General features: G+C 46.2%; 32 protein-coding genes, 5 long non-coding RNA genes and 1 pseudogene across 67 annotated transcripts in view; 23 read left to right on the top strand and 15 right to left on the bottom strand.

The window, feature by feature from the left end:
- Positions 1-3,819: 3,819 nt before the first annotated feature.
- LOC114845491 (stonustoxin subunit beta-like) lies at positions 3,820-8,107 on the top strand. Its single transcript, XM_029133570.3, has 5 exons — positions 3,820-4,030; positions 6,493-6,522; positions 6,605-6,667; positions 6,755-6,897; positions 7,238-8,107. The coding sequence occupies exons 1-5, from the start codon at positions 3,982-3,984 to the stop codon at positions 7,655-7,657; spliced, it is 705 nt and encodes a 234-aa protein (XP_028989403.1). The 5' UTR covers positions 3,820-3,981; the 3' UTR covers positions 7,658-8,107.
- Positions 8,108-8,244: 137 nt separating this feature from the next.
- Positions 8,245-10,507, top strand: LOC114846270 (tripartite motif-containing protein 16-like). Of its 2 annotated transcripts, none has more exons than XM_041068490.2 (5): positions 8,245-9,141; positions 9,470-9,511; positions 9,593-9,649; positions 9,741-9,880; positions 9,965-10,507. In XM_041068490.2, the coding sequence occupies exons 1-5, from the start codon at positions 9,093-9,095 to the stop codon at positions 10,373-10,375; spliced, it is 699 nt and encodes a 232-aa protein (XP_040924424.1). In that variant the 5' UTR covers positions 8,245-9,092; the 3' UTR covers positions 10,376-10,507. The 2 variants fall into 2 exon arrangements, with proteins under 2 accessions (XP_040924424.1, XP_040924425.1); XM_041068491.2 differs by having other exon boundaries at positions 9,762-9,880.
- A 5,848-nt stretch (positions 10,508-16,355) lies between these two features.
- Positions 16,356-25,589, top strand: si:ch211-234p6.5 (pleckstrin homology domain-containing family A member 4). Of its 8 annotated transcripts, none has more exons than XM_055504450.1 (25): positions 16,660-18,166; positions 18,379-18,437; positions 18,524-18,590; positions 18,709-18,807; positions 18,892-18,964; positions 19,057-19,157; positions 19,232-19,350; positions 19,445-19,654; positions 19,740-20,034; positions 20,110-20,169; positions 20,303-20,452; positions 20,556-20,615; positions 20,732-20,812; positions 20,941-21,093; positions 21,178-21,276; positions 21,429-21,537; positions 21,729-21,793; positions 22,231-22,335; positions 22,418-22,508; positions 22,654-22,706; positions 23,042-23,182; positions 23,278-23,628; positions 23,748-23,869; positions 23,957-24,066; positions 24,145-25,589. In XM_055504450.1, exons 3-25 carry the CDS (start codon positions 18,525-18,527, stop codon positions 25,194-25,196), a joined length of 3,765 nt encoding a protein of 1,254 aa, XP_055360425.1. In that variant the 5' UTR covers positions 16,660-18,166; positions 18,379-18,437; position 18,524; the 3' UTR covers positions 25,197-25,589. The 8 variants fall into 8 exon arrangements, with proteins under 8 accessions (XP_028989377.1, XP_028989372.1, XP_028989373.1 ...); XM_055504451.1 differs by having other exon boundaries at positions 18,379-18,412; XM_029133544.3 differs by lacking the exons at positions 16,660-18,166; positions 18,379-18,437 and adding an exon at positions 16,356-16,627 and having other exon boundaries at positions 23,962-24,066; positions 24,145-24,313.
- A 433-nt stretch (positions 25,590-26,022) lies between these two features.
- LOC114845483 (liprin-alpha-3-like) lies at positions 26,023-40,871 on the top strand. Of its 4 annotated transcripts, none has more exons than XM_029133546.3 (32): positions 26,023-26,041; positions 29,613-30,351; positions 31,299-31,400; positions 31,610-31,774; positions 31,941-32,015; positions 32,120-32,179; positions 32,369-32,497; positions 33,015-33,107; positions 33,346-33,398; positions 33,536-33,629; positions 33,746-33,880; positions 33,977-34,060; positions 34,158-34,289; positions 34,365-34,427; positions 34,686-34,765; positions 35,030-35,216; positions 35,298-35,488; positions 35,562-35,802; positions 35,897-36,036; positions 36,128-36,276; positions 36,370-36,466; positions 36,687-36,768; positions 36,850-37,050; positions 37,139-37,201; positions 37,584-37,610; positions 38,444-38,619; positions 38,702-38,799; positions 38,877-39,052; positions 39,144-39,212; positions 39,611-39,773; positions 39,875-39,943; positions 40,020-40,871. In XM_029133546.3, the coding sequence occupies exons 2-31, from the start codon at positions 30,016-30,018 to the stop codon at positions 39,925-39,927; spliced, it is 3,714 nt and encodes a 1,237-aa protein (XP_028989379.1). In that variant the 5' UTR covers positions 26,023-26,041; positions 29,613-30,015; the 3' UTR covers positions 39,928-39,943; positions 40,020-40,871. The 4 variants fall into 4 exon arrangements, with proteins under 4 accessions (XP_028989379.1, XP_040924249.1, XP_028989378.1 ...); XM_029133545.3 differs by lacking the exon at positions 26,023-26,041 and adding an exon at positions 26,386-26,723; XM_029133547.2 differs by lacking the exon at positions 26,023-26,041 and adding an exon at positions 27,855-27,874.
- A 127-nt stretch (positions 40,872-40,998) lies between these two features.
- On the top strand, positions 40,999-44,101 carry fgf21 (fibroblast growth factor 21). The gene is made up of 4 exons (XM_041068316.2): positions 40,999-42,642; positions 42,717-42,794; positions 42,895-42,998; positions 43,083-44,101. Exons 1-4 carry the CDS (start codon positions 42,501-42,503, stop codon positions 43,371-43,373), a joined length of 615 nt encoding a protein of 204 aa, XP_040924250.1. The 5' UTR covers positions 40,999-42,500; the 3' UTR covers positions 43,374-44,101.
- Positions 44,102-45,016: 915 nt separating this feature from the next.
- On the bottom strand, positions 45,017-48,386 carry LOC114845487 (potassium voltage-gated channel subfamily A member 7-like). Its single transcript, XM_029133566.3, has 3 exons — positions 48,153-48,386; positions 47,195-47,945; positions 45,017-46,022 (listed from the first exon to the last, which is right to left on the bottom strand). Exons 2-3 carry the CDS (start codon positions 47,873-47,875, stop codon positions 45,120-45,122), a joined length of 1,584 nt encoding a protein of 527 aa, XP_028989399.1. The 5' UTR covers positions 47,876-47,945; positions 48,153-48,386; the 3' UTR covers positions 45,017-45,119.
- A 1,243-nt stretch (positions 48,387-49,629) lies between these two features.
- Positions 49,630-85,719, bottom strand: LOC114845557 (potassium voltage-gated channel subfamily C member 1-like; annotated as a pseudogene).
- On the top strand, positions 79,751-83,506 carry LOC129603404 (uncharacterized). Its single transcript, XR_008693224.1, has 2 exons — positions 79,751-80,467; positions 83,351-83,506. It is a non-coding gene; the product is annotated as an uncharacterized LOC129603404 (long non-coding RNA).
- A 2,764-nt stretch (positions 85,720-88,483) lies between the features above and the next one.
- rexo4 (REX4 homolog, 3'-5' exonuclease) lies at positions 88,484-91,630 on the bottom strand. The gene is made up of 8 exons (XM_029133709.3): positions 91,172-91,630; positions 90,756-91,081; positions 90,387-90,533; positions 89,651-89,844; positions 89,453-89,541; positions 89,299-89,373; positions 89,135-89,209; positions 88,484-88,983 (listed from the first exon to the last, which is right to left on the bottom strand). Exons 1-8 carry the CDS (start codon positions 91,376-91,378, stop codon positions 88,825-88,827), a joined length of 1,272 nt encoding a protein of 423 aa, XP_028989542.1. The 5' UTR covers positions 91,379-91,630; the 3' UTR covers positions 88,484-88,824.
- A 251-nt stretch (positions 91,631-91,881) lies between these two features.
- Positions 91,882-93,277, top strand: pigp (phosphatidylinositol glycan anchor biosynthesis, class P). The gene is made up of 5 exons (XM_029133715.3): positions 91,882-92,033; positions 92,171-92,255; positions 92,404-92,476; positions 92,584-92,702; positions 92,872-93,277. The coding sequence occupies exons 2-5, from the start codon at positions 92,174-92,176 to the stop codon at positions 92,985-92,987; spliced, it is 390 nt and encodes a 129-aa protein (XP_028989548.1). The 5' UTR covers positions 91,882-92,033; positions 92,171-92,173; the 3' UTR covers positions 92,988-93,277.
- A 148-nt stretch (positions 93,278-93,425) lies between these two features.
- si:dkey-197c15.6 (putative nuclease HARBI1) lies at positions 93,426-95,135 on the top strand. The gene is made up of 2 exons (XM_029133710.3): positions 93,426-94,161; positions 94,302-95,135. Exons 1-2 carry the CDS (start codon positions 93,477-93,479, stop codon positions 94,730-94,732), a joined length of 1,116 nt encoding a protein of 371 aa, XP_028989543.1. The 5' UTR covers positions 93,426-93,476; the 3' UTR covers positions 94,733-95,135.
- On the bottom strand, positions 95,099-103,309 carry LOC114846271 (receptor-type tyrosine-protein phosphatase H-like). Of its 2 annotated transcripts, none has more exons than XM_055504452.1 (21): positions 102,725-103,309; positions 101,957-102,053; positions 101,175-101,432; positions 100,744-100,998; positions 100,380-100,634; positions 99,864-100,118; positions 99,504-99,758; positions 99,170-99,421; positions 98,775-99,035; positions 98,469-98,687; positions 98,091-98,345; positions 97,886-97,979; positions 97,746-97,793; positions 97,476-97,557; positions 97,289-97,379; positions 97,136-97,212; positions 96,914-97,048; positions 96,508-96,630; positions 96,185-96,345; positions 95,749-95,884; positions 95,099-95,475 (listed from the first exon to the last, which is right to left on the bottom strand). In XM_055504452.1, exons 1-21 carry the CDS (start codon positions 102,791-102,793, stop codon positions 95,332-95,334), a joined length of 3,522 nt encoding a protein of 1,173 aa, XP_055360427.1. In that variant the 5' UTR covers positions 102,794-103,309; the 3' UTR covers positions 95,099-95,331. The 2 variants fall into 2 exon arrangements, with proteins under 2 accessions (XP_055360427.1, XP_040924251.1); XM_041068317.2 differs by having other exon boundaries at positions 101,954-102,053.
- A 1,068-nt stretch (positions 103,310-104,377) lies between these two features.
- zgc:56095 (Ferritin, lower subunit-like) lies at positions 104,378-105,769 on the top strand. The gene is made up of 5 exons (XM_029133714.3): positions 104,378-104,536; positions 104,693-104,813; positions 104,900-105,046; positions 105,122-105,247; positions 105,341-105,769. Exons 2-5 carry the CDS (start codon positions 104,712-104,714, stop codon positions 105,488-105,490), a joined length of 525 nt encoding a protein of 174 aa, XP_028989547.1. The 5' UTR covers positions 104,378-104,536; positions 104,693-104,711; the 3' UTR covers positions 105,491-105,769.
- Positions 105,770-105,908: 139 nt separating this feature from the next.
- syt5b (synaptotagmin Vb) lies at positions 105,909-111,098 on the top strand. 2 transcript variants are annotated; one of them, XM_029133707.3, is made up of 9 exons: positions 105,909-106,927; positions 107,941-108,198; positions 108,968-109,143; positions 109,228-109,326; positions 109,439-109,606; positions 109,759-109,926; positions 110,007-110,124; positions 110,225-110,358; positions 110,439-111,098. In XM_029133707.3, exons 2-9 carry the CDS (start codon positions 107,946-107,948, stop codon positions 110,646-110,648), a joined length of 1,326 nt encoding a protein of 441 aa, XP_028989540.1. In that variant the 5' UTR covers positions 105,909-106,927; positions 107,941-107,945; the 3' UTR covers positions 110,649-111,098. The 2 variants fall into 2 exon arrangements, with proteins under 2 accessions (XP_028989540.1, XP_028989541.1); XM_029133708.3 differs by having other exon boundaries at positions 110,010-110,124.
- On the bottom strand, positions 108,205-111,758 carry LOC114845565 (uncharacterized). Its single transcript, XR_003783911.3, has 6 exons — positions 111,629-111,758; positions 109,997-110,627; positions 109,745-109,902; positions 109,417-109,515; positions 109,183-109,333; positions 108,205-109,031 (listed from the first exon to the last, which is right to left on the bottom strand). It is a non-coding gene; the product is annotated as an uncharacterized LOC114845565 (long non-coding RNA).
- On the top strand, positions 111,230-114,755 carry LOC114845558 (dynein axonemal assembly factor 3-like). 3 transcript variants are annotated; one of them, XM_029133703.3, is made up of 12 exons: positions 111,230-111,374; positions 111,680-111,762; positions 111,943-112,049; positions 112,125-112,218; positions 112,312-112,466; positions 112,622-112,819; positions 112,921-113,043; positions 113,136-113,258; positions 113,362-113,500; positions 113,650-113,764; positions 113,999-114,073; positions 114,297-114,755. In XM_029133703.3, exons 2-12 carry the CDS (start codon positions 111,681-111,683, stop codon positions 114,436-114,438), a joined length of 1,353 nt encoding a protein of 450 aa, XP_028989536.1. In that variant the 5' UTR covers positions 111,230-111,374; position 111,680; the 3' UTR covers positions 114,439-114,755. The 3 variants fall into 3 exon arrangements, with proteins under 3 accessions (XP_028989536.1, XP_028989539.1, XP_028989537.1); XM_029133706.3 differs by lacking the exon at positions 113,999-114,073; XM_029133704.2 differs by lacking the exon at positions 111,230-111,374 and having other exon boundaries at positions 111,630-111,762.
- LOC114845562 (troponin T, slow skeletal muscle-like) lies at positions 114,638-117,942 on the bottom strand. Of its 2 annotated transcripts, none has more exons than XM_029133712.3 (13): positions 117,873-117,942; positions 116,889-116,918; positions 116,784-116,797; positions 116,665-116,691; positions 116,350-116,365; positions 116,186-116,246; positions 115,976-116,092; positions 115,809-115,886; positions 115,614-115,727; positions 115,382-115,491; positions 115,218-115,308; positions 115,088-115,128; positions 114,638-114,818 (listed from the first exon to the last, which is right to left on the bottom strand). In XM_029133712.3, the coding sequence occupies exons 2-13, from the start codon at positions 116,909-116,911 to the stop codon at positions 114,773-114,775; spliced, it is 738 nt and encodes a 245-aa protein (XP_028989545.1). In that variant the 5' UTR covers positions 116,912-116,918; positions 117,873-117,942; the 3' UTR covers positions 114,638-114,772. The 2 variants fall into 2 exon arrangements, with proteins under 2 accessions (XP_028989545.1, XP_028989544.1); XM_029133711.2 differs by having other exon boundaries at positions 116,350-116,368; positions 117,873-117,941.
- A 541-nt stretch (positions 117,943-118,483) lies between these two features.
- LOC114845556 (carnitine O-palmitoyltransferase 1, liver isoform-like) lies at positions 118,484-127,515 on the bottom strand. Of its 2 annotated transcripts, none has more exons than XM_029133702.3 (19): positions 127,356-127,515; positions 126,030-126,175; positions 125,630-125,769; positions 125,142-125,313; positions 124,767-124,868; positions 124,453-124,590; positions 124,183-124,260; positions 123,991-124,098; positions 122,885-122,969; positions 121,928-122,123; positions 121,649-121,837; positions 121,432-121,537; positions 121,244-121,360; positions 120,920-121,084; positions 120,629-120,757; positions 120,376-120,531; positions 120,164-120,277; positions 119,970-120,062; positions 118,484-119,732 (listed from the first exon to the last, which is right to left on the bottom strand). In XM_029133702.3, exons 2-19 carry the CDS (start codon positions 126,168-126,170, stop codon positions 119,607-119,609), a joined length of 2,355 nt encoding a protein of 784 aa, XP_028989535.1. In that variant the 5' UTR covers positions 126,171-126,175; positions 127,356-127,515; the 3' UTR covers positions 118,484-119,606. The 2 variants fall into 2 exon arrangements, with proteins under 2 accessions (XP_028989535.1, XP_028989534.1); XM_029133701.3 differs by lacking the exon at positions 122,885-122,969 and adding an exon at positions 123,502-123,589.
- A 5,554-nt stretch (positions 127,516-133,069) lies between these two features.
- brsk1a (BR serine/threonine kinase 1a) lies at positions 133,070-141,701 on the bottom strand. Of its 7 annotated transcripts, none has more exons than XM_029133136.3 (19): positions 140,331-141,697; positions 140,147-140,241; positions 139,895-139,980; positions 139,563-139,703; positions 139,286-139,402; positions 139,122-139,155; positions 138,610-138,678; positions 138,366-138,512; positions 138,070-138,101; positions 137,781-137,945; positions 137,313-137,410; positions 136,654-136,807; positions 136,513-136,573; positions 135,234-135,864; positions 135,034-135,082; positions 134,691-134,814; positions 134,146-134,356; positions 133,804-133,893; positions 133,070-133,554 (listed from the first exon to the last, which is right to left on the bottom strand). In XM_029133136.3, exons 1-19 carry the CDS (start codon positions 140,413-140,415, stop codon positions 133,355-133,357), a joined length of 2,589 nt encoding a protein of 862 aa, XP_028988969.1. In that variant the 5' UTR covers positions 140,416-141,697; the 3' UTR covers positions 133,070-133,354. The 7 variants fall into 7 exon arrangements, with proteins under 7 accessions (XP_028988969.1, XP_028988968.1, XP_028988975.1 ...); XM_029133135.3 differs by having other exon boundaries at positions 133,070-133,566; XM_029133142.3 differs by having other exon boundaries at positions 135,234-135,510; positions 136,654-136,804; positions 140,331-141,693.
- Positions 141,702-143,111: 1,410 nt separating this feature from the next.
- On the bottom strand, positions 143,112-144,687 carry LOC114845287 (uncharacterized). The gene is made up of 3 exons (XR_003783845.3): positions 144,058-144,687; positions 143,455-143,562; positions 143,112-143,305 (listed from the first exon to the last, which is right to left on the bottom strand). It is a non-coding gene; the product is annotated as an uncharacterized LOC114845287 (long non-coding RNA).
- An 809-nt stretch (positions 144,688-145,496) lies between these two features.
- Positions 145,497-159,598, top strand: prr12a (proline rich 12a). The gene is made up of 15 exons (XM_029133134.3): positions 145,497-146,668; positions 148,427-148,584; positions 148,889-149,050; positions 149,302-154,025; positions 154,141-154,368; positions 154,507-155,191; positions 155,312-155,787; positions 155,942-156,058; positions 156,265-156,398; positions 156,523-156,977; positions 157,084-157,203; positions 157,674-157,771; positions 158,242-158,373; positions 158,649-158,744; positions 158,917-159,598. Exons 1-15 carry the CDS (start codon positions 146,586-146,588, stop codon positions 159,049-159,051), a joined length of 7,803 nt encoding a protein of 2,600 aa, XP_028988967.1. The 5' UTR covers positions 145,497-146,585; the 3' UTR covers positions 159,052-159,598.
- Positions 159,599-160,507: 909 nt separating this feature from the next.
- irf3 (interferon regulatory factor 3) lies at positions 160,508-163,979 on the top strand. Its single transcript, XM_029133145.3, has 11 exons — positions 160,508-160,648; positions 161,231-161,397; positions 161,535-161,700; positions 161,775-161,845; positions 162,013-162,073; positions 162,145-162,225; positions 162,361-162,606; positions 162,715-162,805; positions 162,889-163,172; positions 163,265-163,383; positions 163,465-163,979. The coding sequence occupies exons 2-11, from the start codon at positions 161,233-161,235 to the stop codon at positions 163,573-163,575; spliced, it is 1,395 nt and encodes a 464-aa protein (XP_028988978.1). The 5' UTR covers positions 160,508-160,648; positions 161,231-161,232; the 3' UTR covers positions 163,576-163,979.
- LOC114845288 (uncharacterized) lies at positions 160,788-161,658 on the bottom strand. Its single transcript, XR_003783846.3, has 2 exons — positions 161,519-161,658; positions 160,788-161,369 (listed from the first exon to the last, which is right to left on the bottom strand). It is a non-coding gene; the product is annotated as an uncharacterized LOC114845288 (long non-coding RNA).
- A 63-nt stretch (positions 163,980-164,042) lies between the features above and the next one.
- si:dkey-94f20.4 (synembryn-A) lies at positions 164,043-168,028 on the bottom strand. Its single transcript, XM_029133144.3, is given in 15 exon segments — positions 164,043-164,181; positions 164,251-164,530; positions 164,615-164,759; positions 164,837-164,932; positions 165,018-165,168; positions 165,246-165,340; positions 165,427-165,615; positions 165,699-165,834; positions 165,912-166,004; positions 166,006-166,454; positions 166,533-166,622; positions 166,692-166,709; positions 167,172-167,219; positions 167,290-167,380; positions 167,710-168,028. Coding segments are annotated over 14 exon segments (2,019 nt in total). The 5' UTR covers position 167,380; positions 167,710-168,028.
- Positions 168,029-170,776: 2,748 nt separating this feature from the next.
- On the top strand, positions 170,777-177,878 carry LOC114846319 (transient receptor potential cation channel subfamily M member 4-like). The gene is made up of 28 exons (XM_029135205.3): positions 170,777-170,979; positions 171,700-171,758; positions 171,835-172,012; positions 172,090-172,270; positions 172,390-172,550; positions 172,634-172,808; positions 172,908-172,972; positions 173,058-173,294; positions 173,374-173,476; positions 173,562-173,683; positions 173,818-174,099; positions 174,178-174,279; positions 174,348-174,470; positions 174,554-174,683; positions 174,760-174,905; positions 174,996-175,108; positions 175,195-175,317; positions 175,429-175,472; positions 175,552-175,784; positions 175,873-175,988; positions 176,119-176,251; positions 176,333-176,507; positions 176,588-176,753; positions 176,826-177,007; positions 177,099-177,231; positions 177,309-177,381; positions 177,448-177,541; positions 177,616-177,878. Exons 1-28 carry the CDS (start codon positions 170,917-170,919, stop codon positions 177,645-177,647), a joined length of 3,744 nt encoding a protein of 1,247 aa, XP_028991038.1. The 5' UTR covers positions 170,777-170,916; the 3' UTR covers positions 177,648-177,878.
- A 677-nt stretch (positions 177,879-178,555) lies between these two features.
- On the top strand, positions 178,556-180,655 carry LOC114846515 (sarcoplasmic reticulum histidine-rich calcium-binding protein). Its single transcript, XM_029135549.3, has 6 exons — positions 178,556-179,508; positions 179,792-179,853; positions 179,925-179,996; positions 180,099-180,153; positions 180,231-180,267; positions 180,339-180,655. The coding sequence occupies exons 1-6, from the start codon at positions 178,851-178,853 to the stop codon at positions 180,358-180,360; spliced, it is 906 nt and encodes a 301-aa protein (XP_028991382.1). The 5' UTR covers positions 178,556-178,850; the 3' UTR covers positions 180,361-180,655.
- Positions 180,656-180,906: 251 nt separating this feature from the next.
- Positions 180,907-186,308, top strand: LOC114846345 (carbonic anhydrase 4-like). 2 transcript variants are annotated; one of them, XM_029135243.3, is made up of 17 exons: positions 180,907-181,019; positions 181,678-181,714; positions 181,804-181,858; positions 182,020-182,052; positions 182,142-182,315; positions 182,391-182,542; positions 182,633-182,722; positions 182,810-182,876; positions 183,316-183,479; positions 184,087-184,195; positions 184,278-184,304; positions 184,376-184,552; positions 184,623-184,771; positions 184,847-184,936; positions 185,026-185,107; positions 185,183-185,346; positions 185,627-186,308. In XM_029135243.3, exons 3-17 carry the CDS (start codon positions 181,804-181,806, stop codon positions 185,780-185,782), a joined length of 1,689 nt encoding a protein of 562 aa, XP_028991076.1. In that variant the 5' UTR covers positions 180,907-181,019; positions 181,678-181,714; the 3' UTR covers positions 185,783-186,308. The 2 variants fall into 2 exon arrangements, with proteins under 2 accessions (XP_028991076.1, XP_028991077.1); XM_029135244.3 differs by lacking the exon at positions 181,678-181,714 and having other exon boundaries at positions 180,916-181,019.
- Positions 186,309-187,672: 1,364 nt separating this feature from the next.
- On the top strand, positions 187,673-190,368 carry LOC114846346 (carbonic anhydrase 4-like). Of its 2 annotated transcripts, none has more exons than XM_029135246.3 (9): positions 187,673-187,892; positions 188,251-188,335; positions 188,425-188,455; positions 188,540-188,710; positions 188,793-188,941; positions 189,023-189,118; positions 189,204-189,282; positions 189,367-189,530; positions 189,644-190,368. In XM_029135246.3, exons 2-9 carry the CDS (start codon positions 188,306-188,308, stop codon positions 189,824-189,826), a joined length of 903 nt encoding a protein of 300 aa, XP_028991079.1. In that variant the 5' UTR covers positions 187,673-187,892; positions 188,251-188,305; the 3' UTR covers positions 189,827-190,368. The 2 variants fall into 2 exon arrangements, with proteins under 2 accessions (XP_028991079.1, XP_028991078.1); XM_029135245.3 differs by having other exon boundaries at positions 187,688-187,892; positions 188,425-188,451.
- A 370-nt stretch (positions 190,369-190,738) lies between these two features.
- Positions 190,739-193,595, top strand: LOC114845936 (carbonic anhydrase 4-like). The gene is made up of 9 exons (XM_029134539.2): positions 190,739-190,876; positions 191,138-191,213; positions 191,319-191,345; positions 191,445-191,612; positions 192,515-192,663; positions 192,738-192,833; positions 192,920-192,998; positions 193,071-193,234; positions 193,315-193,595. Exons 2-9 carry the CDS (start codon positions 191,138-191,140, stop codon positions 193,504-193,506), a joined length of 951 nt encoding a protein of 316 aa, XP_028990372.1. The 5' UTR covers positions 190,739-190,876; the 3' UTR covers positions 193,507-193,595.
- A 994-nt stretch (positions 193,596-194,589) lies between these two features.
- ca15b (carbonic anhydrase XVb) lies at positions 194,590-196,478 on the top strand. The gene is made up of 8 exons (XM_055504596.1): positions 194,590-194,653; positions 194,752-194,778; positions 194,868-195,038; positions 195,114-195,262; positions 195,337-195,432; positions 195,507-195,579; positions 195,652-195,815; positions 195,895-196,478. Exons 1-8 carry the CDS (start codon positions 194,590-194,592, stop codon positions 196,084-196,086), a joined length of 936 nt encoding a protein of 311 aa, XP_055360571.1. The 3' UTR covers positions 196,087-196,478.
- Positions 196,479-196,575: 97 nt separating this feature from the next.
- On the bottom strand, positions 196,576-200,788 carry mmp25b (matrix metallopeptidase 25b). 2 transcript variants are annotated; one of them, XM_029135297.3, is made up of 11 exons: positions 200,641-200,788; positions 200,442-200,533; positions 199,644-199,776; positions 199,277-199,424; positions 198,851-199,143; positions 198,586-198,765; positions 198,217-198,301; positions 198,006-198,088; positions 197,780-197,932; positions 197,371-197,664; positions 196,576-197,134 (listed from the first exon to the last, which is right to left on the bottom strand). In XM_029135297.3, coding segments are annotated over exons 1-11 (1,707 nt in total). In that variant the 5' UTR covers positions 200,642-200,788; the 3' UTR covers positions 196,576-196,889. The 2 variants fall into 2 exon arrangements, with proteins under 2 accessions (XP_028991130.1, XP_028991129.1); XM_029135296.3 differs by lacking the exon at positions 200,641-200,788 and having other exon boundaries at positions 200,442-200,596.
- A 1,026-nt stretch (positions 200,789-201,814) lies between these two features.
- pax10 (paired box 10) lies at positions 201,815-208,185 on the bottom strand. The gene is made up of 8 exons (XM_029135589.3): positions 208,005-208,185; positions 207,114-207,338; positions 206,793-206,984; positions 205,149-205,231; positions 204,915-205,071; positions 204,632-204,705; positions 203,735-203,867; positions 201,815-203,658 (listed from the first exon to the last, which is right to left on the bottom strand). Exons 2-8 carry the CDS (start codon positions 207,217-207,219, stop codon positions 203,558-203,560), a joined length of 846 nt encoding a protein of 281 aa, XP_028991422.1. The 5' UTR covers positions 207,220-207,338; positions 208,005-208,185; the 3' UTR covers positions 201,815-203,557.
- Positions 208,186-212,005: 3,820 nt separating this feature from the next.
- zgc:92313 (uncharacterized protein LOC436869 homolog) lies at positions 212,006-214,235 on the top strand. The gene is made up of 6 exons (XM_029133633.3): positions 212,006-212,305; positions 212,496-212,608; positions 212,726-212,802; positions 213,057-213,328; positions 213,473-213,633; positions 213,795-214,235. Exons 1-6 carry the CDS (start codon positions 212,260-212,262, stop codon positions 214,047-214,049), a joined length of 924 nt encoding a protein of 307 aa, XP_028989466.1. The 5' UTR covers positions 212,006-212,259; the 3' UTR covers positions 214,050-214,235.
- A 294-nt stretch (positions 214,236-214,529) lies between these two features.
- mapk7 (mitogen-activated protein kinase 7) lies at positions 214,530-219,580 on the bottom strand. 2 transcript variants are annotated; one of them, XM_029133610.2, is made up of 7 exons: positions 219,494-219,580; positions 218,644-218,924; positions 218,374-218,539; positions 216,700-218,240; positions 215,532-216,619; positions 215,256-215,386; positions 214,530-214,813 (listed from the first exon to the last, which is right to left on the bottom strand). In XM_029133610.2, exons 2-7 carry the CDS (start codon positions 218,918-218,920, stop codon positions 214,666-214,668), a joined length of 3,351 nt encoding a protein of 1,116 aa, XP_028989443.1. In that variant the 5' UTR covers positions 218,921-218,924; positions 219,494-219,580; the 3' UTR covers positions 214,530-214,665. The 2 variants fall into 2 exon arrangements, with proteins under 2 accessions (XP_028989443.1, XP_028989444.1); XM_029133611.1 differs by having other exon boundaries at positions 219,433-219,542.
- Positions 219,581-220,069: 489 nt separating this feature from the next.
- On the top strand, positions 220,070-222,043 carry vkorc1 (vitamin K epoxide reductase complex, subunit 1). The gene is made up of 3 exons (XM_029133634.3): positions 220,070-220,326; positions 220,624-220,733; positions 220,918-222,043. The coding sequence occupies exons 1-3, from the start codon at positions 220,139-220,141 to the stop codon at positions 221,127-221,129; spliced, it is 510 nt and encodes a 169-aa protein (XP_028989467.1). The 5' UTR covers positions 220,070-220,138; the 3' UTR covers positions 221,130-222,043.
- A 131-nt stretch (positions 222,044-222,174) lies between these two features.
- LOC114845516 (transmembrane protease serine 9-like) lies at positions 222,175-226,499 on the top strand. 3 transcript variants are annotated; one of them, XM_029133615.2, is made up of 13 exons: positions 222,175-222,613; positions 222,914-222,934; positions 223,014-223,176; positions 223,335-223,603; positions 223,690-223,832; positions 223,926-224,235; positions 224,325-224,487; positions 224,558-224,826; positions 224,913-225,055; positions 225,140-225,621; positions 225,695-225,948; positions 226,049-226,161; positions 226,239-226,499. In XM_029133615.2, the coding sequence occupies exons 1-13, from the start codon at positions 222,559-222,561 to the stop codon at positions 226,488-226,490; spliced, it is 2,637 nt and encodes an 878-aa protein (XP_028989448.1). In that variant the 5' UTR covers positions 222,175-222,558; the 3' UTR covers positions 226,491-226,499. The 3 variants fall into 3 exon arrangements, with proteins under 3 accessions (XP_028989448.1, XP_028989445.1, XP_028989446.1); XM_029133612.2 differs by having other exon boundaries at positions 223,690-224,235; XM_029133613.2 differs by having other exon boundaries at positions 223,690-224,235; positions 225,698-225,948.
- Positions 226,500-226,555: 56 nt separating this feature from the next.
- The window catches only part of LOC114845513 (integrin alpha-M-like), an 11,006-nt gene continuing 1,808 nt past the window's right edge, over positions 226,556-235,753 (bottom strand). For both annotated transcript variants that reach the window (XM_041068464.2, XM_029133608.3), the window contains exons 2-30: positions 234,590-234,692; positions 234,410-234,513; positions 234,258-234,328; positions 234,054-234,168; positions 233,813-233,940; positions 233,573-233,715; positions 233,173-233,323; positions 231,890-232,040; positions 231,698-231,771; positions 231,422-231,536; positions 231,003-231,142; positions 230,782-230,928; positions 230,489-230,701; positions 230,276-230,409; positions 230,029-230,168; positions 229,783-229,934; positions 229,575-229,700; positions 229,404-229,477; positions 229,165-229,306; positions 228,992-229,090; positions 228,842-228,921; positions 228,675-228,761; positions 228,494-228,563; positions 228,310-228,408; positions 228,118-228,198; positions 227,654-227,764; positions 227,457-227,570; positions 227,255-227,365; positions 226,556-227,129 (exon numbers count right to left, since the gene is read on the bottom strand). In XM_041068464.2, coding sequence (XP_040924398.1) covers positions 227,040-227,129; positions 227,255-227,365; positions 227,457-227,570; positions 227,654-227,764; positions 228,118-228,198; positions 228,310-228,408; positions 228,494-228,563; positions 228,675-228,761; positions 228,842-228,921; positions 228,992-229,090; positions 229,165-229,306; positions 229,404-229,477; positions 229,575-229,700; positions 229,783-229,934; positions 230,029-230,168; positions 230,276-230,409; positions 230,489-230,701; positions 230,782-230,928; positions 231,003-231,142; positions 231,422-231,536; positions 231,698-231,771; positions 231,890-232,040; positions 233,173-233,323; positions 233,573-233,715; positions 233,813-233,940; positions 234,054-234,168; positions 234,258-234,308 — 3,138 coding nt within the window. In that variant the 5' untranslated portion in view covers positions 234,309-234,328; positions 234,410-234,513; positions 234,590-234,692 and the 3' untranslated portion in view covers positions 226,556-227,039. The remainder of the gene's footprint in view (positions 227,130-227,254; positions 227,366-227,456; positions 227,571-227,653; positions 227,765-228,117; positions 228,199-228,309; positions 228,409-228,493; positions 228,564-228,674; positions 228,762-228,841; positions 228,922-228,991; positions 229,091-229,164; positions 229,307-229,403; positions 229,478-229,574; positions 229,701-229,782; positions 229,935-230,028; positions 230,169-230,275; positions 230,410-230,488; positions 230,702-230,781; positions 230,929-231,002; positions 231,143-231,421; positions 231,537-231,697; positions 231,772-231,889; positions 232,041-233,172; positions 233,324-233,572; positions 233,716-233,812; positions 233,941-234,053; positions 234,169-234,257; positions 234,329-234,409; positions 234,514-234,589; positions 234,693-235,753) is intronic.
- On the top strand, positions 227,472-230,679 carry LOC114845532 (uncharacterized). Its single transcript, XR_003783906.3, has 3 exons — positions 227,472-227,610; positions 228,187-228,279; positions 230,541-230,679. It is a non-coding gene; the product is annotated as an uncharacterized LOC114845532 (long non-coding RNA).

Consider the following 235,753-nt stretch of genomic DNA (forward strand, 5'->3'; position numbering starts at 1 on the left):
AAACCCAACTATGAACATCCAGGTGTCCAGTCATTAGGCTGATGACCAACATCTAGCTTTAACTCATCCATCTAACATCTTAGTAAATCCTTACTACTTGCAATACAGTGGGCTGTGTTATCTTTGCCTGCCATAAAATCACAAACCACATTTATCAGTTTCACCACAACCAGGGGATCCGCGTGTGACAGGCACGTTTTTGACAGAGATACAGATAAAGTCTAAGGTTCCTCAGATAACACAGCAAAATTATTGCTAAATCAATGAACATAGCTAATTTCTGGTGTATCTAATGTGATTAGGCTGTGATTAGTCCAGAATGTGGGAAGATATTAATTTATGCTGCATTTAACTTCAAACTTGTTTTGCATGTAAGTGATTCAAGCTGACAGCTTTTCCAAAAATAAATGATGAAACATCTGTGTCAGATGTGCAGCTAAAGCACATGTACAGTTCATATACTACAGTACATCAGACCCAGGGCACTCTTATACAGCATCATGGTTCACTTCAGTCTACACATCACAAAAGGTCTAGTTCTTCCAGCAGAAAATTAAGTATTCTGTGAGAGTGATGTGCTGAAAGACTAATATGTCCTGGGCTTACACAGGAACTGAGTGATTCTCTGGCTGCTCTTTCACTGAGTAAACGTGAGAGCTTATTTACTCCCTCTGTAATTAGATTGCCTAATTTAAACATGGGATTTAGCAGCAAGACTGCAACAGCTTGGCCATTTATACTAAAGACTGACTGCTGGGCCATATACAGTATGCAGTCAGGTCGATTGTAGTGCTCTCAAATCAAGCTGCTTTTTTATTGGTTCTATTTGTTCCGTTTGTGGTTTCACCTTTAACCACATCCCTCGCATTCACCGTCTTGCTTTAACATTTAGCTGTATCAGCTGAGTGATGATGGTGTTACTGTATGTGAATTAATCAACACCCTGCCATGACAGAGGAAGGATTTCATCAAATCTGCATGGAATACATGCTTCATCAGAATCTCTCTGAAATGTTTTTAGAATTTATATCCGTGTCTGTATAAAAAGAAAACCATTTAGTGATTTTTTTTTTAGTGTTCTATTTAGTGAATGTTTTGTTACATTTGCTTCTTTGTCGTATCTTATATCTTGCGGGAATTATCAATTTACAAATGTACAAACAGTACAGAAGATAAAAAGCATAAGGCACATACATCTTAGTCACAGTAATGTTTTTAAAACATTGATCCATCTTTGACACCATGGCTCCATCTTGTGGACCTTTAAAGAAGATGCAGACATTACATTTGGTGAGCTAATTTTGTTAACTAAATATGATTCAGTGTTATTTCATTTTCTTTTCTTTTACAACTGGATTTTCAGCTTTTCCACTGTTATAGCAAATAGAGGCGCAGATATTTTAGAACTGGTGCTGGTCTATCTTTGACCACAGAGACTGACCGATAGCCATCGCCATTTACCTGCAACAATGAAATACAACTTATGTGTCTGCCCTGGTACTATTACTATTAGATAACCTAAAACAACAGTGGATTTAATAAAAGCATTGCTATTCAGCTAAAACACCTGCTGGGGGCGACAAAGACAAGGTTTCCTTACCTGCAGGATAAGATGAGGCACGAAGATGAGTGTCTTTTTCAAACTGTTTGACGATTGTCATCTAACCTGTAAACATACAGTTAACAGTGGAGAGAAGATACTGTAAGTATTTAACTATATCCTTTGACTGTAGAATTACTTTGTTTAGTACAATAAAATCAGTCTTTCGTTCTCATGGCTAATCTTACTGAGTTTAGTCCACATCCTCCTTTATAGTTCAAGTCTGTTCTTATATTGCTTCATCTTGTTTATTAGCCTACATGATCTGCTTTCATGTCACCAGTCCAATCCTCCAGGTCTTCTCAGCATGTGTTAACAGTGAAGTATGAAAGATCCAGAGCAGCTGAAGATATGATCACTTTTGAAAGCTTCACATGACATTGAGTAATGCCCCTGTGCTGTTAGCTTGTATTTATAAATCCTGACTAAGTACCCGAGGATCGCACAAAGCAATGCAGCCCTGCAAAATACATCTTGTTTGTCCTTTTTAATATCTATATATTTAGCCAATGTCAATGAGGCTTGATGTATTTGTTTGGCTGTAGTGTTTGGATGCTGCAAGTGAAGTAGCCTGCTCGGTCTGCACTGAGGCTTTCAGTGCGTTTGTCTGTCATATATTTGTTTGTATATATGCTAAGTTAATGTGTATTAGGTTGTGTGTATTTTTGATTTCTTCAAACTCTAGACCTATATTTCATTAAATATTCTTTATTAACTATACTACTAATATGTAGTCTATCCCACCCAAGTATAAGTAAGCTCAAAAACTGAGGATACCTTCTCTACAAAGGACCAAAGGAATAAGAAAAAAAATATTGAATTTAAGGTATGAACAACTATGATGATGACCGAAAAACAAAAAGAAATCAAACTGTTTACCAATGAAAGTATTCAAAAAAAATCAATGCAACGATCTACCAGTGAAGACAAACTAAACTTGGCTAAACATCACTTAGTTCTTTCCTGGCACAAGTGCAGCATCATGTTGTCCACACCTGTCTTCTATTGGAAGCGCCGTTTAGCATCTTCATGTCACCCAGTTGAGAAATCAGCTACTATGATGTGACCCACTGTTTATATACCTTCTGGAAAATTGGTTTTAAAGATTTAGGAGCAGGGGCTGGTGTTCTCCAGAAATCCCAATGAGCTATTTAGAGATGACTGATGGTAATGCCACAAAGCCTGCCAAGCCAGTTAATGCCCATCAGTGCAAACTGATGGCCCACTGACCCATATTTACAGTGTAACTTTGAATTGGTCATATGGCCATTTCTGCACAACCAAATACAGAGCTGCATAAGAATGAAAGAACATAACCCAGAGGTAATTTACTAATATAAAAGATAAGTTTGTGTTGTTTTCCATAATAAATACAAGAATAATGTGACAGAAAGATTAAAAAGGGGACTAATGATTGTGATCCACCCGAGTGTCTGTGACTGTTTGGTCAGCTACACTCGTTGAACCGTCTGGGGCAACTCTGCACCGTTTAGTGTCTCGTTTGCACAGAGGCAGTCATCTGCTGGGGCAGGCAGGAACTCAAGAAGGACGGGGACAGCCTTGGCTACACATTTGGCAGGATGCCGAGGACCGTAAACACCTCACATACACAGCCTGCAGTGCAAAGCACATCACAGGAAAGGATTTAGGATCAGTGACAGGCTTTTTCTTTAACCTAGACCTGCACATTAACACAGCATTTAGTTGTGTGTAAAAAGTTCTGTACCATTGTATAGACAGACAATTGACTAAATTCTTAACCAAGACGTGTATGGGAGAAATACTGTACCACAATCACAGTTTGACGTTGTTTATAATATATTATTTCCAGAAACTTTCAATAAAAAATAATGTATTAAACATTTGGTAAATCACTTCAATGCATGAGGGAACATGAATAATGTGAATTTGATGTTGCAATTGCACAGTCACATTAGTCATACATTTGCACCTGTTGGACCTCACGCTGCTTGGTGCCTAACATCACCCTCTAACACGCAGATACAATCATCCCAAGCACCATCAATACATCAGTGCTGTCACTGTGCAATGTGAAGTGATGCAGAGCGAGTGGGCGGGGTCTGTGTGGAAGCGGGGAACGTCCTACAGACATCTGAGCACCCAGCTATCCTTTTTAAGGAAAAATATACATACACTGCTCGGGTTTCACACTTCTTGCACCGCCCTTTCGTATTGGCAAGTTTTATCTCACGCTCATGACCACCCCACTAGCTAATTCCTTCACCTGTCCCGCATTAAAAAGGTATATAAGAGTGGTATTAAGCTATCACAGCGGAGCCAATCCACACTCATCATACTACAGAAGCCAGTGACAGTAGACTGAGGCTGCCCCTGAGTCGGTCGCTCAAGCTGGTATCAAGATGCCTGCAACAACCAGAATCATTTCTGACACTCGGAAGTCAGATAAAGGTGAACTTTGTTGATTCTATTTAATGTAAAATGTAGAAATAATGTTATGTAATGTTATTTCATTTTAATACTACGCATAGCTGCTTTAAAGATAGTCAGCATTTAACAAACCTGACTTCATTTTGTCAATTTAAATAATATTGTAGCTTCTAAAGCTTTATATTCTAATTGTTTGTACTAATGTAATGCACTATTAACTATTCTAGTGTGTTTTAAAAACTGAAGCTTTATTGTCTGTCATGTTTATTATTATAGATGCTACATACATTTTAAAATATGCTGTAGTGTGTGGTTTTAACACATTTAAGAATTGTGCAATATTATGCCAAACCTGAAAACAGGATTTGAAGAGTCACTCTTACTTCATCTGCTGTTTTATTGTATCAGGACGGTGAGAGGAAAACTTGCATCATAAGAAATTTCTAGTACTCGTTATAAAATTTGTTCATTGTTCAAGTTCATTGGTGTTATTTTCTATAGTACAGCTACATAAAACTCATTTAAATGAAAATGTACTGTCTCACACTTCATTAAAACATGTGCTAACATTTTATACAATGATACATAATTGAAGAATTCACGATAGACAGTTTGAGACCAGCCTTAAAATTTAGAGTAACATTTTAACATCAGTATTAACGTAGTGGGTGCTTTCGTGCAAGTAGACTCCAAGCTTAACTGCTATTTTGGTTCATGTACTTGATGTGTAGCTGGCTGGAGTGAAATATAAATCGAAGGGCGCAGTGATTAATGAATTCCACAGAATACTCTGTCTCAAAGCAGCTCTGTGTGAGTAGTTTTACACGGAGTCGCAACCTGTTGTGATTTGCACGTGACTAAAGGTAAACTGAGAGGTCGGCCGTATGTAGTGGCACTGCACTCTGACGCAGTACTTCTCAGATCAAGGGCTGCAAACGTGTCAGCATGAGTGTTGCGCTTAAGTACATTCACGGAGTCAATGAATTGAAAGAACTTGCCACAGTCTACTGTATAAGGCAGCAGCTGTACATGACTCAAAGTTAAAGAAGAGTTTCATGCTTTAAACGCAATGTGTTCAAATGTTCCCCTACACAGTGTACAGTAGTTTGTATTGTCTTATTGATAAAAGGCTTTGACACATCTGAGTGTCTAAGCATGTCTTTCCCCACATTACCAACAGCTCTTCATTGGAATCAACCAAGTGCCTGTTCACGCCTTTCTTCCAACATGCACACTGGGCCTGGCACAGACCGAGCTATGTTCAAAGTCAAATGTGCTTGTGCACCACAAAAATGTGACCTGAATGTTTGGCGCTTTATGGCACCAAATCTCAACCAAGTACATGTTGATCTCCCCATGGTGAAACTGGGGCAAACGAAGCGTAGATTTTTCATCACCTTGTGTTACATCCGGACAGGTGGCTTAACATTCTCACTTGGGCTCTTTCAGCATCCAGTTAAAGTTATAAATATGAGCTAATTTAGATGCAACATCCATCGTGCATGGCGTAAAAATAACCGTTAACTTTTAAAAATGTGGATGAGGATGACAGGTGGATTTACATGTGGCGGGAGACAACAATCCTGCTTGTAACAGCATGTAAAGCACCACAGCCTACAAAGCCTCCATTACAACAGTTGTTTGTCTTAAAACTCATCCAATATGCTCTTTCTGTTTGCCAAAAAAATTTCAACGTGTGAATGTAACCGATAGTTTACTTTAGAGGTGACATTGCTTGTTGATATAAATAAAGCACATCACTTATGTTAGTCCATGTTGACATCCTGATGCCTTGGGGATTAAGTGTCTCCTCTTCTTGAGCTCTGTCCTTAAACGAAACCTGGAGACGGCATGCTTATACATGATACTCAAGTATTAGTTACAAAATGAGCGCTGGGGCTAAGCCAGTTATGTAATTACAAATTTGTCAATTACTGCTTGAAGGAAAGTTGACACAATGCTGCCTCTAATCACACTTAATGTGATTGCTGACAGACTTTCTCTCCAGGGACATTTTATTATAAAATCGCATGTTATTGATTTTTAGGCATGAACAACACATTGTATGTTGAAACTCATAATCTTCCCAAACTCACAGCAACAGAGCCGCAATAAGAAGCCGGCGTAAACAACTCCGGGCTCCAGACCTATACGATGTGTATGAGCACATCGTGTTCCTCTTCACATCTGACAAAGTGCTCTGAGCGTCATGCTGCGACTGAAGCCAACACTGTAGCATGCGAGGTGTCTCGGTAATTCCAACTGCCTGGCATGAATCAAACACTGGCTCCAAAAAGCATGCGGTTGCTGATGTGATGATCTGACAGAGGCAGATGGTTTTCTAAGTATACACCATTTTGCAGGGGCTCACTTCATCACCTGCTGAGACACACCTGACACCTATAGCCAATAGGTTTTATACCAGCCAGCTATGTTGATGCCAATGTGAGTTGCTACAGTACAAGATTTTTTCTTTCTTGCAGGAAAAAAAGTTGAAGGTGGAAAAGCATCAGGTGAGATGACAAGGTGGTTGAACATATTTGATTGTCTTCTGTGTGTTACTAATCACCCTCCTGACTTGATATGACTTCTTAGAAAAGATTCCAGCCTATGACCCAGATATTGCTGAACCTAAATGCAGAGCTGATCTCATCAAACGTAAGAATGGCAACACTTTTTTCCCCCTCTTCAGTTCTGATTAACCCTCCAAAACCTCCAAGCCTAATCTTGTTTTGCTTTGTAAAGACTGGATCAACCTTTCCTTGGACGACAAGACAGCCAACAAGGCGTTGTGGATTACAGAGGGCGGTACTAAGGTGGCCCGCAAGACTGATGATCTCACTTGTCCCGTCTTGGATAGACCAGAAAGATACGAGTATGCTCCACAGGTAAATTAAGATTTGATTAAGTTATTTTTGTTTGAAAATGCGGTCTTTAAACTGTATATACTTATGATGTACCATGTCTAAGATAGATAACGTAAAACGATACGGGCAGGCCATGAACGTGTCAGCACCACGCTGCTGGTGTTTGATGTGATTGTAAAACACACACAAACAGTATTTTGGACTAGAGGTCTGTTCCCGTGTTTATTTAAACGTTGAGCCAACAGACTTGGCATTGCAAACTGGGAAAAGCGAGACTGCTCTAAATTCTCCTGCATGGCAGCTACAATAAATCTTGGGTTATGTTATGTTATGAATGACATTCTAATCCACGTTCCACAAGGTTCTTTGCAAAGAAGGCATCCTGGGCTTCCGAGGCTACTGGGAGGTGGAGTTTTCAGGATGGGTCGTGGTTGGGGTTGCGTACGAGCGAGCCGCGAGGAGGAACATCGATGGACCCTGCGGCCTGGGGGAAAACGAGGAGTCATGGGGAATCGGCTGGAGCGGCTCCAGCTACAATGCCTGGCATAACGGCCAGAATACAGAGATAGTGGGCATTCCTAAATGCTCTACAATGGGTGTGTACCTTGATCAGCCTGCTGGAATCCTTAATTTCTACGCTGTAGAGGAGGTGGAAGAGGGCGAGGAGGGTAAGGAGGTTAAACCTTTGCAGCAGCTTCGGAGCTCTTTTAATGGCAAAGTGATGCCAGGTTTCTGGGTGGGGACACAGTCTCACTGTCTAATCATACAGAAAGAGGAATAAAGAAAAAAAAATGATTGTAAATCAACTCTAAAAGTTGGTGATCAGAAGCCAATATCAAAAACTAAACTATTTTCATCATGTGTAACAAAGGCCTTGGGTACTGAAGTTACAGCTTCAAGACACGATCATGATAGCGTTTGTTTTCCATTTTACTACAATATTATTACTAACACCATCTAAACATTAGCTATACTTTATTCACTACATAGTGTCTCTGAGGTAGATAGAAGATAAATGAGGTGGTTTGTTTCAGAAAGGGAACACATTGCAGAATTCTGGACTTTCCTAAAACTACAGGACCACACAAGGATTATACTAATTTACAGAATTTATATATATTTGTATTCCTCCATTATTATTGTTTGCTAAAGAATTTATAAGGTTTCCTGGTTTAGTATTAATGTATATGGAATGTTAAATATGCAAAAGTTTAAATAAATAATAAATTAAGTCGGTGTCCTGTTTTTATTAACTACAGTATTAACTGTACAGTAGGTTGAGGAGGCACTGGAACAAATACATACAGTAGCATTAGAACTATATATTTCAATTCTAGAAACAACTGAAATAACAATACAGAGTCTTACTCACTTCTTTAGCAGACATTTAGTGCAGCTGTCTGTTTCATGGTCTTTCTAGCTTGTCGTTTACTGGGCTGAGATCAAACTTATTAACTGACTGACTTCTTGATTTCTTAGCCTTTAAAAGTCTTAGGTAGTTTTACAGAATGGTTTTAGTAATTACCCAACCGAAATGTGGATGCGTGGCTCAGAACAACATTCAGATAAAGATCTGCTTGATTAATGATGGAGCAATAAGCAAAAACTGCTGTTCATGAGCCACCCATATTATGGATGTGCAGGAAAATGGATGTGATTTCTGGATGGATAAGTGTGTGTCTCTTGAATAAAATATGCTTTTGTTAATGGTAAATTAAATATGTAAGACAGCACTGCATAATGTAAAATCAAAATCAACACAAGTTACTTACACATGCAAGTCATAGTGTTATAGGATAAATGAACAGTTTAACATCTTTGTTGAATTTGTCTAATAATTTGTAATGATAATTTGTCTGAATTATCTTGGTTATGATACCATGTGTTTGTATGTCTCTCTGGGAGCATCAGTTTTCAAATTCTACTTTCAGCTATGTTTGCAATAATCCGCTTGCGCTTTTGACAGACTGCTAAAGTTTCATGGGTTAGTCTTACCCAAATCCATATGTCAAAGTCAAGTATATACACCCCTATAACCCCTGCTGGGAACCCATTCCTCTGACCGAGACACCTCCTTCAGACACTCTAAAAGCCCCCCTACTCATCTTTACAGGGACTATAAAAGTCAAAGGAAGACGAAGTCTTAGCACTTTTAGTTTGGTTGAATAACAGTTTTTCAAGTGCTTGGTCAAGGATTAACTGCTCAAAACCTTAAAATGCCGGCGGGATCTAATTCTACAATAATCTCTGTGACCAGCAAATCAGGTACAGTATGGGCATCATCTACTGTCGAGACAGTTGCATTAATGTCTGCTGGGAAATGCAATGACAACATTATGGATGAGCCTGACGTATTTACTTTTTGGCATAATGTTTTAATAATAATAATAATAATAATAAATAATGTTAAGTCAATAGTATAAATAATATACAGGTACTGAAATGTGTATTTTGAATCCATAACATTTCAGTGCAGCAGTCATGTGATGACTGAGTATTAAGCCATATCAATGTCATAACCCTCATAGCATAATATTTTAGGTTTTATTTTTTTATTACATATTATAAATCATATGGGAATTTTCATTTCTAGGAAACAAAGTCAAACCCAAAGAAAACAAGAAGGCACTTTCAGGTAGTGTACTCTGACATGTGCACATGCGTTGCTCCTTCTTTGTCACACATTTGTCTTTAAAGCAATTTTCTATCTTTACAGAAAACACTTATTTGCCAGATATCCCAGAACCAACACAGAGGACTGAGCTCATGAACTGTTTGTATAGATAGTTGCTTTTTATACTTACAGTAGTTTTCTAAAGTTACAGTATGCAAACATATTATGAACAACTGATTTTTCCCTATAGACTGGATGAATTTGTCTTTAGATGATAAGACGGCCAATAAGATGTTGTGGATTTCCGACAGTGGCTGCAAGGTGTCTCGCAGAACTGAGGAGGTTTGTCCAGTCCTAGACAGACCAGAAAGATACGAGTACTCTCCACAGGTGAGTGAAAATGTAATGTACCCTGTATACTGTGTACAGGCGACCTGAAAAGACAGCAAATAAATGTACACTCTTTTGCTTAAGGTGGTATGCCAAGACAAGATTTGGAACATGCGGGCTTACTGGGAGGTGGAGTTCTCCGGTTGGGTGGTGATAGGAGTCACCTATGAAGGAGCTGGAAGGAGAGCAAACTCTGGCCCGAGTGGGCTCGGAGAAAATGAGGAATCCTGGGGTCTTTGCTGGTCAGGTTCTGGTTATCAATTCTGGTTCAATGGTGTAAACAAGGATATAAATGATGTCCCATATTGTTCCACAATTGGAGTGTATGTTGATCAGCCAGCGGGGATCATTGGTTTTTATGCTATTAGTGGGGAGGGGGCAGGGAGGGAGGTGAGACTGTTACATAAAGTGAGGACAACTATCACTAAGAAGGTCCTTCCAGGTTTCTGGATTGGAGTTCAGTCCTCATGCACAATCCTCAGAAAATCTGAATGAAAAGCATTATTGTTCATTATTGTTTGTGTTTATTTGAGAAATATTTTTCTATTTTTGAGTACCACTTTTTACAGTTTACTGCTGTTTAGATTTGTCCTCGTTAGATTGATTAAAGAACTGAAATCCATTGCATTTCACACAAAAACCATGTTAATAGGCTTTAACATTTTTTGCCGTTGCACATTTCTGGGATAACTATTTAATAACTGAGAGCCTTTGTGTGTTGCTAGGATAAGGTTGCATTCAGTGTTAAGCCTTCACAGCATCGATAGTCTCTGCATTTAGCTGTGTTAAGGAGGAGGATTGAGGATCTCTCCCCTCTGGGTTAAACAGGGTTCTTTGATATGCGAGAGGTTCCAGTGTGAAGATCGCTATCCTACTTTGACAGGTGGGCCTCAACTCCTGCTGCCTTCACACCTAAAGCACAAGCTTTAGAAGAACTAAAAGTGGTGCAAACCAACAAACACAAAAGCATTCACACTTCTGGAAGCACGGTGAATCATGCAGCCTTGTACCATAAGGCGACGAGGTGACTGAGCGCACACACGTGCCAAGGGAGCATTTCGTTCACTAACCTGCTGTTATTTTAACTACATACTAAACATTGTTCATCGTGCCCGACTACTGGGAATTGAACTGACAGGGGTACAATATATAACGCTAATCTATGACCATGGTTTTACTAAAAGCTAGTGATATTTAATTGTACATTAATAAGTCAAAAATTAAACTAAAAAATCAAGTGATGTGTCAAATTATATTAAAAATCTTTCCAGATTAAAAAAAAAAACAACTTATAATAAGGCTTAAATGTTACATACATACCGTATAATACAGATATATTATTTTTTAATGACATGGCACTAATGTTTAATTTAATTTTACGGTCTATCATTTTATTTAAAGCTGAATCATAATCACATTTTATTGCAAATTCCTAGTGTGGCAGTTCATGAATAACAGCAGAGGTTTCCCCACTTAATAAACACTTACAAAAGCCTCTACACCTCATAAATTTGAAACTAGTATACTGTATGAAGCAACTAGTATTTGTTTCACTAACAGCACAAACATACATAGTTATGCAAGTGTGTGTTCATAATACATGCACACACTGAGAACAGACAGACTCTTGCTGTGGGGCCTGTGATGAGTTTGACGATTTTCTAAGATTTACAGTAAAGACAATTAAACGTGACAAATTCAACATTGAGCAAAGTGAATAAAGAGAGACCCATTTCCCAGAATAATGGAAGCCAGAGCACCAGCACCCTAAATATTTGTATCTGGATGTGTGAGCTTATGCTTGGCATGCGAGTGAGCGGTAACTCTAAGCTTGTGTCATTAGCAAAGAGGCACAAGCTATACAAGTGACAGATATAGCATGACAGAGGGCAGAGACCTTCCTCTTCTGCTGTGTACACTGCTTTAAAACAATACAAACTGGAAGCAAGTCAACTCAAAACGTTCAAATTTTTGATTTACGACTAAAATAAGCTACAGGTTCTTAGTAAAATTCAGAAGATATGCATGTATAAATTGCTCAATGTTTAAATATAAATGTATATGCTTGTATGTTGTATTTGGTATCAGATTCTACATTACCACTACCCAGTGTGTTCCTCCATCTGGCCCAGCGCCAACAGTTTAATGTTGCTGCGCTCATTTATCGTGACACTATTTGTCCCAGCTGATTTACTGTCGTGTGGCCACTGGCCCACAGTCAAACTGTCTTATGTTTAACACTGTCTGGTGAGAGCGTCTGCAACAGGTTGCTCTCACAAATCACCCACACTCTAATTGTGTAAAAGTGTAAAAAGTGCAAGACAAAAATAGCTTTATTTTACAATTTTGATGAATACTACACCTGTACCACATTTTAGCAGGTTTTAGTCATGCAACAGGTTGCAATGTTTTTTGTACAGTACGTAGTATATTTCAACATCATAAATATCTTCGTCTGAACTGCAACTTGCGGGTTGTTCCCATCAAAAACAGCTATATATGTGAACAGTTCTACTGTGAGACAACAGCACCATCTTCTGTGGAAATAAGTAATTTTCCGTAATAAATAATGATCCAACCTTTACAACTAAAGTATAAGTTAGTAGCAAGTGGGTTGGACAGGTAACTTTGTTTTACAATAAACTGATTTTTCATAACACAAGTTGGCAAAGCACCAAACAAAATTAAATAAATAATACCGATCATAATAATACCACCTATCTACACCAGAAAAACTGACCGAAATAAACATAGCATAAACGTTTTTTAAAGAGTTTGGATAATATAAAATCTTTACATTGAGTAATGGTAAAAAGAAATATAGACGTTCCTATTTTTTTTTTAAACTCTTCTCTAGTATACTGATCCACCACTTAGGCTTTCATAGTTGTGCTCATCATAACTACAATAAAAAGAATCTACTTAAAATGGATACACAAGAGCATCTGTGCTTCTGCAGTCTTTGCCTGTTTTCGCCCCGCAAAAGGTCGATTATCTAAAGAATACAGTTAAATAAAGGATGCAGCAATTGTCTAAAAAAACCAGTTGAAAAAAATAATGCAGCAATTGCCTCTGCAATAACAATGCAGAAATGGGTTACGTTTCCCTGCTAGGAGGCCTCCCACTTTCAAGTCTAAGCGTTTGTCATATGTACTGTACAAGTTCCCCTGTACAATTAAAATCTTACATTGCTTGTCCACAATGAATGCCAGAACACATTACAATAATAAAAATACAGTCACTGTGTACACTGTGTTTTTAATACTACAGGTATTAGGTAGTACAAAATCTGATGACCCCCCCCCTGCTTGAAGTCAAGGTTTCTAGAGTTTTGCAAAGGACTGCAAACTGTGTGGCAAGCCTGCATTTATCCTGAAATCTTTAAGGTTATCCCCATTAAACCTTGAAAAACTAAAAAGGTATATAATACTGTGGGTGATGACTATAGCACAAGTATACTTCCCAATAATGTAAACTAAGTTAAAACATTTAACTTAAATAGAAGTCAAATGCAGTATTTAATTTGACATATTTTCTAAAGTATACAACTAAAACGGCTGAATTCAATTAACAAAAGAATTTTGTTTTTCCCTTTGGCCTTTGTAATTTGAAGATAATGTTTCAGACACAGTAAAGTGCCATAACATTTTCACCTCTCTGGTTATTTTATTTCATTATTTAAATTGTCTCTCAAAAGAAGCACCAAATGCCTACTACACCAGAGGCGCAATGTCAGTCTAAAGGTTATGCATGCCGTGTACTAGCTTCTCTGGGAGACACCTTTAAGGCCAATGGAAGAGAAAAACATTAACTGTAGAATACTACAGTTAATGCTCTAAAACATTGTACTCACTTTAAAGTCTTTAAAGTGTTAAAGACTTCCTGGCACTGGCGTCAGCATCTCTCATCACCTGGCTGGAACACCCATCAGTCATTCTTGCATCCACTTCATTGGTCCCATCCAGGGACCAGGACTAGCCCAGTCCTGCCTGGTCTATATTCCTCTGCCTCGACCCTCTGATGTCCATTATGGGCCTCTAAAACAATGCAAGTTTTCCTGTTAAAACAAAGTCAAGTACTTGAGCTCAAACATAATTTAATTCACTTGGTACACTTAACACAAATAGACACTTAATAACTGCAGTTCTACCTGACAAATGTGTTTCAGTACCATGGCTAACAATCATTTTGTTACAGCAGCCAAGAGCGAATGTCATGTTTTTACCTGTTTTTATCTTTTTGTTATCATCCGTAACGTCCGTTTCTGTTCAGCCCAAGCTAAGCGCTAACTTTACCGGTCTCAATTACATCAGCTGTTGATAATCTGTAATCACGTTAGGTATTTAACATCCAGTACTCACCACCGACTTTAGCCACATTGTTGTAGATTGTCGACTAGCCCTTTTGTGCTGTTTGCCTGCCCCTCTTACGGAGGAATTGTACGTGTCTGTCCTGTACCTTCATTGGAGCACTGTGAACATTAAAGCCCCTTTAATAAACCTGCTGGGTCCGCTTTGTCAAACCACCCGCCAATCTTGACACCGGACAGCAGTAGATTATAATTAAGACATTATTATTACAAATTATGTAAACACGTCTGGTCACAATAGCCCAAACAAACAACAATTAGCGTTTTCACCTGAATTTGTTCGTTTCCACCGGAAATTGGGCCCGAAACGCTCAGCACACATCACGTTAGCATGCTAGCTGCTTAGCTGCACCAATTTACAAACCGTCACTCACGTATTAGGCCCTGCAGACAGGCTAACTGATGAGCTACACACATTTAAAAACAGTCACTCACCTTTTAGAGGCTGTTTCCACCAAGTCCGAACCAGTTCAACACAGTATCTTGAGTCTTTGTCTTACTTTTATTGGTTTCTGTCGAGTTTCAGACTATGCCGCTATTCCCGCCACAGACGTTCAACACGAACGTCTGACGTATTAGGCGTTTTATTGAGTCAGTGTTGCGTTTAGGGAACGAAGACAGTCGTAAAATGCATAACTAAGGAAGAGGTAGGCGGTTCTGCAGACAAGTTGAGTGTCCACAACGGATTGATGGATCTGTGTCAGGACACTTCCTGGATGATATATTCAATGACTATGTTCATCATCCGATCTGACCAAAATAATATTTTTTTTAATATTATGAAAATATTCGGAGAATAATGTGAAAATTCTACTTTTATTACAAGACAGAACTACACCACTGTCTCTTTTTTGATGTGATGTTCAAACTAAATAAACAGCTCCACCTGCTGGATGACGTTTGTCTGTACAGCCCGACGGTAAAGTCTCGAGAAATCTCGAGAAAAAAGGAAACAATTATGAATCACATTATTTTCATGTCTTATATTTTATATGAATTTCTGAAAACATTTTAATAATTATAAATAAAACATCCTGTGCTATTAAGTTGTAATTTACAGACATATACACAATGAGGAAAAAGCATACAGTATACACACTGGTAAATCTAATGACATAGTTGATGGGCATTTGTAAGTGAAGTGAATCTTCTTTATTCTTAATCAGCATCACCAAGCCTACATGTCTCGAAATGCTGAAACAGACTTCTTTCCTCTTGATATTACCCGTGCTGCATTAAATACATTTTCCATGAGGTTTTGAAAGCTTCTCTCCAGCATCCTGTCGGAGCGGCCCCCTTAGGCTGCACAGCTGAGCAGCTGTCAGTCAGCAGGGCTGTTTGTGTAGTATTGCTAAAATGGGAGGAGTCGTAACGATCCGGACGAAGACAGATTTGTCCCCTGTGAGAACTGAACATCCCGAGCATGTGAGGTCGCGGCCTTCCTGGGTAAAACCAAATGCCCCGAGCATGACAGACACTAATTATAAGATTCCAGTAATATTAGTTAAGTGATGAGCAGTGGCTTGGGGGGTGCGGACAGTCCAGTGGACTTGAGGACTTTAAGAATGAAGGGTTTTGATCGACCTTGCAAACCCGTAACATACTGTACCTCATATATTTTTATTATTGACATCAGCTAACCCAGACTGTACACTGCAGTCCTGTGAGAATAATCTTACACTTGACTTTTCTCCTATCTCCTGTTTCCTATTGTCGCACTTAAAATGCCTTTCATATCATCCTCTTGTACAGAAGTAATGGCAGCCCTCCGTGGCCCGTTGCTGGGTCTCAGGTTGCCTTCAAATGCTTTTCTTCCTGTCTTTCTTTCAAATTATTCGTGACTAGGAACACTTTTGCGTCCCTCACCTTAAAGCACTGTGCTCCTGTTTCTGCTAAACTGGCTCAGAAAATGACGTCTTGTGTATAAAATTAAAGTCACAACTGACATCCATATAGTTATTTTCTATTGAGTTAAAAATTCATTTCAAATTATGCAACGGGCTCAACAGTCTCATGAGGCACAGCTGCTTTTTGTAAATTCTTGTGGCCCAAACCCACATGGATGAGTGAGAGGGAGGGGCACTGTAGAAGAAAGAAGGGGCTCACAGAGACAGCACTGTTGCAGGACAGAGGGTCAGACTGACTGTTAAGAGCCGGCGTAGGTGGATCGGCGGACCGACTCCGCCGCCGCGAGCCGGGACGGAGCGACGGAGCGAGCGGCGAGGCTCTCAGGTACGAGCGGAAGAGTCCTGGGACTATTGGGGCGACGGGAGCTCGCGGTGGCCAAGAGGAGGGCAGCCAAGCCTGGGAGGATGCTGTGAGGACGCGTGCCAAGTGATGGAGGCTGCAGCCACCAGCAGGCGAGCACAATTAGTCAGGTACAGCAATATGGCATCTTTATCAGTGTTTGTCTTATTATGTCTTATGGAAATACATATAGAAACACAATTATAGCAATTAACTTAACTAGAGTTTTATTTTCATTTGCTGGACAAAGTTAAATAATTATTCTTGTGCAAACAAAGACTGATTTTTTTCTCAGCTTTGCCAGGCTGTCTTCCTTCCCCCACCAACTTTTAACCTCTCGAAGCTCAGTGTCATCGTGTTGCTATGTGGTGCATCCCTGCTCCTTCGGGTTCACCTCTCGGTGGCACAGGTCAGACGCTCGGTGATGATTAGGAGGCGCACGGACGCCGCAGACGTGCAAATGTTTTCGTTGACGGAGAGACGGGACATTTTCCATCGCGGCGCATTCAACGTGCTCGGTGGCCAACTTCACATGATGCGCCGCCATCCACAAAGCGCACTCTGTGTGGGGCACAGACCCACCGTTTGTCCTCCCCCCCATCCCTCTTTAGCATTTTAAGCCTTCTCCTCCCCGAGCGGGTGACCCCCACCGACCGAGAAGGAGATTTTCTAAATATTTCACAACTCCCACGGAACCCCAGTGGCTATGAGGTTGTTGGTCCCCGCTCTCATCTCTCACAAAGACCGGCTTGTCTCCACTCATTGGCTGCGTATCGCTGGTAGAAGGCTGTGGTCGATGTCGACAGAGATTGCGGATACCGAACCAACCGGGTCACCCACGAGTGCTGATGGGGGCTCAGCGTGAGCTCGTTCTCATGAATCCTTATCATCAAGTTCATCTGTGTTAATAATAACTGTTTCAGAATCAACTGATATTATTATTAGATTTATTTTCTTATAAATATAGAGAGAGTGTAAACACAACTCATGCTATATAAAAAATCTACTTCATAATATATTAATAGATAGATTGATAAAAGACTACATGGAAATATACAATTATCAAGAAAAGAGTGACAGACTCTATATATATAAGAGCAACAGGGGTTTTAAAGCAGGTGCCAGTGCAGGAAACATGCTACAGTTTGACCCAAGGTGCCAAACATGCAGATGAACCCTGAAGCGACAGCTTGAGTCAACGCAGAACGCACACCTCCCAGGAAGGGAGCTCCACCCCAGCTACGTATTCGTCTAGTCAACATACCACTTTATTTAGGTTTTTCCGTCCCGCAGCCGTCCAGGCTGCAGTTCTGGAGTTCGGGACGCATTCCAAGTCCCGCTTCCCATAGCGGCCCCGGCCCCTGCTGCCAGATTGGTTTTCACACAGTCCCGGGCCCCTCCCAGCCACCACGGCGATGCAGCTGTCACCTGTCACTTTCATGGCGGGGATGCGCTTCGGGCCCTGTTGCGGCTCAGAATAGAATTGTGGGAGAGCTTTGCTGGAGGTGGGTGAGCACAACCCTACGAGAGTCTATGAGAGAATGAGCAGTTGACCGGGGAAAACATCTCAACTATATGGGAATGTGGAATATGTGTGTTTGGAGGTCACGGGGTGTTGTTCAGGGGAGTGACTGCCTGCTTCTACAGGGACAGTGCTTCACGATTGTTTGGTAAGGCCTGCGTCTCCACCGCGCCAGCGTTTTGTGTAGGCTTCAAATAATGACTTATTGTTCAGTCTTGTCATTTACTTAATTGGTATATTACTTACAAATACTTCCTTGTAATAGGATGTTGAGTAATGCCTGTCGTTCTTGCTGTTCTTTTGCTGCTTGTCCTTATTTTCTTTTCTCACCATCCTCCCACCTCCATCCGGTCGAGGCAGATGGCCGTCCACCCTGAGCCTTGATCTGCCCGAGGTTTCTTCCCCTCCACCGTTGCCTAGTGACCTTCCTCTGAAGTTGAATTTTTCTCCTCTCATGTTGTTTATTTTCTGCTATATGGATTACCGTGTCTCTCTTCCCTTGCAGAATGGACGACCAGGACCGAGTAAGCCAAGCGTCCAGCGTAGCTACTATCTCCTACTTCCCAGTCAAGGTTTGTTGGCATTTTAAGGAGTTACACTTTAACCATGCGAATATCCTAAAATGACACTATAATCACATTTAAAAAATTACAGCGTGTACAGATGTTTTATTCCCTGTGACACCAACAGGAAAGTGATGGCAAGGTGCAAACATTTGGTAAAAGATGCCAGGCTGCCAGGAGAGACCCCAACTGCCCTGTGGTCATTAGAGGATGGCTGAACAAAAAGGTCCTGCTTCACACATCACTCATGCATCTGACCACATTTAGAAAAGATCAGGCATAACTAATAATAACCCGTTTCCTTCTGCAGGACAGCTCTGGCTTGAAACTGTGGAAAAGAAGATGGTTTGTCCTCTCCAACTACTGTCTATTTTACTATAAAGGTAACGCAGAATGGTGCAGAAGGTTCAGCCCAACACTTCCATGCTATGAATGCAATATAAAACAATGCGTCTTCGCTTGCGTCCTCCACCAGACAGTCGAGAGGAGTCCGTGCTGGGCAGCATCCCTCTGCCCAGCTACAAGATCCTGTTCTGCACCCCGCGAGAATGCAAGAACAGAAAGTTCACCTTCAAGGTATCTGGTTCCACATGTTTGGTTATATGTTATAATGTGAAAGATGCATTCAGTGATAATATCTGTAAATCCAGGTGGTGCACCAGGGGATGCGCTCCTATTTCTTCAGCGCTGATACTCAGGAAGACATGTTAGGGTGGGTTCGAGCCCTCACTCAGTCTGCAGCGATGGAGGCAGACAGCTCAATGACCAGGTACTGTATGTACAGGTACCTCCCCCTTCACAGTGCACACCAGCGGTTATACACTGTGTCACCATTATATACCATCTGCCTCTGACCCCTTCAGGCGCTGCTCCAGCTATCAGGATTTCACACAGATCGGTGGCAGCAGTGAATCAGTGGATTCCCCCAGATCCCCCTCTGATGGAGAGGGTCCGACCCCAAAGCACAGGCACGTCAGCAGGACTCTGAGCGAACCCAGCCAGCTCGCCGGCAGGAGGCCGGGCGCGCACTCGGAGCAAAGGGGCCGACAGGCTGCGCGCCACCGAAACAGCAGGTCGTCAAGTCGTCTGCGTGCGAATGACACGTATTTGAGCCTCCCGGTGGTTTCGTTCAATTTATTTTCTCGCCCGCGTCCACAGCCCTTCAAACAGGACACCCAGCCCTCGGGAGCTCAGCAGAAGAAGAGCTGGTGGTTCGATCCAAGAGGGGGATTCACCACCCGCACACGCGGATATGATGGGAACAGGTTCTTTGACCTCCAGAGGTCAGCTGGGGTCACGGCCTCATACCCCAGTGGGAAGGGTTGACATTCGACCCCACGACGACCCGCTCATGATTCCACAGACACTGTATTATGCACCTGCCTCACCTAAGCTTGAGTTCAAATCTACTCCTAATACTCCAGTGACAGAAAGGTGGCAAAATCTGAGCAAGGTCAGGACATTAAGACCTGTACATACTCTATGCGTCACCTTTTACTGCTGACCTAATGCTTTGGTTTCTTTACAGCCTACGCCTACATATGGGTCAGTCCACCACCTCCCAGGTGGAAGAAAACCTTTAGGAAAGGTGATCTGAACAATAGCAAAGTGAAAACGCTGAGAAGCCGAATCAGGCGTTTGGCTTTGATTGGAGTACAGTGATTCTGATGCTGCTGTGCTTTGTCTTGCTCAGTGTTATCTACGTGCTTCTGTCCCTTCAGAGTTACACCACAGGGGCACATGCAGACTTACTGCCCCCTTTACCCCCCTCATCGAGAGCCGCACACGCTCCTCACCACCCACACCACCACCATCACCACCATCACCACCACCCCAGCCATTTATCAGTTTGTGTGCTCCCGCCAGCTATGGTACAGCTCGCTTTAATGCGTTCTTATGTCTTGCGTGTCTGAGGTGTTCAGATGCTGGGTATTTGTGTTACTGTAACTAATTGAGGACTCTTACACGTCTCAGGCCCCAAAGTCTGACCCGAGGGAAGCGCCAGCAATCAGACCCCTCGAAAGCGATGCAGATGTAAGTATTCACAGCACATACTTGCAGGTCCTAACACTCACCAGAGGCCAGGACCTGAATGCATCATCGTTTTAGATGGATCTTAGATAGAGTAAACTTTGAATTTGCGCCTTCAGGCTGTGTTGACCAGGTTATGTGGTTGTGCCAAGCTGCTACAGTCTCTGTCTGTGGAACTGGACCAGCTGCAAATGGATAAGGTCTGTAATTACCTCAGAACAAAACAAATTGGAGCCTATCAGCTTATAATAGGTGTTATTAGCATTACACAGAGATAAATGTTTGCTTCACCAGCCACATTAGACTTCAAACCTTTTCTCTTATGCAGGACGGGGTCCACTGTGCGTTAGAAGTGTCCAGACTGCAGCTGGAGGAGTGGCAGGGCCACGGGTCCCGAGCCCAGGAGGAAGCTCTGACCCAGAAGGCTTTGCTTCAAGAAGAGCTGGTCACCATCCGGGCCAGAATGTGTGACGTGTCGGTGGTGTGTGAAGCACAAATAAGAAATGGGGCATCTTTTTGGTTTTGCGTGCTTGATGGAATATTCGTTGGGGTTTCTTTCTTCCAGGAGATGGAGAGGGTGTGGAGTCAGTATGAGAGGATGGAGAGTGAACTGTCTGTGATCCGCTCACACCTCCAGCACATCTGTAACTTTGGAATGCCACAGGTACTCAAACAAACAAAAGTGTGTTGTGAGTCGTTAATATTTTCATTTTATGGTTGTTCTGCTTGTGTTTGTGTTCATACTGTGATATGTGGCCACTCGCCCACCGATGAGTCAGCCTGATGCCTATAGGTGCTTTATGTGTAATTCTTCAGGAGCAGTCTCAGGCTCAGAGAGAGTTGTGGATGATGGAGGACATCCTAGCGGGGCTGAAGCTCAACAGGGACCACTTCTGTTTTCTGCTGGGGCTGGAGAGGCACCACAGTGAGCATCAGCCACTCCTACTGCTCTCTGCAGCCGGTGGATTCACAGATGAGCTGTGGACCCAGAACAATTACATGCTTATACAGCCTCTTTATCAAAAATTAAAAAAATTAAGTTGCTTCCAATCAGAAAAGTTGATTAGAAATAGCTGAACAGTGTCAACACCAGAACCTTTTCTGTCTCACCCTCAGTGTTCCAGCCACATCCTGGGTCCCCCGGCTCGCCCACAGAGAGGCTGCTGAACGAACTGCCAATGGTACGACTCCTGTTCAGTTGTTCTCAAACAAACATGGAATTGTTCTCCTCTAACGCCAAAGGTTAAGTCTATCCGCTCATGAGCTCTTTGATTCCTCATGAGCTCTTTGATTCCTACAAATGTACTCTTCCAGTCTTCTCTAAAGCCTTTCATCTTCAATATTTATATTTACACACACACACACTCACTCAGTTGGGGTGCCCTAACAACTTGAACTTGAACTAATAATAATAATAATAATGACAGATGACAAGATGACACTTCAATATTTATATTTACACACACACACACTCACTCAGTTGGGGTGCCCTAACAACTTGAACTTGAACTAATAATAATAATAATAATAATAATAATAATAATAATAATAATAATAATAATAATAATAATAATAATAATAATAATAATAATAATAATAATAATAATAATAATTGCAGGACATGGAGCTAGAGCCACCAGCCCGCCCACCACTACCTCAGGAGCTACAGGAAGGCCTTCAGAGCGGGGATCAGGGTTACGGATACACAGAACTGCTGTCTGAGGTCTGCAATATTTAATATTAATGACACATTTCCCACATATATTGTTTCCTTGTTCATTTTTGTATCTATGCTTATGCCCCAGGGACCATATGGACACATCGTTGGTCCTGCACACACAAGAGGGAGCAGCCAGCCTAACCTCCTGAATGTAAAAGCGCAGAAAGAATTATCTGGTTTGTACAGATACAGATGCAAAGATCAAAAAGGAGGTTTTTTACACATCCCCAGTGGCTTTGTTTTATTAATTTTGTCTTTTTTCCTTCCTCACTTCCATCCCTTTTCCTCCTCCTGTTTTCAATATTCCCATCTCATTTTTAGACCCTCAGCCTGGTTCAAAGTGGATCCCACTAGAAACAACCAACCAAACCAAGGTTTGACTCTGCGTGATTCCCAGTTGGCCACAGTGGTTAAGTAAAGCTGAACTTGTGCAAAGAGATCCTAAATGCTCTAAATATAGAAGCAGTCAAAGCTGTTTTTTCCTCATTGCAATCACAGCCAAATTCCAATACTTTGATTCTCTCATCTCCCTTGCAATTAGGGCAGGTTGCAGTGCCTGTTCAAGGCGAGAGGGGGGAGCAGAGGCTCAGCCTCAGTCTGCTACCCAACCCCCTATTGTCATGCTTCCACATACACTATGAATACATGAACATATTGCAGACGTGCGGCCGTGCACTGACTCATTTTAACCAGCATCCATCTTTCCTAGAAGATTAAAATGAGTGGGGAAGAGCAGATTGAGAGGATGAAGAAGAATCAGGAGAGGCTGATTAACAAGAAGAAACCTTGCTTAGGTACTCCAGGACTCCAGACTCAAACTGAAAGCCAGAGTTCAGAAACACGAGAGGAGGTTTGAGCATTTATTAAGTACAGCTAATTAATGTTGATTATTCCATTACAAAGGCTTTGTGGTTTTTGAATACATTATAATGAAGATTTTCTTAGGCGCCCTTCCCTATAAGGGTGACCCGAGTGGTCACGGCCGTACTGCCAACCTCTCTCGTGGCCAGACGGGTTTCTGTCGAGGACCCACCGGTTGAGCTCGATGCTCGACTGCCTGAGCAGATCCCCCCGGAGATGCAGCAAAGTCAGGCTGAGCAGAGTAAAATGCTGAACAGATCGCCCAAGCGGCTGCTGTTGGAAAGCCCTGATCAGGCCCGGTGCTCAAAAACGGGCAGACAGCGACACCAGGAAGTCCTGAGGTCCTTCAAGAACGAGTCAAAGCCAGATATGAGCAGGAATAACGCTCCAGACCAAGCAGGTTCAGCAGCTGAAGGCACAAGCTCTGACAGCAGGGTAAGAAATAGAACCAATAAAAGTATAACCCAGAGACATAGCATTTAAGGTCAGCATCAGATGACAGATATCAATTATGTGATTGTAATATTTATCCTAACGTGATAATGCTGGAGCAGGTGGAGGAACGGGCCTCTGCCCTTTTGACCTCTGACATGGACCCCGACCTTGGTCTGACCCCTGAGCAGCGTGAGGCCAAACTCAGACGGGTGGAGCGGATACGGGAGAGAGTCATACGAAGGTGCCACCATTAAGTTTTATTTTCATATTTAGACGCTTGGCTTTGCTTTAATGGCCTACTTAAATTGGGCGTCTCCCTGTCTATCAGTACAGTCAGGGAGAAAGCTCCAACGTACGGTCAAAGCCCCGTCATGGCGGAGCGGCAGCAGATTCAGCAGGCGTCCCCTGGCTCATTAAGAAACCAAGGCATGGACTCAGGTACAGTCCTTACACTGCTCCTGTCACCGTACTTCTGCATAGATTCGCTGGCAAATCCCACTCTGTTACTGTTTCCAGGTCAGAAATCCAGTGGGGATAGCATCAGCTATCCTGCAAAACCCCCGTTTTCTAATCAAACAACCCAGGTCGAAGACAGAAGAGGTGGATGTGGAAAAAGGCCAGAAAGTCAAGTTAAGTTTGGGAACAAACCGCAGCACAAAGGCCACAGTGTCAGAACCAAAAGCAAACGCCCAGCTTCGCCGTATCACATCTCTTCTATGACTGTCTACCAGAAGGATGGAGGCAAAGGCTTTATGAGATACCATAATAAAGAGGGGAAAAAGGTGGAAGACCCTGCTGTTGCTGCTGCTGATGACGAAAATAGTGTTTCTTCCGACCTGAGAGCGAAATGGTTCCTCTCCACCAACCAGTGGCAGGGTTTTATTCCTTTGCAGATCCCTGGTATGGACCCGCTGTGCAACGAGGAGGTTCCAGACCACGACAGTCAACCAGCTGGACCTGAAGATGTGACCGATTCCACTGAAATGTCGTCCGCAGTGAGCGAAAGCTTGGAGAAAATGAGAGAGAACCATTCGCTTTTCTATAAGATCGCCTGCGATATCAGCATTTCAGACACAGACATAACAAATAACGATGGGAATGTGAATCCGCATGCGTCATCTAAGATAGAAGAGGGGGAAAAATGCTCAGTCGTGGAATCTGCACCCGAGGAAGAAGCAAGTAATGCTGGCAGATCTTCTAACCAAGGCAGCGAGGAGTCCAGTTCAGCTTCATCCTCTAATAACAATAGCGGCGGTGCAGGAAAAGAGTTACATGTTTATGAAGAGATCCCCCAAAAAGAGGGTGAGGCCGCGTCAAGGCTGGAAAACCGAGGAACTCCCCACGAAGCTTCTGCCTCTGCAGATGCTGATAATGATCAGGCCCTGCAGGGATGTGAAGAGCCAAGAAGAGCGCAGGTGGACAAGGAGCGACGTGAGGACCTGAAGAAGTCCAGGAGCTTCAGCGAGGAGAACGAACGGGGCGGCGGCGCCGCGCGCGGGGGAGGAAGCGTGAGCCGGAGCGCCTCCTTCGGGAAGACGCGACTCACGGTGTTGAGGACGAGCCTGTAGACGAACGAACAGGGGGAGGACGAGGACACGGCGCAGTTATTTATGGTAAAATGAGTGTAAAGACATTAAACTGACTGTGATTTAGAAAAAGTAAAAGGGGAACATACAGTGACCTGAAAATTAACACTATTATTATTATTAGTTGTTTGCTTTAGATAAAGAATAAGTAATACAAAATATATATAAGATAATTAAGTTTACTGTGATCGAATACGTGTTTGCTGTTTGCAGTTAACACTTTCATTCCTCTTCGAACATGTGTGTAACATAAGGTCGACCTCATGGACGGTGGCTGCTTTTGAATGGAACATAACCCCGCTGTTCACGCTGTAACGCCGTGTGTCTTGTATTTAAATGTCCTGATTAATAAACGTGCTGTGTGCCACACATCCATACGGTACCTGCTTTTTTTTTTTTTTTTTTTTTTTTTTTCTTTTTTTTGCCCGGCGAGGGTCCCCCGGCGTGCGCTACCTTCGGCCCAGACTGATGCAGAATTACACGGTGCCGCTGAAAATGGCTTTGTCACTTTAAATCCTTGCCTAGTCTCAGTGGATGACATCATTGTCTGAGAACACATTACATCACCCCTTCCCAGGCTCTCTCTCTTAAAGACAGCACCACCTTATGTTTACTGAGCCACAAACACATACATGCACACACAGAGGCCTGTTTATCTGTTTACAAATGGGATCTATGTGCATATGAACAGCAGCCTAGTGTGAGAGTGCGGTTTATGCATGTGCTGGTGAATGGAGGCTCATTTAATTGAGAGCTTATTATTTCTTTTGAATATACATGTAATCCTGGTGCGAGTGTATGTTCCTTGCATTTCTTACCACACTACAGTAAGTATAGACTATTAAATGACATGTGTTGTTGCAGGTGAATGATGAGAAAATCAAAATATGTGAATACTGAGGAAATTATTTCTTATACAGTTGCTTAATTTGGTTGTTATAGATTATAAATTAGATCTATCATACAGTTACAGCACATGACTTTTATGGGACTGCAGAGCATCACCCTGCACATCTGGAGTCTGGAAAAAATGCTCCGCAGATGTTTATTATTTAAAAAAAAGACCGTCGCATATGCTGTTTTAAAAATGCATTTTGCGCACAATATGCAGTTAAAAGCAGCGTCCGCTCCGCGAGTTTGCACTTGCCTCTCATATCCATACACGCTGTATAATTAATCAGGTGTTTGATTGGCCTGCGAGTGCCCGCGAGTGCGTGCCGCGCGCGTAAATCACAGAGATGCGGAGAATGCTGAGAGAATGTTTCTTTAAGACCCATTACCTTCGGATCCGACCGAGGGGGAGTCTGTGGTAAGGTGGCGTATCGTCTCTCTCTGCGTCCCCCTCCGCGCCGTTTCCATGTGGAAAAGAGAGGCAGGAGGGAAATAGCGCACGGGCAGAGCTTTACACCGGTTTCGGACGAGGGGGAACCGAGGCACGACCCGCGGAGATGGACCTAAGGAATATTTAACATTAAAGATGGGCACTACGGGCTCCCCGCGATGACTGTGGTAAGGATGCAACTTCACACCGCCCATTCGCAACCCAGTTTCCACTGAGCAAAGGCAATGTTCATTTGGAACACAGAGGGCAGGGAGAGCTGTGCACGCACTATCGGAACAAAAAGATGCATGTGTGCGTGCGCGGGTGTTAGGCTACCTAAGGATGGAAGGGGGTGGAAGTGTATGTGGGTCTATGTGTCTGTGCGTGCGTGCGTGCGTGCGTGCGTGTGTGTGTGTGTGTGTGTGCGTGTGTGTGTGTGTGTGTGTGTGTGTGTGTGTGTGAATAGAACCAAATAGCCCTATATTAGATGCAGCGCGTCGGTGTCGGGCATTGACAGGTGTGTTTGCAGAACCCGGCGCGGTTCTATTTAGAACGCGCTCGCTCGCTCCCGCTTGCATACAGTACAGTTAGGTGAGGTTATAGCTACTTGAGAGAAAGAGAGAGACGGGGGGGGGTATAAGATGCCTATGAAAATTGGCCTACTATGTGTTGCTTGCAATTAATCAGGCTCGTAACGAAGCTCTTTGTCGGGGGCTTTGCACCCGGGCCTCGCGCCGGCATATGGAGCGGCTTATTATTCTATAATGTTTGCAGAAGGCAGGCCCATTACTGAAAATGTGCGATGTGCATTTTCGGGCCATCCTCCTGACGTGATGCTTCCCACAGCCTCCGCCGCTCAGCATTTCTAACGAGCAGACGTGGATTTATCGCCCAAGTCGTTGGCTTTAACTGCCATTCTGACAAACGAACGACCGATCGGTGATGACTGTAGCGCGCGCGCGCGCTTGCCAGGCTTTTTTTCTCATTTTTTTTACTATAACAATGTCAAGCTTCGCGCGCGTGCTCGTGCGCGCCCGTGCGTCAATCACCGAGCGGTCTTTCCTCCCGTGCATCCAGAGACGGAGGTAGCCACGCACCAGTCGACCTGTCATCCGACGTCATATTCCCATTAGCCCGGTATGCGGTGTGTGCGGCCACGCAAAGAAGAGCGTGCGGTGCGGATCCTGGGCTTTTCATCCCTCCACCCCGCCGCCGACAATCACTTATCGATTCCAATGATGCGTTACTTGCCCAGGGGGTAGCGTTTCATGCTATAGGAGGGAGGAGCAGAGACGGCTTCATTATAGACGCTGCATTCTGTGCCAAGACTCCGTGCGACGTGAGTTTGATTTCACATGTAACTGGGTCTGAAAGCCACCGAAGAGACCCCGCTTTCTCTCTCTCTCTCTCTCATCGTCGGCGGTCGTGGGAGCCCGCAAAGCCCCTCTCCCCGCCCCAGTGTCTGCGTGGTGGAGGGAGCTGTTGTTGCTGCTCCCTCACACAAACACGGGCGCGAGGCTGCGAGGTTTTCCCTTGGAATATTTGGTACCATGACACACAGCCAAACAGGGGAGCACGTCCTTCACTCTAAGGCAGAAGCCATGCAACTAGATGATGAGGATGAGGATGAGGATGATGACGATAGTGATGAGGAGGAGGAGGATGGCACATAGGTGAAGGCTCCTGTGTGGAGGCACATCAGCTCAATTGCCCCAATGGATCCAATGCTGCTTCTTTATAATGTCCCTTATAAAGAATCAGCAGTGGTAGTTTTCATGCCACTAGCAACTATTCAGAGATGAATTAATGCTCATTAAGCTGTAATGCTATGGCACAAGTCCCGTGTTTTGTTTGAGTGCCTGGTCTTTTTGTTTTGTAGCTGCCTTCCTCTCTCTCTCTCTCTCTCTCTCTCCCTCTCTCACACACACACACACACACACACACACACACACACACACACACACACACACACACACACACACACACACACAGGTCCTGAAGCCCAGTGACCTCACAACTGACGCTCGAGTCGAAACTGCAGGCTGCACAGTTACAGTGCGCTCTGCCTCTACTAAATCAGGAATCCTCTGTTTTTCCAGCAGACTCGTCATGTGGCACGACACGGGCAATACAGTGAAGTGTAAACTGTGAGTGGGCCCTGATTGTTGCAATACATTGGTTTATAACATGCAGTAATTAAATTGCCCCATTTCTGTTAACGAGCTCCTGCCTCAAAATTTCTCTGACAACCCGAATGCATCCTTGCTTCAGGTTTTTAGGGTGTTTCAAGGTCCTGTGCCAACGAAGGCATTTCAGCAGCATATTTTAGATCAAATAAATCAATAGGAACTCAAACCTGAGAGCGCAGTCGCTGGGAGAAATGTGTCTCACAACACCAAACCGTTGATGTCCAGACTTTTTCTGGTTTCATGGATTTGATGGATGAAACCATCAAACCCAGCACAACATTTGGTTGCATTCTTTGCTACAGTAAATGCAGACACTGTCAGTTCAGGCTTGCAAGTAGAGTTTTTAGTGGGATACACAAGGAGGATGCCACCAGCGTGAGCAGCTACTGCAGAGCTGTATTAGGCTGGTGGTCACCAGGTACCGTAGCCTCCATCTTTGGTCCGGAATGTGCATTTGAGAAAAACACCCAGTGCTTCGGTGCTGGAAAAATATGTTTACTTGATTCACAAAATAGATGAGTTTAGTGGGAAATGGGGAGTTCTTTATTGTGCTGCCCAGCCTCGCTGACGCAAGGAAGCCTGCATGGGGCACTAAATCAGTCCAAACCACTTAAAAGTATAAAGAGCGGTGCGAGCCCTTGAGTATTGTAGACGAGACAGTGAAGAATATGGGGGGAAATGAGAGAGGGACACAAGGAGCTGTAATAGCACGGGCTGCCTGGATCCATAGGAAAGGAAACATGCTGTAAGAAATGCAGAAAAACAACCAAACAAAATGAATATTACTGAACTGGGATTCCTTATTTTGCCTGCAAAGCATCAACATGCAGGCGGTGCCAGTTCCACGCTCACTGAGGGTTCGCTCTTGTTTGTCTGCCTGTTTTCCAGCTTCGGGTCTTGTGAGGAGCTCCGCCCAGTGGACTCAGTTTGGGAGCATCCGCCCCGCGTCGTAACCTCCCTCCCTCTCTCCCACCTCCCCCCCTGTCAGCCCTGGACGGCTTCCCCCACACCTACGTCTCCTAAGGAACCCAATAAGCATCCGGGTCACTTACAATGCACTGTGAAGGCAGTCAAGTCAGCAAAGACCCACGAGTGAAGACGCGAGGAGCTGGAGAAGAAACAGGAAGGCAATAAAAACATGCGGATGTTCCAAGGAATGATATTTTTGGAAAACTGGGAGTAAAGCTTACATTTTGCACATCAAAGCTCCAAAGAACACAAAGTCACGAGCATAGACGTTCTGCATGCACAGTCTTTCGTTCTTTTGACTCGACTCACAAGCCGCGGTCTCATGATGATGTGCGAGGTGATGCCCACCATTTCCGAGGATGGGCGCAGCGGGAGCGGCGGGGGGCCGTCCTCGCCCGCCGGGCCGGGGGCCGGGGGCCCCGGGGGCGCGATGGGCGGAGGGGGCTTCAGCGGGAGGGAGCCCAGGGGCGGGGGCGACGAAGGGGGCAGCACCGGCAACCTGGAGTCGCTGATGGTCAACATGCTGACGGAGCGGGAGCGGCTGCTGGAGAACCTGAGGGAGACGCAGGAGAGCCTGGGCACGGCTCAGCTGCGCCTCCGCGAACTGGGCCACGAGAAGGAGTCGCTCCAGAGGCAGCTCTCGATCGCTCTACCGCAGGTAAGAGGCGTATTGTGGTTGTCGGGCACATTGTCGGAAGGTGGTTAACGATAGTGGGTGATCAGAAGGTCAGATTGAATGATATGAACACGTTTTCTGCCAACATGTAACTTTATCTGATGTCGTTCCCTTCTATTGAAAAGGCTAATTTGCATAAACGACCTCAGGCTTATATAATATATAATATACAGTCACAAGTACCGTTTTATAATAGTGTTTAGTCTGAGGCGTGTGTGCACACATAGAGAGCTGTACATGGAGGTGCATGTAAAGGAGTGGAGGCCATAGGACAGGCTGCAGGGACGCAGTGAGACGACACAGTGGAGACAAGCGAGGCCGACTGAGCAGCTGACCCCTGTCCAAACCACAAACAAGCCCATAAGGGCAGGATCCAGCGGCCCCACTGCGCGGCCATCTGTGCTCACAGCTCTCCGGCCCTGCTCCTCGTCTATTTTCTGCGTCTACAGTAAGCAGACGCTCATCGTAAAGCGGCTAATCCTGCACGGCGAGGCCTCGGCGGCGTTTCGCGGGCTCGTCTCGGTGGCGCGCGCGACGGGGCAGGGCCGCGCTGTGTTTTGGGGGTCTCGTTTGTGCGTTCCAGCGCTGGAGCTATTGTGTAACAGTGTGATGTAATCCATCCATGAATGTGAGTTCACAGAGGAGGATGAGTAAGACTGAGTGGTGCTGGAAACTGTGTCAGTGATTTACATGATCGTCGCAGAGCTTTACACTGGGTACATCTTCCTGCATTTATGGTCTCAGGTGTTTCACGCGTTCAGTGTGTGTGTGTGTGTGTGTGTGTGAGTCACTAGATCTGGCAGTGTTTGGCCTGAATTATTATTTCTCACGCTGCAGCTCAAGTGCCTGCGCGGCGCTTAAACTATTAAAGCCATTGGTTTAAAGGGTTTGTTTTCTATGCCCCTGATCGCAGCTTGTGTGTTCCACAGGAGTTCGCTGTGTTGACTAAAGAGCTGAACGTTTGCCGGGAGCAGCTCCTGGAGAGGGAGGAGGAGATAGCGGAGCTCAAGGCGGAGAGGAACAACACGCGTGTAAGATGTTTAGCGGCCATTTTGCCTATTAACACTGTAACAGCCTCTGTGTTATCTTCCTCACCCGTTGTGGGTGTGCGGGTGTGACACTGTTTGATTTGTTTCATCCTTTCTCTTCTGCGTTTTCCCTTTCTTGTCGACGGCATCTTTACTTCTCATTATATCCGCCACTGAATATCATCTCCGAATCGTTTCACCTGCCGCCTCAGTTGTTGCTCGAACACCTGGAGTGTCTGGTGTCTCGCCACGAGCGCAGTCTGAGGATGACGGTGGTGAAGCGACAAGCGCAGTCCCCTGCAGGAGTCTCCAGTGAGGTGGAAGTCCTCAAGGCCCTCAAGTCTCTGTTTGAGCACCACAAGGCCCTGGATGAGAAGGTGGGTGCAGAGGAAGCGAAAAAAGACCCCATAGACCTACACTGAGCGTTGGGGGGAAGGCATGAGACTCCTGGAACATCTGAGCTAACCTCTCATTTACACATGGACAGTATCTATACACTAAACATGCTGGGGGGCTCAGTCACCTCATATGACTCCTCCACAGGTACGGGAGAGGCTTCGAGTCGCCCTTGAGAGGGTGTCCATGTTAGAAGATCAACTCGCAGCGTCTTCTCAAGAGGTAAAGTCCATTTCAAGTGGTCCCCTGTGTCTCTTGGATCGTTAAGCACGGCCTAAACAAGACAAAAGTGTATATTAATCGTATATGTGTCTCCCTTTTTCCAGGTAATCTCTTTAAGAGACCAAATTAAAAGGCGTCAACAAGGGGTGGACGGCGGGAAAGATGTAAGGGAGGGTTTTATGCGTGTTGGTTCCAGTAGTATTTGTGTACAGTGTGTGTTAGCATCCAGAATGTCACTAGTTAGTGTCCGTGCGATTCTCTCTTACTGTTACTACAGATCATTTAAGTGAAACGGATTCTTACTTGTTATGTTTCGCCATCGCTCTCATTCTCCTTCGTCGTCGTCGTTCCAGCGGCTGCCCAACGGTCCCTCCTCCAGCCTGGAGGACAGCGAGCTGGAGAGACAGCGGGAGGGCGAGATCGAGCGACAGAGGGCAGAACTCTCCCAGCTGAGGGAGAGGCTGGCCCTCATGTGTCGGCAGGTGAGCGGGCAGGAGCGTCCAAGTGAAGATGAGAGTTTTTGTTGAGAACATGAAATATTTACACATTCAGCAAATGCAATTTATTAAAAACTAGAAAATATATATCTAAAATTTTTTAATTTTAAATTTTAAAATGTAAAATTTTTAATTTGTGTGAAAATTAAAAAAAAAAAAAACTTCAACACACTATACTTCTACTGGTCTCACTCTTCCCTCTTGTGGCCTGTTAGATTTTTGCAATAGACTAAAACACCAATTTCTCCTCATATTGAATAATTACTGTAGCTGCTACTTGAATGTAATCATAGCAGCAGAGTATTAAAATCATGTTTGGTTCCATAAATTGTCAACCTAAAGGGACACATTGTGTGTTCCACATGTCACACTCTCAACTCACATATACTTACACATAGTCAGCGCTGCCTTTTAGGAGACTTCCTGTCCACTTACACTGGCTGCTGTGACTCGTGTAGCTCCAACATGTGTCATCCCGTGTTCCTTTGTGGTGTCACGTCAGGTCGGCGAGATAGAGGAACAGCTTGCAGCCGCCAGGAGGGAGGTGACCAAGTCAGAGGAGGCCAATCAGAAGCTCCAAAGGGAAGTGAAAGAGGTCTGTTGGCTCAGACTCAGACGTAACTCTAAAGTGTAACTCTTAGTGTAACTCTAAAAATGATATTGATGTTAGAAATTTGTGTTATTGTCGCTACTGATGTGCATGTGAAAATCAAATGTAATCAAGTACAGCATTGAATACAGGTGTTGAAATGTGACACACTCAGATCAGCATCAGTATTCACATACAGTAGATGTAGAACGTAACTGTTCTGACTGGACGTTGTCTCCGTCAGGCTCTTTGCCAACGGGAGGACATGGAGGAAAGGATTACTACACTTGAACGGAGGTGTGTTGGGCAGTGCTCGCGTCATTTCCGTCAAACTAGAATGCTGTATATGAGCTGAAACAAACACACCGTGTGGTTCAACCTGATGCGCACAGTTGTCTGGTGGAGGTTTGACGGTTGCTTCGTGTCGCATGCAGGTACCTCAGCGCCCAGAGGGAGGCGACGTCCCTCCATGACATCAAAGACAAGCTGGAGAACGAGCTGGCCAGCAAAGAGTCCTTGTACAGACAAGTAGGAAAACTTAAAAATCTCATATTCAGCTTGGCTTAAAATAAACCCGTCATTTCATGTTACGCGTGATTGGGATGGAGTAGAATTCAGAACTATGGAAACGATGTGCTTCCCAGAGTGAAGAGAAGAATAGGCAGCTGCAGGAACGTCTGGATGAAGCCAAGCAGAAGCTCCAGCAAACCCTTCAGAGGGCTGAAACGCTGCCCGAGATCGAGGCCCAGCTCGCCCAAAGAGTAGCCGCTCTCAACAAGGTACTACAACACAGCTGGAGGACTGGATGTACTTAAGTCGGATATTTTCAGTTTGTATTTGAGTCCTGTAGCAATGAAAGCGGTCTCTCATATCAGGCAGAGGAGCGCCATGGGAACTTTGAGGAGCGACTACGGCAAATGGAGGCTCAGCTCGAGGAGAAGAACCAGGAGCTGCAGAGGGTAACGTCTAATGTTACTCTGCTGGGCTACGTCCCCTTTATGACACCTGCCCTTTTTTATCTTGAGGACACATCTTGTCTCTTTGCTTTGTTTTCAGGCGAGGCAGAGGGAGAAGATGAATGATGAACACAACAAACGCCTCTCAGATACAGTGGATAAGCTTCTTTCTGAGTCCAATGAGAGACTACAGCTACACCTCAAGGAGAGGATGGCGGCACTGGAGGAGAAGGTAAGAAGCAGTTACAACGAAGGGAGTGACTGACAGGCGGGTACTCAGGTCAAACCTTTGCTTCTTCTCTGATAGAATGCTCTGTCAGAGGAGCTGGCCAATATGAAGAAGATCCAGGACGATCTTTTAGCCAATAAGGTATGTATTAATATACAGGGAGACGTGGGTACAGTATTTATCCTATTTACTCATCCTCCTTCACATCCACATTAAGTTGTCTAGAAGTTGGACTGTTATGTTTCACTTCTCAAGTAGCTTCATCCTTCTGTCCCAGTTACCCTGAGTCAATATCCAAATGTTTATTGAATCAGTCGCCCCTTGAAAAATTCCCAAGACGCATTATTTTCCCCACAAATAAGATGCAAGATGATGAGTCATTTTTATTTGTACCCTCAGGAGCACCTCCTTGCTGAGCTGGAGAGGATCCAACTGGAGCTGGATCAGCTGAGAGGCAGACCAGGCTCGTCTTATTCCAGGTTCGACAAAGTTCATTTATTTACGCCGTGCGTTCCACATTTTGTGAATTCTCCGAGGACACTGCACGTAATACACGCCGCCCCGTCTGGGCAAAAGGGGTTGTTTGCTTCCTTTTCAACTCGTATTTTCAAAATTGTGTTTAACAAAATTCCGAGGGGATGCAGTTACTACACACTAAAGGCTGGACTAGTTTCCTGTGGTTTTCCTTTCTAACCACTGTGTTTTACTGCTGCGTAACGGACGCCTTCTGGGTCTCACCTCAGGACGGGCAGTGTGAGTTCGCTTCCCTCCACCCTTTTCCGGAGGTCTCTCCCAGGGAGTGCCTCGGAGCTGCGGTATCCCCAGGGCGGGGGCTCGCTCCCGGCTGGCTATGGCAGCTCCACCGGGGGGGTCGTGGTCCGGCGGACGCACCGCGGCCGGTGGGGGGCTCAGAGAGACGACAGCAGCAAGGTGTTGATCACAGCTTAAGACATATGAATGTACAGTAATGATGATCTTTGTGTAAACGCTTACCATGCGTCTTTGTTGCAGTACGGAGAGTGGGACAGTAGCAGCATGCTGGGCCCTGGGTTTGAAGGCGGCGTGGAGGGCTGCTCGGACGACGAGGACGACAGGGAGACTCTCTTCGGGTCAGAGCTCCTCTCCCCCAGTGGGCAGACGGACGTACAGACGCTGGCCATCATGCTACAAGAGCAACTGGAGGCGATTAACAAGGAGATCAAGTATGTGGGGCTCAGTCAGAGGCGTGAGCTTTGCTGGCCGCCTGTGCAACATTAACGTCCTCCTCCCTCTCAGGCTGATTCAGGAGGAGAAGGAGAGCACGGAGCTGAGGGCCGAGGAGATCGAGAGCCGAGTCAGCAGCGTCGCCCTGGACGCCCCGCCTCTTCCTCCCTCCTCACTGGGGCGAGACAGCCTTGGGAGGGGTTACATGACCCCCTCCATCACCTCCTCCACCTTGGCGTCGCCCTCACCGCCCAGTTCTGGACATTCCACCCCGCGTCTACCGCACTCGCCCGCCAGGGAGACCGACAGACAGGTAAAAGCCGCCGTTTAATCTTCAAGGGGTGAATTAGCATCGTTTCATAATCCGACAGGTAGTCTAATTCCTCTGAATCATCTCCAACCTGCAGAACAGCAAAGATGGTGAAGAATGCAGAGCACTTGCCCTGATTGACTCCACCCCGCCTCCCGTCCCTCGAGCCCTGCGACTGGACAGGATGACTCACACGCACCCAGGGGCCGGCCTTGACGACCACCGCGAGTTCCGCAGGTACTCTCCTCGACTGCGTTCTCAGAGTCTGCGAAAACCACCCGTTGCCCTTGATGTTCACACGGATGCGCCTCCGTTGGTCTTTTTCTAGTCTCTCTGCTGATGGAGCCACCACTGCGAGCCAGGATTCCCTGCACAAAGCCAGCAAAAAGAAGAGCATCAAGTCGTCTATTGGTCGCCTCTTTGGTAAAAAGGAAAAGGGCAGGATTGGTGCACCGGGGCGTGAATCCACCTCACTGGGTGGGTGAATATTTCGGTCCTATCCTCCACATTAGGAATCTTTGTTTTTATTATAAACTCCTATAAAATACACCCACCTTCTGGCCTTTCCAGCCTCCACACCCTCTGATGACCTGGGCTCAGCTGATCCACTAGGTCTGGCCAAACTAGGAACGGGAACCGTGGAAAAAGACCGACGCAGCAAAAAGAAGTAAGCGCTTTTCACGCTACACAGCAGCCCCGCCAAGGTTTGGTGTATCAGTAAATTGATCAGTCGAGTGACTCCACTGGAGCACGGCACTGACCAGGCCAACGAGGCCGTGGCCACGGCTCAGCTTCTCGAGTTCAGTGTGATCTTCTATTTATAATAGGAGACAGAGGTAAGGTGAGAAATGAGGACATTAATCTCTGTTTTCCGCCCTTCCTGCCAGACACGACCTGTTAGAGGAAGCCTGTCGTCAGGGTCTGCCTTTCGCCTCATGGGACGGCCCAACGGTGGTTACATGGCTTGAGGTACATCCCGGCTAAGAGCACCCGGCATCGGGTTCTGTTAGCGTCGCAATCACCCGCCCCTCTGCTCTCCTCCGTCCCCAGCTGTGGGTGGGCATGCCGGCGTGGTACGTGGCGGCGTGCCGCGCCAACGTGAAGAGCGGCGCCATCATGGCCAACCTCTCCGACACGGAGATCCAACGGGAGATCGGCATCAGCAACCCGCTGCACAGGCTCAAGCTGCGCCTGGCCATTCAGGAGATGGTCTCCCTCACCAGCCCCTCGGCACCTGCAAGCACCCGCTCTGTAAGACCCGGCGCGACGCTCACTTCACCCCCCCCCCCCTCCCCCACATGCGCGTGAAGGAGACTGATTGTGTGTTTGTGTGCGACAGTCGACCAGTAATATTTGGATGACGCACGCTGAGATGGAGTCTCTCACTGCTGCCACCAAACCAGTAAGACTGAACTCATCTCACACAATAAAACTCCATATTTGAGGATATTGATTTACCTCATTTGCATCACACTGTCATAGAATCCTCAGTACCACAGCAAATGTAGTGTAACCAACACCTTGACCAGCTTTTTTCTTTGTCTTTGTCTTTGATTAGGCGGTTTGGCTACAACCTTCCCTTTACTATTCCCTTAAATCTGATGGTGTTTTTCCAACTAATTCTCTCACTAACAAAACTTCTCCCTCTGCCTTTTTTCCCCTCTCTGCTCTGCTCTGATGCTGATTTACAATAAACCACACACACGTCCCTATTCCCACCCCCACCCCCCCATTTGCAACTCTCTGTCCCTTTCTCTCTTTCCTCACTTTGCCCGAACAACAAGGAGCAGAAGGAGTTCAGCTGGGACCAGGTGAGGTTCTGTCTCTACACAGGTGACCATCACATAATCGGACTGAATAAGTGATAACTCTCAAACTTCCAATGCTTTTCGCACAAACAGATCATAAATAAGCGATTCCCTTCCAGTAACACATGCTTACAGCGTGTCTGCAAATGTAAACTGCATTGTTGCTCGTCTGAAATGTTATTTATGAAGAGTCGGGGGTTGCATATTTTAGCGGAGCATGTTTTTAATCAACAGAAGCTAAACTAGAAAACTCCACCCAGAGGCATTTGAGTTTCAGCAGTCACACTGTTTAAACTAAACAGTACAATCCTTTCGAGCCACACATGCCTCTGTTAACGAGAGGTATTAATAGGAACTAATGACTTATTTTTATTATTAATAGAGAGTAAAAACTAAACAGTGTCAAACTGATGCTAGACCGGTTTGACCCCAGAACAAGAATAACGAGAGAGATGTCGAGTTGGAACAAAAAATCTCAGCAAGGCTGGAAATTCACTGTAAAAGTCACCGCAGAGCAGGAACTAATGAATCATGATTTCAAAACACTGACTCTTAAACTTAAGAGTAAACTGTTGGTAACAAGACGAGCTAAGGGCCCAGGTGACGCACTAGCAACGAGAACAACGACTAAGGGGGATAAAAATACAGACACAAATCAATGAGACGCACAGAAGAGACCCACAGAACAAGAACTCGATAAACCCACAGCGCCGCCAACAGGCCGGAGGAAGAACTGTAACACAACCCATATAAACTATTACAGCTCAGCTCATTAACCTCTACAAAGGTTGCCTTGCTATCTTTTATGAACTCATGTAAAACCCTCCATCCTCCAGATCCTGGCCTACGGAGACATGAACCATGAGTGGGTGGGAAACGAATGGCTGCCCAGCCTGGGCTTGCCCCAGTACCGCTCCTATTTCATGGAATCCCTGGTGGACGCGCGCATGCTGGATCACCTCACCAAGAAGGAGCTGAGGGGTCAGCTGAAGATGGTCGACAGCTTCCACAGGTAACGGCGCCGGTGGTGCTGATCTGCGTAGTCGCGCAGCAGCTTTTCTGGGGTTTAGAGCATGGTGTGCTCTCGCTCTCAGGGTGAGCCTTCACTACGGCATCATGTGCTTGAAGCGCTTGAACTACGACAGAAAGGAGCTGGAGAGAAGACGGGATGAGAGTCAGCATCAGAACCAAGGTGAGCGCTCGGGCTAACGGCGCCTTCCCTCAGGTATCGGACCACGTTGCATGACATACGCGCGATGCTCTGTGCAGACGTGATGGTGTGGTCCAACGAGCGAGTGATGTGTTGGGTGCAGTCGATCGGCCTCAAGGAGTTTGCCGACAACCTCTTAGAAAGCGGCGTGCACGGCGCCCTCCTGGCGCTGGACGACACCTTCGACTACACCGACTTGGCTCTGCTCCTGCAGATCCCCAACCAGAACACGCAGGTACGGCACCGCCGCCGCCGCCCGGCTGCAGAAGACAGCTGCTGATGTGCTTGAAGCCTGACTGTGAGCCCCAAAACTCCGTCTTTTACAGGCGAGGCAGCTCCTGGAGAAGGAGTACAATGCTCTCATCTCCATGGGAACGGAGAGGAGGCCAGATGAGGTACGACACACCGGACCGTCGGTAGAAAATCCATCACAATAATCGCTCCTGCCAGGAGGCGGGAGCGTGTGTTAATTGTAACCACCGTCAATAAATCGACTTTAGTTGACAACTGGGCCTTTGATCCAAACTTTAGAGTTTCTGCCCTTTGATGAATGTGTCACAGAAGGATAAATTCCTTGCAGTGATGACAACGGCAGAGTGAAACCGAGCCTCTGGTATCAGAGCGTGCACCACCGCTGGCTGCTTCAGCTGTGTTTACACCCGTGCTAATTGCTTAGTTACAGCATGTAGCACCGAAACCCATGTGACCGCGCTTCGCTGTCACAACAGATACTTAGTCAAACCCCCACTAATGCGTGATGAACAAGCCTCCGCTCGTCCCGCGGTCTCTGCAGGATGGCACGAAAACGTTCACGCGCTCGCCGTCCTGGAGGAAGATGTTCCGAGAGAAGGACCTCCGCAGCGTCACCGCCGACTCCTCGGAAACGCTGCCCGCCAACTTCCGTGCCTCCGCCATCTCCACGCCCTCTGTGACCCTGAGGAAAGTCCAGAGCGAAGGTGAGACGACACGAAGGCCCTCGAGCCTAAAAGAACGAAACCGTGAAAGAAACACAAGAGCAAATAGTTGTACATATGTTTACTTACTCCCTTCCTTTTAGTCAACTCTGGCCCAAGAGGAGAGTCGGCGTCCGTCAGAACATACTCCTGCTAAAAGATAAGCACAGCAGGTGAGAAACCAGCCTCAGGGGCTGCTTCTGTACATAAACATCAGCTGTTATTAATATTCTGCTTTCTCTTACGCAGACCCCAGTCTTCATCCGAACCCACGGGGAAAAAAATAAACATTTTTTAAGACAAAAAAGGGATCAAAGTCAGAAAATGGACATTAGAAAATGACCAACGACGTTCAAGGCAGACGCCTGGAAAACTCAAAGACACTGAGCGAATGATTTGTGAAAAGATTCTCGAACAACGCGTGAATGTTGGTCCATCCATCTGTTTCTCTCTCTCTCTCTTTCTCTCGATCTATCTCTCTCTCTCTCTCTATCACTCCATTCTCATCCATAGTTGTGGCATGACGCTGTTGGAAGTGACCATCGCCCGTCGTGAATCCCTCTCCCGTTCGAGTGTCAGGAAACAACGCGTATGTTCTTAAGCCATAACAGACATGATGCGAAACAGGCCGGACGAGGAGGTGATTTGCAACGCGCTCCATGTCATAATCCTGTCCAACGTGGGGAAAAAAGGAAACGCATCTGTGTTCATATGCATGCCAAAACCAACCATCCATGACGTGAACGCTTGGGTCAGGACTTTGTAAAATGTGTGTTTTATTTTTATCATTTTGTATGATAACTGCTATTGTATGTATGTATGTACAGTATGTGTGTGCGTGTGTGAGTGTATTAAACCGTACGCTCATTTCATACTTAGTTTTAAGACTGACTGTAATTTCATTTTAGGGTGGAAAGAGGAAAAATGTTTTAAATTATTGACATTTAAAGATATGCTACTTGTATGTGTACATTTTGAAAACAAAATGTGTTACGATTTAAATTCATATTATTGGAGAGTAGTGATGATAATTGAATATAATATGATAACAATAATGATAATGATTGTAAAAGCTGTAATTAAAAAAACATACCTGTAAAATGCTTCTGTAGGAGTCATTTCACAGTTTGTTCTCAGTGACTGGGCCTGAAGGCTACAGGTGGAAGGTGGACTTAGTTGTTCCACTCTTTAATTGTCTCTAATTGTCATGTCTGCTCTTTTTGTGTTTGTGTTTTATTCGCTTTTCCTACTGCAACACTGTCTGTCTAGTGGTGCTGGGTTTTCGTGAGCCCAGTGAGCGTCAGGAACTAAATACTGGTGTACAGTATGTGTGTGTGTGTGTGTGTGTGTGTGTGTGTGTGTGTGTGTGTGTGTGTGTGTGTGTGTGTGTGTGTGTGTGTGTGTGTGTGTGTGAGTGGGGGGTTTTCCCGTAAACCTCAGAGCCTTCACAAATCAAAACCAACAATTTACAGGAAACTTACACAAGGAGGGGATCACGGTTCTGTGATGAAAAAGCACAAATGGTGCAGAGTCTTCAGGCACCAGAAGCAGGAGGAGCACAAGCACATCAAGGATGCCCATAAATCCCACTCGTTCTTTTGTCACAGATCCCTCACATGTTAAACTCAACTACAAAGCAGCTGCTTCACAAACGCGGGGGAACCACGCAGCAAAGCCAGGTCTGCTGAGAAGTCATCAACGTCTCTCCAGCACATAAACATGACCTGGAGGAGCCGCCTCCACAGTCATCAGCATGGTGGAGGATTCAGGACAGCACCATCTCCTGGATGAAGTACTGTATATATAGAATGCTTTTACATTTTCATACATGAGGGGATTCCTTTACATTCAGAGGGTCAGAGTGAGTCACCAGCGCTTATATAATGGACCTCACGGGTCAATTTGGCCTTTTAGCTGCATCACGCTGAAAGCTGCATTTCCCCGTGAGGCCCCATCATTCTTTCTTACCAAGTTCACGGGCCGACGTGCCGGCGCTCCGGTGACTGCACAGCTGCGCTGGCGTAAACATCTGTCCGTCCCCCGCCGGTAAATCAGTCTCACCCTCGTTCCCCCAATTGAGGCGCGCACCCTCACATGTCAAATGAGATCAACATCATAAAAAAACGAAACAGCAAATCGCTCAAACTGCTTGAACGTATTTAGATGACGCATTGACGTGTGTTTAGATTTTCTCTTCTTCCAGTGATGAAATGTGTATTTTTTCAGGAGAGGCCCAACAGGAAGCGCATCCTGCTTTACTGTCAGTGGGGCTCATCTTTGTTCGTCTGTCATTATGAATAAATCACAACACAGTTGGAAGAGAAAGTAACTCAGTGATATTAGACATAGCCAGCGCTCATTGTACGTAAACACCCTGAAATAAGAGTTTGCCTTGAAATCATAACATCTGACGACGTGGGCGTTTAAAACTCCCACTTTACGAGCAGCTCCTGCCGTAAACAATGCGGAAGAAGCCCATACATAGTGAGGGCACAGGTCTTCTTCTCCTCAGCACTTCAATTATGATGAAATGTGTGACTCATACATTACCCCATGCAGGAGGACGTCCCTCTCCTAACCCCCTATAAAGGCCACCAAACATGCTCCTGTTTAGAAGCTGATCGCAAAGATCCATCTTGAACATTTTTATTTAATTATTTATTTTTTTTTAAACCCTTTATTTATTCTTTATTTTCTCATCTCTGAAGAACTTTGTGATTATTTTCCCCAATGTTTTTACGCACTAAATCCCTCTTCCTCTGCCTGGCGTCTGTTCTCTGGATCATTCCTCTCTCGCTGTCGTTTTATCTCCCCGACGCGAATCCACTTTTATCCTTTAACAGTCAAGTCAGGGAACGGCACCTCTACACAGGTAGAAATCTGAACTTCTTACAGTAATTCTAGTAAAACCAAAGGCCTTTTCTTCATTGTTTTTCCTTGTTGCAGACAACCACAGAAGAGGGATGTACCTGCAGATGACCCTGGATGGCAGAGTGTCAGGAAGTGATGCTCAGACCTCTTACAGTAAGTAAAATTCACACGTGGAGCCGAGTCAGCATCTGTGCTCTCAGATACTTTAGAGCCCCGAAAGAAACCCCAGCGAAAGTGAACTTTGTGTTTCCAGGCGTGCTGGAGCTCAAATCAGTCAAACCAGGACACGTGGTCATCGTGGGGAAGTCGTCGTCTCTGTTCCTCTGCGTGGACGACGCCGGCCGTCTGAGGGGACAGGTACGACGAGTCCGGGGCGCTTTAGGGTGCTCATTCGCTGTCGCTTCACGCGTGCTGTCGCTTCACGCGTGCTGTCGCTTTCAGGGGCTCTACGCTGAGGCCGACTGCACCTTCAGAGAACTGCTGCTGGCAGACGGATACACCCGCTTCCTCTCCTCCCACCACGGGTTTCCTGTGTCTCTGGCATCCAGACAGTCCCCGGATCGACCCGCGGTGCCCTTCACTCGATTCCTGCCCATTAGGAATACGCTGATGGAGGAGGACGACTCGGAGCGAGCAGCAGGCAGTCAGAAGCATTTCAACATGGACTCTGATGACCTTCTTGGAATGGGCTTAGACTCCATGGTCAGTCCACAGTTTTCAGTGGACCAATAAAGAAGAATTGCACAGATCCTGTATCATCAAGGAGAAACCTGGTCTTTTTGGTTGTTATCACAATATTATGTTATTTATCTAATTTATTTATTGTGTGATGTTTGTCTAATAATTATTTATTGCTATTTGATAATGAATTAATGTCTGAGTCAGGACTGTTGCCCCATCGTGTTCATTTTATTATTTGAGGCTTCTGGGTTTTTTTTTTATTTTATAAATTGTCTGTTTCTGGAAAGTCCAACAAGTTTGTGTTTGTGCTACTGAACTGGGTTTTTCAGATAAAAAATAAACAGGATATCAAGGTCAACCGAGTTTGTTTAAGTCCATCACACACACGACACGAGTAATCTGATGTAACAGACAGAGCAGGAAGGACTTTGCCAAACGAGAAGCTCCCACGTTGGGGTTTGTGGAGAGCGGGAGCGCCCCCTAGCGGCCAACGATGAGTAAGCAACGATGGAAAGTAGGTCAAGCTACCTGCAGTATTATGTCCTGTACGAGGTGAGCTTGAAACTGAACCCCTGGTTTGATTGCTGGAAAAATTATTTACAGAATGCTTTATGCATTTAATCACTGGCAGGAAAATGATGTAATTACTTACTGTAATTATTGGCAATTTCCTGCTTAGTGGCCTCTTTATTGTTACAGTAAAGCCATAAAAGCTTATCTTTTAAGTCACAGACATGCAGGGTTGCTGGAATAAGCTGAGGCCATTGTGAAATAAAGGAGTTTTGCTTTCAAGCTTTTGGGTAGAAGCGACCGGCCGCGACAACATGAGCTTTGACCTGGAGTCAACTGAGGTCCAGATCTGTTAGTTCACATCACACACACTACACATTTTCTACCTAGTTCATTTTGTCTGACTTTTAATTTGTGGAATAAAAAAACACAGCTGGTCTTATTATTAAACTGACACAACTGATACATGTTAGACTGTAATTGATGAGGATTTACACTATGTACTGTAAGTACACATACTTTCCATCTGTCATTACAGTGATGTCGTGGAAAGTCTTCCAGTGGAACTGAGCGCAGTGTTATTAGAAGGTGCTGCTTATAGCAGCTTAGTAGCTGTGGAAAAGGTCACTGAAACACATCTTTACTGTGACAGAGCTCAGAGCAGCGAAGGATTAACCGGAACTGAGCTTCTGTATTTTTTCATATTGCATCAAAACCAGTGATCTAAAAAAAACGCCCCAATGAATCTTCAATGCCACACGCAAGCATAAAAACACAGTGTGCTTCAGGAAATTAATAAAATACAGTCTTTTATTAAAAACACTGAATGCATAGATGGGCACGTGAATATATCACCTGGCTGCAGCGATCAAAGGTCATTAAATAATGCTGGGAGTCGATGGCCTGAGGTCACGCGGGCCAAAGCCGTCGCTCGGGGGGGAGAACAAGGAGAACGAGGAGAACGCGGAGAACACGGCGACTTGTGACGTCCGCGTTGCAAATAAGCTCTTTTTCACTTCAAACATTAAGGCACAAAGTGACAGTACTAAGACATGGAGCTGAAAACATCAAGAAATAACTGGTATTCACATGGTGACCCTGAGAATGTCAAACTAGCTTTTTAGAATAATATCATACAAAAGTGTCTCCTGACTGGCTGCAATAAATAACGCTCAACGAACAAAGACCACATATTTGCTTTCCTTTATTGTAATGATCGTCGGTCTGCTTCAGCCTCCTCTCCCTCATCTTCATCCTCCACTTTCCTTCGTTTTCACCCGTCTCTCTCTAAACCTGAGTGACGAGCGCCTCCGTGGGACTCGCGTCCCCCCCCCCCGCCTCCGTGCTCGGGCCTGTACCCAGTCCGCCGAGCAGCGCGCCGTTGACGGGGCTGCACACGCCCTGGATGGCGTAGTACTCCCCCTCCGCGTCCCCCTCGTCCACCTCCTCCTCCTCCTCCTCCTCCTCATCCTCCCACAGCGTCGTCTGCACGTGGGTGTACTCGGTTCGGTCCTCGCACTCGGTCTCCCGGTGGTAGAAGTAGCTGAAGTTGGACACGATGACGGGCACCGGCAGCGAGATGGTGAGCACGCCGGCGATGGCGCACATGGAGCCCACCAGCTTGCCCCACACCGTCTCCGGGTACATGTCCCCGTAGCCCACGGTCGTCATGGTGACCACCGCCCACCAGAAGGCGTGCGGGATGCTGACGAAGGCCGTGTCGGCGTGGTCGGCCTCGGCGAAGTAGATGGCGCTGGAGAAGAGGATGACGCCGATGAAGAGGAAGAAGATGAGCAGGCCCAGCTCGCGCATGCTGGCCCTCAGCGTCTGCCCGAGGATCTGGAGGCCCTTCGAGTGGCGCGACAGCTTGAAGATCCGGAAGACCCGCACCAGCCGGATGACGCGGATGATGGCCAGGGAGGTGGCGGGGCTGGCGTCGTTGTCCTTGGCCAGCTCCGTGCCCAGCGTGACGAAGTAGGGCAGGATGGCGCTGAAGTCGATGATGTTCATGACGTCCTTGAAGAAGTGCACCTTGCTGGGGGCGCAGGCGAAGCGCATGAGCAGCTCGAAGGAGAACCAGCAGATGCACACGGTCTCCACCAGGAAGAAGGGGTCGTGGAAGACGCTGTGCGGCGGCGGCATGGTCTCGGACACGTTCTTGGCCTGCGAGTGGTACTTGTAAAAATACTCCTGGGACGAGGAGAGAAGAAGACGTCACACACGTTAGTGAAGCCTAGCGAACAGAGGGGATCAATCGATTGTTCAAAACCTGCGGCTCCTCCTTCACGTCTCGCAAAGCGCCGCCGCTGCTGTTTATAGCGCCGACATGGGCATGTTGTCCTGCGTCTCATTGGTCCCCTCGCTCTTGGCAGCATCGTCCCGCAGAAACGTTTGACATCTGTGGTTTTACATTGCGGCCATAGCTGCGCCGATCTCCCTTTCAGTCCACCTGTCTTTCCATCCTCCGTGTCAGTTACTACCTCTCGTATGAGACGCCGGCCGTTTATAAAAGGAGCGGCAGAGGCTTCGCATGTACTACCCTATATACAGTTTCGAGGTAGCTTAAATACACTTCCAGTGCCCCGGTAGCGTAGTGTTTATCACTAAAGGTGCTCGTCTATGTGTTGATCTGCTCCGAGGGCTCCCCTAGGTCTAAATTTAACCCGGTGACATCTCCTAAAGGAAACATGAGCGCGTCCTCCTCGCGCGCAAGCCCCGGATGGGAGTGCGTTACAGTAGTTCGCTGGCAGCCCCATTGTGTGAAGGCAGCCCGGCCTGCAGGAATGTGTTAACACGACCCGGTGCGCGCTGCTCGTCCTGCGAGACCTTTCCGTCTGCCATTCTAAGCGGCCGCGGGGCTCCGGCCCCGTCTGCGTTCTGTGACCTTGTGTTGACGCAGCTCGCAGGCTCCTCGCTCGTCCCCGGCCCGCACTTCCTTCCCCGTACTCCTCAGCGTTTCCGGAATTGCGGCGTATCAAGTTTAACAGCCCGACTAAAATAATCGCACATAAGCATCTCTCGCTCGCTCGCTCGCTCTCTCTCTCTCTCTCTGCTCCCGAGCCTTTTGGTCCATGCTTGTCCACATGTTAGTATTTTTCCTGCACCACTCACCAAGTGAGTGTTTATGTAAATGCTGGCTTCCTGTGATATCGAGTTACTAAGTAGTCACACACGTCATTCAAGACCTTATGTAGGGAACAGTGCTTTGATATAAGAGTCTCTGTTTAATCAAATCCTGTCAGTGATCCTTAACATGACATCGTTTGTTTACTTACCTCCTCGTAGAGCATCCACCTGACTTCCCTGAACCCTGAAAAGGCCCCAAACTACACTCTTCTTCATGATAATCTAAAGCTTCCTACCTCTCGTGACTCTTTCTCTTGCCTGAAGTCGGGCAGTGTCTCTAGGCAGAAGATCAGGATGGAAACCACAATGACCATGACGCTGATGATGGCTATTATCCGCGCGCCCGACGACGACTCGGGATGCTCGAACAGCATCCACAGTTTTTTCTGGATCTTGTTGGCGGGCAGCGGCCTCTCCTCCTCCTTGGGAAAGCCCTCGTCCTCCTTGAAGCGGTTCATGATGTCCTCCCCCAGCTCGTAGAACAGCAGCTCGTCCATGAAGATGTCCAGGGGGATGTTGGCGGGCCTCCGGAGCCGCCCGCCCGACTGGTAAAAGTACAGGATGGCGTCGAAGCAGGCCCGGTTGCGGTCCAGGAAGAGCTCGTTGCGGAGGGGGTCAAAGTACCGCGACCTCCGTCTGGGATCCCCCAGCAGGGAGTCTGGGAACTGGGCTAAGGTCCGAAGCTGGGTTTCATAGCGCATGCCTGAGACGTTGATGGCAAGCCTCTCGCTCAGAGCCCACCCGCTCTTCCACAGGGAGCCGGAGCGCCGGCTCCTCTTCTCCTTCTCGCTGCCCTTGATCTCCTGCTCTCCTTTCTCCTCGCTGTTGAGCTGGTTCTTCAGCCGCTTGTCGTTCTCCCCGTCGCTCTCTTTCTTTCGGCCCTCCCTCTCGTCGTCCTGCGGGTCGACGCTGTCCATCTCTGTCGGCGTCCCGGCCGAGGGAACCCCCTGAGAACGCGGAGAACCGGTCGCGGAGCCAAAAGCGCTTCTGAAACCAGAGCGACAGTTCCATCAGTGATAACAGGCAGCACACGGGGCAATGGAAGCAAGGGGCTGGTTCCCCTAAGGTGTTGGAAATGAATTCGAAAACCAATCTCTCTTTGTACCAAGTTAACAATGTGACCTGGGGATAAAAAAGCATCACAAGCAACAGGTGGAGTCCCCACCGTGTACGTGAGTCAAAGGATTTACTCACTACGAGTAAAACAGCTGCTGACAGGGAGAAATGTCAGGATCAGGAATCACATCGTCCGCCTCCTGCAGCTCGTCAGGTCGTCTGGCCTCCTCGTGCCATCGCGTGCATACGCTGCCTACGCCGACGTCCTTGTGCTCCGGGTTCGGCTGAACTCTGGACGGGTTGCACACAAATCCGGCCTCCAGCCTCCGGCTCTGTGGACACCTCCGCTGGCCGCCTCGCGCTGTCTGTCTTGAATTTTTTGGGAATGCTGTCCTGTTGAAATTGAATCTCCGCTCAGCCCCTCCAGCCCCCCCCCCCCCTGTCCTTTCCCTCCATTTTAGCTATGAGGCAAGGCAACCTTCAACCTCCCTATCAAATGTCACCGCTGCCTGGCACTGAGCGATAGTGGCCCTCTCTAATAAGCATGGTGCACAAGCGACCAGAACCATTATTGAACTGGATTGGGTTAAAACTAAGAAACACTGCAGAGTGAACGCTACTGGTAATTAACAGTAAGGTTTGAGGTACGTTGGGTATGATTTCACGATCATCATGTGTGGAGATGAATGATAGCTACTGCTTAGCTGATGCATATTTTGTGGCGTTCTCTTCATCATCAGTGTGTGGTGAGGATGATGAAGATGAGGCAACCGGACCCTTCTCCAGTATCAATCTGTTGCTTATAAAGAACCGCAGTGTCAAACAGGCGGCTTTAGCCAGAGAAGGAAAGGAACTGAATTATAAACATGTGTTTTAAATTGTGACAGCTACAGTAGCATAAAAAAGGACTCAAATACCCATAAGGCCTTTTTATAAGCGTCAGTGCTCAGAGAGGAGTGTTTACGTGCAGCGTAGCTACTTCTACGTGTTTCAAGTTTTGAGGAGTTTCTGGTAAAATGATCGATTGACTGATAAACAGAAAACTGCAAGTGATTCACGCTTAGTGTGAGTCACAGAGACGCAGCCATGCAAAACGAGTACATGTCCGTTTATCACCACCAGGGGGCGTGAGCGGTTTAGCACAGAAGCACCTGGACACGTCCACAAAGTGGAGCTGCTTCCGTCAACATCACACTCCCTTATCACTGCCATCAAATCATGCTATGTGAGTCAGGCCTACGATCAATGTGATGATTTGGACAAGTTGGTGCCGAATGTACAGAGTTCCAGATGTTAGAGGTTCCAGTTACAGTGAATTGATATGATGGAAGTAAAATAGCCTGTACACAACCTCAGCCTGCTCAAATATCATGACATGGTTCCAGCTGACCTCAAAATTATAGATTACACTGATGTCAAAGTATTTATTGTATAGGTTTCATGCAGCGTCACCTCATGTTCTTAGAAGTTTCCCATCACAAAGTCACGTTGGACGAGTTTGGGTTTTCAGTGCGTCGTCATTTCAAGTCACATTGTATCAGTCACTGTGTTGTCAGGCCAACTAAGTGGGAGCCGGATCAGTCCGTTTGCACACAAGCTGAGACAAACACGCCACTGATGTCACTTTTCATTTATTTTAAGTTCATTTCAATGATTTTAAGCAATTTCAATGTCTCTGAAAAAAGCATCTCACGACTGTTAATCAGTTATTCATTCAAGCTGCTATGGAGATTGGTTCACATTAGATCGCATTGACATTCATACATTTTAAGTCTCAATAGTAGAAATATGTTCAATTATGACACTTTATTGATATGTTTCTATTTTTTCTTCAAAATATAAAAAGATAGATCATGAACATTCCATTGAAATATACTTTATACAGTTCTCGATGAGTTGTTCTTTGTGTTCCAACATTTCAAAAATAAAATCCGGCATAAGTCACAACCAGATACTCCAGTGACCACCTCTCCACCCCATTCACTCTCCTACTAAGACCGCAGTACATTGGACTAGTACCTAAGTCTGTTCTATACAGTCTGATGGCATGGACACACATAACATGGACATACATCGTTCATCTTTGGAATGCCTACACAAATGTATGACGTTGGTAAGTAATGTATGGATCCGTCTACTTAAAATAAAGTCATAAATATATTATATAACATTTCCTCTAAAACCACTCTGGTTTTGTCGTTTCATAAAATAATATTTTTAGATTAGCGTGATTGCTATGTCACCCTATGAAAAGCTGTACAGCCACCACACATCTGGACTGATGCTGACCAGTGGCCTTGGTGGTGCAGATTGCATACAGTGTCCTCAAAAACACATTGAACACAAAGAAAACATACACAGAAACAACTGGGTGGATTGGTTTCTAATGACGCACGCTTTATCAAGGACCGTCTGACACCTCGAAAGCCCGGAGAGGACATTTCATACTGTAAGTAGCTGTTGGCTTAACAGTGGCACTGATTCACCGTGTAAAGCAGTATTATTCTTTTGGTTATATGAGTGTTTAAAAAAAGCATTTTCAACATTGAAGAAAATAAAACAGACTTAACACTCTCAACATTGTATCTCATTCCGACTCCAAATCAAACGGCAGTATTATGCGATAAAAAAGGAAAGACTTAGTTTTGTTTTGTTTTTCTTCAGCCTGGCATTGGCAAAGCAGTCACGATGTAAGAAAGAGATGGGAAGGCAAACACTGAAAGGAAAAGACACTCTGAAATAAAAAAGGGTTGGCTAAAGCACATTTTTTTGCTAGAAGATTCCCCCTACCAGACCCATAAACATCTCAGTGAGCATTGGCGGCACAGGAGGAAGGACAGTTGGGAGTCTGGACACTAAAACGAAATCCCACAGAGCGGTTCTGCGAACAGACAAGCGTCGTGGACCCTGTAAAATCAGCACAGAGTCAGGCTGTAGTCGACAACACTCTGCTGAGTCTCTTATTCTGGTAATGCTCCGCGAATGAACAGAGGAGCATTCAGCTGCCTGAGTTAAGCCCTGGACCCGCAGGACCTGAAACTCACTGGGACTACGCGACCAAGAACGAGGTGCTTGAAGAGATGCGTTTTCTTTTTGTTGTTTTTAGCAAACCCCATTTCCCATCGATCTCCCCCTCGGTGGACACTGGCGTCTCTCATCCCCTCAGAAATACTTCAATGACATCATTTTGGAAGCTCTGGTTCTCTTTGATTGATGTTCACTGTGCTGCAATGAGCTGGATGACGGTAACCCCATGGTTAATGACGTATGCCAGGACCCGGCCATCGAAAAACCCGACGAAAACAAAGACAAGCTACACTACCTCTACCCACTCATGCCGACACTGCGAGTGCGATAAGTTCTCAGTTGCCTCTTGGAGGAAGACGTTTCAGCTCTACAACACGGCACAGTGTTCATAGTTATCAGGACTGGATTCATGACAAACAATGACAGGAGCCTAAAAGGGGATATGTCAAGACTCTGCTCCCCCTCCAGAGATTATCAAGTCATAACGCATGCGTTTTATACATCACTGTGAGGTGTTCACATTAGCATTGTCTATATACTAGAATTTTAACATGTTAGAAGAGAATAGCAAAACACCTACATCCACACACCTGAGTCCTTTAACCCACACACAAACTTTGGAATGGCAGTTTGTTCCATGCAAACCTCTCGCAGCCCGTTACTGGCCTCCACTGGACTCCCACTGTCTTAACACTGAGGCGTCGGACGCACTCTTGAGGTTCCCCGTTTGCCCTGCTACAATCACGTGACGACCCCTGTATTATTGCCAACGGAAAGGGAAAAAGAAGCAAACGATGAGCACTGATCGAGCGGCCGGTGCGAGGTGGAGAGCTGTGGTTTTAGAACTGCTGCTGTTGCTGCTGCTGCTACAGGAGTTGTGCAAACACGTTGGAGGAGGAAACATGGCCGACGCCGAAAGGCTCGAATGGGTAAAAAATATACTGTTCTATGTGTTCATAAAGCAAAACGATGACAGCGGTCGAAAAGACTGGGAAGAGGAATGTAGGGCAGTAGTAGCAGAGAGATTTCATCAAACAAAACAGAGTTCAGGGTGTACTTTGCAAACATACATGTTTCAATAGTCACATTTTTTTACTTTTCAAAACAAAATATAGCTCTTCTCTTTCATTATAATCTTTTTTAAAACATTAATTGCATATAACATTTTTTAATTCATTTTATATATACTTTTTTGTATCTCTAGCACCCTTGTCTTCAACTAAGGGCTTGCAGAAAAGACAGTCATGCAAAGTATTCATGCTGGTAAACAAAGTTACAAAAATGCATTATCTTTTTTTCGTTTGTTTATCTCAGCGTCCCGTCCCCGTGTGGTCCCCGCGTCCCGTCGGCCAGGAGTCCGTCCTGGCGCTCGTGTGGGAAAACAACTTTGCCCGAGTACTACCAGGAATATCGAGTATTACTTTTCTTCTAGGACTCCGATTCCGCGTCGTCGCGACGCCACCTTTTCTAGACACATTTGCTGCTGAGTTGTTTTCTTCTTCTGCTCTAGACATTTTCTTCTCTGGAAATTCCTCCAAAGCCATAGATAGTTGATTTGTTTATCAAAATATAGATTTGTTCTCTTTGTACACTTGCTCTACTCTCGGTCCGTTTCTTCTGTTTTTTTATCCGTTGCCTTGAGGCTTCCCTGCTGGACTACCCTTATCTTGACGTGGACTTGCCAGTAAAGTAGTCATTGGCAGCAAACAGGACAAGAGAGAGATGGGGCAGTAAGCGTCTGGGGTCTCTTGTGCCTAATTGGCAGTGTAGGTCTAGGCGTAGGGGCAAGAATTGATCCGACTGGTCCCTTTGAAAATTAGAATATCGCATTACCAGCTCATGGATATTTGTGGGTAACGTGACGAGTGTGTTCTTCCGATGACTGACCACTGGGCCAGTGAGCATGACTAACAGCTTGTTCTATCAAATGGGACGCTAGTGGCAGTTAAGGGACGAACTACTTACAGGAATGACTTTGGACCCGAGTACTAAGGCGTGTGAGTTTGTCCAACGGGAGTGAGCACCAACATCCTCCTACTGTAAGCGGAGCAGTTCTCCTAATCTACAATAACCTACATAAGGTCACTCAGCAGGTACATGCTACAGGACCGTTGGTAGCCCACAGTGCTTTGGACAAGCCCATGTTAGTACGTAGGCTATAAAGGTCAGTCTCTCTAGTGTTTAGGGGGCTACGTGCGGTTGATGCTAACATGGCCCGTTAGAGGCGATGCTACATGTGCTTGATTGGTTCTTCTTCATAGCTGATTATCTCAGTACTCGTGACAAGGGCAGTGTTTCAGTCTCACAGGAGCGAATGGAAGACATTGGTTGGGTGCTAATCATGCTATGCAAGTGCTAAACTTGGATGAGTGTGAGCGTTGTTCTGTGGTTTGTTGCTGCACTGCTTCTGTTCCGCACGTGTGTTTTTGGAATGTCAAGTATTTCAATGATTAAGACCAATCCTTTGTCTCGCATCTACTCTTGTGCTTTTTCTCTTCACCAGAATGGACCCCAAGAGGAAAATGACATCTAAATTATCCCTTGAATGCATAAGTTCCTCTCTCTTCTGACTGCAGTGGATTAAGTCAAGTCATTTCCCAGCCAACAAATGCTACGGTATGTTAGCAGAGATGCTACATTGTTCGTTCAGTCCTTTGTGAAGACAAGTGTTTTTTCCAGAACGGTGTGAAGTTGCTCAGTTGTTCAGCACTGTAGATGGAACCGAGTAGGTCAACGTACGACGGCGAGTAGAATGCTTTCGGAAAGATGTCAACTGGAATGTATATTCAGGAGTCCATCTTTCTCCTAAAGTGTGTCAGTGCAATGCTCAGTCTGTTCGCCGAGAAGGGGGGGGGGGGTCAGTCAGCTGTCGAACGTGTGGTTGGAGTTCCGAAAGGCTGCTTTGGTAACAACGTGAGGAGCAGACCGTTTGATTTTGTTTTCGTGATTAACCTCTGGCCTCTCTCTTGTCACCCCAAAGATGTCCTCTAAACTGTCCATCCTTGTCACACCTGTCGCTTATGTGGCTCCCGCCGCAAATTTGTGTTTAACCAGTTACTGACTCCTCGTTAGAGAAAAGGCGAATGCTAGAAACTTAACACTGTGAAGACAAGAACAAAAAGTCATCAATATTTAGTTCACATTAAAGAAACAGAATAAACAAACTTGTATCATCTTCACTGGAATTCAAATTTAACTTAAGAAATAAATGTGAATTGGTTTATAGAAGTGCTCAGCTAAGATAAACCAAGCTGGGTTTGAAGCTTATAGTGTCATAGTGTTGCTAACATTACTGTATGTACAAAAGGGAAGTAATCAGGGATCACCATTACCTGTACACGGCTGGTTAACTGTGCATGTTAGAACAAAATGAACATAGTGTACAGACACAACACGTCACAGTTACTATTCAACAACAAAACATCAGTTAAACAATCCAGGCTGCCGCAATTTGTCCAGCACCACAGTCTCCACAATAAAAGCACGGAACATTTTAACGTGACATTTTCATTTTGAATCACACTTGATTGATGTTTGTGTTGGACAGGTGGACAAACTCGCTCAATGTCCAAATGAAAGTATTTTAGTAATTAGCAGTAGCTGGGACCGTTTCAGGGTGTTTAAGCCGCTGAGGCAAGCGATGCACTGTGCGAACGCAGCCAAATGTTTGCCACCGACAGTCGTGGGATTTGTGAATTCTTCCTGTTGACCGTGCGGCGTCGTGCATTATTCACGCGGACATTAAACAAGCTGCGGTCTCAGCACACATCAACCCAAAAATACAGACACCGTCCGTCCTTGCAGCTGCTCTTCGCTCTGCTCTTCGTTTAACGGCGTCTTCTGTCAGATCCCACTGTTTGGGTTCAGGTGCCCTTATTTTCTAAATGCCAGTGGTGGATTACAACAGGCCCTCAGTGTTTTCACAGCCGGAAACGGAGGCTGTGCTACTGTAGCACACGGCCACTACAAAGGTCATGGTAAACAACAGATTATTCATCATTCCGACTACCACTGCGGAACGAAATTAAAATGCTAAGACTGAATAAACCATTGAACTACAAGCTAATCGCCTTCCTAATGCCGCATCATGAGCACAATTATGAACAGCACACAGATGCTTAAATGGAATCAGCCTCAGTTGTACAAGTCAAAGTGGATCAACCTGAATTTTTCCAGCTTCTCTTACACTGAAAAAACAGCAGAGGCTCTACGAGCACATCAACAAGGAACATATACATAGAAGCCTTCCTATTCATTTTGTATGACTTTAATGTATTCACATGTGGAGATATAGATATGGACATGTTCAGTGATGGTAACAAGGTTCAGCTAGTTAAATCTAGCTAGTCTGCATGAGCCTCTAAGCTGACATCAGCGCCTACAGGGGCCTCACAGAGGCACTTACAACATCTGCTCCCCCTCTACACTGGTCACAGCTGTTTGTGACATGCTGAACCACGTTTATGGCTTCCTTTGGATCAATTACCATGTAATACAAAGCATATATCAAAAACATAGTATGATCATCATTGGTCGGATTAAAGCGGGAGCACAGGGAGCAAAATGTGTTTTCTCTTACAGATTAGAATACGGAAGAACATTTTCCTTGACTACACCAGAAACTAGATGATCCACATTGTGGAGTCGTTCGAACACATTTTTACATTTTAACATGTATGTGCGCTTGCAAGGTTCAAGGAGGGTTCCGTGCACTGAGAGAAGTGATGCTAGCGGAGCCTGGGGTCAGAGGCAAACCCAGGCCATTGTGGTGTCACATCATACACTCAGCTTAGGTTAAAGAAGCTGCTGTCAAAATGCTTGATCCATATACAGAATTCCCAGCTGTAAAAATGGTAAATCTATTCAAAATTTGTGCATTAGCGTTAGAAACAGCAAACCTAGTGAAGCAAGGCAAGCACGACTTCTCTTAGCGACTGTTAGGACCAGTCCAGAATGATAAACTAACATTTTCACAAACCTCTGAGAAGCATGTCGACAAAAGGCTGAGGCAAAGATTCACGTGAAGCCAAATCTGTCCCCTATAATCACAATACTGCATTTACAATTGATCAAGGTTTAGTGATTTGGAAGCACATCGATTCCTAAACAGTTATTATGGCAGCATGAATATTAGGCCCTGACTCTAAAGAAGTATGGAAATGTTCTTTACATCTTTAGTAGCAACACTTGTGTTGCTGGTAAAGCACTTACAGTAATTCCCAATGATTTCAGCATAACTACACTTCAGTTTGAGTTAAATACAACAAACGTTACTTAGACAATCATTGGTACAGAAGTGTTATTCTTTACAATGAAACACATCTTACAAATACACGTGGAAAAAAAGACATTATAAAAGCAAAACAATTATAAATGGCAGTCACAACATTTGAAATATTAAAGGACCAGTAAGGGTAATGACAAATGGCTCATGTCATCGTAATCCGACTGGAGACTGGAGCTAAATGAAAGATGATACAGTAGATGAACTTATTAATAACGGAGCTACATATACTCATGTCCTGTATGTGCACAGCTTCTTCTAGCTTTAAGCTAATGTTGCATGTTCATTGCATATGTAAATGTCTCATTATTTTCTGTCACTATCATTTTTTGCCTGACTTTTCAAATAAAATGCGTTGACGTCAGCAAGGAAGGAGCTCAGTCAGTAGAAGGCAATATGTTTTAGCCTGTAGGTCGCTTTGCAGCCGCTTCTTTTAATTGAGCCTGTACATTGCATGTTTGTCATCTGAAATTTGTATTTTCAAAGTGTTTTGAACAGTTGAAGCAGAAAGAAAAAATATGGAAAAACGGATTTAGAAAAATGGATAAGCGTAACAATGGGGTTGAAAAAGCCGACCACCCTTTGTTACGTAGGGTGGTCTCCCCTCTTATTTAGAGTTTGTACTGTGGTCTGTGTCTTTTACCAACATAGAAGCTTTAAAGGTTAGTAAATGGACACTGACTGTTAGTAAAGTGCTTGTATTCGTTATGAATAATTATATGATTACTTACATCGTCATTCATACCTGACTTTTTAGCTTGTACAACTTTTTAAATAGATAGAATTTAGGTTTCTTATAAAACTGTAGGCATACAAGTACTTGTCATTTACATCATGACTGTCCTAATTAGTATATCAAAGGTCCACTCAGTCATTTACTGGTGTCGGAAATAAAGGATTAGCTGAGGATGTGCCTCGTACTGTATACTGGCTCCAACCAAACCCAGTAACCCGCTGAGTCTGGTACTTTACTAGTGGATTTGGCAAATCATCCTGTCTGAAAACCAAAGCGCATCAATTTTATATTATTATTATGAGAAAGTATCAACTTCTGGCTCAAGTTCTTGTCCCTCAGCCAGAATTAAATAACATGATAGTCACAGGTTGTAGATTATCTGCAAATCCATCTACTGATGAGGTGAGTTTTAAATATATCTGAGTCATTTACTGAGTATTTTGGTTTTGTTCTGTACAGTATGATTGTTGTAAATGTCTCTTAGGTGATTATAATTAATGTGTAGACATATTTCACACAGTAGCATGCTAAATAAGGAAATGACTGAATAGACCTTGAACTGTACACTGCATATATGGGATCTAAAAGCACTGCAATAAGGCAGCCAACGTCACGCTGGACTGCACCGTTACATTATTACAATACTTGTATTCGTTTTCATCGAAGCAAAGTTCGCTTTACATTCTTCTGACATCATTTAGCTTTGCGGTGTAAACTGTCAACAGAACGAACGTGTGCAATAATGTCACAATGATAAGACGCTAATTTTGGTGCTGATACTGAGACTTGGACAAACTGAGTCTCTTTTTTTAAGAAAGATTTCACCAAAATGACGTCAACACTGTACATACATTAATATTCACAAAAGACAGAACGTAGAGTTATTTAACATCGACCTAATCATGTCCTAAATGAATTGAAGTAGGCTGTTTAATGGAGGCTTCGCTGGACATTGTTTGGTCCAGAACACACAAAAGTGAATGTCCATCTATACACTTATTTCTAACAGTTGCTGTTTTTTGTTTACTTAAATACTATTTTCTTTGCTAACCAATTAAATCCCTTTACATTCCTTGTAATAATTTAAAGTAACAATAACTCCTTAAAGCTAAAATGTGTATTTGACCCCATCAGCTAACCTGATGCATGCACCATAAACCATTGGATTCACAAGACAAGAGGTCATTCTTCCTACATTCAAGTTCATTTTGTGTTATTGCTATTGTTTCTGCATGACGTACAATTCGAATGGAGGCTTAAATGCAACCAGTCCACAGCTGATGCACAGTATTTTTATCATCAACCGTTAACGTCCGCTCTGCTACAAAATGGAGGGAATGGGGGAACGGCAGCGTCGCAGGGGCCCTGGGGGCTCATAGGTTTCAAAGGGTGGGCTAGTGATAGGAGCAAGACGCAACGCTGACCCAGCCATTCCCGATATGTTACTCAGACTGCGTGATTTCTCATAACCTGTGGCTAAAATCATGTTAATCATCCACCAGTAGATGAGATTATATTAGGTATTTTATGTTGACATATGCAAATAAAGTAAACAAAACCATAGTAGAAATAATTCATGGATATTGTTTCATATTCCGGTGGTTGATTATTCAGGTTATGCAGTATTGAAGGATGACAATTACATTTAGGATGAAGAAGAGAAATAAATAAGGATGAAGAGACAAACAAAAAGAGGCACATAAGCGAAGAGAATAAATGAATGGCAAATTGAAAAGGTTATAGAAAATCATAAATACATATAGAGGACAGACGAGGACAGACACAGACAAGACAGGACAAGACAGGACAAGAAAATGCGAGTTATGATATGTCTTTTAGAACAGAAAAGCAAAAAATCTTCAGATATTAAGAAGTGAACACCTGTGGCCTGTTGAATAAAGCACCCAACAGTGCATCAGGTATATCAGAACGCGTACCTGTCAGGTGTTTTAGACAAACATCTGGCCAAACATACAGATACATAATACTCAGCTATCACTGATACTGTCCAGTGTAGGGGTTGACCAAATGAAGTTCAAGGTAAAAAGCTCTAATGAGTATAAAGAAGAAATGTCTCTCATGAGCCCGGTTTAGTATTTGTTTGAAGCCACCTAAACCTCAAATGGCCAACACAAACCTTCCTCCCTGCACATGTCAGACACCGGTTATCGTGTCCTGTAATGGAGATCAGTGGGAAACGACACGCAAACATAACCCTGATACGTAAACTCAGCAAAAAGCAGGTAGATCTGCTTGTGTCCTTTCCCACTGTACTTCAGCTGTGTAAGGCAGCATGCACACACAAAACGCTGCCCGGCAGGGGGGGGGCAGGAGGAACAGGTGGGACTGTGCTCACACAGTGTTATTGCATCAGGTGAAGGGAACAACACCATTGGCGGGAGGCAGCGTCCGCCCCGGCAATGGTCCACTCATCTATGATGGCTGGAGTCTCACACTTTGGATCTCATTTTATAGGTAAAAACTATATATTGGTGATACAAAACAGGCAATGTAGGGCCATGTTTATCAGGTTAGTGTGTGCTTGTAGACTCCAACCATCACTAGAGCAGAGAAAACAGAGAACACCCATTACTACAGCATGACGCCCTTTGTGCCTTCCTGCTAAGCCAGAAATCCATTCTGATGCAGTGGTCAATTCAGCCACTATAAGTCACGCATCACATGAGCCAACATAGACTTTTCTTTTTTTTTGTTCTGACCAGCTCAGGCTGTGGAGACTGATGCTCAATGTATTATTAATAAAGGAAAGATGTCTGGGTTAATATATGCTGAGTTTCAAGTTCTACACAGATGATGCTTTTTGCTGTTCAATTGCAGCTGTATTATATTTTCTGACCTGATGTCGTCCCAAAGTTACAACAGTGAAATTAAAGCAACTGACGCAAAACAAAGCAAACGGTGCCTGTTGATAAATACTGTATTTCGGTTTCTTTTTACCTATTTACTCATCCTGTATCACACACGAAGACCAACCAGCATTAAAGATAAAACATTGTCTATTGCATATTTCTTATTGATTGAACCTTTTATTACTCTTTAATTACTTATTTAAGACAAACTGTTTGAATCTACTGAGAATTTCCTTTGGATGTATTGTTGAGGCTTAAAAAGCAGAAAAGAAGAAGAAAGAAGTCCTACTTCCTACTTCCTACTGAGTCCTACTCAAAGTTTACACAATAAAAAATGACTTTACCTTATATTCATTAAAATGAAACTGAAAACTCATGTTTGTCTTTCAAATGAAATGCTGTGAAACACTTGTTAAGTGTTGAATGAGTAAATATGAATTAACAAAAGACTTCCCCCCTCTGTGAATTAGGTGGACGTGAAAGTGATGAAGACCAGGCTTTGTTTCCCCAAATAAATGCAGCCTAGCTGATAATCTGGCTAGAGAAGCTGATTAGTAGATGATTCGGCTTTTATTGAATGGTTGGATCCATTTCTCGGCAATGCTCCAGACAGGAAACGCCGACGGCGATAAAGGGCGTCCTGTCTGAAGCAGTGCAGTTGAGCATGGTTGTGTAGCTGCCTCCTCTGTGCCAACCGCTGTATTTACAACAACATCAACGGGGGCTTCGTGCCGTCGGGGGACACGGCGAGCTGTGCTGTCATCCTACTCAGTGATGACTTACTTCCAGCTTAAAGTCACACTTAATTAACACTACGGAGGGAGCTCGTACCTACCTACAGTCAGACTTTAGTTACACTTGCACTGCAGTGGCGGCCTGGGGATGGGATGGAGAGAATGGAGAATGAGTGTTAATCGCAACGGGAGAAGGTTATGAAAACGAAAGACACAAAGGAACCCAGAAAGGAAACTGCAAATATTCCACCCAGACTGTGTTATTAACGAGAATGGAAACAGAAAACTAACTCACGACCTCTACAACTTACTTTATCAGGCGTGGATGCTCAGAACATACTGACTGGGCAGGTTCTTTTCTTGGCATTGCCACGTACGGTATCATTCTTACATGGGATCAATGGCTTGTTAAGGGTGGTGTGATCTCCCGTTACCCATAATTAGGTGCATTGATCTCTTTGTGACCATAACTGAAGCCACGATATGTCCATATACTGTGGTACCTGCAGCGTCCTCAGGGAGAACTGAATGACACGTAGCAGGATTCTGCATCGTGTTCCCTGTATGTAGGTCATAAAGACTGACATACATATCAGCTGGTATTAGTCAAGCGTCATTCCTCTAAATATGTAATTAGAATATGGGGCACATAGAGTACGACTTCACAATCTGGCTTGGACGAAAGAATATTTGCAAATGGTTGTGATGAGGCAACACAATGATACAGTAACTGGTATTAATATAAGGTTATAACATGCATGATAACGTAGAGCAGGTTCTACATATGTGGAAGTTAATTAAAAAGCAGAATGTTAGCACATAAAACACATTTGAAGACAACACATCTGTCTACTGACCACTACAAAGAACGAAGGCACAGAAAAAAAAAAAACTATTAAATGTCTTTTTATAGAGTATAACTGAATTAGGGTGGAATTTGATCTATATCATTTATTTTATTTTTCCACTGTATGCGTTTAACCAAATTTGGTACAAATCAATAAGCTTTATTTTTCAGTTGTATTCTTCAAAAAAGGCCTGAACCAGTGAGAGTTGTGCCACATTTAAGCACATGTCATTGTTTTGTTGGCAGTTAATGAAAGAAAGATATTTGGTAATGATTCACCTCAAGAACACAGGAAGAACATAGGGCTGGTCAAAACACCACACCACCAAACACATAGACATTACAAGACCATAAAGACAGACAACAGCAAAACATGGAAAATAAATACAACTTAACCACTAAACACACAGAAAAAATAATGCATACACATTAAAACACACAAAGATTCCTACACAACATTTAAAACAAAATACATACACACCATGTCAGACATAAATCATAAATAAGCATCAAGAAATAAAAGAGTTTTAACACAGTGAAGGACTAAAAGGAGAAAGACACAACCCCCACTTTGAAGGTCTGGAGAAGTTAAAGGGAGGTGGGACAGGGGAGTGGACAGTCAAACAGCTGATTGACTGTTTGACCTCATGAGCCATGCATCAGTAGTTAAGGAGCCTAGTGCTGTACATCAAATGGTCACGAGTCAAAGGAAAGGAGGAGAAAAGCTGAAGTAAGGAAGAACATGAAATGTATCACAAGTGGAGCGGACAGCGGTGACTTAAAGCAGGAGGATCCCTCTTTAACAACAAGGAGCTATTACTGCAGTACTGTTCTCCATCGTTAATTAAGGCTCAACATTTTAATGGCGTGTAAAACGCAGACTGAATGAGCGAGTGGACTCCTGGTGAAGCTTAAAGAGGGATTCTGTTGCACTTAATCTGCACTTTATACACAAGAACCACTGAAACTGAAGCAGTCTTGGAGACCTCTAAGTCACCGGCCTGGACAGTTAAGGCTTGCTTACCTTCCACACAGAATAGCTACAGTCAAACTGCATCAAAGCCTGTTGCTACCGTCTCATCAGTACAGTTAGTGTTTCAGTCACCAAGTGCAGCGTTTCACACTTCTGATTTCTCTTCAGGTCGCAACAGTGCAAACACGGCGGGTCCTGGTGTTTGGACTACACTGGGCACTGAAAGCACACTTACGTGGTCCAGGGGAATAGTATTTCAGATACATTACACGCTCACAGCATCATCTGTTGTAGTCGAATAATGAGTCGAGCGGCTTTGTTTACGAGGCAGGATTGGGAATTCCCATTTAAAGCGTGGCGTGTCTCACAAAATACTATCCCCTGACCGTGGTGGCTCCCGTGACCCCACGACCTTTGGCCTTGGAAAGACCATTGTAACACAACACTGCATCTACAGTATATCATTTAAAATGCTCCTCAGTTAATGCCTGGGAGGTTGTTTGTGCAGATAGTACGGGTGCGCTTCCTGAGGCGTTTTGTTAAAGTGTGCGCTGTTGTTTGCCAAGGTGGAGGTCCGTGGAGGTACGGGAGCAACGCCAATGAACACAGTCGAGGGGAGGAGCTAAATAAAGCCACACACGACAACACAAACACGACACTCAGACGGCATCAGGAGGACAGAGACCGAGTGTATAACACGTAAGAATGAAAAAGCCCACATACACACGCGTGATATGACACAACCTGAAGAGAGAGACAACAACAACACAGAGGCACGTCAGACAACAACATGACCCGCTGTTTCCGTTCTCTATATTTGTATTAGTTATTAGCACAGGACACGAAAACAGGGTTATTCTCACTTGTGCTGCTCACTGTATTTGCACACATGGACGCGCTCTTGCACTCATATGCTACTATGCAGGTTACACAGACACATACACAAAAGTATACAAAGATATGCATATTATTCATCATGGGTGTATATCACAGAATTATCCCACTTGTTTTTATAACATATTTTCAACTGTACATTGTTTAGTAAAATTAATCACATCATTTGGCGCAGGCTGAGACTAGGCTTCATTTCATAATGAGATGGTGAGCCCCAATTAATATACAGTATTATTATACAAATCAAAATCTCATCTGTTAGCATCGTTTAATGTAATACTTAGGAGTGATAGCACTCTTTAAGGCACAGGGACGACTATTCAGGTAACACTTCAAACTCCATTGAAGATGGAGACACAGCGCTGTGAAATCTCTGGCATATATTTGTGATTTGAGGTCATGCGTTTGTGTGAGTGTTGTACTGGTGCAGTGTTCATAGTATGTGCAACAGCAAAGCATGCCACAGGGTGTCATGGAGAGCCAGGTTCAAATGCGTTCACCATTTACACTCAACGGTTGACTAAGCTACGGGTTCCTTCATTTTTAACTCTGGTCAGTGTTACCTCTGGTCTATGGTTTGATCCAGGAAGAAGTGGAGTTTGCATTGAGGTCCTGCTGTAACAGAGACCCTTCCATCTTAAACCAATCCTCAGTCAGAGGGGAGTCTGGGCTGGGTGCCAGGGCTGCTGCCTCTACTTTGTTGTCAACAGGGGTGTTGGAAGTTTGGAGGGAGTGTAAGGGAGTGTTTTGGTGCAGTGGTGGTTGGATTGCAGTAATAAATGAATCAAGGTGTCAGGATTTCATGAGCATGAAGGTAGTGTACATGGGGCAAAATAAATAAGGGTGGGGGGTGGGGGGGGGGTGTACGATGTGGCACAAAAGGAAGAAAACAGGAGGAATGGAGGGGGTGGGGTTGAAGATGAGGCAGAGGAAGGAGGGAATGAGGAAGGAAGATGAGGGAGAGGTTAGGGAGGGGTAGTGATCACAGGGGAGGGAAGAAAAGGGGTCAGGCCAAAAAAGAACAATGCCAGGAAGGAGAGAGAGAAAACAGAAGTGACGAGAAGTAAATTAATGCATGGTCAACTGTCTGAGTCCAGAAGACAGAGAAAGACAGAAATCATTTATGAGCATGAACGTGACAGAACAAAATCCACAGACGCCACGGAAAGACGGAAGACGAGACTGAGAAGAGAACGAAAATGTTGAAGACGAGGGACAGACCATCTTGAAGAAATGAAGAAATATGAGACCAAGCAGTGATGGAAACACAGACAACATGAGTGTGAAGAGGTGGAAACAGATACAGCAGAGCAGAAGAGCTTAGTGTATGTGGATGTGTCATAAGTGTATGATTGCTTCTATCTGGAGATAATACTCCAAGAGCCAGTTTGATGTGTGCTCTCGCACCCGGTGCATCTGATGAGCCTACTGTATGTGTGCGTCACACTGGACACGTAGAACATATGGCTGTGTGGTGCCTGGCACCTCGCCGTGTGGATCTGCTTACGTAGGATTTGCATGTTCATGTTTATGTTTGTGTCTCCCGGCGTGGAACATACCTTTCCGCACATTCCCATCTGTGGCACGGAATTCCCTGGTGTTAAGCAGGAAGCAGGCGTGGTCCTGCTGGTAGCGCTCCCGGGTAGGCCCCCGCCCGATCGGGCTCCTCTCGTCGGGGCTCAGCACCTGATCGATAGTGGGGCAGTCCTCGTTGGCCAGGGCGGCCGAGGCGGCGTCGCCATTCTGCTTAGAATCTAGAGGGTGGTGAGGTGTACAATCAATGGACAACTACCCAGCATTTGTTAAATTTATTAAAAGCGTGGTTCTTATTTACTAACTACTCGAACTGTACTACACACTTTCCTACTGCATTGAAGCGTGAATTGCTGATACTACAGAGAAGTCTTGGGGCCAGTTGTCAAAATGCTGCTTCCTGCTAAAACCTACTAACACAACCTACAGGAAACCTTTTAGGCTGGAAGCACGCCAAGCAGACGGGATGTAGTAAAAGCACTGATGAAACCAATACTTTGTGGCTCGCTGATGACTAAGGCAGTAAAGTAATGCATTAAAGGTGCATTATTGTTGATATGTGTCTGATGCCTGATGGTGCAGCATGTAAAGAGCCAGGGTCTCTCCTTCCGATGGTCCTGCTAATGCCAAAGAGAAAATATGTGAAGTCAGCCCAAACTGAAGCGCTTTTATTAAGCTGTTGCGATAGATAGACACAGTTCCTTCCATCGTTTGTGCTCTTTGCTGATAAGGAAAGGCAACTTTGGAGCAATAAGTCGATGGCCTATGATTTCTCTAGGATCCAGGAGTGTGTGTATGTAAATATACTAGAACAATACATGAAAGCAGAAACAGCTTTTCACATAGTTATTGGTTCTCACAGACTTACCATGAAAAACCATATGTCTCACCTCTGTTGATCTCTATGATTTCTTCTTGGGCCAGTGGACAGTCACCCCCAATGCCTCCAGATCCCATTACTCCACCCAAGACATTTCCCAAGATCCTCTGTGGCGATGCAGTAGCCATTGCCAGGGCATCTGGCTTGCAGTAGTTGGGGGACCCCGGTTGGGGAGCTCTGGGGATATGTTTGTTCTTCTTTTTGGGCAGCTTTTGTTTGGCCATGGCCAGAGAATAGTACATGCCGAAGTTGTTGACAATGACAGGTACTGGCATAGCAATGGTCAGCACACCAGCCAAGGCACACAGTGCACCCACCAGCATCCCTGACCACGTTTCTGGGTACATATCTCCATAGCCTAGCGTGGTCATAGTCACAACGGCCCACCAAAACCCAATGGGGATGTTCTTGAAGTTGGTGTGTTTACTGGCTGTCGGGTCATCTGGGTCGGCTCCGATTCTTTCAGCATAGTAGATCATAGTGGCAAAGATGAGGACGCCGAGGGCTAAGAAGATGATGAGCAGGAGGAACTCATTGGTGCTGGCACGAAGGGTATGGCCGAGGACACGGAGACCCACAAAGTGGCGAGTGAGCTTGAAGATTCGGAGGATACGGACGAATCGGACGACACGAAGGAACCCTAGGACATCCTTGGCAGCTTTGGAGGACAGACCGCTCAGGCCCACCTCCAGATAGAAGGGCAGGATGGCAACAAAGTCAATGATGTTGAGGGTGCTTTTGAAGAATTCTAACTTGTCGGGGCAGAAGGTGACTCGCAGCAGGACCTCGATGGTGAACCAAATGACGCACACACCCTCCACGTATGTCAGCCAGCTGTCGGTCACCACCTCAAACATGATCTCCTCGCGGGTCGTGTTGCCCACTGTGACGTTCTCCGTCTTGTTGAGGATGGTGTTGAAGGCCTCGTGAGTCTCCATGCAAAAAGTGGAGATGGAGATGAGAATGAAGAACAGGGAGCCAAATGCCACATACTGAAAGACAAACCGGCGAACACAAATAAAGACAAAAACAGAAGCAGAGAAAGAAAAAGGAGAGAGAAGAGAGGGAAGAAGCGTAAGTTGCAAATCAAGAAAATCCACAAAGGCAGAGAGAGACCACAAAAAAGCATAATACAGTAAAATCTACCTGAGACATTGAACCAACAGTAGCAGAAGACAACAAGTGTATGTGTGACCCTATGTCCGGCTGCATTTATACATCACTAGAGGCCAAGTGGACCTTTCCTGTAAAGGACCTTGGCACTATTTGACCCACTGTCACCCGGGTCCAAGGACAACTACAGTCATTAGGCGTGACCAAATTGCATGTGACAGTCATAAATTATTGTGAACAATGAAGTCATAAAAATAGAAGTGCTGTCACTTTCACGTCTCATCATATCGGATCATTTGTCTCATCATCAAAAACAGTTTAAGTTCATCAAATTTCTAATAGAATATATAACATGTATAATAAACTAAGCCTGAATTGTAAACATAGAAAGGTAATATAAATGCAGGTTTTTCCAACACACTTTAAGTCTGAATTTGGAGGTAAAATAATGCCAACTAAATAAATGATGTTTGCCACAGTCCAGAGATCCCAGGCAGCTCACTGTGTTCTGTGTCCTGTCAAAACATGGCTTTGTCAAAGTGGAGCTGTGAATCTGCAGTAAACAGACATTTGTTTACAGACGCAGAACATGATGTCAGACCCTGCAAACCACCAGTCAATCTGTAGACGTGGCTTTATTTCTCTTTGAAAGTCGTGCTTGGTTGGAGGCGTCTCGTCCAGGAGGACGCTGATAGATTGAGGCTATTCATCCTGTGTGTACGGTGTGACTGAGGTTGGACCTGGATCGAACCGCGTTACGCTGGCCTCGCAAGTGCTATTTGCAAGTGGAAGTCTCTCAACAAGTGGCATCATTTATATACGACAATATCTCGCTGTTTGTTCTCCTCCAAGCGTTCCCGTCCTCGGGGTGAATTCTCCTGGACGGAACGCGAAACCTGGTAATAACCGCAGCGATCGCAGAGGTTTGTTTTGTAGATTTGCTCCTGTGAGCGCTCTGGACGTATGCGTCCGTGGCAACCTCCCTATTATACTGGGTCCCATTCAGCTAGCGTAGCGTGATAGCGCCAGTGTGTGTGTGGTCACTGCACAATCTTCTTCCTGTTGAGGTCCATTCCTACAAGCCTCCAGTGTATTTATAGATGCAGTATACTTTGTGCTTCATCAAATAAATAATAAAACACAGACATAGCCTGAAGAGCAAAAGAGAAAGGTAATTCATACTTGAGTGGGGTCCATATATATAAGAAGCCTGAGTGCCTTCAGTGTATTGTGCGTGTCACCATGTATTTTTGACTTTATGCACTTATGTAATATCAAGACCAACATATTTAGAAAAGGAAGACTTATGGATGAGCAAATGGAGAGGAGCGGCCTGAGTTCCTTTTCTTGAAAGGCCTTGCTTTCAGTTTTTCTTTGAATTGAAAATTGGATAAGAGCCTACAAATATTTCGTCTAAGTGCCTCCGCGACAGAAACAGACTGCAGAACAAACAGGAGCGTGAGCCGACGTATTTGTGGAGGAGATTAGCTCAAGTGACCTTCCAGGAGAGTCGGCCGCGTCCAGCTGCAGATACAGTAGGTGTTTCACTTGGAAAGTAGCCGAAAAGTGCGGGTGATTATCATTTGTATATGTGTTGTGCGTAGCTCTGTCCAGCCTGTTTTGAGGTTTTCTCCTGTCCTCTCCAGCCACCCCTCCTCCTCCCCCCTCCTCCTCCCCCATCGCCCCTCTCCATGTCTTTCTCCTACCTCGTTTCTCCTCTATGTTTCTCACTAGTCGGTGTCTGACCTACTTTCTCAGATTGCTGCAGTGCTCTCCCCCCGCTGTATGGCGAAAACACACACACTCACGCGGAGGTTCTCCGTCACCCACCTACCTCTACTAAACCCCCACCCGCCCCAGCCTAACGCCAGCCCCCTGTCCCAGCACTAGCAGGACCAGCAAGCTCGTTAGCTGAGGAACACATTTACAAGTCAAAGCAATGGGGACATTTCCATTTTATTTGGAATTTCAGGAATTATTTCCTATGATGACATCGCCAATGTGTGTAATTAGACAACGGCCTGACTAAATGTACAATATGAAGTAATCTGTAGTTTTTGGGTCTTTTTTAGCTACTGCAGTGGTTATAGAGTGAAGACTTGTACAAACAAACGCCACACACAGACTACAAACGAAAAATATTGGCGAAAGACCACACTGTATGTAGGCTACACAGGTGGAGACACAGGAGGGGGCGGACAGGTGGGAGTGAGACCAGACGATGTGGATCCATGCGTAGAGAGGTGGAAGCAGTGCAGAAGAGCGAGCCGAGCGCGATAAGGCCCGGGCGCCAGCACCGCCGGAGGAGAAGCATCCTGAGCTAAAGACCCGCTAAGCTAGAGCGAGGCAGCTCGTCATCCACGGATCTGGACGTGATGCGACTGCGTCACGAAAAAAGGGAACGGGACAAACAAACGGCAAGAAGAGTCGGGGCTGAAAGTAAGAGAAGCGGCGCCATCAGGAGATGGACGGCTGACAAAGAATGACAGGCCGACGGACAGAGGAAGTTACTCCGTCTACAATAGATGAATTTATTAAAACCTTTAGTTCTGCCGTTCAAATAACAAAGACAAAATTTTCGTAGGATTCCGTCTTTTCTTGTTGACCTGAGAAGTAAAACAATGAGAACACCAGACGTCCTCTGCAGATTTGCTCTGTTTCCCTCAATCTACCTTTGGTGTCATGTATTTTGTTACCGGTGGGGAATCTTATACACAGAGGAAATAACACGTCTTTATTTCAATCTCAACAGCAGAGGCCGAAATACAAAACCCACTCCAGAACATCAGTGAGGAAGCAAATGCAGAGGAAGGAGGACAGGACAAAAGTGGAGTCATGTCTAATAACGGCATCGTCTACATGAGAGTTTCGCTTTATTCTATTTGCTGCAGAGGCTAAAACTGGCAATAAAACGTTGTGTACATGAAACAAATGGTTCATTCGTGGCTTTCATCATGAAATAAAACAGTATTTCAAGATGTCGGAGCCCGGTAGATTACACCATACATCTGAACATCAAATCAATATTGATCAATCCATCACAGCGGCCGCTCGCCTTTAAATATGCAGCAGCGCAGCGAGCAGCAATTGGAGCGGCGTCGTGCCAGCGTGCAGCCTTCAGGTGCGGATGAGTCCACGCAGTCGCGTACATATGTCGGCGTAAGTGCCCGGGCACAAGTGTGCCTGCGTGGACGTGACTCACGCCGCGAGGGAGCGAGGCGAGCGGCCGGCGGCCGCGGGAGATGCCGGTCGCAGATAGCGAGCGGCTGGTAGCTGCTCGGAGGCGATAGAGGGGGGGTGGAGAGACGGTGGCAGAGAAAGAGGTGGAGGACGACGATTAAAAGAGGAGTAGCGCTCCACTCTTATTTATCTCCCCGGGCACTTTGCCCCCCCCCCCGTCGCTCTCCTTGCTGCATGAAGGTATGTATGAGCGTGCGGTCTGGGCTGCGCAGGCATATTAATGCTCCGAATATAGTATTCGGAGGCACACTGTAATAATGATGTGAAGCCCAGTGCGTCAAATCCCCTACAGTAAAGCCACCGCGTGTGACACCTGCAGCCGAATGACCTTCAAGGACCAATGGAGTCTCGCTCGCTCTGTAGACTCTGAAATTAGATTTGGAAAGATCATCAACATAAATTCAAAAGAGCGAAGTCAGAGACGGGGAGACGGGCGGGCGAGGGAGAAGGGAGCCGGGAGACGGGAGAGGTCGGCGGCGGAGGGCGCTGATTGGCTTTCAGGGCATGAATGAGGAAGAGCGGAGGAATGGAGGGAGAGGAGATGAAGAGATGAGGAGAGGAGGCGATGATGTGGAGCCCAACAATCGAGGGGACGTCGAAGAGAGCGAGTGAAATGAGCAGCCGGGTGGGAAGAGGGGGAGGGGGAGGTGGGGTTTACAAGCTAGGGGAGATCACGGAGGGTGATATTAGCCCTACATGCGTTTTTGCATGCGCGGCGCGGCGCTCTTCCTTAACGGGACCCTGGTGGCGCTGTGTTTACTGCGGCACTATCCAGAAGAGCTTTATCATTACAGTATTACCACAGCCCTGCCTGGCTCCCTGTCACCATGACAACCGCTGCGTTAGCCTCTGCTTTCAGGCACCAAGGACAGGGCCGAGCCGAATACCAGCGCTGCAGCCGGCGCGGGGCGCTGAATGCAGACGAGCGGGAGCCGCAGAGCAAATGGACCGCGACGGCCGCAGCGGCAGCGGCGACGAGGAGACGGTGAGGGACGCGCCGCACGTGAACGAGGCATGGAGGACCGAGGAACGTGCGAATGAACGATGTCTCCTCCTGGAAGGGAACCTCACATTAATCCAGCAGCTCAGGTGAACGGCTGAGGCCATCACTCAGGCACGTCCAGGGAAGTGGGAGTTTAACCTTGGGGGGCTCACAGGAATAGCCCCCACGTGTTATCACGGCTCCACCGTTAGAGAAAGGGGGGTTCTGCAGACACAGAGAACCCTCAGAGCCAAATGGAAAGCTAAGAGGTGGACGCACACAAGGAGACAGAGCCGAGCAGAAAAGATGCCTCTCTCGGGTTTTTTAGGGCCTTTTTTCGTTGAATTATGAATGACCTCACTGGCTTTTAGCCATTTATGACCCTCAACCTGCAGGTTTCCTGATGTGAGTTTCAGTTCTGCCATTAAGGCCCATGAAATGCGTCTAACAACACTGACCACAGCCACAGAAAATCACCCCACCAGACACAGCAAACAGCAGCTGTCTGTACTTTAACACCTTGAGCTAATGTATTCATTAATCTGATGAAGCGTGTGGTCAGATATTCTAATGTCGTCTCCTGGTCTCATAAGTGTCATAATCCTGTGGCCCCGCCCCCTTTCTGCCCTGTGAGCTCACATTTACATCTTACAAGTGTTTTGCCGTCGTTCGTGCCCAGTGGTGCTGCGAGACGGGGCAGCTGTGAATCAGCTGGAGGAGCAGTCGTCCATGAACTGTGCATAACACAGAAGCACAGCCAATGAACACATGAACCAAGACATTCAAAACCCAAAAACATCTCAGGGCCTGCACCTCTCACCAAGAAACTAAACAACAAAAAGAAAGAGTCACATCTTAAGTAGGAGTAAAAAGTAGTAGTAATTCTATCATCAGCATCCTGTTCAGTTGTCATAGTGGTGACCCTGGGCCTCTGAGCTCCTGCGAACCGATTCCGCTGGGGGTCAGTCGGAACCCAATGCAAGGCAACGTCGGACGGCTGAGTCGTGACAAATGGTGGGACGGGCCGAACCAGAGGGGACGGCTGGGTACGAACCTGCTGTACGTCAGGACCTGCATGTGAGTATCATGATCAAAAACCCGCATGGAGACGAAGAGGATGGATGGAGGTCGCCCTCAGAGGTATAATTAGCTGCTTCCGTGGCTAATCATTGCGTGGACTTTATTTTCCGAGTGCTTTTGGAACTGGAACCTGGTAAAAATTCAATCCCAACGCAGACTTCTGTTTCAGTCCATGACTCAACACCTCGAGACGCCGCGGTGCGTGAACTGTACATGTCTGCTCCCTCTCAGCTGCTTTGTATTCGCTCCAGATTACTGCAGCATCCGCCGCGTTTGTCCTTGCGACGCGGCTCCCCCTCTTCCTCTGCCCACCCTCCCTTTTCGTCCCTCACCCCTTTTTCCCTCCGTCCTCTCCTGTCCTGCTCTTATTGTCCGAGTACCATAAAGCCGGCCCCCGTTTTATTAGCAGCGCTGACTGCCTCCCTTTCTCTCTGTCCTTTCTCCCCTTAAAAAAAAAACCCATGGGACACGCTGAAAGGATTTAAACAAGAGTCCCCCACAGGGACACACTGGGAAATCGGAAGTTATGAGACTGATCCGCTCGAGGAGCAGATTCCCCTACAGGACGCGGCGGCAGATGTGTTCCTCACGAATCCGACCGCTTCCAGAAACGCGCTTCCTTTTAAAGTGGTCACTCGACTGTACTCGCTCTCCGCTGCCACTTGGACAGAAGGGACAATCACAAGGAAGCAGATGGTCACGCAGGAATTGTGCCAGCGATGCCCTCCAATGTCGCCTTCCAGGGGAATGAGCAGTGCGATCCAGCCTGACTGCTCGAGAGCTATAGGCTGACGACACGAGGCCGATCACGCAGAAACTCTCCACAAGCAGATGTATTAACAACGGGAGCAGATTATAATCGTTTTTATTGATGGTAAAGTAAACTTAGTCTGGTTTGAGCCTGATCAGGATGATCAGTACTAAGTATTGGTTTCAGGCTGTATGTGATATTGGGGACATCTGCAGGGCTACATGCGACCGCGTGTCACCTGATTTATGGAGATGCTGTGAGTGAGAACGCTCGGCTGAATGCTTTATGGGCAGTTACGCTTACAGAGTATGGGCCAGTGTGTAAAGGTGATGCACCCAGAGTGATTCATGTGGAGCCGGGCGTTTGACAGGGTCAAATGTAAGATGCATGTTGGAATGGAGGGTAAACGAGCTCCTGCACCACAATCGGACATTCTTTTGTCCGCGCCTCCTTTTCGACGCAATGCAAAGACTTCTGATTCTCCAGACAGTTAAACAGCTTGGTCCCGGTCTCCGTTTATTTACGCGCCCATGTGCTTCTGCGTGTGGCGCTTCACGCGCATTCTGACAAGACTCGCCCCATTTAGGGAATTCAGACTCCCACCCCGGTAATCGGCTCTGGCACCGCGTGGGTTCTGCAGCGTGCCAGCGTCCTGGATTGTGTCAGATCCAGAGCGCGAGAGGGTTTGACCACAAGGTCCGGGCTAATTGACCGGACGGTGCTGAATCAGCATCTAATTACCATGGTTACAGTAAATGAGCTGCAGCACAAGGAGCAGCCAGCGATTGTCATACACAACAACAAAGTCTAACAACAGCCTGTTATCGCTGTTGAGCCTTTACAGCGCTTCCTGCTTATTCAACACAAAGATCTCGTGTCCGTCCTTGTTATGAGACATCGAGCATCCGTCCAGTAAAGCTTCGCCAACAGACAGTGCTCGGGTTACAAGGCAGCAGGGACAGTGGCTTCCAAAGGTGCAAACACAACAGGAGACGGCCAGCGGTACAAAACCCAGTCAGGGAAAACTGACACACAATGTGATATCGAGTGCAGCAGCAGCTTCTGCATGAAGGTAGTGTTTCCAGTATAAACCCTCTGACCACCTTCCTCCATCTTCTGACTGGCCCGGCGCGTTAGCCGCTATCAGACAAACGCTGTTTATACAGAGTCTCATGCTCTCACTTGCTATAGAGAAATGGATTTGCCATCCCTGAATGAAATTAAGACCTCCTTTTGTTCCCTTTGCTATTTTCAGTTGCAGCCCACTGGGAGAGGAACAAGAATGGAATTGGGAAATAGGCCTTTCAGCGGGGTCGGAGTCTGAATGGAAACAACTCGGAAGCACGGTACACATTTGAGTCCGGGCACATTACATACAAAGTAATGAGGAATGATCAGATTTGACATCGTCTCTGACACGGAGACAAAGGCAAAGGATTCATGGTTGGGCGAGATCTTTCCAAACAGTTCAGATTCCATGACTCCCACTGAGCTCAGAGCAGAGGTTTGAGCTACTTTATGTGGAACTACGCTTCAAGACGAAGAAAGATGGGACCTAGTCTGTACCAAATAGGAGCATCTTTATCAAAATCAAATTAAACTTAAATGAACAATGTTTAATAGTTGAGTGTTGAGTGATTATCATCATCTTATTGTCTGCTTTGTGAGCGGTTCTGGAGTCGTCCAGCTCAGCGGCAGGTCACGTCTGTGTTGACGGCATTGTGCTCTCCAACGCTGCAAACAATGATGACCTTCAGGGGGAGGGTGGGTGTCTGCGTCCCCAAAATGAGTCCAATGTAGGCGCAGAACTCCGAATCGGAGAGGGCGAAGGGGCACCGTGTACACGCTGAGCTACAAATGGTGTTTTTGTCCGGAGACTGCTGACAAAGAGAACTGTGTCCTTCTGGTGCAACCAAAACACAGAAGCTCCACGGGGGCGGTGGAACTACTGTACGCAGCCGCTAGTAGTTAATACTGCAGAGCAGCTCACCGCTTGTTCAATAACTAATAACCACTGATTAGGGTTTAAAACAGCGGGAAATACAAAGAAGACGAAATGGGCTAAATCTGTCAAACGTGATCTAACGGCTCCTTGTCGTTTTAGCTGCAGAGCGAGATCTATGACAGCCACGACGGGATCAATAAGGAAATCAGATGCAAATCGTTTTTTACTGCACCTCATCAAAAACACATACATCCATAAATTCAGTCGGCGGGTTACCGCTCGACAAAGTGGAGTCGGCTCGAGTCCCCCGTAAGAAAAGGCAGGTTTCAAGGGGCGACGGGGGGGGAAAGAGGGGCGTTGGAACGCACAAAAACACATGATAATCAATAAAATATCAATCAATGAGCAGCCAGGAGGGCCGGGGGAGCGAGATTGGATGGTTGGAGCCGTCACAGATAATCGAAGATGCTAAGACGAGGGTCCCCACCCCCATCGTGCTACGTCTTTCTCCCTGTGGTTGCCACATCCTCCCCGTTCCTCCCGCGCGTCTTCCCCTCTTTCCCCCCTCTCGTGCTCCACCTGACTCCCCTTTTTTTCCATCCATTTGTTCTCCCAATCTCAAGCCTTCTCCATTTCCCCCGCTCTGCCTCCCCTCTCCTCCCTCCCTCCCTCCCGTCCACCTCTTCGCTCGTCCTCCGGTGCGCCGCCCCCCCCCCCCCCTCCTCTCCCGTGTCTACTGCAGCAGAAACGCCAGCACAGACAGCAGCATGCGCGCGTCGCTACATGTGTGCGCTACTACGGCAGATCCGTGAGCAATGCTGACGCGGTCGCGAGGCGCGGAGGTGCATAGAGAACGCACCCGTCGAACGGACTGATCAAAACATCGATTTCTCCTACGTTACATCACAGCCATGCAAACAAACCCCCTTAAATGATTAGAGCAATGCCGCTCCCCCTGTCTCCCTGAATCCCTCCCGTCTCTCTCATCTGTCCTTTTGGATTTCCATATCAGCATCTCGTTTTTTTTCCTGTCCGAGCCTCTCTTCATCGCTCTGTCTCTTCTCCTTCACATATAATTTACGTCCCTTCCGACCGCGGCCAGAAAAGGCGCTGCCGCGCCGGACAGGACGCTTTTGGAGAGAGAGAGCAGTCAAAAGAAGGAGTGATCTGGGTCACATCGCTGTTTGCCGTTCAGAGCTGGGCTGTGAGACCTACAGAGGAAAATGGGGGCTGGCTTCACCTACAAACGGGGCCGCTGGGATAGATCCCACCTTCTACCTGCTTTGTTCTCCACACAAGCCCATGGTGGCATCAGGAACGCGGCTACCTGCAACCATTACACTCGTTGCATGTTCCTGTATGATTCATGAGGCCAGTGCAACCAGTAGACGTGGAGCTAAACTGCCGATTACGTAACAAACAGCAGCAGGTACAGTAGCTCCTGTCCAAGATGTGGCAGCACTGCACACGCCGCGTGCTCCTGCTCTAAAGCTAATCACAATTTAGCACCAAGCTCACTCGGGTTTCTGTTTCGGAGGTGGACTCCACCGTGACTTACAGTAGGTGGGGAAACAGTGAGCGATCAATCAGATGGAGAATCGAGGGACTGTTAGTGATGCACTTCCTGCTTGATCCTAAGCCCTGAGAGGCCGATCAGGTGACTTAAACCAGACTATCTGCCCATCACAACCAGACTCTCCCCTCTTCCTTTGAAGGGAATGTAATCCAGATACAGTATGTTGATCTATACCTGGTGCCACAAGAGGTGTGTGTGTGTGTGTGTGTGTGTGTGTGTGTGTGTGTGTGTGTGTGTGTGTGTGTGTGTGTGTGTGTGTGTGTGTGTGTGTGTGTGTGTACACCCATTGTCTAAATGCAGCATACTGCTGACTGTGCAGTGAGCGCTGTTTAAGATGTCGCCCTCGCGCACACGTCCAGGTACTTTCTGTGTGAACTGGCCGCTGCAGGTGTCTGCCGACTGTCTGCGTCTGCGTGTGCCCCCACATGCGTGCGTTCAGGGCACCTACGACACACAGACGGTGGGGGCGCGCGAAGAAGGACGATCAAACGATATCGCTGCATGTGCGAAAAGACACTAATCAAAGCAGCTGTGATCAAGCAGCTGGATCTGCCTTTAACTGCAGGGTCCGACCAACAGAAGCACGAGCCCCCTGCACGAGTTTTCACGTAGCACAGATCAAAAGCACAGTCAGGGACTTGTTACTCCCACACCTGTGTGATCAAATGTCTGCTTTTAACATGCACAGCTCCGCATATTTACAGGAAAACACTAAAGCGCATGGCGACGCGGGATGCGCGTTATGTCTAACGGCAATAGAGCCCGTGCGTAAAAGGCATATGTGGCTCAACTGGGACGGGGAGGGAATGGGCAGAACCAGCCCAGCAGAGTGTAGCGGCACCAAGGACAAATGTGGGGGAAAGACGCGCATTCGAATCGGCGTCGTATGTGCCTCGACGCGCGAGGCTGCCATAAAATATGGTGCATTGATGTGCATCGTAAACGGACAAATATGACCTAATGAAGGCGTTTGGATGCAGGAGGCGCAGCGGATGCTGCGCTTGGAGGCAGATGTGTATTAAACCTGCTCGAGGAGCAGAATACGGCCAAGGGAATTATGACGGCGATAAAACGGCGTTCAGTGTGAATCCGGCTCGTCTGACACACGTAATATATCAGCTTAAAGATACGGAGGCAGCACGTTTGACAGAAACCCTGCTTGTTACATCAACTAGCTCCTAACACGTATGGCTGCTGTAGCTTTTTTCCATTTTCCTATGCCATCAGCATTAATTATTAAGTAGCCTCAGTCTATATCCTGGTGATCTGCTGCACGTTATACTGACAGGAGTCACGCACATGCCACATACTGATCGGTGCCGTATTATTGACACAGCAATTATGAAGAAAGTTTTTAAAAGTTTTTTTGAGATCCTGACTCACTCCGCGTCTGGGGCTTCATATGGAACGACATGCAACAGTACGTGACAAGTTTGGAAACTCACCCGGGCATATTTGGAGGAATAGGGGTCTTCAAACAGCGCCCATATTTTGGGCTGCCAGGTTTTCCACCATCCCGCTTTCCTCGCGTCCTCCTGCATGCACAGTCTTTTTAAGTCCCCATCCGCGCCTCCCAGCGCGGGGTCGTCGTCCGGCGCGTCCGGTTCCGGAGTCTCGAAGCTGTCCAGCGCCTCCTCCGCGTCCCGGTGCTGCCGGTAGTTCATCCAGCAACACGCCTCCACGTCCGTCTCGTCGATGCCCCAGAAGGCGAGCTCCTCTTCGAACAGGGGGCCGCACACATCGTTGGGACAGTGCAACTTCCCGGTGCGGTAGTAGTTGAGGATGAAGGAAAACACTGACGGGTGACGGTCGAAGAAGAACTCGTCTAATTTGGGGTCGTAGTCGAAGTTGCTGAACGCGTCCGGCTCGGTGAGCCACGACAGGCGGGTGCCGGGCAGGGTTTTTAGGGTGCTCCGGTAGGTCTCATGCCGCACCCCCCCGCAGTTTATCACAATTTTCTCGCTTTCCGACGGACAAGTCATGTCTGCACTGTAACATGCTTTGTTGGACGACTTGTTCCCACCCTTGCGCCCTTTGAAAGAGGATACACACACCGAACTGAGCATAGAGGACCGGGGGGGGGGGGAGAGGATGAGAGAAACCGAAGGGAGGAGGAGGAGGAGGAGGGAGGAGTCTGAGGAGTCTGCGGGGAGAGAAGAGGGCAGAAATTTCAGCAGATGGGAGAAATAGATGTTCATGATCAACACTGCAAAACAAATTAAAAACACGCGCTGTAATAGACCTGTATGTGCAATTATTCACTCGACGGAGGTGCACGGTGTGACCTTGTGCAGGTGCAGCCGCTGACTGCGGCGAGAATGAGGAGGATGCGTGGCAGAGGTGTTTCTAACGCGGCATCCGGGAGCAGAAACATGCCTTTAACTCAGCGCAGCATATGGAAACAGGTGGCTTTGAGGCACATGCGTGAGTCAGCATCCTAGCGGGGCTGATTGTTGACACCTTGGTGATGAGAACTTTTCAGATACTATTCGATTTCCTCTGGTTGCCTGGGCGCCCGAGTGCGCGAGAGGAGGGACGAGTGACAGAAACGTGGGGGGAACGAGAGGAAAAGTGGGGATTCATCACCCTGGTTATTTCCCTTTCTTTGAGAATACCGCTCTGACGTAAGGTGGCGCAGCACCCCGCGCGCGTATGTGTGTGCGTTAATTGCCTCTGGAGAGTGCGGTGTCCGTACTAATGTTAGATCTCCTCAATCAGGCGGCGCGCGCGCGCGCGCGCGGCGCACATTGCTGCAGCCCCCTCCGACCGCACCGAGATTCATGCGATGCACAATTATGTCAATGCTCCCGCTGCCACTTCGCCCATGCACTGTGTCGAGCGTAAAGACGCGTAGAAATGAGGAAAAACGTGGTGCGGAAGCGGGGGCGGGGGTGGGGGTGGGAGGCTGTAAATCAGATTTTTAGAGGGAGAATCGGGAAAAACGACGCAGCCTCGTACAAAGAGAACGAAGAGATGAGGAATGGTGGAAAAAAAGAGGGGTGCGAAGTGAATGCAGCACGCGCACTGGAGGCAGTTCTATAGCGGCGTAATACAGTCTCTTCCCCAGTAATGGAAGAAGGGGGTTGAAGAGAGAGAGAGGAGGGGGGGGGGGGGCATCGGAAAAAGGAGAGTGCGCTATAAAAGTGAATGAATTCTGCTGCAGTAAAAAAGCCAGAGTTATTGGCGTCTCTCTCTCTCTCTCTCTCTCTGGCATAGAGAGTCTCGAGATCTGAGATATATCAGAGAGCTGATTCTCCTCTCTCTCTCTCTCTCTCTCTCTCTCTCTCTCTCTCTCTCTCTCTCTCTCTCTCTCTCTCCTCCCAGCGAGGTCAGATTGTTCGCGATGCTTCAGAAAACACGTGTGGTTATAACAATAAAAATATGTTGTTAACCCTCTCCTCAGTTCAGAGAAAAAGCACCGGTCTCGTCCTCCTCGCACCTACACCCCCCCCCCCCCCCCCCTCCCCCCAACCTCTGAGTTCTCACCGCCTCCCCGCTCTCTCCCCACTACTACTCTCCCTTACTTTCTCCTCCTCGCTCGCTCTCATATTCCGCATAAAGGACTCACATTTCACTGAAGGAGGAGAATCAAGGCTCCACTCCTTCCCTCCTCTCATCCCGCTCCTATTCCTACCCAGCGCATCTCCCCTCTCTCCTTTCGAATCCTGAGCTTCACTCCCCTTCTTCCTCCACTCACTGCATTCTGCTCTGCTTCACTCATCCTACTCTCCTTTCTCTACCTTCACTTCGGGCCACCGCGCTACTCTGTTTTACCCCTCAGACCTCTGGCGCTCTTGCTTGGGACACTGCAGTCTGTCATTACTTGTTAAGAGTTTAATCTTTTGCTTTCATGAATAGTATTTGTCTGAGGAGACAACTTTTTTTGCTGTTTCAGTTTCTCATTCAGATTTTATATTAAAAATAAGTTTGTTTTTCCAGAATTTTTGGGGGAAACAAAGTTTGTGGATAAAGACGTGGCGACACTCAGGTAAGATCTCCACGATCAAGTCTATTGCATGAGCAAACAAAGCACAATCAGCTGATCTTGTGTCAGAACAACATAATAACAAACATCAAATCTGCTTGCTTGCGAAACTATCCTGCACTGATGAGTTGCACTGCGTCATGATGCAAAAGCATTAGTCGCATAAACTTCTTTACAACTAAAAACATTTCACCAAGTTCTGCATGTTACCTAATAACTTGCTGCAAACTATCTAGACGCGGTGGCCGACTGGGTAAAAGCATCTTTATCCCATGGGAATCTCCAGCAGGGACTGATGTGTCATAACGCAGATTATATTTCAGCACCATGGACAGCGACTGCCTCTCTCTCCAGGAGACGCGTCCTCCAACGGGACGCTTAACTTTAGGATCTCACTGTAAAACTGCAATCGCTAATGACTTTTACTGCCTGGACTGCGTCTCTGCCTTCCTCTTCAGGGGCACTTGCTCCTTATTGGTGAACTGCTGAATATTTTATACAGACAGCCACAAAGTTGTAAGTGTGGTTAAATGCCTTATTGTTCCTTCAGAGTCATGTGTGTTGGGCTTATTGATTTTTTTAAATTACTTACATATTCATCCATGTTAACTTAAGGTTTAGTAATGATGCACCAGGGTTCCCGAGCTTTCTCTTACAAACTAAATTTAAAAAGTTTGGTGTTTGTTTCAAAGCAGCTGTCAGCAATTGTTGTAAGTGGCAGAAAATGAAAATGCAGTCAGAGGATAAAGGTGGCAGGAGTGAGGCAGGGACTGAGGGATTCAGAGCAGGAGTAGAGAACACAAACCCTCCCCAGCACCACCACCTCGCTTTCTCTCTCCTGCAGCATTTCCTGCCCCGGCCACCATGTCCTGCGCCACCTCGCTACTACTGCACACGCGGGGGGAGAGAAAGCGAGATGAAAGGAGACGGGGGGAGCGAGGGACGCGTACGCGCCTGCTGTGCACCCTCACCTGGCTGCAGCGAACGGGCCGGGGAAACAGTAATGAGGCTTAATCGGGATAAACCTTCGAGGCAGAGGAGATCGTTTCTGCAGTGGACTGATAGAAAGAGAGAAAAGGAGAGCGAGAGAAGGCTGCACTGACGCTAATATATATTAGCAGAAACACTGCAGCAAGAGGGGGAGGGAGCACGGGATTATGGGATGCATTGACTGTGAGGTACCAGCAGCAGTAACCGGGGGGAGGGGAGGAGAGTGCACACTAGAGAGAGAGAGAGAGAGAGAGAGAGAGAGACAGAGAGAAGGCAAGGACTGAATTTAGAGGAGTGCTGACTATGCGGAACAGACCCAGCAGTTGGCAGAAAAAGCAAAAACCTTTACCAATGACAGAGGGGGGAGAGACAGGTGGAGGGGTGTGAGATGGGGAAGGATGGGAGGTAGGGAGAGGAGGAGGAGGAGGAGGAGGAGAGAAGGGAAAAAAAGAAAAAGGCCCTGCGGTGACACCTGTGTGTCTGTGAGGGAGTGAGGGGAGGAATGGCCTGCAATGCTAATAAGAGGAGCAGAAACACTGGGCTAATTAAAGGTGAGCAGGAAAACAAGAGCAGGGACGTGGAGCAGAGGAGTAAATGCAGCACTGGGGGGAAGGCGGGTGTGTTTAAGTGGGTGACACAGAGAGAGGCAGAACGAATCATGCATGCTCTGGCAATTTACCCCCCCACCCGCTAGCTCATCGAAGGATGAGACCACATGGCTTCACGCTATTCCGTCCACATCACCCCCCCCCCCCCCCCCCACACCGCTCCGCCTCCGTCTCTCCCCGGTGTCGAGGAGACCCCAGCAGGAGAAAGCGCGGCACTGCAGCGCGGCGAAAGCACTGCGGTCGCCTCCCCTTTTAGTGCAGTGTCACACCGCACGGTGTCCTCTCCTCCCTCGGATCGGCGCCCGCTGCCGCACCTCGCGGCTGAACTCGGATTCTGCCAGGAGGGCAGGTGTGTGTGTGTGTGTGTGTGTGTGTGTGGGGGGGGGGGGGGGGGGGTCGAGCTAGAGGCTGCCTGGAACGCACAGAATTAGAAAATGAATGAAGCCCATGAATGGATGCAGAGAGAGTAAAGACCCGGGGAGTGAATGCAGAGGAAGCCCACACAACAACAGGGCCAATACACACAGAGAATAAAAAGAACACACAAGGCATAACAACTCTCACCGGCGGCCAATTCCCAGAAGGTGAATTAAATAGCCAATCAATTAAGCAAGCGGAAAGCAAATAACTGGTGTACCAGAGGCAGCGCTTCTCGTGAGCAGCACCATGGAGAGCTCCAGGGCCTGACCAATCCACACACACTGCAGCACGACTCCCCCCCACCCGCCCACCCCCCCTGGGGGCACTGAGCCTTGTGCATTTTGGTCAATCACCCTCCAGAAGCTGCTGCTCTCTCGCTGTTATTCTCTCCAGCTGCCTTTTTTTTTTCCACGAGAGAAAAGGGGATTCTGATTTTCTCCCTTTAGATGGCCAGGGGATGATTAATATATAAGGCCATTTTCAAGAATAGACTAGCAGCAGTGAAGCTTGTAATAGAGCTCTCTCTCTCTCTCTCTCTCTCTCTCTCTCTCTCTCTCTCTCTTCTCTCTCTCTCTCTGAGCTTGGTCAGTGTCCATGACAATGATAATGCTGAGGTTTTTTGGGATGAATATGTCCACTGGGTGACTGAAGGGTGTGAGGTGAAGGGAGAGAGAGGGGGGGGGGGGGTAAAGCTCCCTTCAAGGACAAGTCAGAAAAGTCTAAAACAGCGGGGGGTTGTGTGTCAAGTCAAGAAGGAACTCTATTTTTGATGCTGGGTCCATCTGAGGGGTTCATTTTTCTGTTTCACGGGAGAATTTACATTACGAGCAAATAGCTTTAACCCCCACACGTCCCTGCTCTCTCTTAGGTCATTTCAACCTGCCTCTAATTAACGAGGATGCCCTTCCTGCACGATTATGACCATTACGATCCGGCAGAGGAGCGTCGTAGCCAACTGGGCCAGACGGACAAGCGGGACGAGGCGAGGCGTATTACTGCTCCGACTCCTGACCTGTGAACTAGCCAGTGATTAGACACAGAGGAGGGTGAGAGGAGCCACAGATTAGACTCTGAGCAGCAGGGGGCGGGAGAGCGAGAAGTTGGCTTTTAATCTGGAGGAACACGACAAGAAGGCAAGGGAACGTGCAGTCGGAGGCGTGGAAGGAGGAAAGGTGAGTTTGGGGTGAGTCTCAAGGTCAAAGTCATAAAATGCAGCGGGGAGGGGAGTAAATTAATGGGGGAGAGAGAAAGTTGGGGCGAGTGAAGCTGACTCTAGGACGGGAGACAGACACCAGCACAGTCAGGGAGGGAGGAAGGGTCAGAGGCAAAGGACACACACAAACCCAGGACGCAGCAGATGCGTAATTCAATCAAAGCCTCAAAATAGATTTATTCGCAGCGTTGCTTAAACAGCAGCGGCCTCCTTTTCAAGCCCAATCGCTGCTCCACCAATCACCACTGACAGCGAGCCGCTGCGTGGGGTGGGAGGGCGTCCGTTTCCTAAATCTGATGGGGTGTTTTCTGGGTTACCCTCAATCCAAAAATAGCACCAGCTGTAGATTTATAATGCAGAATTGAGGTGGTGGTGGTGGTGGTGGTGGTGGTGTGTGGGGGGGGGGGGGGGTGAAGCAGGGAGCAAGCAAATGGAAGGAAGCGAGGCACCATCAGGGGAAGCGCACGCCGGAGCCAGCTGGAGGAGGAAAAAAAAAAAAACAGAAGCAAGGCGTGCGCTGGGAAGTGGAGGAAGAAGAGGCGTTATGAAACCGGAGACGGCGCGTGCGATGCGGTGGAATGCAGCAAGTTGACACGGCGAAGGTGGTGCGGTGGCTGAGACGGAGGGGGGTGGAGGGATGGGGGGGGGGGGTGCAGGGGGAGAAGGACCGCGTCTAGACGCAACCAGCAGACATCCTGGACCGGGTCTCAGCGGCGCTTTTGCCCTTCTGCTGGTTCCGCTCCGGTGCCGCTCGCCGTCCTCACACCTCGGGTTTCACTCTCAAACCTCCATTTCAGGCCTTGACACCCGCCCCAGTGCCACACACACACACACACACACACACACACTGGAGACACGTGCAGGAAAACAAACGCGTACACACATACGCACAAAGCCACGGACGAGACGACGGAGGAGGATGCGCGCACACACTTTCCTCTCAGTGGCGTGAAACTGCTCTGATGTAGTGAGGAAACACCCACTGTTTGTGCAAAGAGGAATGTCAGGGTTTAGAAAAACGCACGTTTCAGGCGTCACCTTCAAACACTAAAAATACTAGATAAATATGTCACAGTCATTTATTAGGCCGATTTGAACAGATGCCGCTTTATCGAGACGCCGATCAAAACACAAGCAGGTCAGAGGGGGAATAAAATCGCAGTTAACGTGATGATAGCGGTACTTGTTGAATGTAGGTTAGACGGCTTATTTGGCTCGTTTTCGCGTTCGGGGCCAAAAAAATGCTGTTATTGGACGCATCAACGCAGAAGGGAGGAAAAATAAAGAAGCCACCAAAGAGGACAGACATGGACACAGACACGGTTAATACTCACTCGCTTCGGGCTCAGGTTCGTTTCGGGTGCGCGCAGCAAGACGCACATCAAGCTTTACGGATCAATCAGAACGGAGTTTCTGTCGGATCGCTCTGTCTTATGATTTCAGAGTATCCAGTTTCTCGCCGACATTCAGTTGCTCTGTGTGTTTTTCCCCCCTCTCTCTCTCTCTCTCTCCCTCTCTCTCTCTCTCTTCGCCGATTATAACAAATCAAAATAGGCTCGCGCGCGCCTGTCGCTGAGAATCTCGCTTTGACAAACGTTATTGCCGAACGTTACTTATAGCTCATGGTCATGCTGATGACGGCGAGGGTGAGTCTTTTCGGATGAAATGAAGCAGAAGTCCCCCTGAAAACTGGATTTCTCTCTTTTTCTCTCCCGTTCCACCTTTGTTATTGCCAAAATAATTGCCGGCCTTTGTTACAGCGTCTCGGGGCTTCCAGGCACAGGGTGTAGCTACCATTCAGCTCCTCCTCTGTCTCCCTCATCCAAATGTGTCAATGGAGATGCAGCCTGTAGACACCGCTCTCTCTGAGCCTTTCCCTCTCTGTTCCTGTGGAGGAGCGTCACCTTCTGCACTATTTTTTTTTTCTCCCTCAGACGATACATGTGGGCGGATTAGAGAACAGGGCGGAGGGGCGGGAGGACCCCGGCGGACGCACGGGCTCGTTTCACAAGCGGATGCTGAAGTTGGTGGACGCGGATGGCGTCGAGAGGGGGCTGCGGAGGGAGGGGGGGGGGTGTTGCATCGCTCGGTTTTTATGATTGTGCACGCGTTTGTCTTTGCCCGCTCCCACGTCGCCGCACGCGCTCCCCCTCCGCTTGACGGACGCGCGAGCGAACACCATTTTGTCTACAGGTTCCCAGCCTCGACTGACATCAGCGGTCATGTGGCTGCGGAGGAGCAGGTGGGTCCTACGACGGGCGCCGGAGGAACGCGTTCAATACATATTGCAGCAAAAAGGTGATGATGATGAGTAGATGCAGCGTCCTCATTAAAGAATCACGTGATCCAACTATTTCAGTGTGAGCTATTTGCCTTTTTTTTTCCCACGGTTAACTTTTGCCAGTTACTGGAAATCCTCCATTCTCAGCCCATCAGGCGTCGTTTCACCTCGTGGCCCGTCGGTCTGAGGATATTCCGCTAAAAGTACAAGGATCAGCAGTGTTGCTGATGCACTTATCGACAGGAAACTCAAAGTGAGTGCAACGTCGTCTCATGAAAATTACAGGAGTAGTAAGAGGCCAAAAGGCTGCTGCACAGGAGCCTGTAGCGTCGTTCCTCCAACCACAAAGTGATGATGCAGAGAGAAAAAGGATGAGTGAAGGAGATTTTCTGAGTGCATTTAGATCTAATAGTGCTAAAACAGTGTTTGTACACTAACAGAAGAACTTCCCTCTGCTCATTTATTACGTCGGCCTATATCGTCTCTCAAAGGTCACTACAGCTGACATTTAGATCTACACTTTCCAAACCATTTAACTTACATGTGCTCCGGCTGTGGAGCGTCCAAACAAACGGTGCAGAGAAAAGGTCAGGCTCACCGCAGCCTGCTCCGCTCCTCGTCCCACTGCATTATTCACAGGATTTACCTCCGCGGCGCCATTTTTGCAGGAAACCCTAAATCGTACATATTTATAATCAATCTCCTCTGGAGAGAGAGCTTTGGGTTTTTGGCAGAGCACAAAAGACAGAAGCTGGAGACTTATCGAATGAGGAGCTGTGAGAAAATTCAATATGTTCCCAAACAGGCACTTAATGGCATCAGGAACTCAGCACAGATGTGGATTGGCAGCTTATTTGCGTGTTCATTGACTGGTTTGCGAGGGTTCCTGAGGATTTTGGTTGAATCCTGCCACAGTGAGCGATGGAGGAGGACACTGCCCCCTGAGCATATGCTGCATTTCTACGTGAACGAGCTTCAGCCAATAAAATGGGTTTTTTTTGCCTCTGCATTTAAAATATTTAAAAGCTGTTTTAGGCGCATTCACTATCGCCGCTCCGGTGCCACGACTGCAGCAATGACAATTAGCATGTAAGTGATGAGCTCGAGTCCCAGATACCAACAGGAGGCCCTGTTTCGCTGTATGACCTGCAGGTGAATTCACCGGCGCACATACGCAGGAAGCCAAAGCAGCTGACACCGTTTCCCCGTCCACCTGCATAAATACTGGATGCTCAACTCTGTCCGCACTAAGAGTGAGCATTAGTCAACACAGACGCAGCCACAGTCAGAGAGCAGTGCGCCTCATGCATAAGGAAGTGAGCAGCAGACGTCAGGAGGAACCGTGTGGTCAGAGCACATTCTCACGCACCGACGGAGAGGACAGCGTGACGATGATGTCCACAGTCCCATCAGAAGCACCTAACATGGAGCACCCCAGCATCCAAGGCCTCAGCAATAAACACGCGGCGGAACGGCCTCACGGCATCGGGCGTGTGGTTCAATAATGATGCTGTTGGAGAGACTCAGACCTCAGGAAATCATCTTAAACAGATCCAACACGAGAGACGCTGCTGATGCGTCTCCGTGTGTCTGAAAACCCACAGAACACACACTAATATTGACTCTCATCACTTTCGAGGCCGAGACAGCGCGCCGCAGTCGGGAAGACGCTAAGCGGCATTTGAATGACTCACGACCCGAGCGCAACATTAGCAACAGCTGTAATGTCTTGTATTCCCATGACGAGATGTGTTAAATGAGTGGATCCAGTTTTATCACCGTGCTGCTTCCAGCTCTGTGGTTATGGACGAGAAAATTCCAGTAAGGACAGAGTAGAAAAAGTCCTCTACACAACTGTGCTACAGCATTATCTGTAAATTATTAATTAATTATATATACAAATATATAAACGACCTATAAATAAGCAATGTATGTGGACCTGAACACACCCCAGTTCCAGGAAACCTGAAAATATCTGGACTCCACAGAATCTGAACACCTGCCTCAGACCTGATATGAGAACCAAGCCAAATATAGATCAAATTTAACGTAATAAATATTCAGCTGGACTATTAAAACGTAGTAACACTAAGCCAGGCAGCTACATGTTTGACCACTAGAGGGAGATGATGGTTTTATGTGAGAGAACCTAAGTGCGGAATCCGTATTCTTCACAGCTACTCAGCACAGCTGTAAATGTAACAACTGTAATCTAAACGGCAGAGCCTTGCATCAGTACAAACTGTTCTGTTCCTCATCTGCCAGAGGCCTTCGTAATGTCTGACTGAGCTCCGTCGGAGCCTGGAGGCTGCACGCCAAGGCCGTCAGCTTCACTCACGCTGGGCAGCGAATCAAGCATTAGCAGCTTGATTAAAAAAAAAAAAAACACCAAAACTCAGACCTAAAACAAAGCATGCATAACATGCATAATATAAAAAAGGTGCTTCTATTACTGTACAAAACTAAACTCCCTCCTTTACATTGCATATTTGAAGATAAACACATACTTTCCGAAACAAGTACGAATGAATTTAATGAATAGAATGAACTTGACAAATCTGTCATGACTTTTTAAAGTACTGGAAGAATAACAAGAAGCAATGCAGTGTGTGAAACTGGACACAGCCAACAGCTGCTGGGAACTGGAAAATATTTGGATTGGAGAGGATCTAACAACCGCCTCCGATTTTCTGGGAAATGTGATTTGGAACTGGATTCGGATTCTGCTGAAATAATACACGTCAATAACACGTTTGAGCTCCCCCAGATGTTGTAACCTCTGGCTGAAACCACAGTCTGCAGCTCGGTTTTCGCCAGCTCTGCTCTGAGCCAGACAGAGGCTGTACATTCATGAAGCCATGGGATTTCTGCCCTTGTTCTTAATTCGTTTAGGCTTTCTCTCCCTCCTAATGTCCGAGTCTTTGTTCTTATTTCTGCCTTTAAAATCTGCTTCCCACTGCTTTTTCACCAGAGTATACAGCCTCATGGTGGCCTGTGCGTCTTGGACCTGAAAAAACACCAGAGACACAATTCAGTCAAAGATGCTGCATTTTGCATTTGTTACACGTGACATTGTTCCCACTTTCCCAACCTGTACTACGCTAATAAAAAACTTTTAAAAAATTTAAACGAGTTCACATGGAGTACATCTGACTTACAGATGAATGTTCCCCCTGTTGCACCTTCACGTTCAGTATTTCTCTACAGAGATGCTTCAGGGACGGTCGACCACACTAAAACAGAAAATAGTCTCATTAACACTTGTGATCTAAGGAATCAGCATGTCATTAACTGTTTTCTGGTCATATTATTAAAATGGAACCTTAACAATCTTCTTGAAGGGTTTGTACTTCTGAGTGTCCCGGATTTTCTTTTTAGGATGATCCAAGAGTAAAATCTGAAGCAAGAGATTGGCTTAGTTCTTACATTTCACATGAAAGTTTTCCGATTTCTTGCTTCCAGGACACCTCCCTTACCTTTAAATCATTGTGTATGGCGTGACCAACCAGTATTCTGTCCTTCATAATGTCAGCAACCTCCTTCTGCACAATCTTCACATCCTCTCCTGCAGTGAGGCAGGCATTACAAATTAATCATTAAAAGAATTTTAATTAAATCAGTTTTTCTTTCTCGAACTTTCTTAACTGTTAATTTCAACCAGATTCACGACTCACCGTCTTTGATGTCACTCGGTCGAATCCCACTGACAGCTGTCCTGTAGTCGGTCACCTTCTCTGTGGGTTTCACATATTTATCATAGATGCATTTTCCGAACTGGTTCACCAGAGACACGCGTGCCAAGATGCTCTCCTGCCCGTCAGGACCGACTCCCACCATCTCACAATCAATCGCCACAGCTCTGGTGAAGCTGACGTGGCAAACAGGGGGATAAGAGAGGACTGAGTTAGATGACACTTCGCTGGTTAGTAATGGTAATAAAAGCGTGGGAGATCTGTTGACTCCATTTTTGTTAAATATTCTGTTAGGACCATTTGAAGTCACTTCAGACTTGCGTGCATCACAATATTTCCTAACATGTTAGTTTATCTACTGTTAAAACAGTCTCATGTATCATGATAATTTGATGAAGCCCTGTACATCCTACAACACACCGATTCCTGTCAAGTTTAATGATAAACAAATTTACTCTCTCCATTTATATTGATTTGTGCAAATTGAATCACACATTACACCATTTGTGAAGTAGCACAATCGCTAGTTACTACAAATACTGCATTTGTTTGTAGTAAATGCAGCATACCTTTGACAGCATTTTGGTTTTATTACTTCATGATTTAATAATCTGTCACATTCCAAAATGCATCTTAAATCTATATCTACAAATGTCAAGCTCTGAATATCTTTTTCCTTCCCCTTGATTATGACATGACTGGACCCGCAGGCACTCACCCCTCAAAGGCGTGCTCCTTCACCAGAGTGCGCTCTGCGTCATTGCTTTTCTGAATTCCCTGCTTCTTCCTCATAATTTCTGCCGCCTCTGTCCCCACAGTCGCCTCAATGTCATCAGGGTCTACGTCATCAAACCAGAGATCTTCTCTACAAGAGCACAGAACAAGATGAAGTCAGCCATAAAAATCTCTATTTAACAGGCAGAGTAAAGTTCAGGTATCTGGCTGAAGCTGTACAGTAAGTCTATACTGTATGTCAATTACATTTCAAGCGTATTGTAGTGGTGTACAAAGGCAAACACCTAAAATCCTTCACATCCAAATAATTGTGACCCTAATTATGGTAGAGCAGTTCATGCTTAATACTCACTCAGTAGGTTTTGACTTTTCAAACGCTGGTTTCATTTTCTTGGCTTCAGGGTCACTCTTTGACTTTCCACCATCTCTTTTTCTTTTTGGACCAGTCGACTGTCCTGTCGCTACAACAGCTGGAACCTTTGGGTGCAGCCCAGAGTCCTTCGGGACATCACCGTTAGAAACTACTTTGTGTTTCACCCTCCTAGTGTCAGTCTGTCTGGCCTCTGAATTGGTCTTGAAAATGTCTTTAGAAACATTTTCTCCTGTCACACTTTTGTCTCCATTCAAATGTTTTAGTGTCACTGGCTGCTTCTTCTCAGGCTGAGTGGATTTTAACATCTGTGGAAGATGTACAGAGTCATAAAAAAATTTACAAAAAGCAACTGCACAAGCTTCCAGCTGTGCTGCAGGGACCAAGTAAACACTCACCTCTTGCAACATTTTCCAATTGGCAGAAAATTGTTGGGCATCTTTTGGAGGTTGGATTTGTTGAGTTTTGTCTTTTCTTTGGTCGCCTGACGAGTCTTTCTTTTCAAACCAAGGTTTCTTTTTCTTTTTCGCATTCTTTTTCTTTTTAGATGCTGGCTGTTGTGTTTTTGCTTGGACTTCCGTTTTGTCTGCCTTTACTTTTGACATTATAAAAAAATTCGGCTGAAGACGTTAAATATGTAAAATTTGTTATCTGTCCTCAGTCACGTTGGACCATTAAAGCTTCGTCTCTCGTTATCAGACAACGTTAACATAAATAACAACCAACGCGTTGCAGAGGAAGGTTTACGTAAATAAATCTAGCACGTAGTTAACACGAAGAAACTGTTTCAGATATTTGATTTAACTGCTGACAAACATGCTGCGAAGTGTGAAGTTCGATGCCATGCTGAAATGTGTTTTTCCTATGTGTGTTACTGCTAAATGGACTCGGGCAAAAACATGAAGCCGGAACAGACCTGGGCCTGTTTAAATGCCTAAAATTACGGCGATAACGACAAACCAGAAAATTCATTTAGTTATATGCCACAAATTTCTATGTAAAATCTTTGTATTTTTTATGAGATATAAATAAGGTTTTTTTGTCGGATATTCTTGTTTTGCTTTTTGAAAGACTGGAAACGCGCCGTGTCGGATCACATTTCACATCGGACAATATACAGGCAAGATAATTGATCGATGAGTCCGTGGACCCGATTGCAAGAATGTTTATAATATGAACTTGTAGAAATGTTCACCAGGCTTTAGAATAGTTTGGCATTTTCCTGATCACGTCGCGTCGGATTTTCTGTGGAACATTTAGGTGAGTCTCTATTTGTTCGCTTCCTGTTGACAGAAACGCCGAGAATCATTCGTCAGGAATGAGGATGAAACATAGGCGTCTACAGACAACGGACAGCTTTAATTTAGCGTTAATCGTGTGTCGTCACCTGGTTTCAGGTCATGGTGGAGAACTCCCCCTCTCCTTTGCCTGAGAGGGCCATCTACGGGTTTGTTCTGTTCCTGAGCTCGCAGTTTGGCTTCTGTGAGTTAAATGTTGTCATTTACTAAAAATAATCAATCAGCGCTAAAAACTATTTTATCTATTTTAGATAGTTTGCGTGTACAAAAGAAGTCAGATTGTTAAATTCTAAGAGCAACACTATGATACAACCCCTTCCTTCTCTCCACAGTTCTGTATTGCCTGTGGGCTTATGTGCCCGAGGAGTGGCTTCATTCAATAGGGCTCACGTACTGGCCTCAGAAGTAAGTCTAAATCTTGTCATACTACTCATTTGATAAGCTCATGCTTGTTGAGTTAAACTGTCTTTCCGTTCTACGTTCATTTAAAACTACTCCGCTCTCTGATGTAGATATTGGGCCCTTGCAGCACCAATCTATCTGCTGGTTGCAATAGTGGTCTGCTTTGTTGTGTTGTTTGGAGTCAACATGATGAACACAGCCTCACTGGACTCTGTGGACAACGTCACAGGTGACATTGTCATAACTAAGACTAATATTGTTAATGTCACTAATGTAATATTACTGTTACATCTTCCCCTGTTAAAAATAAATTGCAGAATTATAGTCAAGCTAATGTGCTGTATTTCATAATCTAATATTAAACACGATGTTGACCCTAACACCCATGTCTGTCACAGATGTGTACGCTTTAGGCCAGAAGACAGAAGGCTGCGACAAGAACGGAGTACCTAGACTGAAAGATGTGCCCATTAGTGACGTTAACAAAATGTTCTATATGTCACAGAAACTATGACAGAAAGTGAATTGGAAATGCAACAATACTTTTATTGTTTATAAAATTATTTACTGTGTGCTTGTATCCAAGAACAGTTATCTGTTGGGCAAAGATGTTTTTTAACTTTGAGTACATTGGTAATCTGTATGAATACATGACAAGCTGAATGAGGAACTCATACATTACATGGAAAAGGAAACAGGTTAATATATTTAATAAATGTTTTATTGTGCAGTATGTGCATGTATGTTCCATTGCATAACTTATTACGAGAAACTGAAACTGCAATAAATCAGTTCTACCATGAAGTCCAACAATTCTCATTTATGTACGTGGACAAACAGTAGCTGCTTCTGCGTGATTCTTGTGGTTTTATTCCTGACCACCAGATGGCGCTAACGCAGTGTCTAGAAGCGGAGTTGGCAGAAGAAGTGTGCGCCTCCATGTCTCGCCGCTTCTCGTTACCGTGGCTCTTTTGTTGTTGGTCCTTCTAACCGACCCAAACACATGGCCTTTGCTCTGCCGGTGTGGCTTGCGGTCCAGGATGAGCTCCTTGGACGCGATCAAAGGGACTGGGCGACTCCCAGCTGTTTTGACGCTTTCGATGACGCAGCTTTGTTCCAAATGTTTCACCTCACCAGACCGTGCATCGCTTTCATCACAGATTTAGTGCGCATCCGCACGAAGACCGTCCCCGCGGACAAACCCGACACGACCGTGGACGCCGCCGTCATGGTGGCACTGAACTATTACGCACACGGCGTGCTCTCGCCCGCAATCCTGCAGCGAGTGGGCGCGAGCGACGCGGAGTGCGGCGCGATGCTGCGCGCGGTGTCCGCCGCCGTCTCGGACATGTCCAGTCAGTTCATCTCATTCCCGGCGACCGCGGACGACCGAGCGAAGCTCGCCTCCAAAGTGGAGAAACTATGCGGGATCCCCGACGTGCTGGGCGCCATGGCCCCCGCCCACTTCATGATCAGGGCTTCTCCCTACGAGAAGAGCGCCTTCAGGTCCTTCGTCAACACGCTGGGTTACACGTCCGTGGCGAGCCAGGTCGTATGCGACCCCGACGGCAACATACTGAGCGTGGACACGTGCTGCGTGGGCAGCACGTATGCGCAGGATATGTGGGAATCCTCGCTAATAGGAAGGGAAATTGAAAGAGACGTTCACGGACCATACTGGATTGTTGGTGAGTAGATATAAAAACCTCAATCATAAGAACTGTGACTTGTAAGCATCTATGTGTATCCTGCATTCTTCAAGTCCAGGAACTGTTTAACTCTAAGCGTCTTATTTGGGTTAATTGCACTGTATGTGTCTTCCTTTAAGGTGGGACAGGCTACCACTTAAGCAAACATGTGCTGACCCCGGTGTCAGACCCTGCAAGTGACATCGAGGTCCGCTTCAATAAGGCCCACGCAAAGATCCACAACGTCGTGTGGAGGACGCTTGGCACCATGAGGAGGCGCTTCAGGTGCCTGATGCAGCTCGGCTTTGCGCGAGAAGATTTATTGAAGAAGCAGTCCAACATCATCAAGACGTGCTGTGTCCTGCACAACATAGCCAAGAAGTTCTCGGTCCCCCCTCCGCCCGTAGTGGGTAAAATCGAGCCCCCGTTCCCAGCGAAGCAGCTGTCAGCGCCGACGCAGAGCAACCCAGAGGCCATGAAAGCGAGGCAGAAACTGATTGAGGACAACAGAGAAGCTGTCCTCAGAGTCCTGGAGTCTCTGAGTTGCAACAGCGCGGAGGACGGGGTGTGAACCACCAAAGAGAATCATTGATGCGACTAAAACTGCATGTACTATCTAAGGAACAGTAAGTTCACACCAGTTAATATTAAATAATTACAGCAGTTAAGAACAGACTATTAGTGTTCATGTAAAACATGCTAGTGGTTAACACTTCCACCATGCAGCTTATACATTCAAACCCACAGAGCAGCGGTTGCCTTTCTGTGCCTTTTTTTTACTGCTCTAGTTCCTCCCAAATGCAGTTCATACAGTACGAGAGCCACTGGTCCCTCTGCGTGCACTGTGATGGAGCCGGGCCGTTAACAGTGGGGGCAGTTTAGATGATGAGCGTTTTTTTTTACTTCTTCTGCAAATGGAGCACAACTCTTTTCTACGTGTATTTATACTTTTTAATAAATCTAATGTGAAAACATTCAGTGGTCACCTGGAGTGTTGTTCCTTTCTAAAACAATAATATTAATAATATTACACACTCTGATAAGAAATCATTTGAAAGTTAAATAAAATACACAGATACAGTAAATAAGTCCTTTTTCTATTTAGAGTTACAGTGTGGTGTTGCCTGTAGATGCTAGGAGGGGGTTTCAGACTGACAGTCTCTGACAGGCTTACACGCTCGTGTTGCGCTGAAACTCTTGGATGGCAGCTGCGTTGGCATATATCATGTCCGTGTTCTCGTATATGTGTTCGTCTGTCTTCTCTTCTGACTGCAGGGAGTCCATGATACACTGATGCAAGAAAACATACTGGGACTGAAAGAGACAAACCAGAGATGCAGGTCACAAAATACTCGTTGACTGCGTGCTCACTGTCTCATTGTGGTTAACACTTCCTATGTAGGTTTACCACTGACAACAAAATGAAATGGAACACAGACGCATTAAGACAAAGGGTTATATGATGTTATTATGCAGGCCTTTACACAGAAACAGAAACTGTCTGTGAGCAACACCTTTATATTAATTACATTTGAAGTGACTGAGTCTGAACATAACAGTCATGTTTAACAATGTGATGAGTTTTACCTCTGTCTGCACCATGTGGGGTCGACTCAGCCTCATTTGGTGCACAAAGCCATTAATGTTCACTGATCCTTTCTTCTCCAGCTGCTGAAGGAGCACATCCAGGGCAATAATTGTGCCTGTTCTCCCCACTCCAGCGCTAGTAGATACCACAACAAGGCCAGGTGAGAGATCAGTCCAGCAGAACCTTCTAAATACAGAATCGCGTGCTACTGACTCTGACCTATTTACTGTATTACTTCTTTCCTTGCAACAAAAATAAAATCTAGAAACTGCATTATTATATGTGAAATTTATACAGTTTTCAGTCAGTAGAGAAGCTGCTGCAGGCTTCGGTATCAGTTCCCCTGTCTTTACCCGTTGTCTCAGTGTTGTTGCTCTAATGTGCCAGACGTTCATCTAAGTTAACTCTTGACACACTTGACAAAACCCTGTGTACCTGCAGTGGACCACAGTGGGGGCCTCGGTGCCCTCTGTCTCTATGTGGTGTCTCAGCAGTCCTCTGAACTGAATCAGGACCTTTGTGCACTGAGGGACCCCATGGTCAGGCCAGGAAGTGAAGTGGAGATGTCTCACTCTGCGCTTCTCTGTGGTGCCTCGCTGTGAAGAACAGTCACATATTGTAGGTCGATGTCTTGCACCAGATTACTATCAGTACTGAAACCCAAAACCTTGACAGTCTCAGTGTGGTTGGGTTACACATAGTGTATTGTCTCTGTTGGTTTGTAGTTAAAACATAAAGATTGTAGAAACACTTCATACATGCTTCACACTGAATTGTCTCAGTGTCCAGTTAGGCGCCTGTTCCTCAGACCTTGTAGTGACCAACAGATCTCCACAAAGGCGAGGATTACTGTCTGCAGGCCAGTATTGTTCACACTTAGTCTAGGAAAATAAAACAGAGAAGCCTTTCATGAAATGTCGATGTTGTTTTGAAATAGTAATAAAAACCAAAGTAGCAATAAACAAAAACTGTCAAATTGATAGAATCATAACATATTGTGTAATATAAAACTTGTGCACACTCATAAAAAGTCAAATGTTAACAGATAACTGCAAATGTCAATTATTTACAAGTGTTCATTATTATTATTTGGGCCTAAAGATTTGTTTAAACTTCCTTTAAAATCTGTCAATAAAAGATTAGCATCTCTTCCTGAAAACTTACCCGGCCACCTTCAGTGCAATTGGTTACCATGACAACGCCTCGAACGTTTTGTTCCCAGACCATCCTCCAGAAATCATTGACTGTTGACGGTAAGGGACCTTGTGTGGCAATGTACTCCCTCCTGGTGTTGTAGCCCTGAAGAACAACTGGCAGAGTTAAAGTCCGCATTTCCTTCAGTTCCTTGGTTGGTTTATTAAGTTATTGTGAATTGTCACGACCTACTGGCATGTAATTGGCATTAATGTAGTCGGAGATTCCAGCAGACGTAGTAGTAGTCAGCTTCACCCGACACCAGTCATCTAGAATGAAATAACCGAGGTTTAACTGGAAGCTGCCTCACGCTAACATGGCCCAGCATTCAGAGGACGGACTCACATGGCAGCACATTGTTGAAGCGATTCTTGGGTTTGTTCTCGGGCAGAAGAGCTGCTTTTCGTGTCTGCTCTGTGCCAACGGGAATGAGGCTCTATGAGAGTTGGCAGATGAGACGGCATGAGAACCCGAGTCAGATCAGTGAAGGACACGGACAACAGTTCCACACGGAATGCAAAGCGTTCTCCACCTCATATTCTGCGCTGAAACCCCTGTTGTCGTCCAGACTCAGCTGGCGGAAGTGTTCAGCAAACGCTTCCACAGAAATGGCCCTAGGCAAACAGAAGAGGAGAAAGGATGTAACGTACTTTGCATTAAGTGCTATAAAATGCGAGCAGTAAATTTTACAGTTTTATTCTGCATGAAGTACATTTTTCAGCTGTGATAAGCTCCTGTCTCCTTCCCTTTTCGTGCCATGTGAGGAAGTGATGTTAAACCTGATGACCGCATGTTCACTTACCTGCTCTTTTTAGTCGATAACTCAGATCCACACACAAATGTGTTTTTTCTATTGTGGGAAGGAAGCAAAGACATTTATGGGAATGTCAGTGAATAGATATAACTTCAGCATAGTCGCTGGTTGAGTGGGGCATCACCGACCTGATTAACTCTGGCCTTCTCAACAAGATGAAGACAATCAGACACACTAGTAAAATAACTAGCAGCACACCGAATACAGAGCCCCCAATGACACCTAAAGGAAAAGAATGAATAAATATAACAATGCATATTTACATAACAGCAAAATTAGCTTCATTTGGCAACCAGAATAGATTTTATATCGTAATAACAAACACTGAATCACCTCTTGGGTCAGTAGAACACTGAAAAACAAACGGTACGGAGCTCCTTAAAGTTCCAGACAGCGCTGCTACGGACACTTCGTATGTTTTGGCAGGTGAGAATCCAGGTATCACAATAAAGCCTGCAGTCGTACTATGAGTCTGTCCAGTCACGTTAAGCTCCACCTCAGTCCACACACCGTCTGGCTTATTCCACTCAACGCGGATGGAGTAGCCAGATGCCCAGTACTCACAGTGAGCCCTTAAACCAGGAGGGACTGGGTAAAGCAAGTACAAAGATGCCTTTACAATGATAAACAACACTGAAAATATATCATTAAAATAACATCATTAAAGATGTGTTCTTATTCAGTTCACGCATTTGACAAACAAACACTCACGGATTGTGAGATTGTGGCGGCACTGTGTATATGACCCATACACAAGAGAGATCTGATAGGTTGCGCCGGCGTAAAGGTCGGAGAAGGACACGTTCCCACCTCCAACACTGACATGAGTTTGTGATCCATTTGTGGCTGTTGCCTTCATGAACAAGCCGTCGACCCTTCCTTGGATGGACGAGTTACTCACATGCCAGGGCACGCCGGCACAGTCTATGGCTGAGATGGAGGGCGAACGTTCAGCATGGGCCTCAACTTACAGGCATTTCTATAAAAATGAGTAAGACAATGTGGAGCACCACCCACCCGTCACAGTGCTGAATCTGTATCCAGTGCTGTTGACTCCCTCAAACACCGTGATGACAGTGAAATTATATTCCGTCCCAGCCTTAAGCGAAGAGACTTCTACAACTGGTCCTCCTTGAAGAGATGTGGTGGGAGATGTGGACTGAGCATAGTTGTCATATTGAAGGGTGTAGGTCGAGATGTTCTTAACCTTGTCCCATGTCAGAGTTATGCTATTCACGCTTCGGTTCAACACAGTCACGTTCTTAACATTTCCAGGAGCTGAAAACACAAACAGTAGTTGTGCAAACATGGACCTTTTATATGAAAGCGTGTTAGAAGCATAAGTTGATCAAATTCCTTATTATTGTGGCATTTTCTTGAAAGTCGCTATGTAAGAAAATGGGATAAATTACCTGTGACTGCAGTGAGGTTTACTCCTGTGCTTCTCACATTTCCCAATAGAGTGAAGAGAGCAAAGTCATATTTAGTCCCACTTTCCAGGTTTAAGACTGTGTGGGTTAATGGTTGACTTCCTGTACTTATGTTTATGTCTTGTTTATTAAATCGAAGGGTATAATTAGGAATGTCATTGACTCTTTCCCACTGTAGAGTAATACTGGTCTCATTTTGTCCCACTGCACGGAAACCATCAGCGTTACGTGGAACTAGGACACAAAGAATTAGTCATTCAAACCATTTTGCTTATATATTGCCTAAATGACAAATACAACAGAACCTGTCTCTCACCAGTGACTGCGAAGACGTTCACTCCTGTGCTTCTCAGTTTTTCAAACACAGTGAAAAGAGTGAAGCTATAGTTGATCCCACTTGTGAGATTTGAAGCTGTGTATGTCAGAATATCATTTTGTGTTGCATTGACGCTTATGTTTTTATTACCAAACCTAAGTACATAGCTGAAGTTGGAATTTAAATTTTTCCACTGTAAAGTTATACTGGTCTCATTTTGTCCCACTGCCTTGAAGCCATCTGCGTTACTTGGAACTAGGACACAAAAACATTAATCATCCATATTGTATATAACCTTTTGGTTTGTATTAGTTAAAGAACTACAAATTTAATGACAAAACAACAGAACCTGTCTCTCACCAGTGACTGCAGTGAGGTTTACTCCAGTGCTTCTTACATTTTCAAGCACAGCGAAAAGAGTGAAGACATATTTGGTCCCACTTGTAAGATTTGGAACTGTGTATGTCACCGTTTTATTTGGTGCTGAAGGGACGTTTATGTCTTTATTATTGAACTTAAGTTCATAGCTGAAGTTCAGATTTACATTGTTCCACTGTAGAGTTATACTGGTCTCATTTTGTCCAACCACTGCAAAGCTGTCTGGGTTTCGAGGTTCTAGGGCATATACAAAATTACATTAATCAATGATCCTTTTGAACAAACAAAACACTGCAAACAATTCCAGTATAATAATGTGCCACTTTTTTCTATTAATGGAAAACTTCAGATTAGATATTATGGCTCAGCACTTTCCGGATTCTTTTTAAATGGCAACATGAGAATAATGTGTGACTGCAGTGAGGTTTATGCCTTTGTTTGTTATATGTTTAAATACAGCACACACCTGTAACAAACAAAATACTTAAATAAACTCACCAGTGACGGCAGTGAGGTTTACTCCAGTGCTTCTCACATTGTCAAACACAGTGAAAAGAGTGAATAGATATCTTGTCCCACTTGTAAGATTTAGGACTATGTAGGTCACATCATTACTTTGAGTTGCACTGATGTTTTGGTCTTCACCATTGAACCTAAGTACATAGCTGAAGTTGGAATTTAAATTTTTCCACTGTAAAGTTATACTGGTCTCATTTTGTCCCACTGCCTTGAAGCCATCTGCGTTACTTGGAACTAGGACACAAAAACATTAATCATCCATATTGTATAAAACTATTTTGTTTGTATTAGTTAAAGATCTTTGAATTTAATGACAAAACAACAGAACCTGTGTCTCACTCACCAGTGACTGCAGTGAGGTTTACTCCAGTGCTTCTTACATTTTCAAGCACAGTAAAAAGAGTGAATAGATATCTTGTCCCACTTGTAAGATTTGGAACTGTGTAGGTCACATCTTTATTTTGAGATGCACTGATGTTTTGGTCTACACCATTCAACCTAAGTACATAGCTAGAGTTGGCATCTACTGTTTTCCACTGTAGAGTTATACTGGTCTCATTTTGTCCAACTGATTTAAACTCCTTTGTGTTTTGAGGTTCTAAGACATAGAAAGATATGGAAAATACACTGTAAGTCTCATCTTGCCCCACTGATTTAAAATCCACAGCATTAGAAGGAACTAAACAATTAAGAAAAACAAGTTATATTTCTAATATTTTTTTCCAGGCAATAACAGAAAAATTTCTTCAAAAATGAATATGTATAATCTCCTACCTGTCACAGCACTGAATGTGTATCCAGTGCTGTTGATCCCATTAAAGGTTGTGATGAGAGTGAAATTATATTTTGTCCCGGCAGTAAGTGAAAAGACGTTTTGTTTAACTGGTCCTTCAGATGGATATGTGATAAGTGTGGATTGATTTATATCATTTTGGAGGAAGTACGTAGAGATGTTCTTAACCTTGTCCCACGCCAGAGTTATACTACTCACATTTCGGTACAAAACAGTCACATTCTTAACATTTTCAGGAGCTGAAAACACAAAGACAGCATGTTAAAAGCAATAGCTTAGCAATTTCCAAGTTTTTTGCTTATTATGTAAGTGTGTTGTTAAGCAATGTATTTATTTCACTGAGCAGAGACATGGATCTCCGTAATAAAATGTTTAAACTGTTATCGGATAGGACTGTGTAAGAATGATGCTACTGTATAAATGTGTGTTAAATATGACACGGTGTCCCAACACTTTCAAGTTCAGTAGCCCAACATCTAGTATGTAAGATAACAAGAGTTATACTGAGCACAAACGTGAGGTACAGGTATTTACTGCTAGCAATAGAATTTATTGCTCACGTTATGAACAAGATCAGTCATAATGATAATAACATAGTCCAAAACACAACATAATATAATTCAAAGTATGCCTAATTAACCAGTATCGTTAACTACCACTTCCAGCTTTAAAAGCTCAAACTCAGGGATGAAACTGATCATATATTTTGTCCCATCGGTCAGAGAAGACACCTCATGTTCTGCAACATACTGACACTCACGTTGTTGTTGTTGTGTTGCTGAAAGAGCAGCAGCTGAAGTGGTTGATGGTTGTGTTGGTGTAATTGTTGTCGCTGTAACACTCTCAGTGGGCACTAACCCCTAAAACACAAGAAACTATTTGCTGGAGAACAAGGAACCAAAACATTTATATTGCTAAATAATATGACATCATTTTCTTCCAACTCTGAGAAAACCTTAACTCAGCCTCTTACTCTCATTGTAGCAAGACAGGTTCTAATTTTACTATTTTTATCATTATATCATAAGTCAACATTAGAAAGGTAAGCCATAGTGTAAATGTATTTTGGACACATGAAAACTGTGGCTGAGAAAGTGCCTGTTTTAGGATGTTGAACTTCTGCTTTCAATTAAACAACACATGAAAGCTTCAGCTACGCTACCTAGTCTAAAACACACAATATAAATATTTTCATATGGAATGCAGCTCATTTCCTCATTTGTGCCTTTGTGTCTCTGAGGAAGAAAATAAGAAAAATAAATTTCTGCTGCATTCAGACGTCACCATCTGAAGAAATCTATTATTCTGATGTTGAGCAACAGTCGTCTCAGTTCCCTGTATTTCACAAAATATAACTCTACAGTATGTTAGCGGTGTCTTGCAATGGCGCATATCAAGCGTTAAATCTTCCCTGAGATTTTGTCTGACTCATAGTTTCTACTTTAGTTGAGGGGTTGAGAATAACCTGCATGTGGATAAAAGATCAGTATTTCAATAGAATTAAAATCAAAAATTAAAAAGGAAAACTTACCCAAAGTAGACTCGATAGTACGAAGAGCAGCAAGTGGTCTGAGGTGATTTTGAAAGAAAAAAGTTTCATTTTTGGTTTGGTTTATAAAACTACACGCAAACAACAATTGTCTCTTCCTTTATGTTCCTAGATTGACCTCACGTTTCAGCTACGACTGTGTTGACAAAAACAACAAAGCTCAAGTTCCACAATTAATCCCTCCTTGGGCTGACGCGGTCCAAACTCTATTGATGTTGACTTTTAATTCTTAACGCTGTCCTCCTTCTGTCCTCTCGCCCCATCTCGTATTAGTAAGTGACTTAGTCAGTAGCTTCTTCTGCTTTTTTACCCTTGTATAACCACAGAGACCTTTGCCCCGCCTGCAACTTCCTTATTAACTGCCATAATGTGCAGTTTGTCAAAGGTATGTCGATCAAGTCAATTTGTCAGTTTTCCATATTTACTAGTGTTAGCTTTATATGTACTTTACTTGAATCATTAACAGTTTGTAATGTAATGTTTGTATGCTTTTTAATATGTAAATAATGTTTAACTGTTTAATGACTCATCTATGAAAATTAAAATGAAACCTAAACTAAAAAACACTGCAGATGTGTTTTGTTTTGGATTTGTTGTTGGGGTCTGTAGGGCTGAACACTAGATATACTTTTGGTGTCTTTTTACTGTGTCACTTATATTTATAGCTTTTTGTGGTTAGAACATATAGAGAACTACAAACAGAAAACATGCAACAGTACTGTTTTAATGGTTCGTATGTCATAAAAGACCGCGTCCACTGAGGAAACAAGTGGAGGAAGATACCACCTATTAAATGTAATAGTTCAAAGACAGTAAGAGTTTGTGCTGGATGCTAACCCATTATACAGTATATCGAATACTTTGTACTGGGTTTCAGCATTGTAACTATAGTCTCAATAGACTAGTGCATCAAAATAAGCCCAAACACAATATATTTTAGTCTTGTTATTACAACAGTTTAGAATAAAGTAGTCCTCTGGCTGACACTAGCTAATGGCCTTTACATGTGTAGGAACCACTGCATCATGTGTTATGGTAGGTTATTCTGCTTTTACAGTAAATCAGTTAGTTTCTCTTTGACCGATTCTGAGAATATTGTCTATAGCGTCTATAAGATCAGTTTCACTTCACACATCTAGTCCTCCCTCACAGCTTCTCAGTAGGCTGCAGTAGGTGCATGGTGCAGGCTACGTTTGCTGCCTGTCTCTTATTATCTACCCACTGCTGCCACCACATCACACATATCCTTACTGTGGTGTTTAATGTGGCTACGCCTATTATCGATCTTGGCTGCTTGCCATCTACAATAATCTGTCTTCATTTTTGTGACTGAGAGTATGTTTATATTGTTCAACTATAGCTTTGCTGTATATGACATGCACTCACTCATTATGTGAACTGCTTCATCTTTGTAAGGATTAGGAAAACATTCCAAATCAAAATACATATATTCATTATTTTTTTCTTTAAGTTACATTAAGTAAATGTAACATTTTTGCCCCCTTTTTAAGTTGTCTTTCTTACAGAAGGAAGCTCTGACTTTTCAGAAACAGGGAGCACTGTCCCCCTCAGGGCAGTAGGTGTCGGTAGAACGCCCCTAAGCGGATGGGCAACCGCCATTACGACCGAAGAAGAAGAAGAAGAAGCTGTGGGCGGGGCTTTTCTCTGTGGCGTGTGTAAACACAGATAAAGTCAGGCATTGGTGAGAAGCAGGCCGTTGCTTCGCTCAGAGTACGTGAGCTATAAGATCCAAGTGAGGCTGGTCTCCCAGAAAACCTCGACTTAACATTTTTGGTAAGCCACGTCAGTTATTCATATTCGCTTGGTACTAGCCGAGCTAACACTAGCCGACGGTCGACAGCTTCACCACGCGTTTGTTTGGGGTTGTCTTTTTCAAGTTCCGGTGGTTGCTTTGTTTGCACTAACATCGTTTTGCCGTATTGCTGGCAGGTTAATTTCCTTTACAGACATGCAGTCTGCAGTGAGACAGAACCTGCACTCAGAGGTTGAAGCAGACATTAATAAACTCATCAACCTGAAGTTCTGTGCATCCTACACCTACCTCGCTCTGGTGCGATTCCTTTACCAGTAAAGTTCAGGTTATATTTCATATGTCGTGTATCTTTTGTCAAGCCATATTTCTCTCATTTCTTTTAGGGGATGTATTTTGACAGAGATGATATTGCTTTGCCAAATTTCTCCGGTTTTTTCCTTGAGCGCTCATCAAAGGAGAGGGAACAAGCTGAGAAGCTGCTGGAATATCAGAACATGAGAGGAGGCCGAATTTTACTTCAGACTATTGCTGTAAGATCACAGAAATACAATTTGAGCAAAGTCTGATTGATGTTGATCTCAACTGTTTGACCTAACTTGTTTTAGAAACCAAGTAGGGAGGATTGGAAAGGTGGCCTGGATGCTATGTCTTTTTCTCTGGATTACCAGAAGTCTCTCAACACATGTATCCTTAATGTGCACCGCAGAGCTGGCATCCACACTGACCCTCATGTGAGTCTGGCACAGCTGGCATTTCTCATTTTGATTACTTTTTAAAAAAGATTTATATCTTACTGCTCATTTTCTGTCCTACCTGTTCTACAGCTAAGTGACTTTCTCGAGGGGCACTTCCTCACTGATAGCCATGACACCATCAAGAAGCTGGGTGATTATGTTGGAAGTCTGACCCGCATCACTGGATCAGAGAATCATGGTCTAATGGGAGAATACCTGTTCGACAAACACACTCTGTAAAAGGTCACAGCTCCACATTTGAAAATATTACACTGAAAGAGATGTTTAAACACAAAATACAATGCGAAACTTGAAAACCACTGGAAAAGAAACATTCTCAATATGGTGCTATGCAGTTTCTTAAGCTGTTACAATAAAAGTTTTATATTTTATTATCATTTCATACATTCCAGTGTGCAAGAGGCTTTAGACCTCACTGCCTTTTGCAAATGTCATTTACTATATCAACTAGATTGATTTAAAACTGGAATGATCATGAATAAATTCCAATTTTGCTGACATCTTGGGTTTTTTTTTGTTTTGTTTTTTTTAATCTGTTTATTAGTCAAACATTGTCTTTGTGTTAAGTGAACTATCCTGCAGTGTAAACATACTCCTGTGCTTTTTCTAATGCCAGTTCTGCACAATTACTATGATAAGTGCACACTTGGTGTTGCATGACTTGGTAATTATCCTAGACAGGTTGTGGTTAAAAAAATAAGTAAATTATTGGTTTTGTAAGTCAGCTGTAGACGTGTGTTAACCACATGCATCACAAACTGCTGTGCTGACATTTGATGATTTTTACTTGATGTAAACTAGTGAGCATTGCTATGATGCATCAGCAAAATATAGTAATAGTCTCTATTGTGCATACGTTTAATTAACCTGCCTTAGGCTACTGGTACAACATAAAACAGACCACTTTTAGTATATCGTTTAATGACATTCATAGAATTAATGCTCCAAAAGTCAGAATTAGCTCATTTATTTTCTTTTTTGTTCAGTATGTTAACTATTAGTTGAAGCTGTTGCATGCTGGATTGGAGCAACAAATCTCCAGATGTAGCAGTGCAAAACCGTGGCACCATGCCTTTGGATTACTGTTCACAGAGCTCTAAATACGGGTATGTTGTGTACAGTAAAATGGTAAGCCAAAAGAATAGGGAGGGTGGACTATCTCTCAGTGATAGTCATTGGTAGACTGACGATACACTGAGGACAGCTATGCTGAGGGGATTAGTGCAGGGCTGGACTCAGTACAATCTCTTCAGTTTAATGGATAAACACAACCTCCACTGCCATGTTTCATCAGTCTAATGAACATTCACGTTTGCTACTCTAAACATATCTTTAACTGTTCTTAGGTTTGAGACACTCTTAATAGTTTATTGATATTATTAAAGACACATTTCAAGCACAGTTTAAAGACAAAGCAACAGATGTGTTTTCAGCATTCTAATATTAGGAGGAGGTAGTGGGGAGGGGGATTAAACGACAACGCTGCTCTAGTGATTTGCCAGTGCTTTAGCCCCGATGGAAAGAGCTGAGGCAAAGCCAGTCATAGTTTGTAGAATAGGGGAGGAATGACGGTCGCATGAAGGTTCCAACGGGCCAAAAGGGAAGAAACGAGAGACACACCTCCAAGTAAACGTTCCAACGGGAACATATCAACAGGTAAGGCTCATATGCATACAGCAAACATCTTTGTTATGATCAAGTGCCAGAGTATTAGACTGCAAAAACAAACCAGCTGTAAAAAAAGACTTTCTACAATGTCTTTATATAAAAAAATCCTATTTGTGGAAAATGCAGAGCAAGCTGATCTCAACTCGTTCTCTCAACGGAAAGTATATTTAAAGATGCTTTTGGTGGTATTTTTGCATTTATTTGATAGTAATAATGAAGCAGATGGGGAATGTGAGAGAAAGGTTACAGCATAAGGCCAGTGCACACTTTGATGGGAAGGATTTTCTTTGGTCTTTTATTAATCTTTATCTCATCAGAAGTACTAATTAAACAGATTTCAGATATAAATAACTGTAATAATAGTTTAATTTTAGTAAAAGTAGCTACTACAAAAAAACATCAAACATTTCTGATTTCAACAGAATGTATGCTTTATTTACATGATGTTAGTTTTTTAATAGTTTGATGATAAATATGAAATGTACAATTACCAAGACTCAGTATTTCGCTTAGTGTTAGCTGTAGATTGCTGAATTTTCGAAAAACAGTCAAGACAAGTAAAATGCTAGGAAGTCGTTTTTTAGTACTGACAAAGCAGCTACTGAAGACGACAGTTTGTGGATGAGCGCAGCGTCCATTTATTTGAGCTTTGAGAATCTGGGATTTGGGATTAATATTGTAGCGTCAGAGTTTAATCCAGTTACATGTAGAAATAGTGAAGAGAGGAAAAATGGGGATGGGATGCAAGGGGGAGTGAAGTGGGGTCATGGGGCAGGGGAAATGACAGAGAATGAGAGTAACAGAAGGATTAGGGTCAGCCATTTTGAGCATCTGGCTTAGAGATGTCCTATACTTTGAACTGTACTACAACGCAGCCACATAGGGGATTACACAACGTTCATATTAGCTGTGCTATCTTCCACTGCTGTGCCAAAATAGACAGTGAGCATAACAAACGAACACTGTCACGGTGACTTAACTGTTTCTGCTTTTTTCACCAGCCAACATGAGGCTCACCAGCACCAGGTTGCGGGCCAGAAGGGCTGTGGAGCCCTCTGAACCAGAATCGGAGGAAGCAAAAGAACCGGTTCATCATGAGCACTCCCATTCAGAACACCACGAGCATGAACACGAGCACGGGCATGAACACGAGCACGAGCATGAGCACGAGCACGAGCACCATTACATAGATCATCACCCCAGCCATGACTACAATCACATCAAGGACAAGTTCATGAATGAACTTAACCATCTCTCAAGTAAGACATTTTGAGAATTCACAGGTATATGATGGAGTCAAGCGTGTAATATAATAGAAGAAATAAACTGTTAAAAAACTAGGATTCTACACAAATTTTGTTCATATTTGTACTGTTTAATCTAGCTTCTTTAAAAATAAAGATATATGGATATTGAAGATATGATCTGAAATTCAACATTAGACTGCTCATCTAGATCATTATATTAGAAAAATGTGAAAACATGACAGTTGTTTTCTCTTTAACTACTACTGGTGTCATAAGTAAAGCCCCTGATGACAGACAGCTGCAATGATGCCATTTCTGTGGCTGTTTGAACACTGCCACTCCCAGCAAGGAGTCTGTTATTATCTGATATGTGAAAAAGGGTGTTGCTGTCAACACACATGCTCAGCAAACTATCCCCAGATAAATATGTTCAGGGTTTAATAATAAGGTAGAAATACTCAGCTCTATGTGAAAGAAATATATTTTATTGTCAACAGAAAAATATTACATTTTTATAATACTTACTGTTATTCCAGTTACACTACATATCCAAGCTTTGGAAAAGCAGTGTCTGTGCAACAATACTGTTGGAACTGACAGATTAAGGGAATCCAAGTGGATTTTCTTTGATGTAATCAGATCATGTGAGAGACTTAAATCCTCTTGAAAGGACAGTGTCTTCAGAAGGGTTTTGTTGTTGTTGATACATGTAAATGGAAAAAGAGTTCCACTCCATTTTGAAAGTAAAAACTGTTCAAATAATCTACTTTTCATTTTACAGTTCCCATGTGGGCAGTAGGAGCCATTGTAGTGGTTGTCCTTGTTTTGGTGGCATGTTTCATCTTCTGTGTTTTCAAAAAATGTTTCGCAAAAAAGAAAAAGCCCAAAAAAGTGAGAGAAAGAAAAGCAGGTCGCCGAAGAATGGCAAAGGAAGGTGAAGGAGAGACTGGAGAGAAGGTGTGTAAGTACTAGAAAGGCATTATTGTAAACTCTCACCTGATTTAGATGAATATCTATTGCATGGATGTTTTCATCTTGTAGGAGGGGGAGGTTAAGAAGCAAGGGGTGGAAGAGGAGAAGGAGCAGGAAAAGCTGGGTAGGCTGGAATATTCTCTGGATTACAACTTCACAGAATCCCAGGTAGGTCCTGTGTAAATATAAAAAGCTGTGTTAGAATATCAATACCAAATGATACACTACTGCACTTCAAACTTTGCCTGGCATATTTACACTTGTTCTTATTTTTCTGAAGCTCATAGTGGGCATCCTTCAAGCTCAGGACCTCGCTGCTATGGACATGGGAGGAACCTCAGACCCCTATGTCAAAGTCTTTTTGTTGCCAGACAAAAAAAAGAAATATGAGACCAAGGTTCAACGCAAAAATCTTTGCCCTGTATTCAACGAGACCTTCATCTTCAAGGTAAAGTCAGAGCTATACATTCACCAACCTCTCTGTCAATGTATCCATCCCCATATCCCATTGATGTATGCTATATAAACACAAATAAACACAAATGCCAAAAGTATGTGTTCAGCGTATCACAATGCTTAGTATTACATCTCTATTTCTAGATTCCATATGCAGAGTTGGGTGGAAAGACTTTGGTGCTGGAAGTTTTTGATTTTGATCGTTTCTCCAAGCATGATATAATTGGTGAGATAAGAATTCCCATGAACAGTGTGGATCTGGGCCAGCCAATGCAACAGTGGAGAGACCTAGAGAGTGGGGAGAAGGAAGAGGTGCAATATAATCATAAAGCAGAATTATCAGTTTTGTAAAATATGCCTGATGAAGCGTGGTAACCTGTACGTCTGTTTAGCAGGAAAAACTTGGAGATGTTTGCATTTCTTTACGATATGTTCCTACTGCTGGCAAACTGACAGTGAACATCATGGAGGCAAAGAATTTGAAGAAAATGGACGTTGGTGGCTTATCAGGTAATCAATCTTCCATCACGTTTTCATATTGTTGTTTCATCGGCCAATTGAAGACGTTAATGAGGTGTAATTGTTAACTCTCCCTTTCCATTTGTGTAAGATCCATATGTGAAGATTGTTCTTCAGCAAAATGGGAAACGGATCAAGAAGAAAAAGACAACGGTGAAGAAAAACACTCTAAATCCCTACTTTAATGAGAGCTTTAGCTTTGACGTCCCATTTGAGCAGATACAGGTAGGTAGTTTGAAATGTAGCGGGTAGCAAGTGTTGACGAGGGGAATGCCTTGCTCAGAGCTTTTCCTGTCTTCTTTCAGAAAGTGCAGGTGGTCATCACAGTGTTTGATTATGATAAACTTGGGAGCAATGACCCCATTGGAAAGACCTTCATGGGTTATGGAGCTACAGGAGTCGGGCTGCGCCACTGGTCAGACATGCTGGCCAATCCTAGACGTCCAGTAGCCCAGTGGCACACCTTGATGCCAGAAGAAGAGGTTGATGCAGCGCTGAAAGCGAAACCTCGTTAAAGCCACACCTGTCATTCATCCATTACAGATCCTATTGTTGATATCTTGTGCTAACCCTGGTGTTTTTATGTGCATGTTTTTTCTATACATTATGTTTCTTTTGAGCTAGGGAACTTGTGTATGTGCACAGGTGTATTTTATTAAGATGTTTTTGATTATGCAGTTGCTATTTAAGCCTCTGCCCACTATATGTACCTTTTAGACCTGTAAACCAGTGTGATTTTGTGCAAGTAAACACGTAAAACACCAGAATGTACAGTATATGTGTGTTTTTCGTGTATGTATAACAAATGAAAAAAATCAAGATTACTCTGTTCTTCTGTTAGTTGTCTGTGAATATATAATAGAGTTTCATTTTCTATATGATGTACTGGGCCACTCTTCACATTTTATTGTCCTACAAATTATGGTTTGTAACATTTTTCAAATGCAAATAAAGCTTCAACACTCGTTTTACTGTTCGCTTTTCTATTTAACCGAAATATTTCTGAGCAGACGTCAGAGGTAGAACATTATAGTTGTCAAAATTACTCAATTATTTAGATGCCCAGAATGACTTAAGTAAATCCAAATGAGCATGTGCTCTTATCTGCCATTGCCCTATAATGGCGCTAGGGGGCGACAATCTGACCACATACGTCGTTGCCTAGCAACACAAACCAAACTTTTTGTTCGCCTTGTGGTTAGCTGAAACCTTTCTCTGGATATTGTTACCACAGTCTCCAGGTGAGTTGTTACGTCATTATCGCTTCGCAGTATATGTGGTCGCACATGCTTTATTATAAACACGAGATTTAAAACACGCTCGTGGGACCTTGTTACGATGAAGTAACGTTAGATGTTTTTAGCCCAGGTACCATTAGCTAGGTTTACGTTAGTTGACTAGCCAACTAGCGTGCTAATCGTAATGCTAGAGTTGAGCTGTGCACATTAGCTAGCAGCCCTGTGCAGTACGTTAACTCTGGATGTGAAGCACTTACAGAACGCGGCCACTGCTCGGTTTGTCTTCTTCCGGTCACATTGTATGGCAGGATGAGTGCTGGACGGGCGTCCGAGGGCGCGGGCTGCGTCACCTGGTGGGGCTTCAGCCCGGCGCGCGACCTGCTGCGTACAGGTAAGCGCGCACGTGCTCGACATGCGCCAATTAGTTTAAAGGAAAACTGGCAGTGGAATGATCATATACACACATATATTGAATAAGTAAACAATATTATATATTTGACCAAACTTCTGATTCTCTGTGCTACAGACATGAACCCATTTGTTTAATGAGCTGGGCTTTCCTTGTTTTTAGGCCCAGTGAGACACGATGGAGAAGCCAATGTGCTACTGGTTGGCAGTGCAGATCCACGACACATTTTAAAGACCATTGCTGGTTTGCAGAGCAAACAAAGCCTCCATGTCAGTCTTCCATTGCCACATTATACCCGAGGGGTGATGAGCATGAATTGAGTCCCGCATTTGTTCTGATTGCAGGTGTGGCTGATAGAAAACAGCATGGAGGCGGTGGCGAGACAGCTGCTGCTCCTCTACCTGGCGCTGATGCCTCAGGAAAATATGGGGCTTAATGGTGGGTGGTGATGTTGCTAAAGTTGTATCGTTTATGTTAAATATAAAGTGCTGTGATTGTATAGGTTGTCTTGTCCTGTTTGTATTTTCCCAGAGAAGACGGAGGTTTTTCTGGAGGTGTTTGGGAACAGTGAGATCCGCAGTCAGACAGAGGAGACGCTGAGACATGGAGCCCTGCAGCTGTCTCTGTCTGTTACCGACACGCTGGAAACAGCAACGCACCCATGTCTGAACACAACTCTTCTCAAGGTACGACAAACACGTCTGTTTGACTTATTATTTGGAAATCATACTCCGAGGCCTTTTTATATAGATCCATTATAAACTATACTTGGCTTTACAACAACGTCATGGAAAATGTAGGAACAATCTACTAATTTCGTATTCTTTGAATAATTCTGCAGTTCAAGGAGAGAGATGAGCTGACCAGGATCTTCAAGCTGTGGAGGCAGCCTCAGTCAAGCTCTTCATCTGAGTCTTCTGCCTCCATGTCCATGTCCAGAGCCTGGGATTATCGAGTCAGGCAGCACCTTGGAACGCGCTACGACTTCAAGAAGGGTTGCTTCGACTGGGACCTTTCAATGAAGCTGCATGATAAAGGGGTATCTACTATATCTATAATTGACAGTACTCAACGTTATGGACGTTTAAGCATATGCTTATGACATAATTGGCCACATTTCATCATCTTCTAAATCTGCAGTGTGGCACTATCAACAAACAACAATATGTGCAATGGAGGGAACGTGGTGTGGCATTTGAATTGAGGGAAGGTCTCTATGAAATCAACAATCCAACTTTGATTTCTTCAAGAGTTTTCAGTCAAGTAAGTTCTAGCCTGTTGCGTATGGTTTATAGCATGACTTGTACAATAAAATCAGACCAATAAGGATCACAAGCGGACCTGTGTTCACACAGAGAGGGAACAAAGTGGCTGTGAGAGGATACTGGGGAGACATAGTGTCCAGTCCTTACCTGTCCTTTGGCATTGAGTCTGACGATAAGAGCCTATTGAAGACACACAATGGGCAGCATATCAAGGTACATTATGCAGGTCTAACAGCTCATGTTATACCTTTCTTTAATTTAATGTGCAGTGGCAGTAAGTTTGTCCTCACTCCCTCTCTCACTCCTATGTCGACAGACAGCCCAGGATCTCTCCTTGGCGAATGTACAGGCTTTGTTCCAGTCCTTGTCCAGCAGACGGGGCTGCCCCACTGCAACTCAGTCCCACTCTGAGGAGCCATCCATACAGCTGGACCATAAATCTGTCACTATTACTGGTAAAAGTTTACTGTATGTTGTATAATTTGTTTATAATCTAATGTGTAAAGGTTCCAGTGGATTTTCACTGTATTTTAGATCACGTCCCCTTTTTATATAATATAATGTAACTTGGTTGCATAAAAAGGTTTTCTTGTATCCTCCTCAGATCTAATGCATCTAAATGGGATCTCTGTGACCTTCCTACCTATGGACTCACTTCACAAACTGCCAGAAAAGCAGACATACTCCCAGTTCTTTAACATTATCTACTTTTCTGCTGGGTAAGTGAGTGCATGTGTGTGCTACAAATAATTCATTGAATAAACAATACACATTTTCTTAAACCAAGACAGGATCCCTTTAGGACCATTTAGCCTAGACTGCTGACCATGTTTCTCTCTCTCTCTCTCTCTCTCTCTCTCTCTCTCTCTCTCTCTCTCTCTCTCTCTCTCTCTCTCTCTCTCTCTCTCTCTCTCTCTCTCGCTTTTATTTGTCTCTCGGCCTGTGGTGTAAAGCTGTGTGCATCAGTTGGGCCCGATGATGAGACAGATTGCAGCACCGGACGCTGTGCTTGTCGTGGAGTTGGCCAAGTGAGGCTTTTTATAGTAACAGGGCTTGTTACCATGGTCACAGTACCATCACCAACAATACAGTGAATTTGATATATAATGTTTGGACTACAGTGGTTGCTTCTGTGTATTAGATCAATTTTTTGTTTAAATATGTCCTTCACATATTTCAAACAATGCAGACGATTGTTGAAAGTCTATATAAGATGTGTTTGAAGCCACCTGTTTGTGGACTGTATTTCAGGTACATTTTGGACTTGAACAAAGAGCAGGAAGCGGGCTTTGCAGAGAAAGTGGTGAGCATCGCTGGAGAGGCTGGGTTTGAACCATTGCATGAGAGGAAGAGTGATGACGTTTATGCTACTTTTATAGCACAGAAGAAGTAAAAGTGGTTTATTTCAGCAGAGCAGTTTTGCCTGTCACTGGCTTTACACATAAGATGCAACAGTCAAGGTGAATTTCTTCATCAGGACGTTTTCCCGCTAATGAACTCATGTTCTTCATTTATATTCTATTTAGTCTTTTATATTGATCCATTTTTGTTTGTAATTGGGAACTTTTGCCATGTAATGATATTATCCCCAGTTTCAATAACACTATAAATGTCCATTTTATTTATTCAGTTCCACAGAGAATGTTCCTCGGACTCCTATAGCTGAATTACAAACACTGCTAATTAATAAATTTCATCGTGGTGCTAGTACACGTGTCATAGTTTCTTCACTTCCAGCGTCCTCCGACCTTCCCCTTTCCATGACCCTTTTTGCTGCATTGAAACAAGAACAACGGAGGTTATAAACAGTCCCTCACCTGCAAGTGTTACTGATAAGACCCGAAGAGAGAAGTGGAACAGTTTCTTTTTGTCCTGATATGTAAATGTTGGACACTTGCTTTCTATAAATAACGTTGGAGAAGCTGTGAGTCTAGCGTTTCCTGTACATGTGCGACTGCAGTGACTCAGCTATGACGCATTTGCATAGCTGAAGCAGAATGTCTAATTTAATGTTAGGGAGCTGTTAAGAGCAATAAACTTACAATTTCTGAGCATGTTGGATTCTGTTCAGAAGAACATTTATCTGAAAGAAAAGAATATGTATACGGTATATACGCAAATTCAGAAAGGTTGTTTTATAAATAGTGTAGCATTCTGAGTTCAGTGGCTCACCTCATACTTCTGCCTCTTCATCTTCTCAGTCAGGTCAAATTTCTCAGACTCCAGCTGGTAGATGCATTGCCACATTTCCTTGGCCCTCTCTCTAAAATGCAACGAAATTAAGGCTACAGCAGTGGAGTTAGTCTTTGTAAATATTTCATTACCGCTCTACTGACCTCAGACTATCCTCTCTCAGGCTGTCAATAGCCAGTGGTTTTCGTCTCTCTGCCAAAGTCTTCTTCTTGATTTCCCTTGCAGTTTGCTTTTTGCCTCGTCTCTGCTCCACCTGCAGGAAATAAACACAATTCACTTCCCAGGAAGATCACAGACATCAAAAACCAAGGGCACTTAAAGGGAGAGCCTGTTCACTTCAAAATGTCACCTGTCTACATAATTCTTTCCTCTGACCTTTGCCAGGAAGCCTCCAAAGTGAGCCCCCATGTTGGAGAGCACTTTCTTCTTCTTTGCTTCATCATCTGCTCTCTTCTTTGCCTCCTCGTCCTCCTTCCTCTGTCGCTCTTCCTGAGAATGTAATGTTTGTCTGGTTATGGCTATGTCTGTATATTTATCAACATATGTTATACAATGTTCAACATGAATTACTGCAATTCGTGTCTGTCTGTCTCGCTCCTTTTCTGCCCTCACTCTCTGCTGCTCGGCTCTTTCCGCTCGCCGACTCTCCTGCAGTGACAAAAACACTGGACATTGATTTTTCAATCACTACCATTTCAATTTGTCATTTTTTCCCAATCTATTTGCAAATGTATTACAATTCTTTCTTTGAGCCCAATCAGCTCCTCTTCCTCTTTCTTCCTCTGCTCAAAGTGAACCTCAATCAGAGTCTGCAGCTCCAGAAGATCTTTCTCCATCCGTTTTCTGTGAATATCCTGACGTGGAGCAGTTAGAGAACACATTATAATTATCTATTGCTCTGTTTGAAGTTGTGACCCGTATAATTACATGTCCTGTACGAAACCTACATCAAAGTCAACTCTCTCCCCTTCGGGGATTTTGGGGGCAGCAAGCTGTGTGACCAGTGGCCTGTAAAGTAACACAAAGGCACATCAGCACTTGTGGTTTTTTTCAGCTGCCGATTTAGTTCTTTACATAGTATCAGTGTTTGAATATTTCTGTGTATTCTTACTTGTATTTAGGGCGTTCTGCTTCAACAGAATAGCAGTACAAAACAATGGGAAAAGGAAATGAGTCCATGTTCATAAACCACAAATTTAAAAACAACAACATAATATTTAAATGAGCAGACATTTCACAGCTCATGACCACAAGCTGCAGTTCTTATTACTCATGTGGCAAAAATGAAGGTGTGAAGTTGTTAGTTCATTTAAATTGCTCTGCTTTTGACGGAGCTGATTCCACAAACACATTATAATCTATGCATATCACTGACAGGCTGCTGCTACTGTTTGTAGTTGAATATTTTCTTCTTCTCTCTTCTCACCTCCCTCTCCCTGGTCCTCATCTTCTTCTGCAGAAGGAGTCAGAGAAAATGGAGTTAATAGAAAAATAAAATATACCTATTTATAAAATAATGCCAAGTTGTTAAACTTAGGTTCTCACCTTCCTGATGCCCTCTAAAAATGATTGAAGTAAAGAAAACAGAAGCACATTGGTGTATGTATAACAGAGAAACGACAAAAAAGTGATGAACCTGAATACACTCACCCATGATCTTCTAACTCAGACATGATCACACTGAAGGAAAAAAAACAAGTAAATGTGCAATAGGCTTAAATAATCAGCGCATTTGTTCAAAGAATAACATTAAGGCCATTTGAAGTCAATGACCTAGGACAGGAGGGGCTGGAGGGATCATAGTGTACTGTTGTCCAGATTTAGAGTGAAGTATCAGCTGGACAGTCCTTCTCATTTGTTTGATTATCATAGCTGTTAAGCTGGTCGGCCGTCTGTTTTAACACCAGCCAATTGTGCATCAGCATTAACTGGAGGCCTGCTCTCTGCCTCAGTGGAGTCAAAGGATGTCTGAAGGTGTGTGAGCAGGAGATACATCTCTTTAGTTGTGATCAGCTGGTGGACAATAATAAACCAGATAGACCAAAACAACTGGATTGGCTCCCAGTGAGTGTAAGTATGGTACACTGAGTACTGAGGCACCAGGTCTCGCAGATCCCTTCATACTCAGTTTTAGCCAAGCTCCCCAAGTATGAGAACAGCAATCTGAATAAACACACACGGACAAATGGCAGATGAGGGATTGAGGGAGGAATTCATCGCATCGCCTCACTAAATGCTTCTGACCCACAGTACACGTCGCTGGAGAGGAAACCGAGGACAAGGGCACTAAGAATAACCTGTAATGAAGGCGCATTCCTGGTTTAAGACTTATAATAAGTTTGTCTTAACACCCACTGGTTCACTGGACGACATGGTCACATGTTTTGCGTTTAAACGAAAAACATTCCACTTATTACATTATAGGTTAGTTGTAATGATAAAAGTTGGACTTTGTTATTCACTTATAAGAAAAATACATATTGGATTTATATATTTAACTGTTGCAACTACAAAAGGCATTAAATTACAATAAGCATAATGTTTAGTCAGGAAATCCTGCACTGGTAATATGCATGTAGGTCTAATTACTATTAGCAATTATTATCACCACTACTACAAAAACAAAAGGCATACCTGCACAGGAAACGATGAGATGTTCACTGATGATGGCACTTGCAGAACAGCTCGAGGAGGGGCACAGGGCTTTATATACAGGGGCCTCTCCGTGGGTGACAAAGAGGTGACAAGAAGGGCACGGACCGAATGTTGACAGCTGAGACCGAGGTCTGACAGGGTAATAAGCAAAGGGTTGGTGGGTGATGGCAGAGCTAAAACTAGAGACAAAGGCAGAGACAGAATAACAAGACAAACAAGCTGTCTGATGATTTTAGTTCTCCTTTGTTGCTCGGCTCAGCCCAGTGTAGCTTATACACTTTTTGACTGATTATCAATTTAGATTAACAAATCTAATCCATATGCATTTTGACTTGTCTTTAAATGCAAAGCTTCAGAAGAAATAGATGCAGATACATACTGTAGTAGAACCATTGATTTTTAAATGGGTATATAAAATCTGAGCAGCTACATGAGTCAAATTTGAGTAGCTTGAGCATTGTCACTGTAGGCACATTTACATTTTTAGATATGGAATCAGAGAGAAATTTGTATCAGAACACCTGTATCTAAGTGATGATACTGGGTAGTACATAATATATAGTTTTGACAAAGAAATAGCAAGCGTGGAATAAACTGTTTAAAACAAGTTTATTTTTAAGAATCACTTCATGTTCCTTTAAAAAAGACAAACAATAGCAAAATAAGAGACAAGCTCAACTGATCTGGAGTAAAACAGAACTGTAGCATTAACAGAGCAGTCTGTGTCACTGGCAACATACTGTCTCTTCAATAGGACAGCTTGACTACAATATTCAAGTCACTTCACAGGTAACATGTCCACATCTGCTTCAGACTGAACAACTAATATGCTCATAAATACAACTTGCATTGTTATAGTGCTTGATTAATAAAGTGATAAAATAACAAATATATAGATGGCAGTGAAATGACTGGAGTTTTTTTTAAACTGGCACATATGAAAACTAAAGGAAGGACCAAGCAACGTTATTTCTTGGGTGATTTGGCACTGAATAGAATACAACACATAATGCAAATGTGAATTTGTCACAGCTCCATCATATCACCGTGCATATAAACAACTCCATCAGCAGAGAATTACAATCATGTATATAAAAGCGTCGTAAAAGAGTTATTCATGACGAGTTAACACTGAGAAGTCAAAGACCTCCAAGATTATATCACATGTGAAGTTCCAGTTACAGCAACGTTGCACAGTAGAAACGTAAGTCACCTCAACAGCCCTGCATGTTTCTCTCCAAGGCTAAATATGTACTATGCACATACAATTGCATTTTTTAAATCTAATTCAATAATAGAAAGTCAGTGGCACAAATGTGTGGCATCTGTAAATGACATACTGAACTTGAAGTGATAAAATACTCCCTGCAATAAGACATTAGGGATTTCTACCCTAATTTGGAGTGGTGCAACTCGTACTGACCTCTGTTACTGTATGCTGTCACAAATAACATTTTCATTTAATGCTCATACGTGGACTTTCCTCTTTTTCCTCAATTTCCCTGGTAAAAAAACACTAACCTAATTAAACTAATTGTCCTTGGATCATACTTATTTATTACTATATGGACCTTTTTTCTTATCCTCCCCACAGCTAAAACACACTGATACAAATACATTTTAGTAAAAACATCCACTCCATCAGATCAGTATCTTTCTGAAAATCTCTTGTCTCTCTATAAAATTCTCTTTCTCACTCATTCCTCTGGCTGGTTACAGGTCTTTCTTGTCCTCCGGTTTAGTTGCTTCCATTTTTTTGGGTTCTTTGTAGTTAGGGCTCAGCAACTGCATCAGATCGTGCAGGGCTTTTCTGATCTGAACACCAAACTTATGGGCATCCTAAAAGAGCGTAAATCATTAAAAAATGATTAGTTTAAAAGAATCTAGGAAGAAAAATACATTGTATATTAAAAATGTCAGCATAGCTTTCATTAAACGTAATAACACAAATAGAGAGCACATATTTCTACAACCTCAATGACTATAAGTAATAATGAAGATACTACACTGAGTGTATTCTGTTGTAAATCCTTAGTAGTAGTAGTAGTATTAATATTCTACATTCATGAAACTCACAGTGTCTGGACATGAGTGTTTGCATGAGATGTGGAAATTGATCAAGTTCTCTCCTAAAATGCAATAGGACACCCCATAACCATCATCAGCCACCTGAAATAGATATAGGCAATACATTAGGCTAATTCGTGTACAGTAAATATTACAATAAAACAGCAAAAATGTCTTTGTTTTAAAGTTTTCAAATCACTGACCGGACCAAAGCCCCCTCCACAAGAAATGTATTCTGGGTGGTTGACCATGTCAAACAGCTCCCCCTGCTGGATTGGAGTCTGACTGGTGGATAGCCGCCAGGGCTCAGACAACACCTGAAACACCCACAGGAAGCCGCAGCATTACAAATGCTTCTGTAAGAAAAACAAGTACCATCACTGCCCAACATGAATAAAGAAGGTTGAACAGAAACCTCTTTCAGGAAAGGAGACTCCACTCCGAGGTATTTGGACACCACGTAGAGGCAAAAGAGGTGTCTGTCAATTCCACCACCGGTCATAGCCATGCGATACAGGAGCTGGTGTTTCTCTGACGCTGCATTGAACAAACGTCTGCATACATCTGCTGCCTGGTGGAGAGAGAGCACAGGTAAATCAAATAACCCCGAGTTGAGGTCAAGAATTCAGCGGTCTGACAGTAGCATTTGCTAGCATGTGTAGTCTCACCTCTCCTCCCTCCAGTGCTCGGACAAAGGCACTGCTTTCATTCGTGCAGGAGCGAACGGTCTCTGTCCTGCCCTCCCTGAACAGGCGAGTCATGGAGGCTTCGTATGTCAGACAGAATGTCCCTCTTTCCTGAAGCCAAGAAAGTCAAGTTTACCACATGTTTTCATTACTATAAAGTGGTCACGTGTATAGAGTTTAATAGATCTGGCTGTATTGAAAACGATATCTAGAGGTTCCTGGAGTTTGAGCACATACTGTATAGATATGTACTGTTCTAGGAGAGAGGCTCACCCTGTAATAGGCCAGCTGAAGAGCCATCTGAATGAAGGCATCTGGACTGACTCGACACTTCTTGACTTTTCCTTTTCCAAAGTCTCGGAAGGGGAAAACGTGGAAGTCAACATCATCAGCAAGTGCCTGGGCCACTGTCAGAGACTGGGAGATCTGCTCCTCACACTGCAGCACACAAGAAGTAAATATCCGTGATGAACTACTCTTCATGCTTTGCATCTTAAATTTGCACATTGTACATGCACTTCTGATCTTGTTCTTGTGGCATCTACAGTAAAAGCCAATGGAATAACAGTAGAGCAGCTGAATGAATGGATAACTAACTTCTTTGGGGATTTCCCAGGCCAGCTTCTGTGGCCGTGGCAGCGAGGAATCTACTTCTCCCTTGCAGTGACCTTCTGCATTGTAACCCAGATGGAAGCTGTCCGTGGCCAGGGTGTACTGAAAACACACCAGAGCTGTAAGTGACAACACCAACAGTTTGCAAAACTCCTTTCTTTTAAGTTCCTTACCTCCCATAAGTGTGCTACCACTGGTGCATCAGCCCACGAGTGCTCTCCATTTACCCCATTCTTTCCATTTTTGTAGTAAACAACTGAGAAGGACTTGTCAAACCACCTACATGAGAGCCAGCATAAAATCAGCTCTAGATCTAACCCAACAACATAACAGGAAAAACTGGTCACCAAGTCAGGTTCCCAACTGGTGGATCGCTTGGTCTAAAATCACCTGTCATAACATTTGCCATGCAACAATGACTTAGCGTAGCGATCCAAACTGGCTACAGGGTCGTCTCCCATCATGCCCTGTTCATCATCATCCAGGGTCACAAAGAAGGCAGCCCTCTCAATGCAGTCCAGCGAGCGCTTATTGACCCCGCTGCTGAAATACTTTGCCCTGGCTTTAGCCCATGGTATTCTGCAAAACAGTTTAGGAGGATAGCAGACGCTCTGAGTTTTATAGTTAATATAATTTACTTTCAAAATTCAGAGCTAAATAAAAACTGACCTGTCTCCAGCAGTGAGGGCTCCAAGTTTGGCCTCTCCCTGGCAGGGAAGTACAGGGTCATCAAGGATCCTCTGAATTTGGAATTCAATCTCCCTGGGGGACAAGAGTCTGCCAGCCTGGTACACCCTGAGCCGAAAGTAGCGCCCCCTGTGATATACCACTATGTAGTCACTGTCCTGCCAGTGTTGCACAGTGTCTTCAGACAGAAGGAAGAAGGAAAAGGCACAGTCAAGTAAATATATACATAACTTTGTAGATAATCATTTATAGTAAAGGGTGGTTAGCCAGAAGTGACTGTTTTATCTATGTCTGACTTGTTTATCTGAAAATGCCAGTATTTTGTTTGCCATACTGACATTAAGGTTTGTCACACTGTATCTATACAGTTTAAAAACTATTTCTGTAATTGTGAAAAGAAGCTTGTCAATTTAAATATCAGAGTCTGTGAACCACCAAGAAATACACGTGAGGTGCCCTTGACTCGCCTGTATTCAAATGACTCCCTAGTCACAAATGTAAAACTAGGGAAAACCCCCTAGTGAAACGTGTTTGCATATAACAACTATTGGAAACACAGAAAGCTCTCTGCTTCCTGAGACACTTTCACAACACGTCTGACACACCCTGTTAAACAGCAAGCACCTGCTGATGAAATAATAATGTTATGATGCAAACACCACACCAGAGCACAGTTACTTTTAGATTTAGATTAATTCAGATGTTCTGTAAAGGAATGTTTACCTGTACTAACCCGTACTACCACAATGACTGAAATAGGGCAGGTTAGGGTCGAAATGACAAATAGAGCAATGAAGACATAGCAGAAGCACAGATGAGTATCAGTGTTGTAGAACTGCGAGCGAGGTTAAGCAGTGTTTCCTTTACCTTCATACAATGTGGTTTACATGATTTGCATTAATAACAATGGGCCAGTTGTGTAAAAATATAAAAAGCTACCTGTTACTGTTCCAGGGATTCGACAAGTGTTAAACATCCGCTCAAACTGATAGGAACAGCAAGGAACTGCAGACCTCAACAACCACTGAGCAGGATCAAGAAGGATGAGCCAGTACAAAAATGGCACAGGAAAGAGACAGAGAAAAAGAACAGGATGGCAGAATAAATGGTATGCCACGGGGTAATACAAAAGAAATCAGGCAGGTAGAGAGTAAAGCAAAGATGAGAAAGCAAAATGTTTGAGTGTGAGGAAACAGAAGAAAATAGATATTAGTCAGACATAGCACATTTCTAGAAACCTGAGATCAGAGCAGAAGGCAGGAGGACTCTGTGAGAGACGACAGGATGGACTGTGCAGCAGACAGAATCTGAGTCATTTAAATCACAAATGCCTTGCTTTCAGATACTCAACACACACTGTCTTTCACACAATTTTCAATCCCACACTAACCCTAAAAGCTTCAAATGCCATCACTAGGTCTCAAATAGGGATATCTGCAGTAGAAACTGTTTTTTTTTTTCAGATAATAGCATGTATGACATTTATGCACTATGTGAAACATCCACATAACCTCACCATAATCAGTGTTGCTGCGTGTGTGTGTATAACTCTTTACCAGTCTCCTCTCCAGGAATTCGTGTTGTGTTGAATATCCTCTCACACTGAGCTGCACACAGAGGTATGACAGTGCCTGGTATACGACTCTGGGAAATGGAGAGGAGGACACAGAGGCAAAGGCACAGCGAGGGAGACGTGGAAGAGCAGTGAATAAGACAGAGAAAAGCAAAAGGAAGGAGACAAAAAAACGTAAAAATAAGTGAAAAAAGGGAGGTAAATAAAATAGCCGTCAAGCGGGCAAAGGAGAAAGTGAGGTGCAGAATGAACATGGTATGAGAACACGTGGGAGTGTCGTCACAAGAACTTAAACAAAACAATGGAGATGCACATGCTCGCTATCATGAACAGCCATGGCATGCAAACACTGATGGATGGCTGTTGCTCACAGTCAGAACACAAGTCAAGTGTTCTGCTGCCACGGCAAACGGATTTGAATAATGTGTGTGTGAATACAGAGCAGCTGAGCCTGACTTGTGGCTGAACTCACAGGTTTAATCTCTTCTTTGTTGAGTTTGCGGCGGTATAAGAAAAATGCGTGAATGCTGTTGCCTGCCCTGGCCGCCTGGATGGGGGTGGGCGTCACATACAAGAAGTCCTGGGGAAAAAAGCAAGACCAGAAATAAAACAAATAGACATGCGAGTCCCAGGTACAAATATGTGTAGAGCACAATTGCCGTACCATGCCATAATAGTTACTGTTGACCATGATTGGACCTCGCCCCCGCAGGTAGACGTATTCCTCCCACCAGTCACTAACCTACAAAACAACACACTTAGAGAAAGCTAATGTTGGAGTCAGCTGGCGCTTGGCCACATCGCTTGCATATTCAGCCTGTATGAATAATTCATATCAGAGCACCTCAAACATATACATTGTTAATGGAATTTCAAAGCTCCACACTGCTTAAAGTGGCCACATTTAACCACAACACTGCGCCGAGCCACTCACATAGTTGGAAGCCCAAAGAGTTTTGAGCTTGAGGTACCACTGCAGGCGGTTACTGAGGCTGCTCTGGAACTCTGCGGCCAGCTTGGTCATGCGTTCATACTCCACATCATCCATCAGCGGGCGCACTGATTCTAAATACTAAAAGAAATGTAATTAAATAAACCACAAGTACCATGCAATTAATAAGAACATCCATCTCTTGTTAAAAAAATGCATATAAAGTATGGAAAAAATAATGCAACATGAGGCTCCATCTGTTTTGTGCCCAGGAATCAGTATTATGTCATTTTTTTCCACCTCATCCAATGTCTCACCCTCTTCACCGTATCCTTTACAGTGGGGAGAGGCAGGTTTGGCAATGACCCCTGGTAGCTGTAGAGAAGAGGCTTTCTGCCAGAAAAGATTCGCACCAGTGCCTGGCAAAAAGAAACAAACACAAATACTCAGAATGGGTGAAATGGAAAACATCTACAGCCAAAACCTTATGTATTCTTGTTTTTTTTTTCATTTTATATTGTTGGAAGTAGTCTCTAAATCATTGAGCCTTCTATATAAGCAAGGTGTTAAAAGAATAAAAAAATAACAGAACAGAGAATACCAACTATTTTTACTTTACACAGAATCCAAAGGGCACACTAGTAAAAGGTGTGGTTAGTTACATTTACAGTCAATAAAGAAATTGCACTCACCACCCAGATCTTAGTGGTTGTGGACATTTTGCCATGCTGCTCAAACATCCAGCGATGGTAGGAGAGGAGCTGCTTAAGGCACAGGCGCATGGTGAAGATGAGCAGGAGCCATAGCATGGTGCTAAAAAGCACTGCTGACAACACCGCCTGGCACTGGGTGCTCATTGATTGGCTGAGAAAGGTGGACAGGGAGTGGAAGGATTAAACCCCTAATTGGTATACTGTATTAATAACAAAAACTAGGTATTTCACAGTAATATCAACCTGAAAAATCTAAATGTAACTTATCCTACTAATGTCAAGTTATGGGATGTAAAGAAAAAGAAACATAAAGTACAGAGTATAGAGTACACACAGACTCTGACAATGGGAAAACTGCAGAGCTTTTCTCCCTCTCTAAGACAACTTGACAAGGACGACAAGGAAGCGAAACACACAATCAATCATTAGCTTTTACTGTGCTTTTACAGACTCATGAGAACCATTACCTGACCGGAAGGTGCTCTTGTATCTTGGCTATGAGTCCCATGGAGGGGTCAGAGCGAGTGTACATAGTAGCCAGGATTGCTATGACAACAAAAAGCCAGGAGGAAGGGCTGGCAGGATAGACGCCAGTTATAACACTGTTCTGTAAATGAAAGGGACAAGACACTGACATTAAAACCCATTTTTCCTGTTTACAATCTGAGCACTTTGGTTCATACTTCCTACTAAAGCTGACGCAAGTTGGAACATGCGTTGTAGCTACATTGTCATGTCAGTGCAGGGCTGTGTCATGCTTCCTCGTTGTGATGAAATGACTGTCCCTTCAACCTATCCCACTGAGACTTGCTGGCCTAAAGCAAGATCAAACAAAAGCAACAGGTTTGACAGCTAGAGTAAAAATACCTTAAGTCTGACGATACGCTTCTTCCAGGAGCGCATGCCAGAGAGGTAAATTTCTGTGAGGGCCTGGTGGGACAGCTGTAGATCAATGCCCTCTGGGGTAACGGTGAACTGGAAGGCCACCGCCTGGTGGGCTTCCGCCATGATTACTGTGCACAATGAGAGGCAGAAGGGGATACAGAGAGAAACTGACAAGTCACAAAGTTATCTATACAAATATATGATGAAATCATGTACAAATATGTATTGAATAATTTGTTAACACTAACACAAATTAATCGTAAATGGAGGCGATGTAAAAGTATTAAAGGATTGGAGAACAGGATATTAATTTGACAGCAAACACACTTGTTATTTGTAATAACAAGTCATATGTTTAACTGAACAGAACAGAAACGTTACCTATAACTTAGGGCTGCTGTATTTCTGTTTAGGTCGGTTACTACATCCCTTTAAAAAGGAGATTGATTTTCCTCCACAGACAGACTATGGATAATGCCCTGAGGTCCACTCACTGACACTGAATCAAAAATGGCGCACACATTTCACACATCATCTCTTTCTCACCAGGTCCCACTGAGGTTTAGCTCTGTAGGTCAGACCTGGCAAATCCAGTCCTGCCTGTGCCAAACTGAGAGTAAACTCAGTCAACTTCAAACCATGAACTTTGGCCTCGACTCTAACTGGTTAATCCTGTAACTAGTTAGTAGGACTTGCTTAGCCTGTCAGTAGTTTGAATTTCTATGTTGAGGGTTCAGTCAGAGCCAGCCCCCACATTTAATCAGACACGTGACCATAATGCTACCTGACAGGACAGCTACCAAAGGATGGAGGGAACAGGTTTTAGTGTTTTACAAAGATAATCCCTTTGACTGGAAGGTAGCCAGAGTAATAACCAGTGTGTTTATTCCAAGATCAAACATCCTAAATATGATTACTTGGGCGATTTGGCTATTGAATACAACCTACTTAACTTGTTGTTAACCTTGGGAACAGTCATTAACATAAACATTAACTATGTTCAATGTTAGCTATCCCTTAACTGCCGATTGTGATCATCTTGCACACAAGGTCACGCGCTGCTGTGAGGTATTAACATGTGTGCTATTTTTGTTAAATGTCAATGAATGGACTTCACATCTAGTGTTGACAATTTTAGCCCAAATACTAGGGTGAATATTTAAAGCTAGCTGCTAACTCCCGCTAGCCGAGAGCCCTGCCCCAAGTTAACCGCCACAAACCGCCGCTAACGCAACATCACGGGGAGATGCCGTCGTTAATACCTTCGCTCCATCACACTACAACGCTGTTAAAACCCAGCTAACATACCTGATGGTATTTACAGACGGCGAAGATCCAGGAAACCTACGAAGCAGGAACCGACTGTTAACTTCTGACGTCGCAGCACCCGGCCAGTGATGCTGCTGACTCGGCCCTCCTCCTCTCGGCTAGAGCGCGCGGCGCAACTTCTTGCGTAACATACGTAAACGGCGCACTGGCCGGTCCGGCAGTTGCTGTGATACGTCAACGTTGCCGCCATATTGGTTATTTGGCAACGTATTGGTTAATATTGATACTGAGGATGATTTAGTGATTAACAAATATATAAATATATATACATTCGATGCTGTATTTTTCCACTTGGTGAGTTGTTTGGTAATCTTAGAGTGATGAGGTTACAATGAGTTTAAATATTCTTCTTTATCCTGAAAACAAATATAAATCATATATATATATATATATATATATATATATATATATATATATATATATATATATATATATATATATATATATATATATATATATATATATATATATATATATATATATATATATATATATATATATATATATATATATATATATACACACACACACACACACACACACACACACTCTATTCTCACCCTCCGCGGGTGGTCTCATCCACTTTCCAAGCTCGGGTCCTCTACCAGAGGCCAGGGAGCTTGAGGGTTCTGCGCAGTATCTTTGCTGTTCCTAGGACTGCACTTTTCTGGACTGAGATTTCGGATGTTTTTCCAGGGATCTGTCGTAGCCACTCCTCCAGTTTGGGGGTCACAGCCCCTAGTGCTCCGATCACCACAGGCACCACTGTGGCCTTCACCTTCCAAGCCTTCTCCAGTTCTTCTCTGAGCCCTTGGTATTTCTCTAGTTTCTCATGTTCCTTTTTCCTGATGTTGCCATCGCTTGGTATTGCCACATCCACCACTACGGCTTTCCTCTGCTCTTTATCCACCACCACAATGTCTGGTTGGTTTGCCATTACCATTCTGTCAGTCTGGATCTGGAAGTCCCACAGGATCTTGGCTCGCTCGTTCTCTACCACCTTGGGAGGTGTTTCCCACTTTGACCTTGGGGTTTCCAGTCCATACTCCGCGCAGATGTTCCTGTATACTATGCCAGCCACTTGGTTATGGCGTTCCATGTATGCTTTCCCTGCCAGCATCTTACACCCTGCAGTTATGTGCTGGACCGTCTCAGGGGCCTCTTTGCACAGTCTACACCTTGGGTCTTGTCTGGTGTGGTAGATCTGGGCCTCTATGGCTCTGGTGCTCAGGGCCTGCTCCTGTGCAGCCAGGATGAGTGCCTCTGTGCTGTCCTTCAGCCCAGCCCTTTCAAGCCATTGGTAGGATTTGTTGAGATCAGCCACTTCAGTTATGTTCCGGTGGTACATCCCGTGCAAGGGCTTGTCCTCCCATGATGGTCCCTCTTCCAGCATCTCATCCTCTGTTCTCCACTGCCTGAGACATTCACTCAGCACGTCATCTGTCGGGGCCTTATCCTTGATGTACTTATGGATCTTGGATGTTTCATCCTGGATAGTGGCTCTCACGCTCACTAGTCCTCGGCCTCCTTCCTTGCGGCTAGAGTACAGTCTCAGGGTGCTGGATTTGGGGTGGAACCCTCCGTGCATGGTGAGGAGCTTTCGTGTCTTAACATCTGTGGTCTGTATCTCTTCCTTTGGCCACCTTATTATTCCTGCAGGGTATCTGATCACTGGCAGAGCGTAGCTGTTTATTGCCCGGGATTTGTTCTTGCCATTGAGCTGGCTTCTTAGGACTTGCCTTACTCGTTGGAGGTATTTGGCTGTTGCCGCATTCCTTGTTGCCTGTTCAAGGTTGCCGTTTGCCTGTGGTATTCCAAGGTACTTGTAATTGTCCTCAATGTCTGCTATTGTTCCTTCTGGGAGTGAGACCCCTTCTGTGTGGATTACCTTGCCTCTCTTTGTCACCATCCTCCCACATTTCTCGATCATCCCGATGTCCGAGCTGTAGATCCTGGTGGTGTGGATCAGCGAGTCGATGTCTCGCTCACTCTTGGCGTACAGCTTGATGTCATCCATGTAGAGGAGGTGACTTATGGTGGCCCCGTTCCGGAGTCGGTATCCATAGCCAGTCTTGTTTATTATTTGGCTCAGGGGGTTCAGACCTATGCAGAACAGCAGTGGGGACAGTGCATCTCCTTGGTATATGCCACATTTGATGGATACTTGGGCAAGTGGCTTCCCATTGGCTTCAAGGGTGGTTCTCCACAACCTCATCGAGTTTGCAATGAAGGCCCTTAGAGTTCTGTTGATGTTGTACAGCTCCAAGCATTCAGTGATCCATGTGTGTGGCATTGAGTCATAGGCTTTCTTGTAGTCGATCCAGGCTGTGCACAGGTTGGTGTGTCGCATTCTGCAGTCTTGGGCGACTGTTCTGTCTACCAGGAGTTGGTGTTTGGCTCCTCTGGTATCCTTACCAATGCCCTTCTGTGCTTCGCTCATGTATTGACTCATGTGCCCACTTATCTTAGCTGCGATGATGCCTGATGAGCTTCCATGTTGTGGAGAGACAGGTTATTGGCCGGTAGTTGGATGGGACTGTGCCCTTTGAGGGATCCTTCATTATCAGGATCGTTCGCCCTTCGGTTAGCCATTCAGGGTGAGTCCCATCCCTTAGCAGCTGGTTCATTTGTGCTGCCAGGCGCTCATGGATTGCAGTGAGCTTCTTTAGCCAGTAGGCGTGGATCATGTCAGGGCCAGGTGCTGTCCAGTTTTTCATACCTGAGACTCTATGTTGGATGTCTGCCACCGTGATAGTCACTGGATTCTGTTCAGGGAGGTTGCTGTGGTCTTCCCTCAGATCCACCAGCCACTGTGCATCACTGTTGTGTGATGCCTCCCTTTCCCATATACCCTTCCAGTACTGTTCAGTTTCCAGCCTTGGTGGGTCTGCTCTGTTGTTATTACCCTGCCATTGAGAGTGCACTTTCGCAGGTTGTGTTGCGAACAGCCGGTTTATTCGTCTGGCTTCCTTATCTCTGGTGTATCTCTTTAGGCGGCTGGCCAAGGCTTGTAGCCTTTGCTTGGCAGTTTCGAGTGCTTCAGGTATGGGCATCTGACTGTACCTCTTGGGCATCGGTCTTTTCATTGCACCTCTATGGGCCTCTGTCATTTGGCTCACTTCCCTCCGAGCTGCCTTGATTTTTGCCTCCAACCTTCGTTTCCATGGTGGGTATTGTTTCTCATGGCTCCCATGGTTGCTCTTATAGCCAAGCATCTCTAGGATCACTGATGCTGAAGCGTATATCAGCTCATTGGTTTCTGTGATTGTTGTGGTAGGGATCGCTCTCAATGCTGCATTCACATCTTCCATGAGACTTTCTGATGGTACTTCACTTAGCCGTTGTAGTAGGGTTCGGGGTTGCCTGTTCAATCTCGCCATGATCTTATCTTTCAGGTCAGTCGCTGCCTCGCTCAGCGTTTCTGTGCTTATTGGGGCTTCGTACCCAATTTCCGGTTGGGGAGATGGTGAAACCTCCCCTCTGACCTGGCGTCCTGGTCAGAGGGGAGGCTCCCCCTTGCCGTAGCATTTGTGTTGTATATATATATATATATATATATATATATATATATATAGGAAGTGGTAGAAAGTAAAGCCACCATATAAACTCAGAAACCATATACAGTAAACGCACACATGAATTTAGGGTTTATTACTTTAACCATAACAATAAGGTGAATCTCTCTTTATTTTGACTATCAATTCAATCATAATTGTTCTTTTTATCACAGGCAAGAGTTATAATAGTGCACTTTTTATATTTAAATTATGATACAGACATTTCTTTTTTTAAACACCTTATTCTACTGACCCATATGAATGAAGAATAGTTTACAATCTTAGCCAGAGTTGGGTCAATGAAAGTGAAGGTGATAATCGAGTGGATGAGAAAGATGTAACTAATGACCGTGAGCAATCATAACGTGTGTACAGACAGTGAAGCAAACAACTCCGTACAGTTTCTCTTGTGGTGACGGCTACACAACAGGTGAAAAGGCAAACAGACAAGGCATAAAAGCAAGAGATGGAGCCAATTAGCAAGCACTCAATGCGAGTGAGTGAAGTAGGTGCCTGTTAGGGTTCAGCTATGTTTAATATTCCTGGGTCAGTTAAAATCTCTGCGTGTCATTAGCTCAAAATGCAGCTGCTGTACAGTTTTCAGCCCACTCTCAGTCTGCCATCGTCGCCATGTCTCACATGTTTCAGTTACCATTGATGACAAAAAAGGGACGTGACACACAAACAAATCTAACTATCTTGGACGAAATGTTTTTCCACTTCAATCAGTGTGAGTGGTAAAAAAGGAGTAATGAGAGTAACTAAATAAATAAGAACAGGTTTGTTGAATTAGCTGTTGATACAGTATATATATATATTTGCAAATGTATATGTACTTTGTAAATGAATACATGACACACACAACCACATGGTCAAATAAATACATGAGTAATGTCAATAAATAAATAAATGGATTAATAAGAGGACAAATGTAAAAAGGAAGTAAAAAAGAAAATTGAAAACACAATTGTAACATTATTTATCTCTCTGAAAACATCCTGCACTGTTGTTGCATATTGTGCTGTATGGAAGACTGGTGATGAAGATGGACTAATCTGACAGAGCACTGGAGTCATACTTGACTGTCCGAGCCGCTACGCCTGCTTGCAGAATGGTGAGCCTCTCTGTGAGGTGCATGATGGACTACTTGGCTTGTTGTGAACACTGAAGTGATAAGCACAGGGAGTAGGAGCCGTTTTATATACTTTCCATTTTGAAGTCCTGTTCCTGGGATGAGGAATTGACATCGCAAGCCATTACCAAGTCCAGCATCATGAAAATGTCCAGGTGAATATTGTTCTTTTATGTTGTTTTTCCGAGTCAGTATGTGAATACTATGGCAATAGTTGACAAGCCCGACAAGAAAGGTGGCTTCTGTTTGATCCACAGGTCAACAGGCCAGGAATGCTCTTCTCATTCAATCCGGGCACATACAGCTATGATGAGGTTCATGGAACTATTCACGCATAGTGTTTTGTTGATATAGTAATGTTTATATTTCTGTTCAAATCAAAAATACTTTTCTTCGGAGCAACAGGGGTACAATGCAAAAATCAAAGATGCACTGTTTCATAGTGTCTCTGAGTAAAAAGAAAATACAAAAGAATCAAAACATTTAAGAAAGTCAAACCAGTCAGCTTCCACTTTTTCCGTTACCGTCTTTACTGCTATGACTGTGCTACTGACGTCCTCCAAAGAAATATGTAAACATAATTACAAACTAAATAAAAAAATATTTTTTCACATTCACATATTTAGCTTACTTAGTTGTTATTTTTTTTACCTCAGGAGAAGATAATGCTGAAATACCAGGAAAATGGTGACCTTTGTTCAGCTCATCACCACTCAGGTGTAGAAGCAGGTTGCTGACGTTAGCTGTTAGGGTTTAACTGTATTTGATCCAGTACAGATTGGCAATTGCATGTTGCTTTATAGTGACGTGAGCACACTGGTTAACTTTAAGAGTAATTTAGAGAACCATCACAACACGTATTTGCTTTTGGCATCAGATACTGTATAGCAATGATATGACAGTCTAGCCTATCTTATCATGCCAGCATCCTATTTGCTAACTGACATGCACATTAGCACTTCAAAACTCCTACTTGGATCTGTGAAGCTGTGTTTATGATGGACACCAAACTACTCGTTCATATCTTATTTTTTCATTAAAGGGTAGTTCCTTAACACTGCTTTCTTGTGGGAATTCTGTTGGTCCAAAAGCCGAAAAAACAAAATATTGTTGAGTTGTTGGGGAAAAATAGAATGATAGGGAAAAAGCCAATCCTTGCAATCGCCTTCGATAAGTCAAGGAGGAGGAGTAGGAATAGCTCGTGGCTTGCAGGGACACCTGGAGATGAAGTCCTACTGTCTTCTTCCTGGGGAAACTCGGCGTCCTGCTGCACGGCGTCACTTCCTATCCTACGGCTGGGACTGGGTTCCATTGGACGACAGTAATCGGGTTCTCTCCTTTGCTGAGCCTCTGCGCTGCAGAACTCCCCCGCTGCCTCCGATGCCTCCGCCATCTGCCCGGTCGCCCCACTCGCACCTGTCGCCCCCACCCTCAGAGCGCCTCGAGTTTTGGCGGGTGGGGGTCCCATGGGGCCGGCCGTTCTTCTCATCTGGGAAGGGATCAGGAGACAAGAACAGGAGAGTCGCTCTAAAGCAATTGTTGATCATCACCAGAAATTGGTGTAATGACTGTAAGTGCATGATGTCTCAATACAGAGCTGTAAAACAATATTAGCATGACAAATTATTGGCCTTATCCAATGAGTATATAACAGTTTAGTCTTCATTAAATGACATTAAGACAGCAGAACTGTATATGAAAGCTGGTACCACACTATCAGGTGTGTAAGGCATCTCACCACATAGGACTTGCACCATAGGTTGATCATGGGAGCTGAGAAGCTGGGCTTGAATCGTTTCCACCACTCGTCTGAACCTGCGACTCGGACCTAAAGACATGGACATTTAATTTTTTACATATCTGAACAAAAATATTCATATTTGTGCATAAACAATCTTATTACAAGGCTTTAGAGTCCAATCATGACATAGCTGATTAACTGATACAAATCCTTTAACTGGTATCTGTCCTGTTGTATGTAACAAGCAATTGAACCTTTTTCCAAGAATGTTAGTTTTAAGTAGCAGCAATTAAAAGCAGGTTGAAAATAGTCAAGTGTTGCACTGTCCACTCCATTTGCCTGATATCAGGGTGAACGTCACGCTGTAGATTCCTGTCTCTCTCCTGCCCTCCCTTTCGGTCCTCTCCCTGTCCCGCTCTCTCTCGCCCTCGGAAAAGGCAATGTCCACCTGGAACTTGACGGGTTTCTGGAAGACAGAAGGGCCGCCGGAGGACTTGTACTCGGCCCGGAAGCTGGTCTGGGAGAGGACGCTGTGACTGAGCGACGGGATCTGGGTGGTAGGGAGACAGAGAAGAAGCAGAGAGACCGACAGACTTACGAGGCGGGAAAGGTACGGGGGCAAACGTGAGTTCAGGGAGACAAAGGGTGAGGGTGAGGAAAAGAGAGAAAGAGTGAGCCATTTGTGAAAGAAAAGTGCCCTATTAACATGCCATGAGTGAGAAAATTGAAATAAAAAAAGACTGAAATAATGAAAGAATGAAGTGCATATGGTATGAAACTGTGTGTGACTTTGACTTTTAGAGCTTTGTCAGTGAACGCTAGGTTTTCTAGAGCCCAGCTTTGACAGTGAGAGGCATGAGAGACAGACGACATCAGATACTTACAGACAGGAAGGCATGGACAATGTCAGCTTTGACAGAACTCAGAGGTTTGTCTCTGATAACCACAAAGATCTGCTCCTCTTTCTCCAAGCCGATGAAGTTCCCAAACCAGGACTTCTTAGCCAGCCTGGGAGACAGACGGGAAAAAGTACAGTAAGGCCGAACACCCGGAGCCGTAGAAAACACAGAACAGCCCAAACCCCTGGAGCACAAGCAACGGGCTGTGAGTCGTCACATGAAAATCACATTCTCAGGTCAGTGTATTGAATTTATCAAGAGCCACGGCATTAGTCTGTCTACAACAGGTGTCTCTTGGGTCCAACCCTCATCTCGGCCTGGGACTTACTCAGGGCTGGATTCTGGCGTTAGACTGGACATGTCTTCTGATGTAGGAACTAAAAGAGAGAAATAAGTTTATATATGATTGCCATTTGAAGTCTGAAATGAGGAAACCTTTTGACTGATTACCTAGTTTGGACCGGTTGCATCATTCCCGTGCAACTAATATTACACGGCAACAAGACTAAAGAAACACACAGAATTCACCTTGGAGTTTACGGCGATGGAAACGGGGGGATCCCAGCAGGTTGTTCTTAAAAGAATTGAGGCGTGTCCTCCAGTGGGCGGAGCTGCTGGCTGCCATGCCACTTCCCCCTCCTGGGCTGGAGGGTGGGGTCAGCGACAGCGAGCCCACGCCTCCTCCTCCCTCCGCCCGTGAGGAAGATGAGGACGAGGAAGAGGAGGGCGGGGTGGAGGAAGGGTGATGAGGGTGGTGGACAGGGGTGCCCAAGGGTGTGGGCAACGGAGAGCCCTGGGGAGTTACCTGTGGCACAGAGTGGGCAGAGTTTGGGTAGAAGCTCTTAGTCACTGACTTTAGGACAGAGGACGAAGGGAAGAAGAAACGGGGGATGGGTGACAGGAGCGGAGAAGGAGAGGGTGAGCGGGAAGATGGGTTGTGCAGAGGCAGGGATTTGATGGGCTGCAGATGGGGTCGGTCAGCAGGTCCCTTGCTGGGCAGGGTCTGGGTCTTTGGGTTGGGGGGAACTTTGAGCTTGTCAAAAGCCCGTGTTGAGCGAGGAGTGGTGGCGCTTCCTTGTTTGGGCTCCTTTGTGAGAGGGGTAGCAGTGGCAGAGGTGACATCTGATTGGCTGAAAGTGAAGACGGGGCTCTGATAGGACTGGGGGGTGGGTTTGTAGGGTGGGAGAGATGGAAAACAAGAAAGAGAGGGAATGGAACATGGAGAAAGGATGGAAATGAATATCATGCCTCATGACAAAAGAGTGCAACTTGTGAGTAGTGAAAGTGCCGAATCTATAAGGTTTTCATGAAGTCGAATGTAAGCATTACTTTTTACTGTATGCGACTGAAGGTTTAGTGACAGTTCAGGGTTGATCATGTATTGACAGAGGACAGTGGCAGTGAAAGTGTAGTTGCTGGCTGGTTATTTTCTCTATGGACCGTTTTAATTTTTAACATATTTGCTATCTAACACAGCAAAATAATGATAAATAATAAGGTTCTAGTACAGAGACATGAAAACAAAAAATAACCTGCCGGGTGGGACAGTGCATCTGAAGAACATGATCATGTCAAAGGACATTTTACGGGGTTGTGAAGCGTTTTAATGCAGGAGTGAAACACAGAAAAAACTGCAGCACACACTGAGAATTAAGGCATCGTGAACTACCTTGTAAAATAAACGAATACATAAGAGGTGGTAGTGTTCGTCCAAAGTGCATGCTCACATCATAATAGAAAATGGTGCGGGTCGTTAACGCAGCCAGAACTTGTAAAGTGTGTTGAGAGGCGGCCAACAGGCCCTTACCCTGGGACTGCTCAGGGGACTGGAGGACAGACCGGTGGAGGCTCCGCTGACTGAACGCGACCTGAAGAGAGCGCAGATCACAAACTCATCAAAGCGTGCGTAGCGCGGGCGCGGGCGCGCGTGTGCGGGTGCGGCCCGTACCTCTGGCTGTGTGCAGCCGTGTCCAGGGCCCGGCGCGGGGGCGTGGGCGAGCCCTGCTCCGTCACGCTCAGCACCTCCAGGCTCTTCCTCTCCGGGCGGCAGCGGCCGTGGCGCGTCAGCATCGGCGAGTCCACGCGCTTCCGCGGAGGATCTGCTGAGGAGGCGACAAGGTCGTTACGGGATCGGCCGCAGCGGCAGCTGCTTCGCCAATGGGGAAACGGCCGGCCTTGTTAGTGTTCCTTGAAACACACGCGGTGAATAAAAAGGAGAGGCGTTATTTCATCTCCAGCATCTCTCTCTCTCTCTCTCTCTCTCGCTCGCTCATCCAGCGTGCAACTGCTCTTTTGCAGTTCTGGAGAGTAAGAACGCGCTCAAAGCGGTTCTTCCACAGGCCTTTCACTCGCTGAGCCATCTGTGACTGTGATAAACATAGCCTCAGTCGCACTGGCAGGATCGCTGCACTCTCCCAGTTTTTTCCTTACAGGAAACCTTACAAATACAATGCTGGAGACATTATAAACGTGTATTTGAATGTCAGATTCGCTGACAGAGGTGACGGGTACCTGTGTGTCAGACTGCGGTACCCTCTACTCTGAGAAACAGAAGCTGTGAAGGGCTGCTCCCCCTCTGGTGGGTCCTTCCGCCCCCTAGTGACTGACCTACATCATTGCGTGGAGGCAGGTCCTCGTCCTCGTAGCTGGGGTAGCGCTCCTTCCTGTCCAGCAGTAGGTAATAGATCATCTTCTCCTGGTTTTCTCTGACACAAACAACGACAGAGGGGAACTCATAAAGACGGCCGGGGTGTTCAAATGTTAGCTGTAAAAAGCAGCCATAAAAACTCTGCTTTCTTTCTTTTTTAAAGTTGACAAGGGCTACTTGAGGGAAACATTGCTTTGATTTTCGTGACTTTAAATAGATATTTCTGGGCAACACATCAAAGCCCACTGTCACAGGACTTGTTCTCTGGAGGATTGCATTCCCTGAATTTGGACGCATCTTTCTTCTGTGCACCATCACACACACACACACACACACACACACACACACCCACCCACACACACACACACACACACACACACACACACACACACACACACACCAATAAATTAAAAAATAATAATGCTTACTCTTCACATTGCAAGTCACGCGTTAGCTTGACTCGGTCTCGGAAACAGCCCAGCGAGTGCATGCTGTCCAACACATCTGGGTCCAGCTCAGTCAGGGACAGGATTCTCCTCACACACACTCGCCTGGGAGGAGGCTGCTCCGGACACGGCTCGTTCCGACCGCCCCTGGGAGTCGCACACACAGCACAGCGCAGCACAGCGCAGCACATGACGACGCGCGCCGCATATTCCACATCATAGGATTCATTTCATGTCACAGTCAAACAGGTCAAATTAAAGCCATACTCACAGATACCAGGCGTGTTTCTGGATGGCCTCTAGCTGTAAGGGGCGACAGGGCAGATGGGGCCATTATTTTCTACAGTCTGTTAGCAGCCAGATGGCCGCAAGGCTGTGCTGTGTAAACACTTTATTCCAGACCCTTCAAACAGTCAATTCACACATGTTTGCTCTGTACAGTAAGATAAATAGAATCTGTGGTCTTAAAGCTGCCATGTGAATAAAGTCTCCACCTGAGACTTATGACATGTGGATCTCGGGGGTTTGGACCTATTTTACTCTGCATGCGAGGCCACAGTCTCGTACCGTGAGCCTCTTTTCCGGGTTGACCTCAATCATGCCCTTCAGGAGCGACTGGCAGTCCGGGGGGATGAAGTGGGGCATGTGGAACACCCCGCTCTTCACCTTCTCCAGGAGCTGTCGTAGGTTATCGTGGTCAAAAGGCAGGGCGCCCTGTGACGAAGAAGAAGAGCGAAGAAAGCGGGCGTTTCACACAAACCGAGCGCGGACGGCGACGCCGTTAGACGGCGTTTACAGGCCGAAGACTCACCACCAGCAGAGCAAAGAGTATGACCCCGCAGCTCCACACGTCTGCCCTCCGTCCGTCATATTTTTCCCCCTGACAACGACAGAATGCGCATAAATTCATTTAACACGGCCCATTTCACTGTAATAATGAGCCACATTAATTAAGGTCAGTGAGACTTTCAGCTGACTTAAGGCTTTCCTCGCGTACGGCTCATTTCAAAGCTCATGTCTTTGAAATTAAATCTGTCAAAAGACAAACTGTAATCCGTTTTAATCCAGCACTTAAATTAATCTCAGTCCAAACCACAGTGAAACCATCTTTTATTGATAGAGGCGGATAATCTGGCATGATGAGTGCTCTCTAGTGTCCTGCTGACTAAAGATCGCCCTTCTTCAAACACCACAAGTGACTGGATATTTCTAATCTGAATGGTTCCTTATTATAGTTTTGTTTGTGCAGATTTGAGCCTCGAGGGTGGCATCAGTTTGTAATCAGTACATTTTGACACACTCTGAAAGGGGGGAGACTCTCACCCGTATAACTTCAGGACAAGCATAATGTGGTGATCTAAAATAAAAGCGAAACACAGTGTATTAGATGTGCTTGTTATCATGCAGAACAAGATACATTGACTTAAAATGTTGATGAAAACTCTGGGTTCATGGTTTGAACGCAGGCGTTGTAGGTGGATACTCACCCACAGCTGGTCTCCAACAGACTGTCTCCCACCTGTAGAGAGGCCATGCCAAAGTCAGCTATACGGATGTTGTTCTTTTCATCCAGGAGCAGGTTCTCAGGCTTCAGGTCCCTGTGACTGTAACAAAGAACACAACCTAAACGATTGTTGTTTTTAATAAATAGGTTTAACAGTAATGTTGTGGGCTTGGAGTCACACGTTTTGTGATCATTATATTACAGCTTTACCAGCTATCACCCTGCTGATGACCCAGAATCCAATTGACGCCAGCACTAACCAGATGGAGTGACTGTGGCAGAAATCCAAAGCAGAGATGATCTGCCTGAAGAACTTCCGGGCCTCTTTTGGGGTCAGACGGCCCTTCTTCACCAGGTAGTCAAACAGCTCTCCTCCTGATACATGCTCCAACACCAGATACCTGTCCACACACGCAGACAGCACAGTGATTCAAAGGTTCCACCTCCAAATGACAAGACCAGGTCAAACGGAATCGGCGAGGGGTTCAGCGACAGGAGCAGAGAATGCAGAGTAATATTTAAACCCACTCTCCTAAAAGAAATCAGCGGCAAACACAACGTGCAGACGGCAGATTTGAGCGGGGGAACTCACAGGTATTTGTTATTCTCGTAAACATCGTGCAGCTTCAGCACATGCGGATGCTCAATCAGTTTCAGGATGGCAATCTCCCGCTCAACCTGGTTAGCGAGGAGAGACAGAGGTGAAGGAGGAAACGAGGCTCCGAAGCAGAGCCAACAAGCACCAGGACGGAGAACGGGACTAATATAGGAGTTAAATATAGAGAAGTACGTATACGAAATTAGCAGCATGGTCGTCGGAGTGAGCACAGGCGTCATACTGTACCTTCATCAGGACCGACTCAGACAGCTTCTCTCTGTTCACTATTTTGATGGCCACCTTCTGACCCGTAATGCAATGGATGCCCAGCTTGACCAGCCCTGATGGCAGCAGGGAGGGAGGCAAAGGCAAAATCATGCACAGTTGTCAATGCCACCAATCAGACTCAGGTCTGTGTTACTGGACTCACCTGTCTGTCCCTTCCCCAGTGTTTTCTCCAGTCGATAGGGCCCAACATATTGAGCTGACTGACCTAGAGACAGTTCCTTACTCATACTGCACTTACAGAGGGCTAATACACTACTACTACTACTACTACAACAACTACTACTACTACTAACTCTACTACTACTGCACTGATATTATTGCAATCGCTGTCATATATTACAAGCTATACAGAAGTTATTGTGTTTTAATGGCGTTCAACTTATTTCTATGATAGACGCTGTTCAGCTACGTTGTAGATACTCGGTGTGAGTATACAGATGCAAACAGGTGCTGAATCACCACATCTGGGTGGTGAACGAGCATTGTTCCATCCAGCTGATAAACGTGGGCAAACGTGCTCGTCGCACGGTCGACGTTGATATTTAACAGAAAGCGGTGATGAGACGGCGATGACAGCGTTTACGCGTTAAGCAGCGGCCGCTGCCTTAAATATGAACATGACGAGGTTGGATAAATAATGACGTTTACTTCTGTACAGCGGCTCATTTGTGTAACTTCGACGCTGTGACGTGTGTGGTGATACTGTAACTACTGTATATAAGACGGGTAATACGGCAATTAGAGCAGAGTCACGGTAACGGAGTGTCGCCTCGGAGCAAACAGATGTTCACATCTGCTTCTATTCAACGGACTTTAATTACGTCAGCTGGAGTCAAAGCAGTGTGGTTCTGTGAGTCGGGCCTGCATCGCAGGTGCAACAACATGCTATGTAGCCTCGCCGCCGCTCTCCCACACGGCACAGCAGCGAGGCTAGCTGTAGTTTAGCCCCCAACGCCTTCGCCGACGGCCGCCTGTCAAAAGAACCGACTCCCCCCGAAGTCCCCCGGCGTCGCCGAACGGTTAGAATCGTCGCGCGGCCGCGCCATTCCCGCAGTGTTTCCGGATGAAATGCGTATTCCTCGCCGAACGGGCATCTTTAGCGTAGCCTGGTCCTCCCCCTCCCTGTCGCCCTCCCCCGTCTCTGCCTCTCTACATCCCTACAAGTAGCGGATCACAGCATCTTCCCTCTCCTTCGGCGCCGTCCTCCTCCCTCGGCAGGTGAAAAAAGCACAGATGACCGCAGATCAGCGCCGCGCTATGATCGACGGTGCCGCATCCTTCCCCGCTTGCGGTGATAGTCCACGCAGAGTGCGGGCCCCTGTATTATACTCCCTTCGGTTTTCTTGCCGTAAATCGATATTTTCTCTCTTCTCTTCCTTCCTTCGCCTCACTCGCATCAGCATCCGGGTCCCACTCCCTCTCCATCCTCCCTCCTCCCGCTGCTCCTGCTCCAGATCATCTTGCTCAAAATACGCTTATGTCTGCATTCACCTCATCAGCACCGGCACCTCCCTCACTGTTCGCATGGAAGCGGACGGGACGCTGTGGTGCCACTCTGGCCTGTGTCGGTACCGCTGGTCATGGGACACGTTCATTTAATGACATGAATTTATAGTACAAGCATTGGGACTTTTTACTCAGGTAGATGATTTGGGTAATACTTGGACTTGGACACAATCTTTTACGTTACTTCACCCTCTCCTTTGCGTTTTACTGACAGCTGCTGTTAAAATTCATAAACCATATGCAGTAATTAACTTACTGAACATGATAGCATAGATTAGTCTCCAAAGCCAGTGAGAAAATTAATGATCTGCAGCCAAAATGCAGCTTAAAACATTTCTAAATGAAATTTATACTATTATAACATTGTCAGTCTGAATTGTTTTATTTTTATTTTATTTTTTTAGTACTAGAAATATAGAATAGAATATTCCAGTTGTATGTACATTAATAGATTAACCAGTTATTTTATCCCAGTCCATAATAATATTCATAATATTCATAATATTCATAATAATAATATTTATAATTTTCTTTCTTGATCCTTCTAATCCTTCAGTATTAAAACACCTGCAGTGATAAAATAGTGAGGAAGATAATATTTAAAAAAAAAAATAAAAAGAACAATGACAATCACTTGGAAACATGACATGTAACAGCAACATGGGGGGTTGTCTATGTTTCCTTTTTTGCCAGTCATAAATAAAAAGAAATAATAGAGAATAAACAACCTTTACAGGAACATAAACCTCCCCGCAACAAACAGCCCCGTAATAAAAATGTGATCCCACAAACTCCTGAGGAGATAATTGAACTGACACGTGTTGAGCTCTGATGAGTCACACAGAGATGATAGAAAAGGGTAAGTGGGACATTTGAAAGTATCATCTGCAAAGTGCCTTAAATATCTCAAAAATCTCGATTTGAAATGTTATGTGTGGGCGGATAATTCCCCAAAGCCCGTCCTCATCTGAGCCTAGGTGCTTGATTTGCACACAGCCAGAAGGATTTGTCGCTAACCACAGATCAGAAACAGAGCGAGAAGGAAACTGATCCTATTTGTTTAGAGATGAAACTATGTCATTGCACTGAAATAAGGGGGCAAACATGCCCTCAAGAGAAATTAATAGAATAGGATGATGAGAATAATATCATTAACACATTTACTCTGTGCTCAGATTATTTTAGCAAGTAAAACACTTCTAAATGTGTTGCTGTGCATTCTCACCATCTCCTAGTCAGTTCCAGAGCTCAGCTGGAAAAGTGACATTAGGTACTAATGTGAGGATTACGCAGAGATTAACAGGCTCTTCTTAATTCCATTAAGAGGAACTCAGTGCAAACAGCTATGCTTGTCCAGCGCAGAGGTTCCAAAAGCCTGTACATCTCATAATTAAAAGAAAAACAAATGGAAACAATATCATGTGGAAAATATACACACTCTGTTTATTTGCCTATAAATGTACAGTGCATAAAAGAGTGTTATGATTTATTCCATTGTGAAATTCTGACATTTATAAAGATTTTTTTTTTTTTTTGTGGATGTGTATCTACCAGTCATCACCTCCCTCTTTTGTTTTTCAGATGGTTCGGTCCAGTGCAAGAACAAAGATGCTGGTGGTCGTGAGGGGAAAAAACAAAAAACAATGAATGTGAGATTTGGCTTCTCTGCTTTACAATCACAGGATTTATGTTACTGTGAATCGTTTACTCATCCTTCAGGGAAGCAGACGAGAATTGTGGTTATTGGAGTCTGAACTTACATTTTATTGAGGCGTATTTCTTGCTAAGATCCCTCAGACAGGGTCTTTATACAGGCCTGGAAGGCATCCATTAGATCCTTGCAGTCTTCTACTCCCTTCTCTCTGACACTGAAACACAAAGCCACATTTAGAAAACACACCTGCCATTCTCATCAGAGGGATTACTGCACTTCAGCCCAATAATAAAACATCTCAACTCAAACCCCCCACAGCAGCTTTGTATCTGCTCTTCGCAAAGAACACGGGTGAATAATCTGCAGAGCAGCTTCTCTAATATTAATCACTCCTGCACGTGGACACACACTCAACGTCTGTTGCTTCTTGCGTTCACGTAACATGAACCGTCGGCTTGGAACGTGCAATAGGTCACACTGTTTAAAACCTCAGGTCTATTTATGATTCAGTAAAGACCGTAAAGTCCCACAGTAAATGTCATTTCTCCAATCCGCATGATGCACATTTGTATCTGCAGGTTTTTACACAAGCTGAACCAAAATAAAGTCAAACTTGCTGCAGAAAGCTTAACGACTAATTTAGGAACCTTCCTAATTGCATATTCACATTTTATACATTCAGTTGCACACGAGCCTTGTCAGAACTCACCACTTGTCCACGTACTCTCTGATAACGTGGCACGGCGCGGCTATGGCTTCGTTAGAGTCTGGCATTTTGACAGAGGAGAGCTGGACTTTGTGGAGGTGTGCTTCTACACCGGCTGCAGTCGAGTGCTTACAGATTGGTTACGGAGATGGAGGCAATGACCGTCTGAGGGAGGGAGGAGGTACAACCCTGTGTGTGGCAGGACTAAGACTGGGGCAAAGCAGGGGATGTCACAGCAAACAATAAACGCCATCCAACATTTCTGACTTTTCTCTTTTTTATCTCTCTATTTAAAACTAATTATATTGTGTATATAGTGTTCCTTAAATGTATCCATGGTTGTCTTTTGTTAAAGTAACCTAATAAATATGGAGATACTTTTGCAGTCAACCACTTTGCATCACAAATGCTTCGTACTACACCTTAAAAACTCCCTGCAGGGGACGTGGCAGAGGGCTTTTTCCTAAAAAGAGATAAGGAGGTGTGACTTGGTTTTACATGGTGATGTTAGCTTAAGAGGTTGAGCTGCCGCGTAGCAGATAAAACAAAGTATCTCCTGCTATTAGAAAGGAACTTGTCTGAAAATAATCCAGAATTTTGAGGGGTTTTCTGCTTTTAAGTTCATCTCTAGATACACTTAAAAGCAGATGTGGGCCGCATTAGTGAGGTTAATCCCTGCACGAACAGGCATTAATTTATTATTTCACTCATCTTGATGTGTGTTTTTGACAGGAAGTGTGTGAAAATATAAAAATAAATGTTGCTTTTTTTATTAGTATGAAATACGTTTTTTATCAATTTATTTTGGATTTTTTTTGTTTGGTATAGTTTAAATCGGACACTAGAGGGCGACAAATCAGTCACTGATACACACAACGTGTGAATCTTTATTACCTGGAAACAAAAGGAGTTACATTTACGTATGAACACTAACCATTTAGATATTTTAACACTTTCATAACACCCTGTGTTGGTTGATGTGCAAGATAATATGATAATGGTAACTTTAATTGCAGTGTCTTTACAATCCCTGATGACACCCAGTGATGAAACCCAGTGCCAGTCATTTAACACGGAAAATGAGAACGCTTCACTGTCTCAGCTTCAGAGGTCCCTCCTCTCGTGTAATGCCCATAAATCTAGAATGCCATCTACTGGCGTGCCAGGTGAATGCCTATGTGTTCTGGCAGACATGTTCTTGAAATAATAATTTTTTTGCAAAAAAAAAGAGCCTAAAATAGATCTTTCTATATTAATGGACTAATGGGCAGACACGACGAAATGGAATAGCTCATAATAGCGTGCTACTTATAGAAAAGCCTCTTTAATTCATAAAGCATCTGATTGGTGGCTGGAAATGTCACTGACTTTCAGCCTGGATGTGAACGTGAAGCGGTGGCTGGTGCTGAGGGTCTAGATAAATCTGCGTTTTACTGGAAATGCTGTGCCCTCGAACGCGTCTCAGCCAAGCGGCACCATTGCACTCACACACACGGCCAAAGATTTCCCTCCGCGTGTAATGTGGTTGAGATTAATAAGTGACCTAACGATTAGATGAAAATGGGGGGAAGGCTGGCTGGTCGCGAGAGGCCCGGTGAATGGAGGTCACCGCAGACAGTGCGCGAGCCTCCGCGGTGACACGGAGAGGGGGGAGAGGGAGGACGGACAGCGGCCAGCCGCCTTCAAAAATGGCGTCTCCGGAGGAAAATGAGTAAAAAAAACATTAAACCGCGGCCTGCTTTCTTTGCACTTCCTCCTTCGCTGGGACGCGTCCGTCGTGCTTCTAGTCGCGCTTTCCGCGTTGCCACCGAGCCGCTCGTCGCCTTCGCCCCGAGCGGCCGAAGAAAGCTGAAATTCGGGGCGCGAGCATTCGGGGAGGGGGTGGAAATACAAGCAGCCGTGTTTTATTTTGATGCGTCGTCGCTGACAGCTAGCATCTGCCGCTAGCGCCGCCGCTCCGCTCCGGAGGGGGTGGGAACGATTTGCATGCAAAGAAAAAAGCGATTTTGATGTCGGGGTTTTCTTCCCTTGTCTGCGGGGGAATGATCGCTACCAACGTGGTGAGGCGATTACAGCCTTTTCGAGCTGCTAGCAGCGTAGCTACAACTAGCCGGAAGAAAGGGGAGGAGAGATGGTGAAAAAGGACGCATTCAAATCAAATGTTTATCAGCTATTCGTCCATCACCGGCCAAATCCGCGGCAGCCTCATCATGACCGTGACTGATTTTGGACTAAATCTGCGTTCGTGGAAATGATAAACGTGAAAGGCGACGGAAAAGGAGAAAGACTGGCTTTTTTTGGAGGTGGTTGGATTATAACCCCGTAGACCCCCCTCTTTTTTCATCCAGCTTTCTCCTCCTCCCCTCCATTTCTCTTTCAATATGCTGTTTTCCACTCCTGAGGACTTGCTTATGAAACCGGGGGAAATAGCCTGAGACAGAACGCGAGGAAAAACTGGATTTTCCCCGCAATTTTGCTCCGCGACGGGCTCGTTGCTTTCGTCCTCTTCGCACGCATCGCACGGCACATAAATGGATAGAAATTACCCGGGTACAGGATTCGGCGATTTGGGCGCAGGAGCAGGATGGAGTTACGAGAGATCGGCTAAAGCAAGGTATGCATTGGATCCAGACAATGTGCATGTACCGCTGGTACTTTGCAGGGCACGCCGTGACCCATGTAAACAAATTGTCGCCATCGGCTTCACGCACACCGCCACCCTTGCCATTATGTGTAGTGCATTGTCATCCAAATAGTTGCATAGTAATAATATTATAAGCAGGAATGGAGCGGTGTGCGTGTCGTGGGGGTGGGCGGGGTGGAGAAAGGAAAGGTTAGGGATATGAATTGAACGTGATTGACAGACGTGTTTTAGGTAGCCCCGGCGGGTGGAGGTGGTGGGGGGGTCTGAAGCATCCGTAGGAATTGTTGTTGCCCGTGTGCAGGCCCGGACACCGGGCTGGCGGCTGAATGCACCGGATTGATAGGAGTTGCGAGGAGTGCAGACGCAGCAAACCCCTCTCGGCAGCCCCCCTGACAGACATCAACAAGAAGAACTGTTTCACGTTGAAAAAGCACCATTCGTTAGATTTAATATTGCCCCCGTGTCGTTGCATTGCGTGGGATTGGGGTGACAATACAGCTGGGGTGATTCCGTGCGATTTAAAATGGATTTTGCCCAATCGTGATCTAGATAATTGGTGGTGGGGTTTGGGGTGATTGTGGTTTATTTGCATAATGGAATAGGGATATTTTCACACTGCCTGGATATTTGTTTGTTTGTTTTTTTTTTGTTCAAAAACGGGAGAAATGGGGAGTAAAGGCCGGAGTGACTAAATATAATGATGATGATGGAGGAAAAACGCTCGGGCTGTGCAAGAGAGCGGTGTCTTAGCTTTATGTTAGCCTCCAAGCTAGCGCTGTAATGCATGAGAGTCACTTAAGGCCTGCGCATGCGAGCACAGTTTCTAATTCTTTTAGCTGCCCGTACGTGGTGTTCGACCCGGATTTGTCCGTCTGATTACACTCAAAAAGCGACCCGCTTCAGCGGGACGTTGTATTTGGCCAAGCAAACCTGGCAACTCGCTGGTGTTGCATGCAACTTAGCATGCATTTGCGTCGACTCGCACAATCCCGCAGTTAGCGCCGTCAACACAATCAGCGTTTGGGGACAAATGGGTCGCTCGTCCGTGGCGTGAATTGAGGAGCGTGTCGTTCTCACTTGGTTTCGGTCCGCCCGTTACTCGCACACGGTTTGTTTCGCACATAAAGACGTGGCCCTGCAGTTCGGGCCTAGCCGCTGCATAGCTGCTAGGCGATGCTACCACTAGCACACATGCTAACATGTTACCTGACCAGCCGTCCACGCATTTAGTCCGTCTTTTTGCAAGCTGGAATCTGCACGTCCCAAATACTTCACATCTAATTATCAGCGTATTTAGCTTAAAAACTTTCTAATTATGTAATGATCGGGTCATGTGGCTCGATTATACTTGCAAATGAACCATCCCATTATTTTTGCATGACACTTTTATTGCCGCTTTGACAGATTTACTGTATTACACTTTGGTATAATGTCCAAGTTTGTAATTCACTCACATATTTTATTCAGATATTGATTGGGAGGGGTTTTCTTCACAACTTGAAATATAAGCCAGACTCAACACATATTTTAGTGCTGTTAAGAAGTTACAGATGGTGACTAAAAATACGTGTTGACACTGTCTGTGTGGAGTATTGGGCCAGATTGTGTATTTCAATGACGTTTCTCAAGGATCACACTTCATGATAGTGGTATAGTAATAATTAAATGTATGTAATTTTATTCAGAAATGAATCACTCCCAACCATCTCCCACCTTCCTTCTTTGCAGTCTTGTATATGGGAGTTCCAGATCATCCCACCCTGAGTCTGAGCTCCTCCACCGACAAGCCTACGCCACCCCACACCCTCTGCAGGGCTATGCCACCAATCACCACCCAGGGAGCTCTGGCCAAGGCGGGGCTTGGGGAGCAGCTGGACGGAGTTTGGGTGAGATAAATGTCATACCTTCCATGTCACCACCATAAGGGGCCCCAGCAATGAATTATTGTGTCTCTTCAAGCAGGCCTTGGAAGATTATTGTCATTGACAAATGTGCATGTTATAGGTCAATTAGGTTGAAATCCTGCAGTTGCTGCATTCATACTCCCCCGGTTTCGCAGATGTGGATTTTATGGTTTTTAAAGATTAAATTGTGTTTGCCTTTCTGATTACGCACGTTGGAATGTACGCCTCCCCCGCGCGAACCAGGTGTCAGCGCCTGCATTGTTCACCTTTCTGTTGTTTCCGTCAGGTCTGTCGGGGCTTTTCGACACCGGCCTGCACCACGCCAGCCCCTCGGCTCCCGATGCTTCTGTCATGAATCTGATCTCAGCCCTGGAGTCCCGGGGTCCCCAGCCTCCACCCTCTGCCTCCTCCCTTCTCTCTCAGTTCCGCACGCCATCCTGGCAGACAGGTGGGGCCTGGATAGAGCTTCCCTCATGTGTTGACATTCAAACAGGCCCCACAGTCAATATGACATTTAAAGACCTTCCCAATGTTGACTGCATTATAATTCTGAGGGCGTACATAAAATGTTTTACATAAAACAAATAGTTCCTTTTTTTAAATTCTCATAAACCCATCCTTAATATTGCTTAATTTAATTGAAATAAACATTTGAGGTATATTGAGTAATTTTATAATATGTCTTCCTTTTTCTGACAGCAATGCACACGCCTGCTCCTCCTGAACTGTTCATCTCTGGAGCCCTTCCTGGCTCTGGCTCCTTCCCCTCCTCCTCAGCTTTATCAGCCTATCAACATCCAGCATCCTTCTCCAGCCGTTCTTTCCCCGCTGCCTCCCTTTCCCTCCAGGACACACCCACGTTTAGTCCCACTTCTAATGGCCTACTCTCCCCACATGACCCCCTGCTGCACATCAAGGCCCCCTCCCAGTCCAGCCTGGGTTTTGATAGACTCCTGTCGTCGCAGGGTGCTGCTGCAGCTGCCTATCGGGGCAGTCAGGATCCCACAGGAGCCTCATCAGCCCAGGCGTCCTCTGCCAGGCATCTGCAGTCGCACCAGTTCAACCTGCTGTCGTCACAGCTCCAGGACCAGTCGTCCCAGCTGTATAATGCATCCGTATTTTCCTCAGCCCAGCCCCAGCCTCAATCGCAGTCCCAGTCTAATTCAGCTCAGGAACGGGCTGTACCTCGTCAAGACAGCGTTATCAAGCACTACCAGCGGCCCACACCAGCTCAGTCACAGCTCTCGTCCTCTGCTGCTCACTCTCTCCAGCACTACCTCAGCTGTGGAGGGGCAGGATACCAGCAGATAGCCACCCACCACAGGCATGCGGGGCTGTCTTGCAGTCCACTGGGTGACCAGAGTCCTTCATCAGACCACAAGCCCACCTCGCGCACTGAGCAGTATCGGCCAATCATCCAGCCCCCGTATTCTTCATCCTCTTCATCATCCTCTTCCTCCTCAGCTGGGAAAGGTACCAAAAGTAGCTCCAGCAGTGGTTATTCCTCTGCCAGTTCTGCTTCATCTTCAAGAACTCCTCATACACCACCTTCTGCTTCCTCTACGTCATCGTCGTCGTCCTCCTCTTCTGCCACATCTGGGGCTCATCCTTCCAACTCGATCCCCACCTCCAGCTCCAGCGCAGCTCCCTCCAGACAGCAGCCACCCCCTCAAACAGCTCCGCCTCCTCCAGCTCCACAGCAACAGCAGCAGCCCCCTGCCACTTCCACCTCAGCCCCCCAGTCCCTTCCCAAATCATGCCTGTCAGGTTATGGCTCTCCTGTGCCCCCTGTGAAAACCCCCACTTCTGCCCTCACTGGTCAGACTCCACCACAACAGCAGACACAGTCATATTCTCCTAATCAGCCTCCTACTTCCCACCTGGCTCAATCTTATGGAAGCTTTAGTTCACCACAGGCTCAAGACCTGAGCTCAGGTACTGCTGGGAAAGGCTATGGGAGCTTAGGAGGACGAAGTCAGTCATACTCCACTGATATATATGGAACTGATTCTGCGTATGGATCACTTCCATCCTCCTTGGGTGGAGCTGGGAGCCCATCATTAGGCTATGGAGCTCCAGGACACTCCCCTGCTCTATTGAGGTCAAGTGGTTCATCAGGTAGCGGAGCATCTGGAGGAGGAAGTAGCAGTGGCACAGGAAGTGGAAATTCTGGATCTGGAGGAGGAGCAGGAAATGGTATGACTAATGAGAGAGGTGGAAGTGGGGCAGGCTCCTACCATATTCCAGACTCTAGCCCCTCTCCATCAGGCAACTCGGGTATCATCCGTCCAGGTTTACACTCCCCAGTACCAACCTGTCCCACACAATCTCCAGGAGGTGCAAGCTCCAGTAAATACATCTCCTCCGTTCTCTCTCCCACCTTTCTAGCCTCCCCACAGGGCTACCCTGACACAAGAGGCCCCAGCTCCCAACCTCAGGCCTATCATCCCTCCTCCTCTAAAACAAAGGCTGACACTTCCATGCTAGGAGTGGGGTCTCAGAGATCCCAAGAGGAAGTAGATGATGATGACGAGTTTTTGATCCAGCACCTGCTGCAAGCTCAAGCCAGTCCCGCACCCCAGACTGCCCATCACCATCCTCAGCAGCAACCCCAACAGCCATCGCAGCAAACACAGCCTCAGCCACAGTCAGTGCCGCAATCTGCTGATTCAGGCAAAGGCCTGAGCTATGACATGGGCAAGACGTCCGAGGAGAGATACCACCCCCAGAGTGTCATACGTACACACAGTGCCACGTCCACTGCTGGTGTAGGAAACACAGGATCTGGGGGATCGATCTCAGGGCTCGACAACCAGCTGGAGATGTCATTAAAGAAACAGCAACAGCATCAACACCATCATCAACAACAGCAGCAAAGGAACGAGAGGTCTGTTGGAAATGGCAGAAGCAGTGGAGGGAGAGGAAATGCTGAACAAGTGCACTCCCACCTCCATCACCATGACAACCTAGGCTCAGTAGTCCACTATGGGCGGGGTGACCCTTACGCCCAGCATTCTCTTGCTCCCCAACACTCCTCACATGCACAACATGTGTCCTCACACTCTCAAATGCCGCCCCACACCCAAATGGAGCTCCAGAAGAAGTCACAGGAACATGCTGATATCTCTTACCCTCGAAAAACACCAGAGATCCAGCAGCAGCATTCCCAGTCTCAAGCTGCTGCCTCGCTGATGGACTCACCTACTGACCAGTCTCGTCAACCTCCACACCTGCTCCAGTCAGTGTTGTCCCACACCACCCGTAACAAACTGGAGACACATCAGCAGCACCACAAGATGGACTCACATCGGCCACACCAACAGCATCACAAAATGGACTCCCACCAGCCACATCAACATCCAAAAATGGAGTCTCACCCTCAGCATCCGCAGCACCAGAAGATGGAGTCCCATCAGCATCAGCAGCACCACAAAATTGATTCTCATCCACAACATCAGCAGCACCATAAAATGGACTCTCATGCCCAACAGCAGCAGCACTCTATCAGCCAACAGCAGGCTGTAATGGAAGGTGCTGGTGGGAGACTTGGCTCCAGTAAGCACCAGACACCGTCCCAGTCCCAAACCAGTCAGCTCCAGCTTCAACTCCAGACCCAGGCTTTGGAAGTGGCAGCAGCTCACTACAACCACGGTCCCCCTCCACATCAGCACGAGCAGAGCCAGGTTAAACAAAGCTCAGTGGTCTCTTCTCTGGACATGCTGGAGCGGTCCCTTTCTCAGACGTCTAGCGCAGACGTTGCAGAAGACAGACGCGGTGGAGCAGGCGGCGGAGGGAGGAGCGGAGGCAGCAGCGAGCATCACAGACAGCAGCAACAGGAGCAGCAACAGAGGCAGCACCCATCCCACCATCAGCCCCAGCAAAGCCATCACTCACAGCAGCACTCAGCCTCGGAACTCCACTCCTTCCTTTCTGAGCCCGATATGGGCTTACCCACCCCGTCCCACATGCACCATCTCTCACAACACCACCCGCAGCAGCAGCAGCATCCCAGCTCTCAGCATCAACAGAGCCACCCTCACCACCAGCCCCATCCTCAACAACAGCCCCCACACCCTCACCACATACCCCCACCATCATCCTCAGCCCACTCCCAGTCACAGCCTGACCCACAGCAGCTTGCGTCTCAGCAGAGTCAGTTGGACCAACAGCGCTCAGAGCAGCACCAGTTTGACACAGTCAGCCCGGTGGAGAAAGCCGACCAGAATCAACAAAGCAACCGCTTTGTGCCCCTGACCTCTATTTGCTTCCCAGACTCCCTCCTCCAAGATGAGGATCGGTCTTTTTTTCCAGGAATGGAAGACATGTTCTGTGCAGAGGACTACAAGTCGAGCTGTGCCGGAGGTGCAGGACCAGGACAGGGGGAGATGAATGAAGGTCACACAGGGCAGGAGGGGATGGATTCTATGAAAGCTGGACAAAGTGGAGGTGGAGCAGGGGGAAGTGCTGGAGGTAGCTATGATATGATGGGTCACCATGGTGGAGATCAGGGTTATGAACCCTATTGCCATGGCTTGGAAGAACCCAGTAACAACACAATGACTCTGGATCTAGACTCTCTTAAAACACATGAGCTCCCTTCTACTGTCAACACTGAACAACTGGGATTGATACAGTCTCAGGGCTCAGCTATGGGCATGGGCCCCAATCCTGCTGGGCCCAACAACCCTGGCGCTAAAATGTCCTCCGGGCCTGGGGGAAATAACACAGCAACTGGTGCTGGAGGCCTCCAGTCTCCCATTTTCTGTTCATCTCGTCCCAAGAAGCTCCTCAAGTCCAGCTCGTTCCACCTGTTAAAGGAACGTCGGGACCCAAACACACTGCCCAAGAAAAGTTACGCTCAAGAGTATGAGTTTGAGGATGATGAGGATAAAGCGGACCAGCCCGCTGACATACGGTTGAACAGCCGTCGGCTTCCAGATCTGTTACCAGACTTGGTGTCCAGCTGTAGGAAAGGAGGAGGAAGCGGGTCTCTTAGTCCTTTAATGGGTGACATTGACTTCTACCACTCCTCTGGCTACTCCTCTATGGGTTCACACTCTCTTCTGCCTCAGGAAGGGCCTAAGAAGAGGGGGCGAAAGCCCACCAGACCTAAAAGAGAGGGTCCCCCAAGGCCAAGGGGCAGGCCTCGCATCCGCCCAATGCCGGAGCCATACACTCCAAGAGGCATGATGGGGGAGATGGGTGGATCAACAGTGGGAGGGGGATTCAATGTGGAGGGGAGAGGTAGAGGTCGAGGCCGCGGAAGCCGAGGTAGGGGAGGAAGGAGGGAGGACATGTACATCGAGATGAGCGGCAAGGAGCAGGAGCCGATGCATCACCATCACCTCCATCAGCAGCAGCAGCCACAGCCGCTCCATCATCATCAACAGCAGCAGCATCATGAGCCAATTCCACCGCTGAAGGTGGGTGGCAGTCCGTTAAATACCCCCCCCCCCCCCCTTCCTCAGACACCTTTTTCTATTGTGTGTGTTATTGGGCAGAATGAAGTGTCTCACTGTTTTCTTCCTTTTGCCGTAGATCAAGTTACCCATCGGTACCCTGTCCTCCTCTGATGCTTTGTTGAGGACGGATTCTTTGTCTGGCACGGACCCTGCTTTGTCAGATGGCTCGGTGGGCTCAGCTCCTTCCCTCGGTTTAAGCCCTGGACCGCCTTGCAGCACTGAAAGCAATAGGAGTCAGGACAAGAACAAGCAGAAAGGCCAGATGATGAGCGAAGGAGTGGATGACGAGGGGCTGGAGGAAAGGGTAATTATATACTTGCTAATTTAAGCAGTGGCTGTTTCAGAGATGAGATTAAACTGCTTCAGGTCAGATTGATTGCTTCACAGTAGTGGAGTTACTGATTGGTGTGGAAGCTTTACTCCCCTTTTGTGTTTCTGCCAGGTGGATGAAAAGGACTCCGACTCCAAGGCTGGCTTTGTTGCATCATTTTTGGACTTTCTCAAGATGGGGAAGAGACCTCCAGGCTTAGACATCTCACCAGGTATGGAGCCTGACAATGGAGAAACCTCCCCCTGCAAATCAGGGGGTCTGCGACCACTGTCTCCAGCACCACCCCCTCCCCCACCGCCTCCTCCTTTCGGGGACAGTGAAGGGAATGGGGGTCTGGCTCTGGGCAACTGCCCCAGCCCTAAACGCTTGGAAGACGAGCTGAAAAGAAACCTGGAGACCTTGCCTTCATTCTCCTCCGATGAGGAGGATTCTGTCGGAAAGAACCAGGACCTTCAGAAGAGCATCTCCTCGGCCATTTCTGCTCTGTACGACACACCTCAGCTAACCGCTAACATCCCGGCCCCACTACCTCCTCCGACTCCTCCGCCTCAGCCTAGCCAGGGCCCTCTTACTCCCACCCTGCAGCCTCCAACACTTAGTCCGCAACCGGCCATGCATACTCCACACACGCAGCCCCAGTCCAACGAACCTGACCTGCTACAGCCAGAAGAAGACATGGAGGAGAACAAGGTGGAGGAGAACGAGGAAGAAAGGAGCACGGGAGGGGAGGAGGAGAGCGACATTACAGAGGAGAGAGAACCACATCTGGAAACGCTTGGTACCTCTAAAATTGATGGTAAGTAAAAGCATAATTTGTTTCAGTATAATTACGTAGCACTAAAAGTTTTTTTAGCTTGATCGTGATAAAATTATAAAATTATTTTTTAATGTAATTTTTGCCTCTGTTTCCATCCAGCGCCACTCCCTGAGATTCCTCCAGCACCAGCAACTCCTGAACCTCCCTCTATAGCTCAGTCTCCCGCCTCGTCTTCCTCCCCTTCTCATTCCCCTCTCCCTCCCCTCTCCCTTCCCTCACCCCCTCCTCCACCAGAAGAACAACAGGAGCCTTCTCAGCCTCCAAGCACTCCTCCCTCCCCAACTTCCCCGCCTGCCCCACCAGCTACCCTCCCTCAGCCTGCCACTCCACCCCCGCCGTCCCCTCCTGCCCCAGCTTCAGCTCAGAAGGAGTCTCCCATGCCATCTCCAGAGTCCCCTGCCTCCCCTGAAGAGCCCCCTGCTCCTAAAATCACGTCCTTACACCTTGCCCAGAAGCAGGAAGATGCTGCCATTGTTGGAGAGAGTGAGGAAGATGAGAGCGAAAGTGGAGGGGAAGGCATCTTCAGAGAAAGGGATGAGTTTGTGGTGCGGGTGGAAGACATTCGAACTCTTAAGGTATATGTGTGCATGTGCTTTGTTTTGTAACAGATACAAAGAGGTGGTTAAAGCTGCTTCTAGCCTCACTTTGTTGCAAAATGTTGTGACAGTTTAGTGGCTGTTGCATTCCTATGTCATTTCACTCTTGGCTGTTTGTCGCGGTTGTGCACAGCTGGCCTTGCAGACGGGCCGTGAGCCCCCACCCATCTGGAGGGTGCAGAAAGCCCTGCTGCAGAAGTTCAGCCCAGAGATCAAAGATGGGCAGAGGCAGTTCTGCGCCACAAGCAACGTGAGTTCACCTCAGGTCTTCAGCGCTCCAACCACACCTGCAAACAGCCACATCAGCCACAGTTTTTCTACCAAATAAAATGAAGTCCATGCTCTAATCTATGTTTTTGTTGATACATAGATTTGTGTAGCCGTTATTGCTTGCATTCCAGATAAATTAATATTTAATTCAAAGTTCTTTTTTGTTTTCATTTGTGTGTTCTCTAGTATCTTGGCTACTTTGGCGATGCTAAGAGACGCTACCAGAGAATCTATGTTAAGTTTTTGGAGAATGTCAACAAGAAAGACTATGTCAGAGTCTGCTCCCGGAGACCTTGGCGCAGAGCAGCACCCGCTCTCAGGTACTTGAATCTGCCATTTTACAAATCATAGCTCTCACAGGTTTCACAGGTGTGGTCAGTCAAGCATGACCTAAAATAACCTGAAAATTAACAAACCCTTTTTTTGTGTTTGCGTGAACATCAGGCGCCAGTCCCTTCCAAGAATGGCATCACCCCCCTCCAGCCACGTGCCACCAAAAGCAGTGGAGAAAGAGGAGAAAGTGGCTCCACCAGTGCAGCACGAACAGAAGGAGAAAACAAGAACAGGCTCAACCACTGCAGCAAAAGAACAACGAGACAAGAAGGACGTCTCAGCTGGTGTTCCCAAAGCCAAGGAGAAAGACAGGGAGCATGAGAAGGAGAAGCGCATACAGGCGCAGCAGGAGAAAGTGGAGAAACGGGCTGCGCCGGCAGAACGAGGTAGAGCGAAGGATGACAGGAAAGCGGTGGAGAGGAAGGAGAAGACTGAGCGCCCACCCAAGTCCAAGCAGGCCAAAGTGAAGGCAGAGCCACCACCCAAGAAGAGGAAAAAGTGGCTGAAGGAAGTACCTTCTTCATCAGACTCAGACTCGTCGGATGAGGCAGCTAGCGAGAATGAGAGTAAGATGCCATTTTGAATTCCTTACTGGTATTTTACAATTACAATATCCAGTGCAGTTATTGTTTAAACATTTAAATGCTTGTTTTTCTGCTTTCCTATATTCAGTGCCAGTGAAAGGTGGAGTGAACAACCGTGCCATGAGGGAAATGTTCAGGAGCTACGTGGAGATGCTGGTCAGCACAGCCCTGGACCCCGATATGATCCAGGCTCTGGAGGACACAGATGGTGAGAACGCTTGACAGTAGTTGAACAGGTTTCCTCACTGGCGTTTAAGAGACTAACATGGCCAGTGTTTGAGAGTGCATCACCAGAGCTGTCTGGTGACATTTTTTTCTGCAATTCTTGAACGTCTCCAATACAACTGCTCTGTCATTTTGACCTTATTTTAAGGTGTGCTCTGGCATCCGTGTTGAGCTTGAGCAGGTTGAATAAACACAGCCAACAGTTAACAGCTGCAAGATTTAAAATTAATCTTCTACAATAGCATGGGAATTTGTGTTGTGCATATGTAATGGAATCACTTGATAGGTTTTAAAGTTTAAACAAACAAGCTGTGACAGGTTCAAGGAAAGCCCCAGGAATTCAAAGATCTGCTGCCAAGAAGAGCTGCTTTGAATCTACCCATGGCATTAAGATGATTGGCACCTGCATGAATGGTGTTTAATAAAATGTTCTGTCCTGCGATTGGCCACCAGATGAGCTGTACCTTCCACCAATGAGGAAAATTGACAGTATCCTCAGCGAGCAGAAGAGGAGGTTGCTGAGGAGGGTCAGCATGAGCTCTCAGCACCAGGTAATCCGCTTCTCCCTGTCCTTCATGACTAAGACAGCAGATTTTGGTGGGTGGAGCAGGAAACAAATTTTAATAGTCATAAACAGAAAATAATTAAATGCATCCATCATCCCAACTGCTTTTACTGTAAGGGTCACGGGTGCTGGAGTTTGTCGCGGCTTACACAGAGACAGACAACATACGTGCTCACATTCAGCCCATCTACAACTTCAGTTATTCTATCTGCATGTATTTGAACTCTGAGGGAAACCAGAGGCCCCAGAGAGAACCCACATAGCCACAGGGAGCACGTGCATCCTCCACACAGGTCCTTGTAACTGTGAGGTGCCAGCACTAGACCTTAATGGGCACCTTAATCATTTAAATAATTCATCAAGCAACAGTTCCCAGCATCACGACAAGCGTTATGGCCAGTGTTTATTGTCTTTCTTATGTTGTCTTTGTCTGTCTTCCTGTTTCTTCCTGGATAGGAGCTCCTACATGCTTATCCCCAGATCATTGTAGACCCTCTGGACTCAGGACTGGTGAGGGTCCGGCTAAGTGGGGACGCTTACAATCGCAAGACCCTCAACAAGCTGAAAAAGACCCTGCCAAAGCCACAGGTGGACATACTAATTTTATTTATGTGGATGTGTCAAAAATGAAACATATTGCTCAGAAATGCCCATATGAAATGAAGTGAAATTGAAATCATCAAGAATGTAGTAAGAGTAATGTCTATAAAAACTTATCAGTAAGGTTCCATTCAGGCTTCCTCTTTATTATATGTGGCAAGTTTCCAAATGACTGCTTTACTTTTTTCCTCTTACATTTTTCATATCTAGCAGGGATTTTAAAATTCAACAGTTGTTTATCAGAATTTATTTTTTTCTTTCAGGACCTTAAACTGTCAGCGGAGTCGTATCGGCTCTACAGTTTCTACCACTCCCTGCATCACTATAAATACCACACATTCTTACAGTGCAAGAAAGAGGTGAGTGGACGCATACTCATAGCAACGTGCCCATCAAATGTTCTTTATGCTCAAGGCTAAATCTCACCAAAGCAGCTACACAGACAGCTTGTATATGCTAATTTTGCTTAAGCTTATTTGAGTCCTCGCATCACAATCTGCTGTTTTGTTCCCCCTCCTCCTCCTTTTCCAGACCAACACCATTGAACAGGCAGCTGAGGATCCGGGCCAAGAGGAAGTGGTGCAGCAGTGCATGGCCAACCAGAGTTGGCTGGACACCCTCTTCAGCTCCTTCATCGAGCTGCTCACACTCAGCACCAAAGCTTGAATGCATGGAAGACATGGAGAGAATTAACTAAAACAAGAGGATTAAAACAAAAACGAAGCAGACAAACTGAAAGAGGTGGATCCTACTGTACAGCCCCCGATATTCTCCAATGAGGACCTGAGGAGGAATTTTTTCGGGCCCTTGACGTCAGACAGTGGCCCGTGTTCTTTTACATGTTGTTGATCAGTGACTAAAGAAATGTCTCACCTTGTGACAAGGGGACTCCGTGGGATTAGGGGTCACCGGTGAGTGGAGGGAACTGACAGACACTGAAAAGGGAGAGACAAGGTGAAAGGACAAAGAGGAGCAGCCCTTACGCCAAGTCAACTGTGGAGCAACTGACATCTTGTTAACTGTGTGTCATAAAGAGAAACTATTACCGCTTAGTTTTTACATAAATTATTTTTTGAAAAGACTAACATCAGCTGTTGGCTTTTGAAAAGAGTGGACGACGGTGAGAATGCTTTTTAAACTGCGTGCAGAGTGTGCCGTGAGCAACGTGAACATGGACTCGACCACGGACAGCAACAATAAATCTGTAAATGAACCCGCTCTCTGTCTCATCCTGTGCTATGTGAAGGGCAGCACCGGTCAGCTGTGTGATAATATATAAACACATTTTTATTATTTATATGAGGAGGTTTTTAACTTAAACTCTCACAAGCGCCGGGTCTGCTGCCCTGACATTCAAAATACCTTTTTTTGTTTCCCCCGGAGGTTCAGTATACAATCGTACCCCACATATCCAAGTCGTCTTCCCCTCTATACAGAAGAACAGGCGCTGAGGCGGAACATTGTATCATATGGAGTGGGTGTAATATAACAAATGAGGAAAAAAAAAGAAGAGCACTGCGGAAGATCTATTTGAAACTTTACATTGTTGTGCTTCATTTCAATCATCACTCATGCAGGTATAAAGAAAAAGTAAACTATCCATTTCCCATGTGGGAAGGAGTATAAATAAGTAATATTTAAAGAGGAAATAGTCATTTCATTTTTATCATTTTGATGTTTGTGCATACTATGACTTATTTTGGAAACAATCTAATTTTCCATTTAAAAAAAGGAAAAAAAGGGTGTGTAAATATTGTACAGTTCTTGATGAAATTCTTTGTTCTTCTGTACATTAACTCTCCTGTATTTGAGAAACAAATAAAATCTGCAAAGAACAAATGACGTTTCATTTCCCTACTGGTCCCATCAGGTGCAGTGTTGGAAAATTATTTAAAGTTGGGTAACGAAACTAAAGTTCGCCGTTTAAACACATCTGCGGGGATTTTAACTTTGCTGGTAATGGTTCTAATTACAGTAGTGCGTTATTTTTAATGAGGGTCCTCGCATGTATAGAATGAGCTCGAGGCCTGTGTTGACTCCATCTAGCGGACGCGCTTGTCCACGAATCAATGACGTCACATCTGGAAAACGAAACCGACTCGTCGGAGTTTCCCGAGAAGCACCATCTGGTTCTGACCGTACTTAAATGGGAGCTGGGACCGGCTGACACTTTCAAAGCAGCAACTCGCCAGGTCTCCGACTTTTACCGACGACACGTAAACTCAACATTCACCTGTAGCACATCGTCAGTTCGTTCTTACAGGTAGGAACGTTTTAATATTATCAAAGTATTTCAAACCTTTCAACATGCAACTCTTCCAATCATCAGCGGTTTTTGATTACATTTACAGGTGGTAAATATCAGTGTGTACATGGAGTATATAACTCCTGATTTATAATAAATAAAAACAAACAGCGAAAGAAAAGCATGACTCAGCATGTTTCTCAGTGTTTGAATACGTTTCCCTTGAATAAAAACTAATAATTACTGTACCTGTTTTTTTATGTTGACATACATGCTGAGCTTCTATTGTTTGGTGCTTCTACTTCCTCTTTCCTGATGTTTAGCTACAGTAGGACACTGCAGAACTACAGTAGAAGCCAAGCTGCCGCCTGCCACTAATAATTTAGCAGGAGGGCAGAAATGTGAACAGTCCAATAGAAAATAAATAAACAATTCTTTCACCACCTTATAAAGTCCAGCCTTTTCCCTTCAAACTGCTGAGTTTGGCATTACCAGCACTCGGTCCTGAAGTGTTTGCCAACACAGCAATTCTTCCGAGAGATAACGTGGAGTCCCGACGTTGGCGCCGACACTCTATCGATTTCCTTGTTGCTCCCGCAGACATGGCTCATTCCAAACCGCTGCTCATCCCATGGCTGCGGGCTCAGATTGACAGCTGCAGGTATCCTGGTGTCCAGTGGACCAACCCGGAGCGGACGGAGTTCTCAGTCCCATGGAAACACGCTTTGAGGCAGGATTCCTGTGACACCGACATACTTATCTTTAAGGTAATTGTCATTACAGTCAACGTAGTATTTGAGTTAATGCGTGTCCTGTATCGAGTATATATATATATATATATATATATATATATATATATGTATAACTATCATGTATTCAAATCCTCACCTGTCAACGCTCGTAGGCCTGGGCGGAGGTGAGCGGCAACGGCCGAGCTCAAGGAGAGGCCTCCGTCTGGAAGAGGAACTTCCGCAGCGCTCTCCGAGCCAAAGGCTTCAAAACGCTGGACGACAACAAGAACGACCCCGCGAACCCCCACAAAGTGTTCCGCTTTCCAGAGGGGGCAGCAGGTGACGGCCCACCACGGTGTCCTGACACGTTCCACTCGTGCCGTGGGTTCACGCTCTCCGCTTTATCCCCATAGCCGGCCGTTCCGCTGCGTCCCAGGACCAAGAGGACCCCACTCTGGTTGAGGATGGCGTTCCAGTGCAAGATGTGAGCAGTGGCGTTTGGGTTGTTTTCAGCAGCACAGGCAGGAAAATGTAAATGCGGAATTATGTAAGCACTGTACACATGCACTCATCCATTTTCTGTGTGTGTGTGTGTGTGTGTGTGTGTGTGTGTGTGTGTGTGTGTGTGTGTGTGTGTGTGCCATTTCATAGAGCCAGGGTGAACTATGCATTGATGGCAGTCACTACATTGTGGAAGACGATATGTTTACATGTAAGGAGCATCGTCATCTTCCTATTCATACGTTTGTTTCATTCGTCTATTACACTCATGTATTTCTGTAGCGCCCCCCTTCACAGTCTCCCTCACCGGAGAAGACCTTCTCCAACAGTGTATGGCGGGATTGAACATTGGCCTTGAGCCAGGTAGGCATCGGTTCTGCTTATCATTTCCTCCTCCTACTGCAGAATGAGCACAAAACAAAGAGAATCACTGTACTTTCCTTAAAAAAACAAACAAAAAAAACCACAGTTTTTCTGCCTCTCCAACTTTTTCCACAGATGGAACCGCAGGCTTTCTGGCTCCTCCTGAGCAACAGCAGCTCCAGAACGCGGGCGTGATTGGTGGACACCCGTTGCCGGGGCAACAGCAGTATCCAGTCACGTTTAAGGGTGCAGGCGGCGAAGCTGGGTTGCCTGAGCAACCGGCACATCTGATGGAGGGAGCCGAGGGGGGGGTTGGCAATGAGCAAGTGGCTCGTTGTTTCGTACGTACCGTGAACAAGACCGTCGATGGAGGGGTTTTCAGTAAGTAGATGGATGTCACTGTCAAAATACCCACATAGAGCCCGATCTGGTGGTGAATTTGATTCATGATTTACAGCTTGAATTAAAATACATTTTCTGAATCCTCAGACACTCAGTTTAATGTAAAGGTATACTACAGAGGGGTGAAGGTGTGTGAGCAGCTGGTTACCAATGAAGCCGGAGTCCGCTTAGTCTACAGGTAAAGAGAACCCAACTCATCAATTATAAGCGTCAGTTCTGTTGTTTGATAAAGACTGAAAAGAAAACGTGTGCTGTCTTCAGGCCCGACCTCCTCGCTCCTGTCGTGGATCCTGAATCAGGCCTGACCCTGGTCTCCCTGCCAGGTCCCGCCGCCATGCTGGATCAGACCCAAGCCCGTCTGACCCAGTGCATCCTGGACAGGCTGGACAGCTTGGACGTGGGGGTGTCGGGGCCCGTGGTCTACGGCCAGCGGCTGGGAGAAATTAAGGCCTTTTGGAGCCTCAGCAAGTTCAACCAAGGCACGGAGCCCCAGGAGGTCCCTAAACACCCGCAGCCACTTTACACTTTACACGACTTCACACAAGGTGGTTGAGAGGTTCCTATTAGTCCACCTGTGGGTCCATGTGCAGTGTTTTACAGCTTGAACTCACGCTGGCCGATCGTCTCGTCCCTGTAGGAATAATAAAGTTCATTAACGATGGAGAATGCCCTCCATGCTCCCTGTTCTTCTGTATCGGGGAGAAGTGGCCCGACCCCAACAACAGGCCTTGGGAGAAGAAGCTCATCACAGTGGAGGTGAAGGAACCTCACATATTTAGACCTTTTGTAGCTCAAACTGTATTTAATTGCCCTCTCTCTTTCTTTGTTGTGCGTCAGGTGGTGCTGACCTCAGTGGAGTTATTGAAGACCCTAGCGGTTCAGGGCGGCTCCTCCTCCCTGCGCTCAGTGGAGCTGCAGATATCGCTGGAAAAGATGATGGAAATGTGACCACGCGCCGTCCCCGTTTCTCCTCGTTCGGCTCCTCGGCTCGTGTCCGACTGGCTGCTGCTGAAGCGCAGCGGCAACCTGCGAATGACTGCGAACGAATGCGCTCGATGCGGTCGAACGGATCGACTCCACGTCCCAGATAAACCAGCGGCTGCATTGGAAAAACACCAGTGACTGTGGGGAAAGTCATCCTACGGGACTCATGTTAGTCTGATCTGTTTATTTAAGGATTAAAGGTAGTTCACCACTCATTTACTGTAGATTATTGTACTACAGAGACCACTGGATACATCTATCACATCAGTGCACACTGACATTTCAATAAAAACCACGTTTATTACCATTTTTAATTTAATCTTATGGTTGCTATTTCCCAACAGAACAATAAAAACTCTTCAAATAATTATTTCAGAGCAGGACTACGTCACTTTGTTTGGAAAAAATTTCAAAAAAACACCCGGACTGCTTCAGTTCCCCTCTCCTTCTTCTTCTCCGTCGTTCTCTGACTCGGACTTTCCCTCCTCGGCGAGGAAGTTCGCCCTCAGTCCCATCATCGGCACCAGCTTCCCTTCGGAATCCACTCCCATCGGCTGGATGATGTTGTCCCTGTAAAAAACTCCGGGTGTGACATCGATCATCACTCCACACTCCGCTGCGTTCTCGCTCGGCGTTTACCTGGACAGCTTGTTGAAGAGCACGATCAGCCTCTGGGCCTCCTCCTCCTTCTCCTCCTCCGTCATGCCCTCCATGGGGTCGGGCTGCTCCGCCTCCACGCGCCCCGTCACCAGGTTGATGCGGTCCTTCGCCCGCAGGTACTCCTCGGTGTCCGAGTCCGAGTCGCTGGAGTAGCGCACGTCGGAGTTGGGGGTCCGCAGCCCCTGGCCCCCCAGCAGGCCCCTGGTAGCCAGCAGACCCGCCGCGTTGCCGTAGCCCGTGTACTTGACAAAGCGCCTCACTGGGAGAACACGGCGATCGACCCGTAAGTCATACAGTGGAAAACACCTTTAAAGTGTTTTTTTTTTTTTTTAAACTTCCTCACCGTTTTCCTTGCACAGGACGAAGATGAAATCGGCTGCGCAGTGTTTGAGGTCCGTGTCCAGGTGAGTCATGAGGCGGATCAGGCGGTTCTTCACGGTGGTGCCGTCCTCCGGCCTCTGCGACACGTCCCTCAGAGGAGGCAGGATCTGGAGGTGTCGTTGTTTGAGATATGAAAGCTGGCCTCAAACAGAATGAAATAAATACATGTGTAATGAGAGGTTACACGCTTCCGGATGTACTGGCGCGTTTCTCGGTGGGCTCTGCAGCTCTCCGTCAGCAGGTTGAGGATCGGCGTCAGCTTCACTTTCATCCGGTCGCCCTGACAAAGCGACAGCAAACGGGTCATGTTCTGCTCGCGAGCGGGCGTCACTCGATGCGCACGTTTTTCCCGCCGCTCCGCTCACCGACTCGAGGCGCCGCTCCATGAACGCGAGCAGCGTGCGGACGCAGTCCATGTTGACCCCGCGCCACTGCTCCGAGTCGGGCCCCGCGGACGCGGCGAGCAGCACGTCGAGGCACTGGAGCGGCAGCGCGGACAGCAGGTTGACCGCGTGTCTGCAGAACGGGGAGGAGACCACGTGCAAATGAACTCAAGCGGCCATTTGGATTTAACCTCAGCGACACGCGCTCACCCCTGCAGCTCGTCGGTGTCTTCAGGCAACGTGCACTTTCTCATGAGGCAGAGACGCAGGATGGCCGCCAGGCGGCGGTAAAGCGCCGCCGCATCCTGAGGGTTGCGTGACATTTCACGTATTCTGGATTAAACAGAGCGGCTTTTATACCGTTCACGTCACTCCATTCGTTTCTACTCGCCTCGCTCGGCTCCTGCCTGTGGCTGCTGCAGGTGATGTTAAAGAGGATTTTGAGGGCCTCCGTGATTCGCTGCGAGGCATCCAGGGAGATGGGCGGTGCCGCCGGGTCCAGCCTGCACTCGTGCCGCTCCTTCCACTGGACCTCCAGGCAGCGCTCCAACACGGCGGTGAGGACGGACACGCCTCGCGCCTGGAAGGAGGAGAAGACGGGCAGCGAGCAGAAAGCCAGACACCAGAACCTCCGTCCGACCCGGTGCCGCCGGCGCCGCTCACCTGCTCCAGCTGCGCGCTGAGCTCGGGCTGCAGGGCGGTGACGAGGAACGCGAGGCGCAGCTCGTAGAACTGAGCGCTGGAGGACGGGGAGCCGCTGGCGGCGGAGGACAGGCGCTCCGCGAGACCCGACAGGAGGCTGAGGGTGGGAGGCGAGAGGTCGGGTGACGCGGTGCAGCCATCGAATCATCAAACGCATTCAACCTCATGCCGCACCTGAGAGCCCGGAACCGCTCCTGGGCCCAGGTGCTGTTGTACACCACGTTGCACAGCACCTTCAGGGCCTCTTTCCTCAGGGCCTCCTCCCCCCCCCTCCTCCCCCTCCCCCTCCTCCCCCTCCATCTTGCTCTCCCTGCGGTCCTTCCGTCCCCGCTCCAGCGCTCGGTGGTGCATTTCGTTGATGCTGGTCCTGTCGCTCCCGGCGTCCTCCTCAAAGGCGGGGGGGCCCTCGGTCGGCCCGGCGGCGGCATCGTCGCCGTCCCCCTGGCCCTCGTCGGCGCGGCGCCGCCACACTTTGGCCTCAGCCAGAGACGCAATGATGTTGTCGTAGAAATCCGAGTCGGGGTCGGCGGCCTCGGCGCCGGCGCCGCCCGCCGTCAGCCCGGCTAAGTGGGCCAGAGTCAGCAGAGCGCTGTCGGTCACCATCGGGCCCAGAACCTTCTTGTCCCTGGACAGGATCCTCAGGGCGCGCAGGCATCCTCGGAGCAGGCGGGATGCAGGCCCGGTTCTTATGAACCTCAGCAGAACCACGGCTAAGTTCTGGGGACGGGAACAGGAACGGGGTTCAGTGAAGCGGATCCGCTCTGAAGCGCAGAGCAGTGACAGAGCGAGGGTCACCTGTCTGAGGATGAGGCCCCGGTCCTGCTGCTCACACTCATCACAGTCCGAGTCCGAGTCCACCAACTCCCGGACCTTATTCTTCCTGAACTGGTTCAGCAGGCGGTGGTTCAGAGTTTAATGCAAAATTCAGACATTTAGTATATCCTACATATTTACCTCTTCCAGTTTTCTTTGCTGTCAGGCGTAGATTGTCCAGTTTCAGTGTGCAGCACAATAGAAGGGAGATAAATGAACGTGATTATTTATCACACAGGCAGAGAAGTGTTGATATGAACTCAAAACCATGAAATAAAATAAATATATAAAATTAGAGCTGATGTTAAACAGACGTATTGGTTGTATTTATTATTCTTTTTCTTTTTTCCTTATTCTATTCTTTTGATTGAACTTAAAAGCTGCTCCGGCTCCGGCCACTTTCAGCTCCAACGGGCCGTTACTGAGCGGACTGAACGTGTGGGCTGGATTAAACCGCCGTGCGCTGCTCCACTCGCTTGGCCTGAGCTCAATCTGCCTGAGAGAGGATCAGGGATCCATCTGATACAGCGGAATTATTAATCACAGACAGACTGTGGAGGAGAGCTGGGGGGGGGGGCAGCCTAGTGAGCGGCTGATGGGTCGGTAGAACCTCGGACCTACCTTCCTCCGCTCCCTCTCCTCTGCATCGAAGAAGAAGCACTGGGCGAACTGTGGACAGAGACCCAGACGCTGTGAAAGCAGTCGGAGCGGAGGACGCGTCAGCTTCTACGCGCTTTACCTCCTTGTTGAACTCCTGCAGCCGCGTCTGAACACCGTTCTCGTCCCCCTGCTTGATGCACCGGATAATCCCCTCCAGGTCCACGTCCATGCTACCGGCACACACACACACACACACACACACACACACACACACACACACACACACACACACACACACACACACACACACACAGGTGAGCAATCATCATTTAGGCCATAATTACACAACAGTGATGAGGGCAGTGGTGATGGAGGTCTGTGAGGACAAAAACACCTGCAGTCCAACCTGGAATACATAGAAAGTAACTAAAATACTACAAAATGCTCCTCTGACATCAACCGGACGCTTCCTGGCTGACGAACAACCCGTTCATCTTCTCACATAGGCTTCAATAAAATTTAAAGGTACCACAGCATAAACAGCCTCCGCATCATGTACCTGAAGCTCTTGACCGTCCGCCAGGTGTCGCGTCCTAGAGGTCGTCCCGGCTCAAAGCTCCGTCTCCGCTCCGGCTCCTCCTCAGCGCTCGGATGCTGCGTTCTGCCTTTGAACCGGCTCCATTCATTTGCTTCACAGACCCTCTCACACTCGGCCTCTCTCTCTCTCTCTCTTTCTCTAATCCAAGAGAGATGCGAAGGCCGTGGAGTGGTTATAATCCACTAATGGACTCTAAGCTCATATCTCTCAGTGCTGACCTTCTAACCGGTTACAGGTTTTCCAGACTTGTGCTGCGCTTCTCTCTCTCTCTCTGTCTCTCTCTCTGTAGTTTTACTCAGATCTGTTAATAGAAGCAGAACTGTTAACCATGTTGTTCCCATCATGCTTCAGTGGCTGCTCCACAACTTCCCCTCAGTCACTGTTTGCAGGCATCACCCATGATAACAGCAGATTGTAATTAAGAAGCTCAAAACGACTTTTCATTTACACAATGATTTTTCAAAGTTATACGTTAAAACGCTGCTTGCCTCCATTAGCCACAAGATGGCGCTGTTTCTGCAAGTAACCTGGCGATTGCGCAATATATTATTATGCATCGTGTGAATTGTAAATTATGAAATGCTTATATTGAAAGAATATTTTCATATTCATTTTATTACAGATGGTGTAAATTTATCACATCCTGGACTAAAAGATAAAGTTTTGGCTCACATTCAGATTTGATGACAGTAAATAATCGGTTTGTTTTCAGTTTTGATGTCAGAATCAGAAAAAAAAAACGTTCACACATGTGAGAGGCAAATAATCCAATATGTGAGCGAAGACAAGACTTTCCTGGCAGGATGCTCACCCTTGTGCCCAGTGGGGAGAGGAAACGGGCCCCGGAGGCTGTGGTGGCTGTGTGGAGGGCGCAGGTTGACAACAACAGGAAGTGCGCCTGGACGGCGATAGCAGGAGAGAAGTCCTGGAAGTAAACGCGTATTCCATCAAGATCAAATACACACCTGATGTCAACAACTCAAAACGGCCAGTGACCTCAATGAAGAAAACAACCATTTTCATTGAAAGGAAAATGAAATAATAAATATTCCTGAATCTCTCTGTATCTCTGATTTTTTCATTGACCTTGTTGACTGAAGCTATGAACCTAAACAGCACCATAGGCGCAGGTACACAGGAACTGACTGGCGATGACGCTGTTTAAACACATCCCAGTTTTTACTGTAACATGGAAGCGGAAAAAAGGAAGTTTCCCGTAAAACTACATGAATAAATCCGTGATTAATTGGTCACATTGATCACGTTTACTGTACAGCGCTTACTAATCGTATTACTACTGTAGAATGCAGGTGCACAGGTGACGCTGGTGAATCAGTTTCCTCCTGAGAATACACAACCTGTGCAGATGTGAGTCACAGGAAGGTAAACAATAGGCTCTAGAGAGGAAGTTGTAGTTTAGAGAGAATGACAGAGGCTGAGAAGCAACACGTGGAAGAAGGAAAACACTGGGTTTAATGTATTAGTTATTAAAATTAGATACCACATTTATTTGAGATGTTGCAGAAAATTTACTCTTTATACAAGTCAGCCAAAATGTTTTATCTTTAAGGAAGTAGACAAAGACTAATTAGTTGTTTTTAAACCATTATTGTATTTTTGTAAGTGAAGGACATTTTCAGAAATAAACACGTTGATGGCAAATGTGACTCAAGGGATAAGTCAGAGGAACAAATGGGATGATTGATAAAGAAAAGCCTGGGGAGAATTGGGGCTATTTTGGGCCCTGCACGCTTCCTGCAGGTGATGGAAGGGAACAATTGCTCAGCAGCAAGTAGGAGCGAGGGAGGAGCGGGACGGAGGATGTGGACGCGAGAAGCAACGCACACATCAACACGAGGCGGCGGCGGCGGCGGCGGCGGCGTGCTCGGATGCTGATGGTAGCGACACGCCCCTCGCCTCACGTCGCTATAAAGGGCGGGAGGTGGAGAGGGATGACACACGCTCACGTCAACCGCCACGATCAGCAACGAAGCACCGGATTGAGAACCACTGCGGTAAGTTTCACCATTCATTCGACTTAATGCCACTTACTTTAGCCTAAGACGCTTCCACTCCCGGTTCTTCTCTGTCACAGGCCGGTGTATCATGGAGGTCGCTATTCTACTGCTGCTGACTGTGACTCTGACCACTGCTTCACCACTGAGGCCGACTCACAGGTCAGTGGACTGTTGACAGGGAGTGAATACCAGCTAAAAGCACCGGGACCCTACAGGACTGACTGATCTGTGTGACAGGTCAGACGCGGACCCTCGGTTTCCCCCGGCAGACAGCGTCCGGGCTCCAGGGGCCATGAGGTCAAAGGTCGCCCAGGAGGAGCGTGCTCACGCTCCGAGGGTCATCGCATTTCACTCGGGAGACAAACACGTGGACATGGATGCGCTGAAGCTCAGGTGAGAAAAATGTAAAAGATGCTGATGAACACCCTGAGAGCCGTCTGACTTCCTGTCTCCTCCTCCTCCTCCTCAGCGAAGGCCTGTCATGGAGGCCCCGTCCTCGGCGCACTTTGACCAGCGGCTGCCAGCTGGGCACCTGCCAGGTTCACAACCTGGCCAACACGCTGTTTAACTTCAGCAAAACGCATGGGAAAGAGGAGTCGAAGAAGGCCAGTCACCCCGATGGATACGGCAGATAGCGATGGAGAGATGGGGCCTGAGGGGATGAAGGCGTCTCATCTCGTTCTCCATCCAATTTTCTCTGTTTGGACTGACTGGTACTCACTGTGGACTGCTCCTTGCAATATGTAAATATGAAATCATATTTTATTAATGCACTGTAAATGTATTAATATTTAAATGCATTGCATAATAAATATTTTGGATCCATCTGGAACTTTGCATTTGTTTTAAAAGTCTGTGGGAGTTATAGATGACTTTTCACTGAGTTCATGCTCTTTTGAGTGGACGCTCCCTTTATTCAAGAATGCGCCGCGCTGCGTTTGCGGCCACACCCTCACCTGCGCAGTGTGTGCGCCATACAGTACGAGGCTTCCTGTTTCTGGTTCAACCCCGGAGACCCCGCGGACGCAGCATGGGCCCAGTCACACATCTCAGCGCTCGTGTAACCTTTTAACACAATGACACAGTGACGCCTCCGCCGTCTTCATAGATCTTCGCTCCCGAGGCCGAGCTCAGCGACAGCGGGGGAAACATGCGAGCGACGGGGGGCGAGGGGGAGGAGGGGGACGCGCCGAACAAAGCCGAGAAGGACCAGGTGGGTCGAACGCGAGCGTGCGCGTGGAGGGCTGGACAGGACGCGAGCCTGTGCGCAGAAACAGTCCGGTCCGCCGCGGCTGCGCCTTTCGACGTGAAGGCGTGCGCCTCGAAGCGTAACGACGGAAGGGAAGCGGCTGCGGAAGCGGCGTCCGGACCCGAATAACGACGAGTTCGGAGAGTTCGGAGAGTCGGACGACGCGTCTGGGAGTAGAATGTTGAATAGAAGGGTTCATCGCGGCTTCGCGTGGGAGCAGACGTGTGTCAGGTTGCCACACCGCGATAGTTGTCAAACCAGATCTGCGGAAGTGCCGCCGGATCAGTTGCGCCCGTTTTGCGCTTTTTAGAACATCCAATGACCAAACCTTCTAATCCTGCTCTAATCTGATTCTTTAAAGTAGTAGCCACGGTAATAACAGAATCTATTTGAAGGGGGGCTCGTCTTCGCAGCACATATTTTCACATGGAAGTAATTATAATAATAATAATAATAATGAGCATATGTTGGGAGAAGCCCCTCCCACCCCAGGAAACATGTGGAAGCTCGTCTCCTCCAATAGAGAGGAGGGATCGAAACAAGGGGATTATAATGGAGAGAAGTCTGAGTTGTGAGATATGAAGAAAAGATTAAGGGACAGGTTTCCTGCAGCCACAGCTCCCTCACATGCAAATACCTAACTCAGAAACAACTGTCCTGACGTTGCACCGCGTCTGTTTTCAGAGCTGGATGCCCAAAGTCTTCAAGAGGCGACTGTGCACCACGTTTGTGGAGGACCCCAGGTACCGTGCCGCGCGTGGCCGCCGCGCCGCCGCGCCGCCGCCGCCCATTCATTTGTCGCCCTCTCGTCCCGCGCAGCGACGGCCAGCGGTGCCAGTGCGGCCGCCTGAAGCGCGAGCACGCCGCCGTGGCCCTCGGCGACTACTTCAGCGCCGCCATCGTGAACAACTGGAACAGCGGCCAGCACTCGTCCGAGTACCCGACGGACGCCTATGGGGAGCTGCAGTTCGCGGGAGCCAGCAAGCGCCACAGCTACGTGCGTAACGCTCACGCGCGGCTCATGGGCGCCTGCGCGCCTTCACTTGAACTCTTTGTTTTGCTGTTGGGTCTCAGTTCGTCCGTCTGTCGTGCGACACCGCGCCGTCGGTCGTCTACAACCTCTTGACCGGCAAGTGGGGCCTGCCTCTGCCCAACCTGGTGGTGTCGGTGGTGGGGGGGGAGGCCAAGACCAAGATGAAGACCTGGGTGCGGGAGATTCTCAGGCAGGGGCTCGTGAAGGCCTCACAAAGCACAGGTAAACGCTAAGTCAGCATTGAACCCAAGACTCCACTGGTCACGAGCAGCAGCAGGAAACACCCAGCTGTTGCAGCGCCGACTAACTCCTCACGCGGGTCTCCTGCCTCTCCCACTCAGGGGCGTGGATCATAACCGCGGGCATGCGGGAAGGCGTCGGCAAGTGCGTGGGAGAAGCGGTGCGGGACCACGCCACCGCCGCCTCCCTCAGCAAGGTGGTGGCGCTGGGCGTCGCCCCCTGGGGCCTGGTGCACAACCGGGATCAGCTGGTCAACGCTCAGGTAGCGCACGCCGGGTCGACGGGGTTCCGGCCGCGTGGGAGGGGCCCGCGGGCACTAACTCCGCCTCCGTCGGCCTCTCGCAGGGCAGCTTTCCAGCCAAGTACACTCTGGACACGTCCAAGGAGTCCTGCTGCCTGGACAACAACTACCAGGCCTTCCTGCTGGTCGACGACGGCACCGTGGGCCGCGCGGGAGGAGAGACCGGGTTCAGGGCCAAGCTCGAGTACTACATCTCCCAGCAGCGCACGGGAATATGGGGTGTGAGAGCGAGAGAGGGAGAATAAAACCCAAAGGGCTGCGTGTGAGAACACATCGGTTAGAACCGCAGGGCTGATTCTGCTCATCATGCTTCCACAGGCACGGGCAGCATTGACATCCCTGTGCTGTGTATGCTGATCTCTGGGGAGGCCAGTCTGCTGAAGGTACGGCCCACGAGTCCGATGTGTGCAACACCCCCTACTGTCGGTCGCTGGTTTGTGTCCCACGTTTCCTCGTCCTGTCGGTCAGAGAGTGGAGCTGTCCCTGAAGAACTCCATCCCCTGGCTGGTCCTCGCCGGCTCGGGGGGCGTGGCCGACTTCCTCAGCGACGTGCTGGAGACCTTCTCGTCCACGCCGGCGGCCCAGGCCTTCAGCGACGGCGCCGACGGCGCCGCCTGTCCCAGCGTGGACCTGAAGGACCGGATGGCGGAGCGGGTCAGGCATCACTTCCCCTCTGAGGTGGAAACGGAGAAACTAGTGGAGCGGGTAAATGCTGAGAGAGAGAGAGAGACACTATGTTATGATGGTGGGAGTACCTCATTTATGTGATTTATTTTTTCTCCAGGCGTTGAGCATCTACCAGAACCGATACTTCATCACCGTCTACCACGGCGAGCAGGACGGCCCCAACGACTTTGACACCGTGCTGCTCAAAGCGCTGGTGGCAGGTACTCAGCCATAATCACCACCTGAACTTCTGATGATTGGAATCTAGCTTCATTGTCCCGTTCGTGGTGCATTTCTGCTGCTCAGCCAGTAAACAGCGGGCGGCGGGTGACGCCAACCCGTACATGGACGAACTGAAGCTGGCTGTGACGTGGAACCGGGTGGACATCGCCAAGAGCGAGCTCTTCAACGGAGACATCCACTGGAAGGTGTGTGTGTGTGTGTGTGTGTGTGTGTGTGTGTGTGTGTGTGTGTGTGTGTGTGTGTGTGTGTGTGTGTGTGTGCGTGTGCGTGTGTGCATTTAGAGACATCCCAAAAGACTGATCTGCGTCCAATCAAACAGTACAATGACTTGGAGGAGTCCATGACCGACGCCCTGATCAACGACAAGCCTCAGTTCGTGCGTCTCTTCGCCGAGAACGGCCTCAGCGTCCTGCACTACCTCACCTACGGGCGTCTGGAGCAGCTGTACCGCTCGGTGGACGAGGGCACGCTGCTGTACCAGCTGCTGCAGCGCTCCCTGGTGGAGCGGCTGGGAACCGCGCCCAGTAGCCAGCAGCTCCCCCCGGTGATGACGGCGGAGGAGGAGATGAGGGGCCTCGACGCCGAGGTCACGCTGTTTGAGGTGTGTCTGCCGACCCACAGGGCCGTGACTCTGGTCTGTATTCAAAGGGTGATCGGTGCCCTGTCCCTTTATCTGCAGGTGTCCAGGGTCCTGGAGCTGCTGATGGGTGACGTCTGCCATCGCTATTACTACGACGCCTTAGGATTACAGCCTCATGTCTCCCAGAGGAAGGCTTTGAAGGTATTCCAGGGTCCATCAGTGTCTCTCATTGTGTCCTATGTGCCCTTACATTTGTATTTTCACCCCAGTCCGCCCGGGAGGCTCGTTATCTCGATTATCGCCACAAGCGCTGCCCGTCGCCCTGGGCCTCGCTCTTCATCTGGGCTGCCCTGCAGAACCGAAGCGAGATGGCGACGTACTTCTGGGAGATGGTGAGCTGGTTCTTCGGCGCCGCGGCTGCGCCGCGCTGGGCCCGCCCCCGGAGGCGTGTGTCGCTAGTGATGCTCTCTCCCAGGCAGGGGAGCCCGTGCTGAGCGCCCTGAGCGGCTGCAAGCTCCTGAGGGAGCTGTCCAAGCTGGAGGACGAGGCCGACACCAAGCAGTCAATGAAGGACCTGGCCCAGAAGTTTGAGACGCTGGCGCACGGTGAGACGGCGAATCCCCGACGAGCACACGGACGAACGGCTTTGTTTTAGCTTTAAATGATGCCGCGTCTTCTCAGACATCTTCAGCCGCTGCTACCGGAGCAACGAGACTCACTCGTTCACCCTGCTGATTAGGAAGTCCACCATTTGGAGCGGCGCCACCTGCCTGCAGATGGGAATGGGTGCCGACGCGCGGCTCTTCTTCAGCCATGACGGCGTGCAGGTGCGTCCGTTCGCCCGCGTCCCGTGGCGACGAGAAGCTGGAACGAGCTTCATTTCTAGCTCCTCAGTGACAAACGCTGTTCCCCTGCAGTCGCTGTTGTCCCAGATCTGGTGGGGGTCCATGAAGAGGAACACGGAGGTGTGGAAGCTCCTGGTGACCTTCTTCTGTCCCATCCTCTGCTACACGAACTTCATCTCCTTCAGGTCCAGTCCACAAATCAACTTTTCCCTGTCATTATCATTTGGCCTCTTCACATTTTAACAGATTAAGCGCTTATCATACCTGGCAGGAACTACACGGACCCCTATCAAGAGGAGGAGGAAGAGGAGGCGAAGCCTGACGAAGATCAGCCGCGGCCCAACTACAACGTCTACGGCACCACAGTCTACTCGTTCTCGGAGCTCAAGCGAACGTAATCCTCCTCCTCTGCTTTACTTTGCTGTTAATGGTGGTAACGTGGGAACAGGAAGCGCTGCGGCGTGTCTTGTGACGTACTAAGAAGCCTGTGTCGTTTTTGCACCAGTGAAGCTGAAGACGCGGACAGTCTGATGATGACAGACGTCCAAGGTGAGTCCCGTTTGACGGCAGCGTCATTGAACGCAGACCCACAGCGTGACCGTCCGTCCGTGTGTCTGTCCCGCTGCAGGCTCACCTCCCAGGCCGCCCCAGCGTCCCTTCATAGTCTCACGATGGCGCCAGTTCTGGTTCGCGCCCATCACCTCGTTTTTGGGCAACGTCTTGATGTACTTCCTCTTCCTGCTGCTGTTCGCCTACGTGCTTTTGGTGGACTTCCAGGGCCCGCCGCCCGACGGCCCGTCCACCAGCGAGTTTGTGCTGTACTTCTGGGTGTTCACCATCGTGTGTGAAGAGATCCGGGAGGTGAGGATCCCGATCACCCTAATCCTGTGACTGTGATTAAACCATGAGTCTCGCTATCATGTGACAATCATGTGTGTTTCCTGCCTAGACCTTCTTCATGGGGGCGCTGACGTGGCGTCAGAGCATGAGAATGTACATTCAGGACGTGTGGAACAAGTGTGACCTCACCGCCATCACACTCTTCATTGTAGGCGTGATCTTCAGGTACAGACAGTTAGTTAGACATAGAACATACTGTACGTTAGACTGGGTTATGTCAACATTGCATCGCAGCGCTCAGGCCACTGGGCGGCGCCGTTACCACAGACTTCGCTCCGCGTCTCTCTTGTCTTAGGATGTTTGAGTACTCGCATGAGTTCGGTCGGGACATCCTGTGTGTGGATTACATGGTCTTCACCCTCCGGCTCATTCACATCTTCGCCATCCACAAGCATCTGGGACCAAAGATCATTATTCTGGGCAAGATGGTGAGAGAGAAATTGCACCGCAGGATTTTACTTTGTTGCTTAGCAACAGAATGAAGACATGCTCTGTTTCCTCCTGTTCAGATGAAGGACGTGTTCTTCTTCCTCTTCTTCCTGGGGGTGTGGCAGATGGCATACGGAGTAGCCAATCAGGCTTTAGTTTACTCCTACGACCCTAACTTGGACCGCATCTTCCGACGGGTCTTTTACAGGCCGTACTTACACATCTTTGGGCAGATCCCAGTGGAGGAGATTGATGGTATCAGCATTTATATTTCATGATGTATATTCCTCAGCTCCATAATTACATTTTGACCTACATTTGTTTGATGTGCTCAGTGGGGAAGGAGTGGGACAAGGAGTGCACCACCAACAAGACGCTGATCTGGGAAGGTGAGGAGCCGTGCAGGACGGAGCTCAGCAACTGGCTGGTGGTGATTCTCCTCGTTATCTATCTGCTGGCGACCAACATCGTGCTCATCAACCTGCTCATCGCCATGTTTAGGTAAGAACGTCGGCATCAGCCGCCGTCCGTCGGCATCTGCAGCCGTGGCTTCATGCTCTGTCGTCCCCGCAGCTACACCTTCAATGAGGTCCAGGCCAACAGTGACATCCACTGGAAGTTCCAGCGCTACAGCCTGATTGTTCAGTATCACTCCCGTCCGTCCCTGGCGCCACCGTTCATCATCTTGTCTCACCTCAACCTCTTCATCAAGAGGATCATCCGCAAGGTGCCCTCCATCAAGATCTACGACTTCGGTCAGTTCTGCTGTTGTACGGCTTCATTATGGTAAGAATGTGGCTCGAGGCCTGTTAAATGAACAGTCAACCCTTTTGTATTTTCTGCCAGTGTTGCAGGTGACGGGGAAAACGGCCAACAGGCTGATGACGTGGGAAACCATCCAGAAGGAGGACTTCCTGTCTGCGCAGACCAAAATCCAGAGGAGCAGCGATTCTGAGAGGCTCAAGCGCGTGTCCGTCAAGTGAGCAAACCTCCCGTCGCCAGCGGTGAGAATCGGCGCTTTTAAATGGTTCATTTGTAACTTGGCGTCTTTTCTAGGGTGGACGACGTGCTCAAACACGTGACTGAAAGCAGAGCCGTTGACCGCAGACTGAGGGCCCTGGAAACGGAGGTAAATTCACTAACTATTATTCTAGTAATGTTTCTCTGTGTAGTAATTTACGCTTCACGTCTGCAGATGGAGTATTGCTCAAATGCTCTCAGCTGGATAGTGGAAAGTTTGGCTCAAAGCAGCTCAGTGAAACCTGCTCGGCCTCCGCCCACAAGACAAGGTGCTTGTAAAGACAACACATAGACACACGTCTGCGTGTTGCTTCCACATTAACCTGTGCCTCCTGCCACACAGATGCGTTCGCCGCTCCTTCCAGTTCCAGCTGATTCAACGTCAGCGACGACGTCATGTTCACTCCGCTTTTGTTCTTTCTTCATCTCCTACGGCCTCAACTGGAACAAAGTGAATGCACCCGTCACAAGTGCCTTTGTGCAATGACAGGCAATAGCATCTTTTTTTATATTGTGTTTAGTGATTGTAAATACAGGACATGGCAACCTTGTTAACCTTGTACTGTGAAAGAAATAAAGGTTTCTTTTGACTAGTTTTCAATAAAACTTGGTGCCAAGACCTATAAAATGTTGTGAATGGGGCCAAAGCGATACAGTCCAGGAAAATCCATCAGATCAGTCACAGCAGTCGGTCTCGGCGGTGGAGGAGCAGTAGGTGGAGGTCCTGTGTTCTCGCCGGTGCTGAGTTTCAGTACGTCGGGGCTCCATTGAAGGTCGCATAGCGACGCGGAGCCGCTGAAGGACACTTTACTGTAAATAGCCGCCTGTCAATCTCACCGGAGGCTCACGCGGAGTGGTGCGCCGCCGTCGCCGCCTCGCTGCGTGTGCAAATATTTAATATTTGCCTGCGCGTGTTTGCATCCGTCACGTTCTGAGGAACTCGCCCATGAGTTTTTAAATTGAAACCATGTTCACATGGAAGCTAATTCCTTGGAATGTCGAGGGGCCACGCGTGCAGACCCCATAGATCATTTTGACATCTGTTAAAAAAAGTTAAAACCATGAGATGTTCTCATAAGTTATTACCTTATTTACCTTCAGGCTGGTAAATTGTACATATACTGTCCTGTAATGTCTCCTTTTATTATCAGTCTTGATAAAATGTCTTTTTCATTTCATTTGTTCTGTGATCCCCTTTGCTCCACCCTCCTCCTCCCACACACACGCCTGCCGTTCTACTACCCAGTGTTAAGGGCATTGGGAACATTCTTCCTGGACATGTGCCTCTGTCAGTCATGCACATGCCGTAACACCAACTACACCACACACCCAGTTGTGTTTCCACTGTGTCCTCTCTGTGCTCTGTCAGTCTTGTGAGCACAGACCTCTCCTACCCTTCCTTCGCCTGGAGCAAAGACCTGAACAGAATCCCAGAGTCGCCGGCTGGTAGATCAGAATTTCCTGTGGATTCATTGATTTTTAAATGTTTGATTGCAGATTGTTTTGATTTTTCGTGAGAGAAACGGTAGCTATTCTTTAAGTGTGTATTTGTACCTTATAGTAGTAATAGTTGTTAGAATGGCTCCTGTGAAAGCCTGGGTGGTGGGGCTCCTGTTCATGCTCCTGTGCCCGTCCCAGCTTGTGCTGAGAGGTGTAGTGGGCGCACAGGATGCGGCTGATACTGATACTGAAGCAAAATATGATGAAGAAGAAGGTGAAGCTGCTGAGAATGATGGCGATGGTGACGAAGAATCAGATGATGGGCATGAAACAGATGAACATGAGGCAGAGGAGGAAAATGGAGATACTGAGGATGAAGATGAAGAGGATGAGGAGGAGTTAGGGGTGGATGAAAGGGATGAGGAAGAGAGTGATGCCAAGGAGGAAGAGGAAGGTGAATCAGATAATGAGGAGGAAGAGGATGCTCAAGAGGAGGAGGAAGAGGAGGGTGAATCAGACAATAGAGAGACTGCTCAAGAGGAGGAGGAGGAAGAAAATGATGATTCCGATGGTGAGCAGGGGGACAATGATCAAGAGGGGGAGGGTGATAATGACGATGAAGAGGAGGAATCTGATGATGACGCAGAGGCTGAAGAGCAACAGGAGGAGGAAGATGAGGAGGACGAGCACGATGAGCACGAGGAGGGAGCTAAAGATGATGAAGAAGCATCCGAAGGATATCTGACCGCTGAGGAAGAGGAGGATCAAACGTCTGCAGCTGAGGAAGAGGAAGACGGTGATATATGCTCACTTTTTTTAACACTAAACTTAGTTTGAGTTGAGATGAGTTGGTCCAAACCCAAACATCTCCACTGCACTTGTGACCGAATGTTAACTCAAACGTAGCTGTTGAGACAGATATCAGTCCTAAAATAGACACCACGCGGCTGAAACAGTGGGCGTCGAGCTGCGTGTGGCTATTTTCAGACAACAACACACGGCGTCAGCCAGAAGCTGTAGAAGCCCTCATTCCAGCCTCCTGGGAGCTCTGTTGATCTGTTTGTGTTGTTCTCATGCAGACACCAGCGACTCGCTGCACTTCCGGCCCGGCTCCCTGTGCAGCGTTTGCTCCGTCTGCCAGGTAGAACCTCCGTCACGACACCGACGAACCCACCAGGCCCAGTTTTAACCGCCGTGTCCTCCTATTTGCAGCACTGCTCTCAGGCCTGTGCCAAGTGTCCCTGTGAGGAGGGAGACGGGTCCGATCACTGTCAACACTGCCAAGTAACAGTAACGGTCCAAGATGATGACGATAATACGAATACAGTGAATGAAGCGGTGTGAGTACGAGCAGAGCCAGCTCACGTTGTGCCTGTCGTTCCACAGGGATGCTCATCCTGCTTCCTGTGTCCTATTCTGTGTGACACTGTTTGCACACCAGGTGAGTACACACCGCCTTGGAGGCGCCTCCTTGTTTGCTTTTGTGTCTCTAAGCATACTTTTTGTGCTGATGTTCAGGTGGACTTGTCGATGAGCTCAGCGGGTCCATTTTTCAGTAAGACAGACACGTCTTGATGCAGCATGTAATGCGAGTGTCCTGTTTGAACATCGGCCTTTGTCTCTCAGGAGCGTCGCCGCTCTGCTCTGAGCCAGTCTGCAGCGCTTTGGCGCCCCCTGTGGTCACCGGCGGTACTGTGTTTACGACGGACTCTGCAGCCAAGGATCCCTCACCAGAACACATTTTTATATGTTCACTAAATGTTTAGTTTTTGTAAAAAACTATTTTAACTTCCTACAACAGCTGACTTAATGTCCGCTTAAGTTAATTTCATTCATGTCATGTATTAACACCAGTGTTTGTGGTGGTTAAAACACCAGAAAGGTGACAATGAGGTGTGTTTTCTCTGTGATTGTAACATGTTATAGTAAAAATTTACATGTTCTCACTGTGTCCTGTCACTGATTTTAATACATTTTTATTTATCTGTAAAACAGTTAATGTGAGCAACATGGCTCCTACAGTTCCCATGATGCAGTTTGTTTTTGATAGATTCACTTATTATGAAACTAAGTGATTTAGAGCTTGGTGGTTATTTTCTGTATAAAATATATAAAATACTAGAACAGAAAAAGTAGACAACATATCCTAGTTTAGTCAGTGAAGTCATAGACGGAGCTGGTTGCTCAGCCAGTCACACGCTGATTATTAAATGAGGTCCAGCTGCTGCTCAGGTGAAGAACTCGCAGAAGACCTTGGCTCTCCCACCTCCAACCTACTGCATCCTGAGGGTCCTTGCTTGTTTCCAGGTGAGGTTCTGCGTCGCTGGAAAACTGACTTCCTATTAATATTTAAGCGACTTTGCAAAAAGACCCAACATGTTAGTGTTGAGTCAACAGCAGGCCGGCGTTGACCTCTGACATTAGAAGTTCAAGCTGAGAGGGCTTCAGGGAACTCGGTTAATTAAACGCTCTTCACGCTCCGTATCAAACACTTGTGTTGTCGAACACAGACCCTATGACATCACCAAGTTTTCCTGTAGTCACATCTGCCGCTCTTTCATATAATCCACTTTGAGTTATTGATTAAAATAACTGAAGCTGCCTCATTCACAGCTGCATCTTTTGAATCCTCCCATTATTTTTCCTGTAGTTCATGTCTCTTCCTCCCGTCCCTTAATTCATCCTGGTCCTTTCTAGCTGTGTGGTCATAAGCTGTCTTTACTGTAAGTGAAGAGTGATGTGACCGTATGAGAAAGTCACCCGTGTGTTTGACTTGTGCGTCGTACAATATGTTACTGCGGTTTACAGTAAACGCCTCGTCTCCCCCATCGGGTCGCTGTTGTGTGTGTGTGTGTGTGTATATACACTGGTCTCCCCTCCCTTCACCCCTCCTGTTTAAATGTCACCCTTTAAATACGTATGCTTAAATAAGTACGCTTTTTCTAATACGCTTTTATTCTCAAAGCTCCGGGACCTGAAGCCTGAGCTGGACGTCAGTAGAGGTTGCGTTGAGCTTTCCTGCATCACATCATGATTGTCTTTTAGTGTCTCGTTACTGATTGGGCTCTAACACTGAACTACGTCCCTTCAGATGCATCGCTACCCCGTGCTGCTGTGTCTGTGTTTGGAGGTTTGGGTAAAATATGGTGAGTTTAAAGACCCTTGGTATTTCTCATGTTTGAATATTCCTGATGGCAGTTTCTACCTACAATAAATACAAGGATTTAGGTTAAAACGGTTGAAGGTGTTAGATATTATGCATAAATTGTTGCAGGTTGATTTAATAATGACACCTCCCCTGTTTCAGCTGCTGCCAGTGACTGGTGCTACACCGGCTGTGGTAAGTCCGCACAGATTTCCCATTAACTGCTTCTCCTGAACCAGCGCTTCGTCCTCTCACGTCTCCGGCGCCGTCGCCCGACCCTCCAGCTCACACGCCGAGCACGTGGCCAGAGCTCCCCGGTTCTTCCTGCGGAGGAACCGCGCAGTCTCCCATCGACATCGTCACCGGCGACGTTCACACGGACCCAGGCCTGCTGGACTTCACGTTCGTGGGTTTCCTGCGCCAGCGCGTGGCCTCGGTCACCAACAACGGGCACACGGGTACGTGAACGACGGCTCCTGGCGCCGCTAGAAGCATCTTCAACTCCGCAGAGACCAGCTTATTCCTGTGCTTAGTAAACTACGGACTGGAGCAGAGCGGTGTCACAATAGGAGGAGGGGGTCTGAATGGAAGCTACACTCCCATTCAGCTCCACTTCCACTGGGGTGACACCCAGTACCACCCGGGTTCAGAGCACACGATCGATGGAGAGAGATACCCGGTGGAGGTACTGTAGACCCCCCCCCCCATACACACACACACACACACACACACACACGTCCCCGCGCTCCCACCAGCCTCTCTGCTCCTGTTGCAGATGCACGTCGTTAGCCTGAAGACGGGCCTCACGATGGCGCAGGCTCTGGCCGATCCACAGGGAATAGCCGTTCTTGGCTTCTTCATAAACGTATGTCTGCATATGCGAACCTGAATGGAATTATTGAACCCCCCCACCCCCCACCCCCAAACTCTCTGTGCTCGCCTCCCTCTGCAGGCGACAGATGATGCAGCAGCATCAGGACCGTGGCGCGCGCTCACATCGTACCTCACCAACGTCACAGGTATTTCCTTTCTTCCGTGTGTGTGTGTGTGTGTGTGTGTGTGTGTGTGTGTGTGTGTGTGTGTGTGTGTGTGTGTGTGTGTGTGTGTGTGTGTGTGTGTGTGTGTGTGTGTGTGTGTGTGTGTGTGTGTGTGTGTGTGTGTGTGTGTGTGTGTGTGTGTGTGTGTGTGTGTGTGTGTGTGTGTGTGTGTGTGTGTGTGTGTGTGTGTGTGTGTGTGTGTGTGTGTGTGTGCGCAGTACTTTTCCTGAAACAAAAGGTTGAACGGCTTTGCCAAGCGTTTAGTTGTTGCCAGACCCTGAGGCTTGTTCAGCGCAAACATGAGAATAATGAGGTCACAGTCTTTTTAATTTTGAATAAAATGTCAACACTATACTTTCGGGAAATTTCTGCTGCCGGTGTTGTATTTCAGAGCTCCATTCTGTCGACCTACGTCCCACAGATGCTGCGACTCCTGTAAATAAAAACATTTCCATCAATGACCTGATCGGAACCGTGGACCTCAGCAGGTTCTACCGGTACGCGGGCTCCCTGACCACCCCCAACTGCACGCAGGCGGTTGTGTGGACCGTCTTTCACGAGCCAATCAACATCAACGTCAATCTGGTGAGAACAGAAAACGTATTTAAAAACATGTTGTAAACGGGATCTGATGGAGGCGACCGATCCACCGCGACACGCAGGTGCCTGGTTCGATTGAGTCATTTGATAACGAGACCTGTTTTGATCCTGTTGTCTGATCATTATGAAATGCTGGAGCTGCGTGTGACTAAAAACACGCAGCACTGTGAGTCATGTGTTTGAGGCTCGGTGTTATAGATGTGCAGGTGTAGTGTCTTTATCTTGCAGCCATCAGCACCTCCGCTGTATCTCATGACAGGCGCGTGCACCTTTAACACCTGACTGACGCACTTCACTGTATCGCTGACGCGTGTTGAATGGACCCGTTGTGTCGCGCGCGTGCGTGCGTTTTCTGCTACAAAATAAGACGCTGATATGTTCAACCGTTGGGTTTAAAATTGCAAAACGGGATCAGATGGCATCACATCTACCGCGCGCCAATATCGCACATCCGTTTCTCCTTTTTGCGCGCGAGACGGAAAAACATGATCCACGTGAGACGACAGACGCGGGTTCGGAGGCTTGGGTTCCACGGAACCGAACGGCACAAACACAAACGGACTCGTGTCTGATCAGGTTGTTTCTTCTTCAGGTCCGACAGTTTCCCGCGAAGACAGGACTCACTAATGTTTATCGGCCCACTCAAGCTCTGAACAGCCGCCGCGTGTCCGCCTCCCCCGCCACCCCACTTCCTCCCAGCGGTACCGCGATCTCGCCTCATCACCTCTAGCAGTTCTACATTCGCGTACGCGCGTGTCAAGTTTCGCGTCTCCTCTCGTTCAGGTCACGAATGGTGCTACGGCGCTTGTGGTACGTATGGAACGCACACAGACGACCGAGCGGAGCGCAGGCCGTGAGACGCTCGCCCTCTCTGTCTGCAGCGAACGACGTGTCCCACTGGGACCTCCTGCCGGGCTCCTCGTGCGGCGCCACGCGCCAATCGCCCGTCGATATCGACGCGCGCGCCGCGAGGACGGACGGGCGCCTGGACGCCTTCACCCTCACCAACTTCAGCAGCAGAAGCGCCTTCGCGTCCATCACTAACACAGGCCACACAGGTGAGAGGTTTTAGGGGTTAAAGGTGAATAACGGTCTGGATCGGAACGTGTCCCCCGTCCCCCCCCTCAGTGACGTGTGGACTAAGGGACAGCGTGGTGGAGGTCTCTGGAGGAGGCCTGGGCCACGTCTACGCCGCCCTCCAGCTGCACTTCCACTGGGGCACGGCACACGCCTCGGGCTCGGAGCACACGGTGGACTCTAAGCGCTACCTGATGGAGGTGGGTTCGGCACCGGCACCGTGGCGTTCAAGGCCCGGTTCTTCCTGTTCTCAGGTTTCTATCGCCTTTGTCCAGATGCACGTAGTGAGCAAGAGGAAGGACCTGAGTTTGGCTGAAGCCAACCACAACCCCAGTGGCTTCGCGGTGCTGGCGTTCTTTATTGAGGTAACGCTCGGTAGTGGTCCAATAAGCAGGTTGTTGTCTCTTGCCTTGGTACCAAACTAGTGTTCTTTAATGTTAATGTGTTTCTACAGGCGAGTTCTACATCAATTCCAGCATCTGTGACTCACGCCTGGTCGACGCTGACCAGCTACCTGCCTACTATTCAAAACAAAAGTGAGTCCATGTTCACACACACACACACACACACACACACACACAGGATGTGTCTTATCTATATTCTCTCCTCAGGCTCCAGTGTTGAGCTCTCAGCAGCTCTCTCCATCGACGACTTGCTCGGCGACGTGGACAGGGACTCGTACTACCGCTACAATGGCTCCCTAACCACCCCCTTATGCAACCAAGCCGTGGTTTGGACGGTCTTTAAAGAGTCCATCAAGGTGGATCGCAAGCTGGTATGTGCAGATCATTATCTCCTGAAACACGCAACTATGTAACAGGCTTGAAGTGAAATAACAATGCAGAAACAATAGCATAATGCAATTGATTGCTAAAGTTCCTTTAAGCTTTGAAGGAGATGACTCTGATTACCTTTTCGGAATTAAACAAGGAGTGATTGTCTGCAGGTACTGAGTCAGCAGGCTCACCCTGCACATCCAGCCTAGTACTTGTCAGGAGGCCTGTGTTTTAAATCTGCTCTAACTCCAGCATCTGACTTTGTTTGGACTCCACCAGTTGACGACGTTCCCCGACCAAATGGGATATTACAGCGTGTTTCGCCCGGCGCAGCCTCTGAACGGCAGGACGATCTACACCACCGGGTCGGCCTCCGCGTCCCCCGGGCCCGTGGCCGCGTACGTTCTGCTGGCGTGCCTGCGGCTTTTCGTGTAACTCCCGCGTGAACCTCCACCGTGGCCCCGTCTCACGTCCTGAGCAGATCACTGGAGCGGTGGCGTTGGCGTGTAGTGGAGCTACTGTCCTCAGCCTTAGCACTTACTGGTCTAACCCTCGTTAGTGGGGATGGACACTGGTGAATTTACACCATCATTAAACACTATCTGACCTGTTTAGTAGGTCCTTTAGAAATATATGCTGTAGTCACTAAAATGGGTGTGTGTTTGGTGAAATGATTTGGTGTTAGGATGTGATTTTAAAATATTAGTTGACTGAATATTTATGCAGGACCTTTTTAAATTATTGAGTGCTTAGAGGGGATTCATTGGTTTTCCCTTCACAGAGCATCAGTACGTACAGTAGTTGTGGAGGACGCCATTGCATCCAAAACAGGCTGAGAGGATGAAGTCACGCTGTGATTTCCCCATTACCTTAGTTTTATTGTTGTCTACAACATGAAGACACGTATTGTAACCTGTTGGATTTGCTAAGATTGCACAATAAATATATTGTATATTTGAAATGTTGAAATGTTCTTAACTCAACATCTTCAAACAAAGCAAATACTTCCTGAAGCTGGTTTCAACCGAGCCGGTCGAACCACTGAATGCTTCAAGTAAACAAATGATTGGAAATTCTTACACGTAACATTTCCAGTAGACTCATAATAGTTGGGTAAAAAACAATCAGTATGAACAAATACTTTGACTTTGAGATTGAAAACAGACAGACGTGACCATTTGTAGAAGAAAAACATTGCCAGAGTCAAAGCAACAATAAGTGTAAAACACAGTTCATGTTGGTGAAGGTCACATGCTGAAAAGCTTCAAAGCCAATTAATAACCTGGAAAAGATGTAAAAACAAAAAATCACATAAGCTGAAGAGCTGGGGTCTCATGAATGGCTTCGCAGCTATTGTTGGTTCAGTGAGAGATGTCCTAATGTCACCGGAGACCGATTTGATAGCAGTCGCACAACTCCACCACAGACTCATATAGGTTTGCGTTCCTCCAGTGTATCAGGTTGAGCTGTTTTGACAGAACATGTCAGTGTATGTTACACTCAGTCACTCACGGTCATGATCCTACTGTCACACAGTGTAGGACACACTTTCTGCATGACCACGAATGAATGCAACGACTCCCAATTGGAGGAACGCACCTGCTCATACAATGATGGAACCACATGTGCAGTAAAAAGGGTGAGAGCACAAGGGGAAACAATGTGAGCATTCAGTTTCTTTAGTTGTTGTAGAATTAACAAAGTCCTGTGATTCATGGAAGCTATTTGGCTTCGTGGAAGGCGATGAGCGTGTGAAACTCAGCCTAAGCAAATGACTGCATGAGATTTATTGCATCCGTCTTATTCATAACAGAAACAGCAGCCTATTAATGAGAAGAGACTTGATTGACGAGGAGGGTGTGATCCTTCTAAAGTAATTAAGATGTCACATTGCTTTGTGTGCCATATACTGGGACCAGGTTCGGCCCATTGTTCAAGGCGGAGTTGGCCAGGATCAATTCACTCACTTAGAAACAAGTCTTTGTTTCTGCTGTTTCTTGTCTCATCCATCTACAGAAGCATTTCGCAAACTGGACCGGAAGCAAGTTGGTCCACAAAGGGGTTGGTGCCACATTCCTGTCAGCATGTGCTGTCGTGATCAGGTTCAGATAGGACCCATCCTGATGTTTGTTCTGAACCGTGTTCCTCAGAATGGAGCCGTCATCGCAACGCTACGTTCGTCATCACAATGGGCATATGTCACATTTTTACATCCAGTCCAGCTGGTTTTGTGCAAAAGCTAGTAATAAGCTTCTGTATTCGCCCAAATGTGTCCTCCTTCGGTTTAAGAACTGGTTTGGAACTGGAACCCGTGAAGAGCCAGGCCAGTTGGCAGAGGTCTTACTGATCAGTAACCATGGGCCCTTGGATCGAATGGCAGAAACAACATCTTGACCTTATCTGACAATCACCTCTGGTGAATACTTTCTACCTGCTTCAAGGGTTTATCTGATGGAGACGGTGGCACCTGCTGCGTGAAGGGTTGGGGATAAAAGGAGGGAGTTCACGCTTGTCTAAAGACAGAAGACGAACCGACGCCCTGAAGGTAAGACGCTGTCACATCAGCTCTAACATGCGGTCTTACAGCTGTTATACAGACGTAGAGTTATGGACTAATACAAGAATATCGTCCCTGAGGGTGAAACAGGCAACCTGATTTTTTTATTCTTTTTTGTCATGGTTGCGGCGAACACACGCTGATGCTGCTGTGTTCTTCACTGTCACCTGTTACAGTGGTTTTAGTGCTAATTAGGGGTAATTCAGGTCCAAGAGCAGTCAGTAAATGAGTAAAATGAGACCTGGCTGTTCTACTGCTTTAGTAATCTCTGTGTTTACTTTTCCCAAAACTCCTGATGAGTTTGTATTTGAACGCAGAAAATGTGCCTCTGTTTGTTTTTTTGTAGATGAAGTTAATTGTAGTGGCAGCACTCGCTGTGTGCGCTTTGGTGCCATGCGTCGATGCGTCTTCTAGCAGAACCACGACAGTTGGTGACTACTGGAACCTTTAATTTTAGATCCTACTGTATGTGACTTACTGTAATTTATTCATTAATATTTATATGCTTTTCCTCCTCCAGCCTGGTGTTACAACGAGCCCGCCTGCAGTGAGTGGGTTTCCTTTATCTTTTATCAACCACATTAAAACCTCAGCATCTCAGCTCTGCATGGACTCATCCCTGTTTCCTCCTCCAGACTCCAGCACCTGGTCGACCCTCTTTCCTCTGTACTGCAATGGCAGCAGACAGTCGCCCATTAACATTATGTCGGCCAACGCCACCGCCAACGCCAGCTTGACCGCGTTCGGGTTTCAGAACTTCAACAACAAATCGGCGATGACCACGGTGCAAAACATCGACAACACGGGTGGGTGAAGTCAGAAATACAGCACAGACCTGGAGCCAGGGTTTTTATGTAATTGGATCCTCCTTGTTTGTATTTGTTGCAGTCAGAGTCACCTTAGGAAGTGGGGTTCAGATTTCAGGGGGAGGTCTGTCTGGGGCCTACGACACCCTGCAGTTCCACTTTCACTGGGGCAACGGCTCCTCTGTTCCCGGCTCGGAACACACCGTGGACGGGAAGCGTTACGCAATGGAGGTGCGGATCCGCTCAGTTCATGTAAATCACCAGAGCTTCATTAGACGGGTTCAATCAACACCTGTCTTCATTCCATTGCAGATGCACATTGTGAGCACCAAGCTGACCTATAACAGGAACATAACGCTCGCTACTCAAGACCCCACAGGAGTCGCTGCCCTCGGTTTCTTCATCGAGGTGAGAGCGGAGGCGGGACTCTTTCTAATTGGCCTGAAAGAAACTGAGCGTTTCTACTTTAAATTCTAATATAACGCTTTTTCAGCCAATGTCAGGAAACGCGACTAACTCACCCGCAAGTTGGAGCAACTTGACCTCCTACCTGTCAAACATCACCACTGAGGGTACATTTCATGATTTACTATGTCGTGAGGATAATTGGATCTATTGTTGTGTATTAATGTGCCAGGTTGTGTCTCTGTCCTCAGGTTCCATCGTTTCGGTAGCTCCTGGGATCTCCCTGGACGACCTCCTGGTCGGGGTGGACCGCACCAAGTATTACCGCTACCTGGGCTCCCTGACGACCCCCAACTGCAATGAGGCCGTGGTTTGGACCGTGTTCAAGCAATCCATCAAAGTCAGCAGCGACTTGGTGAGTTTCCTGTTGAGTTTTTTTCCACCTGGAACCAAGTTCTGGTGGTTTCAGTTCCAACATCGCCGCATTTGTCACTGTTCTAACCGACCCTGCTCCCCTTCGGCCTCCAGATCAACCTCTTCAGTACAACGGTGCAGTTTGCCAACAGCACGTTGCCTATGACCAACCTGTTCAGGAGCCTGCAGCCAGCGCAGCCGGTCACGACGCAGCCCGCCAGCTCTGCCGCCACAGTCCACTGCTCCGTGGCGCTGGTGGCGCTGGTGGCCCTGGGTCTGGCTCTGATCAGGGGTTAGACGTGAACCTGCGTACCTGCTGCTCACCCTCCTCCACGTTCCCACATACTGTCTGACTTTAGCTCCGTCCAAGTGGCTTTACATAAATCCTATCGCCATCTACAGTACTCCTCATAAGCTTGCCTTTAAATAAATCAAGGTCATAACTTATCTTTGCACAGTTCCATATATTGTCTGTATAAAGTACATGCAATACATAATATACTGTGAATTATTCTATAATATTGTACATTGGTGTAAATTGACTGTGGCGGCATTTGGTTCCAATTTAAATGTTATTCTCGATGTTCCTGTGTTAGTTGTAAAATCTGTTCCTATTTGTTGATCTGTATGACACACATATTTATATTTGGGTTTTGCATTATTAGTTTCTAAAGATCTTATCTTGGAACTAAACATTTGTCAAAACCAGCACAGACACATTAGGCAGATGACATGACGTCTAATTCGAACCCTTACTTAATAAATTATTTATGCTATGTTATGCTTATTGTAAATATGACTTCCACAAAAGTCTAAATTAAAATATTCTATGTCATTAATTTTGGATTCCGTGTTATGCTTTTTAAATCCTAGGTCTGGTTTCCAGGGTTTAGGAGAGTGCGCCACCTAGAGCGCCTCAAGGGAACAGCGCCTTCCACATTTATACTGTACATCTTCATTCGTTACCACCCAGTGTTTTTCTCGGACTTGCTGAAAGACATAAACATGAATATGGAGGCTTTCTATACATTTAGTGCTTGTTCATACACCCTGCAACCTTCTCCTATCTCATGAAAGGTGACTGTTTCCACCTTTTGCTGCTGTTCAATCATTCCAGTAGCTTTTCAGTCAATTCAGGCATTTGTGACAAATGATAGCGCTTATTGTTGTGGCGTCTTTGTGAGGAATCGAACCCGACCACATCAATACAAAAGAATGTACAAAAGGTGATCAGTGGAATGATGTGGACCGGAAGCGGCTTCAGCTCATCTGCTGAGGGTGGAGGGCGAGGAGCAGGAGGGTGAGGCATCATAGCGGCCGGGAGACAGAACCGAGCAGGTGTGTGAGGTAAGATCGCTCTGGTCAACAGGCAGCTTAGTTTCACCTGCTGTAGATAAATGAATGGACTTCTATTTGTGATTATTTAGAAAAGAATTTTCTAATGTGTGATTTTAGCCGTAAGAGAGAGAGTCTGAATTCTGATTTTAGTTAAAGTGGTATTTAGTCAAAGTAAAATATGATGATTCGGCTCCATTATGCTGGTGTTTCTGACTTTAAATATGAAGTGTTCTAGTTGTGGAACAGCTGGCTGATGTTTCCTGTCCTCAGATGAAGTGTCCTGTGGTGGCTGTGCTCGCTGTGAGCACCCTGGTACCGAACGTCCACTGCGCCGCCAACCAAATCGGTAGCTATGTGAATCTTTCAATCTCCATAACCTCTGACTTGATGCTCCTCAGGTCAGCAGCGTCTGCCATGCATTATGAATAACTGTGCTCCTGCTCTCTTTCAGTCTGGTGTTATCACCATTCAAGCTGCAGTGAGTCACCCCCCACCACCACCTTTTGTCTCTGCACGGTATCGTGTTAACCGCTGCTCCTCCTCACAGCTCAGTGTCTTCCTTGTGCTGCGTTCACAGACGAGTCCACCTGGGCCGGCGCCGCGCCCATGTGCCGTGGCACGCGACAGTCGCCCATTAACATCGTCTCACACCTCGCCAGGTCCGACTCCAGCCTGACGCCATTCACATTTCGGAACTACAACAGCACCTCGGCCCTGACAACGATTTCCAACACAGGAAACACAGGTGAGGACCTTTACCACCAGTGTATGGGGTGCCAAGGAGCACCTATAACTAGTTTTCTCACATTTAACTAAATGACACAACATGTTTTCTCACATTTAGTTAAAATGTGCAAAAGTCTAAATGTAAATGTTAAATCTAAATTTAAATCTTAAATGTAAATGTTAAATGTAAACGTTAAATGTTGGCCGAGTGTAAACTGAATATTCATGAATGGGCAAGTAGACTCCATCCCTACCCTCAAACAGCGCTGGTCTCAGATCAGAGACGCGAACTCAAACACCTCAACCACGCCCACATCTGATCTGGAAACGTGTTTTTAGCCTGGATGTAACTTCGGCTAGATAGTATAGTTAGCCAACTAATTCTCCACCGGCGCCAGAGAAATATTCTATTTAAACCTACTTAACTCCTCATTAATGGTGTTTACGACAGAACAGAAGTTTAAAGCGGAGCCGGCTGCCGTTACAGCCAATTCAATCTCCGCTAACGGGAGGGAGTCGGAGCTGGCGGCCATGATGGTTTCTCTCCAGTATTTTCGTCCACTGATCCAGAGTCAGATGTGGGCGGAGCTATGCGTACTGTTTGAGGCGTTTGAGTCCGCGTCACTGATCTAGGATCATTGGGGTGGAGTCTACTTAAATATTCAGTTTTACACCCGACGATCATTTTACATTTACATTTAACATTTACATTTAACATTAACATTTACATTTAACATTTACATTTAGACTTTTGCACATTTGACTAAATGTGAGAAAACACGTTGTGTCATTTAGTTAAATTTGAGAAAACTAGTTATAGGTGTTCCTTTTACATTTGTTACCCCATACAAGTGGTCTTATAGACTCCTACATGAACTTGTTATTATTTTTTAACTTTTTGTGTTTTTTCATGTCTTCCAGTTCAAGTCACCATTGACAGCGGGGTTCAGATTTCAGGAGGAGGTCTGTCTGAGCCCTATGACAGCCTACAGTTCCACCTGCACTGGGGCGACGGCTCCTCGGTGCCCGGCTCTGAACACACCGTGGATGATAAGCGTTACGCAATGGAGGTGCGGAGACAAACATGCATTGGAGCTGTATTTAAATTAAAGTAATAATTACTATACTTTAAAACTTTCTGCAGCTACACATCGTAAACAGCAAGTCGTCCTACAATGGAAACACAACTTTGGCTATTAAAGACTCAGAGGGACTCACTGCACTCGGTTTCTTCATTGAGGTGAAGATGTTGGGTCTCCAATTGCGATGTATTTGTAGAATAAATACTAATAATAGTTAAACGCACCAATGCTTGTATTTGTTTAGGAAATGCAAGGTAATGCAACTGATGAACCTAAAGGCTGGTGGACTTTGACCTCCTACCTGTCCAACATCACAAACAGCGGTAGGTGGGTTTGAACCAGTGATAGGAACCGTTTCAGCTTCAGGCCCTCAGACATTGCCTCTCTGTCCTCAGGCGACTCTGTGTCGATGGCTCCTGGGATCTCCCTGGACGACCTCCTGGTCGGGGTGGACCGCACCAAGTATTACCGCTACCTGGGCTCCCTGACGACCCCCAACTGCAACGAGGCCGTGGTTTGGACCGTGTTCAAGGACCCCATCAAAGTCAGCAGAGACTTGGTGGGTTTTTATACGAAGTCAGGGCAGTGAGTGGCAGCAGATGCTTCACACAACTAACGGGCTCATTATTCCACTTTTAGATCGGCCTGTTCAGCACCACGATTCACTTCTCCAACAGCTCATCACAATTTATGACCAATGTCTACAGGAGCATCCAGATATCACAGGAAGTCACAACTCAGCCTTCAAGCAGCCGCTCTTTGTCCGCTACCTGCTCTCTGGGGCTGGTGGTGCTGAGTCTCATCCTGGGAACGCTTGAAGTCACCTGCTAGATGACAGCTACAACATCATTGGTCTTCTGTCTTTTTGTACTCGCTTCACTTCTTGTTGGTCTGTGTCAACAAAATAAATATATGGTGTTAGCAGAGTGCTGATCGTAGTGTGGGAATTATTTTAAAGCCAACCCAACACAGTTTATGGTAAAATATTATAATTTAATAATAATATGTAAGATAATAAAACCGCTGAAATGCACAACAGTTAATAAAGTAAAGTTAGTTTATTGACTGAACAAAGCCTTTTGTTCTTGTTGTTAGAGGGATCGCAGCAATACTATTTTGAAAGACAAAATATAACGTTTTATATGAAGGATTTGAAAAACATGTTTATTAATTTTATTCAAACTATTTGCTCTTTCAGAAGTGTTCTGGAAAATGTCCAGACTTAAACGTGTTAATGTCTTCGTGTAAAGACTATTATAGTTAATCCCGTAAATCCCTAAATTAAACGTGAGACAGACATTCGAAACGTGGCTTTTGTAAACTAAAAAAAAAAGAACGAGAACAAAAAAAAACATAGTTCGGACAAAACTGGATCCCGTAAAAGCCTGTTACACCCATTGTTTAAGTCCTAACACGTGTTTTAATAGAGCGCACACACGGTGCTTTGTGTTACATCACGGATGCTCATTGTCACCTCAGTCTTGGAGGGATCATGAAAAACAGAACAGTCTGTTCTGGTCTATAAGGCTAAATGTTCTTCCTCACTAATTTACATTGAAGATCTGAATATTGATGAGCTTAATCACTTGATTATTGTACTTTTATGTGTGCCTAGTGTACATTCATCATATTAGACCATTAATCCAGACTTCAAACCTACTTTGACTGTTGAAACAATGCGAACATTCCTGCCGTGAAGTGCAGGTCTGCTCAGAGGTGGAACGGGGGCGGTTTCACACCAGTCGCTGGACGAGCCGTGAGAAATAAAAACCCCGGGGGATGAGGCTCCACGGGCGTTGGCGAAAAAGCGGAGGCACGGGTTAAGGTAAGACCGCTCCGACCCGCTCTCAGTGTCTAGGATCGATTGGTTATGTCCGATTATTGGTGATTTATTTTAGTGATCCGATTCTGTAGATGAACCAGCTTGCTGCTGTAATTGCTGTTTGTGCCTTGGTACCAGGCGTCCACTGTGCCATAGGTGGGTACAGTATGAGGCTGGCTTTCATTTTGGACTCTAAGTCCATGGATACGACCTGTTTCAGTGCAAACTAACTGTTGATATTCTTCGCCCTGCAGGCTGGTGTTACCATCAGGCCAGCTGCAGTGAGTACTTCCCTCTCAGACCCACGGCATCCTCTTCACATCTCCACTGCTGCTCCTCGGAGCTCGCTCAGCCTTGTCCTTCGTTACAGATGACAGCACCTGGCCGATCATCGCTCCCATTCACTGCAACGGCTCCCGCCAGTCCCCCATCGACATCAACTCAACGTCTGCAGAACCCGACTCCAACCTGACCGCGTTCAGCTTTAAAAACTACAGCAGCACATCGGCTTTGAAGACCATCAGAAACTCCGCCTGGACCGGTAAGGAGTGAGAGAAAACCCGTCCGAACTGGACTGCTTTTACTTTATGGATTTCTCATATTCCTTCCTGTTTAGTCAAAGTCACCCTGGGAAGTGGAGTTCAGATTTCAGGAGGAGGTCTGCCTGAGTCCTATGACTGCATCCAGTTCCACCTGCACTGGGGCAACGGCTCATCTGTGCCCGGCTCCGAGCACACGGTGGACGGGAAGCGTTATCCAATGGAGGTGCGGAGCCGCTGGGTTCATTCTTTGAGCGATAGTGGACCTTTCAGGAACCGAACTTCTTTGTCTCCCTGCAGTTGCACATCGTCTGCAGCAAGTCCTCCTACCACAGGAACACAAGCCTGGCTCTTTTAGATCCCACAGGAATCGCTGCTCTTGGTTTCTTAATCGAGGTGAAACAACCTTTCATTATTATGTGTCTGTGTATGTGATAGATTTAATCTTTACAGTGATTGGACCTTTCTAGGAAACCTCAGGTGAGGCGACTCCTGCCAGCTGGCACAACCTGACCTCCTACCTGCCCAACATCACAAACAGCGGTAGGTGGGTTTGAACCAGTGATAGGCAGCGTTTCAGCTTCAGGCCCTCAGACATTGCCTCTCTGTCCTCAGGCGACTCTGTGTCGATGGCTCCTAGGATCTCCCTGGACGACCTCCTGGTCGGGGTGGACCGCACCAAGTATTACCGCTACCTGGGCTCCCTGACGACCCCCAACTGCAACGAGGCCGTGGTTTGGACCGTGTTCAAGGACCCCATCAAAGTCAGCAGAGACCTGGTGAGTTCCTCCTCGCGAGCCTCCGCCGCCGTGCACAGTGAAGCCATGTGTTCACAGGACGGACGGTCTCACCCCACAGATCGAGCGCTTCAGCACAACCGTGCGCTTCGTCAACAACTCGTCGCCTTTCATGACCAACGTCTACAGGGACCTTCAGCCTCTGCAGCGGGTCACAACCCAAGTTACCAGCAGCTCTGCCTGCACAGAGCTGTGCGTCTGCTGCTCTCTGGCGCTGGTGGCGCTGACTCTTGCTGCCAAAGACATTTATTAGAGTTTTACAGCTTTATGTTGTAGTGTTTGTAATTTAGCGTATAGTCATTTTTTGGTTATTGGTTTTTTTTAATATGTATGTTTTTCTGGTGGCTTATTTTTGTTATTTGGAATTATTCCTTAGTGAAATAAAAAATGAAATCAGAGTCATTTAACTTTTTCTTTAAATTGAAATTATGTTTTAGAAACCTTCATTTTAATTGACTGCCTTTAAATGTTCTCTCCTACTTCTTGAAGCAAACTGCAGCCTGGGCTTTAAACCCAACCTGAGGTGTGGCGCTAGAAAACTGACCACAGTTCAAACATTACATTGCATAATAGTCCATGCTTCTGTTTCTTTGCAGAATAAGGGAAGGGTAAAGACACCTGCACCTTTTCTTCTTTTACACTGACCAGAGCTTTTTCAAACCCAGCTCTGTCACCATCTTCCCAAACCGGTTTTTACATCATAGCACACACAATAAAAAGACAGAAACTCAAAGCTGCTTCACTCAGTTCACTCCGATATTTTATTAAAGACTTAAAAAGTGGTTCAGTATTTGCAGACAGACTTGTAGCTACAGTAAAAGATCCATACAGCACATATGCTCACACCATCCCCATGTAACCTGAGAAACTAGGCTTTATGTTAAAGTAAAGGCAGCCATTAAAGAGGCTTGTTATGATGCAAGCCTGTCATTTGAAACCAGCCTGAGGGGTGTAATTGTATCCCACGTCACTGAGGATGTGGAGCTTTTATCACTCTCCAGTGAAGCAGGGAGTCGGATGAAAATCCATCAGATCAGACAACTTCCTGTTTCCTGATCAACTCTTAATCACCAGGACAACGGAGATCAGGAGGGTCCAGCTGCTTCTGACGGTTGAAGACGATCCTCTTGCGGCACACGAGCACCTTTCCGTTCGCGGGTCCTTTGGACTCTGCTGGGTCGGGTCCGGAGCTGGACATCGGAGCCAGTCCACAGCTGTGGATTTAGGCGTGACGACCTCTTGGTTCAGGCCTCCCTTCTTTAACACCCAGTACTGGTTGCCCTTGAAGAAGTAGGCGTCCCCTGAAAAGGAAGCAGCACAGGGGCTCTTATTCAGAATAGAAAAAGTCATCGGCGGTGGCGAAACACAGCTCGGCAGCACTTCTAGAGGTCAGGTTTATTTTGCCCCATCCTCCAGCAGGCGGTATCTACCAGCTACTAACTAATTGAACACACCTGAAGGTTAATCAGCTGTAGGTGGAGCTAAAGCACTGGCTTTGTGCCATGGATCTATTCATGCACTCTGAACACACGCTGACCTTCTTTCCAGCTGATGACATCATCCATGTCAGCGGGCACTCCGGCCCAGAGGCCGTTGTCCCGGGGATAATCCGGCTCCGGCCGCTTGGGCTTCTGATCATCGCTTTTGCTCTCGTCGAACCTCCAGAACTCTCCATCGCTGAACAGGTAGGTTTTGCCGTTATGGGCCCAGATGAAGGCAGCATCTACCCTGTCCACTGGTTCCCCCCCCTTCCTCCTCATGCCCCAGTCAGAGAGAGGCCGAGGGTAACCGGTCATAGCCTTTGTGTCTTTAAAGACCCAGTACTGAGAACCTATGGATGAAACAGCAAAACTTTCAGCATTTGTTTGCTCATGTTTAATTAATATTAACCACTAAACAATCACCACACTGTTCTTGTCTCATATAATAACACATTATCACCCCACCGATGAAAAAGATGATTCTGCTGTCACTCATCCTCTCGTACACGGCGTCGATCTTGTCTGTTCCGTCTGGAAGTCCGAGCCAGAAGTTCTTTATCAGAGCTGGATTAGAGGACACTAACATTCCATCTCGCTGAGTTCTCCAGAAGTGATCACCTTAAGAGAAATAACAAACTATCATATATTTATATTACAATAACACTTGATTTTGACTATTTTTTGTCCCTACCCTTAAAAAAGAAGACTTCTCCCCTGATGTTTGCCACCGCATCAAATCCTCCCTGACAGCGTTCAGTGAAGGAGGGGTCATAACTGGAACAACAGTAATTTACTTAATTCCCAGGATGTGTTTTGTCCACTAGATGGTGCAACAAAACTAAACCAGTTCTTAAGTGTGGAGGAACCCAGAACACAGGTTGCGCTTTTGCGGCTCTACTCACGGCCGTGTCGCTCTCGGTGCGGGGGGAGTAGGCAGGCGGGGGAGGTGGGGGTCCGATCCGCCTGGGCGGCCGCCTTCCTTCGCGCCTGCAACAGGATGATGACAAGAAACGGTCCTGAGGTTAAAACGGATGACTGCAAACGAACCACAGACGTCTCACTGGCAGGAAAGAGAGCGCGCCTAAGACACAGGATACCGGTAAGAAACCGGCCGCGTTGCACAAGTGCACCCTCACACACATTCTGAGGACAAAAAAAAAAAATCAGCTGTTTGTGAGGCAGCGTGTTGGAGCTCACACATATCGTGTTGGTGGTTTTGGCAATTTCACATTTATGAGGTCAGCTTTACTCTGATCCAGAAAGTGCCTGACCGTAGAGCTGCTGGATGGCCAGCCTGTCATCCAGGTCCAGCTGGAAGTTGGGAATGTTCTCTACGGGCCCCTGGTAGTACGGCCTCATGATGGACGGGTCGGCGGAGGAATGGGACAGGCCCAGCGCATGGCCGAACTCATGCACGGCCACAGTGAACAGATCTGTGCTGCCGTCGGTGCCTGAGGAAGTGGGACGAGGGAGCATCCGCAATCAATGATGAGGATGAGCTCAATAGAAACGAGGCTCTCTGAAATCGGCAGGTACCTCCATGACTCCAGATCTCATCGTCGTCAAAGTGCGTGTCGCCCGAGACGTCGTTCTCGCCGGGGAAGAAGGCGTGGGCCAGCGTGCCGCCCCTGCCGTCGAAGGGGTAGCCGTCGTCGTGCAGCGAGCGGGCGAAGGACACCCGGATGTCCCCGCCGGCGGCCTCGTTCGGAGCCCGGCTGAAACTCAAGGGAGCCGCGTCGCTCCAGGCCTTGAAGGCGTGAGAGAGGATGGTTTCCACTAAACGGTTGTTCAGGCCCGGCGAGAGGGAGGGCGTCGGGTAGCTGTGGACGCTGCAGACAGACGAGGGGTGAGTTCACACCGCTATACATCTGAGTATCATATCTGAGTCAGCTTTCCCCAGAAACTCCACTTCCCCCTCGTGTCATTAATCGCACATATTGTGATCTGTCACGACAAACACACCTCCACGTGAGGTCTGTCTTCTGCCATTTAAGGCCTGACAGGACATATCGTTTCCTCCTCCTCCTCCTCCTCCTCAGCATGTCCTCCGTCCCAACAATATCAGGAAGAGAGCATCGTGGTGCGGACATGAGCTGCAGCGTTTGCGTGTCTGGAAGAGAAGTAAATCACGTAGTGGATGTTGAAATCCAAGAACAGGAAGTCTGAGACCTCATGTGACCACTAATACATGTACAAGTGTGTCTGTAAATGAAAAAGCATTAGAGGAGGATTTGATGTAGATAAACAGTGACGCTGGCCCAGTCTCTTCTTCTGCTATGCCATTATAAAGACTTTGTGTTGCGATTGTGCTGTGATAAAAGATCGTTACCCAACACCCCGGTTTCTGGGATTCCCCCAAATCTCTGCATCACGCGAATGGCTTTCTCCATCCCCTCCTTGGTCTGCAGCCGACTGGTGTGCGGGTCCGGGGGGGGGAGGTAGCCGTACCTGCTGAGCCAGTCCTGCACGTGAGACGAGGACACGCGCTTGGTCAAACCACAAGGCATCATCAGCTTCACAGTGAGGCCCATCGTGCCCATCACAAGTCAGTGCGTCATCCCCACTGTATGTGCTCATTCATATTACATGAACGTCCTCCTGTCGAGGCCGATGCTCAGTAAATGCTCTGTAGCTCCACGGTTTTCTACTACCCGAATGTAGAGGTAGGTTAAACGAGGCGATGCCTCTGATGTGGCTCAGTGGCTGATTCTGAAACTCAAAGTCAGTTGGAGTTTAAAAGACAAGGTGTTGCCCAACGTCTTCAGCGGTTTCAACAAAATAAGCTGTAACATCAGTATTCTCACACTACATAGGAATGGCACAATATCCTAATTCTTTAAGCAACTAAGTTAGTGCAAAACACATCTTGCGTAGAACTTACTTTCTCTCACGCAAAGCTCACGGTTCAGTTATGAAACAGTATTTTCTGAGGAGATAATTATGGAATGTGTAGAAAACAAGTGATATTTACAGCTAATGTGTTAAAGGATGTCAGTGGGGTTTTTAGATACTTGATCAGTCCATCTTGAATTAACTAAAGACAAAACAACAGTAACATGCCTCGTAGCTGACACATAAAATAAAAGCCTCATAACTGGACTTCCTGTCACTGATGGACAGCACTCACCATGGCTCTGGTGTACTGGACGGGCTCCGCCGATGCTCCCCTCGTTAAGGCCAACACCATCCACAGCAGGACGACCAGCTTCGTTCCCCTCACTGCAAAATACAGCTCCATTATTACCACAATACTTATGGTTTGGGACAAGAGGCATTTCTCATCCGCGCGCGCAGCAGCCAGAGGAGGCAAAGCAAACGCAGCTCACTGTTGTTGCTCCTGTGGCGCCTCAGCCGGCTCTCGGGGGACTAGGCTGGGCTCATCATCGACCGGCTAGCGCTCTCCCTGCCCCTCCTGCCCCTCCCACCTCGCCTCCAGCTTCACCTCCGACGCTGCGGCGCTCGCGAAGCCGCACCGCCAGGCTCTGCTCGCGTCAGGAGGGCAGGAGGCGCTCGGCAGAACACCTGCACGGTGCAGATGCAAAGGTGAACGCAGGCTGAGGTTGTCACAGATCTGCTTTATTACCATTCATGAGGCTGTGATATGAAAAAGACGGCAGGCAAATATAAAACTTAGTAAAAGATTGATTGTTTTAACTCCTATCTTACAGTAATTTATATATAAACTGACGGAACAACAGCCCAGAGCACAAGGAGTTAAACCGTGGCAGTAGTGGATGAACACTTCCTTCAGATTTAGGGAAATGAAGACAAAAAACTAGGGCACAACATTCATTAGAACTAAATCAGCACAAAACATCCAGTTGCTTCCTGGTCCACGGTGTAAACAAAAAAACCCTCATGCACTATGACATCCTGTGTCACCCGCCTTCAAGTCCTTACCAAGAAACCCACATGTTTCTTTTTCTATGATTTTGTTTTCCCCTGTTATATTTTAGTCTGTGGTCTGATTGTGCCGCATCCGTATTGTCATGAACACATCTGGAATTGAAGCTTTCAAAGAAACAAAGAATACAGGGAATAAAACTCCCTTTAATAAGAATGATCACACTTACAGTAAAGCCTCAAACCCGTCTAGTTGTAATACGGTGGGGAAAGTGCTGACTCTGCATTGAGCTGGAGTGCACCAGTGTCCTGCAGCATCTTAAAGCCTCAGTATGTTCCTGTGTCATCACTGGTATTATCTTTCCCTCCCTCATCTCTGTCCATCCTCCACGGCCCAAGTGAGTCATATCATTAGCATGGACTAATGCTTAGGCCAGTACTGCTGGACAACAACCACTGTCTCCACTGCTGAAAACACAATTACATGTAATAAAACTGATATTGGGCCCATATTATGTTTATTGATACTTAATATTACGTATTAATGAAGGATGATTTTTACACCAGCATGTTGATGAAGGATAGACCCCATCCAGCAATCTATTCTGAAAGTGGTCTCATACTTTAAGCAAGAGAATATACTGTATCCGTCTAACTTGTTATTTATTGTGGTGATAATTTCCCACCTTGGCAGCTATAATTGGACAAAATGTGAAGCAACAGGAAGACATACGTGCGTTACAGCTATTTCTCACGGCATACAAATAAAGCAGTGGTCTGCAGCTCAGCGCAATGACTTCATGGAGTCTATGCTGCTTAATTCACTAATACTCCTCTTCATGGGAATAAACTGGTGGCTGGATCAGCACTAAGCTGTGAACGTTTCCACTTCTTCTTTTCCCAGTAAAGAAGGAAATGGTCTTTTATTGAGAATGTAGAAGCACAAATTAAAAAAATAAAAATAAAATTACACAACACCAGCAACAATAATAATAATTTGACGGGATTTTCTTTCCACACAAGTTTATTTTCATTAAAGGGATCCAAGGCCTTCACAAAAGGGTTGACTCTTGGTAGCTATACAGTACTAACACAACACACAACAGCAACAGAAACGACACAGAGGACTTTATGTGAACAAGTGACAAATAAATAGTAGCTGAAAGACGATTCATAGAATATATCAAACTGAGATGCATCGACAAAACCGTAGCCAAGGGAAGTGAGTGAGGGTCGAGACCCTGCAGAGTACGGTAACAGTTTTTGTACAATACTTGATTCATTTCTGCAAGTAGCTGATTGTCTATAGCGGATTATTTTGGTCATGCACAGTTGATATAGTCGTTATTGTATGGACAGTTTTTTTTGTTTTTTTCTGGATCTCCTCCACTTCCAGCTTTGATGGTCTCGAGGGTTTGCATCGCTCCATCTAAAGGCAGCCTCTTTGCGTAATGACGCTTGATTGTCTCCGGCTGATATGTTTTATTACTCATGTACATATTGATGAGCACTAGGCTAACGTGGCTCTAATTACCCGTCTTAGGAAGAATTCAGTTATAAAATTGAAAAATAATCTGAAATAGCTTTTTGGAGTCTCCAGTCGCAGTCTTTTCTATGTAGCCTGGTGTCTGACAGTTACCCGTAATAGTAAGTTATTACCAATAATTATCTGATAAACAAAGTGTGATTTGAGTCCACAGCATGCTACATTCGTCCCTCCAATAACATCTGACAATATCCCACAGCTATCTCCATCATACACAGACGTCTGTACAAAAATATGCAGTCTCAGTGTAACGTTTTCCGGCACGATTGGCAGGATTTACACTTTTTATGGTAGGTTTATTTCTTTTTTTTCATGTTTTAGGAAAAGTGATTGCCATAAGCAAAAAATCTTCACAGTAGCCTCACACAGCTTATGCTTAGGGAACGAGCTATAACAATATCACTGAGCTGCTCAAGTAACAAGAAACTGTGGTTACACTTCACAATACAGACATTTGCTGGCATTTACTTAGTACTGCTCAGTCTCTCCTCATCTCCTTAGTCTAAAACAATGTTTGATTTTGTCACTAATTCTTAAATGGAAAGAAATCTTCAATCAATTTTATATAGACCTAAACACAACCTCGAACCAATTCTTTAGCCTCCACCCCAAAAAGTGCAATCTAGTGCAGCACTAAGCAAATCCCAGGATAACCAGAGTACCGTCAAGTGCAACCAAAGCTGCTCTTGGCTGAATTTGTAAACATTTAATGCATGTTGGGGTCTGCTACTCATCGAGGCCCCTCTGTACCGAAGCTCAGTCCTGTGCCGTACGGTTTCCTGGACACCTTTTTTTTTTACATGCCCTTTTCTCCTTCTTCTCATGTTGTGCTGGTTAGCAGGATTGTCTGGTGCTCACTGTAATCTGGCCCAGTACTGACCCAGGTTTTGACTCATGCTCTGCTGCTCGGTCCCCGGGACCTGGACCGGAACCGAAACACCCGGCGATATGAGCCCTGGATGACAAGAGAAAGCACAGTGTCAGTGAGCACGGGCCATGTCAACAGGCAGTGGGAGGGAGGCGACGCTCACCGGTGTTGGAATTGGCCGTAGGTGGAGTCTGCAGGTGAGGAGAGGAGTACGCCGACGAGTCAAAGCTGCGCGGGGCAGAGGGTGATGGAGGTAGCATGCAGGAGTAGGAGGAGGCCGACTGGGGCGGAATAGGCTGAGAGCAGAGTGAAGAGAGCTCAGCGTTACCATTTCAATACTGAGTGTGAAACCTGCATAGTTTAGGTTTAACCACATGGGGGCGCTGGTGTGCGTATGAAAGGAGGAAATGCCCAGCAGCAGCAGCAGCCAGGATTCATTTGTTGATGGTACAATTACAGCAGTGAAAGGAAGCAGGTAACCACTGGATCAGTCAGTCCAGAGCTGGAGGTACCAGCCGTACCTGGTGATAAGCTGATTTATCAGTATCACAACCAGAAAGCCTTAGATGTGCCAATATGATGAAATAATTCATGTTTAGGCCAACATCCCAACATAAATTGATGAATCTTCTGTTTGAGTGTAAACCCCACATATTATATAGTATTACTAGTATTTAATTAACTCGTGCATGTTTGACAAGAAAAAAGCTAAAACAATCTTTTTTTTTATTTTAATAGGTATGTTGCTCATTTGAATAGTTATAATATTAATTCTTAAAATTAATAATTTTTAAATATTTTTCTGCTTGTTTGTTACATTTAGTTTCTATATCATCACCAAAGAGCTGAAAAATATATTCTTACAAAATATTCTTTGTTATTGTCAGTGCAGATGTGGTGGTTTTAATATCTGCAGCTTTTATAGTACGCCGTGATGTTCGTGCTGCTTTCACTGATCCTTTAGGCAAAGAGGCCGGTAAACAGGTTCTGCACTGCGACGATGACCCGCTTTGCTAAAGTTTACAAGGTGCTGATGAATGATGGATGATGAATATCCAACCTGGACCCCCGATGAGAAGACTGACAGGGAGCTGTAGCTGGGCAGGGACGACTCAGCCTGATTCAACATGGACCCTGGAGAGACACACGGCCAAATGGTGAGCGCACACACGCCGTAAATGCTGTAATATGGATGCCCCCTAATGGAGAAACTCTAATGGTTTGCCTGCCTGCATATGTCAAAGTGGGAGCTCTGAGGATGGGAATACTAAAATAGCAATACTTAAACGTCCTGAGTGTCTGCCATGAAAGGTGGGAGGAGTCAAAATGAGACTAATTGTTACCTGAACTGCTGCTGTGCTGCTGATGATAGACAGATGTGTTGAAGGATGTGGTCAGGGGGGCCTGGCTCTGTGAACAGGAGGTCACGCCGCCCGACCTCCTTTGGTTGCGCAGCTTCTCCTCCCTCCTCCACTTCGCTCTCCGGTTTGAGAACCACACCTGCGAGTCAAAGCGTTTTTTTATGTAGTAGTATGTACTGTACGTAACTGTACGCGATCGAGATGCCGCTCCCTCACCTGTATCCTGGCCTCTGGGAGGTCGATCTTGTTCGCCAGTCGCTCCCTCGCAAAGACGTCTGGGTAATGTGTCCGTTCAAACTCTGTGGAAGAGATTAACTAATGTCAAGCACTCGGTGTGAGTCCTGATCTAAAATGACAGGACGACTGAGAGCAGATCGCCTCGTAACCTCAGCGCCGGGCGTTACCAGGCGTCTGTGAATCTCTCCGAGCTCCGCTCACATTTCAATCGAACCGAATTTTTATAATCTAATTTTAACCTTGGCACATTATGAGACATTATGGCTAATTACGTCTCGGTTGGCTTCGCGAATTAAGGATGCTTAGATGTATCCTTACAAACACATTTGAAATATTTATCTGTTGCACTTTGTGTAAATTATTTATCATTATGGAACACGCATAAAGTTCAAACGGAGGGATTCAAGTTGAGAAGCTGCCTGAGCACTTTACTTCAGATGAGGCAGACTAAAACATGTTGGTATTTAGTCCCTTTGATCTTAACCTACTATAATTGCTGTCTTTCAGAGTGAAGCACTGAAATGATCACATGTATCTGACATACTGACTTCCTGTAGACACACAAGGTATTTCCCATTCTGTACCTGAACGCATCACAGAGCTTTCATAGCCTATCACAGTATTGTTTGCTGTTGTGGAAGTTGAAAAATCGCAGACATTTTTCTTGTTGACACGTTGAAACAAGAACATGCTTCTTCCTCAAACTGACTGTGACTCATCCTGATGAGCTTTACCAACAGACATCGTTTAGGTTTTAGCAGAAGATGTTTTTCCGCTTGTTTAGCTTGAGACATAAAATGGTTCTAATACATCGGCCGAGAGTCTGACAGCAGCGCAAAACCACTGAAATCCCCACCTGATTAATAAACACGTACGGAGCAAACATTACGATGATGGAGCCTGCCTCTCAAATTCTAATAATTGGCTTGGTTATAATTGGCGTCTGTGTCAACACATGATTGTTATTGTGCCTCGGTCGTGCACCGAGGTCAGTGTACCTCATTAATGTCATTTGCACGGAGTGACCACAGTGATACGTTTCCGCTCGGCTGCACAGTGGACATTGCGTCCTTATTTAGCTCGAGGGCCCGCTGCAGCCATATCCAGTCAAGGGTGGCTTTCTGATGCCTCTCAGCAGATATTAGTCTACAGGGGCCAGATCTCGCTGCATAATACAGCCACGGTAATGATGCATTATCAAAACTCTATCGTACACGCTGCCGCGGGCCTTTTGGAGCGGATCAGGAATATTTGTGCGGTTAAGAGTCTGGGTAATTTGCATCTGGAAGTGCTCATGGGTGGCTGTGAGTGCTGTCTGTTGCAGGGACTAAAAAAAGCTTGTCATCCCTTATAAACTTTACATGAGTGATCATCAGATGGCCGCATTATGAGCGTGTTGTTTATCGTATGCTGCGTTTATGGCTTTTTGAATTCGCCCCCACAAAGCTGTAAACAGTATATATAGAGAACAATCCAATAACAAAGGTGTTGTCGGGGGAAGGAAAGCAGCAGGGCACGCTGTGTCATGACCCGCTCTGCGGGCGGATTGGCTGAAAAGCAGGGCGAGCGCTGTGCGTGTGTGCGTGTGCGTGCGCGTGTGCGTGCGCGTGTGCGCGGCCTGACCTTTCTCCAGAGCCTCGATCTGCTCCTGCGTGAAGCTGGTCCTGTTCCTCTGCAGCTTCCTCTTGAGCTGCAGCCTCAGCTGAGACTCCTCGCCGTCGTCCCGCTCCACGGGGACCCCTCCTCTGCCCGCGCCCCCTCCGCCCGCCTCTCCCCCCATGCTGCCCTCCGTGTCCAGCAGGCAGCCGTCGGACACTGGCAGCGAGGACGACGACAAAAGAGGCGAGGGGAGATGCCAAACGGCGCGTGAGAAGGCAGGTCGACGGAATGGGAGCGGGTTTGTGCAGGTGTGAGCGCTGGCAGGTCAATAAAATGTCCACTCACCTGTGCTGTGCTGCGTCTGAACGCCAGCGGGATCATGGTACCAGTTGTTGGGCCCGCTCCAGTTGGAGCCGCTCTGCAGGTTCAGCATGGTTAGCTTCTCATACATACTATGCGCGTCCAAACCACCATGAAGAGAAGCGAAGGCGTCCTGTCCTGCGTGCGCCTGCCCCTCTGTGCCACCTTTGACTGCTCGCGCCCCCTCTTCCCAGCCTCCAGCCCGTCCTCCTGGAAGAGGGGGAGTCGGGCGAAGGAGTGACGAGGAGGAGAGGAGGAAGAAGAAGGAGGGGTTCATATCGCATGAGTTCACACATGGTCGGCATTGTGTTGAATTAGCCTCACCATGACAGACAGAAATGGAGTTAGTAGCACACGCACCCTGGTGATGCGTGTGTGTTATACATTGGTATGCTAGTATACCATGGGGAGCCATGGTACATTAGAACACACTCTGAAAGCCATGACATTTATTATGCCACTCGCTTTTATCCACGCTGTTGAGAGAGAGCACGCACGCGCCCTCGCATAAGCATAAAAACGCAATGGAGATATGAGCGAGATGAGCCAGGAAACGCTCAAACCCGAGCCCAGGTTTAACTTTTAGTGCGGGAAAGAGGATCCGCAGTCATCAGGGTTTGCCCGGATTGACATCGGCCGCGAGTGGGACCTGAGAAGACCTTCTCCTCTCATTTCCGTTTTTAGAAATGTTCTCCTTGGAGAATGCAAGTAAGTGTCAGTCACGAGCCAAAGCTCAACTACTGCAGATGAATGTCAAAGGTCAGGCTTCAATCGATTGCATGGAATAGCCCTAAATATGCAGGTAAGTCAGTCACGAACGAAAAACTCCCGAAGCCTCCACCAAAGTCAATATTGGGAATAGCGGCACAAACCTACCTAGTGTCCAGGTGAGCTGATGCGGGGGTCCCGATCCTCCCCTCCTTTGTGAACCTTTATTCCCCTGATCCCCACGTCCCTTGTTCTCCAGCTTTGTTGACAATACTGGTGTGTGTAAAGGAGAGAGGAAGAGAGAGATGGAGAGAGTTGGACAGGGTGAGAGAAAGTGAAAGAGGGAGGAGGGGAGGGGGGGCTCTGGAGAGAAATGCGTCTGCGGGCACTCTTGTCCTCCAAGCGATGGGGAGAGAGAGAGACAGAGAGAGAGAGAGAGAGAGAGAGAGAGAGAGGGGGAGAGAGAGAGAGAGAGAGAGAGGGGGAGAGAGGGAGAGAGGGAGAGCCACCAAGGGGTGACAAAGTGAGTCAACATCAGTGTCAAGTTTGAACTTAATGCCAGCGAGAGGAGGAGGGGAGGCCGAGCGAGGAGAGCATAAAGCCCAGATAATGGAGAGATAGCGGCTGATAAATAATGACAGAATTCAATTTTACCCTAAATTGCATATAAATAGTGAGCTAATTGTCAGTGTTTTTCCTTTTTTGCACCAACACCTGTATTATTATATTATTTAACATGTGCTCACACACACAATATTATTAGGGTCTGATTAATCTTCATCATGTTCACGTACACCTGCTACTGTTATACAATCAAATATTGCATTGTTAGGTTTAGTAGGACAAAAATGTTGGACTTAACACGTGGCCATGCTGATTTTAATTTGTTTATGTTTAACACTAAAACTGAAACAATGTTAAAAAAAACATTATTTATAATAAACAAATCTGACCATTCAAACTTATTATCAATCTTAGTCATTTATTTGAAGATAAGTATTTTATTTAAATAAATATCATACAAATAACTAAACTAACTACAACTAACTACTAACTAATATATTATGTTCATATTACCAGTTGAATGATTCCATTATTGTTTAACTGGATACATTTATGTTGCATCTATCATTTGTAGGATGAGAAATTATAAAAACATGTTATAGTCTAACCCTAAAAAAATAACACAAGCTAACAAGGATTTTTTAAAAATCAATTTAGAGAGAAAAGAACAACATACTGATTAATTGACACTGCTACCACACGGCTTCGGGCCTGTCGGGCTTTAAGGGTCTACGACTTTAGGACAGGTAGCGTCACCAACACCAGGGTGTAACTTAAACCCTTCTCAGATTCTTGCTGGGCCTAAAGACGTGCTGTCCTCCTGCTTTAGCACACGGGGCTTTAAACTGTGGGACAATGAACAAAGGCATTGTTTGACCCCCAGAGCGGTTCCGAGGAGAACCCTACAGGAAGGCAAACCTTGGCAATAGACACACGAGGGCTGCTGCGAGGCGCAAGTAATGACGCAGGTATGACGGTATGTATGGCGGAGTCAAAGAGCGAGAGCGGAGTGGATTTAAATATATCTCCTTTCAGCGGAAGAGAGAGAAGAAGAGAGAGGTGGAAGATGGGAGCAGGGAGAGGAGATGGAGAGAGTGAAGAGGAAGTATGTGACTTTGGGGTGGGTGTGGGGGCTTGGGGATGGGGAGGGTGCCAGCTTGTTTTATTTCCGGTTGACAAGACTTTGCGCTCCCTTTCTCTCTGTCGCTCCCTCTCTCTTTCATACTCTACTATTCTTTCTCCACTGCCCCCATTGCTCTGACTCTCTATCCCCCCCTTTCTCTCTCACTTTCCTCCAAGATGTGCCTCGGAGAAAGGAAAGGACTTGACAAGTTCAAAGGTAAAGCGCAGTATAAAGCTGTGGTGGGTGAGGCCCCCCACCACGTGTATGCAGTAATAGTACGACTGATGAATAAACTTTAGCAATCTTGTTTGTGATGCTTTATTAAAGACCTTTTTGTGTCAAACTGGAATTTGCAGGTGAAATGTAATATTTCTCCTTAAACAAAAGTGATGAGCCAAAATCAACCACAATAAATGAGGTGAGGACACGGACGGTGAAGTCAGAAGGCAGCTGAGGGAAACTTGCTCGACTACTTCCCTTCAAACTGAGCCCTTTCTCTTCCTTTCCCCTCGTTTCTAGCTGGTTGCCCTTTTGTTTTTCCTTTCTTTAGAAATCATGCTTGGATCTCATTGTGTTCCAGTTGTCGGGCTGTGGCTTAACCTATGTGATCCCTATGTGCTGAGTGCAATAAAGTGTGTGTGAATGTGTGAGAGCGTGTGTGTGTGTGTGTGTGTGTGTGTGTGTGTGTGTGTGTGTGTGTGTGTGTGTGTGTGTGTGTGAGACGGCGCGTGCTTCGCAGCAAAGATTCATGTTGCTCCAGGACATGCATTTTTTTTAGTGCATCTTGTTAGTTCATTCCTGTCACCTCTCCCCCCTCCCTCCCCTCGCCCTCTCTCCCTCTCTCTCGTCATCCCTCGCTTTTTCTACGCTGAAGGGGGGATGGGGAAGGGGTGGTGGACGGGGCTGGGAGGGGAGAGAAGGGGGAGGCGGCTGCAGTGGAGGCAGTCACCATGGTTACAATGCCATGACAAATAATCATCAAGTAGTTAAAATAAAAACAAACGGGAGTGCATTATAATTGCTCTTACTGACTGGATCCTATAATGTGTTCATATATTATGAGTGAGGGGGACAGAGTGGAAGCTAAAGAAAACGCTGCTGGATATGAAAAGTGAACATCAGCTGTCCTGCTGACTGGTTTCTGACAAACATGCACACACACAAATACAGTCACACGTGTTTCTACTCTTTTTGTGTAACTTTATTTTTCAATTACCTGCTTATGGAATTCCCCACGAGCACTTTCGTGAGTCTCTTCTTCTCTTTGTCCCTCCATCTCTCGCTCTTCCTCTACTGTTGTGTAGCCCCAGGCGATACTGTGATGTGTCCTCCCTCTGTCCCTCCCTCCCTCTCCCTCTCTCTCTGTCCCTGTCACCTTCAATTGCTCTGTGAAACTAGACACACTGCCTGGGGCGGGGAGGGAGGGAGGGAGGTAGAGACGGAGGGAGGGAGGGAGGAAAGGGAGGAAAAGAGGGAGAGAACGAGCGACAGACAGCTTTATAGACAGACAGAAGAAATAAATATTTGGCGTCATGTGAAGAAAGCAGGAAAGAGATGTTAATCAATCAGCTGAGTTGTGTTAATGTATATAGAATACAGCCTAGAAGTCAACAGTCAGATGATGTAGCGCTGGAAACAACAGAACGGCAGAATATATTCCCTTCGTGTTCACATCTACCCAATTTAGGACAGTGCTTGACCTTTGACCTGTGTTTTTCTCTTGCAATTTCCAAATGTACACATGACTGAGCCAGTGTCGTTTGTCATAATGTTGTTTGCGCTTAAGTGCGACAAAACAGTAGAATCGTTTCATGCATTTATCCAGAAGGGACCCTATCTGTGTAAATGGTGAGTAAAAGTTATTCTACCTAAGAGAGTTCTTTTTAGTTTTCAGGAAGAGTTTAAAACATTACATTAAAGAATGATACAGTGAGTAGATCTAGAACATTGAAAAAGAGCAAAAAAAGAGAAAAAGAGCAGAATCATATTTTAGGAAGCAGATTAAAACAAATATTGTTTCATTTTTAATAACTCAAATTTTTGTGTTACATAACATTTTTATTGGTAAACAAAACAGGCAGATCAATTAATACATGTTGATGCATCATTGAAGATTAACCACTAATGTAACACAAAACATTTATTTCAACTCCACTTTTAGCAGTTGCGTTTTCTGTGGTGATATATATGATATTTATCATTCTTTGCATTAATTTTAACTAGATAAAAGGACTAAAGGAACATTGGTGTTATACTACTACCGCTTTTTATTTACACAAGCGGGCAAACACTGAAAGTCTAATGTGAGTCCACCCCCGCATATATAAACGCTTTCATCGACTAAGACATTTTTTATCTTACACGTGACCACCACAGGTGAGTCTGATTTGTCCGCCCTCACCTGTATTCAATCCCATTGGCGCAGGGCGTCGTGGAGGCGGGACGATCGTTTTGATTGGGCGTAGGTGAGCCCCGCAGCTAGTCAGCTGATGAAACCGTTTACTAAGAATTTACCTGAAACCTCGGGCAATTTAGGTCCGCGTCTGACGGTCGCAGGCTCGTGCGAGTTCGTTTTTAACCTTTCTTTTTCAATCGACCGCAGGTTAGTTTTATTAAAGGAGTTGCCAGAAGAAATGGAACAGTAGAAACAAAGAAGAACGTTACTTGAATTATATAAGTGGTTTCTAGGAATCGTGAATACCTGAGGATTTTTTTTCTGGGCCGAGAAATCTCAAAATGTGGCCCACATTATTGTCCGTCGGCATCTTTGGGTGTCTTATAGGTGAGTGCCGACCGCATAACTTCCCCCGTGGTCGCTCCTGCTCTCGCCATGAATGTCCCTTTTGTTTTTCTCAAAAGAATCTAGTTGATCCACGCGCCCACTCGTGTTTGTCTGCGTTATGGACGCGGCCCCTTACACTTTGGGCTGTTTCCAACCTTTCAGAACTGTGGTTTGCTGTGATTGATCGTAGGGATTTTGCCGTGTTACGCTCAGCAATGTGGCCGACCACCATTAAGGGAGGACAGAATCGTGGGAGGGGTAGATGCAGCAAATGGGGCCTGGCCTTGGCAGGTAGACATACAGGTGAGTTTCACCACCACACGGCAACTGCGTGATTATTCTGACTGACTCCTTTATCAAAAGTGAAAGAGGTGTTTGTGATAGTGTGTGACTCACTGTTTGTTCCCGTTTGAATTTCAGACTGCAAATGGTCACATCTGCGGAGGCTCCATCATATCGCAGAACTGGATCCTTTCAGCTGCTCATTGTTTCACAAAGTTAGTAAGAAGCAAGGAATAAGTAACATTCAAACTAACTGAGCTCCTAAACTCACAGGTTTAGTGACTGTTTTGTTGAAGGTCACTCCCAGTAGCATAAAATTACATGATTGTGTTAATAGTTAATGAGAGAGTTGCGTGATTAAAAAATATATTAATTATTGACTATGACATAATCAAACCTGCTTAAAAAGATGACCCAATAAGAGTTACATTTAGAATAAATCAGGATAAAACTTTATTTTCTCCTTCAGCCCATCTGACGTGAGTTCTTACATCATCTACACGGGCCGGTACCAGCTGAATAACTTCAACCCGAGCCTGTCATCATATAAAGTGAGTCAGGTGGTGATCCCATCCGGTTACACGGACCCCCACACTGGCTTCGACCTGGCCCTGGTGCAGCTGTCCAGCCCAATAACCTGGTCCAGTTACGCCCAGCCCATCTGTTTACCTGCGTCCAGCGTCCAGTTCCCAAATGATATGCTGTGCTACGTCACTGGATGGGGGAACATCAGGGAAGGAGGTACGGCTAACGTGTTTATGCTGTCTATTAAAATGTTTATTTCACATTTACACAAAGTAGTTTAATACAACACAGATTTAACTTAACTTCCAGTTCAGTCGCACGTTTGTTTTAACCTTTTTACCGTTGTCATGCGTCCTTCAGTCTCTCTGCCTGGAGTCGGGACTCTGCAGGAAGTACAGGTGCCAATCATCTCCCAGAGTTCATGCCAGCAGATGTACCAGACAAACCCGACGGAGCAGGTGGACATCCTGAATGACATGATCTGTGCTGGATACCCGGGTGGTGGCAAAGACTCCTGCCAGGTGCCGTTGGATCAGCTGTTTTGTGCTGCTGTCTTTTCCAAATGCGTCTTCACATGAGTTTTCTTTGCAGGCCTCCTCCGTCTGCCTTCTGTGATCTTAATTTGGAGCACTTTGATACCTCCCAGTGGTGAAAGCTGAGTAGGTCTGTTGTTTTTCCCCAGGGTGATTCGGGAGGCCCTCTCGTCTGCAAGATGGTAAACGGGACCTGGGTGCAGGCTGGGGTGGTGAGCTTTGGACTGGGCTGTGCTAAGGCAAACCGGCCAGGCGTGTATACCAGACTGACCAGCTACTCCAACTTCATCCTGGGGAAGGTACCAGACGCCCAGCTGTACGGCCGAGCAAACGGGAACTGGTGTGAGAGGGCGGCCGTGTGGATAAGTAGTCTGTCGACCCTGCTGGTCCTGCTACACACTTAAAGAACTGAACTACAAACTGGAATCTTAAGATCAAAGCTCAATGACTCAGACCAGTATTTAGTCATGCACATGAAGCCATATTTAACAAAAATCTGTTTTTAGAACTAAAACTATGAATTATGGTCTTCAAAATAGTATCTATTAAATGATTTATATTCTCTTGTGTACATGAAATAAACTTTTTTTTTTATCACCCCTGTGCTATTTACAACCTTTGACCTGTGGTTGTGCAATATGCACTAATTGTTTTTCCCAAACGTTTTTATGAGGGCTCATTTTGCTCCTGAGCCACTTTTACGATGAGCAACTTGAATTGATGTACGTGTCTATGTGCAGAGTTTATCAGCAAATAGCTGCGAGTTTATTGCTTATTAACCAGATGGTGATTCAGACATTCATTTTATGGACATTATTACTGAATGATAAATGCACAAGAGGCATTTGGTTCAAGGCCTTCATTTCATAAGCAGACACAGGCAATAACATTTCAGTTTCTTTATTATTTAGTGTAGCATGTCAAAGGCTTTAAAAAAATGGCAGCACCTATTAAAATCCATTCACTTTCATGCTAAACAAACATTTTCTGAATTTGTCCAAGTTCCCCAATAAAGGAAAATCATGTGTCTGGGGGTATGGTGTCAGAGAGGATCATGGGAGAGCCAAGCTGCAGCTCCTGCTGCAGAGATTCCAGATCAGCCGGCGTCATGCGGTGAACCTCGCTCCAGTCAGACAAGAGGGAGGCGGAAAGAGGGGCCGAGTCAAAACTGATGGGGGAAAAAACTGAATATCAGTAAAAACAAAACCAGTAAGAAGCAAACCTTGTGTTGACTAAATCATTTACTAAAAGGGCAATGTTATGTTTGCACACGACACCTCCTTCATTTGGTCAGTTTGAGACACCTGACTGAAACCAGTGCAGTCATTCAGGGGCAGTCATGCATTAAACCCATGGTAATTATTTTAGGTGTGAATTCTTTCTTTTAGAGACTTATACTGCTGTCTGAGCCGTATTAGGTAAACCTGTACGATCTAATTTCGTTTTTGTTTCAGTTGTCAGGTGATACTTCTGTTCATTGAGATCACAGTGGTGAAGCTGTTGCTTTCGTGTATTATATCAAGAGGCGCTTCCAGTGTTTTGGCCACTCATTACATAAGGGGATGTGATGCAATCCCATAGGACTAAGACCACACTATAATAGAGCTCACCTGTCCCGGTCACAGTGCTGCAGGTCTGAGAGAGACTGGTTGAGAAGGTCGTCGAGGTCAAAGCCCACACCGTACCCAGCACCACTGCCTTTAGGGGTGACTGAAAACACTGGGGGGAGAACATCCTCTACCTGACAAGAAAAAGTGAGAAGCAACTGGGTCAACTGATCTTTGTACGACTTTGAGAGAAGCACAACATTGTGACGTAGAAAAAAATAAATATGCGTGTAAAGCTTCTGTAATACAACACCCGTGGTCTATTCCCTAGAAACACACCTGGGACTTTGACAGTTGCACTGTGACTGTATGGATGTCGGGGGCAATGGAGGGCCCTTGCTGCCCAGTGTCTGTGAATCCTAAGCTGGGGTGGGGCTGCGAGACCCCCAGATCCCCGCAAAGGGGGTTTGTCGTCGGTGGCCCTGATTTCTCTCCCACAGACAGACACAGCTTCTCCATGGACCCAGCACTCGTAGTTGAAGGGTTGAGGTGAGAGTTGAAGTTCTTCCGTTGCACGACATCCACCTTCCCGTTTGTGTCACTGGTGCTTAGCGTTTTAGTCAAAAAATTCTCAAGGGGAAGAAGCTGTAACTGAGGTTGGGGGTCCGGTTGGGTTTGGCTTTGAGTTTGGCCCTGTGACTGAAGAAAGGCCGACGTCAGAGGCTGCACTTTTCTGTTTGGCTGCGGTTGTTGTGGCTTTGCCTCCAATTGCTGCGTGCTCCAGTTTCCCAAACAGCTAAAACCAACCTGCCTGCTTTCATCGTGTGGTTTCATTGTGTCGTTTTCAATATAGCCCCTGGTGACAGTCATCACGTCCATGCCTCCACCTACAGCAACACCTATATTGGTCAAAGTCTTCCTCTGCTTCATCTGGAGAAGTAAGGACGGTTGTTGGGTGCTGGGAGGCTGAAATAGGTCTTTAACTTGGGGGATTATTGGCGCGTGACACTGGAGGTTCCTTCCCTCAGTGTCTGTTTTATTGTTCTGTCCTCCTTGACTATTATCTGCAATAGAGACACCCCTGTGCATGTTCACGGTGCAGTTTTTGTTCTGGGCTCCATCACTGTTCACAGATTTCTCATTGCGGCTGTCCATCATCTTTGTCCAGCGCTGCAAGCGGCTTTTGTCGTCGTCGCTCAACAGAACCCCGCCCAGCGAGTCGCCCTGCCTTCCCTCCCTTCTCTCCTTTTCCTTCATTTTCCTCTCCTTCTCTCTCGCCCGCTCCTGCCTCTTCCTTCTTTTCTCCTCTCTCTCTCGTTGACGCTCCTGGGCTGTGACAGGCCGGCGCGACTCCGGAGCTGAAGACAGGGCGGACGACGCACCTCCTGCTCCACTGACATCCAGGCCCAGAACAGAGGCACCTCCATCTGGAATGGAGAAAGACAATTAATATAAAAAGGGTGGAAGGTCAATAATATTTTTAAGAATATAAAAACAATAAACTTACCACCCCTGCATTTATTTCTCAGAGATGATTTCAATATAGCTGCTTTAAGTGCGATTCTAGTGTCCTCTGATATTGCTCCTTCTTTTCGAGTTCCCTCCGCGGCACCTGGAGGAGGCCGGGCATTCTTGGACAGTGACTTTGAAAGGGACTGGGACAGTGACTGGACCTGTGCCGCTGAGAGGGAAAATGAAGGCACAGTGGTGGGTAAAGGTGTCATGTTTTGTGCTGGTGTTGCAGGAATACTGGTGGTAGCCTCTGCCATAGCCTGGCTTTTGGTGTGCTGAGTCAGAGCAACCTGACCGCTGGTGAGCTGTTCCTGTGTCTCTCCGTCTCTCATCGCCTCCGAGGCTGCATCTTGACCAGACACAGGAGTCGTTAAGTCTATAGTCTCTAACTGACCGCTATCAGAGTTGGCACTGGGCATGTCCACATCAACTGGACAGCTTTCAGTTTTGGAGAGGTGAGGCAAATTGTGGGTCACACGAGGTGGAGAGAGGTCTAAAAAAGTCGTAGGTTTATTAAGTGTTTGCAGCTGGTTTGTGAATGCGTGGTTCCCTTCTGCTGGTGTCTGCTCTTGTTGCTGTTGAGATTTCCCTACTCTCATTTGCTGTGCTGCTTGTGGCTGCTGTGCCATGGGAACCAGTGTGGATTTGGTGAGATTGGCCGCCGAGCTTTGAACGTCACGCTGGTTATTGCCTTGCGCTGCAGCTCCACTGCTCACCCTCGACATGGGTCTGAACTGCAGTCTCTGCCGACAGCTCTGCTTGTTCCGATGAAAGTCCTGGATCTCCATCAGAATGGCCTCTTTAATTTGTTCATTGTTCAGCTGAAGTTTGTCAAATTCAAAATCAAAAGCGGGCACACAAATCGGCTCGTCGTCGGGGTCATGGTACTTAGCGAGGTAAGGATGCTCCAGAGCTTGAGTCACACTGATTCGTTTACGAGGGTCAAAGCGCAGCATGGCAGCCAAAAGGTCCAAAGCTTCTGGTTCAGCTTGTGGGTATTGTTTGGCCAAAGGCACAGCAAAGTTTGGTGGAAGACTCTGAACATAAGAACGTATTCTGTCTGACCTAATAGCACCAATTATATCCTCAGTGGGAGTTCCCAACACAGACAAAATAAGCTGGAGCTGGTGGATATAGTTGTTCCCAGGAAAAAGCTGCTTGCGTCCGAGCATTTCTGCAAAGATGCAGCCCACAGACCACAAGTCTATGGCCAAACTATAGTGATTTAGAGACAGCAGGAGTTCGGGAGCACGGTACCATCGAGTTGCCACATATTCAGTCATGAAGGAATAAGACTCCTCGGGGTGCGAGCTGAGACCCCTGGCCATGCCGAAGTCACCGATTTTCAGCTCGCAGTTCTCGTTTACCAACAGGTTGGAGGGTTTGAGGTCACGGTGGATGACGTTGGCAGAGTGCACGTACTTAAGGCCACGGAGGAGCTGGTACAGAAAGTAGCGCGTGTGCTCCGGGGTGAGCGTCTGGGCCGAGTGGATGATCTGATGCAAGTCGCTCTCCATCAGGTCGAGCACCACATATCTGCACACGTGATGAACAGGAGCATCAGATAAGCCTTAGACGAACACACATTCCACATAACCATTCTTGATTGTGCCTACGTCATTCATGGGCGAATTAATACATCTACACAGTTAAAATAAGAATCACATACACAGACTTGAAGGCAGAATGTGGAAGGTTTGGCTGCAGGATATCTTTGATGGCAATAATGTTGTCATGCTTGAAGTGCTTGAGAATCTTTAGCTCTCGCAAGGTCCGTTTGGCATTTGTCAGCACTTCAAAAGCATTGGATATCTTCTTTATTGCCACCTGCTGGCCTGTGGAGTAGAACAATGATCTAGTTTATAACTGGGAAGCTGAATTGGAATGTTTCGAGTTTTCTCGGATTCATCAAACACACAGAATGAGCATTTTTCATTACCGTTATCCCGTCTCCTGGCAGATGAGACAACGCCATAGGCCCCAGTACCAATGGTTTCTATAATATCATACTCCTCTCCAACATCAAACTTCACATCCAGGGAGCGAGCTTTTAACAAGGCCAGGTTCTTCGCCGCTGTGCTGGTGTCTGTTGTGCCTCCTGCCGCTTGCACTCCACGCTGGTTGGGGTTTTCTCTGCCTTTGTTTGCAGCTATACTTTCAGGGCACATGGCCACAGGTTGGTTGTTTTTACCTTCTACAACCTCCTTAGTTGTCATTTTTCTGTAAAGTATAAGAGGAGTGGTTTAAATCATCCTACAGGTTCTTAAATATAATCTATAGCATATTAGTTAAGTCCTACTAACATCAATGCTAAATTTTAATTTTGTAAACTACATATACCCGTATTGTCATTTTTAAATCTGACACATTGACTGTAAACATCACAGAGAGCTGACAGGTTAGAAACGAGGCGTGACCAACACGCTGCCCTGCAACTTCACACATGCTGGGCCTGGAGCGGCTAAAACCTGTAGCTCCCAACCAAAACACGCCTCCAGGACACAGTCCGGCTGTAGTTACACGAACCTGAGCGGACAGAGACCGAGGGAACGTTTCACCAGTGTTTCACTGCCCAGTACAGCGAACACACCACAAAGACCTAACCCACTTTGCGCAGGGGCGTCGGCTAGTTACCTGACGCAAGGGGCATCAAACCACACACTTTCGGTTAAATAACCAAACACAACAACATATAGGCATGCTTCCTCTAAACGGAATAAGCGTTCACCTTTTGGCCCAACCAAAGCATTCGTAATACGGTTATTAATCCCGTCGTAGAGCAGCTATACCTTGTTTTGGCTGTCGCTTCCTCCTATAGTTCCGTACTCCCTGTGATTGACAGGAGGCGGACCAATGAAATGGGCGGACGTTTGAGAGCAAAGGCGGGATCTTAGGAAACAGTAGAGTCTCTGTTTTCGGCTGGCGGTGACGTCATTTTCCACAATTTGCAGCATTTCGCGTATTTTTTTAACTTGTTGTGCCTCAATGGATGAGCCATTTTATATTTTACTAATAAAGGTGTAAATTTGTGTGTCACATCGTTTCTCTTGCTTCTTGACAATCGCTGTACAGTTGAATTGAGTGTATCTTTATTGTCATACAATCAATTTTCTAAAACATTTGATTGTTGTATTTTTTATTTAGTACATATTTAAAGACCAAAATAGCGAGCGTCACGTGTCAGTTTACCTTTGTTAACCTAATAGCTAATAATGCAGCCCTCACTTTACACAGTACTTGGCCAAACAGAGTGAAGTCCACATTCACAGTAAACACACATCTGGCTGACTCAACATCTGCACCCGAGTGGCCAATGAAACGCGGTGCAAAGGTCGAGCAGACCAATCAGAGGCGAGCGTTCGCTCACCCAACACGCCGCCCTCACCGGGAGCAGCGCGTGGACGGCAAAGCGTCTTCAGGCGTAGCGGGACGACATGTCGTGCGCCGGCGCTCACGGGATGCCGCAGTGGGAGCGGAAAGCGCGCACGTTTCTGTGCGTCTTCGGCTTGGTTCTGTCCGTCTACGCGCTTCACGTCGAGCTGTCCCGAGAGAGAAACCCGGACTACAGGGCGATGTGCGACCTGGGGGAGTCTGTGAGCTGCTCCAAGGTGTTTACCTCCAGGTACGTCTGGCGAGACACAAGTAAAGCCGCACCTCCTCGACCTCGCTTTCATGTTCCAGATTTAACGTGGTCCCGTGACATTTGCACACTTCATGGCAGCCCCGAGGCGCTCTCTCACTGCCACGTGTTAAATTCCACTGAAAGTGCTCCGTCTGAGTCTGTGTTTTCTGACAATGTCTAATGAACGTTGTCATTTTGACATGTTTTCTTTCACTGTGCACCGTTATTATTTGATGTTAACACGTCTCTCATGTCTTAGTTTTCTCTACTTCTGTTGTTTTTTTTTCTTTCTGGCAGATGGGGACGTGGCTTTGGTTTGGTCCAGTTCTTCGTGGCCAAAGATAGCCCTCTAAACCAGCCCAACAGTGTGCTTGGCATCATATTCTACACTCTACAGATGGGCCTGGGTTGGTCTTTTATTTCCTTCTGCACAGTATAGTTATACAGGAATGATAATTACAAGTCAGCGTGCTGGTAAACCAGAGCTGGACCTGCTTCAGAATTGCATATTTCATAGATGGGAAACGGATCCATCAGTAGGATGCTCATGTAATCCTTGATGGACTGGAGGTGTTTGGCTTTGTGTTGCAGGGCTCACGCTGTCCAAAAGAGCGGCCATGTTTCTGGTCTTCTCCTCCTGGGTGTCTGTGGCCGGGTCGCTCTACCTTGCCTCTATTCTGGCCTTTGTCCTGGGGGACTTCTGCATGGTCTGCGTGTCCACGTACGTCGTCAACTTTGCGCTGCTCTTCACCAACCTGAAGCGAAGGCGAGCGATTGGAGCAATGAAGGATAAGACACGGTAGAAGGTACCAGCGGAGTGCAACGCCTTCCTTTTTCTGTCTGCTGAGCTGAAGTCCCGCAGGATCTGATATTTGTAGATTTCTGTGCATTGACGTTAAATACAGACTTTCTAACACGCACATTTTGTGAAATCCTTGAAGTGGATACACTGTAATAAGTCCATCTTAGCAAGGCGACAACATGCAGTTACACAGTCTTGTCAGTAGATGGAGCCAAATGCCCATTATTTCAGTTCACCTCTAATGATTGGCTGCTCCCATGACCTCTGCACAACCAGCTGTTCTCACCTAACAATCAACTCTGAACACTTCCCTAAACGCAGCTTTCTCAATCTTGCTCGTTTGCATCAGCTGCCGTTTGAAGACTTTTTCCGTTCACCGTTGGATCTTCAGGTTCTTCCTGTACCTTGTTCACTTGACCTGTTCTCATTTTCCATTCCTTAAATTTAGGATGGTTTCCTCTGTGCTCTGTATGAATTTTGCCCTTCCTTTAGTTTCACTAAGTTTAGTTTTTCTGGCCCATTTTAAGGCCCATTTTGAGTTTAGTTTCTAATTTTCTTGTACACCTTCAAGTTGTAGTGCTGGTTTCTTTGTGCTGCTGTATGTTTTGCTTTTAGTCACTTTAAGTTTAGTCTATATGTTCAGTCAATAGTTTTAGGAATCTAATTTCCTGTTTTGTTGTGTGGGCATTTGATTTGACGCCTCTCAACTCTTTGTTTGCCTCCTGAATGATGTGCCTTACTTTGTGATTTGTGGCAGAAATACTAGAAATCATAATGCAAAACTAAAATGTCAGCCACAAATGAGTGTTTAGTTCATAATCAATCTTAAGAAGTCCAGTGTTCTGCATGAACTGTATTACTTAATTCCACCTTCTCGCTGTATGAGCATATTCAATAAAGACACGAGAAATAGCAGCGCTCTGTGTTTTATCCACTTAGAAGTATTTGATATTTGACTTCTTCAAATTGTGCACGTCTCCGTTAGAATTGCATTATTGAGTCAATGTGCTGCCAGAAATGTTTCGTCTATGAATTACATATTTAGATGGCATTGGCCAAATGTTGTCTAAAATGATGTCCCTGTCAAGAGTGAGGTGTAGCCTGGAACCATCCAGTTCCTGTCACTCCACCTACAGTATGTGTCTAGAATTTAACAAAGGCTTTGTTTTTCTATTGATATTTTTTTGTCCAAGCGCATGAGATAGAACTCCATCCAACTTTATTCCAATCTCGCTTAACCTTGAACTCCTCTGTTTACTGTATGTCTGCTCAGGGAGCTGTTGTACGTATCGAGTTACATTACGGGATATTATTTTTCCCAAAAACTTGCTTGAACGAGGAAACTGTTGAACTTTCCTTGACTTGAGTGGAGTGGGAGTGACACGTTGTGGCTTATAAAGACTGATACACCTGAACACTTCAGACACACGATGGCTCCGAGAAGACTGATCTGGGCGCTGACTGTGACAAGCCTTTTATCCACAGGTAAGACATGCGCTCATAAATACTAGATATTAACTGTGACTGATTTAAATACTATATATAAATATATAGGTATATTTATATAGGTACATTTACTTTAATATAAGTAAATATATTTCAAAGCTCACAATGAGCTTTAAATATTATATTGAATATTTAATCACAGATGTATTTGTGTGTTTGCTTTTAAATCATGGGTTGCAGGTTGTTTCATTTAATTGTTCCTGATGTTTCAGTTCTATACTGGTGTTTGGCTGAAGTAGCTTTGACTGACGACTGACCCGTTTCTGTTTTGCTTTTCAGTATCACATGCCCACGCTGCTGGTAAGATGAACTAATATTTCCACATTTGCACCTGCATTAGTTTCTGATGAATTAATGTCCCTGATGCCTTTGTTTCCAGTTTGTGGCACTGTTCCACTCAACACCAGGATAGTTGGAGGCAAAGATGCGCCGCCGGGCCGCTGGCCCTGGCTGGTCAGTCTGCAGGTGTCCGGTGAGCACGTCTGCGGCGGCTCCCTCATTGGCAGAGAGTGGGTGATGTCTGCTGCTCACTGCTTCTCCAGGTGGTCACACAAGCCTTCATTTCATGCTTATTTAAAATACAAGCCGGGTTTAGCCAATATTTGCATAAGCAGCCATGCGGCATGATTGAAATTCTTGAAGTTCCTCGAGGCAGATTGAAAAGATTCAGGGGGGAACAAACAGTGTGTTTCACCCTCAGCCCGGACCCAGAGGGTTGGACCGCCACGTTGGGTCGGCAGAACCAGGGCGGCAGCAGCTCCTCCGAGGCGTCGACAGGCGTCGCTGAAATCGTGGTGCACCCGGCGTACGACAGAGCGACCGGCGACGGCGACATCGCTCTGCTCAGACTGTCGACGCCGGTCCAGCTCACGGACCACGTCCGGCCCGTGTGTCTGGCAGCCAATGGCAGCGTGTTCAACAACGGCACCGTGAGCTGGGTCGCCGGCTGGGGAGCGGTCGAGGAGGAAGGTGAGGGAGCACAACAATACGACTAGAAGTTGAATTGTGGTTCAAGGCACACACAGTATGTGGCATGTCAATGTCCTGGGTTTCAGGTCCGCCCACCTCACAAGCTCTGCGGGAAGTGGAAGTGCCGGTGGTGGGAAACAGACAGTGTGACTGTCTCTATGGGCTTTTTACCGTCACAGACAACATGATCTGTGCTGGTGATCTGGCGGGAGGCAAAGGTCCATGTCAGGTAGACGCCCTCGCGTCACAGGTCTCGTCTGCTTTTTGCGGAAACGCGTCCGACATCGCGCGTGACGTCCTCGTGTCGTTTGCACGTCCTCAGGGAGACTCGGGAGGTCCCATTGTGAGCAGACAGGGCTCCTTATGGGTCCAGTCTGGCATCGTTAGTTTCGGCCTTGGCTGTGCTCGACCCACTTTCCCGGCGGTCTACACTCGAGTGTCTCGTTACCAGTCCTGGATCGACGCTCACGTGAGCTCCGAGAAGCCGGGCTTTGTCCTGTTCGCCTCCACCGGGCCGGATGCCGACGCCGGCTACAGCTGCTTTGGTGTGCCGCTTCCTGCTTCCAGTGCCAACGCTGATACTGACACAGGATCAGGCGCAGCTCTATCGTCTAGCACGTCGAGTGCTGAACGTAAGCACTGTGTGTCCATCAGTTCATACACGGAGTGGATAAACAACCGGACTTTCCTAAAGAGTTATTTCAAGTTCTCAATTTTCCAGTGTGTGGCATTGCTCCCCTGAACACCAGGATCGTTGGAGGTGCCGATGCTGCACCGGGGCGTTGGCCCTGGCAAGTTAGCCTCCAGAGGTATGGCCGCCACCTTTGTGGCGGTTCCCTCATAAACAGAGAGTGGGTGATGTCTGCTGCTCACTGCGTCCTCAAGTAGGTACCGGAATATGTTGCACACTGATTCTACGATGCTCTCCCTCCTAAAACCTCATTTCCGTTGTAGTACCAATGCAGCTGGATGGGTGGTTGTTCTTGGCCGTCAGAACCTGAAGGGCGCCGACCCGAACGAAGTGTCCCGAGCCGTTACCAGAGTCGTCGTGCATCCACGCTACGACGGCGGCAGCAACAGCGACGACATCGCTCTGCTGCGACTCTCGCCGCCGGTCCAGTTCACGGACCGCGTCCGGCCCGCGTGTCTGGCGGCCAGCGGCAGCGTGTTCGTCAACGGCACCGCGAGCTGGGTCGCCGGCTGGGGAGCGGTCCAGGAGGAAGGTGCCTCCTGCTTGTTCTGCTTGGTCTGAGGGAACCCGTAGCTGGACGTGTGGTTCACCTCTCCGCTCTCCTCTGCTCCACATCAGCGTACGACCTCCCCGACGCTCTTCAAGAAGTGGAGGTGCCGGTTGTGGGGAACAGACAATGCAGCTGTCTCAATAGAGCCTTTACTATCACACCCAACATGATATGTGCTGGTGATCTGTCCGGAGGCAAGGACTCGTGTCAGGTAGGCTGATTTCTTGGCAGTAGATTAACTCTTGGTCATCGTCTGTGGTTGATTGTGATGGTCAGTGGCTTCCACTCTTCACAGGGCGACTCAGGAGGTCCCATGCTCAGCAAGCAGGGGTCCATCTGGGTCCAGTCTGGGATAGTTAGCTTTGGTCTGGGTTGCGCTCGACCCAGGCTCCCTGGAGTCTACTCCAGAGTGTCCTGGTACCAGTCCTGGATCGACTCCCACATCAGCTCTGATAAGCCAGGCTTTGTCCTTTTCACCTCCACCGGGCCGGATGCTGACAGCAGCTACACCTGCCCTGGTTTAACACACTCTTTTAATACTACTACTACTACTACTACTACTACTACTACGACGACTACTGCAGAACCTAACACGCTCACAGATCTAGTGACTCCAGCATCTACCGTGACAAGTAAACCAGGCGACTCGGCGTACGGGGATGTTCCTGGAGGAACGTGGCCCTGGATGGTCGGCCTCTACAAACGATCCAACTACAAATGTGGAGGAACCCTGATGTCTGACACCTTCGTCCTCACTGATGCCCAGTGCTTCTCTGAGTAAGTATATGACCACAAAAAGTACTTGTGGATGATGACTGTGTCTTTTTAAAGGGGCCTCTCTTCCTCCCAGCAGCCTCAGAGCAGACATCACAGAGTGGAGCGTGTTTCTGGGTCGGGGACGTGGCTCTGCAGAGTTAGCGATACCTTTGCCTGTGGTGAACATTACCATCAGCAATATGTCAGGCTCCAATATCGCACTGGTCCAACTGGCCGAACCCGCCAACATCAGCGATCATGTCCAGCCGATCCGTGTGGACATTAATGACGACAGGCACTATGTTGGCAGCCGTTGCTGGGTGGTGGGCTGGGGCAAGGCCAGCGCAGGCAAGGCTCTATTAAACCTCATCACTTCCTTGTATCAATGCACATTTATTTATTTTATGAATCACTTACTGATTTTTTTTTTTTTCCATTCCATTTTTAGTAGGTGCAACTAAAGATGGATCAGGTCTACGAAGCCTTGAAATTCAAGTGGCAAGATGTGAGAATGTGTCTGATCTGGAAAACCTTTGCACTAACACTGTAGATCTTCAGCAGGTACATGATGAGTCCATCAGTGTCCCTGAAGGCTGTTTGTCCTCACTCAGGTGATGAACCTGTTCATCTGTTCACAGGGGGATCGGGGCGGCGCGGTGCTGTGCCAGTCGGACTCAGACGCCGCCTGGTTCCAGGTGGCTGTGGTAACGTCTGCAGTCAAAGGCCTTCAGGCTTTTGCTAGAACTTCAAAATTCAGACACTTTATAAAGGAGACGCTTGACATGGTGTCGCTTCCTGTAGCAGCTGCAACAGGAAACTCACCACATTTCCCAATTTCCCTGTTGCTTTCTCTCGCCGTCCCCATCACCTCCCTGTGTCTGCTGTCATGAAGCGGGGCCTCTTATTTATATGATGCTGAAAAGGCCTTGTGAGAGAAAACCATCTCTGCAGTGTGTATATTTAAAGGAGTTTAATAATTGCAATATTTATTTGTATTCATGTTATTTTTTCTATTTACAAATGTCATTTGTAAACCTAAAACGTAAATCCAACTGTTCTTCCAATAAATTTCACAAAAGCATTAAGCAATGTTTCAAAATTCATATAATTTGTAACAAATACACTTCATTTCTTAATACATTTTCTCTAGCACAACTAGACAATGTTACATTACAAAAAGCAACTAATATATAAAAAAAATATATATATAAAAATTAAAATTTATTTATCAATCAACAATCCCCCTTATGTACAGTTTCAATGATTAAACAATTACATTGGATTTTTGTTGTTAATGTTAACACATGGTGCTTCTGACGAGTTGAAACTACAAACTACAGCACAGGTACAGGTAAATAATCTTGGTGTCTGGGTGTGATTTCACACAGCGATGCTTCTAATATTAGAATGTTAACGGCCACTTGAGATCTAAAGTGATGTCATGCTTTCAGTTCCTCGCCAGCGCCTGGATCCGCCTCTTGCTCTGCTTCATTAATCATGTTCTTGTATTTACTCTTGAAAAACCCAGCCTGAGAAGATGCAGCACAAAGGTTATCTCAAAACACATGTATATTATTAGAGCTGCATCATGAATATATAAGAAGTGAATTAATCTTTACTAATGCCGTAAAGCTGTTTAATGCACGTGTCTCACCTTATACAGACCAGCGGTGAGCAGGGCCAGAAAAGCCAACCCTCCCAGAGACCCTCCAACTATTTCTTTGGTGAAATTTGGTTCAGGATACACTTCTACTTCTGCTTCAATCTGAGAGATGAAGTTACAGAATTGAGATTGAACCTCCACCAACCTAAAATGCAAGTTAGACAATTTAACTTTAAACAAAACTTATCTTGACCTTGCGAACAGGAGGGCTGTTGTTGGACCCTGTGGAGAAGAAGATGTACTCTTGTGTGTCGTACTCCAGACTGGCTGTGCTGGTCAGCAGGAATTTGGCAGAAGGAAGTCCGATCTGTTGAAGATGCATGAGCCTGATGTAACATCTCACTGGAGTAAGACGAAGCCCAGAACCCGACTTGTTTACGCATCGTTTACCTGCTCGATCCACCGTGAACTGAGGTTGGCTGATATTTTGTACTCTTTCACCGTCTGCCTTCCCATTAACTGAGTGCATCTGAACACGCTGCACCTCGCTACAGAGCAGTCCTGTTGGTGATGCAGAGGAAACAGGAGCATAATGACAAAGCCCCTGTACGCTGCAGTTTGAGTGGTAGTTAAGTCGCCATGGCAACCACGCCGTTCATCACAGGTTTTGTGGAACATTGCTGAGGTCTCTGAGGGCATCCAGTGTAACCAGTGGTTTCAGCTCTGTGTGCTTTACACACAGACATTTCCCCACATTCTCAGTCTTATGTACTGTAGATGGTGAAAACTCAACTTTGTAATCTGGCCTTGAGCAACTGACTAACATTTGAGAAATGTTAGTCAGTTGGTGAAAAATTAAACAAGTGAAAGGTCTCAGACTTTCTGGAAATGAGGTTTCATGCAAACAGACTCACCACTGTCTTATTTTTCTGTATTTGAGGGACAAAGTCCTGGACGTCTGGTGGTTGTTCTTTGTATTTCAGGCAGCCTTCAATCTGGAGCAGAGCCAACGCATGTCAGTTCAACAACGTGCACCCCGTGTACCGCAGCTGGAGACAAAGGTACAAAGACGGCAGGTGAACAAAACCAGAGTCAGTGCTTGTTACCTGGAAATTGTTGGACTCCACCCAGATGTCTTTATCGCCAAGCGCGACTGGCACCCTGATCACAAGCGTGAAATTCAGAGCTCTGATGTGGTTTGTGACCTAACAGAGGGAGAAAAAAAAGGAAAGTGGGTTATTTGAGGGGCCAAATACAAAACTACAAACAATTCTGATTCTAATATCTTACCTTAATAAATTGTTCAAATGGTTTCTGTAAATCATTCTTTCCAAAAGTGAAGTTGCTATAGCTGATGGAGCTGAAAAGAGACAAGCTTATCTTTAAATTAACATTATATAATTATATAATATATTATCACATTAAGAATCACTTTTTGTCCTTAATGTATTCGTTTTTGATCAGTACAAACCTTTCAAATGTCAAAAAAACACTATATTTCACATCGATCTCTCGTAATTTGTAGGGTTCGCTTGAACTGGAGTGTTCCTGATTCCCACTACAAAGACAAAAGTCATATTAACTTCTACTTTTGGCTACATGGATATGTGCATGGTGTGGCAGCTAGCGGAAGAGAACCTGGTGGCATTTGCAGTGATAGAAATCCTCCTGTCAAGCTGACTGTTGGTGTCAATCCCATAAGAGACGGTGAAAAAGCTCTAGAAGCAAACAAAGACCAGTTAGATTTCCTGTCACAGTCTGCTGCAGGCAGAGATCCTACAAACTAACCTTAGAACTGTCTTTGAAAATCGGCCTGTCCACGGTGCATTCTGTCCTTCCTCGCAGAATGCCGCCGTCGCTGTCCAGGGAGTTGCACTCAATCCTTCCCTTTGTTAGGGACAGTAAAAGTCAAATGCACGTATTCGACTGAAAATCTTGCCTGAACTGATGCGATCGTTCACCTTAAGCGCTGTGAACTTCCTGTAGGAGAGTCCAGGGGGGTACGTGAGGATGACACGTGTGTTGTAGGAGTTCTCCCCATTGTTCTCCAGAGACATGACGACGTCCAGGAGTTCATCAATACCAACTTTAACCTCTGTGGAACTGTGTTAAAGGGAAAAACTAGAGTTTACATCCCTATCGTGTGTCTGACCTACAATAAACAATTTTAATGAGCATCGATTTGACGTTTGTAATTCACCCGTTGAAGTTAAAATCCACTTTAAGCTTATCCACACACTTCCCGTCAGTGCCACAGTTGACCTCAAAGCCCAACTGCAAAAGAGAGAATGAAGTAAAGCGTGATGAGACCTTTCATCAAATCAGCTCAAAGGCCAAAAGTGAGCGATAACCTTATATTAAAGTTACCTACAGGATGAAAGCTGGTTGTTTGAGCTTGCTGGTGTAAACTTGGCCTTAGTTGATCAGCGGAGGGTAAACCATCGAAAGTGAATCTGAGCTCATTTCTGAGTTCATTGAGAACATCTTCTTGACAAGGCTGCAAAAAGAGGACAAAAAGCTCTGGCTGTGATCCAGCGTCTGATTAATGCAGTAATGACAGCACAACAACTCACACTCACCTCAATAAAGAAGCTCTGTTTTACACACTTTTCTCCAGTATTGATGGTAATTGACCCGGACGTTTCTCGTTGTTTTTTAGCGATATACGCTCTGTTGTTTGGAACTTTACGCGTAGCGTCCAGTGTAAAAATGTAATTAATCATGGCTTGAGCTGAAATAAAATCATTTAGATTTGAATTAAAAGGTTCATCCTTCACATAAATGCAGATGAACAGTAACAGATGGACGATGAAAGAGGTCAGAACCTTGGGCTCCAGTAATGGAGGTCATGGTAAAGCAGAGTGTCGCTTCGCTTTTCAGTGGTGCTGAACAGTCCACATTCTGAGTAGGAATTTGGTTTGGTTCATACGACACTGAACCCTTAACCAGTACTATGGGCCTTGATCTGGACAGAACGGGAGAAAATACAAAAACAACCAGCTGCTGTGTTTAATAATCCAGCTTCTACTGATGATGGTGTTCTGGATTCATAAACACTATACATCAACGTACCTGAGTAGAACAACTCGTCCCTTTGACCCCACGGCTAGGTCAGGCAGACGGTCCCCGCTATGGTCGAAGGTCGACTGACTGATCGACATACCGAAGAACTTCAGTCCCGACTGAACTTCAAAAGCAGGAATTCTCTACACAGAACAAATTATTGTAGTTAGTCAAACTGAAAGCTGTTTGGTCATTGGTAATTATTTTTTTATAACTGCTCACCTGTGAGAAAGTAGGATTGATTCTTGTTCCTGCCTCTCCCTGAAATATATAGATGCTGCCCTGACCGTCGTCCTCCAAAGGCGAGCCCACTGCCAGATCGTTGAGCCCGTCTGTGTTCAGATCAGGCAGCACAGCGAGAGAAGACCCAAATCTTCCTTTGGCAGATGCGGCGCCTCTCAGTATTACCGGTGAGTCAAAATCACATATCACATTCTAATGACAAAAGGAACAAATGAGCAGGTTTGAATGAAGAAGCACAATTTAGAGATCAGTGCTGAATCAAACTCATTTACCAGAACAGTTAAAGTGCAAACGTAAACGATTCCCTCTCGATGTGATTCCTTGTACATTGGCGCTGATATGAGAATTAGGTCGGTGACGCTGTCACGATTCACATCCATGGCACAAAGCTCTGCCCCAAAATATTCACCACTTTGAATCTGTACAAGCAGCAGAAGTGCTTAAGTTGATGGTTGAATTTTCCTATGACTACATGTGATTCGTGGACACCCACCTGGCTCTCAGGCGGCTCAATGTCCTGGTATCCCCTGTCTGCGTAAACTGTTATAACCACTCCTCTGTGCTTGTATCTTGGGGCTCCAATAATTGTGAGGGGGGATTTGCTAATGGTGTTAGCAACTGCCAGAGAGTAACCTGGAATGAAAGGCCCACAGCTGACTCATCCTTTGACCTTTGACCTTTAACCACTGATCAGCCATTAGGTATCAATTAGACAACGATCTATAATGTATATAGCCTTTTACTGAATTTCTAAATTAAAATACATAAGTCATATCAATTAAAATATTACCATCATACTGTATTAGCTACTTTTGCCACTTATGTGTATTCCTTCTTTTGCATCATAATAAGGTGCCATAGCTCTTTAGCTATAGGTCAGTAAAGCATGCGTATCTATTTTAGTTTTCCTACCCATATAACTGTCAGACTCTATGTTTTGAAGTTCAAACAAGCGCTGCTCTGTTCCTTTGTATTCCAAGAAGCCACCTCTCCATTGATTGGCACCAACAATACCCATCTGAAACCCCTGCAAATTAAAGGTAGACATCTTCATCACTAAACATTAGACAAAGACAAAGTGTTTTCTGTTCATAAACATGTCTGTTTTCTGCTTTTCAGCTAATAATGGGTGTCTGGTATGTGACTTTATGTTCTCAGGACTGTGTTGTTGCTAGGTTTGATCTTTACCTCAGGCACATAAGCAGCACTGAACCCTTCTTGAGCCATCTCCATTTTTAGTGAGTCTCCAGTATTTTGAGTCCCTTCAACAGGAAAGTAAATTAGTGCAATAACCAATGGACACAAGATGCATTTTGTGTTTAATGCTTTTCATTGTTGTTGTGCGTGTGAAGTGATTTAGAGTTAAATGTGTACTCATACCTTCGATAGAAAAGATTTTGGACTGCAAACTCTGCCTTATTTTGTCAAGGGCATCAAAGCTCTCCACTTGAAACACGTGCTCTGAACTGGGTGAAGATGCAATAGTATCCAGTTCTCTTTTTGCATCATAACTGTAGAAGGCCCGTCCCACCTGGGAAGCAGTAAAATCATGATCATCCAAATTTAAGATTATTTTTTAATATTAATTATTCACAATATTTAAATTCTATAATGTGAACAAAATCATGTTTTAAAAAGAAGCAACAACAACATGATAACAACAATTCAGATTACAGAAAAGGACACATGCTAAACAAAAATCTATCAAGATCAGCAACAACTTTTTCTCTAATAGAATTTCTAATAGAATTTTCTACTGTATCATGAAGTAATATTCATGGATTCATGGATGGACCTTTTGCCATTCCCTGTGTTATATTGGTATTTCCTGTTTTGTTCCTGCCAGTCTTAGTTCTAGCTTTACTTTGTCATATGTCATCAGTTCCTCTTTTAATTTTGTCACTTCCTGCCCTGCCATATACATTCAGTTCTTGCGTTCTCATTACTCATCAGCTGTAGTCAATCCATAATCAGGGCATGCATATAAGCCTTAGTATTCCTCACACTTGCCACATGTCCTTATGTCTACTCTCTAGCATTCACCCGAGTAGGTCCTCTGTGTACCGACCCTGGGTCTTGTTTTTTGACTGTGCCTTGCTTGCTCCCTGTCTGTACTGTTTTGGACTCTGCCTTGTGGATTCACCCTTGCTTGGAGACTGTCTGCCATTGCCTGATCTCTGTCTGTACCGTTGTCTTCATCCTGCTACTCGTGTACCAACCTCTGCCTGCCTTGACCTAGATTCTGCATTAAACCTCCATTAACTATGATCTGAGTGCTGTGCCTTTGGGTTCTTCACCCTGTTGCGTGACAAATATTAGTAGTGTATGCGGCTAACACTCCATCCATCATGTCAACCGTCTTCCCTCTTGTGGGTCATGGAGGAGCTAAGTGCCCGGGACTCCAATTAGCCCAACTAGATCCTGACTGGAACAAATGTTTACAATAAATAATACATAATGTCGAAAGATCTCCTAATACATTTTATGCATTTCAGAGCCTGCTGAAAACCCAGTTCATGATACCAGTTACCCAGATCAGAGAATGATGCCAAGAAAACTAGACTCTGTTTAATGTTACAACCCCCTTAAGATGCACATGTGGCTGCTTGGTTTGTTCCATTGACTAAAAGCACAGTAAAATCAAATCCAACTGAGAAACTTACTCCAATAGCAAATCTCACAATTCCTTTTTTCTCAGCTTTATTTATTGAACTCTGCAAGTTGCGTCCATCCTGAGATTCTCCGTCTGTGATCACTATTAATATCTTCTTCACGTTTAGTCTGGAGCCCTTTGTTTCTGTGAAAATACTTTGTCTGGAAACAGAAACACGATTTTAATGCATTTAGAATGTATACACTGTATAGGTGAATTATACGGAGAAGATGGAGCTGTTAGACACGAGGAGGCAAAAGAAAACAGTTTATTAATCACGATGAATACAGTATGTTTAACTTTCATGAAGCCCTGGTTTTGAATAAAATCAGTGAGTGTTTACATTTGAATTTAATAAAATTCCTGTGCAAAAAGGAAGTTAGGAGTTGAAGCATCATAACAGTACTTACACCACAGTTGAGATTGCTGCAGCTGTATTAGTTCCTCCTGTTAGCTGCCTAATAGAATTGACTTTATTACTCCATGATCCAGATAAAAAATCATCAAAGTAAGAATGGATTACAGTACGGCTGGAGAACTGAGCAACAGCAAACTGCAAAACAAGAAAAGGAATAATAAAAGTAACACAGATGTGTTTCATGCTGCATGGAACGATTTATTCATAGAAAAATGATTAATGAGTACTGCACCTGTGTGTCCTTCGTCAGAATCGCACCAACAAGATTTTTCACAAAAACCTTCATTTTTGTAAAATCTTGAGCGATAACACTGCCTGAACCGTCCAGTAAAAAAGCAATGTCTGCTTCATTTCGGCACTCTGTAAAAGAGATGGGATAGAAATCAGCACAATGCAAAGGAATACAGGCCTCTTTAGCATGTTGTGCTTTTAGTTAACCTGCATTGTCTGGGTCTGTACTGCACGTCCTGTACCTTTAGCAGCAGAAGGGAAAGGGGATCTAAAGTGATTCATCAGGTCTATCTGGAAGCACGCGCCGCTGTACATGGTGATGGTTTTACAGTCTAAGGGGATGGTCGGTCCACACGCCTGAGAGACACCATCACATGCTGATTAATCCTAACGTTACACAAACCATTTGAGGAGAACAGTGGCCGGTCTGCAGCTGACTAACTCACCAGGGTCTCCTCTGTGCTGGGGTCCATCGTCATGGTCAAACCCAGGGACATGTTCACTGCATACTCTGGTACTGAGTAGAAACCACCAGAAACGATCAGTTCACGCCACATCTAAGGCAAAAGAATGGTTCTGACAAATTACTGTCACCCACCTGCACCAATCTGACCTATAGGCTGGCAGAAAGCAGTGGTGCATCTAAATATTTGCCCCCTTTTATTCTGGGAGTACTGGTGGAGTGGAGCACTGACGAGCAAGCTGAGGAAAAACAGCAGAGACCCGTGTAAGGTGGATGAGCGCCTGCTGTGTGAAGATGCAGCTTCATAGGACTTACTCTGATCTCCTTTGCACCACCTGGTAGCCAAATCCTGCAGCATCCTCTGCCAGCGTCCGCCAAGCCGACGGTTCAATGTTGAAGCAGAGCGTAGCTTTCACTGCTGAAGAATGAGAATACCAAACCATTCACATGATTTACTGCTCCTATAGTTCTCTGTGTGGGAATGGTGATGTGAAATATCATCTATGGTCTTGGTGGAGCTCTTTCACTTCATTTCTAGAGTGTAATGAGTTGAACTAAAGTTTGTTCGTGTTTCGTTTCATCACTAGGTGGCGCCACAGTCAGACTTGATGAATGAGTGTTAAACAAAGAAAACAAAAGATATTGAGTTCTTCTTGTTGCACCAATCAAACCTTTTGTTCCCTTTTGGGCACAGCATTTGCTTTCATAAAAACAAACTAGACTTTATGTGTTAAGCCTGTTACACAGCAAGACACTGTTGAACAGCTTCACTGAAAGGAATCATTCTGCATTTTCTCACTAAAATTTGACTGTTTGCTTTTGAAAGTCAAAGCGTAAGTCACATAATAGAATAATTATACACTATTCATTTGTTTCCATTTTTATGGGATATTCTTTATTTATATACTTGTGAGCCTACAGACAGCTTCAGGAAGTATGTCACTGACAAGGCTGTTATCTGGTCTCTAGTTGTGAGAAACAGCAAGGCTGTTGTCTGATCATTCTGATCTGGGTTTTTCAGGGGTGGGTTCCCACATTTGGCAGCTTTACCAAACTGCATCATGCTTTTTATTTAAATCCAGCATTCATTAGTCGTGTCTTTCTCTAACAACTCCCAACCTGTCTCTAGACCTGCTGCACAGTCCTGACAACTGATCAGTCACAGTAGCACATCCATGCTGGCCGTGAGAGCTGCTTTGTGCTCACTGCACAGAGTCTCTTAGAGTCTGCTATTCAAATGTCCACTTTCCTTAAACCTTCCAAAAGTGAAATCTACCTCAAAATTACACTTATATACACATTAGCATTAGTTGCTTTCCACCTAATGTATTTTATAATTACATTAAACTTACTTTATACAACACATAGAAAGGTTTATTGAATCAGTGATACTGTACTGTAGATGCAACAATTACTACAGTTAAGCATTTGAGGCAGCTAAAGGATAAAATCCAAGTGTACAACTGCTTTATTATTGAT

This window comes from Betta splendens, chromosome 19, assembly GCF_900634795.4.
Source record: "Betta splendens chromosome 19, fBetSpl5.4, whole genome shotgun sequence".
NCBI lineage: Eukaryota > Metazoa > Chordata > Actinopteri > Anabantiformes > Osphronemidae > Betta > Betta splendens.

Coding starts and splice junctions, on each gene's coding strand:
- LOC114845491 (XM_029133570.3), top strand. CDS start 3,982: ATGCCTGCAACAACCAGAATCATTTCTGACACTCGGAAGTCAGATAAA. Junction 6,668..6,754: donor CAGAGCTGATCTCATCAAAC/GTAAGAATGGCA, acceptor TGCTTTGTAAAG/ACTGGATCAACCTTTCCTTG. Junction 6,898..7,237: donor GATACGAGTATGCTCCACAG/GTAAATTAAGAT, acceptor ACGTTCCACAAG/GTTCTTTGCAAAGAAGGCAT.
- LOC114846270 (XM_041068490.2), top strand. CDS start 9,093: ATGCCGGCGGGATCTAATTCTACAATAATCTCTGTGACCAGCAAATCA. Junction 9,142..9,469: donor CTCTGTGACCAGCAAATCAG/GTACAGTATGGG, acceptor TTTCATTTCTAG/GAAACAAAGTCAAACCCAAA. Junction 9,512..9,592: donor AAACAAGAAGGCACTTTCAG/GTAGTGTACTCT, acceptor CTATCTTTACAG/AAAACACTTATTTGCCAGAT.
- si:ch211-234p6.5 (XM_029133539.3), top strand. CDS start 16,587: ATGGAGGCTGCAGCCACCAGCAGGCGAGCACAATTAGTCAG. Junction 19,655..19,739: donor GCGCGCCACCGAAACAGCAG/GTCGTCAAGTCG, acceptor CCGCGTCCACAG/CCCTTCAAACAGGACACCCA. Junction 20,813..20,940: donor ACCAGCTGCAAATGGATAAG/GTCTGTAATTAC, acceptor TCTCTTATGCAG/GACGGGGTCCACTGTGCGTT.
- LOC114845483 (XM_029133546.3), top strand. CDS start 30,016: ATGATGATGTGCGAGGTGATGCCCACCATTTCCGAGGATGGGCGCAGC. Junction 34,061..34,157: donor AGAACCAGGAGCTGCAGAGG/GTAACGTCTAAT, acceptor CTTTGTTTTCAG/GCGAGGCAGAGGGAGAAGAT. Junction 34,290..34,364: donor TGGCGGCACTGGAGGAGAAG/GTAAGAAGCAGT, acceptor CTTCTCTGATAG/AATGCTCTGTCAGAGGAGCT.
- fgf21 (XM_041068316.2), top strand. CDS start 42,501: ATGTTTTTACGCACTAAATCCCTCTTCCTCTGCCTGGCGTCTGTTCTC. Junction 42,795..42,894: donor TGATGCTCAGACCTCTTACA/GTAAGTAAAATT, acceptor TTGTGTTTCCAG/GCGTGCTGGAGCTCAAATCA. Junction 42,999..43,082: donor CCGGCCGTCTGAGGGGACAG/GTACGACGAGTC, acceptor TGTCGCTTTCAG/GGGCTCTACGCTGAGGCCGA.
- LOC114845487 (XM_029133566.3), bottom strand. CDS start 47,875: ATGGACAGCGTCGACCCGCAGGACGACGAGAGGGAGGGCCGAAAGAAA. Junction 46,023..47,194: donor AAGAGAAAGAGTCACGAGAG/GTAGGAAGCTTT, acceptor TCCTCGTCCCAG/GAGTATTTTTACAAGTACCA.
- rexo4 (XM_029133709.3), bottom strand. CDS start 91,378: ATGTCAAAAGTAAAGGCAGACAAAACGGAAGTCCAAGCAAAAACACAA. Junction 89,542..89,650: donor ACCGAGTGACATCAAAGACG/GTGAGTCGTGAA, acceptor GCCTCACTGCAG/GAGAGGATGTGAAGATTGTG. Junction 88,984..89,134: donor AACAGGGGGAACATTCATCT/GTAAGTCAGATG, acceptor GTGTTTTTTCAG/GTCCAAGACGCACAGGCCAC.
- pigp (XM_029133715.3), top strand. CDS start 92,174: ATGGTGGAGAACTCCCCCTCTCCTTTGCCTGAGAGGGCCATCTACGGG. Junction 92,256..92,403: donor GAGCTCGCAGTTTGGCTTCT/GTGAGTTAAATG, acceptor TTCTCTCCACAG/TTCTGTATTGCCTGTGGGCT. Junction 92,703..92,871: donor CTCTGTGGACAACGTCACAG/GTGACATTGTCA, acceptor TGTCTGTCACAG/ATGTGTACGCTTTAGGCCAG.
- si:dkey-197c15.6 (XM_029133710.3), top strand. CDS start 93,477: ATGGCCTTTGCTCTGCCGGTGTGGCTTGCGGTCCAGGATGAGCTCCTT. Junction 94,162..94,301: donor CGGACCATACTGGATTGTTG/GTGAGTAGATAT, acceptor TCTTCCTTTAAG/GTGGGACAGGCTACCACTTA.
- LOC114846271 (XM_041068317.2), bottom strand. CDS start 102,793: ATGAAACTTTTTTCTTTCAAAATCACCTCAGACCACTTGCTGCTCTTC. Junction 99,422..99,503: donor GAACGTCTTCGCAGTCACTG/GTGAGAGACAGG, acceptor TTTGTGTCCTAG/TTCCACGTAACGCTGATGGT. Junction 95,885..96,184: donor CCCACTGTGGTCCACTGCAG/GTACACAGGGTT, acceptor GGTATCTACTAG/CGCTGGAGTGGGGAGAACAG.
- zgc:56095 (XM_029133714.3), top strand. CDS start 104,712: ATGCAGTCTGCAGTGAGACAGAACCTGCACTCAGAGGTTGAAGCAGAC. Junction 105,047..105,121: donor TTTTACTTCAGACTATTGCT/GTAAGATCACAG, acceptor AACTTGTTTTAG/AAACCAAGTAGGGAGGATTG. Junction 105,248..105,340: donor GCATCCACACTGACCCTCAT/GTGAGTCTGGCA, acceptor CCTGTTCTACAG/CTAAGTGACTTTCTCGAGGG.
- syt5b (XM_029133707.3), top strand. CDS start 107,946: ATGAGGCTCACCAGCACCAGGTTGCGGGCCAGAAGGGCTGTGGAGCCC. Junction 109,607..109,758: donor ACGAGACCTTCATCTTCAAG/GTAAAGTCAGAG, acceptor CTCTATTTCTAG/ATTCCATATGCAGAGTTGGG. Junction 110,125..110,224: donor GGACGTTGGTGGCTTATCAG/GTAATCAATCTT, acceptor CATTTGTGTAAG/ATCCATATGTGAAGATTGTT.
- LOC114845558 (XM_029133703.3), top strand. CDS start 111,681: ATGAGTGCTGGACGGGCGTCCGAGGGCGCGGGCTGCGTCACCTGGTGG. Junction 113,044..113,135: donor CTTCAAGAGTTTTCAGTCAA/GTAAGTTCTAGC, acceptor GTGTTCACACAG/AGAGGGAACAAAGTGGCTGT. Junction 113,765..113,998: donor ATTATCTACTTTTCTGCTGG/GTAAGTGAGTGC, acceptor TGTGGTGTAAAG/CTGTGTGCATCAGTTGGGCC.
- LOC114845562 (XM_029133711.2), bottom strand. CDS start 116,911: ATGTCTGAGTTAGAAGATCATGG. Junction 115,887..115,975: donor TTGGGCTCAAAGAAAGAATT/GTAATACATTTG, acceptor TTGTCACTGCAG/GAGAGTCGGCGAGCGGAAAG. Junction 115,728..115,808: donor ACAGACAGACACGAATTGCA/GTAATTCATGTT, acceptor TTACATTCTCAG/GAAGAGCGACAGAGGAAGGA.
- LOC114845556 (XM_029133701.3), bottom strand. CDS start 126,170: ATGGCGGAAGCCCACCAGGCGGTGGCCTTCCAGTTCACCGTTACCCCA. Junction 123,590..123,990: donor ACAAAGAAGAGATTAAACCT/GTGAGTTCAGCC, acceptor TCCATTTCCCAG/AGTCGTATACCAGGCACTGT. Junction 120,063..120,163: donor GTGGAGGGGGCTTTGGTCCG/GTCAGTGATTTG, acceptor TATCTATTTCAG/GTGGCTGATGATGGTTATGG.
- brsk1a (XM_029133135.3), bottom strand. CDS start 140,415: ATGAGTAAGGAACTGTCTCTAGGTCAGTCAGCTCAATATGTTGGGCCC. Junction 138,513..138,609: donor TACTCTTTGCTCTGCTGGTG/GTGAGTCTTCGG, acceptor TCTTCGTCACAG/GGCGCCCTGCCTTTTGACCA. Junction 134,357..134,690: donor TTGTCCATGCCTTCCTGTCT/GTAAGTATCTGA, acceptor CCTACCACCCAG/ATCCCGTCGCTCAGTCACAG.
- prr12a (XM_029133134.3), top strand. CDS start 146,586: ATGGATAGAAATTACCCGGGTACAGGATTCGGCGATTTGGGCGCAGGA. Junction 156,059..156,264: donor AGTTCTGCGCCACAAGCAAC/GTGAGTTCACCT, acceptor TGTGTTCTCTAG/TATCTTGGCTACTTTGGCGA. Junction 158,374..158,648: donor AGACCCTGCCAAAGCCACAG/GTGGACATACTA, acceptor TTTTTCTTTCAG/GACCTTAAACTGTCAGCGGA.
- irf3 (XM_029133145.3), top strand. CDS start 161,233: ATGGCTCATTCCAAACCGCTGCTCATCCCATGGCTGCGGGCTCAGATT. Junction 161,398..161,534: donor CCGACATACTTATCTTTAAG/GTAATTGTCATT, acceptor CAACGCTCGTAG/GCCTGGGCGGAGGTGAGCGG. Junction 162,806..162,888: donor GGAGTCCGCTTAGTCTACAG/GTAAAGAGAACC, acceptor TGCTGTCTTCAG/GCCCGACCTCCTCGCTCCTG.
- LOC114846319 (XM_029135205.3), top strand. CDS start 170,917: ATGCGAGCGACGGGGGGCGAGGGGGAGGAGGGGGACGCGCCGAACAAA. Junction 172,271..172,389: donor GAAGGCCTCACAAAGCACAG/GTAAACGCTAAG, acceptor TCTCCCACTCAG/GGGCGTGGATCATAACCGCG. Junction 173,684..173,817: donor ACGGAGACATCCACTGGAAG/GTGTGTGTGTGT, acceptor CCAATCAAACAG/TACAATGACTTGGAGGAGTC.
- LOC114846515 (XM_029135549.3), top strand. CDS start 178,851: ATGGCTCCTGTGAAAGCCTGGGTGGTGGGGCTCCTGTTCATGCTCCTG. Junction 180,154..180,230: donor TGACACTGTTTGCACACCAG/GTGAGTACACAC, acceptor GCTGATGTTCAG/GTGGACTTGTCGATGAGCTC. Junction 180,268..180,338: donor CTCAGCGGGTCCATTTTTCA/GTAAGACAGACA, acceptor TTTGTCTCTCAG/GAGCGTCGCCGCTCTGCTCT.
- LOC114846345 (XM_029135243.3), top strand. CDS start 181,804: ATGCATCGCTACCCCGTGCTGCTGTGTCTGTGTTTGGAGGTTTGGGTA. Junction 184,196..184,277: donor CACCCCACTTCCTCCCAGCG/GTACCGCGATCT, acceptor CCTCTCGTTCAG/GTCACGAATGGTGCTACGGC. Junction 185,108..185,182: donor GCCTACTATTCAAAACAAAA/GTGAGTCCATGT, acceptor TTCTCTCCTCAG/GCTCCAGTGTTGAGCTCTCA.
- LOC114846346 (XM_029135245.3), top strand. CDS start 188,251: ATGAAGTTAATTGTAGTGGCAGCACTCGCTGTGTGCGCTTTGGTGCCA. Junction 188,942..189,022: donor GGAAGCGTTACGCAATGGAG/GTGCGGATCCGC, acceptor ATTCCATTGCAG/ATGCACATTGTGAGCACCAA. Junction 189,531..189,643: donor TCAAAGTCAGCAGCGACTTG/GTGAGTTTCCTG, acceptor TTCGGCCTCCAG/ATCAACCTCTTCAGTACAAC.
- LOC114845936 (XM_029134539.2), top strand. CDS start 191,138: ATGAAGTGTCCTGTGGTGGCTGTGCTCGCTGTGAGCACCCTGGTACCG. Junction 191,613..192,514: donor TTCCAACACAGGAAACACAG/GTGAGGACCTTT, acceptor CATGTCTTCCAG/TTCAAGTCACCATTGACAGC. Junction 192,834..192,919: donor CACTCGGTTTCTTCATTGAG/GTGAAGATGTTG, acceptor GTATTTGTTTAG/GAAATGCAAGGTAATGCAAC.
- ca15b (XM_055504596.1), top strand. CDS start 194,590: ATGAACCAGCTTGCTGCTGTAATTGCTGTTTGTGCCTTGGTACCAGGC. Junction 195,580..195,651: donor GCCCAACATCACAAACAGCG/GTAGGTGGGTTT, acceptor CTCTGTCCTCAG/GCGACTCTGTGTCGATGGCT. Junction 195,816..195,894: donor TCAAAGTCAGCAGAGACCTG/GTGAGTTCCTCC, acceptor CTCACCCCACAG/ATCGAGCGCTTCAGCACAAC.
- mmp25b (XM_029135296.3), bottom strand. CDS start 200,552: ATGGAGCTGTATTTTGCAGTGAGGGGAACGAAGCTGGTCGTCCTGCTG. Junction 198,302..198,585: donor GGCCATCCAGCAGCTCTACG/GTCAGGCACTTT, acceptor ATCCTGTTGCAG/GCGCGAAGGAAGGCGGCCGC. Junction 198,089..198,216: donor GCACCGAGAGCGACACGGCC/GTGAGTAGAGCC, acceptor CTGTTGTTCCAG/TTATGACCCCTCCTTCACTG.
- pax10 (XM_029135589.3), bottom strand. CDS start 207,219: ATGTATGAGAAGCTAACCATGCTGAACCTGCAGAGCGGCTCCAACTGG. Junction 203,868..204,631: donor TCTTCTCATCGGGGGTCCAG/GTTGGATATTCA, acceptor CTCTGCTCTCAG/CCTATTCCGCCCCAGTCGGC. Junction 203,659..203,734: donor TACGGCCAATTCCAACACCG/GTGAGCGTCGCC, acceptor CTTGTCATCCAG/GGCTCATATCGCCGGGTGTT.
- zgc:92313 (XM_029133633.3), top strand. CDS start 212,260: ATGTGGCCCACATTATTGTCCGTCGGCATCTTTGGGTGTCTTATAG. Junction 213,329..213,472: donor GGGGAACATCAGGGAAGGAG/GTACGGCTAACG, acceptor TGCGTCCTTCAG/TCTCTCTGCCTGGAGTCGGG. Junction 213,634..213,794: donor GTGGCAAAGACTCCTGCCAG/GTGCCGTTGGAT, acceptor GTTTTTCCCCAG/GGTGATTCGGGAGGCCCTCT.
- mapk7 (XM_029133610.2), bottom strand. CDS start 218,920: ATGACAACTAAGGAGGTTGTAGAAGGTAAAAACAACCAACCTGTGGCC. Junction 218,241..218,373: donor CATTCTGCCTTCAAGTCTGT/GTATGTGATTCT, acceptor TCACGTGTGCAG/ATATGTGGTGCTCGACCTGA. Junction 216,620..216,699: donor GAGAAATAAATGCAGGGGTG/GTAAGTTTATTG, acceptor TCTCCATTCCAG/ATGGAGGTGCCTCTGTTCTG.
- vkorc1 (XM_029133634.3), top strand. CDS start 220,139: ATGTCGTGCGCCGGCGCTCACGGGATGCCGCAGTGGGAGCGGAAAGCG. Junction 220,327..220,623: donor TCCAAGGTGTTTACCTCCAG/GTACGTCTGGCG, acceptor TCTTTCTGGCAG/ATGGGGACGTGGCTTTGGTT. Junction 220,734..220,917: donor CACTCTACAGATGGGCCTGG/GTTGGTCTTTTA, acceptor TTTGTGTTGCAG/GGCTCACGCTGTCCAAAAGA.
- LOC114845516 (XM_029133612.2), top strand. CDS start 222,559: ATGGCTCCGAGAAGACTGATCTGGGCGCTGACTGTGACAAGCCTTTTA. Junction 222,614..222,913: donor GACAAGCCTTTTATCCACAG/GTAAGACATGCG, acceptor TTTGCTTTTCAG/TATCACATGCCCACGCTGCT. Junction 225,622..225,694: donor GATGCCCAGTGCTTCTCTGA/GTAAGTATATGA, acceptor TCTTCCTCCCAG/CAGCCTCAGAGCAGACATCA.